Source organism: Saccostrea cucullata, unplaced genomic scaffold (genome assembly GCF_032062105.1).
Source record: "Saccostrea cucullata isolate Sc308-1 unplaced genomic scaffold, CSIRO_AGI_Scuc_v1 ctg183, whole genome shotgun sequence".
NCBI classification, from domain to species: domain Eukaryota; kingdom Metazoa; phylum Mollusca; class Bivalvia; order Ostreida; family Ostreidae; genus Saccostrea; species Saccostrea cuccullata.
This window is the reverse complement of record NW_026929981.1, coordinates 817,218-1,073,782: the sequence shown is the minus strand read 5'-3', so window position 1 is coordinate 1,073,782 and position 256,565 is coordinate 817,218. Positions and strand designations below refer to the sequence as shown.

Below are 256,565 nucleotides of genomic sequence, written 5' to 3'. Positions count from 1 at the left end.
AAGATATACAATATAAGGTGAGCATTGGTCTCCCTAATGATGAAAAATATAAGGTGGCATATAATCCCCCTACTGATGTACAATGTAAGGTGATCTTTGGTCCCCCTCTTGGTGTACAATATGAGGTTACCTCTGGTCACCCTTTATTACTTTCATGTTTCTGCTAATATATATAGAAAATTGATCTTTATAAAGTTATGAATATGATTATTTTGGAGTAAGACAAAGAAAATTGTCTATCATATAAAATTCAGTTAATATATAAGGTGACCTGAGGTCTCCGTATTGTATAGATGAATTTTCTTTTGTGCCTTTAATGCCTGGAGAGTTCCTAGAATGTTTTATTACTACGCGAAATGACGAACTATTTGCGGGGGACCCAGGTCCTAGTTCAGCGTACGTTTTATCCTTTAAGGGAAGTCGACGATAGAAAAGTTAAAGTCTATGAAACGCAATTGATTTAAATTGTGTAATTTACAGGAAAGTAATATGATCTTTTTATAAAGAAACAAAACAAATAGAAAGATTTTTCTAATTTTAGTTAGTCTGAACTTATCAAAAATACGCATGTATGACTTTCATTATGTGGAAGAAGGGCTAAGCATAAAAAATCTAAATTTATTTATATCAGAATGTATAAAATGTTAAAAGATATCAGATAGATTGTAAAAATGTGAAACCTGGCATAAAACTGCAGAGAAACAAAGTGGAAACAACCTTTCTTCTTTGTTCAATATGAATAATTCAAGAATGAAAAAAGAATATCTAGATTGATTACGCAAATATTGCAGTTTGTACTGGTCCCGGCGGACAAATTAGATTGATTACGCGATCATGCAGTTTGTACTGGTCCCGGCGGACAAATTAGGTGACAACACTTTGCAAGGCTCATTAGTTAAATGGAATTTTAGAGGAACTTGAATTTATATTTCCTTTCTTAGGGGGAAATTCTTCAAAATCATCGTCATATTTTTAAAAAATAGTTTTACCATCAATCAAACTGAATTAGAAAAAAAACTGGATTCTTAAACTGAATTACAATCCTTAAAAAGATACATAAAGGATTCCAGCAGATGTTCTACCGAGTCTCTTTAGTAATTTGCTCTCAAATATTAGCATTTGAAAAGAAGTGATGTATATCAGATGTGGATACTCAAGGACGGCAATGGACTTTTAGAAAACTAGACAACATAGAAAATTTGAATTCTGAAAATATTTAAGTATTGATTTTTCGCACATCATAGACAGCTCCTTTTTCAATAAAATTTCATTGTCATTGGTCCTCTACCAAAAATTTGTTAAAATGATTTTGATTGTACACACAAGTACTTCAAAGTTGATAATAAAAAGATGCTGGAGTGTCTGTCTGAAAATATCGATCCATAACATGTGTGTTGTTTTTGGATTCAAGTCTCGAAAAATTTTTTTTTATTATTCTTATGTGCATCTATAGCGTCCAATAATTAGAAGACATTAATTTGTATCACGTGAAATATTTTCGTGAAAAGATGAAAATCTCTAAATCTTGATCGATCCCCCCAAAATACCAAGCCCCATTTTCTGTATCTTTCTTCCCCAAAGAAACCCCTTTCTCGGGAAATCTTCCCCTTGAAGTTCTATTTAGAATGATCTGTCTCGGTATATATATATATATATATATATATATATATATATATATATATATATATATATATATATATATATATATATATATATATATATATATATATATATATATATATACCCCTGTTATTTGATTCGCCTCTCTATACTATACTCCTGTTTTTTGCTTCGCTTCGTATTACTATATGGGGATTTTTAGGAAACATGAAATGAAACGAAATATGTCGAATTAAAATTAAAAAAAATATATCTATTGTCGTAAACATGTTCAAAGTGAATCTGACGTTAAAGCCAACAACGTCAAACTTATTTGATTCGCGAAGCAAATAACAGGATAATGCCGCCTTCAATTCGACATTTTGATATATTGACCACATCTTATCATTCCATTCTTGCTTGATTTGATGTCCCACTGAAATCCGGAGTATGAGACATTCTATTCACAGCTCCGTTATCTTAACATTTTATAGTTCACCTCAGCTAAATGCTTTTGTGAGCTTTTTTGGATCGTCCGTGCTTAAACTTTTCAGATTTTCCCATTACTCCCCAAGAACCACTGGTAAAATTTTAACAAAAGTTAGTACAAAGCATTCTTAGGTAAAGGGAAGTTTAGGTTGTTAAAATGAAGGGCCAATCCTTCCTTACAAGCTAAGGGGAGAATTCAGAACTGACAAAAATAGTGTGGGATCATTAATCTTCTTCCCAAGAACTACTGGGTCAGAAAAGCTGAAACTTATGTGACAGCATCCTGGAGTGTATAAATGATTCTAAATTGTTGAAATCATCCCCAAGGGTAGGGTGGGGCTACAGTAGGGAATCAAAAGTTTCCCTTTGAAATATACAATGATATATAAAGAAAAAAAATCTTTAAAAAATATTTTTGTCTCAAGACCCCTGGACTACAAAAGCTGAAACTTAGATGGAAGCATCTTGGGTTATATAGCGTATAATCTGAATTGTTCAAACCATTGACTCCAGGGGTAGACTGAGAGCACTAAATAGGTATTGCAAAGAGCAAATAAACATGAACGAATAAGGTGAATAACAGCACGGCCTAAAAAGCAACAATCCCCAAGTAAAGAGAAAATTATTAATGTGTAGTTTAACGTATAACTGTTTCTTATTTAGAGGTCAAACGCTTGCATACTTGTACTTATTATATTTCTGCTAAACTCAACACATTAATAGTAGCTGTAAAAGCTTGTCTCGGATATCCAATTGATCTTTTTCTTGATTTCCTGTGCCGTCTTCCTTTAATGTGCATGAGAGACACAAACATAAAAACCACGGACATCTATTTTACATCAGTACTTAGAGCAATGCTTATCTTCTGCAATGGTCATTAGCGGCAAACGAAAGAAATTACATATCTCTTGAAAAAAGACGGTCATTAAAGTAATGGAAAAAGCTATGCTTAGATCGAGCAAGGTGAAACTCGTACATAAAATTGTATTCTTCTCGATGAAATATACATGTATGGACATAACGAAGAGTATTCAAGCTATAAAATCCATTAAACTATATGAAATAAGAGCAGAGCAAACACAGACCCCCAAAACATCATAGGTGGGATGAGGTGTCATAGAGGAGTGAGCATCCCCCCGCCAAATTGTCACACCCGCCGTGTGCTCCTTGTCATGATTGGAAATAACAGAAAAATCTGTCGACAATTCAGTGTTTAAATAATAGCCTAAAATAAGTATTAAAAACGTCAGTCAGCATTTGACTTAATGATAAATTGTATTTGCTGACAAAGTCATTGTTATGCAGTGTCGACCATAAAAATTGTATGGCTATTGAGATTTTATGTCTGGGAGAGGACTATCTAAGTTTTTGGAACTTATGTCCAATCCTGAGGACATGTTGTCAATAAAATATGTTCAAAACAATAAAACTTTCGAAATGGTGAGTTTAAACGAGACTGCTTATATTTTGTTTCAGCACTTTGTTTTTCTATAACTATCCTCTTTTTAAAAAAAATGTTCAGACGAAGAGCATGTCTTTGCGTATCGAATCAGCTGAGAGATATAATCCTCCCGTATGCAGATGATGCAAGTATATTGCTGCAGAAGGGAAGTTGACTATTGAAAAGTTAAAGTCATCTCGTTTGTCATAAAGCTTGGTTGTTTGATTACCATTAATGTTCTTTTCAAGTAAAATATCTAAATATGAAACAGATGTTTCAGACTCAAGCTCACCAGGATATATCGTATCGACATAAGAACAATTCCTATACCAACATAAACATGAATTTTAATTATCATCCGTAGTTAATTTCTGTTTGTTTGTTTGTATGTTGTTTAACGCCCCTCTCGAGAATTTTTCACTTATATGGAGACGTCACCACTTGCTGGTGGATGGCTGCAAATGTTGTCCTATGGCATTATTCTGCACTTACAACCATTGTGCAGTTGAAGGGATCTTTCCGTGCCAGCACCTACTGCGACACGGGACCTCGGTTTATACGCTTTCATCCGAAGGACGGTCTCCACGCCCAACAGCGAAATTGGGTTGATTAAAATCAAATACTGACAAAAATAAATGTGTATCTTTCTGACATAGTATTACTTATTATCTATAGTTTCAACTTCCTTCACCACAAGCAAAATGTTGTAAAGAATAATTTGTTTTGAAATATGACAAGCTATATTTGAATGCGTACAATTAAAATAAAGGAGATAATTAAACATATACAGTTTAATTATTATTGTGAGAGAATTCCACATTTTTTTCTACGCGTATTATTAGTAACATTGTTTATCAAAATCGAAAACAAACGTAAATGGTTGTGTTTACTAATTTGATACAATATTTTTAAAAAATTATTTATATGCTACTTGAATAATTTGACTAGATTTGTAAAAGACAAAACATTTTGAAAGAAAATAACTTTCAGTATATATGCTGAATATATTTTTTAGTTACAGAGTTTTATTATACCTCTACTAATTTTTTCCTATAAAAAAGTTCGGCAGTAAAATGTGAATATTTCCCCAGAAATTCCTGTGAATGGACAAATTTTCGTGCGTTAGTCAAAAGAGCTAATCCCTGCTTCGGAAGCTAATCGGTTATCCGTAATCCTCTATACTTTACTTCTGTATCGGTCTAATACTAGTATGTTACATGTAATGGACTAATCCCCGTGCGTAAGGAAATTTTTGGGAAATAGTCTTGGCCTTTGGGAACTGGAATCTTGCTAACTCCTTCAATTACTGTTTTATTACACCGATACAAACGTTTTTTTTTTTTTGGTTTCTCCGAGTTTGATACAACAGAGGACTACGACAAGAGCAGCTTTTATAAGATATAAAAGATGTGCTTGTCTTAATTATAATCGTTATTGCATAACTTGCCAACATGCTTGACAATCCGAAATATAGCGTGTTCAGTGTAATCATGAATAATTATATCGGATCTAATGGGATGCTCAACATCCCAAAATTGAATTTTCCCCATCGAATATGCTTGATGAATGGGATATTTCATTTTACTGAAAGATTGAACACGTTGTTCCAATTACCATTGGAATTATCGAACTAAGGTTTCAGACATTGAATCATGAACGACTCCTACACATGATAAATGTGATAAGTTAATGCAAAAATCCGGTCGGACAAGACTTTTGACATGATTTTGAACATTGTTTGTTTTTTTACATGTATGCGAAGATAACTTGCACGAAATTAAAATAGTTGGACGCATGGAGGTCATCTGCACTGATATACTAGAACTCGGCTTTATTTCATTCAAAGGGCCTTGTATAAATGTCCGAATGATTTTGTCAATTGCTACGTGAATTTAAGTCATGGTTAACTTTAATATCATAAATACACATTTATAGTAAAGAGGACGGATAAACAAGTAAGGAAGCAAACAAAATAAATACTGTAAATCACTTAATTTACGAACATAATTTTCGCGAGATAAGCATTAACTCTTCATTAGCGAGACAAAATTTAATTCCCGAACTGTGGTTACTGCTCTATATATTCCTAAGGAATACTAATATACGCAAGAAAGATATTTTCGCGGACACACTGTCTCGCGTATTACGAATAAAAAGTGATTTACAGTAAATACACACAAGAGGCCAATGGGCCACATCGCTCATCTTAGCACATCATCTAAGAAAAAGAACACAAATCAGTTCAATATTTAAAAGTTTACTGGGAGGGGGAGCTTAATTTTTATGCTATTTGAGGATACCTCCAAATTAATATAGCATACAACTTTGCTGTTCTTGAGATGATTTTAAAAGGGTTTTTCCCCTATATTTTACTTTGTAAAATTTTGATTCCCCATTGTGGCCCTTCCCTACCCAGAGGGGTCATGGTTTGAACAAATCTAAATCTTTACTACAAGAGGATTCTAACATGTCAATATGACTAAATATGGCCTTTCTGTTCTTGAGAAGATTTTTTTCCTTTTTGGGGGCAAACTTTGATCCCTCATTATGGCCCCACCCTATTCCCGGGGGTCGTAATTAAAAAAATTAATCTACACTACCTGAGAATGAATAAAGAGTCAATATTCATGGCTCCCCTTTTCTTCTTCAGATTATATTAATTTTAAAAAGATATTTTCCTAAATTGTACTCGTAAATTCCTATGGACAACTTTTATCCCCTATCGTAGTCCACCCTATAGCCCCGGGAGTTATGATTTGAACAATCTTGATTCTACATTTACTGAGGATGCATCCATATAAATATGACCAATCATGACTTTGTTGTTCCTGAAAAGAAGATTTTAAAGATATTTACATACATTTTCCTATGTTAATTTTTTTATCCCCTATCGTGGCTCCACCCTGCCCCTGGGAATTATGATTTATATAAACAATCTTGAATCTACACTTCCTGAGGGTGCATCTTTATATATAACACAAATCATGGATTTCATGCTCTTGAAATTAATAGATTGGTATTTGTTTCCCAGACTTTCACATAAGTTTAATCTTTACTAGTCCACTGGTTCTTGAGAATACAGTAGGTTAAACGACAAAATTGGAACTATTCCATAAGTCCATGTTGAATTGTAGGAAAAAATATTAAGTCGTGTTTATATCAGAAATTTCAGGAAATACATGTATTTGAAAATTTTTTTACCTAGGGAATACGTTAACTGGTATTAAAAAAAACACAACATGTTCCTTTTTTTTTTAAAAACAGATATTAAAAGTATGAATCATAAAATTTAAACAGATGCAGAGTAAACACGATGAGTGAAGTTCATTTAACTGAACAAGAAGAGGGTATTCACCGAGAAGCTCTTAACTTTGTATCAGAACAATACAAATTTTTATTTAAATTTCAAAAACCAGTTCTAATAATTTTAAATTAATTTTGTAGGGTTTTTTTTGGAGGGGGGGGAGAGAAAATGAAATACTTTAAATCTGGGTAAAAAAAACCATAATTTAGCTATCTAATCAAATAGGTCAAAAAGACTAAGGAAAAAAATTCTTGAAAATATATTTTAGCTAGCCTCAGTCGAAGGCTCAAGTGAGCTTTTGTGATCAAAATTTGCCCGCTGTACGTCGTCGTTGTCTTCGTAAACTTTTCACATTTTCGTCTTCTTCTCAAGAACAACAGGACCAATTCTCCATAAAACTTGGCACAGGTTATTTTTTGGGTAAAGACGATTCAAGTCTGGTCAAATGAAGGACTAACCCTCTGCCAAGGGGAGATAGTTAGAAAATGTGAAAATCGGATGGGTGTATATTAAAATCTTTTTTAATTTTCCCCCGAGTCTTTTAAGAATATTTAATTAGATAGCTTAATAATGGATTTACATGTATAAACAGTTTAAAACTCTAAATTATTTAATCAAACCTAAAAAAAATTATCTTCCCCCCTCCCCAATCAATTTGAAGAGGCATAATTCAGAAATAATATCGGTCAACCAAAGCTGAAACTGTGTTTAAAATGTCTTTAAAATCATTAATTAAAAAATTGTTGTATCAATCTAATACCAAGTTAAGAGCTTCTCGGTGAAAACCCTCTTATTTTACAAGCTAGTGAACTTCATTCACCATGTTTAAAGCAATATGAGCACTTTTGAGAATTTTATTTTGCTGTTTAAATGTGCTGTTACGATATATTTGAATGTAATTTAAATCTTTATGATGAAATATACTAAAAGAAAGTATTAAATTGCTTCAGAAAAAATTCTATGCAATAGAATGGAATCGATATTGTACAGGACGACAATAGTGTAATTTTGCTTCAATCTAAGCTCATAAATAGTTCTTCCATCACAAATATGAACGACAAAAGTTTATAAATATTCTTATTTTTTATTATTTAAAAAGTAAATTACAATTTTTCAACAAAAATTTCCGACATCACAGTTGCAGCTCATATTGCTTTAAGTAGGTAAGGATTTTACTCTGCATCTGGTTATGTTTTATGATACGCACTTTGAATTAATGTTTAAAAAAAAACAAACAAGAGGCCGGTGGGCCACATTGTTCACCTGGGCACATTGGCTAGGAAAAAAGCAAACATCATTTCAGTGTTGAAAAGTTTATAAAGGGGGGGGGGGGTTGAATATGAAACTATCTGATGATGCTTCCAAATCGATATACATGTTACAAATGACTTTGCTGTTCTTGAGCAGAATTTTTTGTTTTCAATTTTAAAAATTTGATCTCCATCGTAGCCCAGTCCTACCTCAGGGGGCACTCATTTGAATTAATATGATTCTACACTTCCTGAGGATACCTTCATATCAATATGACTATAATCAGGGCTTTTCTGTTTTTGAGAAAAAGATTTTTTCCTATATATTCCTATGTAAAATTTTGATCCCCCATTATCTGTGCAAATCTTTGATCCCCCATTGTGACCCCATCCAACCCCTAGGGGTCACGATTTGAACAAATTTGAATCTACACTACCTGAGGAATGCTTCCATATAAAGATTTTTAACGATATTTTCCTATATATTTCTAAGAGAAAGTTTGATCCCTCATTGTGGCCCCACCATACCCCTGGGGGTCATGATTTGAATAAACTTGAATCTACACTACCTGATGATGCTTTCACATAAGTCTCATCTTTCCTTGCCCAGTGGTTCTTGAGGAAGATTTTTAAAAGATGCCATTTTTTTTTCACTATTTCCTAATTATCTCTCCTTGAAAGAGGGCGTGGCCCTTCATTTGAACAAACTTGAATCCCTTTACCCAATGATACATTGTGCCAAGTTTGGTTGAAATTGGCCGAGTAGTTCTGGAGAAGAAGATGAAAATGTGAATAGTTTACTACATCAACAACGACGACGACAGACAACGGACAAATTTTCGTAGTTGAAAAAAAAAATTTAGGCATATTAATGCGCAATATTTATTACATGTACTATTAATTAAAAAAGAAATCAAATTATGTTTTTTTTATGTTAATTAATTATTAAATATAAATAAGTATGTATCATAATGAAATTAATAATTAAATGAATGTTTCTGTAATACATGCCAAAAATTGTATTAATAATTGAATGAATGTTTCTGTATTACATGCCAAAAGTCCTTAAAAACAATGTAATTTGAGATTATATATGTTTTGAAAAAAGAAATTTATAACACAAGTATAGAAGTTTACAAGATGTACAGTGGTTTACGAGTCTACAGGTCGATAGGTATCAGGATGATAGGTCTACGGGTCGACAGGTCTACAAGAAGACAGGTCTATGGGTCTATATGTCGACAGATCTACGGGTCTACTTGTCTACAGAACGACAGGTCCACGGGTCGACAGGTCTATGGGTCTGCAGGTTGACAGGTCTACGGGTCTACAGGTCTATGGGTCTACAGGTTGATACGTCTACAGTTCAACAGGTGTACGGGTCGACAGGTCTACCGGTCTACATGCCATTTGAACAATATTTTTTAGTATAGGATTATAAAAGTCGACAGGTCTACGTGTCTACAGGTCGACATCATCCCATTTCATACCTGTCGACATGTATAGACCCGTAGACCTGACGACCTGTGTACCTGTAGACTTGATATACTGCTGTTAGATATTACAGGACTAAATACTATATATTTATGTCAGTTTGTATTTTTTGTGTATTCATATATGAATATTTATGAATGAAATAAAATTTATTTATATGAAAATGATAAATATTATGATAATTAATAGTTTTTTTTAAAATTTCAAATTAGTATTACAATTAAGAGGACTATTCACCCCAATTTCAATATGAGTGAATCCGCAGGAACTACAGATCCGTATACTATACTTGACCCGAGAAGGCAAACATAGATTTATGGAAAGGGAGTAGTTTCTGTTATGGATTTGGTGAAAAAACACACAACTTATTTATCAGTAACTTGCATCGACTTAGAAGTTGATGACACTGAAAACGTGCTCATTATCGCGTACTGTAGTAGACTAGATAACACCATAATTATGCTAGTGAAAATAGTTTATTGAAATATGAAGATAAGGAATGTGATCATTCTCAAGAGTCCATTTAAACATAACAGATCATGATCAGAGACAATATAAACCTTTTAAAAACAGTGGTAAAACCACGTAGGCGCCATTGAATAGAAAACATTCCCTGTTAAACCGCAAATCCGCCCTATGCTCTTTCCCATTCTCGGATACAGTGCAGTAATCGGGAAAATCCACAGACATATTAGATTACAATTTGTATGAAAAAATCTCAGCCAACATTCGAAAGATTGTTTTTGCAAACATGGCCATTGTGTCGACATATGCTTTGTTAAGGAAGTCTAAACACTGCACACTAAAGAGTTCTAATTGTAGGGTAATTTTATGCTGTTAGTGTGATCCTAGAAGTGATATAGAAAAATGGTTCTTTAGAGTCATTTACATAATTTGTAATAGACTAGAATAAGCTAAGCAATATATTAGACAAATAATAAGAAATTGAATTCAAAATTTCCATTAATTTTCCCAATGTAAGTAAACAACCGTGTTTCTGTTCACGCAAGGTTCGTTATCTTTGAACATTTTTTCTTCAGAATCAAGGCGGTGCCCTATGTTGAAAATGAATTATATAAATAGTCGCAATATGCACATTTATATGATATATTTTTCTTTAAGTCCAAAAAAGCATATTTTGTTAGTATTTAGAGCTTCGTTATCTTCACGCTTGAAAACGAGAATGTTGGTATCTTTAATTCGGTACAAACACATTCTTAGCATTAATGAAATGACAAATCTTTTGAACTGGTGTAAATAATTTCGATTATGTTAAATGACAGTATGAGATATGCAAATCACATCCTTTTCTGTTAGTGGTACGATAAAAAAAAATGGTCAGAATTTTTTTTTTTTTTTCTTTGACGAAGTCAGAGGTTAAAAAATTGATTGACATTACTGAATCACGAAAAATGATGCATATACATTTAAGAAATAAACAACAATGTTAAAAAGTTATCTGGGAAATGAACTTTTTGTAGGTCGTGTGATCAAATCCTATATATACAGAGTAATCGACCACATGCAATTTCTTGTATTGATAATCCAGTGTCTATTCTTGTAATACTAGAATAATATATTAATTCCGCAGACATTCACGCAATGTTTCATAAAGAATTTTTGGTATTTTTGACGAGATTTGGTTTCCTTTCCCAATACGTCCAGAAGGATGAAATTAAGTCGGAATTTTCATCAAAAGAGCTTACATTTAATTATTATGCCCCCGTAAACGAAATTTTTATGTTATATAGCTTTTGTGTCCGTCCGTCTGTCTGTCTGTCTGTCTGTCTAGCTGTCCGCAACAACTTTAACCTTGCCCATAACTTTTGATTTAGTGGAGCCATTCATATTCCACATGTGTATTCCTTGTGAAAAGACCTTTCTTTGGGTATCATCAAATTTGACCTATTTACCTTGACCTTGGAGTTTGACCCAATTTTACACAAAAATTCCAAACTTTTACTTTGGCCATATCTTTTGAACAGTAGATACCAGGACTTTTATACTTCATATATATATTCTTTGTGGAAAGACCTTTCAATGGATACAAGCAACTTTGATCTTGACCTTGGAGATTTTTTTTACTTATGAAAAAACTTTAACCTTGACAATAACATTTGAACGGTAAGGGCTAAGGCTTCCATACTTTATATATGTAATCCTTGTGGGAAAAACCCTTCATTAGATACCATGAACTTTGACTGACCCTTTGACCTTGGAGTTTGACCTACTTTGAAAACGCAAATCTTGACTATAACTTTTAAAGGGTTAGAACTAGTGCTTTCATACTTTACAAATATGATCCTTGTGACAAGACCTTTCATTTGATATCAAGAACTTTGACCCGTTGACCTTGACATTGGAGTCTGACATACTTTTTAAAATTTCTAACCTTGGTCATTTCTTTTGAACGATTGGGGCTAGGGCTTCCACACTTCACATATGTATTCTTTGTGACAAGACCTTTCATTGGATACCAATTACCTTGAACTTTTGACCTTGAAGATTTTCGTACTTTTGAATAAACTTTAACCGGCCATAACTTTTGAACAGTAAGGGCTAGGGCTTTCATACTTTACATATGTAATCCTTGTGGAAAAAACCCTTCATTGGATACCATGAACTTTGACTGATCCTTTGACCTTGGAGTTTGACCTACTTTGAAACCCCAAACCTTGACTATAACTTTTAAAGGGATAGAGCTAGACTAAGTGCTTTCATACTTTAGAAATTTAATCCTTGTGACAAAACCTTTCATTTGCTATCAAGAACTTTGACCATTTGACCTTGACCTTGGAGTTTGACATATGTATTCTTTATGACAAGACCTTTCATCGGATACCAGTTACCTTGACCATTTGACCTTGGAGATTTTCGTACTTTTGAAAAAAACTTTAACCTTTAGTCCTATGTGATCCTTGTGAGAAGACCTTACATTGGATACCAAACACTATCCGTTGGCCTTGGAGTTTGACCTACTTTTTAAAATTTTTTAACCTTGGCCATAATTCTTCAAGGGTTAGAGCCAGAGCTTCCATACTTCACATATGTATTCTTTGTGGCAAGACCTTTCATTGGATACCAATTACCTTCACTTTTTGACCTTGGAGATTTCCGTACTCATCAAAAAAGTTTAACCTTGGTCTACTTTCATATTTCAAAATTGTATTTCCAGTGAGAATACCCTACTTTGGGTACCAGTATATTAAATTTTCATTTAAGAAAAGTTTCATCTTCGCTATGTTGCCATACGGGAGCATAAGTGTTTCACAAACACATCTTGTTTTTTTTTTAAATTTCTATTTTGATGCCAAGGCGTAAAACTACCAGGTAAAATATTTTTTAAAAATGAGTTGCAGTAAAATTGCCATTTGATTGCTATTACAATTAAAGTGAAAGAATTCAACAAATATTTATTTTAAAATCAGATATTTGTTCTATCTCTTTTTTGGTTTCCAGGAAGGGTGTTCTCAAAGTTACTAACAATAGAACAATACAACCTTTTGAAGTTCATATACTTCAGAAGCCGCGCGAAATGCTAGCTAGTAAAACGAATATAAAATTCCCAGTTCATAAAAATATTCTTTCCCGAAAGACAACTGCGCCGTAATAAAACAGATATAAAAAAAAGTTGTTTTTTATATCCAGCGTAAAAACGAGCAATTTTTTTTCATTTCACATTATATTTTATAACTAGTTCTAATTGTAACGGGAACCGTTACAGATGTTCCCCAAACGCTCCCCAACTCCCTTTTGGTGCCATATTCCCTGTAAGCATTATTAAATAAGACAACATCTGTGCATTTTTTACTTTAACAACATTTTCCCAAAAGGATACCAGTTATATTCAAATTTTAACATTGAACGCGTTCCCATGTGAATGCACGTGCATAATGATCATTTAATCTTGTCTACACTTTCTATATATTTAAATATACTTTATATTAAAGCATTTAGTCCAAAAGTATTAAAAATCATTCATTCAAGTGTACTTTTAATTTCACTCGTTCAAAATGCACGCACGTGCGTGCACGTGCATGATGACCATACCTTCTTGTTAGAGGCCCTTATATCTATCTATGTTTTAAATCCCATCCTGTTTGGTTGAAAGCCAAGGGAATTATAGCCATTTCAAGTTTCAGCCAATCAGATTGCAGCACACGTGAATCCACGTGATTTCAAGAATTTTTTCTAAAACATATTGTAGAATATCCTAATGCATGACTATGTTTTAAATTTCAAAGCATTTCATCAGAAATCAAAGGAGATATAGCCATTTAAAGTTTCAGCCAATCAGATTGCAGCACACGTGCATGCGCGTGATTTCTTGAAATTTTTTATAAATCATATTGCAGGATGTACTAATGCATGACTATGTTTTAAATTTCAAAGCATTTCGTCAAAAAACAAAGGAGATATAGCCATTTAAAGTTTCAGCCAATCAGATTGCAGCGCACGTGCATGCGCGTGATTTCATGAAATTTTTTCCATATCATGTTGTAGGATATCCTAATTCATGACAATGTTAAAAATTTCAAAGCATTTCATCGGAAAACAAAAGAGATATTGAGATTTTTGTTTCAGCCAATCAGAGCAAGGCGCACGTGCATGCGCGTGAGTTCGTGCTAATTTGACAGTGTCATATTATTAACACTATTAATATATCCTCATGTAATGAGTTTCAAAGCATTTCATCAAAAAATGTAAAAGTTATAGCTATATTAAGTATATCAGTCAATTCACTCATTTCACGCGCACGCACGTGCAGGCGTATGCGCGCAAAATGACCTTCGTTCCGCACACCTACACTACACACCTATTAACCCTAAAAAGGTTTTAGGTCAGTTGGGTGAACAGTTTCTGAGAACACTCGCGGACAAAAAAGTACCGGAGAACAAATAAGAAAAAAAATAATAATAACTAGTGCTAATTGTAACGGGGACCGTTACAGATGTTCCCCAAACGCTCCCCATGTCCCTGATCGTGCCTTATTCCTCTAAGACCTTTTATAAATATGCTAAGTATCCCAAGATTTCATTTAAGAATATAAAAGTTACAATGATATCAACTATCAACAATATATTGTTTAACGTTTTGCATGCGCGCACACGTACATGTACATGCATATGCAAGATGATTATGGCATGTTGATTAAGCGATTAACATATCTTTCTATCCCACGAATCAAAGAAAAATATATATATATAAATATACCATTTTTCAAGCATATGTCATACTTTTAATATATCGATTCACTTTTTATTTCTCTACTTATTTTAACCTCGGGCTCAAAGTTGGTTTTATTCCGACGACAAGGCAGGGTTAAAGTCGACTAAGGGTATAACGCCAATACCTAACCAATCAAAATGAACTTATTCAATAGTAGTTCCATACATGGAAAAGGGATTTTCCTTTCTGTTCAGAATTTTTTTTAATATTTCCTCTCAGGCCATTTTGACAACTCTGATACCTGTGCCTGGTAAATTTTATATACTTTGTAAATAAATATATAAAGGTTTTTTGACCGGAACTATTCATTTTTTCCAATGCATAGGGGGCTACTCTCTGGGTTTTACAAGAGATGTTTAAAAAGACATTCGTGTCAGCTAATGTGACCTATATTGTTTAACACCTTCTTATTAATATTTTTTTCATGAATGCAAATATCTGATTATTTTACGAAGGAGCGTACATGTATATTGATTTTTAATATACCGAAAATCGCTATTTCTGGGGATTGCGTAATTCTAAAAAAAAATTCAAATAAATTTCAAAGGTAAATAAAACAAAGGATGCTTGGTATTAAAATATTATTTCAAATCAGTAGAATCGAATGCTATTAACGACATCTGAATAAATAGGCTATAAAAGGCTTATATGCCAACTTTGGTCATCTGCACTTTAATTTTAAACACGACAGGATTTGTAATTTTTTCTGTATAAATTAATAATTTCTATATACTTTGGAAACTCAAATGAAATATTTTAATACACTTTCCTCGTGCTCTTTTCTGCAGTTTTCCTGAAATTTTTTGTGGGTCCGAGGTGTTATTTGAGTTTAACAGTGATTCTCTACGTTGCCATTAATTTGATTTGTGTGTGTGGGGGGGGGGGGGGGGGGGGTGGGGAGGGGGGTTATTTTTATTCTTAACCTATTTAACGTTGGAGTTGAATCTTGTATCTTATTCCAAGAACTTAAGATTGATTGTGACATTTGGATGAAAGGTCAAGGTCATTAAAAACCACCATCTCTTTAACTTCTAACCTGTCAACCGAAATAAACTCTGAAAGGTGTTTCTAGATACATGTACATGTACTTCATGTTTCTTTTTACCCTTGGGTCAAGGACAAAGGTTAAGGTCGATTTCAAGTTCATAGGTCAAGGTGATTTTGGTAAATAGTTAATATCAACATTTTATTCAGGTTACCAGTGACCTTGACCTAAGTTTCAAGGTCAAGGGTAAAAAGATCTGCATGCTTCAGTATGTTACATGTCTTGACATTTAAAAGTTCTTAATTCTGCATGAACATCAAACACTCAAGTATACTGTCTTTTAATACATTGTGTGCGGTCGCATGTGCATGCACGTCCATGTATTTACTTTTGATAGTAGTATAATGTAGGCAATCATTATATCTATTCATATTTGAAATTTCACCCTGTATTATTGAGAACCAAGAAAGTTGTAGGCATTTAAAGTTTTAGCCAATCAGATTGCAGCACACGTGCATGTGCGTGCGTTCATGATTATTCTTATATATCATGCTGTAGATCTTCATAATGTAAGACTATGTTCAAAATTTCAAAGGATTTTGTCAGAAAACAAAATAGATATTTAGACTTTAAGTTTCAGCCAATCGCAGCGAAGGGCACCTGCATGCGCGTGAGATCTTGCTATTTTGACCATGTCATCATGCCTATACTACTATTATATCCTTATATTATGAGTTTCAAAGCATTTCATCCAATATTTAAAAAGTTACGGCTAAATCTATTATATTGGTCATTTCAAGTGTTACACGTGCGCGCACCTGCACGCACGTGCGCGCAAAATGACCTTCGTTCCGCACATCTACATAACATACCTAGTGACCCTAAAAAGGTTTCACCTAGATCGGATGAGTAGTTTACGAGAACACTCGCGGACAAAAAAGTACCGGAGAACAAAGAAAAAATTCAGAAAAAGTAAAAACAATATGTTCCCAAACTTCGTTTGGGGAACATAATAAGGAGACTAATTGTTCAGATTACAATTTTGATTTTAATTCAGATAACAATATGAAGTCTTTTCACCTTCTTGAGTGTTTTCATATTATTTGGCTTCAAGAAAAGAAGTTAAAAGCAAAAAAATTAATAAAACAGCAAAATTCTAATTTTCTACTACCGTGTTTTTAAGATCGGGCTCGGGGTTGGTTATATTCAATAGTAGTTCCATACATGGAAAAGGGATTTTCCTTTCTGTTCAGAATTTTTTTAAGTATTTCCTCTCAGGCCATTTTTGACAACTCTGATACCTGTGCCTGGTAAATTTTATATACTTTGTAAATAAATATATAAAGGTTTTTTGACCGGAACTATTCATTTTTTCCAATGCATAGGGGGCTACTCTCTGGGTTTTACAAGAGATGTTTAAAAAGACATTCGTGTCAGCTAATGTGACCTATATTGTTTAACACCTTCTTATTAATATTTTTTTCATGAATGCAAATATCTGATTATTTTACGAAGGAGCGTACATGTATATTGATTTTTAATATACCGAAAATCGCTATTTCTGGGGATTGCGTAATTCTAAAAAAAAATTCAAATAAATTTCAAAGGTAAATAAAACAAAGGATGCTTGGTATTAAAATATTATTTCAAATCAGTAGAATCGAATGCTATTAACGACATCTGAATAAATAGGCTATAAAAGGCTTATATGCCAACTTTGGTCATCTGCACTTTAATTTTAAACACGACAGGATTTGTAATTTTTTCTGTATAAATTAATAATTTCTATATACTTTGGAAACTCAAATGAAATATTTTAATACACTTTCCTCGTGCTCTTTTCTGCAGTTTTCCTGAAATTTTTTGTGGGTCCGAGGTGTTATTTGAGTTTAACAGTGATTCTCTACGTTGCCATTAATTTGATTTGTGTGTGTGTGGGGGGGGGGGGGGTGGGGAGGGGGGTTATTTTTATTCTTAACCTATTTAACGTTGGAGTTGAATCTTGTATCTTATTCCAAGAACTTAAGATTGATTGTGACATTTGGATGAAAGGTCAAGGTCATTAAAAACCACCATCTCTTTAACTTCTAACCTGTCAACCGAAATAAACTCTGAAAGGTGTTTCTAGATACATGTACATGTACTTCATGTTTCTTTTTTACCCTTGGGTCAAGGACAAAGGTTAAGGTCGATTTCAAGTTCATAGGTCAAGGTGATTTTGGTAAATAGTTAATATCAACATTTTATTCAGGTTACCAGTGACCTTGACCTAAGTTTCAAGGTCAAGGGTAAAAAGATCTGCATGCTTCAGTATGTTACATGTCTTGACATTTAAAAGTTCTTAATTCTGCATGAACATCAAACACTCAAGTATACTGTCTTTTAATACATTGTGTGCGGTCGCATGTGCATGCACGTCCATGTATTTACTTTTGATAGTAGTATAATGTAGGCAATCATTATATCTATTCATATTTGAAATTTCACCCTGTATTATTGAGAACCAAGAAAGTTGTAGGCATTTAAAGTTTTAGCCAATCAGATTGCAGCACACGTGCATGTGCGTGCGTTCATGATTATTCTTATATATCATGCTGTAGATCTTCATAATGTAAGACTATGTTCAAAATTTCAAAGGATTTTGTCAGAAAACAAAATAGATATTTAGACTTTAAGTTTCAGCCAATCGCAGCGAAGGGCACCTGCATGCGCGTGAGATCTTGCTATTTTGACCATGTCATCATGCCTATACTACTATTATATCCTTATATTATGAGTTTCAAAGCATTTCATCCAATATTTAAAAAGTTACGGCTAAATCTATTATATTGGTCATTTCAAGTGTTACACGTGCGCGCACCTGCACGCACGTGCGCGCAAAATGACCTTCGTTCCGCACATCTACATAACATACCTAGTGACCCTAAAAAGGTTTCACCTAGATCGGATGAGTAGTTTACGAGAACACTCGCGGACAAAAAAGTACCGGAGAACAAAGAAAAAATTCAGAAAAAGTAAAAACAATATGTTCCCAAACTTCGTTTGGGGAACATAATAAGAAACCGAGTAAAAACAATATGTTCCCAAACTCCGTTTGGGGAACATAATAACTAGTGCTAATTGTAACGGGGACCGTTACAGATGTTCCCCAAACGCTCCCCCAACTCTCTTTTTGTGCCATATTACCTGTAAGCTTCATTAAATAAGACAAACTCTATGTATTTGAGACTTTAACAACATATACCCGGAAGTGTACGAAGTTCATTCAAATTTTAGCATTGCTTGCGTGCGTATGCGAATGCCTGTGCGTAATGACCATATCATTTTGTCTACACAATCCATATACTTTAATATACTAAAAATTAAAGTATTTAATCCAAAAGTAATAAAAAATACGCTCATTCAAGTGTATTTTTGATTTTGTTCATTTCACGTGCACGCACGTGCATACATGAGCACGGTGACCATATCTTCTTGTAGAAGTCCATTACATCTATCTATGTTCTAAATCCCACCCCATATGGTTGAAAACCAAGGGAGTTATAGCTGTTTAAAGTTTCAGCCAATCAGATTGCAGCGCACGTACACTGACGTGTATCCATGTGCATGTTGACCATACCTTCTTGTAGTAGTTCATTATATCTATCTATGTTTCAAATCCTATCCTCTTTGGTTGAAAACCAAATGAGTTATAGCTATTTCAAGTTTAAGCCAATCAGATTGCAGCGCACGTGCATGCACGTGTTTTCATGACAATTGCTATATATCATATTGTAGGATATTCTAATGCATGGCTATGTTCAAAATTTCAAAGCATTTCGTCAAAAAACAAAAAAGATATTGAGATTTTTGTTTCAGCCAATCAAAGTGCATCGCACGTGCATGCGCGTGAGATCTTGCTATTTTGACCATGTTATATTGTCTATGCTACTAATGTATCCTTATATCATGAGTTCTAAAGCATTTCATCAAAAATTTAAAAAGTTACATCTATATCAACTAAATCGGTCATTTATCATGTTGCACGTGCACGCTCTTGCAAGCACGTGCGCGCAAAATGACCTTCGTTCCGCAAATCTACATTACATGTCTACTGACCCTAAAAACATTTCACCTTAGTCTGATGTGTAGTTTACAAGATCACTCGCGGACAAAATTTTCCCAGGAAGAAAAATAATAAGAATAATAATAACTAGTGCTAATTGTAACGGGGACCGTTACAGATGTTCCCCAAACGCTCCCCAACTCCCTTTTGGTGCCATATTCCCTGTAAGCTTCATTAAATAAGACAAACTCTATGCATTTGAGACTTTAACAACGTTTACCCAGAAGTGTACCAAGTTCATTCAAATTTTAGCATTGCACGCGTGCGCATGTGAATGCATGTGCGTAATGACCATATCATCTTGTCTACACAATCTATATATTTTAATATACTAAATATACCAAATATTTAAGCATTAAATCCAAAAGTATTAAAAAATACGCTTATTCAAGTGTATTTATGATTTTGCTCATTTCACGTGCATGCACCTGCATACATGAGCATGGTGACCATATCTTCTTGTAGAAGTCCATTACATCTATCTATGTTTTAAATCCCACCCCGTTTGGTTGAAAACCAAGGGAGTTATAGCTGTTTAAAGTTTCAGCCAATCAGATTGCAGCGTACATACACGCACGTGTATGCATGTGCATGTTTACCATACCTTCTTGTAGAAGTCCATTATATCTATCTATGTTCCAAATCCCTTCCTGTTTGGTTGAAAACCAAGGGAGTTATAGCTATTTAAAGTTTAAGCCAATCAGATTGCAGCGCACGTGCATGCACGTGTTTTCATGATAATTGCTATATTTCAGGTTGTATGATATCCTAATGCAGGGTTATGTTCAAAATTTCAAAGGATTTCGTCAAAAAACAAGAAAGATATTGAGACTTTAGTTTCAGCCAATCAGAGCGAAGCGCACGTGTATGCGCGTGAAATCTTGCTATTTTTACCATGTTACATTGTCTATGCTACTAATATATTCTTATAATTATAAGTTTTAAAGCATTTCATCAAAAATTTTAAAAGTTACGCTTATATCAATTAAATCGGTCATTTCACGTGTTGCACGTGCACGCTCTTGCAAGCACGTGCGCGCAAAATGACCTTCGTTCCGCAATTCTACATAACATACCTACTAACCCTAAAAAGGTTTTACCTAAGTCGGATGTGTAGTTTACAAGATCACTCCCGGACAAAAAAGTACCCGGGAAGAAGAAGAAGAAGAAAAATAATAATAACTAGTGCTAATTGTAACGGGGACCGTTACAGATGTTCCCCAAACGCTCCCCAACTCCCTTTTGGTGCCATATCCCCTGTAAGAATTATTAAATAAGACAAACTCTACGCATTTGAGACTTTAACAACGTTTACCCAGAAGTGTACCAAGTTCATTCAAATTTTAGCATTGCACGCGCGCGCGTGTGAATGCATGTGCGTAATGACCATATCATATTGTCTACACAATCTATATATTTTAATATACTAAATATTAAAGTATTTAATCCAAAAGTATTAAAAAATACGCCCATTCAAGTGTATTTTTTATTTTACTCATTTCACGTGCACGCACGTGCATACATGAGCATGGTGACCATACCTTCTTGTAGAAGTCTATTACATCTATCTATATTCTAAATCCCACCCCGTTTGGTTGAAAACCAAGGGAGTTATAGCTGTTTAAAGTTTAAGCCAATCAGATTGCAGCGCACGTGCATGCACGTGTTTTCATGATAATTGCTATATATCATGTTGTAGGATATCCTACTGTATGGCTATGTTCAAAATTTCAAGGGATTTCGTCCAAAAACAAGAAAGATATAGAGACTTTAGTTTCAGCCAATCAGAGCGAAGTGCACGTGCATGCGCGTGAGATCTTGCAATTTTGACCATGTCATATTGTCTATGCTACTAATATATCCTTATATTATGAGTTTCAAAGCATTTTATCAAAAATGTAAAAAGTTACGCCTATATCAATAAAATCGGTCATTTCACATGTTGCACGTGCACGCTCTTGCAAGCACGTGCGCGCAAAATGACCTTCGTTCCGCAAATCTACATAACATGCCTACTAACCCTAAAAAGGTTTTACCTAAGTCGGATGTGTAGTTTACAAGATCACTCCCGGACAAATAAGTACCCAGGAAGAAGAAAAATAATAATAATAATAAGAAACAGAGTAAAAACAATATGTTCCCCAACTTCGTTTGGGGAACATAATAAGAAACAGAGTAAAAACAATATGTTCCCCAACTTCGTTTGGGGAACATAATAAGAAACAGAGTAAAAACAATATGTTCCCCAACTTCGTTTGGGGAACATAATAAGAAACAGAGTAAAAACAATATGTTCCCAAACTCCGTTTGGGGAACATAATTATAAACTTTGTGTACCAATACGCATTGCCGATAATAAAGAAAAGTTGTTCTACAGGTCATATTCTTTTCTACATGACAATGTTAAATTACACTATATTAATTAAGTCATGAAAACTCGTTCTACCAACTCAATCTTTAGTTTACTATTGCTTATATAAGTTACACGTACGTTTGATAATAAAACTTGGATAATACATACGCATGGCATCATGGAATTCCAGGGCTGACTCAACATCTTCGTCTGTTGTGACAAAATTAATTACATGATATTTTACTGAAACACGTTCATGGTAACCAAATTAAGAACAAAACTTTATGATGAACGCGATTACTTAAAACTCTACAAATTTACGTCAGATATTCGCCAACAAATTACTGAAATAAAGATTTCAAGTCTCATGACAAGGAATATATAACTGCCCTGTCGGAAGGAATGCTTACTACCCCATGGCACCTGATCCCGCCCCTCTCATGTTTTGCTCTGCCCCCGGTTTGTGTTGTTTAAATGAACTTTGAGCTTGAATACTGTTTGTTGTTTCCGTACTTTATTGCAAATAGATTAACAAACAAAAATGTTTTCCATGATAACCAGAGCACTAAGTACTCATCTGAAGATTGTTTCACAATAAAATTGGGACAACCGGAAGTTGGGTTAACTCGATATGAGCGTGAATGCAGTGGGTGAAATGAAAGATTGCCGCACATATGTATTTTTTGATTTTTTGACTGGACACTGCATCTGTTGAAACCTCGTCGACCATTAATGCTAATCAATCACGTATTTTATATATACAATGTAATTGTCTTTCTAACAAAAATTGTGCGTAGTACACATCAGGAAATTGGTTTCCAAGGAAAAGGGTCATTAAAGGGCCTTGACATGACACCACGACATCTGTAACGTCACTCTATTGGGAAGGTTTCTATTGTCGATGAGGAAAAACTTTCAACTGACAAATGAAAATAACACGTGGTGCATTAGCAAAGAACTATATGCGGTATACTGCATATCTTTGCCCCCACACAAGTTAAATTTTGAAAAATTCTTGAAATGTACTGAATTCTATAAATTTTATAAGAAATATAAATTAACAGAACATATTATAGTTTCAAATTAGTTTATTGACAATTTTGTTTTTATTACGTCACAAACAAGTCCGATTTTATATCATTTTTTTTTTAGAAAGAGGACAAAATGGACAAAATTTCAACAATTTTAGCTTTAAAATTTATAGAGCGCAAGTTTGCTCAGGAACAATATTTACATATTTCATTGATATTATCACTCTACACATTATATCAAAATATTGAGCTGATCAGACATGCGCTCGGTGATTTTTACTCAAAATATCGAGGGCTGATGTGACATATGATATGGATTTTAGTATGTAGTATTCTATTTATCATATATTTAAAATACTTCATATTCGAGTTCACATATGGTGGTTGAAGAATGTTTGTGCTTATTAGTGACAGTTTTCTTTAAAATTTAATAGAGCCAATTTTAGGTTTCTCCATCAAAGTTTTATTTGGGGGGCAAATATTGGTTATAACCGAATCAAGTTCTTTGTCCAGTTGGGATCTGAGCCCAAAGCTTTGAGAAAGGAATTAACATTTTGCCACTAATTTAGAAATTATAAAAAATGGCAATGTTCAATAAACACTGGTGATCAATTTATTTAGCCTTTTATTTAATTATTCAGGATTTTCCAGCTGGAGAAATATGTCAGTCATCAACAGAAGAGGGCTTCCATTGAATTTCAACTCCGACCATAGCTCATTTCAATTTGGGTAGAGGTGATGGGTTGCAATTGGATATGACCTAAAGCTAGCCCTAAAAAGGGCAGTGGAACTACCATGTTACAAGAAAAAATAAATATCTGGTTTTCTTAGAAATTAGCTTACTTTTAGCAACATCAATTTGTGGTATTGTAAAAGAAAAAGTAGAATGTAGAATCAGTCACAAGTAATGTATAAAAAAAGTTGACTTGTTATCATGTATTTTGATAGTTTTAAATTTTATTTAATTAAATAATTTGCATATGTAAATGAATGTGATTTTTAAATCAATAATCTCTGGTTTTCAAGCGTTTTTTTAAATAAGTATCAGAGAAGTTTCCTGGTACATCAATATATCAAATGGAACAAGAGGCCCATGGGCCACATCGCTCACCTGAGAAACTTTGACCATTCTGTTCTTTACCAGATTTCCCCCTTGTTATACATAATGCATCCCCACCCTACCCCACTGATCATAATTTAGACATTTTGAAATCTACACTACCCCATGATCCTTCCATGGGCACATATGTTTCAGCTTTTTTGGCCCAGTGGTTCCTGAGAAGAAGATTTTCAAAGATTTTTCCTATATATTTCTATGTAAAACTTTGTTTCCTTATAATGGCCCCGCCCTTCCCCCGGGGGTCACGATTCCTACAATTTAGAATTTACACTACCCCAGAATGCTTCCACATAAGCTTCACTTTTTCTGGCCCAGTGGTTCTTGAGAAGAAGATTTTCAAAGATTTTTCCTATATATTTCTATATAAAACTTTGATTCCCCATTGTGGCCCCGCCCTTCCGCCGGGGGTCATGATGTGAACAATTTAGAATCTACACTATACCAGGATGCTTCCACATAAGTTTCAGCTTTTCTGGCCCAGTGGTTCTTGAGAAGAAGATTTTCAAAGATTTTTCCGATATATTTCTATGTAAAACTTTGATTCCCCATTGTGGCCCCGCCCTTCCCCCGGGGGTCATGATTTGAACAATTTAGAATCTACACTATACCAGGATGCTTCCACATAAGTTTCAGCTTTTCTGGCCCAGTGGTTCTTGAGAAGAAGATTTTCAAAGATTTTTCCTATATATTTCTATATAAAACTTTGATTCCCCATTGTGGCCCCGCCCTTTCCCCGGGGGTCATGAGTTGAACAATATAGAATCTACACTACCCCAGGATGCTTCCACATAAGTTTCAGCTTTATTGGCCCAGTGGTTCTTGAGAAGAAGATTTTTTAATGACCCAACCCTATTTTTGTCTTTTCTTGATTATCTCCCCTTGCGAGGGGATATGTCCCTTCATTTTAACAATTTAAATTCCCCTTCACCCAAGGATGCTTTGTACCAAGTTTGGTCAAAATTGGCCCAGTGGTTCTTGAGAAGAAGTCGAAAATGTGAAAAGTTTACAGACGGACAGACAGACGGACGACGGACAAAATGTGATCAGAAAAGCTCACTTGAGCCTTCGGCTCAGGTGAGCTAAAAAGATTGTTTTCTACAAATGTACAGCATACCTTTTAATACTCTGCCAGTATTAAGCTTCTAAGCAGCTCAGGAGAAGGCAGAATTAATTAATAACCTTTCCGTCCTTTTGCTCTCTGTCAAAGCTTGATTTCTGAGGACGTTCCCTCCTGAGCTAGCTGTCAACCTCAGATTCATCAGGCAAATGGGAAACTGATATTGATCATTATAGTCAAACATGCTTGTCAAAGTTACATCACACGTGCAGATGTAGATTTAGTCCTTGGACATTATCTTCTCTCAGGGCAATTATTATGCAAAAATAAAAGTTATAATTGTATGTAAATGGTCAAAATTACCAGTCTTATATGCATAGATGTCATAAACTGTCTCTTTTTTAAAAAGGCTATTGAATTGTTTTAATTGATTTTTTCAAAGGACAGAAAGTTTTTTAATGATTTTTCCAAGGTCAACTTAAGGGTGAAAGATAAGAATTAGGCTAAAATCTATACAAAAACATATTTAACTCAAAATTTTTAATTTTTTTTTTTTGCAACTTAAGTAGCAACAAAAAAACTTTCTACTTTATATATAACTGAAAAAATAAATTATAATGACATGAATAAACTACAAAAATACATATATAAGCTGATGAAGACTTTCCATTAAATATTCTCTCCTTCATCAAATTAAATGTATTGCCTTAGTTAAACAGCCGAATGCAAGTTTATCTGATATGTGATTTTATAAATCAATTAATCTACAGGAATAATTATATAAGCATCTAAAAAGTTCTGGTTTACAACTTATTGCATGTCCACTGGCCTGAAATTTTAAGCAACAAAGGAAAATGAAAAAAAAAATGTCTTAGAACAACTTTTGAATTCTAGACTAATGACATATTAAAAACTGGTTCTTCATACCTCACTTGAATAAGTTGCAATCAGTTTAACAGGCTCATCAAGGTCAATTTTCTTAGTTTTCATTAAATGAAACACTATAAACACATAGTGAAATTATTTTAGCAACAATGACCACAACAAAATATAAAATATAGAGGAATGTACAGAATCATGCATGTATGTAGATCTTATTGCCAGCATTTGTAATACAGTTCTATTCAGTCACCAACCTGTACAACAAAATGAATGAAGTATTTTACGAGCATAATTTTCTATCAGAAAAAGTAATATCCATAAAAAAAATATATTACTTCATCTGCATACAGTATAAATTAGAAAATACAGTAAAACTCATTTAGTACGAACACGGATATAGCGAATTCACGGATATAGCGAAGTTTTTCGAGGTCCCCGGCAAAATTCTTAACAAATCTTCGTAAAATTTTACGGTTATAACGAACTCTGATATAACGAATTTACGGATATAGCGAACCGATTTTGAGTCCCGTTGAGTTTGAATATAATGAAATTTACATCTTTTATAACAAACTTTCAAAGATTATAAAAAAAAGATAAACTGAACTTTATTTCCTTTTAGCATTTGTATACAAAACTCAATTCATAAGAAAACCTTAGTTATCAAAGATATGTTTTCTTATATTTGCTTCACTAACATAGTTGGTAGTAATACTTGAAAGAAAACATGCATAGTGCGAATTCGCTATAATGGTTATACGAATTCGTTGTATGGATATAACGAATTACGGATTTAGCGAATTAAATTCATAGGTCCCCAGGACTTCGCTCTAGCCGAGTTTTACTGTATACACAGTCAAGTGAGTGGAGAAAAAGAAGCAAATTTTAATAAAGCACATGTAAATGGATCATCATCATTATTCCACACACACATACACATCAGCATACTACCCCAGCTGAATCAAAACTGTACAATACAGATAGTTAAGTACACACCTAGCTGTCATTTGAACTGGTTTTAGTCAGGTACTTCACTGGTCCATGGGTATTTTAATCAATTAATTAGTAATGAATAGAAAATTAAATATATAATTCAATATAACCATGTTTTACTTTCATTGGAAAATGACTCTATCCATATGATAAAGGAAAACAAAATCCATGTTTTTGGTTTAGGCCATGCAAAGTTAATTCCTTGGTTTTCAGGCCTTTTTTCAAGAAATATGATGAAGGAGGGAGGCATTTTTATTTTTACTTTTTTATTGCCCCCAAAACATGATGAGGCAGCTTCTTTTTACATTGTACAAAACCTCAAAAAATGATGAAGGAGGTGATTTTTTGTTTTAATTTTATTGATTTTGCAATAAAATGGGTCAATGAGGCACCCTTGGAAGAGATGAGGGAGGGCCTGAGAACCAAGAATTTAATTTTTTATGGCCTTATATGTACATTGTTTCAAAAAGATGGAATACTATTAATATGTCTATACTAATTTATTATAACCAATGTACATGTATATGTTAATATTTAACCTCCTCATACCAAATCAATCTACTATATATGCCAATTCTGTCCCTGTAATTATTACAACATAATTTTATAACTGTTATAAAATTATAATACACTAGTAAATTACATTGAAAATATCACATATATAACATCATATGATATACTAACTAAAGATAAAAACCAGAAGTCTCTGTCGAGACTGAAGCTCTACTGGTTTGAACTTATAGCAAAGGAAGAGAAAAGTACTTAAGCAGCTGGGATTTGAAACTAAATAGAATAATGATCGTTGATAAAGTCTCTTTATGTTCTTAGTGTAGTCTACTTGTGTGCCAAGTTATACTGAAATCAGACCAAAACTGTAGGAGGAGTAGCATTTTGAAACAATTTTACAGACATTTCTATTTTTAGTAACCACGGCAACACCGTTCCTCGAAATCAAAAACCGATACAAAGAATTATGTATCTTAGTGTATTCTACTTGTGTGCCAAGTTATAATGAAATCAAACCAAAACTGTAGGAGGAGTAGCATTTTGAAAGAATTTCACAGAAATTTCTATTTTTAGTAACCACGGCAACACCGTTCATCAAAATCAAAAACCGATACACAGAATTATGTATCTTAGTGTATTCTACTAGTTTGCCAAGTAATACTGAAATCAGACCAAAACTGTAGGAGGAGTAGCATTTTGAAAGAATTTCACAGAAATTTCTATTTTTAGTAACCACGGCAACACCGTTCATCGAAATCAAAAACCGATAAACAGAATTATGTATCTTAGTGTATTCTACTTGTGTGCCAAGTTATAATGAAATCAGACCAAAACTGTAGGAGGAGTAGCATTTTGAAAGAATTTCACAGAAATTTCTATTTTTAGTAACCACGGCAACACCGTTCATCGAAATCAAAAACCGATAAACAGAATTATGTATCTTAGTGTATTCTACTTGTGTGCCAAGTTATAATGAAATCAAACCAAAACTGTAGGAGGAGTAGCATTTTGAAAGAATTTCACAGAAATTTCTATTTTTAGTAACCACGGCAACACCGTTCATCAAAATCAAAAACCGATATACAGAATTATGTATCTTAGTGTATTCTACTAGTTTGCCAAGTAATACTGAAATCAGACCAAAACTGTAGGAGGAGTAGCATTTTGAAAGAATTTCACAGAAATTTCTATTTTTAGTAACCACGGCAACACCGTTCATCGAAATCAAAAACCGATACACAGAATTATGTATCTTAGTGTAGTCTACTTGTGTGCCAAGTTATAATGAAATCAGACCAAAACTGTAGGAGGAGTAGCATTTTGAAAGAATTTCACAGAAATTTCTATTTTTAGTAACCACGGCAACACCGTTCATCAAAATCAAAAACCGATACACAGAATTATGTATCTTAGTGTAGTCTACTAGTTTGCCAAGTAATACTGAAATCAGACCAAAACTGTAGGAGGAGTAGCATTTTGAAAGAATTTCACAGAAATTTCTATTTTTAGTAACCACGGCAACACCGTTCATTGAAATCAAAAACCGATACACAGAATTATGTATCTTAGTGTAGTCTACTTGTGTGCCAAGTTATAATGAAATCAAACCAAAACTGTAGGAGGAGTAGCATTTTGAAAGAATTTCACAGAAATTTCTATTTTTAGTAACCACGGCAACACCGTTCATCAAAATCAAAAACCGATACACAGAATTATGTATCTTAGTGTAGTCTACTAGTTTGCCAAGTAATACTGAAATCAGACCAAAACTGTAGGAGGAGTAGCATTTTGAAAGAATTTCACAGAAATTTCTATTTTTAGTAACCACGGCAACACCGTTCATCGAAATCAAAAACCGATACAAAGAATTATGTATCTTAGTGTAGTCTACTTGTGTGCCAAGTTATAATGAAATCAAACCAAAACTGTAGGAGGAGTAGCATTTTGAAAGAATTTCACAGAAATTTCTATTTTTAGTAACCACGGCAACACCGTTCATCAAAATCAAAAACCGATACACAGAATTATGTATCTTAGTGTAGTCTACTTGTGTGCCAAGTTATACTAAAATCAGACCAAAACTGTAAGAGGAGTAGCGTTTTGAAAGAATTTCACAGAAATTTCTATTTTTAGTAACCACGGCAACACCGTTCACCGAAATCAAAAACCGATACACAGAATTATGTATCTTAGTGTAGTCTACTTGTGTGCCAAGTTATATTGAAATTAGACCAAAACTGTAGGAGGAGTAGCATTTTGAAAAATTGTTTACAGACAGACGGACAGACAGACAGACAGACGGACAGACGGCCGGACGCCGGACGCATTACTATCGCATAAGCTCTTCTGGTCTCTGACCAGTAGAGCTAAAAATAAATAAACAATATAAATATACATGAATGTATTTCTGACTCATTTACTTAAGTTTAATAAGTTCTTGCACGGCTAGTTTGACAAGGAAGTTGAAGTCTAAGTTCATGTTACTTCTCCAGAATCGCCGGGCACGTCCCCAAACCTGAGCAGGAAAGCAGGGGCTGCTGATGCCATGGAAGATGCGTGCTACGGCTCGTCCGTTAAATCTGTGTTCATGGCCATGGACACAGACCAGCTGCCGAATGTCTGCAATGGCTTGACCGACCTCTTGTGGTGAGGGCTACAAGAAAGGAGAGGATCAGGTATACTCTATAAGCTTCGAATGGAAATAAAGGGAAGATAACATAGGTCAAGTGGGTTCGAATTTATCTCCTTATACAATGAAAAAAAAATAAATAGGGAATTATCAGTTTTAAACTCTAGCATTTGGTAAAGTCAGAAAATCATGAGAAAACAAGGGTCAAATGGGTTCAAAAATCATATCCTTATACAATGAAATTTTTTTAAAAAGATTTATCGACCGTGTTAACCACAAGCATCTGGTAAGTTAGAAAATCAAAATAAAACAAGGGTCAACTGGGTTCCAGTTCATTCCAGTTTATTTCCTTATTCAATGACAAAAAAATGGGAAAATTAATAATGTTAACCTGAAGCATCTGGCAAATCAGAAAAAAAATCATGAGATTATTCCTCATAGATTAATAAAACTTCATTAGCAGAATACAAATTACCAATATTCTAGAAAGCTTTTGATAGTTAAATCTATCTCTTCAGGCAGACCTGTAATCAGATAGATACTGTATTGAAAAATGTTTCTTTGACCACTAGCCATCTTATTCTTTCAATTCTGACAAAGAAATATGAAGCAAAACTCCTTATTAAACCTGATCTAAATGTCTTTCCAGTTTCAAGCAACAGCATGTTTTTAGCTCACCTGAGCCGAAGGCTCAAGTGAGCTTTTCTGATCACATTTTGTCCGTCGTCCGTCCGTCTGTAAACTTTTCACATTTTCGACTTCTTCTCAAGAACCACTGGGCCAATTTTGACCAAACTTGGTACAAAGCATCCTTGGATGAAGGGTAATTTAAATTGTTAAAATGAAGGGACATATCCCCTCGCAAGGGGAGATAATCAAGAAAAGACAAAAATAGGGTTGGGTCATTAAAAAATCTTCTTCTCAAGAACCACTGGGCCAGTAAAGCTGAAACTTAGGTGGAAGCATCCTGGGGTAGTGTAGATTCTAAATTGTTCAAATCATGACCCCCGGGGGAAGGGCGGGGCCACAATGGGGTATCAAAGTTTTACATAGAAATATATAGGAAAAATCTTTGAAAATCTTCTTCTCAAGAACCACTGGGCCAGAAAAGCTGAAACTTATGTGGAAGCATCCTGGTATAGTGTAGATTCTAAATTGTTCAAATCATGACCCCCGGGGGAAGGGCGGGGCCACAATGGGGAATCAAAGTTTTACATAGAAATATATAGGAAAAATCTTTGAAAATCTTCTTCTTAAGAACCACTGGGCCAGAAAAGCTAAAACATATGTGGAAGCATCCTGGTATAATGTAGATTCTAAATTGTTCAAATCATGACCCCGGGGGAAGGGCGGGGCCACAATGGGGAATCAAAGTTTTACATAGAAATATATAGGAAAAATCTTTGAAAATCTTCTTCTTAAGAACCACTGGGCCAGAAAAGCTGAAACTTATGTGGAAGCATCCTGGTATAGTGTAGATTCTAAATTGTTCAAATCATGACCCCCGGGGGAAGGGCGGGGCCACAATGGGGAATCAAAGCTTTACATAGAAATATATAGGAAAAATCTTTGAAAATCTTCTTCTCAAGAACCACTGGGCCATAAAAGCTGAAAGTTATGTGGAAGCATCCTGGTATAGTGTAGATTCTAAATTGTTCAAATAATGATCCCCGGGGGAAGGGCGGGGCCACAATGGGGAATCAAAGTTTTATATAGAAATATATCGGAAAAATCTTTGAAAATCTTCTTCTCAAGAACCACTGGGCCAGAAAAGCTGAAACTTATGTGGAAGCATCCTGGTATAGTGTAGATTCTAAATTGTTCAAATCATGACCCCCGGGGGAAGGGCGGGGCCACAATGGGGTATCAAAGCTTTACATAGAAATATATAGGAAAAATCTTTGAAAATCTTCTTCTCAAGAACCACTGGGCCAAAAAAGCTGAAAGTTATGTGGAAGCATCCTGGTATAATGTAGATTCTAAATTGTTCAAATAATGATCCCCGGGGGAAGGGCGGGGCCACAATGGGGAATCAAAGTTTTATATAGAAATATATAGGAAAAATCTTTGAAAATCTTCTTCTCAAGAACCACTGGGCCAGAAAAGCTGAAACTTAGGTGGAAGCATCCTGGTATAGTGTAGATTCTAAATTGTTCAAATCATGACCCCCGGGGGAAGGGCGGGGCCTCAATGGGGAATCAAAGTTTTATATAGAAATATATAGGAAAAATCTTTGAAAATCTTCTCAGGAACCACTGGGCCAAAAAAGCTGAAACATGTGTGCCCATGGAAGGATCATGGGGTAGTGTAGATTTCAAAATGTCTAAATTATGATCAGTGGGGTAGGGTGGGGATGCATTATGTATAACAATGGGGAAATCTGGTATAGAACAGAATGGTCAAAGCTTCTCAGGTGAGCGATGTGGCCCATGGGCCTCTTGTTTTAAAAATATACAGAGATAAACAATGACGAAGTTCAAAAGTCTGTTGAGAAACAATATAACTCAAGAGCAGAGCAAACAGGGACTTCCTAAAACATTAAAAATGGGATCAGGTGCCATGAAGAGTTAGCATCCCCTCTCCACTGGTCATATAATTCTTTGAGATCAGTTTACAACTAAAATGGATGTGTTTCCTTTTTTCAGGAGGTAGTCGACAATAATACATGAATCAACATTGCTACATTCTTGTGGTGAATTTGAATCTGCTTCAAATCTTAACTTAAAAGTAAAATCTACAAAACATAAGGATCAATATTTCAAGAACAATGCAGCTAATGTGAAAACACATTGTTTTCCTCCACAATAGACTGATTATGGTAATGTCTTAGTTCCTAGGCCTATACTTGTCTAGTTACCTTGGAATTTGAATTTACTGTATGCAACTTTTTAAGAATTTCCCTATCTTTGATTTCCGGTTCTTAAATATAATATTTAAAATTTATAACTTTTCATTAAATAAAAAACCTTGAAACCAATTAATCAAAGATCAAAGGGATAATATCTTGGAAAAACTTTTTAAAAATTAAATGAGCCTCTGGTTTTAAATAAAGTCATGTTTTTTACATCAAAAAGGAGTAATTCTAAATCTTTGATATATACTAGTGCTTTGATTTCATTTATTTTCCTGAAAAGGAAAACATACCTGCATGTAACCAATAAATATATTTTGAGGGAAAAAAACTAAGCTGTGTGATTTGAAATTTTAGGTCAATTTTCTCTAAAGAAGATAATGGCCTGGAAACCTAATTTCACTCTTGGTATTTTATCTTTAAAATCTTTCAAAGGGAGATGGCTTTTCTAATATATGAATGGGAACCTTGACTGTGTGCAGAAACTAGCTGACAATGGTCTAATGGCTTTGGAGACGTGTTTCTGTTAAAAGTTTTACAACGATGGACACAAATGATCAGTAAAAAGCCTTTGATTCTCCCAAGGTAAAAGTACAAAGAGTATATTTCTTAAAAGGTTAATTTATTTGTTAAACAAAAGAAATACATCAAATATAATTCAATTTATGTGTCCAAGAAATAGTTCAGCATTCATTCAAGAATCTACTTCATGGCGACAAATTACTCTATCTCTGGAGATCATGGCATCATTTCCTTTCCTGATTGAGATTGATACCATGATCCTCTATTTATTCTATGTTTTCTCCAAAGAGTAAACAGAAGCCCTGACCTTATAAACCCCCAATTCATTAAATTCAGTCTTTTTTGCTTAATTTTGCAATCCTTTTTATGATCTTTCTTTTTCACTCTATGTGTTCCCTTGAGATTTTATTTTTACCCGATGTTATACACCTCATTGCTTCACTAAAAGTTGAGATCAAATTAGAGATCTCTACTGATTATATGCTTAGTTCTCTTTTAACTGGAAATGATCCCCCTGTGCATGGAATGCCTGAAAATATTGGGCAGTGAATCACTGCTTTACCCGAAAGTGCTTTTTTCCATTTGTTGTTTGCAGTATTTTTTCCCAAAACAAGCATTCATGTATAAAAGCTTCAATACTCACATTCTTCCTTGACAGGTATATATGTATTTAAAGGACTTCATGATTTTACGAGTATATTTTTAAAACCACAAAGGCCTTGATTGTTGTCATTTTAAAAGTTCAAGACTGTGAGAATTCAAAGCATACGGAGGCTCCAAGAATGTTACTAGTGAATTAGCTTTGATATTAATTTTTTTGAGACTCTGAAGGAAAGTAACATCTAAACAGTTTAACAACAAATTCTAAAATTAAAAAGATGAGTCTTCCATCTCAGGATAAAAAAGATGATCAGACTATATTCAGGAAAAGCAGGTTCTTTTAAGCTACCTCTCACTTCAATGTGTGGCTTAATTTACCTGTTGTTCTTTTTCTTCTGTTTCTTTTTCCTTGTACTGATTCAACAGACTCTGACCTTCAAAGTAGTCATTTATTATTTCCTTCAGTTTTCTATTTTTTCCTTCATCTAAGGCATCTGCAGACATCCAGAAGTTCTTATGAGAAACACTAAAAATAACATATAATAATTATTATATATCACTTTAAAAAACATAGAAGTTAAAATATCATATATTAGAGTTCTTGAATTTCTTGAGAAAACTAGAACTGTCCAAACGGGACAAAATACCCCCCCCCCCCCCGGGTTTTTCAGAAGTAAGCTTTTCCATAATAAAGATATGTATCACACATGAATTATGAAATTTTTCTTCCAGTGACCTTGAAGTTCACCAAATGACCTTGGGTCAAGGTCATGACAAACCCTTGGGTCATGGGCAATCTTTGTGTGAAATGAGAACCTACTAAGTTTATCCATAAGAAAGATATGGACCGGACATGAATAATGACATTTTTCTTCCAGTAACCTTGAACTTCCCAAAATGACCTTGGGTCAAGGTCACGACAAGCCCTTGGGTCATGGGCAATCTTTGTGTGGAATGAGAACCTACCAAGTTTATCCATAAGAAAGATATGGACCGGACACAAATTATGAAATTTTTCTTCCAATGACCTTGAACTTCCCCAAATGACCTTGGGTCAAGGCCATGACACACCCTAAGGTCATGGGCAATCTTTGTGTGAAATGAGAACCTACCAAATTTATCCGTAAGAAAGATATGGACCGGACACGAATTATGAAATTTTTCTTCCAGTGACCGACTTCACCAAATGACCTTGGACAAGGTCATGACCACCCTTCGAGGTCATGGGCAATCTTTGTGTGGAGTTTTTGCCCCTCTTTAAATTACTTTATTTTTAATACATATGTACTACCTATACTGATAGTGTAAAATATGGACCAGACACGTTTGGTTCAAAATTGAAAGTTAAGCCTCTACAGTGAACTCTGATCTCAATAGAGTTTGTAAACTGGATGGTGGGAGCAGAGAAAAAGATTTTCAAAGAGATATTGCATTTTTACTATAAAATTAACAGAGTGTCACCTAACACTTTTTGCCCCTCTTTAAATTACTTTATTTTTAATACATATGTACTACCTATACTGATAGTGTAAACTAATTCATCAGATCCAATACACTGAGGTTCAAAATTGAAAGTTAAGCCTCTACAGTGAACTCTGATCTCAATAGAGTTTGTAAACTGGATGGTGGGAGCAGAGAAAAAGATTTTCAAAGAGATATTGCATTTTTACTATAAAATCGTTTAATATATTTATAACAAATGTGTCATTTGATTAAATTACAATGCAAGAAAGATGTTATACAATGTATATATTAGAAGGAAAGTTAAATAATCATTGGATTTTTTGTCAGCAGAAAAAAGATTTATATTATGACTTTTTCAATATTATAAAAATATATCATATATATATATTTTTGCATTATCTACTTTATATAAAGGGTTGTTGACATAATAATAAATTGTGTTAGTGACTTAGAGGTAACAAAATCCCCACCCCTGTGTGTTTTTTAAACTGAAAATGTTACTTTAAAAACTTGAAAGGCAATGTAGCCTTGATAAATAAAAACTGAGTATATTTTAATCTTTGACCATAACGCTACTGCAGTATGGTCATGCAGAGACTTAAATATAAAACGATAACGTTATAGTTCTGCAGCTTATTTAGACTAATCTACTGTTTGTTATCAGATAAAATGAATGCTGCATTTATTATTCATATTTGCAATCTGTATTGTATATATATAACTGTTAATTAATTCAAGAAATCAAAGCCTTTGATGAAGATAAGTAATTGAAAACTTTATTTTTATGTAAATCCTTGGAAAATTAATGTTTAATGATCAAGGCTATATTGCCTTTCAAGTTTTTAAAGTAACATTTTCAGTGTAGAAAAATTGGCAAACAGGATTTTGTTAATCTTTAGTCACTATTTATAAATTTATTATTATATCAACAACCCTTTATATAAAGTAGACAATGCAAAAAAAATATATATATCCCTGATATATGTATTCTGTTTTCTTTAAGAAGTCATAATATAAATTGAAGTATATCTTGTTGATAAAAAATCCAATGATATTTAACTTTCCTGTCTAATATATATAACACTCTTTCTTGCATTGTAATTTAATCAATGTCATTTGTTATAAATATATTAAACGATTTATTGAAATAAATTTGGTTTTAGAAAAAAATTATGCTTAAAAATAATATAGGACCATTTTATCAACATTTTACATAGGAAATGCATTGAATATTGTAAAAACATTGGTACACTTTACCTGTCTGCAAAGCGTACGGAAGGAACGACAAAGGTTTTTAATAAATATACAAGATGCTTTACACTATATGATTAATAAAACCCCTATCATAAAAGTGATTGACCCTTAGCCCTGGCATTTCACAATTTTTGGAGCTGAACCCTTTCTTCATCATAACCATAAAGTGAGAGAAGATTTTTTGAAAAGAGTCAATGGTTTTCACTATACATATTTAATAGAGCCCTGCACTGGAACCACCGATCAAGGTGTCAAAAACTACAAAATATTGATGGTTGTCCCAGTGCTCATCATTATCTTGCTTGATTGCTGGATGACCAGGGGTAAAGAAGAAGAGTCTTTGTGTATGGCATTAAATTAAGCAGATACATCATTTTAATAAAATTTTTCAACATACCATAATCACCAGATGTCATACAATGATATTAATATATATATATATAAAAATGGACAAAAGGATGGTATAGAGAGGAAAATCACTTAATGCTGCAACCATTTTAATGTTCTGGTAAAATTACTACTACCGGTAACTTCATATCAGTATGTTTAAAATTAATGGAAGGGGAAGCCCTACCCACTTTATGATATCATTAAGCCAATTTGCTACTTAATAATGCTATATGCCAATGCATACTCCAGAGGAGGTTTCAATCTTGAAAAGTGCTTTATTCTTTTGCCAAGTTTAAGTCTTTGGCAAGATCTAACCCCCGTTTATATGCTTTATTTAAAGCAATATGAGCTGCATGTTTGACATCGGAAAATTTTATTGCAAATATGTAATTAACTAATTTAATGACAGAAAAATAAATAATTTATAAACTTATGTTGTTCATATTTGCGATGGAATTTTTTTCATTAGCTTTCATTGAAGCAAAATTGAATTATTGTCGTCCTGTACAATAATGATTTCTTATATAAAACTGTATATTCAGTTGTATTGAAATATTTCTTCTGAAACATTTTAAAACTTTATTTTGGGCTTATTGGTCACAAGGGTTTAAATTACATACAAATGAACCATAATAGCACATTTTACAAGCAAAATAAAATTCTCAAAGATACAGCTCATATTGCTTTAAATTAGTTAATATCTAAAGTTGGAAAAGTTTTCCTCAGAAATGAACCCAAGTACAGTAAAACTCATTTAGTACGAACACGGATATTGAGAATTCACGGATATAGCGAAGTCATTTTGAATCCCCATCTACATAAATTTAATGAATTTCTTATATGGTTATAACAAATTACAGATATAGTGAAGTAATTTCAAAGATCCCAGTGAATTCGTTATAACTGTTTTGCTGTATGGCTCTTTCTTAAATTTGCATTTTGAAATGACAATTTGTTGGAAAGAAGTAAAGTTAAAGGATTAGGAATTCTGCATTTGATTGTCATCCAACATGGCCAGATAACTTAATGTAGGAATTACAATTTATAATTATTAAAAATTACATTTACATTAACTCAGGTATTTCTTTAGGTGAATAAAGAGTTTGATCACTTGTGTATTTTTTATTATTGGATCCATATACTAAAGAAGTACTAAATTTTTCCATATGATATGAATTTACGCTATGTAAGCGGTCACAAATTTTACGCAGAAATTTGTCCAAGTGTACTTAATACAAGAGTCCCATGGGCCACATCGCTCACCTGAGCACTATGGCTAGGAAAGAGTAGAAAATGGTTTATTATTGAAAAGTTTAAATCCAAAAGTAGTCCCATGACCAATCATGGCTTTGCTGTTCTTGAGAAGATGATTTTTAAAGAATTTTCCTCTATATGACTATGTAAAACTTTGATCAGCCATTGTGGCCCGCCCTACCCCCGGGGTCATGACTTGAACAAACTTGAATCTACACTACCTGAGGATGCTTCCATATAAATATGATCAATTATGGCTTTGCTATTCTTGAGAAGAAGATTTTTAAAAAATTTTCCTATATATTTCTATGTAAAATTTTGGTCGGCCATTGTGGCCCCGCCCTACCCCCGGGGGTCATGATTTGTACAAACTTGAATCTACACTACCTGAGGATGTTTCCCCATAAGTTTCATCTTTCCTGGTACAGTGGTTCTTGAGGAGAAGATTTTTAACCCATACCACCAAATTTTCATTAATTCCAAATTATCTCCCCTTGAATAAATGCGTCGCCCTTCATTTGAACAAACTTGAATCCCCTTCGTCCAAGGATGCTTTATGGCAAGTTTGGTTGAAATTGGCTCAGCGGTTCTTGAGAAGAAGTCGAAAATGTGAAAAGTTGACAGACAGATGGAAGCCGGACAAAATGTGATCAGAAAAGCTCACTTGAGCCTTTGGTTCAGGTGAGCTAATAAAAGTAAGGCATATAGTGACAATCTAGAAAATCTGCGTAATTTTCTACCCGCATATTATACAGAAATTGAGTTTCCGCTGAATTACAAGCCCTGGAAAAAAGTACATCTACAGTAGTTTCTCCCCGTGGCCTACCTGACCTGTTTACCCAGCAGATATTATTTATATAATACATAAAAGATTAATGCTATGAAATTGTTTTTTTTTTCTTTCTGATAAAATGCACAGGTTATGTAAACTTTCTTATGAAAGATTTTACTATCTAAAACAAATGAATCTAACTAATAGCTTTTTACTGCATAGCGCATATGTACCAAAACATAAAACACAAGTCCAATGGGGCTTAAAGATTACCTGAGTATCTTGTAATAACTTTCCAACTTTTGAATTAGGTTTATATTTAATTTTTTTTTTTGAAAAAGGCACCATTGCTGATCATAATTATATACTTGGCATGCTTATATATACCCCATTATATAGTTTGATTTCTTAATACCCCAAAGGCAGAACAGAGAAACAAAGCAAAAATGCATTTTCACTATACATGTATCATCAATGGTGTCCCCACCCTTAAACAGACAATATAAAGAAATGCTTGTATATACTATAAATATACATTTAATCTTTAACTGTTTAGTGTGCAGGTGACAGAAAGTATCAACATCAATAATTTGGTACTCCTACAAGTAAGAGCCTCGGTTAATGTCCCTATACACTCCTTCTAAATGCTGCACCAAGTCAAAAGTATCTCGCTGTGAACCTCTTGCATGCTGGAGTACTAATTTGCTAGAGTGCTCAATCTAAAGTCACAAGATTATGGGTCTGTGGCTTGAATGCAAAAACAACTCAGCATTTTTTAGTGAAAGTTGTGGGTGATGAGACCTTAAAATTGAGGTTTCGCATCAAGGTAGGCTTAAGAACACTCACTGCTCAATGTTGCAGTGAAAGCCATAAAAATTAGACCTTTGACACATACCACAAAAAAACTCAGATGTGTGAAATAATCTAACAAGGGATGTAAAACTGCAAAATAATAATCAACATGATCAATCAATCTAATTATCTAATCTAATATTTTAAAATAAAAATTTTGTGATTCCAAATAGCAAATTTTATCTTAATGATTATGCAAATTACATCTGCAAGATTAAAAAAAAAAATTGCATTACTGATCTTTCTGAAAAAATGAACACTATATTTCTTTTAAATTTTAAATGCAATTTATAAAACCTGAAAACTTTCTACTGGCAACATTCACTTCTAATGAGTCTCAGTTTGTGTAGAAAATCTTCCAATCTATATGGAGGTTGAAGATGCACTTTAATTTGAACAGGTGAATAAACTAAAGGGAATTCTTCCCGTCAAGGACTTAATCATCATTCATATACAATCATCACATTAGAAAGATTTGAAATGATGCAGACTGATAATCCCTTTATTGCTCCCTATTCTGAATTTTCACCCATTTGAATATAGAAGCAATTGTGCTGATTATAATTAGACTGTACAAAGAAGACACTGAATTGCCATTGGTATGATGAATCAGATAGGAATTGACAGGTTGAGAGTCTTTAGGCCCCCTTTGACATTATGACATATACATATTATAGGTATCTGCTTCTAATAAAGAAAATGGGAAGCCTCAATATAACAATTGTTCAATAAACTGCAGCTATAATCAAACTGAAACAGAATAAAATAAGCCTCCAACTTGTATGTAAAGGTACATAAAAAACAAACATTAAAATAAACAAAATATAAATCTTTGAAATACAATTTATTCTTTTGGATCAACGTCTCTCTTTTTTCAAAAGGTTTACCAAAATTTTTTTTTGTTTCAATCAAGTAGTAGTTTAACGAGAGAGAGAGATAGAGAGAGAGACAGAGAGAGAGAGCGAGCGAGCAAGAGAGAGAGAGAGAGAGAGAGAGCAATGTATTTTTTTTAAAAATAAATATATATGAGCTGCATTACTAGTCAAATATTTACAGTCTTGAAAAAGTTCTGTCATGATCAGTACAATGTAGTACAGTAAATTATTTGATATGTTGACAACCTGAGATCTGTGTTCCCATAGGTAATCTACTATTTTTTCAATGGTAAAACTGCATGGATATATATCATAATCTTGGTAATTTATTTTGATGCATTTCACAGTCCCAAGAGCATATGCTGACATCAGGACATTTTTCTGCTCTACTAAATCTGCTTCCACTTTACCAAGATAAAAATGTATTCTAAATGGTAGAAAACAAAAGGTCCATGGACCACAATGCTCACATGAGTAAATATGGCCTTTTTTGTACAATACAATACACAATAATACAAAACTAAACAATACAAAACAGAAAATGAGCAAACAGACCTCCAAACCATAAGAGGTAGGATCAGGTGCCATGGAGGAGTGATCATCCCCTGCCAACCAGTCGCACCCATTGTGTTTTCCTTGTCATGCTCAGGAAATAATGGAAAAATCTGTCGACAATACAGTGTTTAAATAATGGCCTAACAATTAATGTGAAAAATGTCAGTCAGCGTTTGACTCAATGATAAATTGTATTTGCTGAAAAGGTAATTGTAGTGACCTAATAGAACTTACGAAATGATGCCACTTTAAATGAGACTGCTGATATTTTTTGTTTCATAAACTTGTTTATCAATAATTTACCTCCTTTTAGAAATTGCGCATACCATAAATCTGGAAATTTTAATCTTTGAATCCTTAAACTTGAATCCCCTTTACTTTACTTTGTGGCAAGTTTGGTTAACCCAGTGGTTCTTTAGATGAAAATGTGAAAAGTTTACAATGACAACAATGCCAACAAAACAACAACAATGACAGACAACCGACAAATTTTGATCAGAAAAGCTCACTTGAGCCTTTGGCTCAGGTGAGCTAAAAACTTAAATCATAGCGTGATACACTGTTAATATGTGACCTTGGTCATTATCATGACTACACTTATGAACATCTATATCACATTGTATGCTTTGATTTTTTTTTTTTAAATTATGCCTTCTAAATAAAATTTAATGAACAATAAATACAAGTTCTATTCCCCCAAGCTCCAAGTCCAATATTGCTAGTAACATGACATATACACTTCTCTTAAAATTCGTGCCAAGTTCTTAGTGAGGACACCTGAATGTGTAATATGGCAACTGTATATTCCAACACAAATCCTTATCTGTAGACCTTTAAGAAAGTTTCACATAATTAAAGAAAAAAATTAAGTAAATTAAAATATTGGAATGCATGACAAAGCATGTTTTCACAGAATTCACAATTTATTTTTGTAATAATGAGTGTTATTCAGTTGTCACCTGTGGCTTTACTATCAATTTGGACACCGTAGACAGAAAGTCCCATGGAGCAATGTATTTAACAGACAAGTAAAAAATCACAACTCCAAGTATTGTTCACTCAGCAAGATTATTGAACAGACAGCTCATGATTTCACCAGGAAGCAATTTCCAACTTAGAGCATTCATCTGATATATAGGCAGCAAATAACTAAGGAGTTGCATTGTAAGTATGAAAAGTCCTATTCTACTGTTTCAACTTCATATTTGCAGTTTATTTCATTGGCTATAACTATAATTATACATGTATACAATTGTATATTTGTATATCTGCCATGATACCAGAGGTGTATTTTGAAGTAAAGAGGTATACACATAGAGAATCTACTTTTTTCGATATGAACTTAAATATATTTTTTCTTCGAATGGTTCAAAAGGCTCTAAAAACTACATTATCATTCAATTTTGAATGCTGGAAAGTGCTATTTGAAACGTATATTATACAATTATTTAATGCCTGAGCAGTCAATAGACCAGAATATTTTTCCCGAGGTGCAGGGAACAGCTCAGTGTGTTCTATTGCCCGAGGCAATTGTATATTCAGTACAGAAGGTTCCCGTACCGTGTTGTAAATTTATACCTAGATATGGTGCATCTGATATATTAATTAAGATTGATTGTATAGACTAATTGTTTCCATTCCTCTCGAAAATTTTTCACTCATATGGAGACGCCACTACTTGCCGGTGGAGAGATGATTGTTTACCATGTCTGTGCAGTGTTAAAAAAACTAAATTTGAAACCCGGATCGTTTTTTTTCCGAAATACGTTGCCGGTCAATAGAAAGTGCAGTCTATTGACCAGTCAATAGATCGCCAGTCAATAGATCGGTTTGAAAAGATAAGAAAAAGTGAAAACACATACAGAATAGATGAAAATATTAAATTTATAATAAAACAACAAAATTCATTTGATTAGGTAATAAAACCAATTCATACATTTGAAACTTTTATCAATGAATTAAGTAGTTTTTTCATTTTACCAGATTGTTCCTTTAATACCTGCAGTGAAATAAGTGCAACTTAGATTTTAATCTATTTTGTTTGTCTTTTTCTAAAATCCTTTTTTTAAAAATTTTTTTTGATAATTTTTTTACATGTAGTTATTGAACTGAAATGTTTTACATTTTAATAGGAAATGTACTGTAAATGTATTTTATTTGGCAATTAAGTATGATATTTGGGGAAATTGATTTTTTAACAAGTTAGAATAGATTTGAATTAGTGCTTTCTAAATTTGCTATATAAGAATATATGTAAACAAGATATATATAGCAATGTACTTGATTTAATGGAGGATGCTTTCTATGAAAGGCATAAAATGAAATAGTCTTTTTAAAAAGTTCATAAAAGGTATGGTCCCCCATATATTTTGATCAGGCATATCACAAGATGTCTTCTAAAAATCATCAATGATTTTGTATCAATTCATTGGTTACTTCTAAAAGGTACTTGACATAAGTTAACCCTTTGCCAGTCACACTAGGGTTGCATCCTTAAATTCATCTTACAAAAATCCATGAAAAAAAAGCAACAAGAGTCCCACGGGCCTTATAGGTCACCTGAGTATCACATTACAACTTTCGAACAATTGAATTTGGTTCGTATTTTAAACCAGAGGCCATGAAATTCACAATTTTTGAAAGAGGCAACATTGCTTATCATAACTATATACTTAGCATGTTTACTCTAATTACTGAATACCCAGAGGTAGATCAGAGTAACAATGAGAAAATGCACTTCCACTTTATAACTCGTTATGCACCCTACCCCAAACGAACCCACTGTCCCTGGGGCCACTTATTTAAAAAAATTGGAAATTTTAGCATAAATTTTATTTCATCATAAATGGTTGATTAATACCAAAGAGAAGATTTCAAGGCATTAATAATTTATTTTCAGATTATGCCCCCCCCCCCCCCCCCCGATACCCCTGACTCAGGGGGCATGAAATTAACCATTTTGCTAGTAGATGCCTCTTTTTCATCATAAATATATATACTTGAATCACTGGCATAATACCCAGGAGCAAAAGATTTTCAGAGAATTTAGAAATTTAGCACCCAGGGGTGCGGAGACCATAAAATTCTCAATTTTTGTTTCCCTTCACCCATAGATGCTATATGCTAAAATTGGTTGAAAGTGGTTCAGTGGTCTCAGAAAAGAAGTTGAAAATGTTCAAATGTTAACACATGACGACGGACGAAAACGGATAGCAATAGGTCACCTGAGTGACTCCGGTGACCTAAAAATGCCATTAAGGTGGCACAGGAGAGCCTCCTACAACTGCTAAAAAAATTGGTAGGATATATCCAAGTGATGTGTTGGTGTCTTGCATGCACAAAGTATGTGCCTTGGCTCTGCATTCCGATATACTACAGCAGAAATGCAGTAGGTTCATTGTAACAGTGCAGTATGATTTCCCAACACCATAACAACCACTCCATTGAAAAGCTCAAGTGGAACGCATAATTGCAATATGAACCCAGTGGTATAGTCTGTAGCACTTGCACAGATCTAGAGACCTCAGTTATTCAAATGTCACTGAAAGGAAAGGCCTTGTGCATACAGGCAGTGCATTATGTGAGCTGAGACAGTGACAACTCCTTGCACATTCATCACATTTTCCAATACTTAATTTAAATTTCTCAATGTCTCTGCGTGTCCAGATTAGCAAAAATGTCTGAGCATTCAACTAAATAACTGAAATGTGAACCTTTATCTCAAGTTCAGTTTCCGTAGCAAGTTATACAATCTTTTTCTTCTCAGTGCCCTTGTATCACTTTAACAGTTATTGATGCTATTTAAATTGAGTACTTATCTGTTGGTGACCATTAAAAATAAAACTTGAGCATAAAAATAAAAAAGCATAAAATCTTTTAATTTTCTCTCTCCTACCTTCCAATATCCTGTTTTGACACATAAAAAATTGTTTACTTCTATTTGCCCGAAACTCTGTTTAACCTTTATTAAAAAAAAAACATTTACAAGACAATCTACACATGATTATGCTATCTGCCTCATCCAAAGTTCCAACCCACTGATACAATACAATCTAAACACCCACCTCCTCAAGCTATCACTGAGGTAGTTCAGCTGCTGTATCTCTGACTTCTCTTGTTTTTGAATGCGTTCATGGAGAAACTCTAACACATCATCAAGTTCTTCATCTGACAGATCACCAGGGGCAGTGAAGTGAAATGCTAAGTCTGAAAATTCCACCATGACACCTGTTCGTTGAGGACCTAGTAAAAATACATAAAATTTTGAAATGAACTCACCAGTAGAGCCTTATGATTAATGAAAATGTAAGCAAGAGAAAATATTGCATGCTTTGCAGTTGAATATGAGATTTATTTCAATCTTGTGGCAAAAATTGTGTTTTGTATTGTAACGACACCGAATAAGCGCACTGGTGTATGACAATTAGGTTAAACTTAATTCTTTTTCTTTCTCTACTTCCAAATTAAAGACGAAAATGAAATAAAGACAAGTCTTGTACAGTCAACAAATAAACGGTTTATTCTGAACACATATTTTATTTCTATAAAACAATAATTCCAAAGAAATAATAATTTCAAATAAATGCTTAAAACCTACGTATTTTGTACTTGTTCTTATATTGGGACTGGTAAATTTAACCAGTGCAGTAATTGAAAATACAATGGATAAAATATCCGTAAATTGACTCTAGTAATTTCAGACCGTTAGATCACGATAAAGAGCCTCAGCAGATAGCTGTAAATAAACCTACCTATTTATAACAAACCATGACCAACTCCATCCCAATATTATAAAGTCTTAATCCCGAAATAAATGTAATAAAACTAACAAACTAAAATAACACACCTTTCTACAACTCAAAAACAGTCAAAAATCTGTGTTGTCTGCTACAACTTGTCATTATATACGTAGTTAAATGACATCATGAAAAGCGACCAATGAAAAGCATCGCGTAAATTACATCTACCAATGAAAAATGTAACGGGATGCTCTAGTTCCCACATCAAATTCTCACACTTACGAGAAAATAATAAAAATAGAAATAACATTTATTTCTTAAGTCTACTTACTTCTAGTATCATTAAATGTCTATTCAAGAATTTACAATAAATTAACAATAAATTATAATCGAAAAATAGCGCTCGTTAAACTTTGTAAACAAATACCGCATTGCATTCTGGGAGTTGGCCATTACTAAAACAATCAACAACATGTGGTCCTAACAATAATGCAAAAATACGTCTTAACAGTGAATTACAGGTAATTATACATAAATGATGGTGATCTTTACTCAGTTGGCAAATTATTTAACACATCTTTTATACTTGTCACAACAAAACACGCATCATAAACAAACAGAGCAAATCAAACTTTCGGGGGCGATGTCAAAAGCGTAAATTACGTACAAGTACATACTTGTATAAGTATCAACAATAAATACAAACATAGCCCTATTCTTACAGTATTTTCACTTGTGCTTTGCACTTTTGAACTATAAAATCCTAAGTAAAGAAGGCTACACCTATGTTATCCAGAAGTGAAAGCAAGGTCTCCCACTTAAATACAGGTATACTGTGAGTGAGCTCACAAAATAATAAGTTAATCAAATGTTCTCAGGTCAAGGATATGACACACCTGAAATAACCTTGTGTCAAGGTCATGACAAAGTAACTTCCAGCTCATAAACAATCTTGGTACATGTACTAAAGTATGAGCTTCCAACCTTGCAATGATTCTCCATTAAAACATTTTATATCCACTTCTTTTGATGTGATTTTTTTTAGAGCTGCATTACTTTTCGTTCTCCAGTTTTATGTTTATCTGATCTGATAATCTTTTAAAGATATTAGAGATATTTACATATAATAACAAATGATATTTTAATTATTATAATAATAATAATTATGTATTTTAACATTGACCAAGTCAATTCTTTTATCTCAGGGATACAAACTGATTAAATTGAAAATTTTGTTTCAAATAGAGATAAGTTTATAAATGAATAATGAGATTTTTTTCTGAAATGTAAATTATGACATGTCCTAAAACCAGTACAAGGATTGATCAAAGTCATCATCTAATGCCAACCCTTGATGACGATTCTTTTGCCTCTTCCAAGAGTAATCCTATTTTATAGTAATCCAATGAAATCTTTGATCAAAGCTTTCTTCTTCCGTTTCACAAGACTTGACAATGATTTCATGTCATATCTCTTGTATATTATCACTTTTCTCTATGATTATAGTTAGGATTTATCCACTTTCATTTCCTAGTCTTTGTCCTTGTATTCTGGTAGAAATTCTTTGCTGTAATACTGTTTTATTAATGATACTTGCATGGACACTTCATAATATGTTTCTCAGCAGTGTAAATATAAACAAAGAGATACATGAAGCTGACATATTGCACTACAGGTCTCACATGATCTAATCGTCAAGGTTTGAAAACCACTCACTTTACATTTCCAGCTTTATCACTGTGTTTTGTAATGTTCTCCTCATGCAGTTGGTTTTGATGTATGCATATAGACTTTTCATACAACTAAAACATACATGTACTTTTTTCTAAAAAACATCAAAACTTTATAGTAGGTCACAATTTATTTAAAACTTTTTTTACATTATACAAGTATTGATTGTGGTTGAGGATAACACGATTATTTTAGCCCACAAGGGATGAAATAATGCCTTTATCTGCATTTTGATTAAAGACTAGTGCTAGTGTATCTTGCCACAATTTTCTATTGTGATGTTGTTGTTTTTTTAAGTCATGATAGTATCATTACGACATTATTAATCAAATTGATATTCAGAATCAAAATCAGTGAAAATATGGGGAAACTTTCTTTGTCTGACAATATGCACTATGGAAAAACAATCAAATTTTTCAAAGAAGCTAATATCAATTATGTTGACTATTCCTCTATATAGAGGGTTTTTTCATGCCCCCAAAATCAATGATTTGGCCAGTACATATATAGTTTTTGCCCGTTCCGTCCAACTGTCTGTCTGCAAAAACTTCTACCTTGTCCATAACTTTTGAGTGGGTGAGGCTATAAGGCTTTCATATTTCACATGTGTATTCCTTGTGATAAGACCTTTCTTTTGTTACCACCAAATTTGACCTTGTGACCTTGACCTTGGAGTTTGACCATTTTTACCAAAAATTTTCAAACTTGAATCAAAGCCATAACTTTTGAATGATTGGAGCTAGGTCTTTCATACTCACCATGTGTATTCATTGTGACAAGAAATTTCTTTGGGTATTAAAACATTTGACCTTTTGACCTTGCCCTTAGAGTTTGACCCACTTTTAAAATACTTTAACCTTTACCTTAACTTTTGAACCATTAGTACTAGTCTAGGGCTTTCATATTTCACAGATGAATCCCTTGTGACACCCTATGGATACCAACAATTTGACCTTCTCACTTTGACCTTAGAGTTTGAAGCACTTAAAAAGACTTCAATCTCCACCATTATTTTTGAACTATTAGAACAAGGGCTTTAATATTTCACAGGTGTATTTTTTGTGAGAAGACCAACAATTTTGACCTTTTGACCTTACCTTTGAGTCTGACCTGTGTTTGAGAAATTTTAATCAACAATCACCATAAGCTGGCAGATGGGGGCATCAGTGTTTCACAAACACATCTTGTTTTTTATGTCCTGTCAATCCTTAAAGTCGAGGCATCTAATGATGACAAAGTAAACAAGAGGCCAATGGGCCACATCGCTCACTTGAGTAACTTAGGTGATGCAGTTCTTTACCAGATTCCCCCTCTTGCTATACCTATCATGCCCCACTACCCCCTTCCCTTTTATGATTTTAAAATTTTAGAATCTACACTACCTCAGGATGTTTCCATATAAGTTTCAGCTTTCCTGGCCCAGTGGTTCTTGAGAAGAAGATTTTTAAAGATTTGTTCTATATATTTCTATGTAAAACTTGGATTCCCTATTGTGGCCCCGCCCTACCCCCGGGGGTCATGATTTTAACAATTTAATATCTACACTACCCAAGGATGCTTCCACATAAGTTTCAGCTTTCCTGGCCCAGTGGTTCTTGAGAAGAAGATTTTTAAAGATTTGTTCTATATATTTCTATGTAAAATTTGGGTTCCCTATTGTGGCCCTGCCATACCCCCGGGGGTCATGATTTTTATAATTTAATATCTACACTGCCCAAGGATGCTTCCACATAAGTTTCAGCTTTCCTGGCCCAGAGGTTCTTGAGAAGAAGATTTTTTTAGTGACCCCACCCTATTTTTGTCTTTTCTTGATTATCTCCCCTTGTAAGAGGACTTGGCCCTTCATTTTTATAATTTAAATTCCCCTTAACCCAAGGATGTTTTGTACCAAGTTTGGTTAAAATTGGCCCATTAGTTCTTGAGAAGAAGTCGAAAATGTGAAAAGTTTACAAACGGACGGACGGACGACGGACAAAATGTGATCAGAAAAGCTCACTTGAGCCTTCGGCTCAGGTGAGCTAATAACTGATGGAGATAGAACTTTAATAGTTATGTTTTTCACATATCTAAATATGATTCATGTTTGAACAATAGGTTAAGTATTCAAACACATGTAAAATCATTAGACAGTCAATGTACTTGATAATTATAATATTTATCATACATTTTACTAAAATAAAAAATTGGATTTGGGTTTACATATAGGACAACTCCCTTATGGTTATGCTAATTTGTATGTCAAAATCCTTTTTCTATGACATTTAAATGGAAAGGAAACGAGATTTGTTTGTGAAACATTGATGCCCCCGTATGGCAACATAGCGAAGGTTAACCTTTCTCAAATGCAGATATAGGTTGGTACCTAAAGTAAGGCCTTTTCACAAGACCTAAATCAAAAGTTAAGGGCAAGGTTAAAGTTTTTGTGGACAGACAGACAGACAGAGAGACACACAGACGGACGAAAAAAAAAACAAACCAAAAACTATATACCCTCGAAACTTCATTTAAGGGGGCATAAAAAGCAATGATTTTGGTTTTTTGTTTTGGGGGGAAAATATATAATGGACATAAATGATAACATAGGAAATTGTCATACTATATGGTTTAAAACATGCTAGAAGCAACTCCACAATTGTTCTTTTAAGAGCATGTAGTGGCAACTAAATAATCTATGTAATTTTCTACCCATGGATTGTACAGAAATTGTGGATTATAACCTAGCTCATGGAAAACAGTATTTTGCAGTAAATAGATCTGCATCATTTGTACAATAACAATGCTCTGCAAAACGCGTATGTCTTGAAAACTTGCTTAAGGGGATGAAGGACCTTTCGCTGAAAAAATACCTGTCATTCAATTTTTTTCAAATTTTGTATATCTCTTATTTAGTATGTCCCACATACCTTAAAGCAGATATATCAATAGGTTTCTAGATTTATTTCTGAGATATTGAGTGACAAATACTATGCCCCACAGTGTCTGAGTGAAGTTTTGATTCTCCGTATTTCTGGGCCCATTACTCGGTCCATTATGGATTTTTTTCAGCATAGATAAAAAATATGTCAGCGAACATGCGTCTTTTAAAATATTTCAGAGTATGAATAGGGTTAAAAATTCGAAAAAACAATATTCTTTTGTCACACCGCATCTGGAGACGGAAAATTACGTTCTTTTTAAGACAACTTAAACGACAACAAAAATTAATTTACAAAAAATCCTATCATTCAATATTTGAAAAATTACAACGAAATGCAAGTTCATCATGTTATTGATTAACTGCAAAAATATCGATTGGTGAAGCTGAGCTCAATATTGCACAGGGCATAGTTAAACAAGACATGAGCGTGAGAAAAACGTGTCATGTTAACATTTCTTGAGTACGGAAAAACCCTACTATGATGTCACACATTTGCGAAATAAGCTAAGTAAGTCATAACTACAATATATTTCCGTCAACAACCATGTAAAAATATTTTTTGTGTTCTTTAATTCATAAAATATCCCACCATGTACTGATCATGACCTGTTTTATGATATTATACTACCCGTGATTTACTTTGTATATAATCTTACTGTACTAAGATCCACTATGACGTCAGCGACTCGTTGGACGCGCAGTGTTGGGAAACAGAAGAGTGGATCAATATATTCCGTAATTTGAAAATATTTGCTAGAAAGTTTGAATTTTTAGATATTTTTATACAAGATGGTGAACTCAAACAAACAGTCATTTTCTTTTCCAAATACTGTGGTTTCAATCTGGTTTTGTACATATTTTATAAGAGATTATGACGTAATTTAACTGAGTCACGTGACCATACATCCTTCGTCCCCTTAATACAACCAATAGGAGCAGTCCCTAACTATATACTGTAGATTGGCAAATAATCACGATGGTTTTAATTTTTCCATGAAATTAAACCCATCATGAATGCTATTACCCTTGGTATTAGTTTTTAAAAACGTTTAAATGCTTATAGAAAATTTGAATTAATTTCTTGCAGCGTGAAATTAAAACCATTTCAATTGGTACTTTTTGGGATATTGTGAAATTTAAACACCATGGAATTAAAACGACTTGCAGTATCTAACACATCTATGATCGTCTGAATGACCACACTGTAGCATTTCAGTGTCTACAATTCTAAGATAATTGCAAGTAACTGGGAGCTGGTAAGACAGTATAACAAACTTATATTTACTCTAAGTTATAAGCTTAACTATGGAAACCTATATACCTTGGCTAGTTATGTTCCAGGACAGACTTTTCAATTCTCTTTTGACAAGACCAGAGTCCCAACCCATGCAGTCACTAACGTCAACAACAGGAAACTCTATTTGATTGGTGGATGAAAAGGATTTCCCACCTTTCTTGGCCTTTGCTATGGCAACAGCTACAGGAGGACACTGTGTACAACAAATATGAATATCAATATATTAAAAATTTGCAATGTTTATTTTCAAGAAAAAATCATAAATTCCAAATTGCAAAAGGGTCAAACCTTGAAACCTCACTCTTGAACTTATATATATATTAAAAAAAAGTTTTGAATACTTTAGAGAAACCCCATCGTCGCAAACCACGGCCAAAATGTACGCTCCTCTCCCATCTGGCCGTGGTTGAACGAGGAGAGAATTCTTTGTAGCTCATTAAAATATTGACCAATGCGAGTAAAGCATGCAGTAGTCGGAAGATGAACTTTATCGCGACCTTTCAACATCCAATCGCAGTATAGGAAATATTTCTTGTATACTGTTGACGTCAGTTGTTGATTTTGATTGCGATGGAAACAAAACTTGCCACTGACTGAATATGAAGTCACAATAGAGAGGCGTAAATATTCAAGATTACGACACTTTTTGTGATCAAGCAGCCACGGGTAGGAGAGAGCTATATATATGCGGACTCCAGACTGTGGCTTGAGACGATGGAGAAACCCTGACCTTTTTAGACACAGCTTGAAGTTGAGCTGGTCCACCATAACACTGGACTTTACAAGTGGCATACACATTAACCAAATTCTCCACCCATCTTAGAGGATGGAGCTCTAGGTAACAGAGCAAGGTTAATATACCTAAAAATAAATTTTAAAACAATGGACATTGAACAATTCCTATTCTCAATATAAACAGTCTCCATACCACTACAAAAAAACTTTCAATTTCACAAATTGAGATTTTTTTTATTGTTAGTCATATTGGTCAATAGACAAAAAAGCTTTAAATGATTACGTTTGCTTTTACATAATATTATATTATAATTAAAGGACTGTTGGTCAGAGACGAGAAGAGCTCATTTGAAAGTAAAATGTTTATGTCTATATTGCCCTTTTTTCTAAGAATGGGTAGTATCAACATTTCAGAAACATAGGTACATGTAATCAGAGATTATAGAGCTCACCTCAACGAATGTTGTCTTTAAGTAAGGCAAATTAAGTCACACAATTATTAACCAACAAAAAGTGTACATCCAAAAATGCAAAATTTATGCAATTTTGATACTTTGGAATAGACCTATATAAAAACTTAAAACTAGTTCTTCATCATGAAAATGTAATTAAAATCCAGCATCTGAAGCAAGATTGAGAGTTTTCATCCCTTGATGCATCATTTGTGCAATTTTGGTTTATATAAGCCTTATAGTTTCTTGGTGATAGACCTGCACCCATAACTTTTACGAGGTCTATTATCTGGAAAATGTATGTCGAATTCAGCATCTGAAGCAAGTCCATTAGTGTGCATCCTAAGATGTATCATCCATGCAAGTTTGTTCAACATAGAGCTCAAAGTTACTTGGAAATGAAACCTGCATAAAAAACTAACCTTTTCACTAATCCGGAAAATGTAGGTCAGATTCAGCTTCTGAATCCAGCCTAGTAGAATGCACCCTTAGATGTACCATCCATGCAAGTTTGGTCATTATAGGGCTCAAAGTTACTTGGAAATGAATCCTGCACCATAAATTTTAACCTGTTTACTCGTCCAGAAAATGTAGGTCAGATTCAGCATCCGAAGCAAGTCTGGTAGTATGCATCCTAAGATGTACCATCCATGCAAGTTTAGTCATTTTAGGGTTCATAGTACCTTGGAAATGAAACCTGCACCAAAATTTTTAACCTGTTCACTCAACCGGAAAATGTAGGTCAGATTCAGCATCTGAAGCAAGACTTGTAATATGCATCCTAAGATGTACCATCCATGCAAGTTTGGTCATTATATGTCTCATAGAAACTTGGAAATGAAACTTGCACCAAAAACTTTAACCTGTTCACTCAACCGGAAAATATAGGTCAGATTCAGCATCCGAAGCAAGTGTAGAATGCATCCAAGATGTAATCCATGTAAGTTTGGTCAACATAGGGCTTATAGTTACAAATGAGACCTACACCAAAAACTGCACCAAAAATGTTAACCTGCTCCAAAAACATAAACCTGGTCACTCCTTTGCTGAAATGGCAGCATCTGAAACTTTGACTGGTACAATGAAACACACTAGAAACATCTTCCATGCATGTCTAATCAATATAGGACATAGAAAAATTTAAAAAGAAAACTGCTCCAAAAAACTTAACCTTAACCCGGGATGCCGACGCCGAGGGTATCACATAAGCTCCCCCCAACTTCGTTGAGGTGAGCTAAAAAGGAATCATACCTTCTTCTTTAACATCCATATTCATTACCAACGAATCTATGACAACAGCTCTTTCATGTCCGCGGCAAACTCTGTCTTTGCCTTGTCTTTCTTTTATCTTAATGGCATTCTGCATTAATACAAAATATAAAAGACAAGCAAGATGTATTCTTTATCCTTAAACATAGGTCAAGACAAGTGAGCATGGTGGTATGGGTCAAATTTTTTAAAAGAACCCAGTAATAAGATTTTCATGTACAATTTTATGTACATTACATGTATATATGTATATTAATGTTGTTTTTCCATTAAACAAATCTTCCTGTTGTGCTTATATGTTCATTTACTTTTAACGAAAACTAAAATTTTGATCCCCAATGTGGTTCTTCTATGATAACATCTATAACTCCAGGGAAAATAGCTGATGAACGATATGATATCATTTCATGGATGTCCTAAATTGGAATGATTGATGCTACATCCTCCGGAGTGGCTGAATAACATTCTGATACACTCATAATGATTCCGCAATTTCATCAAGATGGAACAATTGCAATAACATATTGTGCTTTAATTATCATAAGATTGTGTCTTTAGCTATCTGATAATTATCCCAAGGCATTGAAGTTAAGAGGGGATACAATTTGCTCATGTGTCTGGGGGTTAAAATTTCCTTAATAATTTGCATGGGGATCAATCAACATTGCCTTGTTTCTTTTGCAATGACATACTCTGCTTTGCGATGTCCTTTTTAAGTACATTTTTGTCTCTTTATAGGTAGTTTAAAGTCCCTTGGAGGATTTTTGGCTTAATATTTAGATCTTCCACTTTATGGTAGAAGGCTGCAAATTTTAATCAGTATTAGACATTAAGTGGCAGTACACCTTTGAGGAGTAAGGGATCTTTTCCATGCAAGCACTGACTGTGAGAAAATGGGACCTAGGCCTTGACATCACATATACTTGCCACATCAGGATCAACTCCTCATTTATTAACTCTAGATCAGTTAAACGCTCTATCCATTGCTCACCATTTGGGTGATGTTTAAGTGCAGATTACTTCTTTTGAAATACTGTAAACATTCTTTTTTTCATGAGGACATAATTCCACGGAATCTCTATTTCTATTCAATCCACTGGTAGAAAATTATGCAGATATCTTAAGACTCTCATTATATGCCTTATATTTGTATTAAGTTCCATGGGACAAATTTCCATGCAAAAGTTGATACAGCCTACATAGTGTAAATTTCAACATATTAACTGTATCATCTAAGTTTAAGACTTGCAGGAGTAAAGTACAAGTTCATTCAACTTTGCGCAACCTAGATACTTTGTTTGGACTATAACAAGTTCACTGACCACAGTAATTTCTATTTCTTCAATCACAGAATTCAGCTAAGCTTGTACGTATAAGTCAAGCTAAGATTATTGGTCCTTCCAATTAGTTTCAAACAGAAGTTAATGATTTACCTCATGGCAGTCCTGCTGCATCTCATGAACTTTCTTGCAGTGGCAAGGTATGAAGACATGATTGACAAACTTTTTCAGTGTCCTATAGTCCACTGTATTGGCGTAACTATGTCTCTTCAACTCTGCCAAGTCTTGACCCTGTGTTTAAAATACAATTGAAATAACTTAAATAATGAAGGATATTCAATAATTATATTATGTTATTAGATGATATGCAGGTGACGTATTACATTATTATACTTTCATGTTAAATAAAAATCTGATTGGCGTAGATGTGTTTAAAAATCTGTAATGTTACCCTTAGCTTTAGTAACACATTTGACGATGGGTAAAATTGCCAAAATGTGAGCAAATCATTCACCACGGTTCATCATAGAATTCTCAAAATGTCTGTTGTGTATTTGAAAGAAACTGAATAAAACTTCACATCATTTTAAAAATCTTGCATCTGATGTAGCTTACTTGAAAACAAACCCCATACATACATGCCAACTTTTGAAAATTCCCATGGGGGATTTAGCGCGTGACGACAATTTTCAAAGGTCTAAATTCGCGACATTTTGTCGTGAAATTACCGGTAAATGATAATGAAATGATTTTTTTTTTTTTAAATTTATAATATTTGATATCACTTATTAATACAACTAAAGGATTAATTTAACACAAAAAATTGATTTAAAAAAATTTTTTTAAATGTTTTTTTTTTCCAAAATTGAAATATTTATGCTAAAATAAGTGCCTCTCTCATTAAAAACATGATTTTTTTCTACCAGGACACATAATTTAGTGAAAATTTGAAAATTGTACTTTTAAATCATTTTTTTCAAAGGTTAAAAAATATATGAGGCTTTGATACTGTAAAGTCCTGTTTCTGGAAACATTTTTGAGATTTTTTATTTATATTTCAATTAATTAGAATTTCTAATAAGGTATTAAATTTATTGAAATTTATACCACCTATCCAGAGGAGAATTATTTTTTTTACAGTCATGAAATTTGTCAGGCTTGATGATGCCATGTGGGTCATGCACATACCTAAACATGCTAAAAAATATTACTTTTGGGAGAAGGAAGGGAAAAGAAATTCTAATTGACATACACTTGATTGTTTCATCTTAATTTCATAATATTTTAACTGGCAAACTTTAAAATATTTTTATTATAGGTAGATAAAATCAGCAGCTATGCTTTGTAGTTTTCTACTTTCGTTTTCAAAAAACGATCTCTTTGGATTCCGATTTTATAGTTTGATTAGTATTTCATTGTCTTTAATTTATGTTTTTAATAAAATGACTAACAATTAACACGTTAATCTATGTGTTTCACCTTGCATACCCCTTAAAACTGACAAGATAATCCCCTAATTGCCCCAAGCTATAAGCTACCATAATTTTCGGGTTATAGGTCGATACTTTTTTTCTCAGAACCGCTGGGGTCGCCCAATATATGAATTCGACCTTTCTAAGGCTCAAGTTTACGAAAAATGCCCCAAAATCAATAAAATTACGGTATTTGTACCTGGACAACTGCGTGCGTTCAAGCGTGAAGTGATTTCCTGTGGCTAATTAACATTGCTAAATAAACAATGAAACTTATCTGAGTGCATTGAATAAACAAGTTTGACACTGTTATCCCCATTGTCAAAATTCAGTGGTAGGGAATCTTTTATAATCGGAAATTTTGGTGATTTTTTCAAATCGTGAAATTAGGGCAATTTTTCTTTCCCGATCGGGAAGGCGGGATGAAAGGGTAAAATCAGGAGGATCCCGCCTAAATCGGGTAAGTTGGCATGTATGCCCATACAAAACATGAAATAACGAAACTTTAGATGATAATGGACATTCTGAGTATCAAACAAATAATCAAGGGGTTGGTAAATATTTTTTGAAGCTTTCTTATTGAGAAAAAGAGAAATAGAGAGTTTGAAAGCTTTTTAAACATAAAGAACTTCACTCAGATGACAAGCCCTTCACCAGCATAAGGTGACGTCTCTATATGAGTGAAATATTCTCTAATGGGACGTAAAACAATATACAATCAATCAACCAATCCATTTATGACTAGGTCAGAGTATCATAAGTACAAACATTTGCTGATTCAATTATTTTTTAAAATCAAATAGTGGAAGATCAAGTGTGTTTGTGTGCTGCTGGTGTGTTGTAGGGGAAACAGGTTATATAAAAGGTGAACTTTTATTAAGAAAAATCTTAATGAAATAAAAATTTTGAAACCAAATTTACAACAAATTTATTCATTAATACTCAAAATTATTAAACCGTTGGAAAAACACATGTACTGGCTTTTCCCCCAAAGATCACGCAAATTCATATTTAAGTGCAAAAAACACTAGTGATGTCATAGACCCATTTATATTTACAAGGATGTATCAATGACTTAACATCAGTTACTGTATCTTCTAATGAGTGATTATACATGTATTGACCTTAAATTGACTGGTTATTGAACTCTAGAGGTTACATTTGTCAATCCTAGGGAACAAACAAGAAAACCCTGAATGAAGCTCATAACAATCTTACATTGAGACATTATCAATAAATTGTCTGAAAAAATAGAAGCTTACAAATCCAGTGTGCGACAAAAGGACTAGCCCGATGCCCGAACACTAGTAAAAATTCAATCGGGCTAGTAGAATGTAGGTCAGCACTAGCCCAATCGGTCTAGTGAAAAGTTGCATGCATTTTACATTTATTTGTTGATAAATCTTTAAAAGTAATAAAATAAGTATAAGAATTCTGATTGTTTCCTTTCGTTTTACATGTGCGTGGGTTTCTTTTGTTTAAGCATGTCGAGAACTTTCCGCAATCGGTTTTTCTCTGTACACTTTGGGTTTTTAAAATACACATCAGCATTTACTTCCGGTTATGGCTGGGTTATGTCTATAAATATGAATTTCGACTGATTTAAGCGAGACAACAAATTCATATTGTAAAGTATGTGGGCTAGCAAAATCTGATTCGGGCTAGTAATTGTTCTTCATTACTGGCCATATTGGGCTAGTGCTGAAAAAAGTTTTTCGCGCACACTGCAAATCACTTTCCAAGACATTTCCTTTTTTAAAATTATTATTCTTCATTTAAAAGACAACAGATTGGGCAGCATGACAAAATGGTTTTTGGAGTACATGTAGCAATTTTCAAATTAGTAAATATTAAGCTTACTATTCCAATCTAAGAAGTAAAAGGAAAAGTTTATTTTTTTTAAATAAATACATGGAATTGGAAGTGTCTATTTGTGTACCAAATTTTTTTTTATCAGAAAAAAAATCAAAAGTAAATGTCAGTCAGAGGAAAGCATCTCAACTGCCGCCCTGCAGAACTGTAGTCCAGTGCATGGTCGGGAAAATTCGGACAGACAAATCAAAGAGCTACAACTAATTCCAAGTATTATAAAATCATATTTATGGTGCCATTTTTTTTCTAGCATGCTCTGGGTATTACCAAATTTTTGAAGTATTATATATCAATGGGGCATTTAGATCGAAAAGCTCATTTTTACTCTTAATTTCAAGAAATCCATAGATAGGTCAAGTTGGGAACATGGAACAAGGCATTATTTATCGATTATCTAGAGACTTTTACATAGATGATACGGAAAAAAACTTCTTAGCTAACCGCATGATATTTTGGCACTGAGAAAATAAATTGGTATTTTTTATGAGTAAAACATCTTGAAAGGGTTTTATATGAACAAATGTTTCTTTTGTTGAAACTTACTTGAATTGTGATACAGTTCTACCAATCAATACCCCAGAACAAAGAATAAATATTTCAGAACATCACTGACACATTCTTTAGTTAATATATTTTATTTAGACATGATGAACAATATGATAACATTTGCAATTATTAAACAGCTGTCATGATAATCTTCACAGTTTTGTATGTTCAATGATGAGTTGCACTAATAGCCCCTATAGATAGTTTTCAGTAGACCCACATAAACAAGAGTTATTTCCTTTGGCCACCATCTTGTTGGTCAATATGGTAATTTTTCCTCTTTGTCCTAACCAAATATTAAAGGGTGTAGCAGAAATATTGGGGGCCCGGAGGGGATCTTTGTGGAAAAATTATGAAATAAAAGAGGCTCTAACAAATGTATACTTTTAAGAAAAACAATTAATGCTTACCACCCCACAATTGCCAGCATAAAAAGTTAAAGTTGGTTGAATAATGAAGGAATATAATCATGTTTACCCCCAATATGGCGGCCAATGGGAAATAACTCTTGTTAACTTGGGTCTACTGAAAACTATCTATAGCAGCACGTGGATCTTGTAATCATGCCCAGCGGATGGTTAAACTCTTACAGGGGTCAAAACCTTTTTGTATATGATGGGTGATCTAAAATTTCGGTGATCAAAAAGTTTGCAAACTAATTGAATAACATCAATCTAAGAAACTAGAACTGTCCAAACGGGAAAAAAAATACCCCCCGCTGGGATTTTCAGAAGTAAGTTTTTCCATAAGAAAGATGTGGACCGGACACAAATTATGAAATTTTTCTTCCAGTGACCTTAAACTTCCCCAAATGACCTTGGGTCAAGGTCATGACACAACCTTGGGCTATGGGCAATCTTTGTGTGAAATGAAAGAACAAGAGGCCCAAGGGCCTTGAATCGCTCTTCTGATAAATTATACAATCTATCCTAAGATCCAATATGCATCAACTGACAAAGTTTGATGATTCTTAGCTAGTAAGGGCTGAGGATATTTGAGTTTAACTATAAAATACTAAAAGTAGGTCATGGTGACCTACTTTTTGATTGAAATTTTCTGAGGACACAAGATGCATTAATTGACAAAGATTGATGATTCTAAGCCAATAAGTACTTGAGATATTCAAAAGTGGGTCACAGTGACCTACTTATTGGTCAAAATTCTCCGAAAACCCAAGGTGCATAAACTGACAAAGTTTGAAAATTCTAAGCCAATAAGTACCCTAGAATACTTAAATATAGCCATAAATGTCACAAGTAGGTCACAGTGACCTATATTTTGATCATCATTCTCCGAGAACCCAAGATGCATCATTAACAAAGTTTGATGATTTTAAACCAATAAGTACCCGAAATACCTCAATATAGCCATAAAATGACAAAAGTAGGTCACTGTGACCTACTTTTTGACCTACTTTTTGGTCGACATTCTCCGAAAACCCAAGATGCATCAACTGACAAATTTTAATGATTCTAAGCCAATTGGTACCCGAGATACTTAAATCTAGCTATAAAATGTCGAAAGTAGGTCACAGTGACCTACTTTTTGGTCAACATGCTCCGAAAACTTAAGACTCATCAAATGTCAAAATTTGATGATTCTAAACCAATTAGTACCTGAGATACATAAAACTAGCCATAAAATGTCAAAAATAGGTCACTGTGACCTACTTTTTGGTCGACATGCCCCGAAAACCCAAGATGCATCGAATGACAAAGTTTGATGTTTCTAAGCCAAATAAGTACCTGAGATACAAAAATATAGCCATAAAATGTCAAAAGTAGGTCACTGTGACCTACTTTTTGATCGACATTCTCCGAAAACCCAAGATGCATCAACTGACAAATTTTAATGATGCTAAGCCAATTAGTACCCGAGATACTTAAATCTAGCCATAAAATGTCTAAAGTAGGTCACAGTGACCTACTTTTTGGTCGACATTTTTTAAAGACCAAAGATGCATCAACTGACAAAATTTGATGATCATAGGTCTAATAGTATTCAAAATATGCCTTTAAAACAATTTGAAAAAAAATGCCTGCAAAGTTCAAAAAGTAGGTCACAGTGACCTACTTTTTGATAAATATGTTTTAAGGCCTCTAGATGCATCAACTTACAAGATTTGGTGATTCTAAACCTCTCGGTGTCTGAAATAAAGGGATTAAATGTTTTAGAAAAGATTAGCCATAAAATTCAAAAAGTAGGTCACGATGACCTACTTTTAAGTTGATGTTGTTTGTGGACCCAAGATGCACCAACTGACAAAGTTTTATGATCATAGGCTTTAAAGTGTCCAAAATATGCCTCCAAATCAATTTGAAAACAAAAGCCCGTAAAATTTAAAAAGTAGGTCACCGTGACCTACTTTTGTATTAACATGATATCAAGTCCTGAGATGCATCAACTTACAAGATTTGATGATCCTAGTCTTTATCGTAAGCAAAATATCAACGTTTTTAATAAGTGTAAATTTTGGTCAACTTTGAAGTGACCTTGAGACCACGCCCTTTGCCCCAGGGTCATGCCTTGAACAATTTTTAATCTTCAACATATTCCGACCCTTGTATGTAAGTTTGGTGAAAATCTGCCCGGTGGTTCTGGAGAAGAAGATTTTTTAGCAACCAGTACTTTTGATTTTATTGTCCTGATTATCTCCCCTTGTTTTAGGGTACCAGCCCTAATTTTAGTATAAATGGTAGCCCTTGGGCCAAGGATACTCTGTGACAAATTTGACAATAATTGGCCAAGGGGTTCTTGAGTTATGGCCCATTTTCTAAAAAGTTAACGCACACCGCACACCGCACGACGCACACCGCACAAATGGCCATAGCATTAGCTCTTTGAGCCTTTGGCTCAGAAGAGCTAAAAAGTGAGCAAGCTCACATACCCCACGCTCCCCCAAAACTCAAAGTGCTGAAAATCCCGTAAAAATGAAAGAATCGGAATTTCCCGGTAATATGCATATCTACAAATTGTGTCCTAAATATCTGCAAAGTTTGATGAAATTCTGTGCAGCGGTTTATGAGGAGTTGCGCTGACAAACTGTTCACCACTATAATCAAGATATGCCCAAAAATCTAAGTTGTAAAGTGCCAAACTTCCCAGAAAAATAAAGGAATCAGAATTTCCTGGTAATATGCACATCTATACATTGTGTCCTAAATATCTGCAAAGTCTGACGAAATTCTGTGCAGTGCAGCGGTTTATGAGGAATTGCGCTGACAAAATGTTCATCTCTATATGCAAGGTATGGCCAAAAATCTAATTTGAAAAGTGCCGAAATTCCCAGAAAAATAAAGCAATCAGAATTTCCTGGTAATATGCACATCTACACACTGTGTCCTAAATATCTCCAAAGTCTGACGAAAATCTGTGCAGTGGTTTTATAGCCGGTTTATGAAGAGTTGTGCTGACAAAATGTTCATCTCTATATTCAAGGTATGGCCAAAAATCTAATTTGAAAAGTGCCAAACTTCCCAGAAAAATAAAGAAATTGGAATTTCCTGGTAAAATGCACATCTACACACTGTGTCCTAAATATCTCCAAAGTTTGACGAAAATCTGTGCAGCGGTTTATGAGGAGTTGCGCTGACAAAATGTTCATCTCTATATTTAAGGTATGGCCAAAAATCTAATTTGAAAAGTGTGGAAATTCTAAGAAAAAATAAAGGAATCAGAACATCCTGGTAATATGCACATCTACATATTGTGTCCTAAATACCTGCAAAGTTTGACGAAATTCTGTGCAGCGGTTTACGAGGAGTTGCGCTGACAAAATGTTCATCTCTATATAAAAGGTATGGCCAAAACCTAAGTTAAAAAGTGCGGAAATTCCCAGAAAAAATAAAGTAATAGGAATTTCCTGGTAATATGCACATCTACATATTGTGTCCTAAATACCTGCAAAGTTTGACGAAATTCTGTGCAGCGGTTTATGAGGAGTTGCGCTGACAAACTGTTCATCTCTATATTCAAGGTATGGCCAAATGTTTAAGTTAAAAAGTGCGGAAATTCCCAGAAAAAATAAAGTAATAGGAATTTCCTGGTAATATGCACATCTACATATTGTGTCCTAAATACCTGCAAAGTTTGACGAAATTCTGTGCAGCGGTTTATGAGGAGTTGCGCTGACAAACTGTTCATCTCTATATTCAAGGTATGGCCAAATGTTTAAGTTAAAAAGTGCGGAAATTCCCGTAAAAAATAACAGAATCGGAATTTCCTGGTAATATGCACATCTACACATTGTGTCCTAAATACCTGCAAAGTTTGACCAAATTCTGTGCAGCGGTTTATGAGGAGTTGTGCTGACAAACTATTCATCTCTATATTCAAGGTATGGCCAAATGCCTAAGTTAAAAAGTGCGGAAATTCCCAGAAAAAATAATGGAATCGGAATTTCCTGGTAATATGCACATCTACACATTGTGTCCTAAATACCTGCAAAGTTTGACGAAATTCTATGCAGCGGTTTATGAGGAGTTGCGCTGACAAACTGTTCATCTCTATATTCAAGGTATGGCCAAATGCCTAAGTTAAAAAGTGTGGAAATTCCCGGAAAAAATAATGGAATCGGAATTTCCTGGTAATATGCACATCTACACATTGTGTCCTAAATACCTGCAAAGTTTGACGAAATTCTGTGCAGCCATTTATGAGGAGTTGCACTGACAAAAAAAAAAGGAATGATTGACTGACTGACTGACAGACGGGTCAAAAACATTATACCTCCCGCAACTAGTTGCGTGGGGTATAATGAGAACCTACCAAGTTTATCCATAAGAAAGATATGGACCGGACACGAATTATGAAATTTTTCTTCCAGTGACCTTGAACTTCCCCAAATGACCTTGGGTCAAGATCATGACACACCCTTGGGCTATGGGCAATCTTTGTGTGAAATGAGAACCTACCCAGTTTATCCATAAGAAAGATATGGACCGGACACAAATTATGAAATTTTTCTTCCAGTGATCTTGAACTTACCCAAATGACCTTGGGTCAAGGTTATGACACACCCTTAGGTCATGGGCAATCTTTGTGTGGAGTAGTAGATTCTAATGTCCTTCTGTAAGAAAGATATGGACCGAACATGTTTGCACAGACAGACGGACAGACGGACGGACAGACAGACGGACAAGGTGATTCCTATATACCCCCCCTCCCCACACTTCGTTTGCGGGGGATGACAGACAATGGGTGATCAGAATAGCTCTCTTGAGCTTTTAGCTCAGGTGAGCTAAAATGAGCTAAGCTAAAAATGTGAAATGAACCAGAAATTTGAAACTTTAAATTTTTGTGATCAATACTAAATTTCTCAACATACATTTTTGATATATAGAAACATATACTTTATACAGATTGAATTGTATTCTTGGTACATGAATAGACAAACTGTAATAGTGAAGAGGAAATCGTACGTCTCTCATCTTTCTTTTTAATAAACATTTCATTTTAAATTGTGTTTTTTTTTTTAAATTATAATGAACAGAAAGAAATGTTATTTGTTAGATAATGATGTATTGATTGCTAGCGAGATAGTATCCTTGGAAAAAGACTGAGAAATCTTTAGCTTTATTGCCCCGTCCGTTTCCAATTAAGTGAGAATGAAGTGTCACCACCATCTTCCCCAGTGTATATTATATATATATGTACTTAAATCCTTTTCTTGACAGGATTCTAAGACGTGATTGGACAAATGAAAATCATTACTATAGTAACAAAAAGAACTAAGGTCAAAATGAAAATATGAAGTAGATTAGAAATATTTAGGAAGCTGCTGGCTGACAAATTAATTCAGTGAAATCATATTAAAATTTGGATCTTTTTTCACTTTAAGGTAATTATAGTCTTTATCACTTGAAGTATGTTATTTGATCTGCAATTTTTGATTAGTTCTAGTTGAAGAACTTTTTTTCTGACAAATTTAGGGAAAAAAATGTTTTTAACCTTTTTCTAAATATTAAACCTGAAATTATTTTCAAAAAAATGATTTCTGTAAATGATTCATGTTCATCCATCTTAAATCTGGATCATATACTCATGATTTGAAGTTACTTGCAGCTACAGTTCAAATGAAAGTTTTTAAATAAGTGAAATGATTCCTTTTCTTTTGCAATTTTTGGAAGCTTTGGAATAAGTTCAAATTATTTCATACTTCTTGTTCTAGAGGAAGAAAATAAATCAATCAAAAGATTTTCTTCCAACAGCTCTACCACAAGTTCTATATTAAATTATAGATCATGAATGAAGTTAAAACAAATCCATTGCTCCAAAATATTGCTGCTTTCCTGTCTCTAAATATCAAGTTTGATGAAATGTATTTTACAGTAATTTTTTTTATCGAAACAGTTGTGAACCATGCAAAGCACTAATATGATGCTCTCCGAAATCTCTATTCAATAGACACATTCCTATAAATATAGTCAAATCTGTAAAACAAACCATATATTCTCCATTTCAGAAATTTCTATCATAAATGCTCATTTTTTTTAATAGATTTAGGAAGAAAAATGTTATAAACGTTTTCCACATATTGATAGATATATTATGTTCCCAATTTATTTTGTTTTCCTTTTAAATGAGGAACAAAATAGATAAGGCCAAAAATAAAATTAGCTTTGTTTGGCGTTGCCGTCTGACTCAAGTAAATCGGTGCGGTCCGAAGAATTTTTTTCAGCTGATACGGATCGTAATTTTTTTTTTCTTTATATGTATCCAGATTTAAGTGTCTGTACGTTTGAGTAATATACAAAATAGGGGAGAATCCGGTAAACGCTTGATTGATTGAACAGTTTACATTAAAAAGCGTCTATGTGATGTTGAATATGCGTATCAGAAATCCAAGCATGGCTGTCGAAAGCGGTAATGTAAACTCGGTATAACAGAAGTTGATGGCATGACTCTCCGTGGTAATGTGTTTTAAAATGGCAAAAATATACTGACGAATCAGTTACAGTGGAGTCGCCAATTCCGGGTCGTCTCCTATTCCAAGTCACTCGCATGTATTTTATGCCTAGTGTTAAAATTTATTAAGTGCAAAAAACTTAATGAATACGCTGGTCATGACGAACTGGTCTTTCTGTACGTAATTAATTACAAAATTTTGAATATCAACTTTAAGAGAGCATCCGACAATCGAAATTCTGAAACGCACGCATTAAAGACTTGGATGTTTCTGCTGCGGTGACGGGCTCCTTTCGTTTTTGTTCATTGCAGAAAGGCTGATATAAAAGCTCTAGATAAATAATAAGAGCTCGAAAGAATGGTAAATGCATTGAGTTTTAACTCAGAAATCAATCATAATGATCGCTGCTCAAATAAAATTATAATGCTTATCAAATCAAACTGTAGTAGTTTCTCCAATTGCGGATCACGCAATCTCGTGGCATGAACATGTCAAAATTCTATATGCAAAACCAATCGACAACCATGTTTTTACCTTGATTATCAAAAGTATTCTAACTGAAAAATATTTTTTCTAAAAATTAAAATTGAGTTAACTCTTCAAATGCATTTTTTGATAAATGAATTTAATTGTATTATTTTTAATCCTAATACATTTTTTTAATTCTGCATACTGCGATTTGTTTTGTTGTAATTGTTTTAAAAATAATTTGAACATATTTCATTATTTCTGTGGTTGTTTTACTTTTTTCCAAGCTGCATGAATTGTTTTATGTTTCAACATCATAAAAATCGTGTTCCGAAACGTTCCATGAATATTACGCGACCGTGAAGTCACATGACCCGGAAATGGAGAAAATGATTCGTAACTGGGGAAGCTAGGCCTTGCTGAAATACCCCTGCATGTAAATATTGTTCCCATGTAGCTACTTTGAAAACGAAAAGGTGTTTGGATGACTCACTATTTGTTCTTTCAATACATATATTGCATAAAATATAATTTGAACAGATTTGCAAAATATCAACGAAACACCCTGACGTGACCCGGAATTCGCGACTCCACTGTATACCAGTTTGAAAAAAAAATCTCAAGGTACAATGTACGTCCTGTCCGATTTGCTAGATGAATCTAGCGGCAATGCTTAGATTCATGCAAATGAAAACAACTTGTTTATGCCAATTCAATGTCGGCAATTTTTTATACATGTACCATGTATATAATAAACCTTTAAGGTTTAAAACTTATGTCTAATAGGGTCTGAAAATAAATAACAACTGGGAATCAATTTGGACTGCAGTTGTTAAACAACCAGAAACCCATGACGCACAGATACTAAGAACATTCTAAAAAAAAAAATATTTTCCCTACCTACCGACCCAAACGTATTAAGATTGAGTCGGCAACGCCAAACCAACAATATTTTAATTGTGGCCTAATTTGGAAAGCATGTATATACTGTAGACGTACTTTTTTCCACTGGGTCATAATTCCGCGGAATCTCAATTTCTGTTTAATCCCGGGGTAGAAAATTAGGCGGATTTTCTAGATTGTCACCATATGCCTTACATTTATATTAAGTATGCTTGGACAAATTTATGTGGAAAATCTGTAACCTCGTACATAGCTTATATACCACACTGAAAAAAGTTCTTCTACAGTAATTCATGAAATGTAAAATTTTATTCAATTCCTGAAAGTATTAAGTTTTGGAAAATTACAGGTTTAAGAGCCTTAAAATATACGTAAAAATAATTTCAGTATGCCCCAGCACAAAATAATTTGCTTTACTTCTTCTTCTGCATGCACAGAAAAGTTGAATAAGTTACCATGGTTACCATGGTCTCAAGTACATAAGAATGAAAGCAAGTACATCAAAATTTTGGATAAAATCTTTAAAGTTGTTAGAACATATTTCTCCCCTTTGCATGCTCCAGTTGAATACTGTTTACAAGTTTGAGCAAAAAATAAAAGTGGCATGACCTTGACATACACTGAGACAGTGAAACGGTAGATACATGCAACCTTTATTTTTCCAGCACTTTTATGAAAATGAAAAGAAACTGCAAATAAATGGAAGTTTTCCAAGTCCAATTAATGTACATAAATCAGTCAAAAATTGCACTATCATACCCAAAAATGAAAATGGCATTAGACATTCTTATGATAATTCTGTATACAAAATTTAACTTCAGTATTTGCACTCTCTGTGAAGAAAATAAAGGGATACTGTTGGTGGACCTACAGACTGACCTACCGAAAACAGCAGCAAAGCAGCTGATGCCTTCCATCTTCAAACAGAGGCATAAAAATTAATTGGAGAAAGGAATTAAGAAAAATAAAACACATGGAGTCTATAGTTCCTCTTAAATTTTATTACAATGGTTCAAAGAATGTTCAGCAAGATCAGGACTTCTCCCTTAAAAATCCACAATGAAGTGTTGTACTAACAACACATCTTCTCCAATCAAAAGACATCTCCTACCTCCAATAGCAAAAGAATTTGGTTAAAGTAATCACGATATCAAGTATTGGTTGAAGCAAGAAAATTTAATTTCAAACCCCTATCATTAGATTTATTTCCAATTCTCGGCAGTTTTATCAATCGAATGAGCATGTGCAATGACAGCAACACAGGAAATGCGTGATAAAATTCAAAATAAGCAAACTCAACATTAAATTTGCCTCCCAAAGCCTAGCTAGTGCATCAGAAGAAAATTTAAATATGATATCACCAAATACAGGGGCAAAATTAATGTAAGCTAGTATACATTTATACTTAATTAAAATGCATTGCTTTGGAAAGTTGTAGCTGAAGTCTTGAATACACACACTCTTAAAACTCAAGATAGAAATGTTTCAGCCTGGTTGACTGTATTGCTCTGTACAATCCAGTCTGTATTTGAAAGGATAAGCCTACAGTAGATCTAAACTCTTCTGTTGTCATTCCCATACCAAATCAAATTGAATTTATTGGAAATGTAAGCTAAATGCATCAAACTCACTTATGAATGGGCAAAAAACTGTATGCATAAAAAGTATGCTAGTCTACATAAAGAGATGGTGCAAAAGATTACAAAGCGACTTCATGGTAATTTTAATGATTTCAATCAATTTTTTAATACTGAATATAGTTTCATATGACATACTGTGGAATCATTTAATTTGTGGGGGGTCAATATTCGTGGGTATAAGCAAAATTTTGGTGGTGAAATAATTTCGTGGGTAACTCTTATACAGAAGATGGAATAAATAAATATGTTTACAAAATATATGTTCATGGGAATGTAAATTCGATGATAAGGGTGACCAACAAAATCCACAAACATTGATGATTCCACAGTAATACAGGAAAATTTCATAGCTTCAACAATTATTAACTTTGAAATCAATTTGGTGTGAATTTTGTACCATATGAGAAAAGTCACTTATGGCCAAAACAGCTAAACTTTGATAAAATGTATGCAATACATAATTCAAAATCAGGCCCAAGGGCCTTGAATTGCTCTTCTGATAAATTGTACAATCTATCACTTCTACTTGAAGCCTGTAACTCTAAGTATCCCAAGATGCATGAACTGACAAAGTTTGATGATTCTTAACCAGTTAAAGACTGAAGATATTTCGGCATAGCTACAAAATACCATAAGTAGGTCATGGTGACCTACGTTTTGATTGACATTTTCCAAAGACCCAAGTTGCATCAATTGACAAAGTTTGATGATTCTAAGCTAATAAGAACCTGAGATTTTGTCACTGTGACCTACTTCATGGTCAACATTCACCGAAAACCAAAGATGCACCAACTGACAAAGTTTGACGATTCTCTAAGCCATTAGGTACTCAGGATACTTAAATATAGCCATAATATTCAAAAATAGGTCACAGTGACCTACTATTTGGCTGACATTTTCCAAAGACCAAGATACATCAACTGACAAAGTTTGATGACTCTATGCCAATAAGTACCTGAGATAATTAAAAGTAGGTCATTGACCTACTTTTTGGTAGACATTTTCTAAAAACCCAAGATGCATTAGTTGACAAAGTTTAACAATTCTATGCCAGTAAGTACCATGGATACTTAAATATAGCCATAAAATTCAAAACTAGGTCAAAGTGACCTACTTTTTGATCGACATTCTCTGAAAACCCAAGTTGCATCAACTGACAAAGTTTGATGATTCTAAGCCAATAAGTACCTAAGATAATTAAATTAAGCCATAAAATGTCAAAAGTAGCTCACAATGACCTCTTTTTGGTCAACATATTTGAAGACCCAAAATGCATCAACTGACAAAGTTTGATGATCACAGGTCGGAAATTATTCAAAATATGCCTTTTAAACAATTTGAAACAAATGCCGGAAAAATTCAAAAAGTAGATCACGGTGACCTACTTTTAAGTTGATGTTGTTCGAGGATCCAAGATGCATCAACTGACAAAGTTTGATGATCATTGGCCTGAAAGTGTCCAAAAAATGCCTCCAAATCAATTTGAAAACGAAAGTCCGTAAAATTTAAAAAGTAGGTCTCTGTGACCTACTTTTGTGTTAACATGATGTGAAGTCCTAAGATGCATCAACTTACAACATTTGATGATCCTAGTCTTATGTAAGTTAGCAAAATAACAACATTTCTATTAAGTGTAAATTTTGGACAATATTGAAGTGACCTTGAGACCACGCCCTTTGCCCCAGGGTCATGCCTTGAATCTTCTACATATCCTGACCCTTGTATGTAAGTTTGGTGAAAATCTGACTGGTGGTTATGGAGAAAAAGATTTTTTAGCAACCAGTACTTTTGGTTTTATTTTCCTGATTATCTCCCCTCGTTTTAGGGTGCCACCCCTAGATTTAGTATAAATGGAAGCCCTTGGGCCAAGGACAACCCCTGACAAATTTGACAATGATTGGCCTAGGGGTTCTTGAGTTATGGCCCATATTCCAAAAAGTTAAAGCACACTGCAGGGCACACACTGTACAAATGGCCATAGCATTAGCTCTTTGAACCTTTGGCTCAGAAGAGCTAAAAATCTCTATAGTAAAAATCATTCTTACAATGCAAAGGATTTATTTAAAAAATGCAAGAGTATACAGCTCTTCCATTGTGCCATCTCTAAAAATTGTTGTAGAAAAAAAAGTTTTTCTACAATAAGTTATCAAGAAAATTAATGACATGTTAGACAGTTTTCATTTCTTGATGTATAATGTGTGTAGGGGTAGCGGAATTCATTGGTCAAACATGTGACTAGTCTAATTTTGTATCATATCAAGGTAAAGTGATTATCCTAAAAACATCAGAAAAGCTGTGTACTTTTATCAGTTTGCTAATATATTTATCTCAGTGAAGAATATGTGAATTACCTCTTTGAAAACAAAACAATTCAATACTTAAGTAAAAAGTTTCCTGTAGCATGTACAAAATACAGGAAAAAACAGGCAGAAGGATTGTCACAGCTATTGAGGAAAATTTGTTATTGATCAAAACAATATTTATATGATCATTCAATCATTTACCTCTCTTTGAAGGCCAGCTGGAGAGATAAACACTGTATTTTGCTCAGCCCTCTACCATTCAATGAGGCACGCAAAAAATGAAATGGAACCCCTCACAATAGCACTGAGTTTAACAAGGAAATGACTATGTAATGGCAATGCCCAATAGGTCAACTTCAAAGTATGTAAACAGAAGTGGCTTTATTATTCATTTTGTCATTAATCCCACAGTTTATATGTCTGTCATAATTTCTTGAATTCAAGTTGACCATCCACTTATATTAAGTTTGGTGTAAAATTAACACTTCAAAAGTTATTTTCCCCCTTTAACACAGTACTTCTTGAGACTGGTATTCTCAAGAAGCCAGAAAATAGATAAAGAATCACTAATGTGGTTAAAGATTTCTCTTTACATGACTTATAACACCTCAGGCCTTTATTAATTTTAATTTTTGTAAAATGAAACTCATGATAGCTATCCATTAATCATCATTAATGTCTGCAACATCAAATGTCATAGAAAAGGTCTCCATCAAAGTTCAGCCTCCGTTTGTCACATAATAACAATATTATTAATAATCACATGGTAAGATTAAACAGCTGCTGATGACCATGAGAAACTCTCTGTAAAAGGCATCTATATACACATTAAATAAGACACATTGATTAAATACTGCATCTTAATCAATTTATCATGTAAACAGGTAATATTGGCAGTGCAATTTTACTTTGGCCATTTGATCCATCAAGAGTAGCATTATTAACAAAAGGCCCATGTGCCACATCCCTCATCTTTGACTTTGGCTAGAGGAAAAATTTATTCATTAAATAATTATGATTTTTTTTCTCAGTTTTGGTGCAGATCATTATTACAGACCTGTTTACCCTTATCGTCGTCTCTCAGTATTTTTGATCAGATTTGTCCGTAAGATTTAACATTTGCCAGTAAGATTTCGCTTTCCATTGATTTGACGTACATAATTAGCGAACAACTGCTTTTTTGATTACTAAAACATGGTTACATAACATGTTCTTTGTAATTTTATACCACAGCAACTCGAAATCGCCGATGTGCTTGAAATCTTTTTCTTTTACAGTGATTAAGGGCATGAAGCTGGGAAAGATCATAAGGATTATTGATTGATTGTTTAATGTCTTTCTCAAGAATTTTTTACTCATTAAGACGCCACCACCTGCCCATGGAGAGCTGTTAATTTTGTCCTCTCTTGGCATTCAAGACCATCGAGCAGGGAGGGGTCTGTTTCGTGCCAGCACCTACTGCAACATTTTTTTAAGGACCTCGGTTTATATGGTCTGATTTGAAGGACCGGTCTCCAAGTTGCACAATTGGGATTCGAACCCTCGACGTAAGGAGCAAGTCCTTACTGTGCAACTCTTACAGCAGACGCTCTAACCAATGCACCACTCGGGTGACCTCATCATAACGATTGATTGTTAATGATTGTTGTTGTTTTAAGCTGAGTCGGCATTCTTTCAGCCATATTTCAGCAGATCATTATGAAAACTAACTGCTAAATTCCAAACGAAAGTATTTCCGTATTTTTATAATAGCAAAACGTGAGACGAATTTTTGATTAAAAATCCGTAAAAAATATGGCGAAATTGTAAGAGTAAACAGCTCTGTTATTAAGACAATTGTATAATTTCATGATATGTACTGCATAACTTGAAATTAAGAGAAATGGTTTTAAAAATTTACAGTAATTTTGACTACCGGTATATATATATATATTTTACCCTCTCATTTGACAATCTCTTTTAAGATATCTGATGTTTGTTGGAGAATCTGTCTGCAGTGAGTTCACATTTGATTCAACATGAATCATAAAGGAATATGTTTTTGTCTTGAAGGTAGCTAACCTCTAATGAAATCTGATAATGATGAACAGGACTCAAGTGAATACTGTGGTCCAATGTATTGACCTCCCAATGATGTACCATATATAAAAGTACTTTTTTCAAGAATAATAAACTACAGTAGAAAATATCATATACCCTCATTGGGGTTATTAAATAGTATTGATGAAATAGATGTTCCTACCAATCAAAGATTTTCCTTCTGATTTGTCAACTTTAGTTTGATGAATGGAATGACGTTAAAACACATGTAAAAACATCCATCTCTCATGGGAAGAATACGCCAAAAGAGTGGAGTGGCCCTGCAACAATATTTCATTTGGAGAATAACATGATTGTCCTTCACCTTGGAATTTTGGGAATCAATTAAGAAATAAACAACAATGTTAAAAAGAACTTTTAGTTGGTCACGTAATCAAACCCTGTGAAGCCCCAAGGGCTTCTCAGTAGATTTGATCACGTACCAACTAAAAGTTCATTTCCAAGTGAACTTTTTAACGTTGTTGTTTATTACTTATATTTACATTTGAGAAGAGTAAATTTTGAGTAAAAATCCATTTTTATTACACGAACCGGCCGCCGTAGCTAGGTTGTGACGCGCAATGACTTTAAAGTTGTTTGGTCAAGAAACTTCACTTCGCTCCAACATTTGAATGTTTACATTCATGTTTAGATGTCCAGTTCAGGAAATATATATGGTGAAAGAACAATGACCGCTGCTGTGAATAATCTAACTATTTCATAAGTTCTTAAAATAAGTCAAAAGCAGTGGAATCGCCTGTTTTACTTTACATAACTCCAAAGGAATTTCGGGTTAAAAAGGTAAGTGCGGTTTTAGGCCAATTAGAGTGATTCAAATTAAACCTTATTCACATCGAAAGAAGATTTATTGTACATCTCCCGATTGAAAAATATCCATATTGTTTTTCATTTTATTTTTTTCATCGTTATTAACTTGGATATATTCCAAAACAAGTTGCACTGTGACAGAAATATGTACAAAAATTTCACTTTGCTCTGTGATTCGGTCGCTCTATGATCTCTGACCCCCAAATAACATTCATACAGAATTGAACATATTTTCTCTTCAATAGGTTCATCTAAGAAAGATATAGATCTGCAAATGTAAATATTGGGGTTTGAAGGAATTAAGCCAAAAGATACTTCTTCAGGAAGTTTGATTCTGAGCTTTTGAGCAGATTTTATTCTGCACAGAGCATTATTTCTAAAATTCTGCATCATATTTTAGGTCTACATTGGATTCTAAATTAGATTCTACAAACTGCAAACTAAGGCCAAACTTAAAAAAATTCTTTGTTCGCAGTTGCCGGCCTATAACTTTTAGAGTGGGGGGGTAGGTATGATTTTTTAAAAAAATAGATTTTGGTTATCAATTTTTTTTTGGATTGCAAATCAGATATTTTCATAATGTTATTTTATGTAACTAAATTAAAGCAATATGAGCTGCATGTTTGACATTGGAAAAAAATGTTGCAAATTTGTAATGAACTATTTCAATGGCAGAAAAATAGAACATTTATAAACTTTTGTTGTTCATATTTGCTATGAAAGAACTTTTTATACGCATTGATTGAAGCAAAATTGAATTATTGTCGTCCTGTACAATAATGATTTCTTATAAAAATACTGTATATTCAGTTGTACAGAAATATTTCTTCTGAAACATTTTCAAACTTAATTTTGGTTTTATTCATCATAAGGGTTTAGATTACATACAGATTAATCATAATAACACATTTTACCAGCAAAATAAAATTCTCAAGAATACAGCTCATATTGCTTTAAGCTCTACTTATTTTATGCCACTTATGGGAAGTAAAAAAAATTAAAGACAAGAGGCCCACAGGCCTTATAATTCACCTGAGTATCATATAACAACTTTCCAACAATTGAACTTGATTTGTGTTTTTATCCAGAGGCCATGAAATTCGTAATTTTGGAAGAGGCACTATTGCTTATCATAACTATACACCTAGCATGCTTACTTTGGTTAATTAATACCCAGAGGTAGATCAGAGTAACAATGAGAAAATACATTTCCACTTTATAACCATTTGGGCACCCCATCCCACAGGAACCACTGACCCTGGGGCCACATATTTCAAAATTCTGGAAATTTTATCATAAATTTTATTTCATCATAAACTGTTTATTAATACCAAAGTGCAGATTTCAAAGCATTAAATTATTTTCAGACTATGTACACCCGCCCTCCAAGTACCCTAGACCAAGGGGCCTGAAAATAAACCATTTTGGAAGAGGCAGCTTTCTTCATCATAAATATATACTTAGATCACTGGCATAATACCAAGGAACAAAGGAAAAGATTTTCAAAGAATTCATGCATTTTCATTATATAAACATTAAAGCTCTACCCTAACACAACATGCCCTGACCCTGGGGCACTGAAATTCACAAATCTCAAAGAGGCATCCCTTCTTCATCATAACTATGTACATAGTTCATTGGTATAATACCAGGAGCAGAAAAGAAGAATTTCAAAGAATTTATGCATTTTCACTATATAATCAATAGAGCCCCACCCTAACACTAGAACCCCTGACCCTGGGACCCTGAAATTCACAATTTTGGATGAGGTAGGCTTATTCAACTAAATTATGTACTTGGTTACTTTATTTAATACCCAGGAGCATATAGGAAGATTTTCAAAGAAATAATTCATTTTCACTATATAATCTATATAGCCCCACCCTAGCACTGGAACCCCTGATCCTGGGGCCAAATAATTCACAATTTTGGAAGAGACAGTCATATTCAACTTAACTATGCACTTGGTTAGTTTATTTAATGCCCAGGAGCAGAGAAGAAGCATATCAAAGAAATAATGCATTTTCACTATATAATCTATACCTCCCTCCCCCCAGCACTAGAACCCTGGCCCTGGGGCCATGAATTTCACAATTTTGGTAGAAGACTCAATGCTGATTACAATCATGCCAACACTGTTTGACTGCTTGATGTCCAGGAGTAAAGAGGGAGATTTTTAACGATTGCACTAATTTTAGTGGTTTTGGCCCCACCCCCAGGCCCCAGGGTGGCAGGGACCATGAAATTCAAAATTTTTGTTCCCCTTCACCGTTAAATGCTATTTGCCATAATTGGTTGAAACTGGTTCAGCAGTTTCAGAGAAGAAGCTGAAAATGTTCAAATGTTAAAGTGCGACGCAGGACGAAAACGGATAGCAATAGGTCACCTGAGTTTACTCAGGTGACCTAAAAAAGAAAATTAAACAAGTTTCTACATCCTAAAATTTTGAAAATTCAAAAAAAACTTTTTTCAATGGCTGCAAGAAAGTTTGAGCCGGAAGCAGTTTTAGAGGGTCAATCAGTATGGGCAACTGCAAACAGACCATTTTTTATTTTATTCCTAAAGTATATGAAAAACAAGAGGCCCACAGGCCTTATAGGTCACCTGAGTATTGTGTAACAACTTTCAAACAATTAAATTTGGTTCGTGTTTTAAACCATAGGCCATGAAATTCACAATTCACAATTCTGAAAGAGGCACTATTGCTCATCATAATTATTAACTTAGCATGCTTACTCTATTTACTTAATACCCAGAGGTAGATCAGAGTAACAAAGAGAAAATACACTTCCACTTTATACCCAGTTGTGCACCTCACCCCAAAGGAACCTCCCACCCAGGGGCCACATATTTCAAAATTTTGCAAATTTTATCATAAAATGGTTGATTAATACCAAAGAGCAGATTTCAAAGCATTAATTTATTTTCAGACTATGTACCCCCCCCCCCTTCTGACCCGAAGGGCATAAAAAACACTTTGCTAGATGCACCTTTCTTCATCATAAATATATATACTTGGATCACTGGCATAAAACCCAGAAGCAAAAATATTTTCAAAGAAAATATTTTCAAAGAATTAATGTATTTTTACAATTTTGGAAATAATCAACTTAGTTAGTTTATTTAATACCAGGAGCAGAGAAGAAGATTTTCAAAGATTTAATGCATTTTCACTATATAATCAATAGAGCCCTGCCCTGCCCTAACACCAGAACCCCTGACCCTGGGGCCATAAAATTCTCAATTTTAGAAGAGGCAGTCTTGCTCATCATAACGATGTGCTTAGTTAGTTTATTTACTAGCCAGAAGCAGAGAAGATTTTCAAAGAATTAATGCATTTTCAATATGAATTAATGCATTTTTTTATAAGAGGCAGTCTATCATGTACTTATTTAGTTTATTTAATACCCAGAAGCAGAGAAGATTTTCAAGAATTAATGCATTTTCACTATATGATCAATAGAGCCCCACCCTAACACCAGAACCCTGACCCTGGGGTCATAAAATTCACAATTTTATAAGAGGCAGTCTTGCTCATCATTACTATGTACTTATTTAGTTTATTTAATACCCAGAAGCAGAGAAGAAGATTTTCAAGAATTAATGCATTTTCACTATATAATCAATAGAGCCCCACCCTAACACCAGAACCCCTGACCCTGGGACCATAAAATTCACAATTTTGGAAAAGGCACTCTTGCTTATCATAACTACTGTAAATCACTTTTTATTCGCGATCAAAATTTAATTCTATAATGATATTCCTTAAGATTTTATAGTAACCACAATTCGCTTTTGTCTCGCTAATCAGTCAATACTATCTCGTTTATTTGATCTATATGTGCTTAGTTAGTTTATTTAATACTCAGAAGAAGAGAAGATTTTCAAATAATAAATGCATTTTCACTATGTAATCAATAGAGCCCCACCCAAACACAAGAACCCCTGACCCTGGGGCAATAAAATTAACAAATCTGGAAGAGGCACTCTTGCTCATCATAACTATGTAATTAGTTAGTTTATTTAATACCCAGATGCAGAGAAGAAGATTTTTAAAGAAGTAATGCATTTTCACAATATAATCAATAGAACCCCACCCTAGCACTAGAACCCTTGACCCTGGGGCCATGAATTTCATAATTTTGGTAGAGGACTCAATGCTCATTACATTCATGCCAACAGTTTGCCTGCTTAATGTCCAGGAGTAAAGAAGAGGATTTTTAAAGATTGCAATCATTTTAGTGGTTTTGGCCCCATCCCTCAGGCCCTAGGGGGCGGGGACAATGAAATTCACAATTTTTGTTCCCCTTTACCTATAGATGCTGTATACCAAATTTGGTTGAAATTGGTTCAGTGGTTTAAGAGAAGAAGCTGAAAATGTTCAAATGCAAACACACGACACTTGACGCACGTCAGACGAAAACGGATAGCAATAGGTCACCTAAAAAACTGCAATTTAATTTTATTCAAATAGGATTAATACAGGATGTATATTTTGGTGGAATTTTTTTTTTTTTCAGAAGAAAAATTATCAATTTTTTCAAGAAATTCAAGAGAGGGCATCCTAAAGAGGGCATATAAAAGTGTGAAAAAAGAACTTTTTTTTTGTTTTTATATAATACAATAAAATAGGAAAGAATCTGGAATTATTCTTCCTCTGTACGGGATCTACCCTTGTAACATAATGGACTAAGAGGTCTGAGAATACTCTCTGAATTTGTGCCTAAGGCTAAGTTTTTAAGGTGGCTCATTACATCCACAGTTTATTTTAGATTTCAATACAGCACCACTTATAATGTAGATGTCAAATATCCAGATGGGGGTATTGATATCATAAATATTTTTTATAGAATTTTTTAGTTTTTGTCTAATTTTAGTGAAATGTTTAATTTCAAGTTTATTATTCACAGAATTTCAGAACTTTCAGTGTCAAATGATGGGCATCTTCTTAAGACAAGTACACACAGTGAAAATACCTCATAATACCTAATAATAATTTTATTAGAAAAAATAATTTTCTCCTAGAAAACAATTAATGTCATTATCTTTTTAATCTATGCATAAAACATTACGAAAATGTGTTCTGTAGAGACAACAAATGTATTTCAATGAATTACATGTGTCAAATTGAATGAAGAAAGTTTAAACGAAATGAAAAATCTAATTAAAAAAATATTTCAATTGGTATAAAAAGTCCACTTTCAAGAGTTATCTTTCCTAATTAGCCAAGACTCAAAACACTATGGAACGTTTGACATTACATCTAAAATTCAGAACAAAGCTTTAAATTTCCAGAGTATACATTTAAATCAATAAAGCAAATATATAAATTAACACCAACACAGTAAATAGCGCAAGTAAATAACTTTTTAATTTCAACAAGGTTGTAGATTTTAACTTGAATTTCCTCCATATATACATGTCATTAGAGCTCACTGCATGCAAGGCTATGAAATTGACATTACTTGTTTGGCGAAGATTTGGCTGTTGCTTTCTTTTGCTTCTGCTTAAAAGCAATTCTTCTTGGTTTATGCATAAGCAATCCGTTATTTTATTTTCACTGTTAACAACACTGCATGTTTCATCTATTTTTAAAGCGTCTTAAAGGTCAGGGTCATATTATAGAGGTACCTGTATAATTCGTCCCTAGAGGAAACCGGTCAACACAATGGAGGTTTATTTTTTTGTGTAGTACGTCATCAAAAAGTGGTGTAATGAGCCTCCTTAAAAAATATCATAGTTTCTGACTAAGACCTTTTATAATCCTCAAAGGTATATATTTGCTTGTTTCCCTTTATCATCCACCAAAAAGATACAAGTTTGAATTTCAGAGAAATTAATAGGCATTCTGTTTATCTTTTAAAAAAAAACTCTCAATAACCTTGACTGACTGATGACCTTATGACCCTCAAATGAATAGACCTGAGGCTTGTTCAACAGAGCCAGTGCTCAACAAACATTATATTAAAGGTACATTGTATAAGGAATTTTGGCGAGCGCTCGCGAACGTTCGCACTGTTGAACAGGCCTCTGTTTCTTGATCAATTTCAATTCTTTAGCAAGATTGAAGGGTCAAATGATACTCAACACATTCTATCTGTTGGTATGGACTTCAATTCTGCAGCAATTTTCAAACAGAAATGACAAACTTAAACTCATTTTAGTTACCATCTTAAGCTTGAGTGTGAAAGACTTTACAAATTTGACCTTGACTTTAAGTTCTGATTCTCAAACTGTGAAAATACAGCTAAATTTGCTGAATCAGACCACAAGTTGTTAAACAGAATTTGCTCGGTTTAAAGAACATCTGAATTGGCAAACAGTGAACTAACAAAGCTAGTCGAATATAAAGCACTTCATGTTCAGCATTGCAGAAAACTCATTTATATGCCATGAGGCAATCAGCCTTATAATCTTCTCTGGCCATTTCTTCCATAACTTCACAAGCAGACAGCCTTTTTTCTCAAATTTTCTGCTCTATTCCCTTTTTAGGTCATTTTATATGAAAAAATAATTAATAAATAGCACATTAATTTTATTTCCTCAGCCATTTATCTCTTTTTTTCTGCCTACTCATGAGATCAGTTGTATGTTCTGAACCTAAAGCTATCAATTCTTGTCAGTCAGGTACAAAAATAATAATTATGATTTCCTAAACGAGAAATAATATGATTTTATAGGTATACAAATCATTATTAGATACCAAACGTTTTGGGTTTTATTTAGCTGAATTTTAATTTGAACCTCTTTGATATAAAGAAATTTTTAGCAGATCTTTAGAGTACTATCAGATAAAAAAATAATCAAATTAAAGAAAAACAAGAGGCCCATGGGCCTTATAGGTCACCTGAGTATCATGCGACAACTTTCCAACAATTGAATTTGATTCATGTTTTAAACCACAGGCCATGAACTTCACAATTTGCATGCTTATTTTGGTTACTTAATACCCAGAGGTAGATCAGAGTAACAAAAAGAAAATGCATTTCCACTTTTAGTGAATTTCAGAGCCTCTGGGTCAGGGCTTCTTGTGTTAGTGCGGGTCCACAGTTGAGCTCCTCATCCCACAGGAACCACTGACCCTGGGGCCACATCTTTCAAATTTTCAAATCTTTGGAATTTTTAAAAAATTTATTTCATCATGCTGTTCATTAATACCAAACTGCAGATTTCAAAGCATTAAATTATTTTAGACTATGTTACCCCCCCCCCCCCCCCAAAAAAAAACCTCTGTCCCAGGAGCCAGGAAATTAACCATTTTTGGAAGAAGTAGGTTTTTCTGTCAAAGATATATACTAAGATCATTGGCATTATACCCAACAACAAAGGAAAAGAATTTCAAATAATTCACATTTTCACTATATAAACATTAGAGCCCCACCCTAACACAAGAAGCCCTAACCCAGGGACCCTGAAATTCAAAATTCTCAAAGAGGCATCCTTCCTCCTCATAACTATGTACATAGTTCATTGGTTAAATATCCAGGTGCAGAAAAGAAGAGTTTTAAAGAAGTTATGGATTTTCACTATATAATCAATAAAGCCCTGCCCTAACACCGGAACCCCCAAGCCAGGGGCCATGAAATTCCAAATTTTGGAAGAGGTAGCCTTTTTCAACATAACAATGTACTTGGTTAGTTTATTTAATACTTAGGAGCAAAGAAGAAGATTTTCAAAGAAATAATTCATTTTTACTATATAATCTCTACGGCCCGCCCTAGCACACTAGAACCCCTGACCCTGGGGCCACGAAATTTACAATTTTGGAAGAGGCAGCCTTGTTCAACATAGCTATACACTTGGTTAGTTTGTTTAATGCCCATGAACAGAGAAGAATAATTTCAAAGAATTTTTGCATTTTCACTATATAATCTTATAGCCCCACCCTACCACTAGAACCCCTGACCCTGGGGCCATTAGATTCACAATTTGGCAGTCTTATTCAACATAACTATGCATTTGTTGGTTTATTTAATGCCCACAAACAGAAAAGAAGAATTTCAAAGAATTTATGCATTTTCACTATATTATCTATATAGCCCCGCCCTAGCACTAGAACCCCTGACCCTGGGGCCATGAAATTCACAATTTTGGAAAAGGCGGTCATTTTCAACTTACCTATGCACTTGGTTAGTTTATTTATGCCCAGAAGCAGAAAAGAAGATTTTCAAAGAAATAATGCATTTTCACTATATAACCTGTTTAGCCCCGCCCTAGCACTAGAACCCCTGACCCTGGGGCCATGAATTTCACAATTTTGGTAGAGGACTCAATGCCAATTACAATCATACCAACAGTTTGACTGCTTGATGTCCAGGAGTAAAGAAGAAGATTTTTAAAGATTGCACTAATTTTAGTGGTTTTTGCCCCACCCCCCAGGCCCCAGGGGGGCAGGGACCATGAAATTCACAATTTTTGTTTCCCTTCACCCATAGATGCTATATGCCAAATTTGGTTGAAATTGGTTCAGTGGTTTCAGAGAAGAAGCTTAAAATGTTCAAATGTTAACGCACGACGACAGACGAAAACAGATAGCAATAGGTCACCTGAGTTTACTCAGGTGACCTAAAAAGGAATACAAATTTCTTTACCCATTTTGATTACAAATCAGCAAAAATAAATGAAGACAAAAATGGACTAATTAACAAATGTCAAATAAGCACAAGGGAAATAATCAACCCAGGGGCCAAGATGATGGGAGATAATTTGCACTACATAATTATATGCATTGTTGATTCTTTACTAGCTGCAATAATGTAGCCCTCTCCGATTTTTTTTTAATCTGATGTTTTCTGGAGAGGGCTACAATGCTGAAGCGTCTCCGTAATGGTGCTAATATATTTTTTAAATACCGGTGACTGCTGGCAAAATAAATTGTTTTTACAATAAACTTACTTCTTTATTCTTCATTCACTCTCAACAAAATAGCCTGTTAAACGCTAAAACCATGTGAAATAAATCTGCCTGTTTTCCACTCAGCAGCCATGACAGTTCATGCATGATGTACTGAGACTTGTGCTTGAAATTTAGAATAACTCAATGAAGCAATGTTGCTGTTGATAAATAATTGTAATGAATAGTATCACTAAATTGATAAATAAAAGCATTCCATGTGTTATTTTTTCGCAAACAACGATATTCATGCTTATATACAATTCCCAAAAGAATCACTCCTACAGATTCTAAATTCTCAATGGCTGTCCCAAAATAAAATCTATCAAGGTCAGTAAACATGGCGAATAAATTCAAGTTGTGATGCTGACATACAAGAAAAATAACCAATATATGGATCATTCTGTATATTTTGGGATCATTTATGTCTTGCATAACTACATTTTGGTATTCCAGGAAAGAAATGTTAATAAAATAGCCATTTGAGCTGAAATCTCTGTGGGAGTGAATCACTCCTGCAGCTGGACCATTATGGAGTCCTAAGGAGTGGTAGCCCTCCCCCCCCCAAAAAAAAGGATAGGGCTACATTATTGAAGCTAATACATCATAAGCCAAATTATCTATAGAAAAGATTGGGAATGCACCACTTTATTAACTAGAATAATGTCCTTAGGACATGAATGCCCCATTGAGGGTAAATAGTAAATTCATGTATGCCTTCTCATGTTGAGGAGTTATTGATGAAATATTTAGGAGTTTTCTTTTGTTAAGTTTTTGTAGAGCCAATATCATCCACTGTCCACAATGTGCACACTATACTTGGTTACTCTAACCTTGACATTTCTCTTTTATAATGTCAGTAAATAGACATTTTCATCCTGTTACCATAATACTGCAAAAATTTGGAAAATGAAAGCTATCTGAACTTTAACATTGGTCATTCAAATGAATTAGCATTCTTTTGGTGACCTACTACCTACACAGCAAGATGAACTAATTTAAAGCATGATGTCCACGACATTTATAAAGACTGACTCAAGTAGCTTTGACCTTGACCTCTTTAACATAGTTTTGACACTAAATGGTCACTAGGATGTTTATACAACATAAAGACAATAATGGTAAGTTTAAAACTGAAAGATCATATAGTACTTTAAAATACGAGGGTTGTCCCATAAAATCGTGGACAAAGCGTTTTTTCTCGAAAAGTAATGGGCGCACCAAGCTGAAACTTTCAGTAAATGCTTATTCATCATATTTAAGTGCATCATTATGTTTTTGATAATATATAGACAAAAATAAAGATTTTATAATGCTTGAATGTGCACAGGGTACGGTCCTACGGCGCACGGTAAAAATAACAAGGTTATATTAGAGAATACACAAGAATTAATTCGTAATAAAAGTTTGCAATAAATAAAAATGGAATGAAAAGTATCATAATTCGATTCCTTAATCAATTTTGTCGTCTCTATGAAAATTTCAAGGCATTTGGTTAATTTTTGGTAGTTTCCCGATTTTTCGAAATTGGAAAGTGATAAACACAATACTAACAAAATCGCGATTTTTGATGACGTTACGGCGCACCGGAGAGCAGTTCAGTTAGATTTGGATGTTGTAATGATACCTTAAGAGACTTTAAATGATTACAGAAGAAAGAAAATATGACAAAAATCACCAGATCTTTAGAATATAAATGAAATGGAAGTTTTCTTAGTGAATTCTTTTTGATTGAGTCCTCAGGTAGTACAAAATATACGGACAAACTGCTATTGTAATAGCAAAAGAGGCTGTCATTGTCGACCGTTGATATGAGATTCTCTGTTATTTAAATGCTGGTGAAAATACTGTCCAAAACGTGCTAATGAATTTTCAAAAGATTGCATGTGTGTGCCAGATGGGTTCCTTATCTGGTTATAGACACTCAGGTTTGTGATTTGGAAGATTTTTTGTTCGTATATGAATCGACGGAATTTTTAAATTTAAGTGGGACTTATCCAACTTTATTTTAGCAAAGATGATACGTGACGCTGTTTTAGACACTTTGACGTTATCATCCGTGCGCCGTAGGGCGATACAATACATGACATAACATCTAATAATTTGTTTATTTATGCAGATATCTATTTGAAATTTGCTCTGTATATTCATAATATATGTACTAAAAAGTAGTGAAAATTTCAAAACGTAGAGATGATTACTTTTCAAACTAGACAACTTGTCCACGATTTTATGGGACAACCCTCGTATCCTGTTCACAACATTTGTTAGCAATGCTTGCACAGATGGATGTGTTACTACATATATATATCCTTTATTTGCAATTTTTTTGGGAAGGGATGGCTTAATTGGCTTTTTGGCCAAAATCCTCAATTGAGACCCCTTGCTCTCATTATTAAACTTTATAATCTCTGTGGACATATAAGGCAGATGGAATTCCTAAGAAACATCTTTGTTTTTTTAAATACATTATGATGAAATTCATTTTGAAAAATATTGGCAGGCTTTATGAGTTTTTTCAAACACAGCTATAGCTTCTTTTTTTTTTTTACGAGATTATAATAGCCAATCCCTTAAGGTTTAAAGTGCCATTTCAAAATCGAATAACAATGGTAGCAAATAGAAAGATTCAATATAACTGAACTTTTCAAAAATTTACCAAGATGTCTTTACCTGGGAAAAATAAAAATTTCATTTTGTAGGAAAAGCGATATATTTGTGAGTAAAAGTGGTAGGTGGGAGATGTAATGAAAATGCTATAGACGGAAAAATCAATAGAGTTAACATGTACCGTTATGTCTTTTGCTAGACTTGATAACTAATTTGATAAAAACTCAAAAGGGAAAAAGACACTGACTTGATCTTTCATCAATTTCAAAAAAATTTCCACCAACATCCTTGTTGCATCATATTGTTTACAATAACAAGGAGTAAAACTGTTTTTAATTAAGATATAAATGACGTTTTCAACAAGGTGTGTTATACACATGTAATGATTTAACAGTTTGAAATCATACCCAATAAGGAAAATTATCGTCATATATTAAAAGGGTAATTGCAGTATTTGAATTAAAACATAATTTTCTCTGTTACAGTGAACATCTCGAGAAAATATACATAAAACACATCTTTTGGTATACCAGTAAAGTTCTGCATGGCTGGGGAACCAATAGACCAGTACTTAGTAATTAAGGTAAGATTATGGGCCACTTATCCACCATGTGAGCACTGAGGCCCACTGGCATCTTGTTTTAAAATTGTGATTGCTTGATCTTGTATGTTTTTTAATATTTATTAATATTTATATTATCAAATTATAAATATTTGCTATTACGGTCTCTGTTGTGGTGGTGGCATTTTGCTGAATAAAATTCAGAGTTTTACGGATCAAGATTTAGTTCACAAGAACATTTACCCAGTTAAATACTGAAAATCTAGAAAATACAAATTTGTTTTAATTTAATGCATCAACTGAAACAAGAGCATAGAATTCTTAGTATCGCAACTTTGATTACAGTATTCCAACTAAGTTGCCTAATGAAAATTTTTAAACTACATCATAAACTGAAGGTTTCACGTTTTATTTTTTATGGCCCTATGGTTCTTGAGAAAAAACAATTAAAAGACACCACCTCACTTAATTATAATTATTCCCCTCTGAAAGAGGACATAGTCCTTTTCATTTATTTAAGGAAACTTTACAAACCCTCACCAAAATATGCTTTTTGGCAAAATTATTTGATATTGGCCAAGTGGTTCTGCAGAAAAAAGGAATTTTACTGACTGATAAACAGACAGGATGGACAAAATGTGATCAAAAAGCTCATTTGAGCTTTCAGATTGGTAAGCTGAAAAAAAATGAAAACCCCCAGAATTTGATGATGGTTGAAACAGTACACTATTTCACTGTACAATGTACTTATGCTCAGCACAAATTTGAGTATTTGCTTTACAAGGCCTTATATTACCAGAGCAGGAGGGGGAAGAGGGGGGATTTCTTCAATATGTCTGTACTCTGGGACTTTAAAAAATATGAAAAGGCTTCTGCTTAACAAAGCCCAAATTCAATCCACTTGTATACTAAATATCATAGTGATGTTTTAATCTAGATCTAGTGTTTTAATCTTCTTTTATTGTTTAAAGTCTCAAAATTAAGGCATCATTACTTACTGTGCATCTGATGTCTTGTGTATATCATTTACCATCTCAAATCTTCAACAAAAAAAATGCCAACAAAAAGAAGCAGGTGTACTGAATTTTTATCTGTTGAAAATTTAAGAATAGTGTGAGCATCTACATATATATCCAACAGAATTATTGTCCACAATTTCACTGGACAACTCTCACACATATACATTAGTTTGCATATTTTTCAACATTCAAATTATACATAAGTTTAAATTTTTCTAGTCTAATTTTTTCAAGAATTAGCTTCACACTTCTATGCATGAGTATAAGAATTACTCACATATGCATGGTTATCATTTTTTTAATGTGTAAGGTTTATATTATTATCATGAAAGATAGATTGCTGTAGATCATTTGAACCTAATGGGCCCTCTCCCCTGAGTTACCTATCATAGTGCTTCAGTATCTACTTAATAATTTACACGAAAAATAATAAACCAACAGCTTGAAAGCTAGATAGAGGTCCGTCATATTTCATTTGTTTTACAAAAAAATTCTTTCAGCAAAACTTTATTAATGGTTAAAGCAGTCTTTTGAAGTCATGCAAATGTTCTAGATCTTTAGCTATTTAATGTACATAGAACTAATGAAGTCATAATAAAATACAGAAATTATTTCAGATGATTTGAGAGAATGTAGTTTTAAGGTTCTTTCCAAACTGTCTTACACCTAACATTTGTACGTAAATATTCACTGGATCTTTAATGTGATAAGAAGAACCAAACATTTCAGAATGATTGTCGAAATAAGTGATTCTTGGAGGTATCAACATTCAAATGTAAATTAAGTCAAAATTCATATTGGCCAAGAGCAAGAATTAATTGGCAAGGAGATCTGTATTGGTGGTACCGGCATTTATGAACATGGTAAATATAAACATTTTTTATCCTATGGACTCATCCAGATTAAAAATTAAAAATTAAAAAATTGTCTTCTTTTTTTTTAAAATGCTTCAAGTGGGCAAATAATTAAGTCAAATATTCATTTCACCTGAGAGTGTATTACAGTTTGATATTTTCCCTCTCTGATCTGACTATTTTTTTTATGATGTTCATGATTTAGAGGAGATTATTAAGTCTGCAGCATTTCTTTGACCTCTGCAATAACTGTATAAGAATTTGTGATAACAAAGTTTTAGGTTTTAAGTTGAAATCTAGATTATAATATAGATAAAGCTAGAAATTTCTTCAAAGAACCTTGAACCATGATGATCAGGTTAAATAAAGTTTATATTTACATCCAATTAAACAGAAATGATGCATGTGTATAATGTTTTGAATTGAAAATTAACCGAAATTCAAAAGCTTCTTAAAAACTTCCATATATGAAGCATATTAATATATTTTGGGCTTTTGAATTATTTTACTGAAACAATGGGCCATGATAATATTTTTAATAAGGAAGAAAATGTGTATCTTAATTAGTGCCCAAATAGGAATTCAGGGTGTTTTGGTGCTTGCACTAGCAATGATACATGGGCTATAATGTTGGGAATAAAAACTTTGTTGAATCATTGAATCAATTTAATTTCAGGCCTATATCCAAGTCAAAGCTAGGGTTTACTGTCAAAAGGACAAGTAAAACTCAAAGTTTATAATCATGTCTTTCCTTGTTTCCTAATTATATAATAGTAAAGAACAGAGTATCATTTGTCCTTCTCCAAGATTAACACCCTCTTGCTCTGTCGCTATAAATTTTCCCCCATTCATTGGTGAAATAGCGAAATCAATACTTCATTATGCTGAAAAATCAGTCCAAATAACAAACAGACACTAATTAATTATGAGAATGGTTTCATTATGTCCTTCTGTCTGACAAATCTGGAGATTTTTTCTGAGATTATTTAAAATCCACTAATAGTTACAGACTTATGTTTCTTTTAATTTTTCATATTGGAAGTGAATATTTTTTTTCAAATCCTTGGCTTGTAGACCATAGTATCTGAGAGATCTATCTAGCCTACAGATTTAGAAGCCACTACTGTTGAAATTGCAGCAGCAATTTAATGCTAGAATATTATGTTTCAAACTTGTGGTGTGATGTTTTCCACGAGATTGAAATTAGGGAATTATCTTATATCACTGACATTTGAGGATAATTAAAAATATGTAATTACAGGGTAAGTTTTCAATAATAAATCCAAATTTTATTCAGCATATTTAAAGGATGTAATTTTGCTTTCAAATTGAGGTTATAATAAAATTAAAGAAAACTCTTTTTTCTTTTTTAAATAAGTAGAATTTAATGGAACAATGTTTGTAAAATGAAAAAAGTGTCAATTCCATTAAATGTTAATTTGATTTACAGTTTGTTACAGATTGTTTTTTTTTTCTAATTGAATTTTTTAACTTTAATAAATTTAGTTTTTTACATGAAATCATAAACAGGATTATTTTTATCTTCTTTAACATTTTTATGATTATACAGTATGATAAAAATGACTCATGAAAGATTTATGTCAAAAGACACAAATAAAAATGGTAAAGTACTTAAAGTTCTTGCAAGCCATATTGTGACAATATCTCTTGTCTGAAGCCTCATATTTTCTACTCATGGATTAAGCAGAAATTATGATTCTGCAAAATTATGAATTATGGAAAAGTACAGTAATTCAGAGAATGCAGGTCTTACTTAAGCAGAGGGTTGAATATGGTGGTGGAGGGAGGGGGATGGGTGGGAATACACAAAAAAAGGTCTACCTTGATCATTCAGCTTTTGGTTTTTAGGTCAAAATGGTCTTTTTTTTAGGTTAAAGAAATTGTCCCAATTATTAGCAAATTAAAGCTTACAGACAACTAAAGTTATCATCTGAAAACTATGTATGAAACACATTAATTCCTGACCTTTACCTTTAAACTTTAAAACCCAAAGGGGTTGTTTCAAGTCGTAAGGCATATTCATTGCAAAAGTTCAAAAGTTTTTTAGAATAATCATCTAGAAATAGAAGTGTTACACAAAGACAGAAGGTATAAACTTTGACCATGACATTTGACCATTTGGCCCCATTAATATCAATGGGTTTTTTTAGGGGGAGATGTGATTTTAAATGTTAATGAAAAAATTTCAAAGAAAACTAAAGTTGTTACCAGTAACTGAGTTCTTAAGTCATTTACATTGTATATCAGGTAAAGTCCGTTTTTTTTTTTTGTCTTTCTTGATTGGGCTCTAAACAGTCCTGATTGGGCTCTAAACATTCCTGATTGGGCTCTTAACATTCTTGATTGGGCTCTAAACATTCTTGATTGGGCTCTAAACATCCTTGATTGGGCTCTTAACATTCTTGATTGGGCTCTAAACATTCTTGATTGGGCCCTTAACATTCTTGATTGGGCTCTAAACATTCTTGACTGGGCTCTTAACATTCTTGATTGGGCTCTTAACATCCCTGATTGGGCTCTTAACATTCTTGACTGGGCTCTAAACATTCTTGACTGGGCTCTAAACATTCCTGATTGGGCTCTAAACATTCTTGATTGGGCTCTTAACATTCTTGATTGGGCTCTAAACATCCTTGATTGGGCTCTTAACATTCTTGATTGTGCTCTAAACATTCTTGATTGGGCTCTAAACATTCTTGATTGTGCTCTAAACATCCTTGATTGGGCTCTTAACATTCTTGATTGGGCTCTAAACATTCTTGATTGGGCTCTTAACATTCTTGATTGGGCTCTAAACATCCTTGATTGGGCTCTTAACATTCTTGATTGTGCTCTAAACATTCTTGATTGGGCTCTAAACATTCTTGATTGGGCTCTAAACATCCTTGATTGGGCTCTAAACATCCTTGATTGGGCTCTTAACATTCTTGATTGGGCTCTAAACATTCTTGATTGGGCTCTAAACATTCTTGATTGGGCTCTTAACATTCTTGATTGGGCTCTAAACATTCTTGATTGGGCTCTTAACATTCTTGATTGGGCTCTAAACATCCTTGATTGGGCTCTTAACATTCTTGATTGTGCTCTAAACATTCTTGATTGGGCTCTAAATATTCTTTATTGGGCTCTAAACATCCTTGATTGGCTCTTAACATTCTTGATTGGGCTCTAAACATTCTTGATTGGGCTCTAAACATTCTTGATTGGGCTCTAAACATCCTTGATTGGGCTCTAAACATCCTTGATTGGGCTCTTAACATTCTTGATTGGGCTCTAAACATTCTTGATTGGGCTCTTAACATTCTTGATTGGGCTCTTAACATTCCTGATTGGGCTCTAAACATTCTTGATTGGGCTCTTAACATTCTTGATTGGGCTCTAAACATTCTTGATTGGGCTCTTAACATTCTTGATTGGGCTCTAAACATCCTTGATTGGGCTCTTAACATTCTTGATTGGGCTCTAAACATTCTTGATTGGGCTCTAAACATTCTTGATTGGGCTCTTAACATTCTTGATTGGGCTCTTAACATTCTTGATTGGGCTCTAAACATCCTTGATTGGGCTCTTAACATTCTTGATTGGGCTCTAAACATTCCTGATTGGGCTCTATACATTCTTGATTGGGCTCTTAACATTCCTGATTGGGCTCTATACATTCTTGATTGGGCTCTTAACATTCTTGATTGGGCTCTAAACATTCCTGATTGGGCTCAAATCAGGAGACTGGGGAGACCAACTAATCTGAGAGTTCATAGGCTTATCTTCCTTCCCCATAGTATTGTATGTGATTCATTCCCATACTGTTATTTTAATAGTGGAAGACAACATTCATGTGCCAAATGGTCCAAGCAAACAGGTCTCTATTTCCAGAAGAATCCTTTCATCATAAAAAATCACCATCTTTCACAGGTTATTGACATTCCAATCTAACTTCCTTCTGCACACCATCAAGCTTATCGTTTCTTTTTGTTTACGTTCCATATTCCTATAGACTTCTGACAAGATCACCTTGTATAACCCATGGAGTGAATTTGGATCCATTGTATTTTGTGCGTCAAGAAGCTTAATTCAATGTTCTGTCACAGTGTTGAATTCTACTGTTTATATATCCTTCAAAGTTGTCCTAATCCAGAATTTTTATAAGTGGGCAAGAAAGTGTCATTCTCCTCTTACAGTTATATTTCAGGGTCTTCTGTATGTGGCTTATTTTCTGCAGTTCTAATTCAATTTCCAATGTTCCCTTCAACACTTTAAAAAATATCCAAATTGTAGACTTAAGGTTTATCTTTAAATATTTTGAAATTTCTAATGCTCTGTCTCCACTTTTTTTTAATTGTATGATAACATTTACAGTCTCATCTGACAATTAATTGCTGTCTTCATTTTGTAAAAAAAAAAGTTGAGCTATTAACACATTGTTTCCAAATGAAATTCACAAACAAAAAATCAGGAAATTAAAACTCAGTAACCAATACTTCTCTTCTAAAAAAAAATCTATATGACATTGTTAAATCTTTCTCCAGCGTAATTTTGAAGTTTTGAAATGGTATATATGCTGTATTAAAGTTTCCCCCTGTCTTTCTTTATTCATCTGTCTGTCCCCTTTCTGTCTGTCAAGTCAGCCTAGCTTATTTGTCCCCCCCCCCCATTTACCCTTAACACTGGCAGATATTATAAACTGATTTTTGATATACATTTGAGCCTTAATGAGTTGCAAACAAGTTTGCATTTTGTTCTTTGATTTTTTTTCATGGAATTATGCCTTTTTTAAAATTGCTATATGCCAGGAACTACCTTTCCAATTTGGCTTTGGTTGAAAATTTTCTGCCTTTTGTTCCACTTTGGTGATTTTGAATGAATCAAGACCTTTTCTATTTTTCAGAACCAAATTACACTTTCTGTAAAGGGACTGTATTATCATTAATGCAATGCTCTGAGAATGCTCATTACCTTTGTTGTACAAAGCAGGGCTGAAAATCACTAAATAAATTCACTTTTATTCAGAGTCATGAACTGCTTTAGGATGGAAAATGATTATATTTTGCATTAAACAGAGAGTCTCTGTACTAAGATTTTTTAAAAAATCTATTTTAAAAAAATCTTTGGAAGTAATTTAAAAGTGCATATATACAGAAAGGTGTTAAGTAAATACAAGTTGTCACTATTTTGAGTTTGACTGTTCTGTAATATATACCAGAGACTGTAGCCCTACTGTTTTTAAATTAGATTCAATTTTTTCAGAACAAGTGAAAAGTAGCACCAATAAATACTTATTTTTTAGAAGATACATTTGTTCAATCATGTATCTTCAATTTTAGTACAGTGTATTTTTCTAATTTTGAAAGTTTCTTGCCTGAAGAATATCGATATAAATGCAATGATTTTTTTTTTTTTTTTTAATTTAATCAAAGTATTGTAATCCTTAAAGATCAAGGCAAAATAATACATGCATAGGGAAAAGGCACCTACCAAAATCAATGCATAATTAACGAACACTTCTATTTAGTGTCTATTTATCCCCGATTTAATCATTTAATCAAGCAATCAATAACTAGGCTTGATCTGTACATGCAAGCATCATATAAATGATGAGCTTAACATCAGATCTTATCTTGATAAAATAAAACCAGTAGCCAATCTGACAAGGAATCATTGCTAAATAAGCCAGGGAATAAATTCTATATATCAAGAGCACCACAAATCTGTGTAATTCATGTCCACAAGTCTTAAATACTGTATAGGGGGAAAATAACTCACGGTCTTAATATTCGCTATATTCACTGTGTCAATAAATCCGTGAATTCAAGAAACAGTGAATAAATTTCCAATAATCTTCATGTTTTATTTGGAAATTTGAGAATAGACTACGACAGAATTAGATACATTTACGTGCAGTACATGGTCATTTCAGCCTAATTACTAGTAGTACTTGTCATTCTATCATTTTAATTATCACACTCTACTTTAATTCAAAGCAGCAGATACATGTAATGATTTGTATTTGTTAAAATGCCGTTTTAATAGCCGATGCTACATGTTTCATCAATCAAAACACATGGGCCATGAATTTTGATTACCAGTGGGTAACTAAAGTTACCACGTGTATTTGTTACCTGCATTATTATGCATATTATTTTTTATCGACATTTTGATTTTAAAAATCATTCAAATAACTATTGAGCTTTCTGCAGACATGGAAAGATATCATTTTGTTGACCTATATTAACTAATTTATTACTGTCCAGTGGTTTTTCGCCGCTATTGAAGATCTTAGGATGTACATGCACTCATCGTAAAAGTCATTTGACGTTTATAGTCAGACTTTGATAACAGCACTTGTTTTAATTAAAAGTCAATTATTTATTATATCTAACAATTTAATGTCAACCTACCATGTTGTTTGTGAAAAAGAACAAAACACTGATTAATGTCGTTTATATGTTGCTACGATATGGAATAAACAGAATATAGTCAAGGGAGGTAACTTTCATTACATTATACATACCAATTTCGCGAATTCAAGAAACCGTGATCGTGTCAGATGAGAGAAAAACGTGAAAATTACAACCCGTTAAATTAATCCCCTATACAGCAGTGCGAAATTAACAATGCATATATGGAAATAGTACAAAAGTAAAATCTTATATTTCTACTTTTATTTTCTGAAATCAGTTTTGTATGGCCATCACAACATACTTAAAACTATTATAGTACTTAACAAAATCACTTAAAAGAAAAGCAATAGAATTGGCTAAAAAACTGAATCATTAAAATTTTTCACAGTCTTTAAAAGCCGTTATTTCTTTCCAAACTGGTCAATCAATTTTTTCCCTATATGTAAAACTGTGATTGATAATTGAGATGTCCCACAACTGATACTAGTACTGAAAAAAAACTTGAATCTTTAAACAATGCAAGAAAAGATGCATGTATTCCTCAAGCATCTTGGAATCGTCCAAATTAAAGCAATAAGAACAAGTAGTTGTATTTTATTAACAATAAGAAACTTTTATCCACAAATTATCACATACAAGGGTCATTAAAAAAGTTTGTAGACTTGGCATATTAACTTTTCTTTATTTAAAGTCATATTACAGGTACAACTAAATTTGGTACACATATATTAAAAACAGATTAAAATAATTTAAATTCTGAACTAAAAAATTGGAGTATATCTTGATTTTTTTTTTAAACTTATAAACAAAAACCTGGTCATGGAGCAGGGTCAGAATTGAGTTATTTACTAATTAAACACTTTATATTTATGTTTATAGCTTTTATAAATAGCATGTAAAATGAAATAAAATTTGAATCTTTTCATTAAGTACTGTTCTATTACTTCAAATTGACTAGAAAACTGACCAGTCAGCAAGGGCCCCACCATGGGGTAGAATTATAAGAGTGCAGCTTATGGAATGATTAAAAATATATGATGAATAAGAAACAGCAACTGTATTCTTAAAATTTCAAGATAATTCCTGAATTCCCAAAAACGTGTAAATAATATCCTTGTATTTACATAAGGCAGTAGAGAACAACTCAACACTGAATGTATATCTAAGCAATAATGAAGCTTGTGTTATATAAAATGCCAGGCTTCAATAAATGCAAATACATATCATGAAGACTTGACCTTAACTTCAAAACAAACAGCAGTTGCAGAGAAAGGTTTTCATTAATCTTAAAGTGACAGATAAAGATAAGCCTTCTAAATTTTCTGCAGCAGACTAGATAATTAATCCCAAGGGTTTAATTGTACTTCTCTCTCATCAATTTCTTCTTAATTTATAATAAAAACATTTTCAATAATGATAGAATGAGGTTTTTATCCTACTACCTTAAAAATTTATAATATTCTTTAATTTTCATAAGCAGAAAAAAAAAGGAATAAATAAATTAAAAAATATATAACTTCTTTAACCTATTTCTTGTTTTTAGAATTCAATGAAATCAGAACTCATTGTGTAGGGTATTTCAACAAAAATAAAGTAAAAACATTTATATACTTCAATCCACATAGCATTCCAAATGGACTTAACTTCAAAACAATTTTTTATTTGCAGACAGAGGTGGTAATTAATCTCAATGTGACAGATAAAGATAATGCTTTGGATTTTCCTCAAGGAGGAAAGCTAATTAATCCCAGGGGACTCATTCATTGCAGTATTCAGTTTACAATGGGAACATTTTCAGAAGTTATCTCTCTTCGCCAATTCATTCTTATATAAAGTGAAGAAATCTACCCCACCACCCCAGCTCCAAACCAGAGAACATAGAGAAACAAACTTATCATCAAAATATGTCTTTTTGCCTACTGAACTACCATACCAAATTTGAATTTAATTGGGCTACCATAAAAAAAGTTATTAGGAAAAAACAGAAAATTTGTGGACGGAAGAATGACAGACGGACAGACAGACGGACGGACAGACAGACAGAGTGATTACTATAGGGCACCCACAAATCCTTGCTGGGCCGCCCTAATAAAAGGTAATGCAATACATTGCTTTGTTTAAAAGATACCAAATTCTAAAGACAGAAAGACTTGATTAACAAGATGTGTTTGTGAAACACTGAGGCAGCTTATGGCTAGGGTTGAATTCTCTAAATGCATGTCAAACTCCAAAGGTCAAGGTCAAAAGGTCAAAGGTGTTTGTACCCAAAGGCAGGTCTTGTTACAAAGAATACCAGGCCTGTGAAATATGAAGCCCTAGTTCTAAGTGTTCAAAGGTTATGACCAAGGTTAATGTTTTTAAAAAGTAGGTCAAACTCTTAGGTCAAGGTCAAAAATATTTATACCAGCTTAAAGGTCTTGTCACAATAAATACACATGTGAAGTATGAAAGCCCTAGCTCAAACTGTTCAAAAGTTATGGCCAAGGTTATTAATTTCTGCTATATACTCTTACCAAAAATGCGCAAGTTTGAGTAGATGTAACTAATTCAAAACAAACTTCTGAGAAGTTTCCTTTTCAGATCTTGTAAAACCATTCTTTATAAAGATTTTAGTACCAAAAAATACATAGCCATCCAGCAAGGCACGCAAGTTTGTTTCGGTGGAAGTCGAGCAGGTGCTTGAAAATCTAGTCCAGGGCCTAATCACTCCCCACTCTTGACAGTATATAGAAAAATCAGCACGCCCTAAATTTTAATAAATCTGGTCAATACAGGAAGTTTACATGTTGTTTTTCATCTCATAAAAAAAATCAGCTCCAGTCTCGTATCAAAATGCCCAAATCGGAAGGGAAGATTCCGGGATTATTTTGCGTCAGCCATGATTTGACATGAACCAAGGTGTAATACTGTTATGACACCTAAAGTGTGGTGTTTTTTTTTTAGTTGTAAACCAAAGTCAAGGGGTCAAATTTGGTGGTACCCAAAGAAAAGTTGTCACAAGGAGTAAACCTGTGAAGTATGAAAGCCATAGCCCCACCCACTTAATATTATAGGCTAGGTTAAAGTTGACTACAGACAGACAGAAAAATAGACAGGACACAAACAATATACCGCCGAGATCTGTCGATCCGAGGGCATAAAAATAGCAAAAGATAATATCAAAGGACTTCATCGAGTAGCAATAAAATTGTGTTTTGCATTCGAAGAACTTCAATAACAAATACTGAAAATCCTTAAGGACCAGGAAATATATTACAAGAGACAGGGGCCACATCGCTCACCTGAGCAACTAGCTAGATAAAAGCAAAAATCAGTTCCATATTGAAAAGTTAAAATATAAAAGTGAGTTCGAGGGGGGGTATTTGAAAAAAATTAAATCCATACTTATTTTGATGCTTTTATCTTGCTGATCAATCATGGCTTTGTAATTCTTGTTAAGAATTTTCTACTTTATCCTTCTAAAAACATTGATAACCCATTATGGCCCCACCCCTGCTCAAGGGGTCATGGTTTGAACAAACTTGAATCTACACTACCTGAGGATGCTTTCATATACCTATGACTTTACTGTTCTTAAGAGAAGATTTTTAAAGATTTTTCCTATGTATTCCTATGTTAAACTTTGATCCCCATTGTGGCTCATCCTACTCCCGGGGGTCTTGATTTGAACAAACTTGAATTTACACTACCAGAGGATGCTTCCACTTGTGTTTCAACTTTCCTGGCCCAGTTGTTCTTGAGAAGAAGATTTTTAAAGATTTTTTATGTATTCCCATGTTAAACTTTAATCCCCCATAATAAGGCCCCACCCTAACCATGGGGATCATAATTTGAACAAACTTGAATCTACACTACCAGAGGATGCTTCCACATGAGTTTCATCTTTCCTGACCATGTGGTTCTTGAGAAGAACATTGGCAATTGTTTCATATGTATGTATTATCAACCATCTTTGAAAATAAAAGAAAATGGATAAATTGACTTGGCCTCAATGTCAGCAGAGGTCAAGGGCAAATCTGAAAGTGATATAGAAAGGTATCCAAACTAAACTCACATGAAATCAGAAGTTGATCATCAGTAGCAGCAGAACTTTGATGTAGATATAAGTACAATCTGTATGCGTACAGAAGCTATTTGTTCCCAACTTGTTTTTCAAGGATGGCCTTAAACTTTTCTAATTCCCTAATCCGTTTCACCATTTGGAAAAACATGAAAACTTATAAGGTTCTGTGTAAAAACACGGGGTTCAGTGCTCCCAGAAAATTACCAACTCCTCTAAATCAATAACACGTCAAATGCAGAGCTAAAACAGAAATATTTACTTCTGCGTGACATTAAAGAAATGGATTGATTTTGCAGTTGAAATTGACATTTAATAAATTTAAGCCTTTAAAATGTTTTGTCTGACATTCATAGACTTTAGATTTATCTTTTCAGATGATGGCTGCATGCAAAAATTTGAGTGAAGACAATTTCTCCATTCCCGTTGAGCATAACAGCATGGAGTCGATTCTGGAAAAGAAAATGCACTTTATATTCATGGAGGTCGGGGTGCCAGCTGTCAGTGCTTTTGGATTAGTGGGAAACATCCTTAATCTGCTCGTATTGACCAAAGAAAAGGTCAACCATTGTTTGACAAAGATGGAGAAATCAGCTCACATAGGATTAATTGCTTTAGCTGTTTCTGACTTCATGTTTTGTCTCCTGGCCTTATTGTTCACCATACTGCCACCACAGGAAACATATCGAGAGCGAAACGGAGTCCTCTACTATCGTTGGCTTGGAAATGGTTTCATCACTTTCTTCATCATCAACAGTACATGGTTAATTGTGGTAATGGCAGGGGAAAGATACCTTGCCGTCTGCCATCCTTTTAAAGCCAGGAAACTGATATCGCTCAAAAAGACCAAGATTGCTATCTGTCTGGTGTACATGATCTGCATTCTTTCAATAATACCACTGTTTTTTGAGTCAGAAATAGTAGAAACAACATGCATTGATGGTTCCCGACTGTACAGAATTGAGAGACGTAAAAATTACAGTGACCAAACACGAAGAATGCTGTGGTCCATTATTTTCGATTTCATTCCATGTATTGCCCTCTTGTTCTTTAACGTCTGTCTGGTCTGGAATATTCGCGTAGCCAAGCGCATACGTAGAGAGCTGACCCCCGGACAGAGCAATGACATTGTTATGTACTGCTCCTCAATGAAAAGCACAGAGGAACAAGGCACTCATTCCTCCTCCAGATCCAACAACAGCTGTAATGGTTGTCCTAAAAAAGACCTGGCACAGAGCTCATTGATAAAAACCAGAAAACCGGGAATGGTTTCCCATCGCAGACGGAGCTCTGACAGTGCCCTTAACAGTGTGACCGCCACATTACTGGCAGTGGTTGTGCTCTTTCTAATACTTGTTTCCCCATCTGAAATCATTAAGTTCATTTACGCCAAGATTCACATAGTTGACTCCGTTGGTAAAAACAAGCACTATTACTACCACAAGATTATACTGCATGTGACAAATTTTATGCAAGCTCTGAACTTTTCAATTAATTTCATCTTATACTGTGCTGTTAACAAATCTTTCAGAAAAACACTCCGTAACCTTTTTCCTTTCTGTCACCAAAGTCGGCCCAGAGCTCAATTCATCAAACGTATGCCACAAACACACTGTCATAACCTGACATAAAAACAAATTGTTTAATCTGTATAAATTGTATAGACATGACCTCATTACATGTATTTGGCTACAATTTCTATGTTTACAAAAAGGAACCAAAAAATGGGAATGAAATTGTTAATAAAAAAAGAATTCTGCATTTCTAGAATGCTACGTCCCATGAACTATGCATACTTATAGCTTCTCTTTAAAATGCTGCCTCTTCACAACTGGAGAGGGGAAGGATTGTGGATACTACACAAACAATGTAATATTCAGATTCTACGGATTTTTTTTCACAAAGCAATTCCATTAAAGTGTTAATTTAAACTATTTCACAGTATATTGTATAAATTATATAATAGCAGTAACTGTATGCATTGATGGTTTCTTAAAATAAAAATAATAAAATAGCTTCATGTATTGTTTCTATTTCATCACCAATCTAAAATGAATGCTTGCAATTGTAAATTTATGTCCCTTGCAGCACAATGACAAGTCTTTAATGGCCAGCTCATGACTGGTCTGTTCCTCTCAAATTATTATTGTTCCTTTAAAAAATATATTTTATATCATGGTTTTGATTTAAAACAAAATTATTCTAGCAATAAAATATTTTTGACAACCTTTTAAAAGATTTTCAAAAAGTGTTTTAAAAAATATTGAGAAAATATATAAATACAACAAGAGATGTTTGTAAAACACTTATGCCCCCCTCCCCCCAAACTGGAATTTTTCCAAGTCCAAAAGGGCATTACTCTGTCAAAAATGGCACGATTGTACCCAAAACAGAACTTGACCTAGATAGTCATCTGATAAATATGTATACTAAATTTCATCTCAGTATGTGCAACAGTTGCAAAGAAAATGAATGGAAACTGCAAATAATTGGAATTTTTCTAGGTTCAAGGGGCATAACTCTATCAACAACGGTGCGTTCGTACCCAAAACAGAACTTGACCTAGATATTTATGTGATATATCTGTATACTAAATTTCATCTCAGTATGTGCAACAGTTGCAAAGAAAATGAACGGAAACTGCAAATAATTGAAATTTTTCTAAGTCCAAGGGGCATAACTCTGTCAAAAATGGTGCCATCATACCCAAAACAGAACTTGACCTAGATATTCATGTGAAATATCTGTATACCAAATTTCATTTCAGTATGTACAATGGTTGCGAAGAAAATGAACAGAAACTAAGTGGACTGACAGACAGCAGCAAAGCAATATGCCCTCCCTTCTTCGAAGTGGGGCATAAAAAAGTTAACATTTTTTAAATCCAGATAAGGTAATTCATTCATGTTCAGATCTATTTCAAACATAATATAGAAAAAGATTATGCTCTGGTACTAAGGAATGGAACCTTATGATGTATATAATTCCCCCCATAAATGTGCAAATTCATTTCATTGCAAAACTTGTAATACTTCCAATTACTCTAAATAACAAAGGGAGAAAACTGACTGAATTTTATTGACTGTAGCATGTGTAAGGAACGACACTTCAAAACAAGGGGCCCATGGGCCTTATAGGTCACCTGAGCATTATGCAACAACATTCCAGTGATTGAATTTGATTCATGTTTTAAGCCAGATGCTATGGCATTCACAACTTTGAAAGAGGCACCATTGATCATCATAATTATACACTTAGCAGTTGCTTAGTTTGGTTACTTAATACACATAGGCAGGGTAGGGGAACAAAAAATACATTTCAACTAATCAGTAATATTCAGCTATAATCAGTAGTGCCCCTACCACACATGCACCCCTGACCCTTAGGCCTAGATCCACACATTGCACAATTTTTGAAAATGCATCCTTGCTTTTCAAAAATATTTGATTAATACCAAGGAGCAGATTTCAAACCATTCTTTTTTAGTATATAAGTACAGCCCCCCCCCCCCCCTATGGTTCCCCTGACCCTGGGGCCTTGAAATTCACAATTCTTAAGGCCCTTGCTCATCATAACTATATAGGTAGTTCATCTGCTTAATACCCAGGAGCAGAGAAGAAAATTTTCAAAGATTTAATATATTTTCACTATATATAATCAATTAGCCTCGCCTTAATTAACACCAGAACCCCTGACCCTGGGGCCATAAAATTCACAATTTTGGTAAAGGCACTCTTGCTCATCATAACTTTGCACTTAGTTAGTTTATTTAATACCTAGGAGCAGAGAAAAAGATTTTCAAAGAATTCATGTATTTTCACTATATAATCAATAGAGCCCCGCCTTAACACCAGAACCCCTGACCCTGGGGCCATAAAATTCACAATTTTGGTAAAGGCACTCTTGCTCATCATAACTATGTACTTAGTTAGTTTATTTAATACCTAGGAGCAGAGAAGAAGATTTTCAAAGAATTCATGTATTTTCACTATATAATCAATAGAGCCCTGCCCTAACTCCAGAACCCCTGACCCTGGGTCCATAAAATTTAAAATTTTGGTAAAGGCACTCTTGCTCATCATAACTTTGCACTAAGTTAGTTTATTTAATGCCCAGGAGCAAAGAAGAAGATTTTCAAAGAAATAATGCTTTTTCACTATATACTTTTTTAGCCCCGCCCTAGCACTAGAACCCCTGACCCCAGGTCCATGAATTTCTCAATTCTAGTAGAGGACACACACTGATTACAATCATGCAAACAGTTTGACTGCTTGATGTCCAGGAGTAAAGAAGAAGATTTTTAAAGATTGCATTAATTTGAGTGGTTTTGGCCCCACCCCTAAGGCCCCAGGGGGGCGGGGACCATAAAATTCAAAATTTTTGTTCCCCTTCACCCATAGATGCTATATACCAAATTTGTTTGAAATTGGTTCAGTGGTTTTAGAGAAGAAGCTGAAAATGTTCAAATGTTAACACAGGACGGATGATGACGGACGAAAACGGATAGCAATAGGTCACCTGAGTTTACTCAGGTGACCTAAAAATTGACAAATTCTACAGTAAAAGTACATGCATTAAAAATCAAATCTATAAAGAGAATAAAGTCTCCAGAATTACAGGTTTGGCAAATTAACATACCAAAAAAAATGCATTTTCTAAATAAATTAATCTAAAACAGCTCTAGATGCACATCTGTACAAATACTCAGCAAAGGGTAAACTGTTGGAGAGACCATTAATTCATGTAAACAAATATTAAAAGGTTTGGATGGGTTTTTTTTTTCAATCATAACCAGCTGGCACCTAGCTGACTATAGAATAAGACAGGCACTTCAGTTTAAAATGTTATCTGGTATGCACATTTACCTAGTATACAAGATTCGCTTACACAACAACTTATTATACCCCCGCTTGAAAAGTGGGAGGGTATATAGTAATCGGTATTTCCGTCCGTCCGTCCATCTGTTACGCTTTGGGGTACCCATCTCTTATCCGCAACTCCTCTCATACCACTGAAGGAAATTTAATGAAACTTTCATAGATTCTTAATTACATATTGCCATTGTGCACCTCCTATTTTTCTTTTTGATCTGACATATATTTTTGATTTTCCATAGCAAAACTTGGACACTGCCATTATATTCATATGGGAGGCGGGGGGTATTATTTAGTGAGCTCATTGCTTACAGTACCTCTAGTTTAATTATTACAGTACAGCTGTACTGAATAAATTTTTTTTTCTAAATTTCCTTAATAAAATTCACTTGAATTCACTGTTATGCTCCCTAGCTCTAACAAAGATCTCATTTTCATGGCAATATTCAGTATGTTAGACACATAATTTTGACACTTTTGAGATTAAAGCCAGTCCGAGACCTTGGTCAAGATTCTGGGTCCTCTTTATCAATTTTATTGGACCTATTTTAGGAATTTTATTGGGAATAATTATCTTGAAAACTTGCTATTTTTGTTCTACATAAGGAACTTGTTTTCATCGACAACTACAGAGTATTAATATTAAAAGCTGATATCCCACTCCATCAACTTTGAAAATAACTGTTTCAATTTAACACACATCATCAAAGCACTCCATTGTTTTGCTTCAATCTATCTGAATGTTTTGGTCATGCATAACATCAATACAGTTTTAGTTCCATGTAGATTTTCAGGACATTGATAAAAATTTGACTATCAACCTGGGACATGAATTACAGACCATGGTAGACTGTTGCATTGGTGTTATACAACAAATATTTAATCAATATAAATTGCAGAAATGGTTGACTTCTTTTCTAGAGTGTACAATGCAGAAATCTAAAATTATAGTGTATCATTCTCTGAAAAATAAACTTAAGCCGGAGGGAATAATTTAGTAATTGGGATGTCCATCCATCTGTCCGTCTGTCTGTTACACTTTGGGGTGCCCATCTCTTATCCGCAAGTCTTAGCTCTCATAACACTGGATGAAACTTTCACACTGAGATTCTTTATTTATTTACATATTGCCATTGTGCACCTCCTATTTTACTTTTTAGCTCTCATACCTCTGAATGAAAGTTGATGAGACTTTCACAGAATCTTTTTTACACATTGCCATTGTGCAGCTCCTATTGTGCTTTTTGATCCAACACATGTTTTGGGTTTCCCATAGCAAAACATGGAAATCGCCATTATATTCACATGGAAGGGGGTTTTATCTAGTGAGCTCATTGCTCACAGTAACTCTAGTACATGTATATAAATTGCATTAACTTATTTCTTTCATTCTACACTAAACAAGTCTTTTCTCAAAAAACAACCAAAAGTAACTTGTATTATTTAGAGATCGAGTTCTTTTAAATTATTAATTACTTTTTGTAATAAATGCATGTATTGGTATTCTAAATCAGAAAAATATTGAGTAAAAATTGCATTTTATATAGAATTTTGCCTAAAAATTTCATCTAGAAGGTGAATGTACTGCAGGCCTGCAGAATAATGGTGTCTGCATTATCATAGCATCGCTGTATCTCATTCTGAAAGAAGTGGATGCATGCAGCCATGTCATTTTTCTACAGCATGGTGTGCTTTTTCTCATATTTCAGGTTAATAGCTGCTGTGCTTAATGAGAGTTTTATTTTTAGAGAGTTCCGAGATTCAAAATTTGCTTTCACTACCTCACTTCCTGAATATGTGCAAGCCAAATTGAAAATTAATTTTAATCAATTAATTCAACCTCAACAACAACAACAACAGGAAATTTGACAGTCAATCAGAGATATATAATACACTTGTCATAAATTCTTGTATGTAAATCAATTACCTAGATTGCATATTTTTTTTTTTTTTAATTGATACATAATTATTTTCCAGATTTTATATTACATTGAATTTCTTATTTTAAATTCACATCGTCTTATTTAATACTTCTTCCTGAAGTCACACAAATTTAGAAGACATACACAATATTAAACATATTGTAGACATACTTTTTTCTGCCTGAGATTAATTAATGCTATGAATGTGGTCACAAAATTTCTTTGGAAATCAGTCACAGCATACTTTAAGTGCACATAGGTATGAAAACGCATTAAACTAATAATGACGGCATTAAGGTACTTCATAATTAAACACATATGTATACTCGTATATCTTATACAAGTCATGTATCCTTAAAGGTGCAAAGAACATCAAACATGCTTTGCCAAGGGTATTTTAAGAATTCATAGAATAATTATATTGAAATATTTCATATTCTGTTTAAATATTATGACACATGTACTAAAATGAATCAGTTCACCAAAATTGGTTACTTCTGAAAAATCACATTTACATGTGACAACACAAGATCTGTCAATCAAAAAAAGAGTAATTTATTTCACTTAATTGTGAAAAAATCTCCAATTTCCCCAAGTTGATTTCTGTTTGAACAGACTGGTGTACTGCATTGATTAGCCATTCCAAAAGAAGAAGAAATGGCTTCAGTGTTGATAACTGTAGCATATTTTCTCTCCCCCCCCCCCTTTTTACGCTCTTTGATTTTGAACTGTTGAACACACAAAAAAGTTCTTCATACATTTTTTTTAAAGCATTTTTCTAGGGAGATCTCATGTGTAGCAGGTGGGAAAGTGCCACATACATATGTTGTTTTGATTCATTTGATCATTCTTGAACTTTGCGAATGCCAAATATGCACAGGATAAGTACATTTGAACAAAAGAATGGCAATTTTTCTCTCATATACTTCAATGTAGAGCACTATAATTTTTTTGACATGTCAATAGTCCTCATACTTTTTTAACCACAGATAAATCTAACATTGTAATCCTATAGAATTATGACCTGGCCCATCAAAAAAAGTATGTCTACAGTATTCAAATACTGTTACAGTAGGTCTTACCATCTTTCAAATAAAAGAAAAGATGATGTTGAAATTGCTTCATAAAATCTTATTCAATTAGATTCATCTTCCAGATGGGCCAGGGGTACAGTTGAATAAAATTTATACAGGTGTTCAAAGAGTATAGTGTTTAATGCAATAGCAGACTGATCGAAGTTATATTTCTTGTCTTCATTAAGCAAGGGTGCAAATTCAGAAATCAAAATTTTATTGGGATTCTATCAAACACCAAAATAACCCAAAATGTCATTATGAGCATTCCATAAAAAAATCATGCCAATTTATATGGAATTCACAAGCAGCCATATATATGTAACACTTTCACAAAAACTTTGGTTCGGAATATGAAACCCACAATTCACAATTTCTTGATAAGTTTATAAAGTTAATGAACTGGAAGATAATTAATAACTAAGACTCATTACTAAAATACTCTTTAAGATCTGCATCAACTGCACAGATACCCATGCTGGGATGAATTTATATATACAGTTTTCCTCACGTCAAGCCATACAAGTTTACAAAACCATCATAGTGTTCAAATGACTAACACCAAATATGGAACATAACGCCCTAAACTGTGATTATCGGACATCTACATCAGAAACAGTGTTATCTAACCAGGCGAACATCCTCTGCTGATTCTTTTGTCTGACAGGACATATCACAGAGGAACGTCCATCCAATGCATGCTGGGTCTCCACAAACATCCCGTCATCAGCAGTCAATGATGAAATGACGGATAAAGAGCTTATCTTTTTCATTTTCTCTGTATTTCTACTTTTCCATTGATTTACTGATGATATCTTCTTATATTCAGTGTTGATTATTCAACTTTTCGATATAGATTTTATTTCAAGGTCTCAGCTAAGAACAAACTGGAACCCTGATGAGAGTGACAGTTTATACAGAAAGTAAAACATGCTGTTTCACTGCTTTCATCTCACTGAATTTTTATTTCCTATAAATTTTCATCTGAAATCTAATAGAAAGTATTAAAGAGGATCAAGCTGAAGAAATTCTACACTTGACTTGAATTCTTACGTTGATACAAGGATTTTTAATTTTACAGAGACGTCACCATCTGCAGGTGAATAAATATATTTCACTATTTTTCTCAGTCTTCAAAAATAAATAAAAAAATAAATAAACAAGGGCAGCTCTAATTAACTTATAAGTGGAGCATCCCCTCGAAGGATTCAAATTAGCAGAATTCCACTAAATATCAGAAAATTATCACTGTAAACCACTAAATATCAGAAAAGAATTATCACTTTAAACACTACAATTTGATAATTTCCTATTCCTTGCAGCAGGATTTTGGGATTCAAATTAGTAGAATTCCACTTAATATTGAAAAAGAATTATCCCTGTGAACCACTAAAGTTTGACAATTTCCCATCAAGGTTTGTTTTTTATGTCTGTCGGATAAGTAAAGTTTTGTTCTTATCATGTATTTGATTAAGAAACTAATTGAGGGGAAAAAAATGTTTAATTACAATCATCAATCAATGTGTCTATCTTTAACAATATTCCAATCAAAATTGCAGATAATTTTTAACAGTCATTCTTCTGATCTTGGTTTACTTCCATAGTTCTCTCATAATAAGACAAATTAACCAACATTTAAAATGCTATCCATTAACTTAAGGATGTAATTTAATAATTGATCTGACAAGATCTGATGTCAAAATATTGATATAGATCTTGAAACCTTGACTTTTTTAACAACTATATAAATTTTTGTTCTTCAATAGATGCTGTATACCAAATTTGGTTGAAATTGGTCTCATATCCCTGCTTATACACCTAAAATGTAAAATGTTAACACACGACACACGAATTCACAGCTGACTTGACATTAAAAAATAAATATAGAGAACAGCATGAATAACAAAAAATATTTCATTACATAGCCATATATATGCACTCACAAATGGTCTGTTTCACACCCAATACCATTTGCAAAACAAGTTTATGAAGTTAATGCAATGGAGCATAATTAGTCCCACCACTGGTGAAATTCATGACAAGATCAAAACACTCTCTGTTGCAACAGTATATATACAGTTTTCTCTGTCAAGCCATTCAATTTACAAAACCATCATAGTGTTCAAATGACTAACACCAAATTGTGGCCATGACGCAAACTGTGATTATCTCACATCAGAAACAGTTTATCAGCACCATCCCTTTCCCATAATTAATAACAGATTGTAAAAAACTTTTAATTTGTTTTTGAAAAATATTGTTTTTATTTTTAAAAAATCTATAAAATGCTTGTCTTTCAATATTTTCTCTGTATTTCTACTTTTCCATTGATTTCTGATGATATCTTCTTATTTTCAGTGTTGATTATTCAACTTTTCGAATAATATATATCAAGGTCTCAGCTAAGAACAAACTGGAAGCCTGATGAGAGTGACAGTTTCTACAGAAAGGAAAAATGCTGTTTGCACTGCTTTCACTTTAATTTTTATTTCTAAAGTGATTAAATCTAATAGAAAGTATTAGGCCAAACAAAAAAATAACTTTGTTGAATTCTTACATGCTACAAGGATTTTTAATTTTATAGGGACGTCAGTATCTGCAGGTGAATTTTATATTTTATTTTTTGAATTTTTTTATAAAAAAATTAATTCACATGAATTGGTTGAATTACATAAACAGTTTTCCCATTTTATGGTTCCTTAAATATTTTGTTATCACTGTAAACCACTAAATATCAGAAAAGAATTATCACTTTAAACACTGCAATTTGATAATTTCCTAGCAGCAGGATGTGCAATTACAAAAAAATTACGTAATATTCAAAAAGAATTGTAACAGCAGTAAAGTTACTATTTCCCGAAGGTTTGAAAAGTGACCAGTCCAAATATAGTTTTGTTCATCATGTAAATTTGATAAAAACTAATATTGTAAAAATTTTTGTTACAAATCAATCAATGTGTCATCTTTTAAAGTTGAAGTTTAAAAATTTTAAGAAATTTTTAACATGTATATATCTTCTCTTGGTTTACTTCTGAACATATTGCACAAATTAACCAACATTTAAAATGAAGCAAAAATCATTTTATTTAATAATTGATCAAACCATTAAATACAATTGATATATATTAAAGGTTAACCACATAACACTATATAAGCTGTCAGTTGATCTGGGTGGATTATTGATCTGAAAGAGATATCCCTGCTTATTTACCATTCACAGTAAAATGAAGTCATCAGAATTCACAGCTGACTTGACATTAAAAAATAAATATAGAGAACAGCATGAATAACAAAAAATATTTCATTACATAGATAAGATTAAAGTGATTTAAGAACAGTACCATTTGCAAAACAAAATTTTCATCTATATGCAAATTAACCACTGGTGAAATTCAAAAGATCAAAACACTCTCTGTTGCAACAGTATTACATGCATAATTTTAATTTTTACTGCACCAAAAAACGGTAGCACCATTGTGGCCATGAGGCAACTGCCTCACTAGAATTTTCAGCACCATCCCTTTCCCATAATTAATAACAGATTGTAAAAAAAAAAAACTTTTAATTTGTTTTTAAAAATAATTGTTTTTATTTTTAAAAAATCTATAAAATGCTCTTATTTCAATATGTTTGGGATCAAAATTTATGATATCAGGCTCTAGTTCTAAAAGTAATTTATGTGAAAGAAAATATATATGGACCAAAAGAAAAAGGGGTATACAGAAAGTTGACATCCTTTCTGAGAAAAAGGAAAAATCAGTGTGCATCATGTACTTTACAAAACCTGTCTAAAGTGATTAATATTATTATTACCTTTGCAATTTTGCCGAGTTCAATTAAAGTTTTAAGCATTAAAAAAGTTAAGAAAATATATATTCATCTTCAAAAAAAAATGTGTTGGAAGTTTTATTTACTTTATTAAATTTTATTTACTCTAATAAATACTTTGAAATATCATCAATAATGAAACCAGAAAAAATTCAAAAATTCTTTCCAGGCTAAGTACTATTTTTTACATTCTAAAACACTCAAATTCATATTCAGTTGGGGGAGAGGTTCATTCTCCCCCTAAACACCCCCTCCCCTGGCTCTACCCTGGACATGCTGGGAACCTAAGGTGGACCCCCACCTGTGGCCTCAATGTTTTGCTTCACAATTTTAAGTCAAAAATTGCCCCTATGAGTTTACAGCATATTTGGTCATAAATACACCAAACTCTGACCCTCACATTGAAAATTCCAAAGTTGACATTGCTGATTAAACTCAAATATTAAACTGAAATCAACATGAAATGTTCCTGATTAAAACCATGACAAACAGGAAATGCATCATCTTGAAGAACATTCGTTTATTAATAACTAGAAAAAGAAAGATAACTCTAACAACTAAAAGTGTTTTTTTTCTCCATTATCTTTTTTTAAACAATTTTAAGTCTGAAGATAAAAAAAAATAGAGAAAGGGAAAAGCTGACAATAAAGAAGAAAAGTGGTTGAGAGGGATTATATAGGCTATGCCGGCTGCCTAATCCATTTAAGTATTTATTACATAATATTAAAATACATGTACCGTATAAGTGGAAATTTTAGCAAGACGCAAATTTAGTGACTTGTCCTTAAAAATTGGTATTTCATTTTTTGCGAGAAGTAATTTTAGCAATTTTTATAAGCTCACTATATAAACTTTTACAAATAAAGCGCAATTAATTTTTAGCGATATTCAATGTTAGTGATCTTGGCACCCTCCCTAATAATGTCAAAATTAACTCCTCGCTAAGGCTATCTAAATTTAATTCTCTGGTTTCTCCAAAACAGATGGGGAGGGCGGCATTTTATTTATCATTTTATTGGCAACAAAGTAGATGAGGGAGGAATTTTTTAATTTTAATTTTCAAATTTTCTTTCACATAAAGATAATTTTTTTTAAATCACAGATATACTTTCCATGTCTGATTAAAATTCTGCTTAATCCATTGCTTATCAGCGTGTGAACATTGAAGGCAATGTCTTCGAATGTATTTTCAAACGAAGTAGACAAAATCTCTTTGAAAATGGCAACCAGAAGTGATATTTGAATACTAAGCTACGAAAAAATGAGGATGGAAATTCTTTTTCCGGATTGGTCTCCGCAATACCAACTTTTTATTTTATCAAAAATACAATAAAATTAGCAATGCGGCTACCTCAAAATGGATGCACGCGGGCCTGAGAACCAGAATTTCAATTTTATGTAGCCTAAAACTTCTGCTTATACGGTACTGTATATAAGGTTATTTTTGCCCCGTGTAATTTTCGCCCTTTCACACTTGCAGACAATTTTGCCCTGTTTAAAATTTGCCAAGTCCTAGTTTTATTTAAGAAATTGTACTGTATTTTTTACATTTGCCCCATTTTAAATTTGCCCAAATGAGAAGTATGGCGAATATACAGTACGTTAAAATAAAAAAAAAATTCTCTAGAAAAGAATTTAACAGAGATAACAACTTTTAGAAATTAGCCTTTTGATCAGAGATTCAACTTCACTACACTTTCAAGATTTTAAAGGTTAAGTAGAGCCAAAGGTAAGGCAAAGATTTTACTCAGAGCCAGGTAAGGCCAGGGGAAAGAAAATATGCTCAATCTTGACCTTAGCTCTAGAAAAGTTGTTCATGGTTACTGTGAAATCACTAGTTTTTGTGGTGGTTTAATTTTCCTTGTTTTCAAGGCATGGATAGATCCATAAATTTATGACCACCATGAAAATTAAAATTTCATATGCAGTAGTATTAAACATTCTCCAATCAAGTCCCCACAAACCAAAATTTTTTCCTCAAATCTCGAAAAAATTTGACCCAAGGAAAATATGTGATTTTACAGTATTGCACACTCTCTACATCTGGGCACTCCATGAATTGTTAGCTAGACTGAAAGGAGAGAATAAATGCTTTATACAAAAAAAATCAAATAGAACTTACCTCAGAATCCAGAAAAAGATGACAATGTGATGTTTTTCCATCTCTACCAGCCCTGCCGATCTCTTGGACATAACCCTCCATACTCTTAGGCATGTTATAATGAATGACGCCACGGACATCTGACTTGTCAAGGCCCATCCCGAACGCCACGGTGGCTACCACCACTCTCAGTCTCCCAGACATGAAGGCGTTCTGCACTCGCTTTCGCTGCGCTGCAGTTAATCCCGCATGGTAACTTTCAGCATCCCAAAAGGCATAGGTCTTTGCTCTCCCTATAAAGGTATCTAAATGCTTAAATACCTTATACAATTGAACCTTTTTCTGGTTAAATATTTTTAGAGGGGTTGAAATGTCATCAATTTTATAACTCCACATACAGAATAAAATCAGAAAGAACCTTACATTCTTGTGAAAGACACATGTACCTATGAAACTGCAATGAAGTGTTCTTCAATTACTGAAATAAAATCCAAACACCAAACACCTATGGCATGTTTTTAATGCATTTTAATGCAATTTTATCTGCTTTACAAATATAATCTTATATTGTTATAATATATTTATACAACGTTGTGGCAATTTATGCATGAGAATATTCTTTGTCATAGTACAAATGCAATGCATTCAGCTAAAGTTTTCTCTGGTGCATTACATTTCAATTTTTAGTTATAAATAAAATAACTTTCTTTGCACTAACCCTTCTTTGGTTTCTGTTCCCAGTCCTCGGCTTTGTAATCTTTCAGACACGTTCTGATGAGTGTTGCGAGGCGATCCGTCTCCTGTCGTCTGGTACAGTAAACAATGATTGATTCACATGAGGAGAACCTATCTCCCTGTAGAAGTCCTATCAATGCCTGGAGAATAATGCACCACCAATCAAAAATAATGTCGGAATATTTCTGCAGAAAAGGTATTTATTCCAGGGTTCTCCATCATTTAAAATTTCACTGTGGTGCAAGAATTGCGCAACGTAATAATATTCGCAAGTACAATGTAAGAGAAAAGTTAACTGTAGAACTATTTATTATTTAAGCATGAACTAATTGATATTTAAAATTTCCTTTGTAATTATGAAGTGTTAAAAAAAAGTCAAGTGTCCAGCGGTGTCTTCTACCTATTACCACTTTTTAAAAATTTCAATTTTGAGTTTATTTGATTAATAAATGTATATATTTATCGTACTGACAGCGACGATCACACTGTGGCTCTAATATTTTAACTGTGGCAGAACTATGGAGATGATTTTGTAACTGTGGTTTGAGGAGTTTACCTATTTTTTTCAAGCAAATATCAATCTCAAGCGTTGTTTTCAAGTAAGACATCTTGTACATGTATTCTGTGTGATTTTTTTTTTGAAGATAAGTGAATAAGATATATTCCTAATGAATTAAAAAAGTGACCATGATAATGTTGATGAATTAATTAAACAAGTCTAGGAGAGAAGTATGAATATAATCAGAAAGAATATGCCATACCTCATCCCTGTTTTCATCTCTGGATACAGATAGTAGCAGATTTTTAGGCACAGGTGACCCTCGAATGATTGCATCCTCAATGTCAGAAATCCCAAGATGCTTTGCAACATCCTGTGACGTAGACTGGGTAGCAGTAGCTGTCAGTCCAAGGAAGCACTGCACTCCGAATTTCTCCCTTAGTACCTGAAAATTAAAATCGACAAACACCTTAATCTTAAAACAGAAGTAACAAACAAGCCTGAAACAAGGATGAGAACGGCATCCAATATAATTGAAAACTTTGTAATTTCTTTCTCACTCCATCAAGTCTATCTTGAAAATTGCATTTCAATAAAATTCTTGTTAGTAAAATTAGATTTACAGTAATCTAGGATTAAAGCAAAAATAGCAATACCTTGGTAAGCCTTAAATATGATGGTCTGAAATTGTGTGACCATTCTGATAAGCAATGGGCCTCATCTATGCACACAAATGCAATAGGAGGCAGAGAAGACCGATTGTTGAGCAAAACCATTCCACCCCCTGCAATAGCCTCAGGGGACACTAACAGGAAGTGAACTTTGCCCTCTTTGACATTATGCAGGACACTGTCTCTCTGTGCTGTTGTCATGTTGGTATGGAGACAGGCTCCTTTAACACCTGGAGGCAGACCAGTCACCTAGATATTAATATTGAATGGCCTTCTTAAGAGCAAAGCAATAAAATTCCAAGGTTTTTTTTTTTATTTATCTAGATTTATGCTAAAAAAAAGTCACAGGTCCATTTCCTCAAACCTTTCAATTTGTAATGGTCTTCAATCTTTGCTTTAAATCAATTTTAATAACAAACATCATCTTAGCTTTATCATTCTGAAATCTTTTAATGAACATGTACAAGAAATCTACACCTGATCCTCCATGAGTGAGACAAGAGGAGAAATCACCAAGGTGATGGCCTTTGACCTCTGAGCATACAAGTAGGCTGGTAACTGGTAACACAGGGATTTACCACCTCCTGTTGACAACACAACCAGAGTGGACAATCCTAAAGGTAGAAAATACAAGCATAAAATTAACATTGTAAATCAGTCCATTTTAAGAGCCTTTAGTGGAAGAATGACATTCTTGCCACTTAAAACAAGGAACCATTTTTCATTTCAAGGAGTAAAAGTAAGAGAATATCAATTTTCAATTGTTCCACAATCTTGACATGTATTAAGTATAGTTACTGTATTAAGTTATAGATAACTAGATTTCAGCTTAGATGAGGTAACAATTAAATCTAATCACTTTGAAAGTTGTTCTCTTTTTAACCATGTCCAGATAATTTTACCTGCTAGGATTCTCTTTACTGCATGCTCTTGCCCTGATCTGAATGACTCATAACCAAACTTCTTCAATCCTTTCATGATGAAATTAGGAGTGCCTACATGTATGGACAATATTTTAGTCAAGAAAATTCTGGTACAAGTTAGTTTATCCAACAGTAATATTACTGTTTTTCGTTTTTAATAAACGCATACACAAAATAAAAGAAAAATGATCAGGTATCTGGAGAAATTTACTTCTATAGATGCATCCCTGAACCACCAAGATTAATTTAAATCATTCAGATAAGATAATACAAGTACTCAACTTGCACACTTGAGGTGGAAATTATACTTCAAAGACTTCAAGACCATTCTTATTCAAAACCAAAATTGACTTTAGTTGATTTCATTTTTAACATATCAGCTGGACAGAATATAAAGAGACCATGAATTAGATTTCAGTGACACCTTCAGATCTTAAATACATATACCAATTTTCTCACCTTTACAAGTGTATTCCTCCATATCCAGTACTGGAGTGTGGGGAGGGGGGACTTCAACATCTTCTTTAGCTGATCTCACAATACTGGACTGTATTTCCAAGTCTTCGTCTAACTCATTCTCTGGATCTACTCAAATATATTTTTCAATAACTTGATGCTAAATTATCTGCAAATCATACTTGAAATATTTCTGCAAAAAAAAAAAAACATCCTCTAACAAATTCAAGACTATAAAATTACCGATATCTTCATTCCAGTTAATGTCTTCTAGATCAGCTTCATTTTCTGTTATCTTGCCTACCCTGGCTGGTCCTTTCTGGCTGTTCTTATCTTTGACTTTAGTTGGTTTGTCCAGCTTCACTCCTCTGGCCATCATGGCAGCTTCCTTCAGACTGGGAAAGTCCTCTTCAGAAACAGGAGGCAGGTCAGCCTCTCCTCCATAACTCTCTTTGTTTTCTCCTGGCAATTCATACATAAAATACCTCAGAAATTTTTAATTGTAACTTTTCATTTCTTTAAACAAGAGGCCCACGGGCCTTATAGGTCACCTGAGTATCATGTAACAACTTTCTAGCAATTGTATTTGGTTCGTGTTTTAATCCAAAAGCCATGAAATTCACAAATTTTGAAAGAGGCACCATTGCTTATGAAAGGGCAGATTTCAAAGCATTAATTTATATTTAGTCAAAGTATGGTATAGTTAGCTGCCCTGAAATTATCTATTTTGAAAGAGGCCCCTTTCTTCATTATAAGGCCAGCATTTTTTTATGTTTAGGTTTAGTTATGAAAACAATAAAAAAGTCCCGAAGGAGAAGGAAATAAAAAAAAAAATTTGATAAATCAATTATTAACATTTGTACATTCTTTTTTATGCTATCCTAATAGGCTCCTTACCACTGGACACATAATGCTTACAAATAGGAAAGTAGAACATTTAATCGCTTATTTCATCATCTGCTAGTTTGGGTCAGTTATATAAATTTTGTGATGTTGATCAAAATATGTTTTAAAAAATCAATTCTTTAAAAGTCTTTCAATATAATTATTTTCATTTTTTTAATATGTGTAGACATTGTTCTAAAATTTACTTGATGCCTCAAATTATAATTCCTATCATAAAACAGACAGGGAGTATTGGGGAGTAGGGTGAACATTTTTGCAATTAAGTGTGAAATAATTTTTCTGGCTGATACAAATGATACTATATGCCTGTATATATTTGTATATTCTTGCCTTTTAATAGTTACTTTTTTTTTATTTCTTCAGGTTATTGTTTATTTCTTCCTCAAATGGACTTAACTTCTCCCATAGTTTTATTCATTACATCTGATGCATAAGCAACCCTTTTCTGAAGAATGATACTGTAAGCTACAACAGAGACCTAAACAATGTCGCTGGCAATATGCAATAGCTACCACAGGCAGTTTAAAACCTGGGGAGGAAAATAATTTACAGACAGATACTTTTGAAACGAATATATAATTATCTCACCAGCATGTCATTGTGCAACAAAGTTGTCAGCATTTTATTTGTCCTTTGAACGGGAACGTTTTGAGTGGCACTCTTATCGATGAATTTTACACTAAACCAAGCTTACCCGCCGTTTCATCGTAAAACCGGAAGTGCGAGTTCGTAAATTTGAAATCTGAAGCAAGTCAAATTTGACATCGGAAAGAAATTTTTTATATTTTTTTCTGAAAATTCAAAACCTTGAGCGGAGGGTTTGTAAAACTGAAAATAAAATAAATCCTGGCCTTAAATATGTAATTAGATCATTAGCACATTAACCAGGAGCAAAGGATAAGATGTTCACAGAATCAGGGATTTATCTAGCTATTTTGTTTAACTACCGTTTTATATGTAAAGGGGAAAAATGAGAGCCGCAGGCTTGATCTGAGCGCCGGAGGCGCACCATAAATTTTAACCTGTTTACATGCCCCCCCGGAAAATTTTTAAATAAATGGAGCAAAATCCTGCATTCTTAGAGCTTCTGAGGGTCATTTGTAGACCTTTACAAAGGCCACAAAAACTTCACTTTTTAGACAAAATATTAAAATATAAATAACAAAAAAAAAATTTAAACCAGGTCAGTACTTGATTTAACTTTTTCTCTGAATATCTATCACAAATCAATTCTGTTTCTCGTGTTTCACTACTAACATTGTTTTTGTTGTTACTCCATTCTTTCGTTTCATAGTGATATAAGCTCCATCTTACTCATCTACACTTTTCTTTTTAATTCTGCAAAAGCATACGTATCTTTCGACATCATGGACTTGGCACATGTTTACCGATCAATATCAAATAAAAGCTTGAATAATCTATTCTTTATTTGAAAGCGTTTGAATGACTAGGATGGTAATTTAGGATATGCTGTTAAACAACGGAAAATTTCAGAACGATGTTTTAAATATTGAAATTCTCCTTTTAATCGGAGAATTTTCTATCTGAAAAAGGGGAATTTTCGCACCTTTTTCAAGAGGGGAAAGGTACCGTTTACCGGTAGTAAAAACAGCCTTGATAAATCCCTGAGAATTCATGCAATTCACTATATAATCATTGGAGCCCCACCCCAAAACAAGAACCCCTGACTCTGGGGCCATAAAATTCACAATTTTGGTAGAGGCACTCTTGCTCATCATAACTATGTACTTAGTTAGTTTATTTAATACCCAGGAGCAGAGAAGAAGATTTTCAAAGAATTCATGTATTTTCACTATATTATCAATTCACCAGAATCTTTATATTACTGGGGCCATAAAATTCACAATTTTGGTAGAGGCACTCTTGCTCATCATAACTATGTACTTAGTTGGTTTATTTAATACCCAGGAGCAGAGAAGAAGATTTTCAAAGAAATAATGCATTTTCACTATATACTTATTTAGCCCTGCCCTAGCACTAGAACCCCTGACCCCAGGGCCAGGAATTTCACAATTTTGGTAGAGGACTCATTGCTGATTACAAACATGCAAACAGTTTGACTGCTTGATGTCCAGGAGTAAAGAAGAAGATTTTAAAGATTGCATTAATTTTAGTGGTTTTGGCCCCACCCCTCAGGCCCCAGGGGGGCAGGGATAAATTCACAATTTTTGTTCCCCTTCACCCACAGATGCTGTATACAAAATTTGGTTGAAATTGGTTTAGTGGTTTCAGAGAAGAAGCTGAAAATGTTCAAATGTTAACACACGATGGACGACGAACGACGGACGACGACGGACAAACACGGATGGCAATAGGTCACCTGAGTGACTCAGGTGACCTAAAAAGTGAATTTTTATTAGGGAAACTGTCTTGTTTATTAGTTTTATCAGTCCAATTCAAATTTTAAGTGCATTATATAGTCTATATATACTGTGGAATCATTTTTATTCGTGGGGGTCAATGTTCATGGGTAGCCAAAAATTTCCTGGTTCGTGGGGACATAATTTTGTTGGTAACAAGTTCCATTTCGTTTTTTCCCCCAAAGTTAAAAAAAGAAGGAACTCCGTCAATGTTACTTATTTAAGTTATCTCTCTTGTGAACACAAAAATGTACCAGTGGCTTGCACCAGAGAAATATCGCCGTGATGTTGCAGCAAATTACGATTATTAAAAACAACTTAAATCTCTAGATGAGAACGACGAGGACAATTAATGCCAAAATTGACTTAAAAACGTCTACACCTGAAACCAATTCAAGCTAATTAGCTAATTAGCACCTACTACAAAATCGCACTGAAAATTGACCTCATTAAAGGGGCATTTGAGCGTGTTGGACTATAATGTAAACACTGCTTAAATTTAACAGTTGTATTTAATTTATTACTTACTGTACATATTTATCGATTCTATGATACTTAATTTTTTTTTTATTTTGGTTTTGTGTCAATAAACACATACAGAATGTATTTTTTCTGCGTGATCACACGGAAATAAAGGTAAAGGTTATTTTACGATATAAAATAGTCTGTGTAATCGTAACTTTTAACAAATAATAAATAAAAATGTTTGTAAATACGTTTGTGGGGATGTAAATTCGTGGGTTAGGGTATATATATATATATATATATATATATATATATATATATATATATATATATATATATATATATATGAACTCAAATTATCAAGTCACATAAAATTGTTAAAAGATATCAGTTGTACAAACAAGACAAACAAGATGCAAGGTATATTAAATATAGGGAGCCCACATCTTATTGGGCCCTGAAGACGCAAAACAGCATAAAGTCAAGGGAAGCAAAATTACAAGAAGAATCAGAAAGTTTATAACTTACCTGGACATTTGTTAGCCCAGTGGCCAGGTTTACCACACTTGAAGCAGTTGTTTCCATAGCTTTCACTGCGTGACTTCATCTTCTGTTTCCACTGGAATCTCTTGTACTGGGGCCCTGACATCCCTTTGCCTTTTCTTTTATACGTTTTGACTTTCATGTTCAGCTTCACAAAATTTCCAACAGAGGAAGGAGGGGGTTTACTTCTAAAAATGCCAAAAACATTATCAATGTTGTGAAAAACACTCCCAAAGTTACACATAGTCTTTCAATTTTTACAGTTCCTAAAATATGCAGGATATCATATTATGAAAATATTAAAAATATTATGAAATGATTATAAATGCATTTCAAAACAAAGAGACATTTAGTCACTGATCTGAGCTATGATTTACATGTAGTGAGTTAAGAACAGTGAGGATATACTCTACTCACTTAGACATGGACACTTTGGGTTTTAATGGTGCACCATCATTATCATCAGCATCCACTGACTAAAGGGGAAAATACACAAGAACAATTAATCAGGATTTCATGAAATTATACAGTTAATTTTTTGTTTTGGTTATACATGTAATAGCTTAATTGTGAATAAATTTTTATGACACTATTGTTGAAATTCTGAAATATCTCACTTCTGAAGCCTCTTCACTTTCAAGTTTTCTTTTCTTGGATTTAGGATTAGTTTCTGCCTTCTTCCTCTTCCTGTTCTGCTTTGGAATTATGGGAACATCTTCAGCATCAGAAGCATTGAATTCATACGCCTTAGATCCACTCTTATGTTCACTCTCTTGTTCACTATTTTCTTTATTGTCCCTGCTTTCCAAAGTCCTCTTCTTTGAGTAACCAAAATCATTGCATGAACTTTTACTTTCACTTCCCACAATGTGGGTTGTTTCATTGTCCCATCTCACATCTCTGAACTCAGCACTCTCATTCAAGGACATATTGCCTGTCTGCTCTTCATTCTTTCCCACTACTTGCTTCGGGACGTTAGGTCTCTGATATGATTTGGATTTGCTTTGTCCTCCTTTTTCTTCATTCTTGATTTCTGGGGTCCATGTGTTCTCTGAATCAAACACAGAGGAACTGAGTCCATCCACTTCATCAAAATTCTCCCAAGCTTGTTCTCCATCTTTGCTTGCCTTTTCAGTTGTTGATGATATTGGACCATTACTTTCAGGTTCATCACTCAAACTAAGCTTTGCACTGATGGAAACAGAAAATTTCTGTCTTGCCTCCAAATTGTATTTCTTTGTAATACATGTATCTACATCTTCTTGCTTATCCAAAGATGATTCGTTTACTAAATTCTTATTCTTAATTTTTAAATTGTTGAAAATCTTTCCTTTTACCATCAGTGAATGCTCTACTAGTTCTCCATCTGGTACACTTTCATTCTGTTTAAATTTAGACTTATTTTTTGTAGCAGTCATTTTATCTTTTTTGGCCATTTCAAACAATTTGAGACTTAATTTGGACATCATGTTTGAAGCCTCTGTTTTTGTTCCATCTTCAGCTGGTCCTGGTGATGTGTGGGTTTCTGACGTTTCTTGGTTTCCTTTATTGAAAACTGTACCCCAGACTCCATCTTTTGCAAACTGATGTGATTCACTGGCTGTTTCTTCAGCTTCCTCACTGTTTTCAGAAACTATAGGCTTCTGAAATACAAGTATCAAACATTTACTTATGAAAGATCAAACTGCATGAACAGGGGCATTGCAAAGCAAAGCATCCCCTCACAAAAGAGAGCATACTGGTATTTCTTAAATCAAGTCAGCGTTTGACATATATCGTAAAGCAAATTACAAAATCTCTTGGACTTCTATTACACACACACATTGACAAACTAATCCACCCACCCACACACAAAATCAAATTACTAAATCCTCTCAAACTCTGTTGCAAAGGGATAATTATACAGTACTATACACTTATTAAAAGTTAGCATCCAAAAATAGTCATTTGAGTGACAAAAACAGCTTTCATATAAAAGATTTAACATTAGGAAATCATCTTGTTCGCACTCAAAACAGGCCCCAGGATTATGAAACAGACTTAAGACTTAACTCAAATTTTCAATCGCCTATAAAATGTTTGTTTATTAATTATTGAATTAATATCAAAATTTGAAAATGACAACATTTTTATGAATCAATATTTAAACATATTGAAATTTTGACCTGTTTGCCTTCCATAAAATTTAAGTAGAACATAAAGATTTTGACTTAAGCTTTAAACAATGTTTCATGATCCCGGAGTCAGATTCTTAAGTAAAACTTAAAACTCAGTTTGCTAATACTGTAGTTACCTCTTTAAGGCTAAACTTTTAAATTGAGATCTTTTTATTATCATGCTTAAAGCGAATCAACAATCAACCACTAGCTGCAATAATGTAGATCTCTCCTTTGGGGGAGGGGGGAGGGGGGCATCAGATACAAGCTATTGGAGAGGGCTACATCATTGCAGCTACATGTATAATCAACCACATACCTGGGGCCCAGTGCAGCTTTTCTTCAGTTTACCATACTGAATGTATGCATCTGAAAATTTATATATTTAAAGAAAAATAAACAAAATTTAACTCTATTTTTACAAGAATATTTATTTGAACATGAAAATAAGTGCAATATATATTAGCATAAAAATTTGCAAATTAACTACCTTGAATCTCTTGTGGCGCTGTCTTGATCTCATCCTTAAAAATAATTATATATTATACATAGATACATTACTTCAAAACTGCTCTAATATATTTTGCAAATACACATGTATTTATGCACAGTAACATATAGTGTATATGTACCTTATATTTAAATCCACATTTTGGAGAGATGAAAAAAAAAACCTGCTCCATCAAAATACTGCTTTAACTATATACTATATACAGGGAAATTTTCTAGAGAGGTTTTATTTTTACATTATTCCTCTCCTGGTGATTGGGCGAATTTAAAATACTGGTGACAATTACACCTCATGATTTCTTAAAAGAACTATATTTCATGCAATATAAATTCGGGGCAAAATTACACAAGTTCAAAAAAAATAACACGTTTTTGAAAATAACCCTGTATACAGTACTGTATAAACGATTTCTAGAGAGGATAAATTTTATTCCTTATGGTGTTGAGATCACTGTATTTGAAAATACTGCTGACAATTCATTCCATATTGTTGGTAAAAGCTATATTTCATGCAATATAAATTCCACTAAAATTACACCTCTCCTAAAAAACAGATACCAAATTTTTGAAAATAAATCAGTAAATTTGCTTCTTGCCAAAACTTTCATTTAGACAGTAATTACTTAATTTTGATCTCTTACCCTATGGGGTTTCCTGCCATTTTCTTTATAAAACTTTATCTCCCATCTCTTTAGTGAAGTTTTCAAAATTTTCATTTCCTCATTTTCTTCCATCACGACAGAACAAAATCTCTACTACCTGTAAAATACAATTGGAAAGGAAACTTAATTCATATATAATTTGTGTACACTTACTACTGCATTTCCAGTGAACTGTATGTTTAATACACTTATTATTTTTTTTTGTCAGGAGGGAGGGGGAATTATTGACTTTAATTAGTCCTGCAACTACTGCATCACACAAGTTGGCAATTTTTTCAAAAAAGTGAAAACATTGTAAACCAACTTTTATTTGTGTGTGAGAAATTTTCGCGAGGTACACGACAGTCTCGTCATCAGAATAATTCTAGCCACAAACCGGTTCTTAAAGTCACTGTGTCTAGTAATAACATATATTTCAGAGCCAAAAAAGCTTGATTGCAAAATTAATCTTCACGAACTAGTTTACCCCCAGTAAATCGCAAAATAAATTCGTCGCGAATAAAAGTTGGTTTACAGTAAATGAAAAAAGGCAAATATCCTACCAGTGAGCATATATAGCGATCACAGGTCACTTCGCTCACAAAGCTCACTGGAAGGAAGTTATTCTGATAGGTTTGTCATTTATTTTCATGGATTTTATGCATGCTGTTAGGGAGAATTTCTCCACTTTCCAGCATTCGTCAATCATCCATCTATCACTCCCTAGTTTAAGACCCATTTTATATTTAACCTGTATAATTTATCCACCTCCCAACCCTTTATAGTTGTCTCTAAAAACTCGCTTGTTTTGAATTTTGTGAATCTGACTAAAAAATAAAAAATCGATCATGAATCGAGTCTGTAGAGATGACTAAAAGGGTTGGAAAGTAATTAAAATATATATGTTGGTTAAAGTATGTGTCTAGACTTAGGAAGTGAAAGTAAATGATTGACCAATGCTAGAAAGTGGAGAAATATTCTCCCCAACAGTGCGCATTTTTTCCATCACGTGATCTGTAGCGTTATGGTCAAAGACTAAAATATAACACCACAATGCTACAGTTCTGCAGCTACATAGTGAACAGTTCGCTATTCTCACGCATAGTAGAAGATTAGTAGTCTGATCAGCTCATGGCCTAGTAAACATTGTCAATCGAGTGATTACTGACTTTGTTGTTAAAATTGCCAACACCTGTGCTTATTAATCAGATTAAACAAATAAAGCTAGTCTATTCAAAGTTTCTTTTAAATATGCGAAAAAGATTCCTCATTTAAAATACGCTGATGACTTTTTTCATTTGAATATCATACCCAAATATGTGCCGTAGAATTTTCTTCTTCCCGCAACTTTGCGTCACTTGATTTCATGAACAACGAGCCCGATCCTAAAAGTAAATTCCTGCCAGGTGGACTCGATGCTTCACATCAGTCAACACCCTACAACCTGCAGGTGGCGAGATAAATTGTTATGCCTTTTCTCTTTACTTAATCTCTAATAACAATGCATCTTGGGAAGATGATAATAAGGAGACTGGAGACAAAAAATCTCTTGTCTGTTTGATTTGTTCAAAGATTGGCTTTCATTTTAATATTATCTATTGAAAAATTGATTGCTCGTTTTAACGGCACTCCCCATGCCGGGGGGGGGGGGGGGGGGGGGGGGCGTTTAATGAAAAACAAAACATAAATTTCTTTATAGAGAATATCTTTCCAGAAGTGTGAATCCCATTTCCCTCTAAACCAAAATATTTGTTAGAAGTCAACGTTTTCTTTCAGAAATATACAAGCACAGGGACTTGGCACAGTCCTAGCAAAATCGGGTAGGCCTATATAATATAATAGGGGAGAATGGACCTAACGAGCCGCCATTAAGGTCAGACGACAGGTTCCTCAAATATATGTTTTGTATTTCTTGGTATTATATGAAAAATATGCATATTTGACATTCTCTTGTGACTTCTAAATGGTTTTCAAAACGTTTTTAAATATAAGTACACCAAAAATTATGATTTCGGCAATTCAGAAGATTACTCATAATTAAGGGTTTTTATAAGAAATATGACCCTGTGATATCTTGTCCAAATGCCTAGTAAGGTACCCTAATTTTTTGTGAGGAAACTTGTTTAAGTACCTATACTTCAATGACAATTTCTTATGAAAAGTTATATATTTTTGAGGAACGTGTCGTCTGACCTTAATTCCTCGGTGAATCGCTTCAAACTCTCAAAACATTCAAAACCTCGATTTTTATTAAAATAAAACACGAAAAAGTTTTGCCAGTCGAAAGGCAGAATGTTGTCCTTTATTATCATAAATTAATCATTTACCTAACTTCATTAAAACTTAGAAAAAAATATTCAAACTTCCCTTCTCCCCTATTATATACTATATAAATACCCGATTTTGCTTGGACTGTCTCAAGTCCCTGTGTATACAAGTGGGTTTTCAGTTCACCGTGCGGTTGTTTGGGGGGTGGAGGTCTGGGAATTGCTGGCACTGTGATATATTTCTGCAAGCATCCTTTGTCCTTATATAAAATTCAATAAACATTGAATTGCTTGAGCAGATCTACATTTATTCGTAATAAATTAGTGATATCAACAGGACATGTACAGAAGAAATAAATTATTATCTACAATTATATACATTCTGTATTTTTACAAATTAGTTAATAGTGTTCAACGCCTGCATATCACCATGGCCTCCAGAGACTGTTCTCCTTGTTAGATCCGCCACTTGAGGAGGACTCTGAGGACAATTCTGCACTGGTAGACTCACAGACAGATTTTCTTCCTAAACTTCCGTCAGATGATTCCTCATTACTGGTAAACAGACGGACACGTAGATCCGGGGAAGTGTTTAGATCAATGTCGTACCTTCCTGACAAGAGCAACTCATCTGGAGAAAAGAATGTTTTCTTCTGAGACGGGAGGTCGAGAGGGGTTGAGGTCCTGATTGGTTTAATAGCACTAACGTCCACTGGGGTAGAGGTCAAAAGAGGGTCGTGAATGTGGGGAAAACGGTTCCATTCCTTTGACAAATTTTCTTGATCTTCTTTGAATTGCGTGCGTGTTGTAGCTTTATTTTCTACAAAGACGAAAACACGGGATGCAGACCCGCACATAACGCTGCTTGATTCCATTACGTCATCAGTTTCAAAATTGACGTCCATGATTTCTTTATCGCCACTGTATCCACATTTATAAGCAGGGGTGTAGAATTGCTCACTTGGATGAAAACCCTGATTTGTGTACCCTCTTACGTTGTTTCTCATTCCTATGAACGGATCCATTGGAATTTTAGGCTGTGGCGTGGCAATACCCCAATGATCCACAAAGCGTTTTCCTGATAAACAAAAAACAAGTTGTATGAATTAAATTGAAAAAATATGTTATTTTAAATATAGATTTGGCAAGCACTTTATTTTGCAAATGAATTTGATGGTTTTTTTTAGTACTCACAAAGTGGGAATTCGTTTGTGTTTCCAACCAAACACCAACAAGCAGCCATCTCAACAAATCGTAAATTAATCAAACAACATGTTAAAATAAAATATATGCGCACACAAAACTTAAAAATAAATAAGCATGGAAAGGATGCCTTTCGGAAAAGGTTTTACCATACACATTAACATACATATTTAAAAATTATCATTACCGATATTTTGCTGATGCATTTCAACCAAGTGGCCAATCGTCATTTCCAGTATGTCTGCTTTCTCCATTTTTGCAAAACGTTTTTCCTACATGAAAAAAAAGAATGTATAAAGATTTGGGTATAAAAATCTGGGGAAACGTTAAGGAAACTATTAACAAACAGTGAGGAAATTCAGAGGAAGTAGGGAACGGTCTTTTTTCCAAAAGCTTACGAGATATGAATGGGGTGGGGAAAAACAGTAGGGGCAGTAGGAATTTTAACTTACATCTTTGCCCTTTGCCCTCATTACGATATTCTTCAGTTGCACGAGACATTTGTTGATCCTGTCTCTTCTTCTCTTCTCCGTGATTGGCTTGCTGGCCTGAGTAAAATGAAATTAATAAAATAACATTATTCAAAAGGAAAGTGAATATTGTCCATTTTCTTTTCTTTTTTTCATTTATTTATTTGGTACAATTTTGTGGCAATATATTAAAAAGAAGTAATGAAGAGATTAACTAATAATAATTTTTATTCTAGCTACATTTATTTTTCTCTTTGTGTGTATTAATCAAAGGAGTTTATTCTTTTTTCTTATTTTTACCTTGTTCCCAATGATTGGAATCGCGCCAACATTCGCTGTAAAATGCTTCATTAATTTCCCACCAGCTGATTTCTTGGACCTTTGAACCTCCATTCCTAATTAAACAATGCGTTCTATCTGTAAGCTTTTGGGTTTTTTTTCTTGTGTTAAGAAAAATTTGTTGTGATGAAAAACAAATAACAACTCACTTATATACATGTAGTATATTTCGCTGGAGTAGTATTTACTACCTGTAATACTTCTACAGTACAGTTAGTATAACGGTATAGTGATACTGACCAGATGACTCTAATTAGGAGTTCGACACGCTAATTACTAATTTGTGTAACGGATTCAGGATGTATCGTTTTTCTGATAGTTTTCCCCAATCTATTAATATATATTGTGTTTTCTTTGTTTGAAATTAATTATAATTAAACCGTTAATTAGTCAAGATTACTTTGTTCAGATTTATGAAACAAATGGAAATAAATGAATCACATGTACATGTATTTGATTACCGCGACAGAATATTATAGGAGACGATACCCTTATTTTATTACTATCTACAAGATTACGATATGTTTTACGAGAAATGTTAGAAGTAATTTTAGGGAAAAGATAATAATAAATCCATAGTCATCATTCGAATTCGAATTATATATCAGATTCTTTGATCCATTGTGCAATCGCAATATTTTTAGTCGTCAGTTTTAAAAATCCATGAAACTGGAGTACAACTTTTTATAACCTTTTCTAGATGATCGGAAGTCAATAATCTCTTCAGGTACAAGTATAATGCGTGTGATTATTGGATATAGTAAATAAATTAAAATAATAAATACATTTTTACAGAGTTTTGACGAATGTTCATTTCATATGTATAAAGTCAAATTAAAAACATTTTTCCGATCCCTGGAAAAGTACATATCTTTAAATAATTAACCAATTCTAAAAAAAAACACGAAGAAAAAAAATAACACAGTTATACTCGTACACGTAGATATTCTCATTTTCAAAAAAAAAATGGCATTCACGAAGGAGGCAAAACTAAAGGACCGATGGCACAAACCAAAAACGGATACCTCGATTGGTATTTATGTATTTTTTGACCTACATGTATATTGATCGTAAATGATCCGAATAAAGACATTATTAACTTTCTATGATGTTCAAATTGCCACCATTCTAGCAACCATTCTTATTAATCAAAACAATTAAATCCCAGAATTGTGAAATTTTGAATAACAAATGAAAATATATGCGGCAATAATTTTATTCCCTTGCAAATAACAAGTTATTATTTTCAAGATTTTTGACAAAAGTTATATTGTATTTTCTGTCCTTGATTCTAGATAACAAAGAAATTTAATCAAATATGAAAACATGCAGATACAGTATCTGGACGATCTATTACAGAGAAAACATTGATTAGATACTGGAGTAATCACGTAAAAAAACAACAACAACAATGCTTTATTAATTGCTATTTTACCATAATTACTGAACACTTAATATGACATGCCACAATGCTAACCGTTTTGCAGAGAGTGTCTATTACTACTCAAATGAAATATACTTATGTCTGTTTTGATTAAGTAAACTTTGTGAAAAAAAGTTTAAATAAGATCTGCGAACAACCAATTCTAATTCCAATCCTTGCGTTCCACATGCAAGCAACCCAAGCATTGTATACGTCAAATAAACGTACTTTGTAAGGAATGGAGGTTCAAAATGCAAAGAATTCAGTGGCTGAAATACTGATGAAGCATTATGCGTCTTTGTTCAATGAAGATATTCCTAAAACTGACAGTAAGGTAAAATGCCTAATTTTTTTAATTACAGAAAAAAAATGATGTACATATATATAAAGGATTTGAACGATTCTTAAAATTCATAACGCACGCGCACATTTGTACAAATCGTTTGTATCATTAAAAACAAGATTTCATATAGTTTATATAATTTTTTTTTTTGTATGCCAATTCACTTTACTCAGGTCAGCAAGCCAATCACAGAGAAGCGACGAAAAAACAGGATCAACAAATGTCTCGTGCAGCTGAAGAATATTGTAATGAGGGCAAAGGGCAAAGATGTATGAATTCAGTGATCTATAATTTATATCATAAATAATATGTATTTGAGAAACTTACGCTTGCATTCAATGAATTTCCACTATTTTTTTTTTCATTTACCTTCTCTCGTCATTTAAAATAAGAAATATGCATAAAAAATTGATTACTATTTTTTTTTTAAATATATGATTTTTTTTCATTTGTAGGAAAAACGTTTTGCAAAAATGGAGAAAGTAGACAAACTGAAAATGACAATTGGTTCACTTGGTTGAAATGCATCAGCAAAATATCGGTAATCAATATATAAAAAATCAAAAATATTATATTTGTTACATTTACAGCTGTTTATTATCTTTTATCATATACTTAGTAGTAAATACACCGATTCTGCACGGTGCGATACGGATGACGTCACAATACCCCATATCAAGGACCGGTCCGAAAATCCACGTATCGGACCCATGGGACCGGCGGGCAGAAAATCCCTATCAAACCGAAAGTAACGCTTGTAAAAAGTTTTAAAGTTAATTTACTTGATTTCATTTAATTATATTTGTGAAATAATTCAGTAATAACATTTGTGGGCTTATTTATTTCAATTACCTAATACTGTCTGTATTTAAATTTAAAGAAAAAGATCGTTTAAATATGCACAAAGCATTCTTCTATGACTTAACGTGAACTCGTATATTAGGTATTTTAAATATATTATAAATAGAATACTACATACTAAAATCCATATCATGTCATATCAGCCGGCCCTCGGGCTGATATGGGGCCACTCGGGCTGATATGACATATGATGTGGAATTTAGTATTTAATATTCTCTGTGTAATGCTTTTAAAAAAAATACAGATTAAATATAGTCTTACAATGATGCTTGTTGATATTTTTGCATGTGTTACATGTAGGTATACCACTTTCTATAGCTGGATATATATTGTAAGCACAGAGGCCGGTAACATTCTGTTTTTGATTTTACGTAATCACTATATATATATATATACAAATCTCTTTTTGTATACATATAGTGATTACGTAAAATCAAATACAGTATGTTACAGGCCCCTGTCACTGTAAGTATAAAATGAAGCCAAAAGGCTTAGAGTGTTTTTTTTTTTCAAATCTTACAGTATCAGAAATATAAAGAATTCATTAGCAGTTATCATAACCATTTTACTTATTTGATTTTGTATAGGTAAACGTTTGGAGGATCATGGGGGATTTGGCACACCAGAACCAGAAAATCAAGTGGATCCCTTCAAATGTATGCGAAGAAATAATGCCGTTGACAATCTGCAAGGACAGATAAATCTAAGATTTTATCCAGGACACATCTTTCACACCCCCGATTTTAAATGTGAATACAATGGCGGCAGAGAAATCATTGACTTTGATATTGACACTGATGTCATGGGATCAAACAGCAATACATGCGACTCTCCTTCACGTCCGCGTGTTTTCGTCTTAGAAGAAAACGACAACATTACAAAACGAACAAACGAAAAGGAAAATCAGTTAATTGGCCGAAACAATTCAAAAGAAAGAAACGGTTTTCTGCAGAGTTATAAACCCCTTTTGACCTCCACCCCCATTAATCATAGTGCTAAAAAATCAACAAGAACTTCTACTCCTCTTCCATTTCTGAACAAAAAATACCCTTCTCCAGATGAGCTACTTTTCTCTGGAAGATATGACATTGATCTAAACACTTCCCCGGATCTACGTGTCTGTCTGTTCACCAGTAATGAGGAATCGTCAGACGGAAGTTTATCTGGCCCTAGTCTTTTAATTTAGAGTCTTCAGTAGAAGCCAGTGCTGGATCTACCACAGAGAAGGGATTCTGGCGACCGTGATGACAATATGAATATAATGCTAGTATAAGTATTTGTATCATACAATCTATAATATATTGTATATTTTTCTAGATATTTATTTATTAAACAATACATAACAATGAATGTTTTCTGAACAGTTGACTGGTTTTGTTTGTTAGCTTACCTGAACTGAAAGCTCAATTCAATTGGTAGAAAATGGCCGTGCAATAGGGAATCCTAAAACTTAGGTTTACATAGAAATATAAGGGGGAAATCTTGCAAACTCTTTCTTAAAAACGACAATGCCAGAAAAGATTTAATTAATTTACAGTGTATGTCGAAGCTTTTTAAGGTAGTGTAGATTCTAAATTGTTTAAACCATGCCCCCAGGGTAGGGAGGACCACAATAAGTATTACACGGGGACAATCAGGTGCATGAAGAACAGCAGGCCCAAAGTTACTCAGGTGAGCGTTGTGGCTCATGGGCCTCTTATTTTTATTAACTGTTGCTTTTATAAAATTTATTCATTTTGAGCTTGAAAATCATGGAGAAAAATTGAAACAGAAAATTCAAAAGCTCTTTAATTCTTTGTGGGTCAGGAACGAAATATACTAGGCTAGTAACGTATAATCAGTTATGATCTTTCATGTAATATTTAAAAAGTATAGCTCTGCGGCTTTGTTATTGCTGACCCCTGGGTTAGATCCGCCCATATTCTGATATATCAAAAGGGCGGGACCATACTGCTTAAATTATACAGTGAAGTCGCCAATTCCGGGTCACGTCAGGGTGTTTCTTTGATATTTTGCAAATCTGTTCAATAAATATTTTATGCAATTATGTATTGAGAACAAATTGAATTTTTCAGAATAGCTGCACGGGAACAAAATTTACAGGGGTGGGCCTAGTTAAAACTTTCTCCATTGGGTCAACTTCACGGTCGTGTAATATTCATGGAACGTTTCGCTCTTGTTGAAAAATAAAACAATTCATGCAGCTCGGAAAAAAGTGAAACAACCACAGAAATATGTTTAAATTATTTTTAAAACAATTACAACAAAACTGATGCCGAATTAAAAAATGTATTAGGATTAAAAATAATACAATTAAATTCATTTATTAAAAAATGCATTTGAAGGGATAACTCGATTTTAATTTTTAGAAAAAAATATTTTGTTGTTAGAATACTTTTGAAAATCAAGGTAAATACATGGTTGTCGATTGGTTTTGTACATAGAATTTTGACATGTTCTTGCCACGAGATTGCGTGACCCGCAATTGGAGAAACTACTACAGTTTGATTTAATAATAATTATACTTTTATTTGAGCAGCGATCATTATGATTGATTTCTAAGTTAAAACTAAATGCATTTGCCATAATTTCGAGCTATCATTATTTATCTAGAACTTTTATATCAGCCTTTCTGCAGCGAACAAAAACGAAAATAGCCCGTCACCGCAGCAGAAACATCCAAGTCTTTAATGCGTGCATTTCAGAATTTCGATTGTCGGATGTTCTCTTAAAGTTTATATTCAAAATTTTGTAATTAATTATATACAGAAAGCCCAGTTCTTCGTGATCAGCGTATTCATTAAGTTTTTTGCGCTTAAATTTTAACACTAGTAATAAAATACACGCGAGTGACCCGGAATTGGAGACGACCCGGAATTGGCGACTCCACTGTATTGACCCAATTTGCAGTACAAGTTTACTGAAATTGTCTGATACATCCTTCTCTCTATCCCCCTCTCTCTTCCCACCAACATGCAATACTCTTCTGCTACAGGTAACCCCTATAAGTGTTGTTTCAGTGTTTGCACACATGTAATCTTTATGTAAATCATTCAGATCAAGCCACAAATATCTAAGTTTGAATATACTCACTTCATGATTTGAATTTATGTGTATATCCTGAATCTTTGTACATGTACATGTACCAGTAATTACTGTATAAAGTCGTCCCTTTGTCTACTGATACGTTAACAAGTGCGTGCACGAAATTATCGTTCACATTTTCCCGCTAAATATACATGTGACATTCACTTCCGGGTAAATACACAAGAAAATATACGTCACAATTTATGTGCACAATAATATTCATGGCATGACAAACATAGCAGTCGAGATGGAGGAGCCCTTTACGAATGACAGAGCGTCGTTTCAGCGCTTCTTAGCAGCATTTTGTAAACGCATCGAAGACAATGAGGATGACAGTGAAATGTTACCATTTAGGCCTCCAACTCGCCATTTAACAATAGAAGAGTTACAGGGAGAGTGTTTTGATTGGAGTTTGCGTTACTTGGGATTAGAGTGAGTTTGATCCGTGTGTTTTGTGTGAGTGCACTGATGTAACCCGAAGAGCTTGTCATTTCACAGGTGTTTTTTGTAACATGCAACTTGTTGTCTCGCCTGCGACGAATGTCGCGAAGCGAGACATAGCGACCATAGATTCCGTCGTCGTCGTCGTCGTCGTCGGCGTCCAACTTTTGGTTAACCCAAATGTCAAAGTTTTATAAACTGCAATAACTTTCTCAAATTTTATTCAGTCTTCTTGAAATTTGGACACAATATTCAGTATGGATAAAAATTTATATCCCAAGTATGATTTTGAAAAAAAAAATTCAAATTTTTCCGTATTTTTTCCTTAAGTTGGACTTAGTTTTTTCATGATAATTTATGGTGAAGACCTATATTCCAGCAACTATAAGTTATAGGGATATGATAATTAGTCAGTGGATACATCATGGGTAACCACAAACGTCAGTACCAGAATTAGGTCATCTTGACCTACATTTTTCTGCATGAGTGACTTTGGTTAAATTTTTGGTGGAGGTCCATATCTCAGCATCTATAACTTATAATGGCATGATGATTTGTCATTGTACAGGTTATAAGTAACCAACAACATCAGTACCAGAATTAGGTCATTTTGACCTACATTTTTCTGCATGAATGACTTTGGTTAAATTGATAATGGAGGTTCATATTTCAGCAACTATAACTTATAGTGGCATGATAGTTAGTCAGTGGATACATCATGGGTAACCACAAACGCCTGTACCAGAATTAGGTCATCTTGACCTACATTTTTCCGCATGAGTGACTTTGCATAAATTTATGGTGGAGGTCCATATCTCAGCAACTATAACTTATAGTGGCATGATAATTTGTCAGTGGATACATCATGGGTAACCACAAACGCCTGTACCAGAATTAGGTCATCTTGACCTACATTTTTCCGCATGAGTGACTTTGCATAAATTTATGGTGGAGGTCCATATCTCAGCAACTATAACTTATAGTGGCATGATAATTTGTCAGTCTACACATCATGGGTAACCAACAATATCAGTACCATAATTAGGTAATCTTCACCTACATTTTCTGCATGAATGACTTGATACATATACAGTGGATTTGATTTCAAAATGCAAGTTCAAATTATTGCGACTCATAACACGTTGCAATATTCGCAATAATAAAAACATCACAATAATTTGTGAATTTACAGTGCATTACACATGACTCCAGATATTAATCAAGTAAATATAACTTCAACATTTTAAAACTTTCTTGACATGTTACAATGTATGTAATTCATTAAAATCATTTCAGCATCTTTTCATTGACTAAGAGGAAAATGTTGTGTTCATCAGTATGCAAAAGTTATATATTAAATCCATATAAAATATACCTATAGTCAGTCCAGATAGAAACGTTTTACAGTTCTTATTAAGTCCATGACAATATCTCTTTAAAAACCAGCAAAATGACTCGATCCACTTTTTGAGTTATTCCTTCTGAAATGTCAATAAATGCTTCAGTTTATCAGACAATCATTTCTTACTAACCACAGCGACAGCAGGCGAGACACAGGGTTGCGGGCAACCCTTACGTACTTTTTTTTTTTATCCCGTCATTTTGTTGGATATTATCTCGTGTGTACAACAGAGAGGTTTTTTTTTTCACCTTTTTCACAAATTCAATTTTACCCTCCTCCATGAGTCCATCTTCTTGTCTGCATCTCGATCCCACATAAGTCATGAAAATTAATAATGGGAAAATATACAACAAAGAGCTTGCCAAATTTGGCATTATTATCCTAAAATTGGGACAATATCTTTATTTCAAATACATAATGCTGATTGAATTGCTGATATATACCTGTTTTGTGAAACACCTGTGATCATTTTAATTTCATTTTGGCATATAATTTATTTGCTATTTTATTCTTGGACATTTCCATAAAAAAATGTCCAAAAATTTTCCAGTTTCTTGATAAAACTAGGAAGTATAGCCTACATATTACTTTTGTGCTGTGTTTATCCCATAAGATGTAATTGCCCTTTCACTCACCAAAAGAGAGCATCTCTCAGCAATCAAGGAAGAATGGGTGTGAGGTAAAAAGGGGGGTATTCACTCATTGTTAACTATTATCATATTACCTATCATCAAAGTTAGATGTAAAAGAAAAGCTTTATATGTAGAGCTTTCAAACTCAAGATTTTTTTTTACCTCTGGAACTGTTAAAAAACGTGTGGTTTCAATTTATTGAAAGCTAACAAGTCTGCTTCATTGCAGATGATGTGAATCAATTTATAATAAGAAGCATCAAAAAGAAGGCAAAAATGTTTTTATTAAAGAAAGAAGTTAAGAGAATCCCTTTCATTGTTCTTTCATTGATCTTTGAGTTAACTTTTGGGAAGTTGAAGATCATAATTATATAATTTGTTAATATGCAGAATTCACCTTTAATACTTCTTTGAGGTTACAAGCTCTTCAGTCATATGTGCACTTTTTTGAAAGAATATACCAATAAAGCTTCATTTTTCTGACCATTCAGTTTAAAATGCATTTTTCACAAGAGAATTTAGTACCACAGGTAGTTAACCATCTGCTAATAAAGTAAATATCTGGAGGATTTATACTTGCCAATGGATGCATTACAGATGAACTTTGATACATGTATCTGGCATGTTGATATCTAGATACCATGAAAATACATGTATTGTCAAATGGGCTAGTAGTCCTTTTCTCTTGTAATGACTTAATGTATTTTAACCTCAGTATTTCAAACTCTCGGATACCGTAAATTTTTTTCTTGTTAACAGGGCTCGACATTAACACTTGTCCGCTTGTCCGGTACCAGTGAAAAGAAAATACGACAAGTGAATATTGCTGGGCACTTGTCCGACTGGACAAGTGCAATTTAATGTAAAGGAGTCTATAAATAATAAAAAGAAAGACTGTTGAAAGCTAATCGGTAGTTTCAAGATGGAAGCTGTACATAAAAACCAGACTTCTATCCCGATTTGTGTCGCTGTATTAATATTGAGTGCATATATTCGATCGGGATCAAAGTTCACTATATTACATACTACTGATACTAAAGTCATGGAAGATATGAACTGAAGTGTGGATTCTGTTTGATGTCTACAGGGTCACTTGTGGACATTTATGTTATTGTCAGGACAGAAAGCCTAGATTAAATTTCGTTTCATAAATGTATTTGTTGTATTTATCAATAACATTACGAATCAATTAAGCACATGTTATGTGTAATGGACTTTATTTTAATTTACAAATTGAAACTATTATATTTTTATTGAAAATTTTTCGGACAAGTGAAGTTGAAGTTTGGACAAGTAAATGTCTTGGACACTTGTCCGATTGGACAAGTAGGAAAAAAAGTTAATGTCGAGCCCTGGTTAATGTAAACAAGTTTTAAAACAGAATTTTAATGCTGAAAAGTGTTTAAACTGAAAGAAAAAAACAAACAAAATTATTTCCTTCCTTTGAAACAAGAGTGGTAAATTATATGTTACATAACCTGACACCCTTTTTACCTGGTGTTGATCACCTGCAGTCTGAACGAAAAAAAAATCTGGGTTTTAAGCATAAAAAAAAATTGGTGTCATTGAAGAAGGATAAAGATTGACTTGTGCATATATATTACTCTGTTGGCTAAAGGAAGATGAATGTTAAGGGGAGATTTCCTGAGTGTTACAGCTTCACTGTGTTTCCTCATCACAAGGAAGAGGTTTGACAGCCCATTCAGCATTTACTATTTATAGATCCCATGCTGACTCTTGACAAATCATAGTTCTGTATTAATAATTGAGTATGTAGATAACAACTTTATTTCCAGAGTTACATACTGATTGTAACAGTTCCGATGTCGTAGTTAATAGAAGCAAATATTAGTGCTAGCTGCATTAATTTTCCTTGACAAGGGATTATATATTATCTTATGTAGATAAAGTTCAGTATGCTCCAGGCAGGTGCTTGTCCCAATTTACATATACTCCAGATTGTGGATGTTGTAAACGCCAATAACGGTCAATCACCTTAGGTTTCATTATGGGACTAAGAGAGACATAATGCATCCTGCATACCGTATATACTCGCCTATAAGTCGGTCCGCCTATAAGTCGGTTGTATTTTTTGACGTTATTTTGGTGGAATTTTCTATTGACCCGCTTTTAAGTCGGTACAATTTTTGGCTAAAATTGGGCGAAAATTTCAAGTAAATCCTTGATGTTTTAACCTGGTTTCAATTAATTTTTTTATGAATAACACCGATATTTAATCTTAGCTCATTTAACAGACAGGTAATGCTCACTTAAGATACAATTAAATTATTGAAATACATGTAAGTAAATACTTGTTTTTTATGTATAATCTAAGAAAACATAGATTATCTTACATATCCAGACATTTACTTTGATAATCGTCGGAAATGCATATGAAATACTACATTTCAGCGTCCAGAAAAATACATATCTCTCTATGACTCGCCTATAAGTCGGACATAGACTTTAAGACCAAAATTGAACTCCCAAAAAACCGACTTATAGGCGAGTATATACGGTACATGTTATATACTGGTGTATTTTGTTCATGCATATTGCCTCAAACTCCTATTATTATACATACATATAATTAATTCAGAAATATGATACCCAGACTCTATGATTTATAAAACCAAGATCAACATCCCAAATTTAGGGAAAAAACTTAAATGAAATATACCGGTTGTAACGAAATATCCCCCATATACACTGTACATTGTATATACAGAACATATATTTCCAAGTACCAGTATTCAAAAAAGTATAAACTTTTGTTACTTTGGTGTTACTCTTGCAATATACTTTCCATGCATCGACTTCTACCTTTCAATTATAACATATGCAAAATTTTAAAAGAAAAATTTGAGTGCACTTTTATTACTGTATACATTATTTTAAAATATTATGCAGATGACTTTGCTTGCATTCTGGACTTTGGAAGTAAATTACCATGTAAAAACCATCACACGTTCAACTTAGTGGCATGTTTAGCACACACAGGTACTATATTTAGCTAATATTCAAGATAAAATTTAATTAAAAGAAGAAATTGCCATTTCAAAATATGCAAAGCAGAAATATATTAAGTATTGAATGTACTAACTTTTCCTTGTATTTGCGGATAACACTTGGCCATTATAGAAGAAAAAGAAATTTTAAAATTTTGACATCATGAACATGCAAATGCCATATATATTTCAGTGAAGACAAAGGTACTATTCAAGGTTTCTTTCCCAGAAGAGGTCCTTGACAAAATATTTAATGTTATAAAGAGGGGAGGGGTGGGTTAGGAAGGGATCTATCTTTGCTATGGTCTTAGGAAGGGTATTGTTTTCCTCAAATCTCCTGTGAGCAATGCAGAGCAATTTTTGTATAGCTCCAGCAGTACATGTAATCGCAAGCAAGAATATGAATGAGGTTCTGACCATTTCATCCACCATTGATAATTAGAATGTTCATGTACATATCTATATGATTAAACAGAATTTTATTCAAGAAGTTTAAATTGTCAAGGATTTATTTTGTTTAGACTATGACAGTTATATACAAAAAATATTTTTTCCATTTTTGTTTTTGAATGTACAGTATAAAAAGTATACCATATGCCTTTTTATTCCTCTGTTTTAAAGACTTTGAAGGCATCTCCAATGCTTATAGTATAAATGCGGGTTTGGTATTCGCATAACAAAAGCAAATTCCCTTCATGTATTAAGTCTACATGATCAGATTATGCATTTTACTTATAGAATGTAAAGATGGGAAGTGTACCCAGGAGATCAGATTTTTTTTTTATAAGAACTTATCTTTTAGCCTAGTTTAAAGATTTTCTATAAAGTTAAGATAAAAAGACTTCTTTGACCCCATCCACACAGTTTATTCCAATCCAGCCACTCTTCAAACAAGATTAGAGAGCAAACTATTGGAGTCATGCCTAATGTTTATCGCACATGTTAATCTTGAAGCAATAGGTTTCAAGGGCATATGTTTTTTACGAGATCATCACAGATTTTCCTTTATGGAGTACTATCTCCCATTTGAATTGCTTTAGGTGACCACTGACTTGGTTTTATTAAAACTCAGTTTGATACTGACTACATGAGTATATAGGTCATTTTCAATGTTTATTTTAAATTTTAAATGTGAGGTGAGGCACTAACCATAATTAATCTTTATTCATGCGAGGTTTTGATATATCCACCCCCTGTAGAGCATATTTGTATCTCCTACACTTGAAAGGTGTACGCATATGTAGGGCCTCAAATTTATTAACCATTGCTACATCCTTAATGGCAAGTTCATTGTACATAGACAAGGTTTGGCATGTACATCGACCTCATGTTCATACAATTTCAAATGGATGAGTCTTTTTTTCATTTACATAATTGATCAAACTTCATTAGGGCTTGGTGATCTGTGTTGAAATAGAAAGGCACTCTAGAAATTGATTGTATATATCGATCAGCAAAAATGTCTGGTGTGGAAGTCAAATCAGAGATTATATATTTTTAATCCATTTATGGAGAGTTAATATCAAATGGCTATGCAAATTTGGTGACACTTAAATGAACTTGATGTGTGTTAAAAAACTATTACAAACCCCTGTATATGATTCAATATGTACCAGCATGTATATGTAATTTTCATCTTGCTTGATTTAATGATATACATGAATATAAGCTTAAGGGTTTTGTACATGATCGAATTATATATACCAGTACATGTACTATGATAAAACCAATACATGTACATGAATACATCATCATGGAGGTCTATGTGCATGTACATACTACAGGAAAGTGTAATATACATGTACTTATATATGTTTGTTCACCTTCTTTCCAAGCCGTAGTGCTTTATGTATTTTATCATGTTTATGGTACTAAGAACAATAGCGTAATTAACTTGCCTGTTAAATTTTCTGCATTATGTGTTTCTGTACATACTGTAGGAAAATGATTTTTGCAATCTAAATGGATACCCTTGTTGGATTTTTAATTTATAAGACTACTCAATGTCACTCTGTTGATGGAATATTCCATCTTCTTGATCAATACAGGGGTTTCCTTGTGACTGAGCAACAGGGGATACTTACTCCTTCTAGGCACCTGATCCCAGCTCTAGAAACTCCAGGGGTTCATGTTTTGGACTATTTTCACAGAATTGTAATGTCTGTAGATTTTGTAAGGGTGATCACTTTTCATTACCTTCATCTTTTTCATTGTAGAAATTGTCCACCTACTCTAGCTGCTGCCATCACAAAGGAAGTGTATGAACAAGCCACTAAGTTAGACTTCAAAGAGTTTGAGGATCAGACTCCGGACCCAGAAGAAGAGGCCAACAAGGAGAAGAATGCCAACAATGAAATCCAGCGTCCAGAGTCAGGTAGTGGTTACTGAAGACTTAGACCAGTTAAAGTCTAACAATAAAATCAAAACTTACAATTGCTGATTTAGTAGACATTCAGATAAAATACATTTACAACTCTCTTCTAGTTTATTATCATATAAACTGTGTATTTGGAGAAAAGATTTTAATTTTTCTTTTCATAGCTGGACCACTAAAATACTCTAGGTACTTGTACATCTGAAATCTTTTATGTGCATTTGTACATTTAAGAATCTAATTTGAAATAAGGAAATATATTTCATAGAATGATTTTTGGGGGGTATATTTATTGTAAGTTGATGTCTTTTATAGTTCTGGATGCTTCATCACTCATGGAGCACATCATTGACATGGTGGATGAAGTGTGCCAAAAATGGAACAAAGACTTGCCAGATATTCCCATTCCAGCTCAGGTTCACGAATGCTACCATTATGAAATTAAAAATACTCGACGTAAAATGGAGGACAGATATGTGATGCTTCCAGACATGAATACACTGTTTGATCTCAAGGTGTGCTTTCCAATCCATCTCTCGAATAATGACTCACAATTTATTAAAATTTAATCTATAGCATTGTGTTAAATAGAGGTATAGCTCTGTAGTGAACCATCCTATTGTAACTTTATTTACCAGTGAAGCTTGAATCATCCCTTAATTAAGATAATCAGTCACTCATGAATTCACAGTCAATACAAAGGAAAAAATAAAATTCATTGTAATTAATCTAATAAGATTTGAATGGATCGATATTGATTAATTGTGGTCTTTAAAAGTACCAGGATATTTATTCTATATAAGTTGACTCTATTATTTCAGGATTTTCCTCATCAGTCGTATTACAGTGTGTTTGACGGGCATGCTGGGATTGAGGCAGCGGTGTACGCCTCCAATCATCTACATGTACATCTGCCCTCCTGTGAGAAGTTCTCCAGTGATCCAGCATCTGCCCTGAAGTGTTCCTATTCAGCAACAGATGAACATTTCATTAAAAAAGCTCAAAGAGAGGTTCAACTTTCTTTTAAATGATATTTTTGTGTGCCATTTTTAAATGACATAAAGTGATATTTTCTGAGTTACCTCCCTTTGAAGAATATATGATTGTGTTACAAGAGATTTAAGGTGCAAAGAATCGTACTTATTAGTGTCATAATTGATGATGCTTGTATTTAACAAATGAATCAGTGTTAATTACTTTAATGTACAATTTAGTTAAAACAAAAATCACTGTCCTGAGAATTTTAAAATTTTGATATTTTTAGGGATTGAAAAGTGGCTGCACTGGACTAACGGTGTTGATCAGAGATAAGACCATGTACCTGGCATGGCTTGGGGACTCCCAGGCGTGTCTGGTCAGGGACGGTCAGGCTCTGTCCATCATGAACCCCCACAAACCAGAGAGGCAGGTAAAGGAAGGATTTATGTTTAGAACTGCATGTTTTGTTCATCACATAATTATAACCTTCAGAGATGGTAAAATTTCCTCAGTATTATGTTTCTTTATGAAAATGGGGTTAAATTTAAAAAGTCAAGTCTTTCAAAATATTTTTTGTTTATATACACCTAGACATCAGAGAAAATGTGCTGTATGTATGAGTATGACATACTGTAAGGATAAATGACTGTTTTTTAAACAGTAACATATGAGAAGCTTGCATTTGATGTACAGGAGACATATTTGTAAGAACATATACATGTACTCTGCAACTGACGGATCATTTACAAATGATACTCAAAGATTTTGATATGAGCAGTTGCATACTTTGCTATAAATGGGGATAAAATTTATGAAATTCCAGAAAGAATAAAAAAGACCTGATTAGATAGGAAAAGAAAGAACTCATACGTTAATTCTTTTTCCAAGAGTAAAATTTTTCTAGCCAAAAGTCAATATAAAAAGAAAATTTTTCAGGATGAGAAAAGCCGTATAGAAGCTTTAGGTGGAGTGGTCCTGTACATGGGGACGTGGCGAGTTAATGGTAATCTGGCTGTGTCCAGGGCTATAGGTAACCACAGAAAGAATGGGAAACACGGTCTGATAGAAGGATTGGTCCCATGTCATTACTGTACTACATTCTCTGTTAGATTTCATAAAATCTCTTTTGGTTATACAGATCTCGCAAATCACTTTACAAGGATGCTGATTATTTTGAACTGCAAGTGCTTAAGAGATTATTGAAATCATTGATTGATGCAATGAGAACTGAAAATCCCCATCAAATTGAAACAAGGTCTAGGCATTGGACATGTAATGTCCATTTGTCTATGAAAAGTCAGAAATGATTGAGATTCCAATCCTAACTTTAGGCTTTGTTTCCCATTTGAATGATATTGCAGTAATTGAGGTATGGTCGTTTTTTTGACAGGATGAGCAGGCTAGGATTGAGGCTTTAGGAGGGTTCGTTCTAAATGTCAGGGGCATTTGGAGGGTCAATGCCATTCTCTCTGTTGCGCGATCGATAGGTAACTTGTGTGCCAAGTTTTAGGGTGAAGACTTCCATTGCTGTGGTATTGACTTTTGATGTTATAATTAAGCTATACATGTACCTGTTTGTACATGTGTAATGAGCTGCTAAGAATTAGCTTCAATAATGCTATCTAGAGTGCTAACATATAAATTAGACATTTCTGAATATGAGATAATTATGAGTTTGCAGTTGAATTAACAAAAGTATTAATGGAACATAAGAGTTTGCTTTATTTTAAAATAATTTAATTTTACTTGTAACACGTCATTTGATTGCATAAAAGATTTTATCCATTTTGTATAACTTAACTTGCCTACGTCACAATCAGTTACGTCAAAAAACGTATTACTCCGCTTGACATTACTTTTAAAATATAAAATATAATCAATGTGAAGCCTTATTCTGGGGGAAAAATGTCATTGTCTGCACTGAAATTAAATTATAAGGAATGAAGCTTATTTCAACTTATATTATACGATATAACAAAACTTGGGGCAGTTTACGCTTTTTTATAAACCGCTTTGCGGTTTATAAAGCGTAAACTGCCCCAAGTTATGTTATATCGTATAATTCCCCGGTATAAGTTGAAATAAACTTCATTCCTTAAAAAGTATTGGCTCAGAGACAAAAAAAAGATTTGCTAGCAGTTTGAAATTCAATTTGAATACATGTATACCTGTAGAAAGGAAAGTTTAGAAAATAAGGAAATTTCACACTCATTGATGAAGAAATAATTGATGTACAACACAATATGCACCAATTGTTGACACAGCTGTTCAATGTGGAAGGTGACCGCACATTCACAGCTAGATATCAATTGTGATAAAAAAAGAAAAAAAAAATATTATTAGTTGTTTCATGAGAAGTTAAGTGTTATATAAATTACACAGGGAAGTTCTTGACTGTCAGTGTTTGAAGAATCAGGAAATAGATAAATGTAAAAAAAGAAAAAAACATGCTTTGTTGTATTATGCAATTGGAATAAGGAAGAAACTTGAGATATATTAAGTTTTGTTATGTCATAATAATGTGAGTAAACAATGTACAATTGTACACCAGTTTGAGTAAAATGATAGATATATATTTACTTTTAATATGTACATTTTATACTGTACAATATATTTTTTTTTTCGTGATTTTACCCTCACTTTCCAAGAAAATTTAAGTTAATTGTTATTAGGGCCCCGCAAGGATTTGTGGGTGCCCTATAGTAATCACTCTGTCTGTCCGTCCGTCTGTCTGTCTGTCTGTCTGTCTGTCCGTCTGTCACTCTTCCGTCCACAAATTTTCTGTTTTTTTCTAATAACTTTTTTTATGGTTGCCCAATCAAGTTTAAATTTGGTATGGTAGTTTAATAGGCAGAAATACATATTCTGATGCTAAGTTTGATTCTCTATGTCTTCTAGTTTGGAGCTGGGGTGGTGGGGTAGATTCCTTAACTATGCATAAGAATAACGGGCAACTTTTTTTATGGTTGCCCAATTAAGATCAAATTTGGTACGGTAGTTCAGTAGGCAAAAATACATATTTTGATGCTAAGTTTGGTTCTCTATGTCCCTTGGTTTGGAGCTGGGGTGGTGGGGTAGATTCCTTAACTTTATATAAGAATGCATTGGCAAAGAGAGATAACTGCTGAAGATGTTCCCATTCAGTAAACTGAATGCTACTAGGAGTCCCATGAGATTAATTAGCTTTCCTCCTGAAGAAAATCCAGAGCATTATCTTTATCTGTCAAATTCAGATTAATTACCACCTCTGTCTGCAAATGAAGTTTATTTTGAAGTTAAATCAATTTGGAATGCTATGAACACTCTGAAATGTGGATTTAAATATAAATTTTTATTATTTATTTTTGATTGATATTTATGATTTCATTGAATCCTAAAAAAAGAAATAGATTAAAGAAGATTTTTTGATTTACCAGGGTACTTTTTTTTCACTTTTTTCCTTCTTTTTTTTTTTTTTTAAATATATTAATTCAAGAATGTTTTTAATTTTTAATGTAGTTGTATAATAACCCCATTCTATCATTAATACTGAAAAAGTTCTTATCGTAACTTTAGAAGAAAATGATGAGAGAGGTACAATTAATCCTTTGGGATTAAGTATCTAGCCTGCTGCAGAAAATTTAGTAGGCTTCTCTTTATCTGTCACTTTAAGATTAATGAAAACCTTTGTCTGCAACTGCTGTTTGTTTGAAGTTATTGTCAAGCCTTCATGATATTTGCATTCATTGAAGGCTGGCATTTTATATAACACAAGATTCATAATTGTTTAAATATAAATTCAATGTTAAGTTGTTCTTTACTGCCTAATGTAAATACAAGAATATTATTTTCAGGTTTTTGAATATTCAGGAATTATGTTGAAATTTTAAGAATACAGTTGCTGTTGCTTTTTCTTTGTACATTTATTAATCATTCTGTAAGCTGCACCCTTTTAATTCTACCCCATGGCGGGGCCCTTGCTGACTGGTCAGTTTTCTAGTTTCCATTTGTCTGGCCATTTTAAGTAGCCATAAATTCATTATTTGAGTTATATTGCAGATTTTGCATTATCTTAAGTTTAATCTCCAATGCAATTGGCATCTTTCATTATCAAGTTGGTCAATAAAATGTATTTTTATATATACATGTACATCTATAAATGACCTTACTATAAAATCAAATAACAGAATTTGTTTATTATAGAAATATCACAGGGAAGTCACAGGAAGTAAAAAGTAAAATTAATAATATTAGTTAATTTTGCTCTGTACTTCCCTGTGATTATATTTATATAATACTAGACAATATCAAGTATTTTTTAACCCCTGTAATATGATTGATACTGAAGGAAATCAGTCAACTCTCTGTTAAGGAGACTGTGAACTGAACAGATTAATATTTATTGATTATGCATACCAATTACACTAATAAAGAAACAAATCATATAATCAGATCTTCACAGCATTAGTAAATGTTTTATATTTTTTATAGGAGATATCAGCCAGAAGAAGTTTATCTGCAGTGACGCGGACACGACTGTCCTAGAATTAGAGGGTACGGAGGATTATATCATCCTGGCATGTGACGGCATGTGGGATGGTATATCACAGAATGACGTACCCAAAATAGTATATGACCATCTGCAGAAAACCAATGGTGACAAGGCCAGTGTAGCTAAAATGTTGGTAGAATTAGCAAAACAAAACGGGTCCACAGACAATATAACTGTAGTGATAGTATTTCTCAGGGACGAAATAGCAGAACCAGCCGTTATGCCAGTATTTTCATTTGACAAGATTTCTAGTTCTCAGGGAGACAAGAAGATGGATGACGTGGATGGCAAAAAAGACAGTGACTCTTCCTCCGAAAAGGGAGATGACTCTAAAAATTCCTCCGACGATGGCAATACTGAATACGACGGCAATAAGCCGAAGGAAGAAGTGGAAAGCACAGAGCAACAGGAAACTCAGGAACAAAACAACTCAGATAAACCCGAAAATACTCCTCTTCCCACTGACCGCGTACTTAAGAAAGAACCTGTGTTCATTATTGCAGACTCTGCACCTCAGATTTCAGAAGATAAACCTAGGACCCCTTCACCTAAGCCTGTAGAACCTATTCCAGATGAAAGTAAACCAGAGGAAGTCAGTTCTGCTTCAAAAGATCTCCCCCTTTCAGAGACTGTTCCACCTTCTCAAGAGTCTGCAAGTGCTCCAAAAATTTCAGGTAATAGTTTACCAGTGGAAATTGGATTGTCTACCTTTATGTCCTATCTGCCCAATCAGGGAAGTACAATCTCTGAATTCAGGCATGGGTTGCAGGGCAGCAGAAAACCTAGTGCTATGTCCAATTCTTTGGCACCCATGCATGAAGATTTTCCAATTGTTTCCAATTATGTAATTCAGGATGAAATATATAGGAAAAAAGATACTGGAAAGAAAAAACCAAAACGAAACAAGAATCCCAAACTTAGGGAGCAGAATCGCGATGGTCAGTATGTTGTCCCAAGAAGGGGGAGGAAAAAAGCTGATGGGACTACACCAGTAGTTTGGGCTTTTACTGGAAAAAATACAGCTGCTGTTAGGAACCATAAGCTCAGCTCTTTAAGGAATTCTCAGAATTCCTCCCGAGTCATACTAGCTAACATCTTAAATAGTGGTGCAGTTGATCCAAGCATTCCATCCCAGACAAGTGCAGATGTTAAGTTTCTAGAAAAATTGTCTAAGTCTAAGCATTTCATTGACCCTGAGCAGCCAAACGCTGAGGAGATTCCAATGCCCCACACCGTCTTTGATTATCCATTGTCCACTTTCACAGCATCCTCCAATTTCAAAACTAAAACTACCTCAACCCCCAAGTCTAAATCATCTCAAGCCAGTCAACCGAAAAACAATCCGAAAACTGTCCCTGCTTTCCACCAATCCTGGCGCCCACGAAAATTGTCGAAATTAAATACAGGAGGTTCGTTGGCTGAACCTCCCCCCACTCCCTTCTCCAATGTCAAGATATACCCATCCTCGGAGTGTTCAGATTGAAGCAGAGCTTCATACACCAACTTTTAATTATTTATGCATGCTTACAATCAGTTTGCATAGACCATCAGTGTAATTAATTTTTTTAAGGCAATAATTTGATAATCATATTGATTTTTGCTCATGTAATATCTTGTTAGAATTGTCCCCCTTTGAGTGCATTTATTCTTAAACTTTTAAAAGCAGTGCTTCCTTAAAGTAAATTAACATTGTGATACTTTGCATTGACTGCTGAAATTTGATTTTTTAAAACCATTTTGTCAATTTTTTTTAGTCTATGAGAAGAAAATCAGCAGGTGATGTAATGTTTCAGTGTACTTCATGGTTTGATGTGTTCTAACACATTTTATTTTCCTTTCTGTACGATTATTATTTTGTTATTATGGTGTGAGTGGTGTCCTATTGGTGTATAACCAGGCAGCATAGTATAATCCAGGAGTGATGTAAACAATTGGTGCTTTTCAATATGTAGGCCTATCATTGTTCTTAAATTAACAATTTTCATTTTTCTTTTTTTTCCTCAAAAAAGAGTAGAAATGGTCATTTCTCTATTTTACTACCATGAATGTAGGTTTACATTTTGGTTGCTTGAAAAATTGAATTATTTATTTATTATAGAAATCTTTAGTAGTAGATCATATTTGTATTATTTGATTCATAATAACATTTAATGATTTTTTTTTTTCCATTTAAAGTAGTCATGTATTTTCTACATTAAGCACATTCTAGTCACAATTAAAACTTAAATTTGCATTTCATTAATTTTTTTTTTTTGGCTACTTCACAAAGAGTTAGCAGGGAACTAGATAAGATGTACATGTGTAAATTAAATGTTCATAATCAATATTAAAAAGATAGGACACAATCATAATTAAATCAACAAAGTACTCATGGATGTTAGCTAAATAAGATAAAGATCAGTAAGATTGATTTGTAAAAAAAAAAAAAAGTTGTGTTTAAATGTTTAGGAGGTCATGTTAATTAGCATGTGGGTCACTAGATACCTGGGTAGATCTGTTATTCCTATGTTATATGCACACCCATTCACATGAACATTATGTCATTTTTGGAAGTAATGTCTTGAACTTGACTGTAACAATAATCCACCATACTATTCTGTGTATATGTTATGTATGAATAACAGAAGGTAATGGGTTCTATAGCTGCAGAACTGTAGCTCTTCGAAAAGTATATATTGACAGACTGGAGAGCTACAGTGTCTCCCATTGAAAAACCTATATTTATTGTGCACAAAAACGTGAGCTTGGTTCTGGATTAATTCTATCGAAGTCTTATCTCAATTACGAAAAAGCTAGATTTCAAACAGTTCCCTACTCTTCTATCAAGTACTCTGGTAGTTGATATCTGCACGAAGTGCGTTGGACCGGATTATCTTGCAAACCAAAATGGCTGTATAAATAGACAAAATTTTTGATGATCTCAATTTCAATGCCAGGAGGGCTATTGACCAACAATCATAAGGAAAATTTTGTTTAGGAAACAGTGAAAGAATAAGTTAGGAACACAGGGTTAGTAATATTTTGATATGACAGTTTAACAATCATGGAGAAATGAGTTGAGAGACTGTGCACTTTTTTGTGCTTAATAAATATACAGTTATTTATTTCAGTGGGTGGCACTGTAGCTCTCCGGTGTGTCAATATATTTTTTTTGGAGAGCTACAGTTCTGCAGCTATGGGTTCTGGTGATATAATTGCTTATATTATTCTTATTTAAAATTAATATTAAACTTTAATATTCAATCTAACGGGTATATTTTTGATGAAAATAGAATTGCTGGGAAAATTAAAGAAATTTCAAATGATTAATTATCAAAGAGATAAATTAAATTTCAGAATGGAAGCATGATTATTACCAGGTAGTATTTTTTTTTAATTTGAAACATGTATGATACATTTGCAATGTTATTTTATAACGCATGTTTGAAAATTGATACATAAAACATTTGCAAGTTTTTGTGTGTTTTTAGAAGAAATTTGCTGGTATTAATTTTTGGCTCTACTGGTCCGATACCAGAAGAAATCATGCAATTGTAAGGTGTCTGTTGTCCTTTATCAAACCATTTATGTTTAAACATTTTTTAAAAGAAATGGTACTCCTACAGCTCTGTAAAACGTGGTGTACAAGAGGACCGTTGATACAGTGGTACATATTTCTATATCAGAGAGGCAATCAGAGAATTGTCCCAAACTCAAAAATCCTATTTCATTGGGGGGAGGGACTTCTTTCACAACCAATTTTATTCATACACTACTACAAAACTCTTATTTGACTATACTGCATAAAAATGTTGGGAGCAACTGGCTTTTCAGTAAACATTTCCAATAGCAAAAAGTATGTTTGGAAAGGGGATGGGAGGGGGGGGGGTTCCTTTGCAATTGCAATAAAATTCACTTCAAAAAGGATCATAATTATGTTTGCATTGCTGTTGCCATAATTTGCCATAATTTCAAGTATAATTGCAACTTTTCTCTTCCTTTGTTGTAGCTACAACCCAGTAGAGCTACAGTCTCATCAGAGACTTCTTTTTTGTCATTTTTTAATTTTATCCTCACCTATAGTGTAATATAATATGTCTTACAAAATATGTTTTTCTTGAAAATAGTTATTCAAAAAACTTTCATATAATTCAAATCATGATCACATTTATTGTAAAAGATAGGCCCATTTTTAACACAGATAAGGACATTTTCATTTTCAAATAAAAATATGTATAATATTTATATGATTAAAAAATGTATTATAAGCACTGGTGCATGATACTGGTGGTAACTTTATATTTAAATTGTCAAAGATAAGTTTTATTTTCAAATGAAATACATGACTGTATTTATCTAATATAAATTTGTATATGTATATGCTTATCATAATTCAGAGTATTGTTTAAGTCTAGAGGTGAAAAAAAAACATTAAGTGTAATGCTGAAAAATGTGAAATGTTCATAATTTGATTCAGGTAGGTTGATGGTTTGAAACATGATTTAGTGTTACTGGTAGTTTAAAGAAATATATTTTTATGCTAAATGATAAGGATTTTATAAATAATGGAAGACAATTTTGTGAATTTTATGTGGATTTAATGTGTGAAAAGATGCTGAAATCACTGGACTTGGATTATTATCATGTTTGAAAAATGAAATTGCAAAATAAGACTAAGTAAATGCATGCTTATTATAATGGATAGCTGTTCACTTCGGTTTGAAACTTCAAGGTTTTATAGAAAGTTACTTTCTTGACCTTTCTTTTACCTGTAGGTTTTTATTTAATATTTCTTTGTATTTTTTTGTTTGTTTGTGAAGTCATGATAAAATTCACAAAGACATTTATAGTACTTAAGATACTTGAAATACAGTAAAACTTGTCTATTCTGGATGGTTTGTATTCCAAAATCTTGCCTAATACAGTAACTCGAAGCTCTTTTCAGCAAATTTCATTTGTTCAAAATGTTTTCTAATCACAATGTATTCTAATCCTTTGGACCAAGTGGTGCCCAGATTAAACGATTTATTGTATCATGATTATGCGGGATAATTAAAAATTCCTTTTGATTTTATTGATATTGAAATAGACAATTACTATATGCCAGTCATGCAATTTTAATTCCTAATGATATTGTATTTTTTTTCTGTATTGGTTTGATGTTTTGTTGTTTGATGTGTTATTTGTTTCTGGATGAGTTATAGAGAAGATTATGTAAATGTAGCATATGAATCTTGTAGCCATATTGTTATTGTTATAATCTGTATACACCTGCTAATATTATACACAATAAATACTCTTATACAATCATAAAAATGAGTTCGTATTTTTTTTTTTTTTTTGCGGGGGGGGGGGGGGGGGGGGCAACATTATTAATGTCCAAGTCTAGCTCCCATTACGAGGGTTAGAGCGTCTGCTCTAGAGTCATGAAGTAAGGAGTTGATCCTTACGTCGCAGGTTCGAATCCCTCTGTGGGATGTGGAGACTGGTCCTTCGGATGAGACTGTATAAACTGAGGTCCTGTGTTGCAGTAGGTGCTGGCATGAAAAAGATCCCTCACTGCTCAAAGACCGTAAGTGCAGAGTGTAGGACAAAATTTTACAGCTCTCCACCGCAAGTAGTGGCGTCTCCATATGAGGGAAAAATTGTCGAGAGGGACGTTAAACAACATGCAACCAATCAATCGATTACGAGGGCTGAACAATTATTTTGAGAGTAATTAACAATATTAGTCCCCTACCGGCAAGTGTAATCCCAACAAATGGAATGGAACGCCAACTTGATCTACTAGTATCTCTCAAGGTCAAGTCAACAAAAATCAGCTCAATATCAGCAAACATTTAGAAAAAAGTGCGGAAAAACCAGTGGTATAGAATAATGGACATGCGCGGAGGACACCTTCAGTAAAGTGACAGTCCCCTCCACATCGTCGGAAACCCACAGTTCCACTTATCACGTGATAAGTAAAGACAGTAAACAGAAGGGTAATAATTAAGGTCTTAGCACCAAAGTTAAAGTTTGATAAAAATTTTGCAAAAGCAGTGCAATGGGTAATTTGCACCGGCTTCGATGCCGAATGCTGCCATGTTTGATAGATATGCTATTTGCGAGGGGATGCTCTTCTTTGCTGTCTTTTTTTTAGTTCACCTCTTGTGTCCACATTGCACAAAGAAAGCAGTTTCTTGGACATACTTAAGGGGAATGTACGACCGCCTTTAGTGCTGTGAGAACAAAATGTAAACATTTCTTCAAATGGCTAAAATACATTATATTTTGATCAAATTTTAAGTCTGTATGATAAAGATACAATAAATATGCATAACTGATTGCATGTTGTGCATATATAATCTATACTTTTGCAGAAAAATGCTTTTGATATGCTCCTTAGAACTGCGCAGCTGCAGAATTCAGCAAAGCCTTAAAAAATCCAAAAAAATACGCAAACTGTGCATTAATGTTCTCTCTACAACCATTTGTTGAGAAAATGTCTAAATTTTGCACTTTTAAATGATAATTTCAAGTTCAAAACAATGTATCGTTGTCTTCAAAAAGAGTGTAAAGAACCATGAAAGTAGTCTATGGATAGCTGCACGTGGTCTATTTTTAGCACAGAATTTTGTTTTCCAGACCTCTTCTAAATATGGAGGGACATAACAATCTTTAAATGTTTAAGAGAATTACATTTTCAAAATATTTCAAATAATGTGAACACTTTTAAAAGAGGAAATGTGTTATAGTGTTTCTTGAAGTAATTTATTCTAAATAGTGTACGTATTGATATAAAAAAAATCTTAAACTCTTTGATTCAAGTAAAGGGAAAAATGAGCACCAACAAAGTTAAGAGTTTGTAAGTTTGCCACAGATAACTTATAATATCTATCAAAATTTAAATTATCACCATTGAAACACAAAGAAATCAAACACATAAAATCGATATGAATGACCTTGTTGTAGTACCTACTAGTACGAGGGGTGATCAAAAAGTTCGCGAACTATCTCTATACATGTGTAACAATTCAGATTAGAAACAAATTTGGTGCACACATAGCCAAACACAAGTTCTATAAATATCATATGCTGAATAAAGTTTTGCTCGCAATGTGAAAATGACGTCATTATGCAGGTACTTGTGACGAAAAATGGTTGTCTCAGTGGAACTCGTTTAACAAACGACTAAAATATTTATGGTATATCTTAAAAATGCCTTTGAAGTAGCGTATAAGAATTTGTTCACAGTTTATTAAGACAAATGACTTCCTATAAATTCAATCAATGATTGGATAGATCGTTTTAGTGAAGAAAGGCAGATGGTTAAATATGATACTTGTTGTGTTGCCCCGTGAAAGCAAGTTTGAAAAGGGATGTGTTTATAATTAAGCAATATGCTATCAACGACCTCCAATTTACACTTTGAAAAATACTCGAATATTTCAACAATTATATAACTATCAAATACCTAAGATATCGTTTACTTTTTGATCTCCCCTCGTATACTCTGTCAAATAAACATTTACAATTTTCATTACAGCGGAGCAACATTTGAAAAGGAATGAAATCATTCAGAGTGGGTTAGAAGATTTAATGAATAAAAAAACTTGTTTTTCTATTTGCCCATTTTGTCAAAATTACAATTTTACAGAGTAAAGAAAAAAAATCAAAATAATTAAATATTTTATACCATCTTTAAATGACGTTTGGTGGTCCTCCCAACTCAGGGAAAAACTATTGGGTCGGTATTTATAGGTGAGAAAAAAATTCCTTAAAATTTAAACATATATGTGACGGAAGAAAAAAAAATATCGTGTAATGGCATGTAAAAAAAAACTGAGTCGGGCCATTTCTAGACAGTAGATCGGGAGAGAGGGCAACCAAATATTTTTATAACAAATGGTCTTATAAGGCTAGTACATGTTCCATCACATACTTAGTAATGCAAACTTTTTGAATCTTTGGCACTATTTAGAAAAACAAACGAACATAGGATTTTCGGGTGGCCTCTCACTTTTTTGCGATGATAGACATAGCATATGCAATGGACCTTTCTTTGCAGACATTGTGCTTGCTTCTAAATTTCAAAGAAACAAATCAATGTATTTTATCAAGCTTCGTATGTTCAATGAGCGAGAGCTTACAACGTTGTCAACATAATGAGACATGATGCGTTTTTATGTCCAAACATTACTCCATACAATGTGTGGGTCATTGCAAACAATCTAGCTATTTATGTGAGGTGCCTGAAGGAAATCTTATAACTGCCTATTGTTTCTATCTAACTGCTAAACAAAATAGACATATGTACCAACTTTTCGAATGTAAGACATGTAATTAATATTTGTTTTTCTTGCACCGCATATTGTTTAACATTTTCAAATTAAATGCTAAGCATCCTCCTTGCAGTGCCCCATTTGAAAATAACTTCTATCGCCACAGAAAAAAGACCCGACGTAAACACATATGTTTAGGACATTTTTTATCTTTTTTTCTTGAGTTTTAAAGAAACCAACAAATTATCAAGACTTGTTCCATGAAAAATTAATTATAATCATGATTTTAAACGCATCTATCCACAGCAGATATATGCACATGCCAACATACTAAGTGGAATGATATTAATAAGGAAATTCGAGCTGTAAACAGAACAGTTTTTCCCGATTTGCTAGAGTGGGGTTAAAATTGCGTTTTTTCATTAATCAGACGATGCGATGCAACAAATAAAAGTAGCAAGTAATATAACCTAATGATTATTACTTAGTAATTTCCTGTCTTAGTGTTAATCTGATCGCATTTATTCTAAAATCAATGTTATTCGAACTCTGTGTGACAGAGGAATGGCGGACGAAATAAACACATGGCCTCAGGAAGACACCCATATGAAAAATCAAATTTTCAAGAATTATGGATAATGACAAGAAAAAAGCGAAACAAATGGTTGTAGCCATATTATCAATGAAACAAACTAACACCATTTTCATTGCATTTTTCATCTCGTGAATGCTGTAGCTGCGCAGTTCTAACATGATTAATTTCTTCCTAATTAAAACAAAATAAACTTAATTATTTATTAATTTTGGTCTCTGACAGTAGGTAATAAGTGCATTAGCACTTTGAGTAACTTTGGGCTAGTTTAGTAGAGTATAAAGCGCATTCTTGACATTTCTTATTTTACACCAGACTAGATCCAATATGGCTTGTACATCCCCCTTAAGAGATTTTAAATGTTTATGCAAAGTAAATCTTGTAAAGAAGCCTTTCAGATTTCCTGACATATATCCGATAATACATTTATATTGTACTAATCTTTGTAAAGAAGTGCTAGAATATTTACCCCTAGGGATTGAATCAAAACTTAAACTATTGGTATTAAATATTGAAAGTGGGTCATTAAAGGTCGGTCATTAACCTCTTTAATTCTCTATAGATACTTAGGAAAGTTCGAAAACAAGAAAACATTGTCCTAGTATTTTAATCCTTCTTTCAAATATATATGCACAACTCGCCTTATCCCATGATGAATGTAAGTTATCACTTTGGTATCAAATCTTAAAATCATATTCGATAGAAGGGCTGTTCATTTTTTTGCAGATTCAGTGATGGATCAAAGAAACCTTAGAAGCGTAATTCAGTATTACATGTGTCATTAATCACAGTCGATTCTAGTGTTATTGTTACAGTGCAAGGCGTTTTTACAGTGAGGTACTGTGCTCTGGTCTGATTGGCAAACTTCTATGAATCAGTTTTAACTTTACTATCATAATCCAAATTATACATGATCAAATAATAAGATAATTATGGGACCTTAAAACTTGTTATATTCAAGACAAATGCTTTTGCAGATTGCAGTCTATACGATTCCGAAGACGTTTGGCAGCAGAGAAGCTAAAAGAAGGCATAGGTTCGATCTTGGTTGAGTTTTACACTTGTATGACTTATATTCCTTGATATCACGCGAAAACCAAGCACGCCTGAAAAAGAAGAGTTTCTGACGGAACGACGATACCTTTTCTACTCAGCCATCGGAAGATATACACATGTACACTAGCAATAAATCCAAGATTTAAAAATATAATGCACCTAAACATCCAGATATATTCTTTCTATCTAATTTATATACTTAAAGAAATATACTAACAGGAATATTCCAGAAAAGAAATGGAACTGTTTAAACTCTATCGGACTCTAGACAATTTGACGTAATCGTTTAAATCAGAGATACGCAACTCGACAAGTGTGGATTCAAAGATAAGATTTTAAACATATCAATGATAAAGTATAGAATTTGGGCCAATATTCATAGCACACGTATAACGTCTTGTATTTATTGTAGTCTCCTTAGATTGGCTCAACTGAGAACATTTCTTGTTCTAATTTGGGATCACTTCCAAATTTTTAGTACAGATCGTTCAATGTACTCTACAAGTCTGGACAAATACCCTACTTTTTAGCTTTTGCTGCAGAACACATTAAGTAACTTTTTGCAAAAGGTATACGAGTTATTGTAAACATGATTCAAAATACTTCAAAAATGGCATTTCCCTATCAATACATTCAACTGTTAAAGCACAAACCTAAAAGACATATGAATGTTCCACAGCTAGTTTAATTAAATATCTATTTAAAGGTATTTAAAAATTTCACTTAAACTTTCATTCGTAACAGAAACCCGCCAAAGCCAAAAGGATGGTGCTGCAAGTAGAATCTTGCGAGTTTCATACATATTAATACCTCATTTTTAACAACCAATGTAATTCCAAAGTACGTCACAAAGGTCAAGTTTTGCACACGGAACTAAATTTTACACACGAAAGCCCTGCTTATAAAGTTAATTCACTCTTTTTTGTATCGCAGCTATAAAATACACACCTTAATGCGATATCACAATCTTTTATTATAAGTAAAAATGTGCTTTTAAATGGCTCAATAAATAGACATGATATCTACACTCTCTTGAACAATGAAAAAAATACTGGGAGTGAAATTCAAAACTTAAAACAAAAAAGCAATCGAAACATGCTCATAAATAAATACGATTCACGGACGTTCTATAACTTGCATATGTAAATTCCAGCAATAACGTTCAAAATCTAACAAATGTAAATGACTAACAAATTCTGTAGCAAAAACTTTCAACTATCACAGATGCTTTACAGTTTCCCGCGCAAATGTCATAATTATCTGCTTTATCTTTTTTTCGCACAAACAAGGCGTGCTTTCACATAATTTCTGCATTAATCAGTAAAGATACTTTAAACGAAGGGATCGATCTATGCTGCATTCTCTGCAGTGAGGGGCACAGATGGAGCATAATGGGGTTAGGCATTCGTAGCAGCGTCGCATCAGGCGTTTGCATTTCAAACTCCCACAGTCGGAACAGCTCTGCTTGAAGTGGTAGCAAAGGGGATCAAGACACTCATCTATAGACCTACGGATCCTCAGGGTGGGGTTGCAGATGTAGCAATAGGAGGAGCAACAACTGTAACTATGGTACCGGTGGTGGTGATGATGGTAGTAGCGGCGGCAACATCCGGTCAAGCAACAAGCACGAGTTCTGGAACAAGTCGAACAGACAGTCTCATCGCATGTTCCACACCCAACATCGCACTCGACGCAGAGAACGCTCCTACAATCGATACAGCGACCTTGGCAGGATCCACACACAGGCTTGAAGCAATCGCTACACTTCTGCACGCAATTAGAGCAGAGAATAGTACCACATGATGTACAGACCCTGTTACATCCAAAGCACACTCGCTTGAAACAATCTTCACATTTTCGGATACAACGTCCACATGCTGGTTCATGGCATATATCACAACTCTCTTTGCAACTGTAGCATAAGGAGTTTCGACAGGATTTGCAGTTCCATACGGGATTTCGACGAACAAAACAGTTATCACACCGAGAGAATCTCGATAGCGACATTTTTCTTCACCTGGAACTTTCGGGATTTCCTACCGTTGTGGTGGTTAAATGCCAACTAAGTCAAATGCAACGTCTCCTTGGATTTACATTACTTGCATCTACGGCGTACTATATATGCAACAAAATTTGAACTATGTCGTAACAATATCAAAATGTCTAAATAGTGTACATTGTATTATGACGTTGTTCTTTTTCAGTGATTGTGACGTCATAGTTCACAAACCTCTAACATAGATAAGTTTACTCTATTTATTAATAACGAGATGACTTAGAAATTCAAATATACGATGATGTTTAAGCCTTATCTTTCTGCAAGGATAATGAGAGATAGATTAACATAACTATACGGAACAACCTTTATCTGAAAACATTCACTTTATTACGTAGTAACAATACAAAATGCATTATGATGTCATCACTATTGTGACGTCATCACAATAAAAACGGCAAAGCCAGGAATCAATCTAATTGAGCCAGGAATGTTCATTGCACAGTATTTATAACACCAACTGAGTCGTAGCGTGCACTTTGGCAGATTTTAAATCATTTTGGCATAGAAAATGCGTTTTACTGGTATTTTATTTAATTTTTGTTTATTTATGACGACACATATTTTAATTATTAATTTCTACATTGTATACGTATACCCATGGTCGCATGTAAAGGGGTTGTGGCTGCCATTCATTAGTGTTTCGCCTCCAAGAGGAGCATAGGTCATCGGTGAGCACTAATTCCACTTTCTATGTTGTTTGTTTGATTCTACCAAGCTGATTTCTTGGTTCCTGAGATCGTTACCCTGCTTCATGCAACTGCTTACTGGCCTACCCTTCTTCCTCTAGCCAATTAGGTCCCATATTATTGCCTGCCGAAATGATGTCGGGGTTATGCTTTTAAAGATGCTCTCCGCGATCCAACCCTATTACTAAGCATACAATTTGTTTAACCATAGTTTCTTGAACTGCTCTTTCCTACAGTTCTTCAATTCTTAGAATCTTTCTTTTCTTTTCATCTGATATATAAGATGTATCCCAGAAGGATGTTTTAAGGTCTGAACCTACTGCTGCATTGCTTTGTCTACTCTACATCTAGAGCTCAGAAACGTAGATGAAGACAGATTTGGCATTTGGAAGTTACGAATTTGTTGCGACGCAAATTTCTCTTTAGGACCAGATTTTATTTAGCATGCTAAATGTTGTCATTGATTTGTATAAATCCTGACCTCGAATGACCCCACAGCTATTAACTATACTATCAATTTAAACAAAAGACCCCCCTCTTTTTGGCATTCCTATGCATGTATGTGTTGGCATCATGGATAAATGCATCAATGTGACCAGTATACTATGTATTTTTATGCGATTTAAAATAAACGCTTTTTATCAGACAAGTAACATACATTTATCCCTACATGTGTGATCCAGCAAATTCATGAACATGTCTCTATTTTCTGCATCTTGTTGACGACTCTATCCTCACGTGACTTTGAAGAAATTGCAATACTGGGCTTCCTTCCAATGACTTATTTAGACTATCGATCTGTTGTAATTTAAAGGCCACTCATAGGCTTTCTGTAAATGTCTACCTTAAATGGTGTCAAATCTTAAAAAGAAAGAAAAAGAATAGGTATTTTCATTACAATAAAATAAAAAAAAATCAATTGATAGACACGCGTTAATTTAAAAATTTGTACTAATATTTTTTTTTCCAGGAACAAAACATGTGTCTGCAAGTAAAAAAAAAAGAACTATAATAAATCTTCAGGTAAAAAAAAAAAAGAATTATAATAAATCTTCAGGATTCAAAATATCGCATTTTTGATGGACTGGGGTAGGGTGAGTATTCATTTTCGAGAAAATTCTAGAACATAATTTTAGTGAAGGTCCTTAAATATTATTCAAATAACCTTTTTCTACTACGCAGGTACATACAGGAGCGACTATAGTAGTAGAACAAAGAAAACTGGAACAATTCCATATTCCTTTAAATCACCCTAAATAACCCGTAGAAAAGTAAAAATGATTCAATAGCGTTTATCGCCATTTTATCATTCAGGTGATATAACAAATTGAATGCAAGCTGGAATTTACCTATTTAACCGCACTTTCGATAACGTATTTTCAAAATCCATTCTTTCAAGCTGTTGTAAAGGTTAGAGAATTCCATGCGAAATTAATCCATTTGATGTGAATTAATTTTGGATTTTACCCAACTAACAAAAAAAGGAAAGCAGAGTAAGCATTTCCCGCGCTGAACTTAATTTTTCTTAAACCTATCAAAACGTTTCGGAAATAGGATTTGTACGGCTTATGAACAAACATAAATACTCCAAGGATCAACGTCTGATTTAATTAACTACTGGTATATGTACACAATATGCTAATTAATAAACAATAAATGTACATTTTAATATTTTTAAAACATGTCGGAAAGCTATGCAGTCAAAAGGGGCCAAATGAATTACTGGAGATGCAGAATATTACATGAAGATAAATTCGTCGAATGATTTCATACAGACAGCTTATTGCAGGAAACGTGAAATACTAGTATTCTCATGATGGAGATCTCCAGTCGTGACCATTAACAACTAGGAAACGTACCAAACTATATCTTAAGAAGTAACTGTAACTGTTTCAATTTTTAGAGAATTCATTCAATGAAACATCATCAAAGTCAATGCTTCCTACAATTACACACTGGTACATGTAAACCTAAATACGCTTTCCACAGTCGCGATACCCGAAAGCCTTTCCACTTCTCTAAAGAGAATACACCCCCCCCCCAATACCTTTACCAATTAATAGCATAAAAAACATATTTACGTACATTTCCCCGTCAATAATAACTTCTCATCAAAATGTAAAAAAAAAAAAAGATTGCTTAATAATTAATTCATACCCCCCCAAAAAACAAAACACTAAAACCATCTGATGTGATCCCCCTCCAAACTGGAATTGCTTCATAATGGCTTGCTTTCTCTATTATACATGTATTAATTATAAATGAATTCCATGGATTTTTGTAGGCCCCCTTCGGGCCCCTTGTACACTACAGCATGACATGTCATGGGACTTTTGTTGGAGGAACTTGTTAGGCCAGGGTAAATGATAAGCCATTCAATAAATCTGTCATAAAATTTCTCATACAGTAGAAAAATATACCCTAGTTTTACACTGTACATACATGTATTTCCACTTCACTTTTTCAATACCATTATCAATACACATCCTCCTAATAAAATAGAAGAACATCAAAGGAAAGTCCAATTATAATTACTTGTACTGAAAACATTCGTTTATTTCAATTATCAAATAAATGCAAATTTAACACAAACATTTTTACATTTGAATCAATCATGTCTGTAAAACACACAAGCAACATGTTCATACAAATTCTAGTTGTTAGCATAAAGAAAGAAAGAAAACACATCCTTGCACTGAAGTATTTCATCACAGTCATAGGTCAAAATAGCACTGTCTAAATAACTATATGTACTAATGCTTTAAAAACCATTACCTAAATTACTTAGAAAAAATAAAATATACAGAATAGAAAATATAAATTCATAACAATAATCCTATGCAAAAAAGCAAAACAGTAAAATTAAACAAAAGAAATGAAGAGATCTGAATTGGAATTTAGAAAAAAAAAAAGATTTTGAACTGTTTGAAAAAAAATGGCCACAATTTCCCAGACCATTTTGGATTCTACATACCCCTGACAAAAATGCAATGAAATGATAGTCAGACAATAGTTTCAATACTGTGTGTGTAACTTTAGCATTATAGTTAGAATTATTCACATTGATAATATGACTCATATTAAAATTAACAAATGCAATCACTTTGCTTTCCTTGAAATGCCACACTCTATTTCCCTTATTTTTGAACAGTACCGATAATTACAGCATCAACTTTCTCTTCAACTGACCTTGAGCAAATATTCCTTGAAATAATAAGAAAATTTATAAAAGTACATGCAAAACATGACCTCTGCTAGAAATCCTTTGTTACTGACTTCATTTGAACTTCAAGAGGATAGAAATATAGTTCAAGATTTAACAAATCTATTAAAACATACAACCATGGCAGCACATAAAGTTCTCATTAGAATGATTGAAAAAATTCCACTTCATTCAAGTACAACACATATGATGAAAAAAAAAAAGCATGGCGATTTTCCTGATATGATCATCGTGACTAGATATATATATCACTTTAGTGAAGGTCAAATATCACTTTAATGAAACCCAGATATCACTTCAACGAAAACTAAATATGAAATATTTCCTTTGTTTCTCCTGCTTTCTTTGTGGCAATAATTGTCAGTTTTAAATCTTGTCTTCCTGTCTCTGAGGTAATATGAACCTTGTTAGATGAGTGACATGGAACGGATGCTGAATAGTTATACCACAGATGCATCATCACCACTCTCTGACCTGAAATATAAATTGTACTGTTAAATGAGTGATTTAAATTTCCAACAGCATGATGCTGTCAAGATCATTAAAAGACCAAGTAAAAGATGCAAGAGCAGCTATTTCTTTCATTGAACAGGATGAAAAACTTCATTCTATCAGTTCTCAATAGTTTTTTTTTCTTAAAAAAAAAACCAGTCTATTTTTAAAATTAATTAAGAATATTTCTTATCCATAAATTTATGCTAAATAATCTCATCATACCCCATTCTAGTAGGAAAGATAACTGCTATACAATTTAACATTTTCGGTTCTTAAATTTTAAAATGAATTTCTCATACATGTACATGTAATTAATGCCTTTTCTCCAAGAATTTAATAAGCTATCATTAATTTGATGCCAGTAATCAGACTTAAATTTTGTAAAATTCAGCTTTTGTTACATAATTTTGTTATCAAAATACTAACCAAAAACCATACTATCCTTTTAAATGAAGAACTCAAAGTTTTTTTAAAAAAATCAAGCAGTACATGATACACAGAAAGTGAACAGCATTCTCATTGGACACAAACCTGGCTTCCTTGGCAGCAGCCTGAGAACTGAATTCCACAAGAGGACCAGAACTGGATGATGATGAATCAGACGATGTGTTGTGATCACTGTTGGCTCCTGAAGCACTACTGCTAGGCAACTGAGAGCCCTCTTTACCGTTACTATGGTTATCAACAACAACAGAGGACAACCCCACAGTGACTGTGCATCCTCCTTTATCTTTTGACTCCATGGCTGGCTCAGATTTGTTCACCTTTTTTACAAAATTCAGAGCCCAGGGAATTCCTATTAAAAAATCGAAAATCTCTATTTATAAAGAGGATATTGTAAGACCTACTACTACAATATATTTGTGACAATTTTATCTTTTTGAAAGTATGATAGAAATTTAGAAAATTTTACACGCCTATATCTTGTATGGTTTAAACTTTTTGGTCAAAGTTATACTGTTCTTATGGATTAAAAGGAGGCTTTTAACCACCAGATATAAATTAAATTTCTAAAATATCTGCCGTCAACTATCATTTGGCAATGAAAAATTTCATACATATTAATTTTAAAATTTCATCAATTTTGTATATCTTTATATGGAACACTTCTTTTAATGGAGATCAAAATAGTCTGAAAATGGCCACAACCCCAGTCTCTGGGACATGAAGTAATAGAATCCTTCACTGACCTTGGTCTTTATGAGATCCAGAAGCTGCTGTAGAAACCTTGTTCTTGGTTATAACCAGTCTTTTCTTTCTGCTTCCTCCTTGATCAGGTGGACTAAAATTTAATTTTAAACATTCTACAATCTCAAATAAATGCATGACAAATTTCAATTCAGTGCATAAATTTCTATTATAAAAAATGTAACCTGAAATATAGGTACTCAAAATTAATCTGACCCAGTTCAGGTACAAAATGTTCATGAAATAAACATTTTTTTTGTTACTGTATATGAATCATTCCAAATGTAAGAGAGATACATGCATATACAAATGTAAATTGTGAGATCAATATATTTACATGTAAATGATAAGTAGACAGTATACCTGTGTGGAATGGCGGTTGCTAGCTGCTGGGACTGGTACCGCTGGGGAGATGGAATGTCATCCAATGATATGTCAGACAAAGTCTCCTGTTCTAAGGAGGCACTGGTCAAGTCAAGGCCAAGAACTCCATCTACAACAGCAAAACCCACATTAATATTGAAAGAAAAATTACCAAAATTATTAAAATTTGGCTACTCATCTTAATTCAGTTCAATGTTTAAGAAAATGATAGATTAGTAAATTTTTACCTAAATCTGAGGAGGATATACATGTATTTGTTATTTTCTTTTCCTTCTCTCCTTTAAGTTTGCTTCCTTTATCATTTGTTGAGAGATCCATGGATGGAATCTGCACTCTTTCTTTTTTGTCTAAATAATGAATAACATTTATTTCAAGATAACAGACATCACTTTTTCACAGTCAAGAAAGGAACATTCACATCTCACAATGGGAACAACATATAACCAGCAATGTCTAGCATAACAACAATGTAACTTCAGCATAGACAAAAAAAATTGTGGAAAGAAAACTGAACATCTCCTTTACTACTGATACCTTTGTTGTCTGATTTGACCATGGCCCTAGCCTCTGTCTCACTAGTCACAGCACCACTGGCAGCCGCCAGAGTGGAGGCCGCCAGCTCTGTGAACCTCTGGTGTATGTGTTCCAGCATGTAGTCCGTGGTGGGCGGTGGTGGCTTGGAGGCGGTGGCAGAGGCGTTGGCAGGCTTGGCTGGGATGGCAGGCTTGTTGGCAGGAGGTTTAGGTTTGATGGCAGGATCCTTCTTGGAGTCCTTGTCCTTTGTATCTTTGCTGTTACTGCAGGATTTAGTGAATTTCAGGACATTGTCCAACCAGTCAGAACTGAGTCCATCACCTGCAGCATCTAGGATAATAAAGTAAAGGCAAAATATTTCAAAAAAATTGTTCATAACATTCAAAATACACATGTTAATAAGACTTTCATGTATAAAAAAAACATTTTGGGAAGAAATTTCAACATGACGAAAAATAGTTACCATTTCCAACACACCAAGTGTTGTCATATTTAGAATGTTCTTGTAAAAACTGCATTAGGACTGCTTCATCATCTACAGCACTATAAAGAAATTCAATTTTCTAAATAAATTTTTTTACGTCTACAGTAAATCTTTTTTTTTTTTTACCTTCTCTCACAAAGCACTGTGATTATACCTTAAAATTGAAACAAACAATATGTATTAAATGCACACAGGATATTCTTTTCTCCCCATACCTGTTATCTGTAATGTTAGGGATGGTGGGGGTGTAACTATGAGCCCCCAATCTGTCCAAGTTGTTCTCCCAATTATTCTCCACATCATTGTCTACAGACCTGATAACAACAAAAACAGAAAACTGACTGACTTTTTAATATACCGTGTACTTCATCATATTCACAGTACCAAACACAGCCAACAATTCAAAGGTTTAATGTACAATTGTACTCTAGCTAAAAACATTTCTTTTCAGAACAAACTTTACTACAATATCAAAACACCAAATTAATTTTTTTTTTACATTTACACTGTTTAATGGTGACAACAGACAATCAGCTGATTTTTTAAAACTTACATAGTCTCCTCGTCGATGTCATTTTCGTCGTTGTGTTCTGTTGCCCCTTGGTCATTGTCATGCTCACAGTCCTCTATATCATACTGGCTTATCTCCTGTATCAGTAATATATCAAAATTTAAAAAAAAAATCTGAAGAACTTATACCAAATCTGAAGAACTTATACCAAATCCTTGTAAACAATGTTTTGAATAGTTAGACTTGAAAAAGATAACAAGTAAAGACAAAAGAAACATATGCACAAAATGTTTAATTTATCTTTGCTGAACACAGTTATGGGACTTATTACAGATCATTTATATGTAAAGATATTTATTAAACTCCATGTAAAAAGAGGTCAAATATTATACTGTGATAAATTTCTGCTTTACCCCCCCCCCCCCCCCCCCCCCCACAATATATACAGAGATTGCCATACATCAATTGATCCAGAGGTTGAGCTGTCATCCTTTGCTGTATGGTCTTCTTCGCACAGCTCGATCTCGATCTCAGAGCCTGAGTTTGGATGGATTGGTTTGGGATACAGAATGGAATGCTGAGTAAGATTTCCATCACCACTGCCCTGGGGATCTATCAATGGCAGGGGGGATTCTGAAGAGAGAATTATGTCATTCAAACTTTTATAAAAAATAGTGCATATACATGTACTAATACTGATACAATGTGTAAAATATTTCAATATTCTATTCATCATGTTCATAAAGTATATTGTTGAAATATTTAAACAAGAGGCCCATGGGCCACATCGCTCACCTGAGAAACTTGGCCATGCTGTTCTTTAACAGATTTCCCACCTTCGTAATACTAATTGTGACCAAGCCCTATCCCCAGGGGATATGATTTGGACAATTTAGAATCTACACTAGTGCAAGATTCACATAAGTTTCAGCTTTTCTGGCCCAACGGTTCTTAAGAAGATTTTCAAAGATTTTTCCATATATATTTCAATGTAAAACTTGGATTCCCTACTGTGGCCTCGCCCTACCCCCAGGGGTCATAATTTGGAAAATTTAGAATCTACACTTACCCCAGAATGCTTCCACATAAGTTTCAGCTTTTCTGGCCCAGTGGTTCTCAAGGTGAAGATTTTAAAGATTTTTCCTATATATTTCTATGAAAAACTTGGATTCCCTATTGTGGCCCCGCCCTACCCCGGCCCCGGTGTCATGATTTTTACAATATAGAATTTACACTAACCCAGAATGCTTCCACATAAGTTTCAGCTTTTCTGGCCCAATGGTTCTTAAGAAGATTTACAAAGTTTTTTCCTATATATTTCTATGTAAAACTTGTATTCCCTATTGTGGCCCAACCATATCCCCTGGGGTCAGGATTTTTATAATTTAGAATCTACACTACCCCAGGATGCTTCCACATAAGTTTCAGCTTTTCTGGCCCAGTGGTTCTTTAGAAGATTTTTAAAGTTTTGTCCTATATATTTCTATGTAAAATTTGGTTTTCCTATTGTGGCCCCATCCTACCCAAAGGGGTCATGATTTTTACAATTTAGAATCTAAACTACCCAAGGATGCTTCCACACATAAGTTTCAGCTTTTCTGGCCCAGTGGTTCTTGAGAAGAAGATTTTTAAAGTTTTTTCCTGTATATTTCTAAGTAAGACTTGTATTCCCTATTGTGGCCCCGCCCTACCCCCGGGGGTCATGATTTTTACAATTTAGAATCCACACCAAACCAGAATGCTTCCACATAAGTTTCAGCTTTTCTAGCCGAATGGTTCTTGAGAAGGAGATTTTTAAAGTTTTTTCCTATATATTTCTATGTAAAACTTGGATTTACTATTGTGGCCCCGCCCTACCCCCAGGGGTCATGATTTTAACAATTTAGAATCTACACTACCCCAGGATGCTTCCACATAAGTTTCAGCTTTTCTAGCCGAATGGTTCTTGAGAAGAAGATTTTTAAAGTTTTGTTCCTATATATTTTTCTATGTAAAACTTGGATTTCCTCTTGTGGATCCGCCCTACCCCCGGGGGTCAAGATTTTAACAATTTAGAATCTACACTACCCCAGTATGCTTCCACACACGTTTCAGCTTTTCTGGCCCAGTGGTTCTTGAGAAGAAGATTTTTTAATGACCCCACCCTATTTTTGTATTTTCTTGATTATCTCCCCTTGGAAAGGGACTTGGCCCTTGATTTTAACAATTTAAATTCCCCTTTACCCAAGGATGCTTTGTACCAAGTTTGGTTAAAATTTGCCCAGTGGTTCTTGAGAAGAAGTTGAAAATGTGAAAAGTTTACAGACGGATGGACGGACAGCTAGACAGCTAGACAGACGGACGGACGGACGACGGACAACGGGTGATCAGAAAAGCTCACTTGAGCTTCCAGCTCAGGTGAGCTAAAAATCAATGAGAGATGTGACTTTGTATATTGAGTCAATGAACTGAACCCAGTGTACATACAAGCTACACATAAGTGTACAATGTAAATAATAACATTGAGTATATGTAGAAGCTATAATATTTACCAGCTGATGCTCCACCCTTTTTGCCGGACCCTGAGTTTCTAGACATCTCAAGCAGGAGTAACCTCTACAATATTAGGTACAGAAATATAGCATTTTGAGAAAAGATACATAATAAATAAATAAATCATTTCCTGACAAAATAGATATTAGATTTCAAAATTTCTAGTTCTGACCAAAAGATATTTTTGGTCATAAATCAAGAATACAGCTTTTCTTTTCTTAGAATCACAAAATGGTTAGACGCTGATGGAACCAAAGATGTGAATAAGATGTACGACTACCTACCTCTTTGAGATCAGTGATCTGGTTGATCAGTTGAGTATGAGTGGACTCCAGCTGATTAATGTACCACTGCTGGTCTCGACACTTCTGGTAGAACGTGGGGGGTCGGACCTGGAACCTCAGGATCAGGGTGTCGGTGTCTGTGTCCAGGTAACCCTCACTGGCCAGCAGGTCCAGGCGGAAGAACCTGTTGTACCCCCAACACTCCCCCACCTCAAAGTCCGAGGCGAATTCCCGAACGATGTTCTTTGTGTAGTCTCTGGAGGCTTGGTGGACCATCTCCACTCTGTATTCATATCTGGCAAACAAAAAAAATAAGTAAGAAAATATCTTAAAAAATCTTAAATTCTTCCAAACTTTTGGGTATAAATTTTAAATTAAGCATACCTTTATTTTTTGATTTGAAATCAAAAACTGAATAAATGTTGCAATAAATTTTTCTTACTTGGAATTTTCAGAGAGTCCAACAGACAGTTCTAGGAATACTGACAGGTAATTTCCTCTTACCACTCCATTGCCATCCTAATAGAAAATATAAAATTGCAATGAAAACAAGTACAATTATTGATGAAAAAAAAAATATATTCAGGTGTCACTAAATTACCAAAATTCTATATTTCAAACAAGCTGCATTCATCTGTAGGACAAATTACATGAACATACAAGCATAAAACAAACAAGAGATGTTTGTAAAACACTTATGCCCCCCTCCCACCAAACTAAAATTTTTTCAAATCCAAAAGGGCATAGCTCTATCAAAAATGGCGCAATCATACCCAAAACAGAACTTGTTCTAGATATTCATCTGATAAATTTGTACACTAAATTTCATTTCAGTATGTGCAACGGTTGTAAAGAAAATGAACAGAAACTGCAAATAATTGGAATTTTTCTAAGTCTAAGGGGCATAACTGTCAAAAATGGCGCAATCATACCAAATACAAAACTTGATCTAGATATTCTTCTGATAAATCTGTACACTAAATTTCAATTCAGTATGTGCAACATTTGCGAAGAAAATGAATGGAAACTGCAAATAATTGAAATTTTTCTAAGTCCAAGGGGCATAACTCTGTCAAAAATGGTGCAATCGTACCCAAAGCAGAACTTGACCTAGATATTTATGTGACATATCTGAATACCAAATTTCATTTCAGTATGTGCAACAGTTGCGAAGAAAATGAACGGAAACTGCAAATTGGAATTTTTCTAAGTCCAAGGGGCATAACTCTGTCAAAAATGGTGCGATCGTACCCAAAACAAAACTTGACCTAGATATTCATGTGATATATCGGTATACCAAATTTCATTTCAGTATGTGTAACGGTTGCGAAAAAAATGAACAGAAACTAAGTAGACCGACAGACCAACATACTGACAGACAGCAGCAAAGCAATATGCCCTCCCTTCTTCGAAGAGGGGCATAATAAATGCATACAAAAACCGCTATGTGTTTATCATTCAGACCAAAATATATTTACAGAAAGAGTTCAAATTCAATTCAAATTATTATTTATATATCTCAAACTTACAGGATAGACTTTGAGTCTCCAGCTGAGGCCCGACACGTGTAATGGCTGACTGTAGACTGGGTCAGCTCTCTGTTGTAACACACTGAAGTTCTTCATCACAAAAGTACTAGTGTCATACTGGGGGACTATCTCACTAAAGACAAAATGATTAAATATTAATTAAATAATAATTACTACACTAAATTATTTTTTTTAAACATAGAGTAATGCATATTTCTAATACATACCTGGTAAAATCTGCAGGTACTGGAGCAGTAACAAAGGAGGCCATGGGTTTACAGTGGAACTGTTTGAACATCTGTAGAAGTTCAGTGCTCTGGCCGATCAGTTCATTCTTGCCACTGTTCAGCAGCTTCTGGTTCATCTTCTGGATCAGAGTCTCTAACTTTTCTGTGTCCTGGGTCACTTGCCCTCTCTGGCCTATACAACATTAAGGCATACATTTCCTAATCTTCATGCATTTGCAAAGTTTTAAATATTGGTTAAATACAAACATTTTAATTCAGTTTTCATAGTTTTCCTAAATTACACATCTTTCCACTTTTTACAATCAGATTTACTTACTTTACCTTCATTTAAGAATATTTAAAACTTTATTTTTAGAGATTGTTAAATACCGGTATAAGACTGCCCTACATTAACTGGCAAAATTGGAAATATACAGCTTACGTCATTTCTATCTGTTACAATCAAAATTCAGTGATAGACAATGAAATGGGCTGATACAATCCGACGCGGACGTGGGGAAAACATCGGATTGAAATTGCAGATCGAAATTCATTTTCAATCCACCTCAGCTACGGCCAGAAGGTACATTATTACTGATTGACCCAGAATACAAATAATTTCAAATTTGTTACAGTTTTAATTTTTTTGTCTGGTGTTTTAAATAGATTAATATTTAAGGGACAAATATTTAATTTCTGTTCGGTAAATATATGTATATCTTTGTGTAGGGGGGGGGGGCTGAATGATTTTTAAATAAAGTTGTCCAACAGTTTTCAGTGAGAATAAAACTCATGCACTCTTATAATCCTTGAAATAAAATATATTTTCATGTTAAGCCATGACCTGACTCAACAATTTTTTACCCCCCCCCCCACCTTCTAGAATCAAATATCTCCAAAAAAAAAATAATCTTTGTCTTCTTTGATCTTTTGCGTTCTTAAAATTATAAGCTAAAACTCATATTAATGTGAACTTCAAACAATATGTATTTGGGAGTTGAATTTAGTTAATTTTTAGATCATACATTCACTCTTTGCTTTGAAAACAGCTCAGGTGGATTGAAAATGAATTTTGATCTGCAATTTCAATCCAATGTTTTCCTCACGTCCACGTCGAATTGTACTCGCCCATTTCATTGTCTATCACTGAATGTTTTGATTGTAACAGATAGAAATGACGTAAGCTGTATATTTCCAATTTTGCCAGTTAATGTTCCGTGGTCTTAATAATGAAGTGTATGCTGTATTGACCTGTAAACTTTACAAAAAGAAGTGTCCCATGACCTACCCATTAAGGTAAGAAGTTTGGACTTGAGCTGAGTCTCCAATCTTGCAATCATCAGCTCCACAGCATTCCTGATTTCTCTTACTCTCTCATCTTTGGCAGTCTTTACCCCCTCTATGTTGCGTTCCTATTAACAAATCAGATTCAAAGTAAATCAATAAATCGACAAGGTTTTAAGTATATTGAAACACATAATTTATTCCTCTAGATAAAATTTTCCAGTTCAAAGATAAACACAAGAGATGTTTGTAAAACACTTAGGCCTAGAAAAAAAGTATGTTTGTTTCCGCTTTCAGGCTGAAAAAATATAGGGTAGGTCGGCAGGCAAATTTTTTTTTTTTGAAAATTATTTTTACTTCTTTAATCAAAACGTGTATAGAAGTAACATTAATGACAAAAGAAATGGTGTTTTCAAGCATTTCTGTGACTTAAACTTATAATAGAAAGGTGACTCAAACTTCTTTCTGTCTTGAAAAGCTTGCGAAGTTGGAGACTATAATTCCCTGGGTGAAATCTTGCACTACATGGGACAAAAGCATTAAAAAATTTTTTAGGGTCGGCACTATAAATTAGGGTCGGTCGGGAAAGCAGAAACAAACATATTTTTTTTCTAGGCCTTATGCCCCCCCTCCCCCCAAATTGGAATTTTTCTAAGTCTAAGGGGCATAACTCTGTCAAAAATGGCATGTACCCCAAACACAACTTGATCTAGATGTTCATGTGATATATCCGTATACCAAATTTCATTTCAGTATGTGCAACGGTCGTGAAGAAAATGAATGGAAACTGCTAGTAATTGGAATTTTTCCAAGTCTAAGGGGCTTAACTCTATTAAAAATGGCGGAATCATACCCAAAACAGATTTTGATCTAGATATTCATCTGATAAATCTGTATGCAATATTTCATTTCAGTGTGTGCAACGGTTGAGAAGAAAATGAACGGAAACTGCAAATAATTGGAATTTTTCTAAGTCCAAGGGGCGTAACTCTGTCAAAAATGGTGCGATTGTACCAAAAACATAATTTGACCTAGATATTTATGTGAAATATCGGTATACATGTACTAAATTTCATTTCAGTACGTGCAATAGTTGCGAAGAAAATGAACGAAAACAGCAAATAATTGGAATTTTTCTAAGTCCAAGGGGCGTAACTCTGTCAAAAATGGTGCGATTGTACCAAAAACATAATTTGACCTAGATATTTATGTGATATATTGGTATACATGTACTAAATTTCATTTCAGTACGTGCAATAGTTGCGAAGAAAATGAACGGAAACAGCAAATAATTGGAATTTTTCTAAGTCCAAGGGGCATAACTCTGTCAAAAATGGTGCGATCGTACCCAAAACAGAACTTGACCTAGATATTCATGTGATATATCCGTATACTAAATTTCATTTCAGTATGTGCAACGATTGTGAAGAAAATGAACAGAAACTAAGTGGACTGACCGACAGGTAGCAGCAAAGCAATATGCCCTCCCTTCTTCGAAGGGCGGCATAATAACTTACCACATCCTGCACCAGACTAATGAGCTCTACATGACGACGTTTCAGCTGGTTCAGTTCTTCTGTAATTTTCTTCACATGCTCATTATAGACATCATCCAGAGGTTTGAATGTATGACCAGAGTGCTGAAATGTCAAATAAAATGTTTTTCTTCTATTTTTACTACACACAAATGGCATTTTGGGTAAAAAAAAACCCTGTTTTTTTTTAATATAATAATACTCGTTATAGACCTTCTTTTTTTTTTTAGAATTAAAGAGCTTTGCAACAGGATTGGAAAGATGAGTACTAGTAACCACATGAATAAAAATATTTCCACAAATAAAAAATATCAATAAGTCAAAAATCTTTACCGTTCCTCCCCACAATGCACACTGATGACAAATGCATTGTTTACAGGTCCAGCAATATACACTCAGTTTCTCCTGGTGGTCGTCACATCTAAAAATAGAAGGAAAACAAATCAAATCCTAAGGTTTGAAATTTCTTCAAGGTCCATATAATTTGTACGATCATCTTTTATATTTCTCACTACTCATAGGAAATTTTTTTTTTAAAAACAAAAACATTTTTTTTATTATCCTCTCTGACACTTAATTAAACATTTAGAAAAATTACTGAATATAAACATGAGGATATTTTTCATGTGACAATAAAGAAAGAATGTAAAAATATTCAACGGACTTGTCCTTGTCGGAGTCCTCTTTCTTTGGGGAGGGAGCACAGTCTTTAAGGGTGTCTAGCTGGTTAGTCACTTCCTCCGCCCAGCGACAATTGACCAGCTCATGAATGTGGAGAGAGGCTCTACAATGAAACACTAAATCATTTAAATATCAGAACAAATATAAAGGAGTTGCACAAATGTCTACTTAAAATTTCAAATTGAATTCTAAAACTTTTATAAATATTGCAAAGAAGCAAAAGTTGTAAAAAGAAATGAGTTACACATGTAATGACAGCACTAACTTTTAGCCCATTTCAGAATATTGCAATACCGGTATAAATTCTCTATGGGTATGTATCTACTGACTGTGTTGTTAGGTTGACAGAGTTGTTCATAATTCAATTTTTGTGTGTATTAGAAGAAAATCTTCATCTTTAACAAGTCTGTAAAGTATTGATTACCTGCAGTGTGGACATTGTGATCTTTGCTCCGTTAACCATCTCTGTAATCATGGTAATAAACATACAAAATATTACAATAGGTTTCATTAAGAGTTTAAAAAAAGATATATATATCATCTCTGAATTTAACTGTAGGATAAATTTAGAAACTTTATCAATGAGTGAATAAATGGGAAGGAATGCAGAATTCTTTGTATCGAGCTCAGACTGCTGTAAACCCAATATGAATTTAAAAATGGAAAGTACAGTTGCGTTATAAGTAAATTGTAACTTACCCGTATACATAAGAAGCAGCAGAGTTTGGAACAATGCGGACATAACCGTGCATCTCTCAACTTCTCCATACAAATGAAGCATCGAAATACTTCAGCAAGGCTCTGTTTCAAAATGAAATAAAGTTAATATACACAAATTACGTATACATTGAAGTTAGTTTCCAGATGGTTGTTTTGTAGAAATAAATATGAAGATCTAAGTATAACTTAGGACTAAGTATTCAGATTTGTTTTGATGCATGTTCTTTTTTCACTCATTTTCAGAGAAAATCGAGTCAACTTTGATCCTTCTAGTGAATTCTTCAGTACAACTCTGACGTATTAAATTGATCTAATACCTCCATTGTTGAGTCTTCTAGTCGTCTACTTTCTTGTCTGCCACCAGATGCCATTCTCACGTGTATTCCATTGTTGTCAACAAAACACCATTGTGTTTTGGTGAGCAATCGTTGACTGTGCAAGAACTTGTTAAAACAGTACTGGGGTCAAGGCCGTTTCAACCGCCAGCTTTGATATTTTTGTTTTCAGTAAACGTATTTGTTCAATTGCCTTCTTGGATGTTCTTTCTTATCCCTCAAAAGGCATCTAAGATTGTACTCGAGGAAGTTTAGAGGAGTTTTCAAAACATCCGTAATTTTTCTTTCCTTTTTTTTAAAATATCAATATTTGAAATTTACAATCAAACAAAACGAAAAATCATCGGAAGTTCGATCCCGATTTATTATCATTGAAAGGGAGATCACTCTAAAATAAACAACCTAAACAAAAACTAAAATTTATGGAATGTGACAGATGATGACCTGAAAGGCTGAATGCAGTCAGCAGTTTAGAGAACTAAAATGACAAACTGTTTTAAAGTTGCACTTTCAGACATAAAAAAGGCGCATGAAAAAATATCCCCATATATTCACTTCACGCCATTTTTCACAAGTTCGACACTTGACAATGTGGTTGGAAGGAAAGTGTTTTTCAAAGCAGAAAACTTGCAGAAGACGGGATCTTTCAAAGCAAGAGGAGCATTAAATGCTGTAAATATTTTTTTTTCAAACCTTTTGATGTTCACGCGCTATTTATTTTTTGATTTGGATTTGGTATTTCTCCAGTCAGCTACTTAGTAAACTAACTTTTTGGTACATTGTTAGATTGTATAAAACTGTATATTGAATGTGTACTTTGCAGGTGTTATCCTTAAAAGCTGGAAATCCAGATGTGAATGGAGTCGTATGTAAACATAAAACATATATAATTTATATATAATAATTCATATGTAAACGAAAATTGAAATAAAAAGTTCTTTAGATTTTTTATTCATATTCAGGCAAAGATTAAATTAGGCGTTTTTTTAAATCATAATTTGTCACTAGTATGAAGTAAACATGAACATTTTGCATCTTTTATCATAAGTAATATAAGATGCAATCATCATTAAGGTAGTAGACATACAGTTGTGCATGTGTGTACAAATCATGGCCCAGGGTTTAGGTTAATTTGGGTCACATTTGTAGGGATCTTTTTTGACATGGGAATATATGGAAATACCATATCTTAATTATGCTGTGATTGATAATATTAAGATACATGCATTCATTCTCAGGTAGTAAAGTAGTATGTGTTTAATTCTTCTGCAAGAACAGCAAAACCATGTTATACATGTAAATCCCCAGAATGTGTTGATTCATATGAAGTTATATTTTTTCCTTTTGGTCTAAAGTTGGAACCACAATATGGGGTAGGAATTTTTCATGTGGATTCAATGAAAATGGAATTTTCTAATCTTTTGATGATGAACATCAGTACTATTGTGATTCAGGTGAGCATTATGGCCCATGGGCCTCCTGTCTTTGAATAAACACACACACAAATTTTCACAGGTCACACATAGCAGTGGAAATCATGGGCAGGCATTGGCATGGGCTGCAAAGGTGGCCGGAGTGAAATGCAGTGTGGTTGTGCCAAATAATTCACCAAAGATCAAGTCTGAAGCAATCAAAGGTTATGGTGCCGAATTAGTGTTCTGTGAACCCACACCAGCTGACAGGTATGTTGTTGAGGCCAACAATGTTTTTCTCTGATATATATTTAATATAATGACATATAAATATTCTAAAGTAAGTTTATTGAGATTCCTTGTTATTTAACTGAAAGAGTGCACCAGTTTCCCTGAATATTCAAAATAAATATTATTGAATTTGAGAAAATAAAAAAAAATTAAAGATATGTTATCAAAATTATATACTATCATGTTGTTTTAATTACAGACAGTCCACATGTGACAGAGTTTCCAAGGAGAACAATTTTATCATAGTTCCTCCATATGACCACTATGATGTCATAGCTGGACAGGTATGAATGAAGGTGTAATGGAACATTGACGGACAATAACAAATTAACAGCATTACCTTACTGATAAATATCCTTCAGGTGCAATACATTTAGCTGAATTATTTCAGTTTCATTCAATGGTTATAGGGCACAATAGCTGTAGAGTTTTTGAAACAAGTTCCAGAATTGGACGCCATATTGGTTCCAGTCAGTGGTGGTGGAATGACCTCAGGGATTGCCATAGCAGCTAAAGCTATTAAACCAGATATTAAAGGTTAGCATAGAAGTCAAAGCTATTAAACCAGACATTAAAGGTTAGCTGATATATAAAGCTATTAAACCAGATATTAAAGGTTAGCTAACAGATAAAGCTATTAAACCAGATATTAAAGGTTAGCATAGCAGTCAAAGCTATTAAACCAGACATTAAAGGTTAGCTGACATATAAAGCTATTAAACCAGATATTAAAGGTTAGCTAACAGATAAAGCTATTAAACCAGATATTAAAGGTTAGCATAGCAGCAAAAGCTATTAAACCAGATAATAAAGGTTAGCATAGCAGCAAAAGCTATTAAACCAGGTTACTTTGTTTTTGTTTTTTTTTGTAATGTCTGAATACAATTAATATCAGCAATAATATAAAGTTAAATTATAATGGAATAAACTGGTAAATGTAATAAAAATCTGAAGATATAATTTTATGCATGATATCAAAGGTTTTATCATTTCTTTTTTAGTGTTCATGGTTGAACCAGAAGGGAAGATGTGTGAAGAATGCCTAAGAGCAGGTAGCAATCATATATTGTTTGTCAATAAATCTACAATCATCTACATAAAATTTTATTTAAAAAAGCAATTTCAAATTTCACTTTGCAAACAAAGAAAAAAGTGAAAAACTGAACTATTGTCATATACAATGTACTTAACAAAAAAAAGTTTCACTCCAGTTTTTGTTGTCTACATCACGTTAAAATGTCACTATTGTATCCTTGGTATTGTACGAGGGTTGTCCCGTAAAATCATGGACAAGTTGTCTAGTTTGAAAAATAATCATCACTGCGTTCTGAAATTTTCACCACTTTTTAGCAGATAAATTATGAATATACATAGCAAATTTCAAATAGATATATGCATAGGTAAACAAATCGTGATATTTTATGTTATGTACTGTATCGCCCTATATAACGTCAAAGTGTCTAAAACAGGGTCACATTTCATCTTTGCTAAACTTAAAGTTGGATAAGCCCAACTTAAATTTAGAAATTTTATTGATTTACATATGTGAGTATCTATAACCAGTTAAGAAACCAATGTGGCACACTCATGCGATCTTCTGAATATTTATTAGCAAGTTACAGACAGTATTCTCACCATCATTCAACTAAAAGAGAATCTCACATCGACGGTCGACAGTGACAGCGTCCTTTGCTATTACAAATGGCAGTCTGTCCATATGTTTTGTACTATCTGGGGACTCGACCACGAAGACTTCACTAAGAAAACTTTCATTTCATTTATATACTAAAGATCTGGTGATATTTTTCATATTTTCTTTCTTCCGTATTCCTTTAAAGTCTCTTAAGGCGTCATTACAACATCCTAATCTATCTGAACTGCTCTCCGGTGCGCCGTAACGTCATAAAAAGTCGCCATTTTTCGTGAATTGTGTTTATTACTTTCCCATTTCAATTGCTCGGGAAACTGCCAAAAATTACCCAAATGCCTTGAAATTTTTAAAAATACGACAGAATTGATTAAGGAATGGAATTAGGATAATTTTCATCCTAATCTTATGTATTGAAAACTTTTATTACGAATTAATTCTTATGTCTTCTCTAATATAAACATGCTATTTTTACCGTGCGCCGTAGGACCATACCTTGTGCACATTCAAGCAGAATAAAATCTTTGTTTTTGAATATATATTATCAAAAACATTATGATTCACTTAAATATGATGAATAAACATTTACTGAAAATTTCAGCTTAGTGCGCCCATTACTTTTCGAGAAAAACGCTTTGTCCACGATTTTATGGGACAACCCTCGTATATATATACTTTATGTACATGCAGGTCAGAGACTTTGGCCGAATCCTCCCCGATTTCTCCACACTATAGCAGATGGAATAAGACTTCAGCAGTTAGGAGACCTGACCTGGCCAATTATTCTAGAACTGGTAGAAAAAGAGGTCTTCTCAGTGGTGTGTATAAAACACCTTTAGTTAATGTAACACTGATCATCTTTAACCATAGTATTTTATTTTAAAAAAAAAACCCATTGTTTAGCTTCTTATTAGATATATAGTAAAAACTGAATGTTTTGTTCTATTCAGTTGTTTTCAAAATCTTGAGAATGATTTTGTCACACAGAAAATAACTTTTTTACATTTTTGGAATATATGTATCATTGATTAAACCTTTGAATTTTTCCCTAATCTGCAGTGTGCTCAAAGTGTGTAAACTGTGCTTTCAGAATTGTTGCAATACTGAATATTTAAAGAAAGGGTTGAAAGGTTTTATTTTTTCTGTATTGTAGAAAGATGAAGACATTGTGAAAGCAATGAGATTTGTCTTTGAGAGAATGAAGGTCAGCTGTGTATTATCTATTAGTATATAACATTTATAAATTTTACTCTGTAATGTACCGGTATATGAGAATGAAGGTGTAGTGTAACAGTGCAGAACATTTTCAATAAAAGAGCTGCAGACAAAGTACATTCCTCTTTAAGGTTTGAACATGTAATTACTTATATTTGGACAGAAACAAATTCTTTTGTTATACACCCAGCTTGAAAAGCGGAAGGGTTTATAGTGATCATGTTGCCTGTCCATATCTCGGTACGTCCATCTGATATGCTTTGGGGTACCCATCTCTTATCTGCAAATCCTCCTAAACCATTGAATAAAATTTGATGACACTTTCTCAGATTCTTTATCACCGTATATACTCGCTTATAAGTTGGTTGTATATTTTGACGTTATTTTGGTGGAATTTGGTATTGACCCGCTTTTAAGTCGGTGCAATTTTTTGCCACAATCGGGCGACAATTTCAAGTAATTCCATTGTTGTTTGAACGGTTCCATTAATATTTTTTTGAAATGACACAGACATTTAATCTTAATTCATAAAACAAAAAGTCAATGCTCACTTAAAATACAAATAAAATTATTAATATATAGAAATACATGTATTTGTACTTTAAGTACTCTAAGAATACATAAATAATCATATATATTCAGAATCAGACATTTTCTTCGATAATCGTCGGAAATGCAAATACTACATTTCAGCCTCCAGAAAAATACCAATCTCTTTATGACTCGCCTACAAGTCGGACATAGAGTTTTAGACCAATATTTAATTCCCAAAATACTGACTTCTAGGCAAGTATATATGGTATAATGCAATTGTCTACCACCTATTACACTTTTTGATCTGACACATTTTAGGTCTCTTAGTGCAAATATAGTCTTTCCGATTATAACCATATGGAAGGCAGGGGGTATCATTTACGGAGCTCATACCTCTAGTTTTTAATACAGGATCTTATGTTTTAACAGTTGGTGATAGAACCAGCCTCAGGGGCGGGAGTAGCCGCAGTGATGTCAGACAGATTGGCAGCTATGGACCCCAACATGAAGAATATAGGCGTTATATTGTGTGGTGGAAATGTGGATATCGACCATCTGCCATGGTGCTGAAAAGTGTTTTAGAAAAAGGACAGGTTCACTTGGGTACTTTTGATATACATGTATTTCCAATAATGGTGCTAATACTACCATATGATGATTAAAACATATGATATTCAAATATCAGGTATATATTATGAAAATTAATTTGTGATTCCTGGTTGTTACAATCATTTTATGCAATAATTATACATTATTATTTTTGTTACTAATTTTTTTATTATAATGTTTATATAACATGTATAAATAATTACATGTAGCAATTATTATTGATTTATTTTGAAATTATAATTTTTTTAATCAAGATTTATTTTTTAATAAAAGATGAAAATCAGAGAAAATTTCTTTTTATCGTCTTTTAGATCTATCAGAAATAATACTTACAAGCAAGGACCCCATATTTAACAGATCATGAAATCAGAGCTGTATGATGATATGACAATTATCCAGAGTTATTTATAAAAAAAAAAAGATGGTGAAAATAGTACACATATGAATACTAGTTGTCTCTGGAAAATGCAAAAATTGAATATGTATTTAGTATGTTTCCTTGAAAAACAAGATGTGTTTGAGAAACTGTACCAAATCTCGCAACAAAGTGTAAAGTTTCTCGAATGAAAGTCAAACTCTGAAGTCAAGAGATAACAAAAAACATATGGTACTGTATGAAAGCTGATAGCATTTAGGTTAAAGTTTTTTCAAATGAAAGTCAAACTTTAATATCAAGAGGTAAAAATAATGGTACCCAAAGAATGGTCTTTTAGCACCAACCATTCAAAAATGGCAAAGGTTAAAGTTTTTCAAAATATTTCAATCTGTATGGTGAATTTTAATCAACCCGAGTTATTGTGGCCAGTGAATTAATTTATCACAAGAAATACACAAGTGATATATGAAGAAAGCCTTAGCACTTCAAAAGTGATTTCCAAGGTTAATGTTTTTCAAAAGTAAGTCAAACTCCAAGACCAAGATGAAAAGGTCAGAATTATTTAAACCTTAAAAAATCATTTGTAGTAAGGAATACATCTGTGATACTAATAGAGCACGAACTGTTTTAAAGTTTTAAAGCCAGGGTTTAAGTTTCTCAATTGATGGTCAAAACCCAAGGTAAAAGTGAAAAATATTTCCACCAAAAAAATCTAATACATGTAATACTGAATACATGTGTGTAGTATGAAAGCCCTATTACTAACTTTTTAGAAGTTATTGGCAAGGTTAAAGTTTGATAACATTTTTGGAAAAAAAAATTGGTCAAACTGCAAAGTCAAGGTCAAGAAGTCAAATATGTTGGGACCAAAAGAAAGGTCTTGTCACAAGGAATATACCTGTGAAATTCGAACGCTACATCTCGAATAAAATCAAAGGTATTTGACAAAGTCAATTTTTGTAAATAGACACAACCAGGGCCAAAGCTGTATCCCTTGAATCCTCGATTACGGGGTCATAAAAAATGGAATCAAACCTTGAACTTGTCCACATTCCTCTTAATTCGAATTGCAGATGATAAATTTGAAATCAAAGAATAAAAAACCCATAAATTTAATGTTCAAAAAGGGATTTGATTTTTTTGTTCAATAACCTTTCCCTACCACTTGGATAAAAGTCCTTTATTCAGCATATGTACAGGGCATATAAGAACGCGTGGTAATAAGTGAATTTCTATAAGAGGTAAGAAGACTTCTGGAAAGAAGGCCCCAAGACCATAAATCAATATTAAACTTTAGTCAAAATTTCAAATCCATATATAACTTCTTTATCTTACATAATTTTGATAACGAAACAAAATTTTATTCATATATTCAAATTGGAATATTATACAAACCTGCAATTTTTTGAGAAGCTGTGTATCACACGCTATTCAAATCAAAATTTAAAAAAATTGTACATCTGCTGGACACTCTGTTAGTAGTTTTATAGTAAATCAATTATCAATTAAAAAAACTTTTCTATTATTATGAAAACGTTATTTGGGAAAAAAATATGGGAAAAAAGAGATAAAAACGTTTTTAATATTAGGCCCTAATTTGATGTACTTCATGAAAATGAAATTCCAAAACCTTTTTTGCACATTTACGGAACTTCATAAATAATCTTGGATACTACAGAATATATATTGAAGGAATATTTTTTTTTCTAAAAAGAAAAAAATTAATTTTTTTATCTGCAATATTGCTCCCTGGGATGAAAAATGAGGATACATGCTGCACATCTACGGTAACCACAATCTAGGTAAAAATTTTATGGCAAACTGTGAAGTGGAGTTTTGTGAACTGTGTCTCTGTAGGAAAATTCCGAGTTTAGACCTCTCCAAATAGTCATCTTCATTTTTCATTACGGGGCTATAAAGATTGAAATCAAACCTTGAACTTGTCTACATTCCTCTAAATTAGAATTTCAGATGATAAATTTTAAATCATAGAATTAAAAAAAAATGATGTGAATGTTTAGTCATAAAAGTGTATCGTATTTTTAGAGATAAAAAGGTGTTTATTAGCAAGATTTATTTCAGATCGTTTTTTTTTTCTTTACTACAAGTACATAAGTAATGACTGGACACCCATAATGACATAGAATTTGTAGAAAAGTTATTATAATTAGCCACATAACCCGTATTTCTTGTGATATACTGCTTCAAATATCTTTTTGATTATTGGAAAATAGCTTAAAATATGTTTAATGCAAGTGAATTTGCATTAAAAATGCTTTACAGTGGGGAGGTAATTTGGTTACGGACTCTACAAAATATTGCAAAATAGAAAACAACTCAAATTACATGCATTACATACTTAACTTGAAATTCATGTAATTTGAGTTGTTTTCTATTTTGCAATATTTTGTAGTGTCCGTAACCAATTGTATATCTAACTGCTTGAAGAAAAACAAAATGCTTCCAAACATAAAAAATAAAGAACTGAAAAATGGAATGTTTGTTGCTATCAAGTTTACCTCAAAGAAAGGAAAATCGGTGACAGTTGGTATTGGACAAGTACCCTCTGAAGCTGACCAATATAACAAAGAATTTCAAATAAAATTGATGAAGAAAAGTGGAAAAAAAAATGTGTATAGTCAGACAAACATGACATATCTTGGGAGATGGAAGACAAAGTTATAGCATCAGCAGAGGAACCTTCAACGACTGATAAGAGGGGCCACTACTATTTTAACGATCAGCTGTTTGAAAATTTGAAGAAGAAGATGGCAAAAGACTACGACATAGTTCGTTTTTGCTAGACAATCTCGTGTGTAGTGTCCGTAACCCTTCAGTTTGGTTGATAGACTTTGTTGACATGTGTATATATGTTCTAAAAAAGTTATCATAGAACATTTGTGAGTTACATGTAGAGAACCTTGTTCTGCACTTTAGTTACATAGTTATGTGAAAACAGGAAGTTTAAGACATTTTATAAATTGGACTTTTCTTTCCTATTAACACTAGTTTTGTAAGTAAATTGTTTACACTTGGAATAATATCTAATTTTCATGTACTTTGTATTTTATAATCATTTAAATATGATTTCTAATAGTTCAAAACTTTATAAAGTATTTATTTTCCACAACTGAAAGCCAGTCGTAAATATTTGGATTTTGTAGTGTCCGTAACTAAATAAAGCTATCAATATTTTAAAGAAAATTTATACAAATGAAATAACTTATTTTAATGAAAGTATTTTTATTTCAACAAAGACAAAATAAAACATGCTATTTAAAAATTATTTTTCTGTATTTAAATTGGTATTATTATGCTTCCTGTCAGTTTGTCTCTATATAACCCATACCCTACTATTCTCGCATAGTGGTCTAAGGATTTATATAGCGTAAGCATACTATGCCGAAATAGTGCACGGCTTTATTTACTGAATAAAATTCTTCCATGCACATGCCGGGGATCGAACTGACGACCATGAGATTGCCAGTCCGATGCCTTATCGATTACGCCATAGAGACGATCACTGATTGATGTAATTTTATGAAATATATAAACTTAATTTATACAATTGACACAAGAAGGAGAAAATAGACAAATATTATTTGAAAACAGTTATATTATTCTAAGGAACTTTAGATTAATGTGTACAACAAACTTTCAAACTAATTACATACAGATCGTTAGATGAACTGATTTTATAGGGTCATTAAAACGCTTTTTTATATGACGCTTGATTGAAGGATGTAAAAGAAAATTATCAATGAGAATCGACGTCTGCAAACAAATAAGGCTTACGAACAAAACAGAAAATAAAGATGTGTTGCTTTGGGACAGAAAATCCCGACTTATTTAGAGAAAATACTAGTAACCAAAATAACTAAGCATGCAAACAATTTTAGCATGAATATTTTGAATTAGTTCTTGCAGGTGCGCTGTTTAAGCACCGATATTTTCAGGAAAAAGTCAAATAGATTTCCGCATAAATAATTAACAGTCAGCATAATAATAACAATAGTGTTGCATTATGCAAGTACTATGCCTAAATAGTTTTGACACATAGTGCACTCGCCTCCGGCTCGTGCACCATGTGTCAAACCCTGCCTACTATTTAGGCATAGTACATGCATAATGCAACACTATTATATAATTAAAGAGTTAACATAAATTGAAATACTACCATTTTTTAAACAAAAATGTACGTAGTAGGAAACGTATTCATTTAAAAGTATTACCACTATTTCTAGTCCAACTTTTGTCCATATATTTTATTTTTTGTTGTTGTTTGTTTGTGAGCAGTTGAAAAAATAAAGATTATAAACAGTTTTTAATATTTATTTCAAAGAAAGCAACACCTGTAGTGTCCGTAACCTGTAAAATTGTGGTTATTATCAGCTTGTAAAAAATAAGGTTCTAATGTGAATTTCATAAAACGGTTTATGTTTTAGATCCCTGAGATACTCTATTTTCTAGAAAAAATATTTTGGGGGCAAAATAAAGGCATCAATTTTTTGCCCCCAAGTGCAACTTTACTGTTCCCTTTATTGTGTTTCATCCGTGTGTGTATGATTTTAAATAAGCAAATAATTTCAATCTTTGAAAGATTTTTGCGAATTTTGTAGGTTTTTACACAAAACATACTTATATGTTAAATGAAATGTCAAAGAAAATTTGATTATAATTGATTCTAACTTTCGTATCTTTATCTCACTTTAAGCTTTCTTTAAGCCTGTCTAACTATCTCATTTTTGTGTACAATTATTCCACGCGATGGCGATTCAAATTTAATGCCAACAAGTCTCTTCAGCCGCCCTGGTAACCGCATAGGGGTTTATTCTACCTATTCCTATTTTTGAAAATCAGACAGGAAAAGGTAAGATTTTATATGTTGGAATAGGTGGAATTTTTTTGTGAACAAAAAATTAATTGTATAAACATATTGTATACATGTAATTACTGTATAAGCAGTGATTAAGAAACGCATTTTGGGAATAGCGGACAGATAAATTAATTGGCTTTTTAAATTATAAACTAGACTTTTTACTAAGATTTGAAAGAAAAATTCGGATTTTTGAATAAATGATATTTTACTCTTTCAATCTACATTGTATTTTCTGAAATACAGCAATTCAAACAATTTAAAAATGTCCTCATTAATCTATGTATTTTATGTTCTAAATAAAGCTGAAATATATGGAGATAACAAACAGTATTCAAGCTTAAAAGTCCATTAAACAATATAAAATAGGAGAAAGTAAACACGGACCTACGAAACATCAGAGGTAGGATCAGGTGCCATGAAGGAGTGAGCATCCCCTGTCGACCGTCACACCCGCCGAGTGCTCCTTGTCATGATCGGGAAATGACGGAAAACCCATCGTCAATTCAGTGCATAAATAATGGACTAACTATCAGTATCAAAAACGTCAGTCAGCCTTTGACTCAATGATAAATTGTATCAGCTGACAAGTTCATTGTATCGACCATAGAACTTATGAAATGATGACTTTAAAAGAGACTGCTGATATTCTTGTTTCATCAACTTGTTTGTCAATAATTTACCTCGTTTTAGAAATTGTACATACGTAGAGCATGCTCTTTCGTATCGAATCAACTGAGAGATAAAAACTCCGTATGCAGGTGAAGAAGGTATATTGCTGCATAAATAAGGGAAGTTGACGAAAGAAAAGTTAACGTCATCACGTTTATCATAGAGTTTGGTTGTTAGATTACCATTAACGTCTTTTTCAAGTAAAATATATCCAAAAATGAAACAGACGTGTCACACTCTATGGTACATGTATATCTTTTCTCTAAAGCTCACCGGGATATATCGTTTCACATATTAAAGAATGGAAATATCCATTGTTAGTTGACAATATTTCGTCGATATATCACGGGTATTTACTAGTCCACATAAAAATTAGACAAAACTGTAAAAAAGTGACACATGAAGGTTTTCAGAATTTGATGATTTTCCACTCATAGATTTATTTTGAAGTATGAACAATGTATGTAAAATGAAAAATGGTTTGAGTCATGGTAACCATGGAAACCCAGCCAAAGAAATTTCCTTAGCAACCGGCGGATTTTTCAGTGTTGAAGGACAAAAAATCACCTATCTTTGAGGCTTAAAATAAGTCGCAAATACCATGAGAATTATTCTTACTTATGGGTGTAATAAAGATACACATTTATTGTGTTCTAATAATGTAATAAAAAATATATAGGTCCTAAGTCAGTTCTGTGGTAGACATTGGAAGGTACACATGTTTTACAAGTTTTGCTGATTCAGCATTTTTCGTGATTTTGGCAATATTCAAGGCCAAATTTTAAAAATGGCCAGATTAATACAATTGTTGCATGTATCTCACATAAAAGCAGAGGTATTTCTCTTTTAGAATTTGAAGTCAAATACATGGGCTCTTTTGAAAATCGAATCTGTTGTCTAGCAACAAAAATGGGCTTTTTGATGCATAAAATGAGAAAAAATGTAAAAAGTTTACGGAAAAATCAAATGAACGGTTATTTATGATAAATAAGATACAAATTTTAAAATACTATAATTAAATTTGGTCTCCCTAGCACATCATTGAATATTGCATAATTCTTTATCTCCATAGCAACGGCAGGTTCTCCATAGCAACAAGGCAAAGAAAGGTAGTTTTGGCGTGTATTCGTTTAATCTTATTTAGGCTTAGACAAATTAAGTCAGAAAAATGTGATTGAGCAAAACTGACAATGAACTGTTGGTCAATCTTAATTTTTTTCGTCTTTAATCAACCCATGACAACGATTCCCAGTGCATGGCAACCAATGTACCCTATGCCTCCTGTAGAGTTTGACTTATGGATCAGTGTTCGCCATAGAAATGAAAATTAAATTCATGTGTTGATAATTGTATTTGTGGAGAGTGCTAAAAAAATATATGAAATGTTCAATCAATTGTTGCCATGGCAACAACTACATGTGAGTGAATTTAAAATGGGGCGAGTTCAAAAAACACAGTACATTTTTAAATTCTTAAACAGAACTGTGACTGGGCGAATTTAACACGGGGCAAAATTTCCTCTATGTGTGAACAGGCAAAAATCATATGATACCATATTAAGGATGTTTTCCATAGATAATGTTTTAATGTAACTTGTACGATATTGTGGATTAGATTCAAGACACTCACGGTGCATGGTTTCAATGGCTGCATTTTATTTCCGGAACTGTTTTCATTTCCGATATTTTAAAGTTTTCATCTCTGACTTTTTTCAAGCAGTACTTTTATCCAATGAAAGTTGCTAGGATTACTTAACTCATGAAAAATATTACAGAATAAATCATAAATAAATTATTGAAATCCAAAATAATGAGTTTTGCAATTGACTTTGGGTTATGTTTTAAACCAAAGCCGTTGACTTGGGGGGGGGAGGTAGGTTCGATATTCAGTACCTTTCTTTTTCAAACAGCACCACTTTGAATTCCTAATTTTAAACCTATTCAGCAATGTGTGTGGAAAGTAGGGGGCTTAAACCTACGCAGCAATGTTCAATGTCTATACTAGGAAGAGACTAAGCCCTAGCCCCCCCCCGGTTCCGACGCCTATGTAGTTTGGTAACTTTATAACCATAGACAGAGTAGGGGAATAAAAAAAAATGTTAACTATATAATCATTTAAGCCCCGTCCTAACACCAGAACCCCTGTCCAAAGGCCATGAAATTCACTACTGTAGAACAGGAATTCTTTCTCATCGTAACTATGTACCCAGGAGAAGAGGAGAAGATTTTCAAAGAAATAATGTATTTTCACTATATAATCTAGTTAGCCCAGCCCTAGCATACAGAACCCCTGACCCTGGGGCAAAGAATTTTACTATTTTGGTACAGTGTAGAAGATTCAATGCTTATTACAATCATTCCAACAGTTTCACTGCTTGATGTCTAGATCGAAGTAAAGAAGATTTTTAAAGACTGCATTAATTTTAGAGATTTTGGTCCCACCCCTCAGGGAACCTGAAATTCACAATGTTGTGTTCCTCTTTTACTCAAAGATGGGTTATTACAAATTTGGTTGAAATTGGTTCAGTGGCTCCAAAGAAGAAGCTAAAAATGTTCAAATGTTTACGACCGCCGAATGACATACGACGACGAACGAACAGAGATAGCAATATGTCACCTGAAAGACTCCGGTGACCTGAAATTCTCAGAGGCACATCTCCCTTTAAAAGTGCAGTTTTAAGTTTGAACTCAGATATGCAAGGATGGAAATTAAAAGGCATACAGAAACCACTTCTGGTAAATACAGACCCTTAGTAAGCAATTTCGGGGGTGGGGTGGGGTGGGGGTTACAACCATATATTTTCAGTTTGGGCACTATCAACAACCGAAAATTCCTTGGCAAACAAACCAAAAAATAGAAGATCGTCAGATATTATTATTATTGAGGGGGCACATGTATATTGTAGTGAAATTTTCAATAATAGCTAAGTATCGGCATAATAACCCAACCCCCCCCCGCTTCTTACACAGCCATAGGAAAAAACAATCATCTCAAAAGACAGTAGAATGTTTTTAATACGAAGACATCACAATTACGCCTGTACATGTAGCACAGGGAAAGATATTAATATACTTAGTAAGTATTATTGCTACTTGTATAAGTATGTATTGAATTATAAATATGTTTTTATTTTTTGAACATGAAATAAATTTATTTAAAATTTTATTTCCAGCTGTTTGGTAAGCAAAAAAATTGTCAGAAAGGGATCCTGCAGATATCCAAGAAATACAAAAAATGTTGGAAATGAAATAAAATTGTCGGAATTGAAATTTTAAGCATGTCGGAAATCCAATGCAAAATACTGGAAATTAAATGCAGTGAAAGAAAACAAGAATATGAAATGAGCAAGCATACAAAATTGTGTACACTTAATAAAACCCTTAACCCTGGTAATGTTTATCTAGCATATATTGTGTTCATTTGAGATAATTTCCATTTTTCAAAAAATAAGATATTTATAAGCTTGTATCTTTAACTTGTTGTTGGGAAGCTGACACTTATTCAGTTTACAAGAATCTGTAGCTCTGGAGCTTCAAACGCAATTACCCAGAGAACAGGCCCAAGCAACACGTCTCCAAGTAGTGGGAGCAATCTCCAACATCGCTCACCTGAGCACATGGGCTAGGTAAAAACAAATCAGCTCAGCAATCAAAAGTTTACTTGGGGAAGGGAAGGGGATAGACTTGAATTTTATACTTCTTACCACCATATCGATATAAATTACTGGTATCAATGTAAAAACTTTGGGCCACGAAAGATGAAACTTATGTAGAAGCATCCTCAGGTAGTGTACATTCATGACCCCCGGTGGTAGGGTGGGGCCACAATGGACGACCAACGTCTTACATAGGAATATATAGGAAAAATTTAATAACAGCAAAGCCATGATTGGTCATGTTTATATGGAAGCATCCTCAAATAGTGTAGATTCAAGTTTGTTCATATCACGACCCCCGGGGGTACAGCCAAAATGGATGATCAAAGGATATATAGGAAAAATATATATATATTTTTTAAATATATAAAAATCTTGATTGGTCTTGTTCAAATGTTAGCATCCTCAAGTAATTTAGATAAAGATTTGTTAAAATCATGACCCCCAGGATTGGGTGGGACCACAAAAGTGCATAACTTATTTGGAATAAAGCCACAGTTAGTCAAAAAATATGTAAGCACCCTAAGTTAGTGTAGATTCAAGTATGCATAAATTCAAGTTTGTTCAAATCACCCCCCCTCTTTTAGGATCGGGACCACTTAGGCATTTACTAAATTGATTTTTCCTAGCCACAGTGCTCAGGTGAGCGATGTGACCCATGAGCCCTGTGCTACATGGATGAGTTCGATGTCAATTGTTTTGTTTTTGCTGCATAATATTTCCATTTTAAGATATGAACTAACCGGATACATGAAGATGACCCTCTGACCATCGTTTGCATACTTTTTTAAATATGTTTGCACTACATTAATGCAAATCTCACCAAACAACATACAAAAATAAAGTTTCTACTTGCGTGACTAGCCATGTTTTATTAAATTCATTTGTATTTGTTTGATCTAGCTTCGGACATCTTGCAATATTTCTTTCAAATGGTGTAAACTTCAATTTTACGTAAATAACTGTAACTGACTGCGGTGCGACTTTTCTCATTGTCCCCCGCTTTCGCGAAAGCAAGGGGACATTAAATATCATTCGTCTGTCCGTCAGTCTGTCCGTCACAAAAACTTTAACCTTGCCCATAACTTTTGATTTAGTGGAGCTATGACTTTCATATTTCACATGTGTATTCCTTGTGACAAGACCTTTCTTTGGGTACCACCAAATTTAACCTTTTGACCTTGACGTTTGACCCTCTTTTACACAAAAATTCCAAAGTTTTACTTTGGCCTTAACTTTTGAATGGAAGGTACAACGACTTTCATATTTCACATATGTATTGTTTGTGGCAAGACCTTTCATTGGATACCAACAACCTTGACCTTTTGACCTTGACCTTGGAGATTTACGTTTTTATGAAAAAAACATTAACCTTGACCAAAACGTTTGAACGGTGAGGGCTAGGGCTTTCGTACTTCACATATGTAATCCTTTTGAGAAGATCTTTCATTGGATACCAACAATTTTTACCCTTTGACCTTGACATTGGAGTTTTAACTACTTTTTAAAAAAAAATTAACTTTGGTCAAAACTTATGATAGGATGTTCATATTAGACACAATATGTCATAAAAAATAACATCTCATCAACAAAGACACCGAAAGCGGGGGACCACAATTCTTTGAATTAATGCTTGTTTTGGTTTATTTTAATGTGCCGCGTCGCCCTCATGGAGCAGTGGTTAGAGCGTCTTCTCTAGAGTCACGAAGGAAGGAGCTGATCCTTCCTTCGCGGGTTCGAATCCCACTGTGGGACGCAGTAGGTGCTACCTTTGAGCTACCGCGAACGGTTCTTTCGTTTGGAAAAAACACTCTCCAATCTATGACAAGTATCAATAGAATAATTAAAACCTGATCTTCATATTCAATTGGAAATATCATTTGAAATGTTTCCATATTGACGTTATTCATTTTATTTATCTATTTATTTTCATGAGGATTTAATTCATACATTGTAATACTTTCTGAGAAATCTGTGACGAGTGCCTAATCTTTCAATATTATGAATAACGACTACAGAGTATCCGATACTGAAAACGTAACATTGTTTGCTATGTGCTAGAAGTAGTTGTTATGGATTAAATGAGTTTAAACGAACTTTTGAAAAACAAACATTTCAACATCATTTTTTCTTCATGACGTGATTTAGATAAAGATTTACAGGTGACATGAATATACGTCAAACTTTCTTTGTGTCGTTGCCAGGGGAGTGGTGTTGTTGCTATGGAAATAAGTCATTGAACAATATTTAATAACTTGATACAACATTTTAAAGTCTTACCGAACTATAACCAAGCAATTATCAGCATATTACTTGAATATCCAATTCCATGACAAACAATACAATCCCAAAGTCAAATCTGTTTTACAGGAGACTTAGGAACTTTGGTGGTCATGAACACGGAATCCTTGCCATATGGGTTGATAAAGTACCAAAAAAAAAAAAAGAAATAACAATAATAAAACCAACAGTTCATTGTCAATTTTGCTCAATCACATTTTTCTGACTTAATTTGAATAAGCCTAAATAAGTTTAAACTAATACACGCCAAAACTACATTTCTTTGCCTTGTTGCTTTGGAGAACCTGCCGTTGCTATGGAGATAAAGAATTATGCAATATTCAATGATGTGCTAGGGAGACCAAATTTAATTATAGTATTTTAAAATTTGTATCTTATTTATCATAAATAACCGTTCATTTGATTTTTCCGTAAACTTTTTACATTTTTTCTCATTTTATGCATCAAAAAGCCCATTTTTGTTGCTAGGCAACAGATTCGATTTTCAAAAGAGCCCATGTATTTGACTTCAAATTCTAAAAGAGAAATACCTCTGCTTTTATGTGAGATACATGCAACAATTGTATTAATCTGGCCATTTTTAAAATTTGGCCTTGAATATTGCCAAAATCACGAAAAATGCTGAATCAGCAAAACTTGTAAAACATGTGTACCTTCCAATGTCTACCACAGAACTGACTTAGGACCTAAATATTTTTTATTACATTATTAGAACACAATAAATGTGTATCTTTATTACACCCATAAGTAAGAATAATTCTCATGGTATTTGCGACTTATTTTAAGCCTCAAAGATAGGTGATTTTTTGTCCTTCAACAATGAAAAATCCGCCGGTTGCTAAGGAAATTTCTTTGGCCGGGTTTCCATGGTTACCATGACTCAAACCATTTTTCATTTTACATACATTGTTCATACTTCAAAGTAAATCTATGAGTGAAAAATCATCAAATTCTGAGAACCCTCATATATCACCCTTTGTCTGATTTTTATGTGGAATGGTACTTAAATGTCGAGTTGAAGAACACAACAAGTGTTTTTCTTCTTTTCACTTATAAGATCTTTGACAAATTCTGCTTCACATGAATACAAAAATAAGTCTGCTAATAAAGGGACGCAATTGGTACCATTTAGATTTCCAACAGGTTTTTGGGAAAATCTGGTCTCGAAAAAAAACACATAGATATTGTCTATCAGAAACTCAAGCATCTTTTCGATGTCAACTTCAGAGTACTTGTATGTACAATCAGAATGTTTTTTTCAAAATAATTTTGCAAATGACCAATGACAAGGTAAGAAAATTTTCGAGTTCCATTTTTAGTGAAAATCAGCTGTCGATAATATCAAAAAGATTGGACTTTAATTTATCGTGGGGAATGGCAGTGTATAAAGTTCAAAAGTCATATGTTTTTAAGCTGTTGATTTTGGTAAAATCTTGTAATCAGTCTTCTGATTACTTGCAGTTTAATATTGTGTGCTTGGGAAAATCGAATAAAACCCTCTGGTCCATCCCTTCAAACACTTACGAAATCCAGATACATGTGTGAAAGTGCTTTTTCTTATTTGATTGATATTTAAGCGGTTCTTCTTTGAAGGAAATAAATCATTTTCTTCATAAACGTATTATTTTCTGTTCCTAAAAATTAAAAAAAATTAAGATTAATCTAAGTTTGGGATGTATTACTGTAACAAAGATGAACTTTCAAAACAATATCATTAATTGCTAGTGGAAATAGGTGGCAATAATCTCCAAGTCATGATCGAATTAACAAATTTAAGCCCGATGTAATCCTTGGGACTGAGACTTGGCTGAGTGATATGATATGTACATCCAAAATATTCCCTCCTGAACTTTGGTATGAGGTGATACGTAGAGACCGCGAAGAGGATGCACTTGGTGGGGTTCTTATAGCTGCTACAACTGAACTCGGCCTGAATCACCTTCACACCAGTAGGGACTCAGAACTCATTTCAGGTAGCATCAACATAGCCCTCGAAAGAAAGTGATATTATCATACCTTTACTGTCCACCAAATATGCAGGTTCAGCAGTCAACAGATAAAGTCATACATGATATAAGTGACATTCGTTCTCATTATTATAAGAATAATTTTTCGGTGATTTCAACTTACCAGACATCTACTGGGATAAATAAATCAATGGTTTATCTGGGGGAGATAAACAATGCCTTCATGCAGATGACTGCCTACCTAAACCTGCCGCAATTAGTTGATATCTCAACCATAGTAGAGAACATCCTGGATCTACTTTTAAATCCCATCTTGGACAACTTAGTCGATGTAAGACTATTCCGCCACTGGGATAGAAATCATGATATGGTACTCCTCGATTTTAAAACACACATAACTCGATAAAGATCAAAGAGGAGAAACATTTATCTATTGAAGAAAGCCAATACCAACGGAATTAGAGACGAGCTCCTGAGTTACTTAGATACCTTCACACATACCAACTTTGAAGATGTCGACAGCATCTTGGGGGTACATTAAGAATCTCCTATTAGGAGATGTAAAACATCACGTACCAACTCGTCGCACACTGGCTAAAAATACCCACCCTTGGATGACCTCAGAGCTAAGACGCCTTAGCAACAGGAAACAGAAAGCCTATAAAAGTGCTAAGCGTTGCAAGGACCCAAGAGATATGAAGCGATACAAGGCACGCAAAGGGCAACTACAGAGGGAATCCAGGAGGGTACACGGAGTTTACTTGAAGGATTTCGTCAGCGATGACCTGGGTACCAACCCAAACAGTTTTGAACATTCATTAAACACAGGAAGCAGGATTCATCCCAGGTAGTGACACTAAAGTCCAAAGATGGATTCCTCCGTAGCGACACTGCCAGTAAAGCTTCCATTCTTAATGAACAGTTCCAGTCTGTCTATACCCGGGAAGATTTAAGTACTCTACCCGTTCTAGGACCATTCCCTTTCCCCTACTATGGACAACATAACCTTTCACGAGATGGGAATATTGAAATTATTAAAGGAAAAACGCCCATTCAAAGCTACTGGACCTGAAGAGATTCCAGCGTTTATCTTTAAGAAATCTGTTGCCACAAATCTGACATCGTTGTTCCAGTTTTCCTTAGATCACGACCAGATACAAGATGAATGGCGCAGAGCAAACATCGTCAATTTAACCAAGAGGGGAGAGAAACATCAACCATCAAACTTACAGCGGCCAGGTCCGTCTTCAACCAGAATGCAGATACCTACCCTGGGTATGTAACATCACTACTGGCACAAATAGAGTATGGATCACATAGGAAAACATTACATCGACTTGTCCATGCCATAAAATAAGGACCCACCTGGAGGACATCAATCCAGGCAAGTATTACACACCTGGGGACAGAAGAACTAGAGGTAGCCACAGATATAGACGATTTCGTGGAAACAAGGATGCCTACAAGAATTCTATTTTTCCAACGGTCGGTGAGAAACTGGAATCGTCTACCAGAGACAGTTACCAGTCTGTACTATAGAGGAATTCAGGACTGGACTAGACAGTGTCCCCTGGACCCAGCTGCAACGCTGATATACGAGACAAGCCACATTGTTAATAGCTTTACTGTAGATCACTAAATTTACGCGATACCTTATTTTCGCGTGATAGTCATTGACTCTTGATAAGAGAGTCAATATTTTCACGAATTGTGATTATTCCTCTATATAATCTTAAGGAATACTATTATACTCGAGAATGAAATTTTCGCGATCACACTGTCTTGTGTAATTACGCTAAAATAAAGTTCTCGCGAATAAAAAATGATTTACCTAAATAAAATTAAAATCATATTCATTGCAACAGAATCATAGTGCCACAAAGACCTCTCTACAAATTGAATATCCTGTACAGGGAATACACATTGATCAGTTGATAACAGAATTGATAATTTATTGTAAATAAGATTTTGTTTTCTCCGAATGCAGTGTGCGAACATTACGTAATTATTCATTTTTAATAGGTGCGTAGGGAGCAATTTTATTCTGGGGGAGGGGGAGGGCAGCCAAAAATTTTCAGTCGGGGTACTATCAACTACGAAAAATTCATTGACTAGCAAAAACATGACTGTAGCTCAGTTTTCTATTGTATTCTAAACATCGTGAACACTGGGGTTGGTCCCGCTCCCCTACCCGCTTCCTACGACCATGCTTTTGAAGGAATTTTGAACTCTTTTTTATTGAATGGTTCTATTGCTTAATTGAATTATTTGAATATTCCCAGAGGCATGCATGGCCAAGACCCGTAATTATCGGTGAGCCTTTACTCATGAATACGCCGATGGCCTAACGGTTACTATAAATCATTTAACACTGTCCATTCAAAAATATGAAGTTAAAACCTATAGTAAGTAAAATAGAACCATGCAACAAATGAAGATTATTTTTAGTTTTATAAACAGTACATATTTGAATAAGATACCAAAGGAACTTAAATATAAAATACTGGTTTCAGCGTTAAACAAATAGGGAGTCAAGATGCCAGTGTATTTTGGCTAGTATCAACGCAACATAACAATATGAAAAATATATAAAATGTAGAATTCAAATAAACTGGTTGAAAACAAGGCATAAAGATAGTGGATGTCAATACCGAATTACTTCTTTGGTGAAATAAAGAATTTTTGGTAGCCTGCCTATATATATATTTTTGCGTGAAGTTATCGCCCTTATATTATTAAATGCCATCATTTTTTTGGCATAAATAGTCAATTTTGATAAATTTACTAAGGATAATAAGATCAAGAATAAACGTTTTATAAATTTCTTTTCAGATAACGATAACAATGTTATCTTTATTATGGAAGAGAATCATTTCCATTATTTTTAAATGTAAATAATTATGAAATATTGATGTATAATGCATATGAATAGTTTATTTCATAGGAGTAAGAAGTAACTCAATCAAACAAATAAAATAAAAAAAACAAAAAAGAAAGAGAGTGTGAGAATGTGGGGAGATGGAAAGACAGAATGGGAGGGAAGGAGGAGTGAAAGGGAGAGATAGAGTGAGGGAGAGAAAAGAGGGTGAGAGTGGGGGATTACCATCTCCCGTTCTATCTACACTCTCTATTATATCCTCGCATTCTATTTCCTTATCACAATTAGCCTCCTAATAGCTCTCCGGCTGTCATAGAACAGAGAGAGGGTGAGAGAGAAAGAGGAGCATAGAGGGAGCTTGAGATTGGGGAGAGAAAGAGGAAGATGATAAGAGTGAGTTGATAGAGGGGGAGGATGAGAGGGGCACAGAGAGAGAGAGGATGAGAGTGGGGGTAGAGAGAGGATGAGAGTGGGGGTAGAGAGAGAGGATGAGTGGGGAGGGTCAGATTGGGGAGAGACGTAATTTTCTGGCTAGTCAATGTATTATTACGTCACGAAATGTGTCAATTTCCTGAAAAAAGTCTACAAAAACGGCTGATTTTTAGCTCTACTGGTCGAAAACGATGATTTCGATGAACGGTGTTGCCGTGGTTACTAAAAATAGATATTTCTGGGAAATGTATTCAAAACGCTACTCCTTCTACAGTTTTTGTTTGATTTCAATATAAATTGGCACACAAGTAGACTGCACTTAGATACATAATTCTATATATCAGTTTTTGATTTCGATGAACGGTGTTGCCGTGGTTACTAAAAATAGATATTTAATGGAAATGCATTCAGAACGCTACTCCTCCTACATTTTTGGTTTGGTTTCAATATAACTTGGCACACAAGTAAACTGCACTTTGATACATGATTCTTTGTATCGGTTTATGATTCCGATGAACGGTGTTGCTGTGGTTACTAAAAATAGAAATTTCTAAGGAAAACTTTCCAAACCCTACTTCTTCTAAAGTTTTGGTCTGATTTCAGTATAACTTGACACACAAGTTAACTACATTAAGCTACATAATTCTATTTATCTGATTTTGATTTCGATGAAGGGTGTTGCCGTGGTTACTAAAAATAGAAATTTCTGTGAAATACTTTCAAAATGCTAATCCAAATACAGTTTTAGTCTGATTAGAATATAATTTGGCATGCATGTACACTACACTGAGATACATACTTATCAGTTTTGTGTTTTTGATTTTGGTGATTGATGTTGCCATAGTAAATAAAATTGAAAATTCTGTTGTCAAGTTTTATTAAAAGCTATTCCTACAGTTTGTAGTCTTGCAATCTTCCACAAAAAGAGACTTAATCAAGGATCATTATTCTATTTGTTGCGTTTTTAAAGTTTTAAGTCCCAACTGCATGCTACTTTTCCTTTCCATTGTACAAACCAGTAGAGCTACAGTCTCGACAGAGACTTCTGATTATAAAGTGGGAATAGCCTTGGTACCTCTCTATCCTGGAGGTCAGATGAAGAACTTGTATATCTGTCTGAGACCTATAGCCATCTTGGGATTTTCCTACATTGCAAAATGAATCTGAGCAAGAGAACTCACAATGCTTGTAGAAAGGGACGTCAAGCCTAATTTGCTCTGAAGGCGTGTGAACATTTAAATCCAGTGACCGTTGCAAACTTGTATAAGAAGGTGGAGCGCCCTGTTGTCTTCCATATAGGAAGCGAACTATTTGTGATCTCTGGCAAAAGGATATAAAAGTTTTCAGCACTTTTCAGCACTTAATTTGTAAACATACCATGCCTATATGACAAAGTTTGTAGCTTTCCACCGGCAAGTGGCATCTCCATATGAGAGAAAATTCTCGAGAGGGACGTTAAACAACATACAATCAATCAATCAAAACAGATATCCACGCATCGCCTCTTTGACTGTCTGCAAAACAGAAATATCATAACTTATGGGTTCATTCCGGGTATTATTTCGGTACTGTCCAAATACAACCGCTGTCACTTCCTTAAATAGTATACATATAATTATGTGTAAAGGCTCATTCTCCTTAAAATCTGAATGAAAAAAAAACCTGTTAGAACATCTGTTTTTGCTCACGTCTCATCATCTCGACAAGAGCGGATGAATAATGACTCAGATATCTTGCAGTTTAATATTGTGTGCTTGGAAAAAATCGTCTAAAACCCTCTGGTCCATCCCTTCAAACACTTACAAAATCCTGCTATGCAAATTTATTGATAAACTCTGGACTCATTTGGATATACCAGAAGAATCTTGCTCGATTTGTAGAACGTTCACAAATGTTTTTGACCATGTTTACTTCAAGCTCTAGAATATCTTCATACAGAGATGCTTGGTGGAAGACATTAATCAAAGATTTCAGTATTATTAAATACTTAAAAAAGAGAAGCATTAGGGCAGTTCAGGAGGAACCATTGTTTATACAAAGTGACAATAGTGCTTTATCTCGTAATGTTTTTATCCAGAAAATGAAAATTATATTAGATAAACTTGGATTAGAAAGTAAAAATTACAATGGTCACTCTTTTAGAATAGGGGCTGCAACCACAGGGTCAAAAGTAAGATTGGAAGATCATTTGTTAAAGACCCTTGGTCGATGGTCATCCGACTGTTACACAACATATATTCAAACCCCTTTAGAGATTATTAAAGATGCTCAGATAGCTATGTCAAAGGATAAAAGATCGTAAATGTTTTTGTGTGTACTCAAATGTATATATCATGTATATATGTAGATTTTTTTTTCTCCCCTTCCTTCTTTCCTTTCGTTTTGTTAAAGAAGGAAATGGAGCTACAATGTATTTTAGTTTGTACATGTATAAAATATTGACAGTGCACAATGCAATTAACTTTAGCTATGGATTGAAGTATGTTTTCCAAGTATTGATTTCATGCTACAGAATTACATGTTTACAACACACACAGAAAGTATGGCATACTGTCTAAAAATAATACAAGTGTTTTTGATTACATCAAGTAATTACGTACTTCATTACATACAGATATGCTGACGCACATTTACACAAGTATTTACATACTGCACATATTCCTTTGTGTGATTACGCACAATTACATCAAGTACTTACGTACTTTCACGATTCCTTAATGTGCTTACGCACATTTACACAAGTACTTACGTACTTTACATATTCCTGTATGTGCTTACGCACAATTACATCAAGTACTTACGTACTTTCACAGATTCATTAATGTGCTTACGCACATTTACACAAGTACTTACTTACTTTACATATTCCTTAATGTGCTTACGCACAATTACATCAAGTACTTACGTACTTTCACAGATTCATTAATGTGCTTACGCACATTTACACAAGTACTTACGTACTTTACATATTCCTTAATGTGCTTACGCACAATTACATCAAGTACTTACATACTTTCACAGGTTCTATGTGCTTACACAAGAGTATGTCTCTTCATTCTTATGTATTTATGTACATTACATAAAGTAAGCATATTACCAAAAAATACATGGAAACTTACCAAATACATAACAGGCATAGTTCGAAATATTTCATTTGTCTTTACTTTTGACATGGAACGTTCTTTATTATATGAAACTATATGACGTATTGCATGGAATTTAAATATATTGGTATAGTTAGTCATGCATACTTAAGCAACAGTTTTAGGAGAGTCAATTACTATATCATCTTGGGGACAACAGCTGACACTGTTTTTGGACTATTCATAAAAAATTATAGTAAAATTTTTTATTTCTTATCCCCAAGATTTAAGGGGATGTTAGTTTGCTTATGTTTTATGTAGTTGCATATGTATTAATTAGCAAATTTATGTTTTAGCAGTTCTCTTTAATGGTTGTCAGTTGTTGATCCCAAGTGCCAACATTTAGATTGTTTTTTGTAATAAAATATAAACTGATTTACATATTTGTTTTCTTTGGTATAAATTAAAGTTTATGAAGGTATAAACTGAGTTTATACCAGGTAAACAAATAAACACTTTCATTTTCCTTAATGAGGCCCCGTAGTGGAAAATTTCCCCGTCGGGCGCCCCATAGATGACCAAAGTTTCGGAGGGAAAATACCCAGCCTCTTTCTGATAATGACGCCATGGCTGGCAGCATCGTGAATCTGTAGTTTTACAAAGCTATCCACCACCTTCCCCGCCACTCTCCAAAAAACTGTTTGCCATGGGGTTAACAATTAGATTATGTTTAGACTATTCATAAAAAATTATAGTAAAATTTTTTATTTCTTATCCCCAAGATTTAAGGGGATGTTAGTTTGCTTATGTTTTATGTAGTTGCATATGTATTAATTAGCAAATTTATGTTTTAGCAGTTCTCTTTAATGGTTGTCAGTTGTTGATCCCAAGTGCCAACATTTAGATTGTTTTTTGTAATAAAATATAAACTGATTTACATATTTGTTTTCTTTGGTATAAAATTCTTGGTACCAAACTCTCTGGACATTCGCAGCAAGATCTTTAGTTGTTTCTCCTCGGATCCCGAACTTTCTCAACTTTAAGAATTTTTTTGACAACCCTGATCTTCACCTACTTAACTTTAGATATGTAATGGACCGTAGCAGTCCACTTCTACAAAGTAATTCAATCCAAGTAATCTATATCCGATTGTTTACTTCCTTGTAACCTGTAAAGGGACAGGGACACAATTTCGACTGATTTTTTAAAAAACAATTTTAATGCTTACATTCCCTAACTTAGGGATCATCTAAATATAAATGATCAGCAACAATTTTAACATCATTTGTTGATTACCAAACGAGGTAATTTTTAGCTGAATATGTGTCCATGTCCTTTTAATGTTCACATAATTTATTTATTTATTTTTAAATTATTTATTTATTACTGTTATCATTTGTTTTTCAGCTAAATGATTTTTTCCAATAATGTTGTAAATATGTTTGACTATTCATATATGTTGTAATGTTGGAATTGAATCTCCGGTTCGGAGGAAATAAAGAATGAAGGAAGCAATCTCACTTTAAGCTTTCTGTAAGCCTGTGTCACCATCTCATTTTGTTACATTAATTTAGTCTTTTTAGAATTTACAAAATGCAGACTTGCTCAGGCCTGATAATTACATATTTCATTGATATTATCCTTCTCTACTGTATTAAAAGATGTGAGGAGATCCACGCTCCAAAATATCGACACATAAACTCCATTTTCTCTAAAAATTAAAATTACATCATTACTAATGACGTCAAGATTAATGAAATTTGTACTGCTCAGAAACCCTTTGGTAAAGATCAGAGTTACATTGTTTATGTTCAGTTTCCCTTGAAATTGATTTTTCACTGTTGAGCTATATTCATGGGAAGAAAAACCAGTCTAATATTTGTAAGAACTGTTATATTTATATTTTTGTCAATACATGTAAAAGTTTTTAAGACATGTGAATTTAATTCCTAGGTAAACGTTTCTGGCACGATCCTCTACAGGAGCCATGGCACACGAAATTTGCAATGTGTATCGCATAATAGAATATTTTGTCTATTGAAAAGGATATGTTTAATAAACTGCAGTTATATATTTTGAACATTCTGAAAAGGAAATTTTGGAAAGAAAACACAAGATTTTACCAAAATCAACAGCTCAAAAACTTACGACTTTTCAACTTTATACACAGCCATTTTCCGCGATAAATTAAAGTCCAGACTTTTTAATATCATTGACAGCTGCTTTTTCAATAAAAATGAAACTCGTAAATTTACTTACCTTGTCATTGGCCATTTGCAAAATTCTTTGTTTAAAAAAAACTTTCTGATTGCACACACCAGTACTCTGAAGTTGACATCAAAAAGATGCTTGAGTTTCTGATTGACAATATCTATGTGGTTTTTGGAGACCAGGTCTTCCAACAATCTATTGGAATTCCATGTGTACCAATTGCGCCCCTTTATTAGCAGACCTATATTTGTATTTATATGAAGCATATTTGAAGCAGGTATAAATAGTATCATTGGTCCAACAGGTTTCGATTAGTGGGACAACAAAAAATACAACGTTATGTCCAATGTTAGTGCAATATTGGGCCAATGCAATGTCAATTCTGAATTTTTGGCATACAAATAGAGCTTTGTTGGCCTAACATTGGGCCAGCACATTGATGCTGTCTGTTAAAAATAACTTTGTTTCATGATTTCTCTTGTGTTGCATGTATATTTATTAATTTAATTATTTTTAGACAGACGAATAAATGATACAGGCAATGAAATTTGTATTTGAAGGAATAAAGGTAATTTTATCCCACTTAATAAAAATTATTTACATGCCAGCTTAATTATTAGTTGCCCACATTCTGCAAATTAAAGTTTAAACGAAGGTCTTTTCTTGTCTTAGAGACTGGTAGTTTACATTATGCCTGGCGTAAAGTCCTCCATCTGCGATTTATGTTTTAAGTATTTCAATTTTACAATTTTTGATAATAGTTTGTTTGTTTGCCACTCCATATTTGCATAAATTGCAGATGGAGGACTTTACGAACACTCTTATAACAAATGACCTCCGTTCCTTTGGACGTATCCTGATTCAGTTTCTACGTCTACGTAATATAAGCGATGATTAACTGAATGATTTATTTGCAGGTGATATCTGTTCCTTTATATTTTGTACAATTGTTCGTGTTAACAATGGCTGACATCCGATGCAAAAATTGAAAATATACAATTAGATTTTTTTTTCTTTTATATACGAAGGCTGTTCAATAAATAATGTCCTGAACTGTATGACATACAATACAGATATCATATGACATTAAGCTTGACTTTCTCTCATTATTGAATCTTTAATGAATTTATTACAGTTTATGTGACCACTTTTCGTCAAATAGTTTCATTGTGAGAAGCTGGAAAACAAGGGCTATTTGAGACACTGCATTATAAATGAATGGTAAAAAATCAGTAAACTAGAGTGAAAATAAAAGCTTCATAAAAACTGCTGTAAAACTTGTTATAAATCCTCCAAAAAATATTCACTGAAGTATGTGACATTTAGGCCACCAATGCCTGTTTTACAGACAAATGAGCAGGTGGATTTTAATGATAAAAAATTATATAATGGGCATCAAAAATGGGTACCGTCCTTGCCAACAAAAAATTATAACAACTTATGTACTGTTTGCCAAATTTCAACAAAAAATATTTGATGATGTATGACTGACTTTAAGACATATTGCAAATTTGATAGACATCATTTTGGTAGTACTTTACACTGTTTTTAAGAAATGTTTGACGGTAAAAAAAGCTTAGTACTCGAAGGTCGCCCTATATTTTGAAAAATGAGTGAAAACGAAAGCGTGTACGAATGTCTTACAATTATTTTGAAATATCAGTTATTGTCAATGGAACTTGAATCTTTTGCTTCAAATCCTCAAAACAAAATTTACCATAAGATGTACTTGATAGAGCAAAGAATTGCAAGAGCATAAAGACAGATTTATATGCAATTTTCTTAAATATTAGTGGTATTGTTGTTCAAATTCGTATTCGGGGAGACAGTTTAATTTCTGGAGGAGTCTAGAAAGCAAATTTTTTGCCAAAAAAATCGAAAGGTCTATTAGAGGAAGGACCCAAAATCAGGAATCCACTACATTAAATTTCTTCATGACAGTGTCCAAACCCGCACGCCCTGAAGAGTAAAGGGGTTTCGGAATAAACAGAAAGTTAATGTTTTTCATACTAACAATATTCGCCAGATCTTTGACCTTTTGACTTGTTTCTATTTCCAAACTTGAAAAAACACCTTTCAGAAGGAAGAAAACAAGTCCAGGAAATCATTGGATCTGCCATTTTCCAGTATACTGTGGGTCATACCCAAAAATGAGTTCTAAAACAATCAGAAATTGTATAAAAAATCTTACGGACATATGTTTTAATTAAAAGAGATGCATAAGTTAAATCATGAACACTAAATCATTGAAAAGCGTCTTTTGCTTATTTCCGAGCACCGAGGACATTATTTAGTGAACAGCCCACGTACATGTACTGGTAAATAAATATAATTTTTCTATACCTCATAGATTTTTTACGTGTCATTCATCATTTGACTACTTTCCTTACTTGTGTTGCTTGTCAATAAATATTTATGGATATTTCTTTATAAATAACTAAATCGCAGATATAGTTTTTTGAACACAAATTTTGAATTTGTGCAACTTATTTTTAGTTCACCTGAGCTGAAAGCTCAAGTGAGCTTTTCTGATCACCCATTGTCCGTCCGCCTGTCTGTCTGTCTGTAAACTTTTCAATTTCTTCTAAAGAACCACCTGGTCAATTTTCACCAAACTTGGTACAAAGCATGCTTGGGTTAAGAAGAGTTTAAATTGTTTAAATAAAGGACCAAGTCCCCTTACAATGGGAGATAATCAATAAAAATCAAAAATAGGGTGGGGTCAATTAAAATCCTTTTCTAAAGAACCACTGGTCCAGAAAAGCTGAAACTTATGTGGAAACATCCTGGGATAGTGTACATTCTAAACTGTGTAAATCATGACCCCGGGGGGTTGGGTGGGACCACAATAGGGAATCCAAGTTTTACATTGAAATAGATAGGAAACATCTTTAAAAATCTTATTCTCAAGAACCACTAGGCCAGAAAAGAGCTGATGTGGAAGCATCCTGGGATAGTGTAGATTCTAAATTGTAAAAGTCATGACCCCCGGGGGTAGGTTGAGGTCAAGTAGCTATTAAATTATGGAAATCTGGTAAAGAATAGCTTGGCCAAAGTTACTCAGGTGAGCGATGTGGCCCATGGGGGTCTTGTTTCATAGTATGTTTACTTAGACAGACATTTCTATATTCATGCAATGTTTCAAAACGAAAATACACAATACCGGTCGAAATAGACAAAGCATACACTAAAATTTCTGAAAACATTTCATTTAACAAACTAATGATTTTTCTCAAGATCGTGTTTATTCTCTGCATTATCGTTGTGTACATGTACATAATATATGTACATAATATATGGTTTACAGATGTTTCATGGTTTTAAAACAATGTGCTTTATGCACATAGGACATAAGTTTAACTTTTAACTTCTCAAATAATTTTCAATCACACAGAAATGAAATGAAAACAAGCATTCAGTTTTAAGACACAATGAGAAAAGATTTATTTTTTGTTCAATTTTCAGTTTTCAATTTGTCTACAATTTGATGTTCGGTCTTTGTGCTAAACTAAATTTACACCTACATACAACGACATCACTTTAAAGTACGGTACAATCTGGCATTTTTATGCTAGGGACATTTTCTCCTTGAGATGACCCCCCCCCCCCCAAAAAAAAATTATAGACTTGTCCACCGATATACCCGAAGAGTTTCTCGCTGTGATTAAATCTTGCAAAGGGAAAATGGGTATCGTACTGAGTCTAAGTAATAATTAAAATATAAGTTGCATACAAAATCCTGTCATCTATCGAAATGCAGTTCATATAAAACAGACAAAAATCGCTGTAAAACGTCAACTTTAGTGTCTCTACTTTGTAGAGGATCTGGAATGTCTCGGTTTAAATGTTATATTATTAATAGAAGTAATCGTTTACGACTCATTCAATCCTGAGCAAGCGACAAAATGCTGAAATGGACTGATCTCTATATGACGTCCCAAACTGGTTCCTGAAATGAAGAATTCTAGTTAAAATACATTCAACAAAGATCTCTTTTTATGAAAAAAATTAGTAATCTAAAGTGTACTCGTAATAAAATATATACTCAAGTGATGTTAATGGAGTATAATGATTATTAGACATGTAAATTATATGTGGCGGAATTTTTTATTTATAAAGAAAAAGGTTAAAAACGTCAAGCGCTTTTAAGCGGAATTTATAAATCGAAACTTATATGTTTGATCTATATTGCTTGCATTTGTTAAAATAATTGTGCAAAAAATATGTATAAGAAAAATATCATTGAAACTGAACCACATTTCCAACGATACGAAAGCACTAAAAATCATCAAATACATCTATTTTGATTTATCTTCTTTACCATTGAAAAGGCTATCTGCATTAAAAATTACAGTGTACATGTATCATGTGTTTGTGTATAGCTTCGCAAGTTTTCCACATTTTGAATTCAGATGCATTTAATCTTAGTGAATTCAAACAGGAAAACAGATGATGCAGTTATTAGAATTTAAAATCATTGAAAAAAAATAAATATTTCGCTTAAGTTTTAAAATTGGTACTAGCCAATGATTGAGATAGAAGAATAGTTCATATAGGTCTGCTCTTTGTCTGAAGCCTGGGGCCTGTGGAATTAGCTGGTGATAGTTGTCAAAAAATGATGCGCCGAAGCCACCAAATGTCCTTGTAAGTGCTAAATCAAACTCGGAATGACCATAGAAACTGGCAGGGTCAAATATCACTGAAATGAACCCAAATCCTCAATAACATAATTATACTGAAAATTCAATAAATTAAATTGATATATGTATTTCTCAGTAAAATTTTATTCAAATTTTACTATAATAAAACGTTTCTTGTAGATATTCTAAAATTTCAATAAATTGAAGAACAAATTAATCTGTACCTGGTCCATATTCATTTTCACCAACATTCTTTTTCCACAGATCCCCATGCATTAGGGCGGGTTGAATGTTATTTAAATTGTCAAAAAACGCAGGAAGTTTCATTTGTAATTCTGACCATAACTCTCTTGCTTCTTTGTCGCTATGCTTTAAAGTAAAATATCTGACATTTCATGAACATTTTGAAGACGTTACATATTGTATATTGTCAGGTAGAAATGATAATGATACCTAATACATGTTTATACATAAAGGTGTACATATATGCATGTGGATTTATAAATTTTATTTACCAGCATGCATACCACCGGTCCAGTACGTTCAGGCGAGTTCGTACGTTTTAAGATTCCAGTAATAATGATGTTATCAATTAGCACTAAGTCTTCATAATAGTTGAATCATTAACGGCATTTTTATTTAAAAAATCAGATTTCTTAATTTATAAATTTATGATTGTTGCTATTTATATACCATTATCCATCAATAATAAAGTCTTATAAAAAGAATAGATCAATTACTTGTATCTTTAAGACACAAATACATGCTTTTCCTAAGACTAGCAGGGAAGTAAAAATAGAATAATGATATAAAATATTTTATTAATAATAATTTAATTTTAAAAAGATTAGATCTTTATTTTTCATTGTCTACTTAAACTTGCAAAACAATTCAAATATGAGTATGTCATTGATATTCAATACGGAATATACACACAGACAGTTTCTTGAAATTTTCTTTAACAGAAATTTACCTACTGCAGTGCAAAAACTGATTATTTGGGAGAGGGGAATCAGCTAGAAATAACCGAATAAATTTTAAATTATGAAATGAGATTTCCTCTTCATAACATCAGAGCCTCTAATGATTCTTCAAATGCTTTCACAAATACATGTACGTGTTTTTCCTAAAAAAAAATATTTTCGTAAAGTGGTAGAGCACTTACAACAGTTTCTAAAATATCCATCTGTTGTTTTAGTTTCCTGGAATAAAAATTCTGTAATAAATAAAACAAATTGCTTTATAAGTTTATAGCAAATTATAAAGTAATATTACAATAGTAAGCAAATGAGCAAACTACCTTATTAATCAATATTAAGCAAATTAGCAAATTACCTTATACCAGCATATTTCCAAAGTGCGCATTGCCTCTTCCATTAAAGAAACTTGTCATTTTAGAATTTTTAAATGAATGATACAGACATTGATCAATATAGGTATACGATAAATGTCTTATGTTAAATTGAACACTAATGTTACAGATTTTGTGAAAATACCGGTAATTTATAGAACTCGTTTTATCGGGTCATATATTTTTTTCTGGAACAGCTGCAACATTAATTCCCTTACTATATAACCATAGAAACCGTTTCATTGTTTAATTATACTTCCTACCCCCCAGTTATCTTGCCAAGTGTTGTCCATAGGTATATATCCATAACACGTGGTTGTGTCAAATCCAAACTGAGTGACAGGAGTTAATTTATCCGCCTTCCCAACATACTTCTCAAGTTTCTTCGACTTCTCCAACATCTCGGAGTTAAGCAAATGCAGTCTTCAAAAATCAAAATTATAAAGAACAACTTACAATATCAAACATAGCAACATATCATTATGGTGGGTGAATAAACTTAGTAAATTTATAGAATAAAATTTACATTTCATTAAGAAAAGTTTTTATTGCTTTGGCTCCAATTCCCAGAACAATAAAAGCAATGAATGGCTAACGATGGCACATTTCAATAAGTGCGACAATAACAAGAGGCTCACGGGCCTTATAGGTCACCTGAGTATCCCCTTATTGAATTTGATTCGTGTTTTAAACCCGAGGACATGAAATTCAAAATTTTGAAAGAGGCTCCATTGCTTATCATAATTATACACTTAGTATGCTAACTTTGGTTACTTAATACCCAGAGGTAGATCAAAGTAACAAAAAGAAAATGCATTTCCACTTTGTAACCATTTGTGCACCCCTCCCCAAAGGAACCACTGACCATGGGGCAACATATTTCAAAATTTTGGAAATTTTATCATGAATTTTATTTCATCATAAATTGTTGATTAATGTCAATGTGCAGATTTCAAAGCATTAATATATATTCAGACCGTACCCTTCCCTGCCTCCAAATACCTCTGAGCCAGGGGCCCAAAAATTAACCATTTTGGAAGAGGCAGGTTTCTATATCATAAATATTTATTTAGATCATTGGCATAATATCCAGGAGCAAAGGAAAAGATTTTCAGAGAATCCATGCAATTTCATTATATAAACATTAGAGCCCCTCCCTAACACAATGAGCCCTGACCTGCAAAGAAGCATCCTTCCTCCTCAAAACTATGTACATACTAGTAGTTCATTGGTTTAATACCCAAGCACAGAAGAAAAGATTTTCAAAGAATTAATTCATTTTCCCTATATAATCTTTATAGCCCCGCCCTAGCACTCACACCCCTGACCCTGGGGCTATTAAATTCACAATTTTGAAAGAGGCAGCCTAATTCAACAAACCTATGCACTTGGTTAGTTTATTTAATGCCCATAAAAAGAGAAGAATTTCGAAGAAATAATCCATTTTCACTATATAATCTATATAGCCCCGCCCTAGCATTAGAACCCCTGACCCTGGGGCCAGGAATTTCACAATTTTGGTAGAGGGCTCAATGCCGATTACAATCATACCAACAGTTGTACTGCTTGATGTCCAGGAGTAAAGAAGATTTTTAAAGATTGCACTAATTTGAGAGGTTTCGGCCCAACCCTCCAGGCTCCAGGGGGGGCAGGGACCATAAAATTCACAATTTTTGTTCCCCTTTATCCATAGATGCTATATGCCAAAATTGGTTAAAATTGGTTCAGCGGTTTCAAAGAAGCTGAAAATGATCAAATGTTATCGCACGACGAACGACGACGGACGAAAACGGATAGCAATATGTCACCTGAGTTTGTTTACTCAGGTGACATAAAAATTGAACAGTATACTTAAAGTAATGGATAATTGAAAAACTTGAAGACAATAAAAATCCCTCAAACTTCTATGAGATTAAGTGTGGAGTAAAGGTATGTTTGAACCTTCACCGGTATATGGCGAAGTATCTATCCGATTGAAGAATTCTTGAATGGGACATAAAACAAAATACAATCAATCAATCCCTTTTCTTGCCTTTCGTTTACTTTACTTTATCTTGCCTTTCATTCTCTATACTTTACCTTGCCATCAATTCTCCCAGTTTTCCACATTGTGAAGACAAGCTATTTATCTCAATATGTTCCATGATCAATGCCGAGCCTCCTTCTGGAAGGTTTATAACCTAAGTAACAAATACAATTATTCAGCCTTTAATACTTAGTATTTTCTTCGGTTTATTTTATGTGTAGTTTACCTTTTCATGATTTTTAGAATTGTAAGTCTGGTGCGTTTCCTTCTACAGATATACTCAGTAGATAATGTTTAACAAAGAGTTCCGTTACTTCTTGCTTGCTACTTTTTATGTTAGTTATTAAAATTCAACAAGGCCAAAAATCTTAAATAACTGCTACGTCTTTCTATGCAGTTTTATCTGTTAACGAATTTAAACATTGGAGTCTTAGTTTAGGATTTTTTTAACTTTCAGATTGCATTTTGAAAGATTGTTTTTTTAAAATCATATTGGAAGAATTGAAAGACATTGTTATAGCTCGAGCAAAGTGGGAGGAAAATCATCTAGATGAAAATTTACGTCATTCAGTATTTTGAAACTACGAATCTCGTGTATACCTGTGGGGTATTACGTTTGTTTTAAGAAATTTTTAATACTTTTATTGGTTTTGGAACTTGGACAATGTTTGCAGCACGTAGGATTTCTAAACTCCTATATTCCCCATTAAACATCTGTTGAGCCTGTAATTTCAGAAACACAAAAAAATACAAATAAGAAATTAGACAATGCCATATGTTAACGTATTAATAACTTTGGAAAAAAACGACAAAATATAAACCTTTATTAATACTAAGAGTTTTAATTTCAAGAAGTTTATAATATCATATAACTCTTACCCTTGACGCGCAAAAGATACTGAGTAGTCGTGTTTTTTTCTTCAAAGAACAGGAATTAAAACTTAAGATATTCTACTGAATTTTTTGACTCTTTTCTTGTGAGCATGTCATTAATGAGAATTCACCTCCGCTTTTCTGTTGATTTTCACAAAGATCAGTTCCCCTTTTCCTGTTCTGTATTTAAATCCTTCACTAATATAGCCTGACCCAGCATTACCCAAACACTTCAAGTTTTCGTCTTCTAGTTCCTCTTGCAAAAATGCTTCCATTCTGCAAATGGAATTATCCAAGATCAGAGGGAATAAATTTAAGTGGTGCCAATGGGAGCGATGAAGACGACTCTCAAGTTTTTGAAAATATCCTTGAACTGAACAGAAATATCTTTTTATGAACTTGAAATTCACAACCTAGACTAGGACTATTTAGAAGTAAAATATAAATTTTTAATACTTAAGATGCAATGTAGAAAAAAATCGGAACAGCAAACATTTGAGCAATGGACAAAAAAAGCTAATCTTATAGCATCTTTTCAAATTACACTGTATGTACTGTAAAAGTTCTATCTTTGTATGAAAAAGGGTATACATGTATGCATATTACGCATTCATGAAAAACAAACTCAGATATACGTGTTACATGTACATACCGAGAATAGGCGTCGAACGCTTGTCTGTATATTCATCTGAAATACTGCTATAAGTAAAGGGGCGCTTGTACATACCGAGAAATAGCGTCGAAGACTATCCTGTATACTCATCCAAAAATAATCTAGGGGTATACATATATAGAATGTCATCCAGGTTTTATTGACATTTGCATCATAAAAGTTATAAAGATAACATGAACAGGTTTTGAATAAATTAAAATGCTATCTTTGGTTGTTAGTATGGGAATTAATGTTGCAGTTGTTGCAGGCAAAATGCACAACTCCCTACTTCTGCTTGATAAACATCAGTGGATTTTTTTAAAAACCATGGGCCTTATTGGTCACTTGAGTATTATGTTACTTTCCAACAATTGAATTTGGTTCTTGTTTTAAACCAGAGGCCATGAAATTCACAATTTTGAAAGAGGCACCATTGCTTATCATAATTAACACTTAGCATGTTTTCTTTGGTTACTTAATACCCAGAGGTAGATCAGAGTAACAAAGAGGAAATGCATTTTCACTTTATAACCAGTTGTGCCCCCACCCCCACAGGAACCACTGACCCTAGAGCCACATATCTCAAAATTTTGGAAATTTTATAAATTTTATTTCATAATAAATGGTTGTTTAATACCAAAGATCAGATTTCTAAGCATTAAAGAGGCTGGGGGGTGGCAGCCACTTTCAGACTTTTTCGATCTCCTTTAAAAGAAGAGCTCCATACAAAGATATACAAAAATGATCAAAATTTAAAACTAAAATGTATGAATTTTTTCTTTGCCAGATGATAGTTGACAGCTTAAGATACCGTACCTAAAAAAATAAGTTAAATCTGGTGGTTAACTTGTGGTTAATTTGTTGACCCCCCAGCCTCCTTAATTTATTTTCAGACTATGTTAACCCCCCCTCCCCCAGTACCCGTGACCTAAGGGCCCTGAAATTAACCATTTTGCTAGATGCTGCTTTCTTCATAATAACCATATATACTTAGGTCATTATCATAATACCCAGGAGCAAAGGAAGACATTTTCAATGAATTGTTGCATTTTCACTATATAATCATTAGAGCCCCGCCCTCGCACCAGAACCCCTGACCCAGGGGCTAAGAAATTCACAATTTTGGAGGAGGCATCCTTCCTCATCATAACTATGTATATGTACATAGTTCATTGGTTTAATATTCAGGTGCAGAGAAGAAAATTCTTAAAGAATGTATGCATTTTCGCTCAATACTTTAATCAATAGAGCCCCGCCCGAGCACCAGACCCCCTGTCCCTGGGGTCATGAAATTTACAATTTTGGAAGAGGCCGCCTTATTCAATATGACTATATTTTGGTTGGTATATTTAAAATACCCAGAAGCAGAAATTTTTTTTTATTATTAAGAATCAAAGTAATCAATTGAGCCCTGCTCTAATACCCCAACCCAGGGGCCATAAAATTCACAGTTTTGGAAGAGGCACTATTGCTCATCATAACTATATACTTAGTTTACTTTTACTTTTCTTCATAAAAAAATGTTAGGTTCTGAAACCTGTAATTTTTTGAATACTTTTAGAAATTGAACAAAATTAATGCGGGTCATGCAAAAATTCTACATTTATCAATTTTCCCCATTGTGGGTCACGGTGTCTCTTAAAATACCTTGGAACAGAAGAGAAGATTTTTAAAGATTGCATTGATTTTGGTAGATTTAGCCCCACCTCTCAGGCCCCAGGGGGGAAAGGACAATGAAATTCAAAAATGTTCCCCTTCACTCATAGATGCTGTATACGAAATTTGATTGAAAATGGTTCAGTGGTTCCAAAGAAGAAGCTAAAAATATTCAAAAGTTTACGAACGACAAGAGATAGCAATAGCAATAGTTCACCTAAGTAAACTAAATAAAGGGGAAACAAGAAGGTCCATGGGCCACATCGCTCACCTGAGCACATGGGCACAAATCAGCTCAGTATTGAAATGTTTACTTGTTGGGGGAGGGGGGATTTTCTATTACTTCTCTATTACCATATCAATAAAGTTTATATATGTATAATTTTGCCATATTTGAAAAGAAGATTTTTGATCTGCAACTGTGAACCCCCCCCCCCCCCCCTTATACATGTCAATTCGACTAAACAAAACTTTTCTGTTCTGTAGAAGAATTTTCCGTCTATATTCCTTGGCAAAACTTTGATCCCTCATTGTGGCAACATCCTAACCCAGGTCCATAATTTGAACAAATCTGAATGTAAACCACCTGAGGATACTTCCATAAAATAAAATCACTAATTTTTAAAGATATTTTAGTATAAATTCTTATGTAAAAATGGATCCCACATTGTGTCCCCACCCTACCCCCAAGAATTCTCATTTGATCAAGATTGATATTCTTCTTAAGATCCATAGGGACAAGAAAGATGAAGCTCATGTTGAATCATCCTCAAGTAGAGTACTTTCAAGTTTGTTCAAATTATGACCCCCGGGGGTAGGGTTGGGCCACAATTGACGATCAAAGTTTTACATAGTAACAATAGCGGAATCTTAAAAAAAATTCTTCTCAAGCACTGCAAAGCCATGATTAGTGATGTTTATATGGAAGCATCCTCAGGTACTGTAGATTCTTAGTTTGTTCAATTCATAACCCCAAGCGATAGTGTGGGGCCACAATGGGGAATCCAAATTTTACATTGAAATATATTTAAAAAAATATTTTTCTGAAGAACAGCAAAGCCATGATTAGTAATATTTATATGCAAGCATCCTAAGTTAGTGTAGAATTAAATTTGTTCAAATCATAACATCCAAGGGTGGGGAAGGGTCTCAACGGTGGATCAAAGTTTTACGTAGGAAAATAAAAGGGAAAATCTCAATAACAGAAAAGCTATGTTAAACGGAACGTTTGGTCAGAATCTTAATTTCTATATATAAAAGTGTAACTCACATATAAAAAAGAAAAGCTGCATCTTATAACACTGCACTGCTGATAACAGCAGTTAAATTTGGTTTTGATAGCTTAATTGGGGCAGCATGGGAAAAAAACCTTATCATGGCCGCTGTTGACGTAGTGGAGACAGATTAAATGCCAGATGTACAAAGTCAATGTGTTTATGACTGCAGAAAAATACAAGAGGCCCACGGGCCTTATAGGTCACCTGAGTATCGTGTAACAACTTTCAAACAATTAAAATTGGTTCATGTTTTAAACCAAAGGTCATGAAATTCACAATTCACAATTTTGAAATAGGCACCATTGCTTATAATTATAAACTTAGCATGCTTACTCTATTTACGTAATACTCAGAAGTAGATCAGAGTAACAAAGAGAAAATGCACTTCCACTTTATAACCAGTTGTGCACCTCACCCCAAAGGAACTACTGACCCAGGGGCCACATATTTCAAAATTTTGCAAATTTTATTATAAAATGGTTGATTAAAAAACTAAAGAGCAGATTTCAAAGCATTAATTTATTTTAAGACTATGTACCACCCCCCCTCCCGACCCAGGGGGCATAAAAATAACCATTTTGCTAGATGCACCTTTCTTCATCATAAATATATATATACTTGGATCATTGGCATAAAACCCAGGATAAAAGGAAAAGATTTTGAAAGAGTTAATGCATTTTCACTATATAATCAATAGAGCGCCGCCCTAACACCACAGCCCTTGACCCTGGGGTCATAAAATTCACAATTTTGGAAGTGGCACTCTTGCTCAGGATAACTATGTACTTTGTTAGTTTATTTAATACCCAGAAGCAGAGATTAAGTAGATTTTCAAAGAATAAATGCATTTTCACTATATAATCAATAGAGCCCCACCCTAACACCAGAACCCCTGACCCTGGGGCCATGAAATTCACAATTTTGGAAGTGGCACTCTTTCTCAACATAACTATATACTTAATTAGTTTATTTAATGCCCAGAAGCAGAGAAGAAGATTTTCAGAGAATAAATGCATTTTCACTATATGATCAATAAAACCCCGCCCTAACACCAGAACCCCTGACCCTGGGGCCATAAAATTCACAATTTTGGAAGAGGCACTCTTGCTCATTATTACTATATGCTTAGTTAGTTTATTTAATACCCAGAAGCAGAGAAGAAGATTTCCAAAGAATAAATGCATTTTCACTATATGATCAATAGAACCCCGCCCTAACACCAGAACCCCTGACCCTGGGGCCATGAATTTCGCAATTTTGGTAGAGGATTCAATGCTCATTACATTAATACCAACAGTTTGCCTGCTTGATGTCCAGGAGTAAAGAAGAAGATTTTTAAAGATTGCAATAATTTTGTTGGTTTTGGCCCCACCCCTCAGGTCCCAGGGGGGTGGGGACCATAAATTTCACAATTTTTGTTCCTCTTCTCCCATAGATGCTGTATATCAAATTTGGTTGAAATTGGTTTAGTGGTTTCAGAGGAGAAGATGAAAATGTTCAAATGTTAACACACGACGGACGACGCACGACGACAGACGAAAACGGATAGCAATAGGTCACCTGAGTTACTCAGGTGACCTAAAAATTCCTTACAACACAAACAAGAGGCCCACGGGCCTTATAGGTCACCTGAGTATTGTGTAACAACTTTCAAACAATTACCTTTGGTTTGTGTTTTAAACCAGAGGCCATGAAATTCACAATTTTGAAAGAGGCACCATTGCTTATCATAATTACATGTATAAACTTTGCATGCTTACTCTATTTACTTAATACCCAGAGGTATATCAGAGTAACAAAGAGAAAAATGCACTTCCACTTTATAACCAGTTTTGCACCTCACTACAAAGGAACCACTGGCCCTGGGGCCACATACCTGGTATTTCCAAATTTTACCATAAAATTGTTGATTAATACCAATGAGCAGATATCAAAGCATTAAATTATTTTCAGACTTTGCAACACCCCCCCCCCCCCCCGGACCCAGGGGGCATAAAAAATAACCATTTTGCTAGATGCACCTTTCTTCATCATTAAAAGTTTTGGCATAATACCCAGGAAGAAAGGAAAAGATTTTCATAGAATTAATGCATTTTTACTATATGATCAATACAGTCCCGCCCTAACACCAGAACCCCTGACTCTGGGGCCACAAAATTCAAAAATTTGGAAGAGGCACTCTTGCTCATCATAATTATGTACTTAGTTTGTTTATTTAATACCCAGAAGCAGAGAAGACTTTCAGAGAATAAATTATGCATTTTCACTATTTAATCAATAGAACCCATCCCTAGCCCTAGAAAACCTGACCCAGGGGCCATAAAATTCATAATTTTGGAAGAGGCACTCTTGCTCATCATAACTATGAACTTAGTTAGTCTATTTAATACCCAGAAGCAGAGAAGAAGATTTTCAAAGAATAAATGCATTTTCATTATATAATCAATAGAGCCCTACCCTAACACCAGAACCCCTGACCCTGGGACCATAAAATTCACAATTTTGGAAGAGGCACTCTTGTTCATAATAACTATGAACTTAGTTCAATTATTTAATATCAAGAAGCAGAGAAGATGATTTTTGAAGAATTAATGCATTTTCACTGTATAATCAATAGAGCCCCGCCCTAACACCACAACCCCTGACCCTGGGGCCATAAAATTCATAATTTTGGAAGAGGCACTCTTGCTCATCATAACTATGTACTTAGTTTGTTCATTTAATACCCAGAAGCAGAGAAGAAGATTTTCAAAAGAATGAATGCATTTTCACTATATAATCAATAGAGCCACGCCCTAATACCACAACCCCTGACCCTGGGGCCATAAAATTCACAATTTTGGAAGAGGCACTCTTGCTCATCATAACTATGAACTTAGTTAGTCTATTTAATACCCAGAAGCAGAGAAGAAGATTTTCAAAGAATAAATGCATCCGCATTTTCATTATATAATCAATAGAGCCCTACCCTAACACCAGAACCCCTGACCCTGGGGACATAAAATTTATAATTTTGGAAGAGGCACTCTTGCTCATAATAACTATGAACTTAGTTCAATTATTTAATATCAAGAAGCAGAGAAGATGATTTTTGAAGAATTAATGCATTTTCACTGTATAATCAATAGAGCCCCGCCCTAACACCACAACCCCTGACCCTGGGGCCATAAAATTCATAATTTTGGAAGAGGCACTCTTGCTCACCATAACTATGTACTTAGTTTGTTCATTTAATACCCAGAAGCAGAGAAGAAGATTTTCAAAAGAATGAATGCATTTTCACTATATAATCAATAGAGCCACGCCCTAATACCACAACCCCTGACCCTGGGGCCATAAAATTCACAATTTTGGAAGAGGTACTCTTTGTTATCATAATTATGTACTTAGTTGGTTTTTTTAATACCCAGGAGCAGAGAAGGAGATTTTCAAAGAAATAATGCATTTTCACTATATAATCTATATAGCCCCACCCTGGTACTAGAACCCCTGACCCTGGGGCCATGAATTTCACAATTTTGGTAGAGGACTCAATGCTCATTACAATCATGCCAACAGTTAGACTGCTTGATGTCCAGGAGTAAAGAAGAAGATTTTTAAAGATTGCACTAATTTTAGTGGTTTTGGCCCCACCCCTCAGGCCCCAGGGGGGCAGGGACCATGAAATTCACAATTTCTGTTCCCCTTCACCCATAGATGCTTTATGCCAAAATTAGTTGAAATTGATTGAGCGGTTGCAGAGAAGAAGCTGAAAATGTTCAAATGTTAACACACGACGCACACCGCACGACGCACGACGACAGACGAAAACGGATAGCAATAGGTCACCTGAGTTTACTCTAATTAGTTAATTAGTTAATTCTAGTTAATTCTAGCAATTGTTTATTTATAGGAGATGGATGACATCCTCCTTGGAAACATTTGAACTTTAAAAAGTTTTAATTAAAATAAAGTGAAATATACAAACTTTGTAGCTAAGATTTTAATCAAAGTTAAGTCCCGGTCAGTTTGTGGCTTTTTATTATTAATTCCTTCATTTATTTCCCTGAATTATGAAACACTACAAGCATTAGAATGTGAAAGTATATTTCCTTTATTACATTCAGATTCAAAATAAACAATGTGATTCCCACATGATAAAGTTTACACTTAGAGCCAATGTGTTCCGAAGACGTCATAAAAGTGAGGATTGTGGGAAATCTTTAGCAAGCGCGATACCTTTATCTCTCAAAATGGCAGCCTTCAGCAATTAGTTCACTCATAAATTTGGAGTTAAATTACTTTATATTTAAGTAAAACAAATGGCATTATCAGGTAAAATTCATTAATGACCATTCTGAGAATGAAATATCAAAAAAATTATTCTAGACCCGACATTTCCTTTAAGTCATGTTGACATGTAAGCATCCTCATGTATTGAAGATTTAAATTTGTTAAAATCATGACTACCCTTTTGGGGTAGGGAGGGAAACAACGGGGAAACAAATGCAAATTATTTCTAAGTAATATATACAAACAAAATGTATAAAAATCTTTTTCTCAAGAATTACGTTATATGGAAAATTGATATGGAGGCATTCTCAAGTAGTATTCGAATTCAAGCCCCCTCCCTCCCCACCTCCTCAGTAAACTTTTCAATTCTGATCTGATTTGTGTTTTTTCCTAGCCGATGTGCTAAGGTGAGCGATATGGCCATTAGGCAGCTTGTTTAAGTTTGGGAATTGAGAAAACAGAAAGAAAATGCAGTATCTTAAACTACAAAGTAAAAATTTAACTCAAAAATTACAATGTAAACAACAAGAGGCCCAGGGGCCACATCGCTCACCTGAGCAACACTGGCTCGGTAAAAGCAAAATCAGTTCAGTATCAAAAAGTTTAAAGACAAAAAATATATAAATGGGTTCAGGGGAGGGGGTTGGGTATTTGATCAAACTTAAATCTACACTTCTAAAGGATGCTTTTGAAGTAATATGACATATAATGGCTTTGTTGTCTATAAGATGAAAATTATCATTGATAAAGCCTTTATATTCCTTTGTTATTATCCATTCTAACGGCTACTCTATTCTCCCAATTGTCACAATGTGAACAAGTTTAAATTTACATTACCTTTTTGATGCTTTTATGTTGATGATAAATCATGGCTTTATTGTTTTTGTGAAGAATTTAATCTTTTTATGTATCTCTACGTAAAACCTTGTTCATCCATTGTGGCCCCACTCTTCTGAAAAAAAAAACTTAGATGCTCCATATAAGTATGACCAAGCATGGCCTTACTGTTCTTGAGAAGAAGAATTTTAGATTTTTTCTACGCAATTCTACTTTGATCATCCAAAAGGGTCCCACCCTGGTCCCAGGGTCATGATTTGTACAAACTTGAATCTAAACTACCAGAGGATGCTTCCATATAACTATGATTCAGCATGGCTTTGCTGTCCCTGAGAAGATTTTAAAAGATTTTCCTATGTATAATTTTGATCCCCCAATCCTATCCCCGGGGGTCCTGATTTGAACAAACATAAATCTACATTAACAGGTGATGCTTCCATATAATTATTACCAATCATGTGTTTGCTGTTCTTGAGAAAAGGATTTTTCTCCAATGCTAAATTTTGATACCCCTTTACGACCCAATCCTACTCTAGGAGTCGTGCCTTGAGCGAACTTAAATCTACACTACATGAGAATGCTTCCACATGAATTTTAGCTTTTATGGTCCATTGGTTCTTGAGAAGATTTTTCCTATGTATTCCTGTTAAACTTTGATACCCCATTGTGGCCCCGCCTTCCCTGGGAGTCATACCTTGAACAAGCTTAAATCTACCTACAGGAGGATGTTTCCACTTGAATTTTAGCTTTCCTGGCCAAGTGGTTCTTGAGAAGAAGATTTTTTCTATGTATTTCTATGTTAAATTTGATACCCCATTGTGGCCCCAGCCTATCCCCGGGGTCATGATTTGAAGAAACTTAAATCTACACTACATGAGTACAAAAGCCCACAAGGCTCATTCGAGATCCAAGATACGAGATTCGAAATTCAAGATTCGAGGTACGAGATTCAAGATTCGACATTCAATATCTAAACTGACCAATCAAAATGCTCAGTTGACAATGGTTAAATTATTAACCAATCAGGTTTTGTCTTTTAATTCGTTGATACAAATCACAATGGACGCAAAACGGATCACAGTCAGCCGAAAAGAAAAAGAATATACATTCATCATCTTGAATGATACATTTACCATAGCGGAATTGGGTAAGTAAACTTTTTATGATCATTATGTCAATAAAATTCGCTTCTTAGAATTTGCTCAAACCGATAATAGGTTATATTTGATAATTTCCGAGTGGGGGTGTCCTATTTTCCCGCGCATAACACATAACATGTGCTAAGGTGATTTTCAGAATGTCTTGTGTGTTTTCACTTTTACTAATTCGGATCTTAGCTGCAATAATGCAGCCCTCTTCGATTTATTAGCTGATGTTTTCTGGAGAGGGCAATAATATTCTTCAGCATATCCGTAATATATTTTTTAAATGCGGGCGACTGCAGGCAAAATAAATTGTTTATACATTCAATTTACTTCTAATAAAACGAAATTTTTATTCACTGTCAATAACATGGCCCATTAAACGCGAAAATCGTGTGAAATAAATTTTCGTGCTTACCATGCAGTGGCTCTACTCAGCATCAGTCATGGCAGTTCACTAAGACTTTCGCTTGAATTTTAGAATAACTTAATAAAGCAAGTTTCAGTGTTTATAAATGATTGTGCTGAATGGTATCACAAATGACATTTGATATCGATAAATGAAACCAAGTGTTATTTTTCCGCAAACGGCAATATTTATGCTTAAAATAAGGGAATTTCTTAAAGATCTGCTCCCATAAATCCTAAATTCTCATTGCCTGTCCCAAAATAAAATTTTTGAAAGTGTAGTACGACTGCTACCCCAAGAGGGGAATAATAAAATATTCTGCTCCTGGGACAGACGGGTTCGCGATGACTAAACAAGACGACACATATTTTGGGTTTCCCGGCCACAGCAAAACATGGACTTTGCCATTATAATCATATGGGAGGCGGAGGGTATCATTTTGTGAGTACCTCTAGTTTATGACATATTGTTTCAAATATGAACGCCCTATCATATGTCATTTAGAAATTTAAAAATCAATCCTGAAGGTCAAGGTTAAAAGGTCACAAATCAAAGCATGCTTGGAAATATTTTGTCACAGATAATGTACATGTTAAATATGAAAGCCATATCTCTTCTCAATATAATTAAGGAACAAGATGTGTTTCTGAAACACCGAGGACAACTAATGGCAACCTAGCGAAGATAAAACTTTTCTGAGATGCAAATTAAATATATTACACAAAGATTTTTTTTATTAAAAGGAGGTCAAACGTCAAGATCATTCTTGAAATCCAATGAAAAGATTCTGTTACAAGGATTAAATATGTGAAACATGAAAGCCTTAGCCCTTTAAAAGTTATGGTCAAGGTTTGTTTTTTAAAAGTTAGTTAAACTCCAACCAAGGTTAAAGGGTGGAAGTTCTTTGTATCCAATATGAAGGGTCTTCTCATAAGAGTTATATACATATACAATGAAGCGCATTGAAGTGGTAAAATTTTCCATTTGGACGAAAAGTTCTGAGTCATGTTTTGAACGTCAATAATAACATAATGACACGCCCATTTCTTTAGAAACGAGAAACATGGAGAAAGGAATATTCGTCGTAATGTTTGGGGACACTACACTTTCCGCGACAAGCAACATGAGTTACACTGAAATGAAAGATTTTTAGTAAGAAAAAGCTATACATAATAGAGTTCCCGCATATGTAAAACATGCAATGCGACGGATTTGTCCACATAATTATAATTTTATCATGTTTACTGGAGTTAGCATAGCACATGTATCAGTCGAACACGTGCTTACTCGGTGTTTATGTAGACCGTCAATTTCATTGGCTATTATATTTATGACATACCTGTTCTACAGGTATTCGATTGAATCGTCTGACCGATTTTTCCTTTCTAAAGAAATGGGCGTGTCTAAAGATAGCTCAAAACGTTCCATCCAAACAGAAAATTTTACCACTTCAATGCGCTTCATTGTATGAAGTATGAAAGCCCTATCCCCTACCGTTCGGGAGTTATCGCCAAGGTTAATGTTTTTTCACAAGTACAGAAATTTCCAAGGTCAATAGGTCAATGTTATGGGTATCAAATGAAAGGCCTTGCCACAAGAAATACATATGCGAAATATGAAAGTCCTAGTATTTACCATTCAAAAGTCATAGCCAAAGTAAAAGTTCAGAATTTTTGTGTAAAATTGGGTCAAACTCCAAGGTCAAATTTGGTGGTACCCAAGGAAAGATTTTGTCACAAGGAATACACATGTGAAATATGAAAGTCATAGTTTCACTAAATCAAAAGTTATGGGCAATGTTCAAGTTTTTGTGACGGACGGAGAGTCTGACGGAGAGACAGACATACGAATGAGATTGAATGTCCCCTCGCTTTCGAAAAACCATCTTCGCTAGGCAAGGGTTTTCGGTCCACTCCGCTCCCCATAAGGGGACAAAAATATGAGGGCTTGTGCAAGCCCCACCCCTTTTCTGGCGCTTTCTACGGACCAGGCTTCACGCAGATAATGCATATAACAAAGAACCCTTTTGTTATCTGGAATTCATAATAATACCCAGCAACAGCTGTAGCTATTTTTAATTTACCAGAACACGTGTTTGAATCTTTAATTTATAATCTTACGTGAGACGTACTGAGTGTATCCTTAATGTCTACTGTAAATACACAGTTCGAATTAAAGGCTCACATAAAAGAAGAAAAGCAATGTCTTTGCCCTAGTTTCTATCACATATTTGCAACATCTTATCTACATGTACGTGTATACTCTTTCCTTAATATTAATATGGCCACTCTTTACATTCTGAATTCTGATTCAGATATTAAATTGTCTCCCACTGGCTTTTAAAACGGGTATTGTTACCAGTATTTCGATTGGTTAGTTTCGCTGAATCTTGAATTCTGAATCTCGTATTTCGAATCTCGAATGAGCCTTCTGGGCTTTCGTACATGAATATGCTTCCACATTAGTTTCATCTTTTCTGGCCCTGTGATTCTTGAGGAGATTTTCAAAAGATGCCATGAACTTTTCACTAACTCACAATTATCTCCGCTTGGAGGAGGGCGAGGTCCTTTATTTGAACAAACTTAAATTCCCTTCACCCAAGGATACTTTGTGGCAAGTTTGGTTGAAATTGGCCCAGTGGTTCTCGAGGAGAAGATGAAAATGTGAAAATTTTACAACGACGACGACAACAACGCCAACGACGACAGACAAGGGACAAATTTTGACCAGAAAAGATCACTTGAGCCTTAGGCTCAGGTGAGCTAAAATTATGCCTTGGTATATATTGAAAGAAATAATGAGGATGAGGGGATAATAGGCTGTATATGCTTGTTGTGTAGTTCCTTGTGAGCTAGTCCACCCTTGAAGGTCTTTGTTAATCGGTCTGTGAATTAGATGTATGTCCCCCTAATATCCTCACCAAGAAAAAAACTGGTCACATTAGAGATAATGATGTTCATCATGGCCCCTTAAATATGAAGAACTTGCAACTGAAAAAAACAATGTTCTGTATGGTTTCTGCATTTTTCATCCTGAAAATTCCTTTCTCCCTGATTATAGCCTCATCTTCTGAAAGAATTGGATCTGTATGTTTTCTTATTTCCCCCAACTCCTCTACTAAATGCGTCCTTCATTTTCCTCCAATATTTTACGGAACCCTGCAAATCTTGGATCCGCCGCATCAAGAAAGTTCTTGTCAAAAATTCATGGACCCTTAACTACCTTAAAATTCCACAATGTTTTTGCAGGGTATTCATTGCCATTTTTACTACGTTCTCTATTATAAACCTTCCTTAATAAAAAAAAAAATCAGCTGCACTGCATCTATAGTTTCGATTTCTGGTATTTATAATAATTCTTGTCCTTGACACTGTGCATTTCGTTCACACCATTAGCTTTTAAAAACAATAAATGACCAACGTGTATTTTTTCTCGTGTTGTGATTATGACTCTCTATCAACGCTTGAATTTCCTCTTCTTCATCTTCAAAGTTTGTTTCCACATTCCCCGACATTCTGTCATGTTGTAAATTTTGAATTTACCAGGTGGCAGTAAATACAAAATTTTGTCATGTCGTATATTTTGTATTTACTGCCACCCCGGTACATTCAAAATTTACAACATGACAATTCTCCGTCTCAAGTTTAATTTCTCCAAAATGATAGTTCATTTTAATTTCTTCGCGGATCTGAGATGAAATTAAGTCCTCGTCACTCTATAAAAAAACAAGACCTTAATCTCGTAAATCGTCCGTGTTCACAGTTGAAAAACTGGAACCCGAGATCCCTTCCGTTGAAACACACGCAAAAAGTGCGCATTAGAAAAATACTGTCGGGAAGGGGATAATATATGAACGTAGTCACCGGACAAAAACTAGATTTTATTTGTCTTATTAAAATCACGCACCGAAAACCGGTCACAATTAAATTAATAATTGATTTTTTGTTTGCCATGATACAAGAAAAGTTATTGATCCTGATTTATTTAGACAAAGGGGCGTTGACTCGAGCTTCGCACTCGTCACCATCCTTCGTCCAAATAAATTAGGATACACCGTATTACAAATCATAATGTATGCCGATTTTTAAAATTGCTCACCAAACGTAAAATCTTGATAGAAAAATCATACCATTTTATGGTAGTAGATATGATTGCTTTGTCCCCTTGACCTTAAAGGCTATTGTCCCCAGCTAAAACGGGGAGGGGGGGGGGTGTAATCGATATCAAATCTCGAGAATTAAGGTATTCAATGTATAACGACCATATTTTGTACCAAATAAAGGAATGATCCGATATATTTAATAACGGAAGCATTTTGAAGATATTATCATATAAAAATGCTCCACCAGAGGAATTTACAAAATTTTGATTATTGTCTAATTAATTACACCTTGAATTTTACATTGAAGTCTATGGGCAGCGCATGTTTTTATCAAATATTGTGAAAAGTAATTTGAATTTCAAACAAATCTCTTGGTGAAAATATGCATAGACTTCCTCTTTATTTAACTATGAAATAAAATAAATTCATTAAATGAAATTTTGAGAAATCAAAAATTGTCTTCTTTTCATCAAGGGCAGATAACTCTTCAAAAACTTTAAATGTGACTGTCTCCTTACATGTTATCAGTCTTGTGAATTTGGTTTATTTCACATTTATCGTTATTTAGCAATGCATTTTTAACTAGTTTAAAATTATTAAAATCGCTCAAAATCCCTTCATTATACATTGAATACCTTAAGCCTTTGAACTTTTGGAATAACATTTTATATAAACTCTCTATGTTGTAAGAAAGACCCTAAAGTCAAAGGTGAAGGTCGTATTTTCATGCATTGTTTGTGAGTATAAATCTATCATAGGGCGGTGTCTCTTTTGTGTTTTGCTAATAAAATTTTTACCAAACTACCGCGGGGCCCGCCAGCCTTTCTTAAAGTGCCCCCTTCGACCTTCCTCCCACCCCAAATCTAAGTACGGCATGCTACTTGCTGACAGGTTGATGTTACAGGGATATCATCAACAAAGTCCACAGTTTGCATTTCGTAAATTTAATGGTCGTTACAATGTCTTGTTTGCAAATGTGCCTATCATTGAATCGTATTATGAATGACTTGTTTTTCACTGAATTGTCTAAGGAAAGTTCCGTCTTCCTGATCAATACAAAGGATCACGGTGGATGTGAGCGGTAAACACAGGATGCCTACTCCTATAGGCACCTGATCCTATACCTGAATTTTCCTGAGGTCCGTGTTTTATGCCCTTTTCAAGGATATGTATGTTATTGATAGATCATTTGAGATCGAGCACTGTTCGTTATCTTCACTCTTTACATGGAGACGCCACCATTGGTCGGTGTTACCTGGCACATGGGACTTTTTGTAGTAAGGGATCTTTCTCGAGCCAACACCTAGTGCAACACGGTACCTCGGTTTATACGGTCTCACCCGAAGGACCGGTTTCCACGTCCCACATTGGACTCGAATCCACGACGTAAGGGTCAACATTATCTCCTCACTTCGCCACTCGAGCAGGCTTTCTATTCACTGCGCCCTGCGGCATTTAGGCTACTTCAATGAGAAGATGAGAAAGTCCCTCTCGAGAATTTTTGCCTCATATGGAGACGCCAGCACTTGCCGATCGAGAGCTGCAAATTTTGTCATCTTCTTGGCACTCAAAGCCATTGAGCAGGTAGGGATCTTTTTCGTGCCAGCACCTACTGCGACACGGGACCTCGGTTTATAAGGTCTCATCCGAAGTTCGGGGCTCCACGTCCCACAGTGGGATTCGGACCCGCGACGTAAGGATCAACTCCTTACTTCGTGACACTATTGAAATTGAAAATCAACACAAGATTCATTTGTGTACAATGCGCAATAGGTGGTTTTTCGTTCTTATCAGTGGAATTTTTGGTCATAAGAGTAAAGGTATACCTTAAGTCCTAGATATTATTTGTGACCTAAGGATATTTCTAGCAGTGTACACACCTACTGATATAGTTAGGACATGGGTGAATACACCTTGAAGGTTTATAAGTTATATAATTATCTTATTGAATATGTACATTTAAGTGAAATAGACGTATAATATAGCACTAACTGTAAATGTGCTTAAAATATACAAAGAAAAATTAAGAAAATATGCATAAAATATATAGAAATAACGAACAGTTTTCACGCAAAAAAACATTTGACATTACAAATTTTGGAGCAGAGCAGACATGGGCCTCCAAACATTTAGAGGTTGGATGAGGTGACACGGAGGGGTGAACGTCCCCTGAGGACCGGTCACATCCGCCGTGTGCTCATTTTCATGATCGTGAATAAACGGAAAATTCTGTCGAGATAATTCAGTAAGTAAACTAGAGTACTGTGAGCAATGAGCTCACTAAATGATAACCCCGCCTCCCATATGAATATAATGGGAGTGTCCATGTTTTGTTGTGGGAAACCCAAAATATGTGTCAGATCAAAATGAAAAATAGGAGGTGCACAATGGCAATATGTAATAAAGATTCTGCGAAAGTTTCATTAAATCTCATTCAGTGGAATAAGAGGAGTTGCGGATAAGAGATGGGTGCCACAAAGCGTAACAGACAGACAGACATACCGATTACTATATACCGTCCTGCTTTTCAAGCGGGGGTATAATAATGACCCATCAATTAGTATGAAAATCGTCTATCAGCATTCGACTTATTGTATTTGTTTACAAGGTATATTCCAGTTGTAACAGAATGATACTTACATTATCTCTGTAGCACTTGGACACATATATATCCTTGTCGATCACCTAGTTTTTGCCGGGGACAATCTCAGAGTAGGAAATCACACCGATGTTAGCATGATTTGATGAAATACTCCTCGACCGCGTGGCGCAATTGTTAGAGCATTTCCTCTAGAGTGGAGGGGTAACGAGTTTAATGCATAAACATGACATCGAGGATAGCATACACATTATTTAGGCCTTTGTCTCTGGTACAGGTGGTTCACGTAGAGCTATCACAGTAACCTGTATACGTCAAGCTCACAACAAATTTGATCTTGGCAGAAACTTAGTTCTATTTTCTCTTTTCATGTAAGATCTACTAGTATATGCCATTTCCAGTCTCTTTCCTTTAATCCTTGCTTATATAACGTACTTAATTTGACAACTGAAAATACGTAGGCCTATTATCTGCAAGCTGGAGAAAGGCTAAATAATTGATAATAGATATGGAAATGGGGGTGTTACTCATAAACCACGTCCAGGTATTATTGGGGCATCTTTAAAATTAGCATGACCCTTGGATCACTCTCATCTTGAACTCAAGATGCGCGTGACCGCATTTTGAAAGAAAATCTAAAGCGATTCAAAGCGCAAATTGAAAAGAAATAAAACATACTTCCTTATGTTGCAGTTATGAATCTTACTGCGCGAAGTGGACACCGGTTTTTCAGGTGAGATCGTATAAACCGGAGTCCTGGCTCGCAGCTTGTGCTGGCACGAAAAAGTTCCCTCACTACTCAGTGGCCCAGAATGTCTTCAATTATGTACTTGTTACCGTTTAAACTTGCAGCCATACACCTGCAACTGGTTCCGTCTCAAAATGAGAGAAAGAGTTTTGTATTTATTACTGAGAATGCATGATGTCACTAACGTTACCAACTTCATGTCAAGTGAAATTATTGTGTCCATACTTAAATTAAATTAAATTAAAGGACTAGCAACGACACGCAGCAGCTTTAATATATTAATAATATACATATTATTAAGATACACAATATAAATATAAGTTGGATTCATTCATTCAAATTTAAACCGTGTTCTCAGCTCTACGTGTCGTCCTAAACTGGCTTTAACTCACTATATCTTGAAAAACCGGTTCTATAGAACCGCATGACTGAACATACCTGAACAGGTATTCGAATTGAAAACTTTAAATATCCGGAATAATCCACTCATTATTATTACCAAGTAGAAATTGATTTCTGTCTAATTCGTTCCTCAAACGAAAGAAATCACATTTCTCCTTTAAAACCCATTCATTCCTGATACCAAATCAGTAATAAGATAAATAACATAACACATTAAATGGACTAGCAACGACACGCAGCAGCTATAAAAACAAAGAACGGGAAAATAAACTGAAAAATGAATATTAAATGAATCCAACTATGAAAATTTTATTTATACATACAAAAATATAATAATAATTATTTATAATATTAATAACAAACACAAAATCATTATAGTCCAAGATTTTTAGAAACACTTAGGCGCTCTGTGAGTGGATCCTTCACATACCCGTCTTTCGCCGATTCCGACCGCCATCGTCCATGTCTCTTAAAAAGCCTATCCGGAATCCCACGAATGACGGAAGCCGTAGCTCCACCAGATCGCAAACTGTGTAATCCATACGCTTTAATGTCATCAACAATGCCAGTGAACGCTTCAAGAAAAATCTCCCGAACTCTTGTATACGAAAGAGGTTTACCACGATCTCTAATCTTATAACCACTGTCACATTTAGAAACAGCAACAAATACATAATCCTGTGAATCATCTGGAATGCCTGCTAATTTGAGATATAATTCAAAATTACTGACTGGACACAAATCCGAACACACTTTCGCTATAACAACTCTAGTTCCGTCTCTGTATACATCCGTTTTGCTGGACTCAATGAAAATTTCCACATGATCACTAAAAAATGACACATCCGATCTTTTAATATTGATGAGCTCTTTACTACGTAAAAATCCTGAGAATGAAAGTAAACACATACAAATGGTTCGCTGATTATACAAATTACTGCAATCGAACAATTTTACATACATTTTCCTCAGCATATCGACTGTTATGGGTTCTTTCTTTGATACCGGCTTGGATAAAGAACGTTTAGATCCCTCTAAGATGTTAATCACAAATCGATTATCAGTTGGGGACGGACACCCGGCAATTTCATGTGCCCATTTGATTGCGTAAAAAGCCTCAATAACAGGAGCAGGAGAATTGGATTGTTGTGTTAAACACGCTAAATAAATTGAAATTTGCAAAACTGATGAAGGAAAAAATTCACTTTCTTGAATTCCTTGTGAAATGGCCCATTTCTTGTACCTGAGGAAACTATATATATATATATATATATATATATATATATATATATATTCTATATTTTGTATATATATATATATTTTCCAAATATCTGAAAAAACAAGTTTATTGAACAACCCCAATAAATATTTTTGCTTCAGTTCTTTAAATACTATCTACTTTTTACGTCCTCTTTTTTCTACAAATTTTTGACATTTTCAATCTAAACTTTATATCAGTATTTATCATTATACTAATATGAACCCAAAATGGGAATTCAATTACCAAAAAGGTATTATTCATAATATAATCAAACAAAATCATATTTAGATAAACTGAAATCATGTCAAAACGACATCAGTATCAATTTCCAAAAATTGATAACAAAATCAAAGCCAAATGGCTTGCGCACACAAAGTGCAAAAGATCAAATGATCGATCAACTTCAAATTTAATTCAAAATATTAAATCCAAAAACTTTGCGCATAAAATACGCAATTAAGTAAAAGCAATTTAAATGAAATAAATGCGTACAAACTCACAAAAATTTTAAATTTAAAATTGATTCCAACTTTATGCTAAATAGCCAAGTGGACCATGCAAATATTTGCAATCTAAATACACATAAACTGCGTGAAAAATTTCATTAATTGAAAATCAATCTCTAAAATCCAACAAAATTGCAAGCATTCTAAATTTCAAATCTTCTTGGCCAAACATGCCAGACTTCAACTTCCCAGAAGTGTAAAACTCTTTCTCAACAGGAAGGTCTCTCCAATCTACAATATATGCTTTGAAAACATCTGAAATTAAAATAGGCCAAAATGCCGACGATTCCCAAAAAGGAGCTATCAACGTACCACATCCCCTGCATTTTAATAAGTAATCTAACACTCTAGGTATTAAATATATAGGAGGAACTATCCAAGCATTCCAACCTGCCCAGTTTAGCGTAAAGGCATCCACTGCAAAAGAAAATGGATTCCAATATCTGGAACAAAATTTTTCAACTTTTGCATTATAATCAGAGGCAAACAAATCTATGTCGTAAGGACCCCACTCTCGAGAAATGTCTTCAAATAAAACTTGACTTATTCCCCAATCATCAAAATCTACAATACGACTTAAATAATCTGCTTGATCATTCAACTCTCGGGGAATCCATTCTATTTCTAACTGAATCTTATGTATTAAACATAATTCAAAAATCTTAATTGCAATTTTCTGTAGCTCTTTTTTCATACTCCCCTTTCTTATAATAGTTACAACATTAGTATTGTCTGTAAACCATTTAACATTCTCTCCCTCTAAAAAGGATATCAATGAAAACAAAACTCTCTCTACAGCTACTAATTCTCTCCATGTGGAACTATTATTCCTCTCACTTTCTTCCCATAAACCATGGGAAACAGCGTTTCCTGTCTGCACACAATATCCACCATAGCCCGTCTCACTGGCGTCAGTATATACTATGCGGCTAGAACCTGAAATATACTTCATTTCTCTGTCATTGATTTTTTCTAATGTATTCTTCCAAAATAAAATTTGATTTAAACTCTCTTCAGACAAATATATCATACTGTTCCAAAATGTAGCAGATAAAATGTCAATACTAAGAGACCTTGTCATAAGCTGGGAAATATTACCAATAACGACAGACATTGAAATTATCTGACCAACAAGACTAGCTATACGTCTTACCTTTACTGGTAAATTTCTACTCAAAAAGTATTCAATTTTTAGAATAGTATCTGAAACTTTTTCTAATCTACGTGTAGGGACGTGAATAGTGCCCTGTTCACAATTCAGACATATTCCTAAAAATTCTATAATTTGACAAGGTACCCACATAGATTTTTCCGCCTTAGGTACAAACCCTGATGAAACGATATCTGCATGAACTTGTCTGGACATTTCACAAGCTTTTTCATACTCACAATGACAGCCAAACCCATCATCCAAATACATCAAAATGGTCTTTCCTTCACTGCGCCATTTCCTGATCAATGACCTAGTAAGCTTAGTAAAGATATATGGTGCAGAGGTAAGACCAAAAGGTAAAACATTGAACTGAAAATAACGAGTAATGCCATCAAAATTCCAAGAAAATCCTAAAAATTTTCTATGATCTGGAAAAATATCTATATGATGATATGCACTAGTGATATCAAACTTAAAGCACCAGCTATTTTTATTTACATATAACAAAGCTGTTCTTAAATCATCATATTTGACTGATTGTTTCCAAACATGTTTATTAACTTCTCTCAAATCTAAAATAAGTCTTCTTTTACCACCTGAATTCACTGAAACTGAAAGAGGATTAGTAACGAAAGGTACTTCATGCTCCTCTGAAATCAAACCATTATCTAGAAGGTCTTCAATTGCACCTCGTACAAATTCGTCCTCCTGTAAAGCAGACTTATTGTTCTTAGAAAATCTAGCCTGTGGTAAAGAATAAAATGGTATTTTGTAACCAAATTCAATGGTATCAAGAATAAATTTGCATGTATCAATATTTTTCCAAAATAGGATATGATCCTTTAATCGACCTCTAACACAAACTTTGCCATTCTCTTTGTATTCATAACATTCACTAAAATGTGAACTATCAAAATAGATATTTTCAGTTAAATACTTATCTTCCACAAGATCAAATTCTCTTTCCGTATTACTTGCTCTGTTTAAGCTCAGGGCAATCTTTCCTTTGGTGGTTTGCTTTTCCACAATGGAAACATCCAAAGGGGAACCTTGGTCCCGGAGCTCCGGGGAATGGGAATCCGAACTGGAAGGGCGCTGATCCACGAAATGGCTGCCTGGGGAAAGGAAAACTGAAGGGAGCATAGCTCCTAGCATTAGAAGAGTTATTAGCTTTGGTTTTTTGCTTTTCTTTCTGTTTTTCTTTTTCCTTTCGCTCACGCAAGGCTTTGTTTTCAGCTTTGTTAATACGCTTTTCATTGTCAGAATCATCAGCCAGAGGATTAGAAATGTAATTTTTTACTGTGCTCCAGACACCAGGAGATGTATCGGCCATTTTAACCAGCTTATTACGTTTTAGAGAAATCTCATTGGCTTCAATTACAAGTTCTTTGCAATACTCATACTTTGCATTATTCAATGCCCATAAAGCTTGTGTTAAAATGTCAGAAACTTTCTCATTGTGTTCATACTGATCTTTATTACCTGAATTTTTCCAGGTAACACCCTGATCACTTTTCAACTTCTTAACTTCAGTCGACACAGAAGACGTGGCTCCATGTAATTCTTGTTTAAACTGCTCTAATTGACCTGCCATGGTTCGTTCCATATCAGCTTTCTGTTCGTTCATCTTATTTAAGATAACCTGAAGCATTTGGTCTGATTGAGCCCCGCCCGTAAAGTCTTGGTCACTCTGCATGATTTAAACCGTGTTCTCAGCTCTACGTGTCGTCCTAAACTGGCTTTAACTCACTATATCTTGAAAAACCGGTTCTATAGAACCGCATGACTGAACATACCTGAACAGGTATTCGAATTGAAAACTTTAAATATCCGGAATAATCCACTCATTATTATTACCAAGTAGAAATTGATTTCTGTCTAATTCGTTCCTCAAACGAAAGAAATCACATTTACTACGTTCTCTCATTATAAACCTTCCTTAATAAAAAAAAAAATCAGCTGCACTGCATCTATAGTTTCGATTTCTGGTATTTATAATAATTCTTGTCCTTGACACTGTGCATTTCGTTCACACCATTAGCTTTTAAAAACAATAAATGACCAACGTGTATTTTTTCTCATGTTGTGATTTTGACTCTCTATCAACGCTTGAATTTCCTCTTCTTCATCTTCAAAGTTTGTTTCCACATTCCCCGACATTCTGTCATGTTGTAAATTTTGAATTTACCAGGTGGCAGTAAATACAAAATTTTGTCATGTCGTATATTTTGTATTTATTGCCACCCCGGTACATTCAAAATTTACAACATGACAATTCTCCGTCTCAAGTTTAATTTCTCCAAAATGATAGTTCATTTTAATTTCTTCGCGGATCTGAGATGAAATTAAGTCCTCGTCACTCTATAAAAAAACAAGACCTTAATCTCGTAAATCGTCCGTGTTCACAGTTGAAAAGCTGGAACCCGAGATCCCTTCCGTTGAAACACACGCAAAAAGTGCGCATTAGAAAAATACTGTCGGGAAGGGGATAATATATGAACGTAGTCACCGGACAAAAACTAGATTTTATTTGTCTTATTAAAATCACGCACCGAACACCGGTCACAATTAAATTAATAATTGATTTTTTGTTTGCCATGATACAAGAAAAGTTATTGATCCTGATTTATTTAGACAAAGGGGCGTTGACTCGAGCTTCGCACTCGTCACCATCCTTCGTCCAAATAAATTAGGATACACCGTATTACAAATCATAATGTATGCCGATTTTTAAAATTGCTCACCAAACGTAAAATCTTGATAGAAAAATCATACCATTTTATGGTAGTAGATGTGATTGCTTTGTCCCCTTGACCTTAAAGGCTATTGTCCCCAGCTAAAACGGGGAGGGGGGGTGTAATCACTCTCGAGAATTAAGGTATTCAATGTATAACGACCATATTTTGTACCAAATAAAGGAATGATCCGATATATTTAATAACGGAAGCATTTTGAAGATATTATCATATAAAAATGCTCCACCAGAGGAATTTACAAAATTTTGATTATTGTCCAATTAATTACACCTTGAATTTTACATTGAAGTCTATGGGCAGCGCATGTTTTTATCAAATATTGTGAAAAGTAATTTGAATTTCAAACAAATCTCTTGGTGAAAATATGCATAGACTTCCTCTTTATTTAACTATGAAATAAAATAAATTAAATTCATTAAATGAAATATTGAGAAATCAAAAATTGTCTTCTTTTCATCAAGGGCAGATAACTCTTCAAAAACTTTAAATGTGACTGTCTCCTTACATGTTATCAGTCTTGTGAATTTGGTTTATTTCACATCTATCGTTATTTAGCAATGCATTTTTAACTAGTTTAAAATTATTAAAATCGCTCAAAATCCCTTCATTATACATTGAATACCTTAAGCCTTTGAACTTTTGGAATAACATTTTATATAAACTCTCTATGTTGTAAGAAAGACCCTAAAGTCAAAGGTGAAGGTCGTATTTTCATGCATTGTTTGTGAGTATAAATCTATCATAGGGCGGTATCTCTTTTGTGTTTTGCTAATAAAATTTTTACCAAACTACCGCGGGGCCCGCCAGCCTTTCTTAAAGTGCCCCTTTCGACCTTCCTCCCATCCCAAATCTAAGTACGGCATGCTACTTGCTGACAAGTGGATGTTACAGGGATATCATCCACAAAGTTCACAGTTTGCATTTCGTAAATTTAATGGTCGTTACAATGTCTTGTTTGCAAATGTGCCTATCATTGAATCGCATTTTGGATGACTTGTTTTTTACTGAATTTTCTAAGGAAAGTTCCGTCTTCCTGATCAATACAAAGGATCACGGCGGATGTGAGCGGTCAACAGAGGATGCTTACTCCTCCTAGGCACCTGATCCTACATCTGAATTTTCCTGGGGTCCGTGTTTTATGCCCTTTTTAAGGATATGTGTGTTATTTATAGATCATTTGAGATCGAGCACTGTTCGTTATCTACACTCTTTACATGGAGACGCCACCATGTGTCGGTGTTACCTGACACATGGGACTTTTTGTAGTAAGGGATCTTTCTCGAGCCAACACCAAGTGCAACACGGTACCTCGGTTTATACGGTCTCACCCGAAGGACCGGTTTCCACGTCCCACATTGGACTCGAATCCGCGACGTAAGGGTCAACATTATCTCCTCACTTCGCCACTCGAGCAGGCTTTCTATTCACTGCGCCCTGCGGCATTTAGGCTACTTCAATGAGAAGATGAGAAAGTCCCTCTCGAGAATTTTTGACTCATATGGAGACGCCAGCACTTGCCGATCGAGAGCTGCAAATTTTGTCATCTTCTTGGCACTCAAAGCCATTGAGCAGGTAGGGATCTTTTTCGTGCCAGCACCTACTGCGACACGGGACCTCGGTTTATAAGGTCTCATCCGAAGTTCGGGGCTCCACGTCCCACAGTGGGATTCGGACCCGCGACGTAAGGATCAACTCCTTACTTCGTGACACTATTGAAATTGAAAATCAACACAAGATTCATTTGTGTACAATGCGCAATAGGTGGTTTTTCGTTCTTATCAGTGGAATTTTTCGTCATAAGAGTAAAGGTATACCTTAAGTCCTAGATATTATTTGTGACCTAAGGATATTTCTAGCAGTGTACACACCTACTGATATAGTTAGGACATGGGTGAATACACCTTAAAGGTTTATAAGTTATATAATTATCTTATTGAATATGTACATTTAAGTGAAATAGACGTATAATATAGCACTAACTGTAAATGTGCTTAAAATATACAAAGAAAAATTAAGAAAATATGCATAAAATATATAGAAATAACGAACAGTTTTCAGGCAAAAAAAACATTTGACATTACAAATTTTGGAGCAGAGCAGACACGGGCCTCCAAACATTTACAGGTTGGATGAGGTGACATGGAGGGGTGAACGTCCCCTGAGGACCGGTCACATCCGCCGTGTGCTCATTTTCATGATCGTGAATAAACGGAAAATTCTGTGGAGATAATTCAGTAAGTAAACTAGAGTACTGTGAGCAATGAGCTCACTAAATGATAACCCCGCCTCCCATATGAATATAATGGGAGTGTCCATGTTTTGTTGTGGGAAACCCAAAATATGTGTCAGATCAAAATGAAAAATAGGAGGTGAACAATGGCAATATGTAATAAAGATTCTGCGAAAGTTTCATTAAATCTCATTCAGTGGAATAAGAGGAGTTGCGGATAAGAGATGGGTGCCACAAAGAGTAACAGACAGACAGACATACCGATTACTATATACCGTCCTGCTTTTCAAGCGGGGGTATAATAATGACCCATCAATTAGTATGAAAATCGTCTATCAGCATTCGACTTATTGTATTTGTTTACAAGGTATATTCCAGTTGTAACCAGTGGCGAATTTAAGGGGGGGCGCACCCGGCGCGCGCCCCCCCTAAAATTGTCAAAGTTAGGGTAAATCAAATATGTCTACTTGTTAGACCTCATTTTTACCCTACAAAATCCCTAGAATCCAGGAGCTTACGGGGGCTTCGCCCCCTGGGCCCCCACCAGGGCTTTGCCCTGGACCCACTGGGGACCTTAAGGCGGCCCCAGTCCCCTTGCCTAATTTTGGCGCCCCCTCTAACTCCAAATCCTGGATCTTTACAGAATGATACTTACATTATCTCTGTAGCACTTGGACACATATATATCCTTGTCGATCACCTAGTTTTTGCCGGGGACAATCTCAGAGTAGGAAATCACACCGATGTTAGCATGATTTGATGAAATACTCCTCGACCGCGTGGCGCAATTGTTAGAGCATTTCCTCTAGAGTGGAGGGGTAACGAGTTTAATGCATAAACATGACATCGAGGATAGCATACACATTATTTAGGCCTTTGTCTCTGGTACAGGTGGTTCACGTAGAGCTAGCACAGTAACCTGTATACGTCAAGCTCACAACAAATTTGATCTTGGCAGAAACTTAGTTCTATTTTCTCTTTTCAAGTAAGATCTACTAGTATATGCCATTTCCAGTCTCTTTCCTTTAATCCTTGCTTATATAACGTACTTAACTTGACAACTGAAAGTACGTAGGCCTATTATCTGCAAGCTGGAGAAAGGCTAAATAATTGATAATAGATATGGAAATGGGAGTGTTACTCATAAAACACGTCCAGGTATTATTGGGGCATCTTTAAAATTAGCATGACCCTTGGATCACTCTCATCTTGAACTCAAGATGCGCGTGACCGCATTTTGAAAGAAAATCTAAAGCGATTCAAAGCGCAAATTGAAAAGAAATAAAATATACTTCCTTATGTTGCAGTTATGAATCTTACTGCGCGAAGTGGACACCGGTTTTTCAGGTGAGATCGTATTAACCGGAGTCCTGGCTCGCAGCTTGTGCTGGCACGAAAAAGTTCCCTCACTACTCAGTGGCCCAGAATGTCTTCAATTATGTAGTTGTTACCGTTTAAACTTGCAGCCATACACCTGCAACTGGTTCCGTCTCAAAATGAGAGAAAGAGTTTTGTATTTATTACTGAGAATGCATGATGTCACTAACGTTACCAACTTCACGTCAAGTGAAATTATTGTGTCCATACTTAAATTCTTTACCGTACCTATTTTTTAATGAAAAAATACATATAGGGCAAACATGAGTAGAGCAGATAGAAATTACTGATATGGACATAAAGTATACATCTGGGCGTTTATTCTCACAGTGGAAATTTGATTTATGTTATGCTTCATTCTAGTATTTAAACAGAGCCGACAAGCTAGTGCTTAAAATGTTCCCTCTTTCTCCTGTTGCTGTTGGTTCTTTTTTAGAGTGAATTCTTTATTTCGTGTGTCAATGCCATCAAAACGTGAAACCAAATCTTAAAAGTATAGCGTAAATTGATAAATGGATTCCATTAAGAGGCAGTCCACCGAAAAACCAGGCAGTATTGTGTTAATAGGCGGCACATCGAATGTGATGAATATTTGGTATTTTATTAAAAACAATATCAATGTAGTCCAAAAGGAATAATGTAACTGAAGATTTGTTTGAAAATTGCTTATTTAGTAAAATATCCTTGTGTTTTGTGTTTTTGAATTCCCCTATATAAACCATTGAAAGTAGGTAAGAAACAAAGAGCTGTTTTAAACAGGTGGCTCCCATCAGCCACGTGCCTCCGATCACTTGACTCTACACTAATTTAGTGTTTCGGCGGTGTGAAACGAGGTATATTTTTATTAATTTATAAATTGATTAATGATGAAGAAATAATTTTCTTCATACTGCTGCAAATCCGCCTCATCAGGAGTTTATTTGCATTATGCATTTATGCATCTATACATAAATTACAAAACAAATCATTTAATTGTTGAGGAGGTGAGAATATCACCCAAGTTTTTATTGCGTTTGTAGGACACAATAGCCAGTTAATTCTGAGAAGACTTTTTGACAGTCTTCATCCTTTGTAAGAATGTGCCAATATTTTATTAGTTTTCTTGTTAATTGTCGTATACAGGGGTTGTACTTTGTGAAAAAACAAGAGGAATTCCTCTTTTCTTGATGTCACTTTTACTTTTTAGGGTTTTCTCTCTGCTATAATTAGCGAGTACATTTTGCATATTAGATTTGATTTCAATTTCATCGTATCCTCTTTTTAAGAGATAAACCTCAAACTCACGCAGAATTTCAAGCAAGGTGATTTCATTGCTTGTATTTCGCATATGGCGTATTGTTTCACCTTTGATGAATCCTTTGAAAACAGAGGAGTTGTGTGCACTGTTACGTTCCAGATATTGGAATGTGTTTGTTGGTTTAATGTAGGTTTTAAAATCCAGAATTTGACTGGTTTTAAATCTATTTCCTTTGAACATTGTAGTGTCTAAGAAGTTAATTTCTTGTGTAGAGATTTCATATGTGAATTTGAGTAGAGGATGGTGTGAATTAGCTATTTCAAATAGTTCATGAATGACAGCTTCCGATCCGTGAAAAATTATAAACCCGTCGTCGCGATAGCGACCATGATATATAAGATTATTTTTTGATGATATGCTTGTTAAATCATTATATGATGTGGTTATATCATTATATGATGTTGTTAAAACATTATATGATAAATTTATATGATGTTGTTAAATCGATATGATTTCATCTGTGATTTGGTGAAGGCGTTAATGTCGCACACAGAAGTGGTAAAATTATTATCTGATGTGGTTAAATCATTATATGATGTGGTGAAATCATTATATGATGTTGTAAGAACATTCCCTGTAAATTTATCGATGATTTCATCTGTGATTTGGTGAAGGCGAATGTCGCACACAGATCGCACATCCTATTGTTTGTTTATACAAAGCAGAGTTAAATTCAAATATATTGTTTTCTAGTACAAGTCGTAAAAGAAAGCAAAGATCAGCTGTAGGTGGAGCTGGTATAATGTATTCTGCTTTGTTGAAGTTGGTATAGGCTAGCTATTTGAATAGCCGTAATTAGCTCCTCGAATTGCATATTTGTATAGAGCGAAGTTACATCATAACTGACCAGTAGGCATTTTGGGTGTGATCTGAGTTGTTCAACTTTTAGAATGAAGGCTGAACTGTCCCTAATATACGTGCTTGGTGTTTGCACGATGGGAGTCAAAAAGTAATCTACATACTGGCTAATGCGTTCTGTAAGTGAACCTATTTGTGAGATTATAGGTCGACCTGGTGGAATAATTGGTGAATTGCAGCTACCATTGTTTTTAATTTCATTAAAAGTCTCAATGTTGAGCTTGTGTATTTTAGGGAGCAAATATAATCTCCCTACCCTCGTATCTTTAGCTTTCCGTAGAAAGTCATAGGTAATGTTGTCAAGTACACCCTTAGTGTTCATCTCACACAGTTTTTAGCTCATCTGAGCCGAAGGCTCAAGTGAGCTTTTCTGATCACATTTTGTCCGTCGTCCGTCCGTCTGTCTGTCTGTCTGTCCGTTTGTAAACTTTTCACATTTTCCACTTCTTCTCAAGAACCACTGGGCCAATTTTGACCAAACTTGGTACAAAGCATCCTTGGATAAAGGGGAATTTAAATTGTGAAAAATGAAGGGCCAAGTCCCCTCACAAGGGGAGTTAATCAAGAAAAGACAAAAATAGGGTGGGGTCATTAAAAAATCTTCTACTCAAGTACCACTGGGCCAGAAAAGCTGAAACTTATGTGGAAGCATCTTTAGGTAGTGCAGATTCTAAATTGTTAAAATCATGACCCCCAGGGATAGGGCGGGGCCACAATGGGGAATCAAAGTTTTACATAGAAATATATAGGAAAAATCTTTAAAAATGTTCTTCTCAAAAACCACTGGCCCAGAAAGGCTGAAACTTATAAGGAAGCATCCTTGGGTATTGTAGATGCTAAATTGTAAAAATCATGACCCCCGGGGGTTGGGCGGGGCCACAATGGGGAATCAAAGTTTTACAAAGAAGTATATAGACAAAATCTTTAAAAATCATCTCCTCAAGAACTACTGGGCCAGAAAAGCTGAAACTTATGTGGAAGCATCCTTGGGTAGTGCAGATTCTAAATTATTCAAATCATGACCCCCGGGGATAGGGTGGGGCCAGAATGGGGAATCAAAGTTTTACATAAAGATATACGGGGAAAATCTTTGAAAATCTTCTACTAAGAACTACTGGGCCAGAAAAGCTGAAACTTATGTGGAAGCATCCCGGGGTAGTGTAGATTCTAAAAATTGTTAAAGTCATGACCCCCGGGGGTTGGACGGGGCCATAATGGGGGATCAAAGTTTTACATTGCAATACATGTATATAGGAAAAATCTTTGAAAATCTACTCAAGAACTACTGAGCCAGAAAAGCTGAAACTTATGTGGAAGCATCCCGGGGTAGTGTAGATTCTAAATTGTTCAAATCATGATCCCCGGGGGTAGGGCGGGGCCACAATGGGGAATCAAAGTTTTACATTGAAATATATAGGAAAAATCTTTATCTCAAGAACCACTGGGCCAGAAAAGCTGAAACTTATATGGAAGCATCCTGGGATAGTGTAGATTCTAAATTGTTCTAATCATGACCCCCGGGGGTAGGACGGGGCCACAATGGGGAATCAATTTTTACAATGTTGAATCAAAGCATCCTATGGTAGTGTAGATTTCAAAATAGTTTAAATTATGATCAGTTGGGTAGGGTGGGGTCACAATATATATTACAAGGGGGAAATCTGGTAAAGAACAGAATGTACAAAGCTTCTCAGGTGAGCGATGTGGCCCATGGGCCTCTTGTTGTGTGATACTATCTTTGAGATGAATTAGTTTGGGATTAGTAATTTTACAGTAGTATTTGCTATTTAACTGAGGTTCACCTTCAAGGATATAATCAGTTTTTCTAGTAATAACGCACATGTTGTTTTTGTCAGCTTTTTTGATAATGATGTCTTTACGATCTTTTAGCCTTTTTAATGCTCGGCGTTCAGAAGTGCTTAAATTGTCAGATGATTTGCGAACCTCCATAGATGACAATTCAAGTCTTGTTTTGTCAATATATGTTTGAACTGAATTGTTCATAATTTGCGATTCAAAACCGCTTTTCATGCGGAAAGGATGTATATCGTTGTCACTATCTGGATCATGAAACATGAATCTACATTTTAAATTTTCTTGCAAATTCATTAAAATCTTTCATCACTTGTTGTTTGACTTTGTGTGAGATAGGTGACGGTACAAATTTTAGATCTTTCGCCAAAAGTAAATACTCATCATCTGACAATTTGTCAGGTGTGAGATTAAACACATGATCTCGTGCTATTAGCACTTTATTCTTGTGTTCTCTAAGGTTTCGAGCTTTAAAATTCATAGCTCTGTTTCGATTGAAACGACGAGCCATTCTGCAAGCGAATGTGTACAAAATAATAAATGACAACAGATATACATGTACATTTATCCGTCAGAATGTAGGAGGAGTTATGGGCGATATCGCACCAATCAGATTAAAGCAGCCAAGAGGCCATTCTGACATGTCGAGAGAAAATGAAATAGATACCTTTCATAGTAAACTGGTTTACTAATCCCAATAAACAAAAGAATATAATTCGTAGATTTGCCCAAATGAAGTATAAGGAATCATAATTGAGATTCAATATAGAACAATGTCTATTTCAGAGTACACCATGTTTTTAATAGGGACGGAATTTTTGTCCTTTGTTGTACATGTATGTTTCCCGCGTTTTTTTCTGTCCATGGGCTGTCTTTTAGGTAACCGTTCAGCTGGATTTCGTGTCGATCTAATGTTCATTTTGAATTCGATGAGATAACGATCAAATTTCTCTTTAAGTTCCCTAGTTCTGTCATTAAATTGTGTCTTGGCCAGACCAGCAGCAGAGGTAGATTTACCAATTGAATTTATGGTGTCCACTCGGATGTCTTTAAGCTGGTGGTTGGACTGATTAATTTTGTCGTCCAGGAATTCGATTGTCGATTTTAACGCCCTGTCTTTCAGGCACCGTGTTTCATTTTTAAAGAGTTCCTGGAACTCTTTATTAAGGATTTGATCTCCCAGGTTAAACCTGTTAATTTAAAGTCAATTTTAACATTTAGAATTCTTTAAGAAGTTTTGTAACCTTAATTTATATGAGAACATATCAATTGTCAATTTTTACATTTTATACACTTACAACGTCCTAATTAGATTAACATCGAGGACAATATTAAAATATAACAATTCTAAAAAAAAAATCCTCGTCTGTGTAAAATTTATTTGATGTAAAATTCTCTTTAAATTCTTGGTAAAAATAGAATTCTTGAACATCTGAGGTAAGAAGAATGTAGGAATAATTTTAAAAAATGTTAAAATGGTTTCATTGTCTCTCTCTTTCATTCACATTTTGACTACAATTGCACAAACTAAACTTTTAAAGTAGCGGATGCACTTAAAATTCCATGACGAATTGAATGAATTCATAAAACGGAGGAGTGATAAACGATGATCACATTGGGTGACAAACCGGTATTGAAATCTTTTCTTTAAAAGCAGTATTGAATTTTAGAAATTTATTAATTTTGTTCCTTTGGAAGGTTAAAAATTGTCTTTCATATTACTTTTTGGCTAAGCAGCAGATTTTGATTTTTCTTGTCATTTTTGCTGAAGCAGTTCTTCACCAGGCCTGCACAAATATTTGGAAATGTAGATCGTTGAAACATAAGTATTAAGAAATCAGTTATCATTTATGGTGTCAAAATGTTTATAAAAACTAAGCAATCAATTTTTCAGATTGCTAGTATATAGTTTCGTTAAGGTGTTATGTTGAATCCATGAATGTTTAGAACTTTCCTTTGAAATACAAATTTACTTCTCTGCTCATCTTATTTATGAGAATATAGAAGCTGATGAGTAAAGGAAAATACCTCTAAATGTTTAATGATTTCTACTAAAAGAGGTGAATGTCCCCTAGATCGATGCCATTGAATCTTATATATTGCTATACCTTGAATGCAACACCCGTAAAATACAGGATGTATGTTAAAGGGACATTTTATGTTTTTCTCTGGGAGTTCATACAAAAACATCTTAGAGTATAACTATTGAATTACGCACGATTATGGTAATAGAACGAAACTTGAATAATGCTATCAACTCGAGAAATAAATACGATGACTTGTTTACGCAGAATCTTCTCGGACAAATTTGATGATTTTCACCAATTTTTCTGTGTTTCATTGTCCATGCAGTGGTTATAAAGTTTCCTGTAAATTATAGATAACAAAAATATCGGTAACATGATACATTATACGTATAAACATGTACTAGTAAATGGAATAACTTTTAGTTATATGTATGTTCTCTTGAGTGTCACGATGAACATTATTATATAATGTAAAAAAAAAAACAAGAGGCCCACAGGCCTTATAGTATGTTCTTTCCAGTTACTTGTATTGAATTTGATCATGTTTTAAGCAAGATGCTATATGGCAACAATTTTGAAAGGGCATTATTATATAATGTAAAAAAAAAAAATGCTATCAAATACAATTTTAAACTTTATCATATTTATATAAAATTTAAAGGTTTTATAAATATAAAAAACAAATTAAGCATAGATACTTTGAAAATATATAATCAATAGTAGAATACCATAACTATGCACTTAGTTAGTTTATTTAATACCTAAGCAGAGAAGAAGATTTTCAAAGAATTCATGTATTTTCACACTATAATCAATAGAGACCCTGGGGACATAAAATTCACAATTTTGGTTGAGGCACTCTTGCTCATCATAACTATGTTTTTAGTTGGTTTATTTAATACCTAGGAGCAGAGAAGAAGATTTTCAAAGAATTCATGTATTTTCACTTTATAATCAATAAAGCCCCCCCCCCCCAGAACCATTGACGCTGGGGCCATAAAATTCACAATTTTTGAAGAGGCACTCTTGCTCATCATAACTATGCACTTAGTTAGTTTATTTAATACCTAGGAGCAGAGAAGAAGATTTTCAAAGAATTCATGTATTTTCACCATATGATCAATAACACCAGAACCCTTGATGATAGGGCCATTAAATTCACAATTTTGGTTGAGGCACTTAGTTAGTTTATATAATACCTAGGAGCAGAGAAGAAGATTTTCAAGGAATTCACATATTTTCACTATATAATCAATAGAGCCCCCCCCCCCACACACACACCAGAACTCTTGACCCTGGGGCCCTAAAATTCACAATCTTGGTTGAGGAACACTTGCTTATCATAACTATGTACTTAGTTAGTTTATTTAATACCTAGGAGCAGAGAAGAAGATTTTCAAAGAATTCATGTATTTTCACTCTATAATCAATAAAGCCCCCCCCCCCCACCAGAACCATTGATGCTGGGGCCATAAAATTCACAATTTTTTGTAGAGGCACTCTTGCTCATCATAACTATGCACTTAGTTAGTTTATATAATACCTAGGAGCAGAGAAGAAGATTTTCAAAGAATTCATGTAATTTCACTGTATAATCAATAGAGCCCCCCCCCCAACACCAGAACCCTTGACCCTGGGGCCATAAAATTCACAATTTTGGTAGAGGCACTCTTGCTCATCATAACTATGTACTTAGTTGGTTTATTTAATACCCAGGAGCAGAGAAGAAGATTTTCAAAGAAATAATGCATTTTCATATATACTTATTTAGCCCCGCCCTAGCACTAGAACCCCTTGAATTTCACAATTTTGGTAGAGGACTCAATGCTGATTACAATCATGCAAATAGTTTGACTGCTTGATGTCCAAAGAAGATTTTTAAAGATTGCATTAATTTTAGTGGTTTTGGCCCCACCCCTCAGGCCCCAGGGGGGCAGGGATCATGAAATTCACAATTTTCCCCTTCACCCATAGATGCTTTGTGCCAAATTTGGTTGAATTTGGTTCAGTGGTTGCAGAGAAGAAGCTGAAAATGTTCAAATGTTAACACACGACACACGACGGACGATGGACGACGACGGACGAAAACGGATAGCAATAGGTCACTTGAGTTTACTCAGGTGACCTAAAAATGCTATCAAATACAATTTGAAACTTTATCATATTTATATAAAATTTAAAGGAATAAAAAAAAAATTAAGCAAGATACTTTGAAAATGTAGAATACCAATAGATAACATACAAGAGGCCAGGGGCCACATCGCTCACCTGAGCAATTGTCAGATCAGAACTGAAAGTAAACTGGAGGGGGGGGCGCGCTTGAATTTTATACCTCCCCCCAGGGGGTCATGATTTGAACAAACTTGAATCTACACTACCTGAGGATGATTCCCTATAAATATAACGAAGCCTGGCTTTGAAGTACTTGAAAAGAAGATTTTAAAAGGTTTCCCTTATGTTCCTATGTAAAACTTTGATCGGCCATTTTGGCCCCACCCTACCCCGGGGGTCATGATTTGAACAAACTTGAATCTACACTACCTGAGGATGATTCCACATGAGTTTCATCTTTCCTGGCCCAGTGGTACTTGAGAACAGATTTTTAAAGATTTTTCCTATATATTCCTATGTAAAACTTTGATCGGCCATTCTGGCCCCATTCTACCCCCGGGGGTCATGATTTGAACAAATTTGAATCTACACTACCTGAGGATGATTCCACATGAGTTTCATCTTTCCTGGCCCAGTGGTTCTTGAGAAGAAGATTTTTAAAGATTTTTCCTATATATTCCTATGTAAAACTTTGATCGGCCATTTTGGCCCCACCCTTCCCCCGGGGTCATGATTGGAACAAACTTGAATCTACACTACCTGAGGATGATTCCACATGAGTTTCATCTTTCCTGACCCAAAGGTTCTTGAGAAGAAGATTTCTAAAGATTTTTCCTATATATTCCTATGTACAACTTTGATCGGCCATTTTGGCCCCACCCTACCTCCGGGGGTCATGATTTGAAAAACAAACTTGAATCTACACTACCTGAGGATGATCCCACATGAGTTTCATCTTTCCTGGCCCAGTGGTACTTGAGAAGAAGATTTTTAAAGATTTTTCTTATATATTCCTATGTAAAACCTTGATTGGCCATTTTGGCCCCACCCTTCCCCCGGGGGTCATGATTTGAACAAACTTGAATCTACACTACCTGAGGATGATTCCACATGAGTTTCATCTTTCCTGGCCCAGTGGTTCTTGAGAAGAAGATTTTTAAAGATTTTTTCTATATATTCCTATGTAAAACTTTGATTGGCCATTTTGGCCCCACCCTACCCCTGGGGGTCATGATTTGAACAAACTTGAATCTACACTACCTGAGGATGATTCCACATGAGTTTCATCTTTCCTGGCTCAGAGGTTCTTGAGAAGAAGACTTTTTAAAAATGCCATTAATTTTTCTCTAATTCATAATTATCTCCCCTTGGAAAAGGGCCTGGCCCTTCATTTGAACAAACTTGAACCCCTTTCACCCAAGAATACTTTGTACCAAGTTTGGTTGAAATTGGCCCAGTGGTTCTTGAGAAGAAGATGAAAATGTGAAAAGTTTACGACAACAACAACAACGACAACGACGACAGACAAATTTTGATCAGAAAAGCTCACTTGAGCCTTCGGCTCAGGTGAGCTAATAATAGAGTTTATACAATTTGAAACATTATTATAGAATATAGAAATATAAGAAATTTAAAATATGACTAAATAAAATACAATATTTGGAGATAACAAACATTCAAGCTCAAATGCCCATGCAAAGAAAATACATCAGGAGTAGAGCAAAGCAAACACAGACCTCTAAAACTTTTAAAGAGGTAGGATCAGATGCCATGGAGGAGTGAGCATCTCCTGCCTACCGGTCACATCTGCCGTGTACTCCTTGTCATGATCGTGAAATAACCGGGAAATCTGTAGACAATTCAGTGTGTAAATATATAATAGAGTTAATATTACTTAGTAAAAGTATGTAATACAAATAGGAAATTTTACGTAAAACTGCAAATATTAATATTGTGTTTCAAAATGCTCAGTGTAAGATTGAACAAAAATGGTCAGCTTTTTCCCAAAGACGATTAATTTTCTACAAGCCGTAATAATATACAAGTTAATAGATATAATATTTTTTTTCAACCTTACGTTATTTAACCAATAACACTCTTACTTTAAACTACATCTTTATTATAGTGTATTTATATAAAAGTAAATGTTGTACATTATGTTTATAATACCCGACGCCAGAAGTTGCGGGAAGTATAATGTTTTTGGCCAGTCCGTCAGTCACTCAGTGTGTCAGTCAGTCAGTCCTTCAGTCCTGTTTTTTTTTGTCAGTGTAACTCCACATAAACCGCTGCACCGAAGTTCGGTAAACTTCGCAGATATTTAGGACACAATGTGTAAATGTGCATATTACCAGGAAATTCCGATTCCTTAATTTTTTCCGGGAATTTCCGCACTTTTACACTTAGATTTTTGGCCATACCTTGAATATGAGATGAACATTATAGTTTGTCAGCGCACCTCTTCATAAATCGCTGCACAGAATTTGGTCAAATTTTGCAAATATTTAGGACACACTGTGTAGATGTGCATATTACCAGGAAGTTATTACCATTATTTTATCCGAGATTTCGGCACTTTTCTACTTAGATTTTTGGCCATACGTTGAATATTGAGATGAACAGTTTGTCAAACCGCTGCACAGAATTTCGTCAAACTTTGCAGTTATTTAGGACACAAATGTAGATGTGCATAGCTAATACCAGGAAATTCCGATTCCTTTATTTTCCTGGGAATTTCCGCACTTTCAACTTAGATTTTTTGACCATACCTTGAATACCGAAATAAACAGATTGTCAGCACAACTTCTCTTATATATTAGATATTTAGGACACAATGTGTGGATGTGCATATTACCAGGAAATTGGGATTCCTTTATTTTCCTCGGCAATTTCAGCACTTCGAGTTTTAGGGGAGCGTGGGGTACATTGTATGTGAGCTTGCTCACTTTTTTAACAATGCATATATCAGAGCTTAACCATATTTTTGTTTGCACATGTGTAACTAACCTAAGATCTAGGAAAGCAGATACATGTACATTGTAGATAGAAAAGTTCTACTGGTCAAAACTAGTGCAAATAATTTAACCCAATTTTCCCCCTGTTTTTTCTCTCTTCCTTTCAATAAATAAATTTAATCTGATACTTCAATGCCTGAAGCCGGACAAGTTTTATCATAGATATTTTATTTCACTTGAAAAGCGGGAAGGTATATGGTAAACATATTTTGGGTTTCCCATAGCAAAACAAAAAGTACATTCTTTTTTTCTAAGTCGATGAACTGATGGGTACATATAAAATCCGGTAGCGATCTAAGTACCGGGGGTATATACATTTATCTACATTTTATCTAACTTTAGTATTTAAATCCGTATTTGATTTACATTGCATCCTGTCGATGTAGAAACAAAACAAAATCACAAAAAAACTTTATTAAAAGAATCTACTTACACTAGCTGAAATCCCGCGCAAGCGCGGGGACATTTATCTTTCAGATTCTATTGACAGTTTATTACACAGGAATATAGCATGACGAAATACTTCAAAGGTTTGCAATTAGTTTAGGAACAGAAACAGATAATTATAAGAAATACATTTCCTAATAATTTGGGTTATTTTTTTTTTTACTTCTACAAATATCAATTTCATTAAAGGTCTCTTCTTCTTACATGCTATAAAGCAACTTTATTCTTTGTACTATGTTATACATCATGTACTACAGGTGCCCATACATTTTCTCTTTACATGTTAGAAACTTTATTTTAATTTTTTTTGGCTATATTATTGCTTATTATACTTCAGATGATCTTTTTCCATTTACATCACGGACAAGAGAATGGATGTGCACATTTAACTATAAATTTGTCAGCATTTTAAAATATTGACAAAAAGCTTAGTTTTCATCACAAATGTACATTCAGGCCTAAAAGGTATAAATGTTTTAAAAATAAAGGATCGTATATACAATATCAACTGAAAGTATTCATTAAAGAACACATTTTTATAAGCATTTAAGTAAATTATTTAAAAATCGAATTGTACCATTTTGTGTCTAAACAAATAAACATGATTATTAATCGACATTTATTTATAAAATGAAAGTAGACTTTTAATTAAATTTACGATAATTAATATGCGAGTGAACTCTGAATATATTTTACGGACATCACCTAATACCCAGTGTATTCTTACAGAACTCTTGTGCAGCCGTTCCAGAGTTTATTTGCAAAATTTGTTAATTTATAAGTATAGATATGTAGGTTGTACTTTAGTATTCGTCTTTAAAGTATTCATTGACCCATTTCTATATCTGATATTCATGCATGCCTGATCCTATTCAAGCAGACAATTTAATTTTAACCAAACGCTGTAATATTCAACATGGTTATGTCGTAACCCCAAGCCTTAATATAGGTCTCATGACGAGAAGAGGTAAGAAAAATTTCACGCCACTTTACTTTATTTTCATCTACATTCAAACAGTTTTTTGGAATTTTTGGTAGCATGTTTGGGATGAATAATTTGAATAGGTCTAGTGAAATAAGAAAGAAACAAAGAATTTAATTAAAGAGAAAGCAGAAAAGGCAGAAGGCAGGAAAAACACTTGACTACTTAAAAAAAAAGAATTAGTTAAGGGCTTAGCTGTTTTTATTATCACACCTGATTGGACATTGCGAGGGTGTTTCCCATATTATATAGGTTTTTCTATATATGCGTACTAGTATTTGTACCCTCGTTGAATATTTCAAATCATATAAAAAATCACCCCCTTTGGTCTAGTTAAACAGTGTAAATTTGGAAGTTTCAATGAATAGACGAATTTCCTAGTATATTCAGAAATTCCCTTATTTCCCAAAACGGCCAGTGAATACATGTACTCGTATTTACTGAAAGGTCTAGTAAAAATCTGAAATTCCTGATTTCCTTATAGCATGTCATGAAACTTGCTATAACAAGGTATATGTATTATTGTGCAACATGAAGAATAGCAAGTTTGAAGATCTCGGTTCTAAGTCATACATGGCGAATTTTTGGAAGTTTAGACTGACTAAAATTAGAAATAACCAAGATTTAAAACAATAACCAATTTATTTACCGACTTGTTTTTGAACATAGTTATTGATATCGATCAAAAGGATTGGAAACAAGTTCTAAATAACTTAGTAAATTCCTCTCCTTATACGAAGGTTGATCCAAAAGTTCGTGGAATTTCTTCATATTTATTTATTTTTCAGTGGAATTGGTTGAAAATTACAAATGAAAATATAGACACTTGATGAATATTTTAAAGCAAAAAACATTTTATATATAGAAACGGTTGTTTGGAAATGCGGGGGAGACATATTATCATTTAAATTCTTAATTCGTGAAATAAGAATTAAACCGCCCTATGTGGTATATAAAACGAAAATTATGTCATTATTACGATTGCTTGATCTTTTATAAACCTTTGTGTGAGAGTTTTACTGATTTTACTGGATATTTAGTTTATAAGTTGATGATTTATTGCTCATCTTTTAGTTGTTAGATAACGTCAAATTTCGGTCAAGTCATAGGTTTTGTGAAAATCCCGGTATCACTCTATCTTAAACGCGTATATTATTGACATAGGCTTGGGAAAACTGCATTTAGTTACTGGTTCTCCAGTGGCATAAGAAATTTAAGAAAAATAGATCTTCCATGGACGTTGATAAAAGGTGTGGTCGCTTGCGTTTGGACGTTGTCGGCTGCCGTACTTTCTTTACATTGCTACTAAAATTGGAACATCATATGTAGGTATATTTTGAAATATGTAAAAAATAAATTATATTCTAGAGAAAAAAAAAATGGAGAAAAAGGCAGCATTTTGTAGAATTCCGTATTATAATTGGACATTAGGGTGAGATGCCTCTATAAAGTAACGTGACATATGTAACTATCTAACTTGACGTTACGTCGAAGTCTCCCCCGGGTTTCCCAACTATCCATTTTCAGAAAGCTCGTGTGACCTTATTGGTTATTGGAAAGTAGTGAAATTTTCCAGTATTGTTGCATTATGACTCTATTTTATGAATATGCCTGTTGATTGATTTCATCAAATCACGACAAAATTTTAGAAAGAAATTCCACGAACTTTTGGATCAACCCTCGTATATATATATTAAAATAATAACATATATGTCAAGCAAAAAATTTACCGACTGATCCGCAATAAAATATCAGACACAGTTTAATATGGCGTGTAAAACGTTGCTTTATTGGATAATTTTGTGATGTATAAATTATATTCATAATCTTTTGATGTATATTCAAGATCTTTGCGCATAGTATTGGGGTTCCAAATTGCTGAACTTGTAACACTGTAAACGACGGCCGATAGAACATGTATTTTGGGTCATTTTATCGTCTTGGCTACATGGATGTTTCTGACAATTTGTACCAATCTTTCATAACGTCCTGTGATGATGTCACACAAAATTCATTAATAAGTTTCTAATATACTGACCGATTCCGACTGCTCGTAAAATTGGAATCATTCCGTAATATGCCGTGATCCTGACGAGTAACAAGAAAAGATGAAATGTTTGGTAAAGATTTTTTGCTAAATTACAGGGTCTTTTTCGTAAAACTAAAATGATAAATGAAATGTGTAAATCGAGAAGTAGTCAAATGTTTCTTTAAAAAATTATAAGCTAGTAATAGGAGAGAGAGATTGATAGAGCGATTTTTAATGTCTAGTCGGTTTTGTTACTACAACACAAATAATTATGCGTATGATGGTATATAAGGGAAATAGAGGACATTCAATGTTTTGTAGTTGAATATGAAATTTATTTCAGGAGTGGGACAAGATTTTTTTATATTTTCACGAGTGCGAAGTACGAGTGAATATATATATATATATATATATATATATATATATATATATGGATACCCACTTCCGCCCCAGCCCGGGGTTGAACTCTCGACCTTCGGAATCTGTCTCCTAGCAGTGCAGGAACAGCGCGCTAGACCGCTCGGCTATCTAGGCAAGTCAATAAAACTTGCTTTCGATGCCGATGGAAATCTCGCGGCACCGCCCTTTGAGAATGGAAGTGAGATACAGTTATTGACTTGCCTAGATAGCCGAGCGGTCTACGCGCTGTTCCTGCACTGCTAGGAGACAGATTCCGAAGGTCGAGAGTTCAACCCCGGGCTGGGGCGGAAGTGGGTATCCATGTAAAAGTGAATTTCTTTGTGCTTTCTATATTAATATTTCTTCACTTAGGGCAGTTATGTTAGTTTAAGAGTTGTTGTAAATTGTGCTTTATATATATATATATATATATATATATATATATATAAAATATATATATAAAAAGACTTAAATAAATTCCATATTCTACAACAAAACATTGAATTTTCTGTTTATTACTTTTTCTTTGATTTTCCCTTCGCCTACGTCTTTTTAGCTCTACTGGTCAGAGACCAGAAGAGCTTATGCGATAAATGCGTTGGTCCGTCCGTCCGTAAACAATTTTTCAAAATGCTACTCCTCCTACAATTTCAATATAACTTGGCACACAAGTAGACTACACTAAGATACATAATTTTGAGCATCGGTTTTTGATTTCGATGAACAGTGTTGCCGTGGTTACTAAAAATAGAAATTTCTGTGAAATTCTTTCAAAATGCTACTCCTCCTACAGTTTTTGTCTGATTTCAATATAACTTGGCACA

At 33.9% G+C, this 256,565-nt stretch overlaps 9 protein-coding genes and 1 pseudogene across 12 annotated transcripts; 4 read left to right on the top strand and 6 right to left on the bottom strand.

The window, feature by feature from the left end:
* Positions 1–26,968: 26,968 nt before the first annotated feature.
* On the bottom strand, positions 26,969–125,764 carry LOC134282694 (ATP-dependent DNA helicase Q4-like). Of its 3 annotated transcripts, none has more exons than XM_062765100.1 (22): positions 125,707–125,764; positions 124,396–124,513; positions 123,735–123,768; positions 123,564–123,613; positions 121,706–122,731; positions 121,506–121,564; positions 121,074–121,276; positions 117,037–117,255; positions 116,797–116,922; positions 116,317–116,409; positions 115,892–116,028; positions 115,400–115,663; positions 115,006–115,188; positions 114,228–114,384; positions 113,531–113,802; positions 56,431–56,568; positions 54,980–55,088; positions 53,272–53,402; positions 52,566–52,734; positions 45,922–46,099; positions 34,820–34,967; positions 26,969–30,492 (listed from the first exon to the last, which is right to left on the bottom strand). In XM_062765100.1, exons 2-22 carry the CDS (start codon positions 124,486–124,488, stop codon positions 30,256–30,258), a joined length of 4,026 nt encoding a protein of 1,341 aa, XP_062621084.1. In that variant the 5' UTR covers positions 124,489–124,513; positions 125,707–125,764; the 3' UTR covers positions 26,969–30,255. The 3 variants fall into 3 exon arrangements, with proteins under 3 accessions (XP_062621084.1, XP_062621086.1, XP_062621085.1); XM_062765102.1 differs by having other exon boundaries at positions 121,074–121,273; XM_062765101.1 differs by having other exon boundaries at positions 125,676–125,737.
* LOC134282648 (neurotensin receptor type 1-like) lies at positions 87,276–101,720 on the top strand. Of its 2 annotated transcripts, none has more exons than XM_062765045.1 (2): positions 87,276–87,380; positions 100,089–101,720. In XM_062765045.1, the coding sequence occupies exons 1-2, from the start codon at positions 87,342–87,344 to the stop codon at positions 101,340–101,342; spliced, it is 1,293 nt and encodes a 430-aa protein (XP_062621029.1). In that variant the 5' UTR covers positions 87,276–87,341; the 3' UTR covers positions 101,343–101,720. The 2 variants fall into 2 exon arrangements, with proteins under 2 accessions (XP_062621029.1, XP_062621030.1); XM_062765046.1 differs by lacking the exon at positions 87,276–87,380 and adding an exon at positions 90,258–90,494.
* Positions 125,765–126,933: 1,169 nt separating the features above from the next.
* On the bottom strand, positions 126,934–128,730 carry LOC134282647 (uncharacterized). The gene is made up of 4 exons (XM_062765044.1): positions 128,636–128,730; positions 128,318–128,413; positions 128,053–128,137; positions 126,934–127,740 (listed from the first exon to the last, which is right to left on the bottom strand). The coding sequence occupies exons 1-4, from the start codon at positions 128,726–128,728 to the stop codon at positions 127,088–127,090; spliced, it is 927 nt and encodes a 308-aa protein (XP_062621028.1). The 5' UTR covers positions 128,729–128,730; the 3' UTR covers positions 126,934–127,087.
* A 1,606-nt stretch (positions 128,731–130,336) lies between these two features.
* Positions 130,337–132,557, top strand: LOC134282646 (uncharacterized; annotated as a pseudogene).
* A 2,032-nt stretch (positions 132,558–134,589) lies between these two features.
* Positions 134,590–153,048, top strand: LOC134282693 (protein phosphatase 1E-like). The gene is made up of 7 exons (XM_062765099.1): positions 134,590–134,820; positions 142,087–142,244; positions 142,560–142,759; positions 143,066–143,254; positions 143,509–143,652; positions 144,159–144,252; positions 147,693–153,048. Exons 1-7 carry the CDS (start codon positions 134,615–134,617, stop codon positions 149,234–149,236), a joined length of 2,535 nt encoding a protein of 844 aa, XP_062621083.1. The 5' UTR covers positions 134,590–134,614; the 3' UTR covers positions 149,237–153,048.
* Positions 153,049–162,924: 9,876 nt separating this feature from the next.
* LOC134282696 (E3 ubiquitin-protein ligase TRIM37-like) lies at positions 162,925–176,623 on the bottom strand. Its single transcript, XM_062765103.1, has 22 exons — positions 176,318–176,623; positions 175,980–176,081; positions 175,705–175,745; positions 175,264–175,383; positions 174,933–175,020; positions 174,582–174,704; positions 173,069–173,192; positions 171,781–171,973; positions 171,554–171,686; positions 170,467–170,543; positions 170,025–170,319; positions 169,740–169,803; positions 167,669–167,841; positions 167,251–167,345; positions 166,913–167,011; positions 166,677–166,756; positions 166,214–166,543; positions 165,907–166,026; positions 165,659–165,788; positions 165,298–165,389; positions 164,639–164,903; positions 162,925–164,086 (listed from the first exon to the last, which is right to left on the bottom strand). The coding sequence occupies exons 1-22, from the start codon at positions 176,369–176,371 to the stop codon at positions 164,053–164,055; spliced, it is 2,832 nt and encodes a 943-aa protein (XP_062621087.1). The 5' UTR covers positions 176,372–176,623; the 3' UTR covers positions 162,925–164,052.
* Positions 176,624–176,702: 79 nt separating this feature from the next.
* LOC134282691 (serine racemase-like) lies at positions 176,703–182,179 on the top strand. The gene is made up of 9 exons (XM_062765098.1): positions 176,703–177,007; positions 177,159–177,200; positions 177,851–178,017; positions 178,238–178,322; positions 178,449–178,575; positions 179,040–179,090; positions 180,377–180,504; positions 180,840–180,890; positions 181,865–182,179. Exons 1-9 carry the CDS (start codon positions 176,819–176,821, stop codon positions 182,003–182,005), a joined length of 981 nt encoding a protein of 326 aa, XP_062621082.1. The 5' UTR covers positions 176,703–176,818; the 3' UTR covers positions 182,006–182,179.
* A 25,735-nt stretch (positions 182,180–207,914) lies between these two features.
* On the bottom strand, positions 207,915–230,581 carry LOC134282645 (fructosamine-3-kinase-like). Its single transcript, XM_062765043.1, has 9 exons — positions 230,373–230,581; positions 213,517–213,661; positions 213,152–213,235; positions 212,566–212,666; positions 210,750–210,909; positions 210,301–210,351; positions 209,360–209,504; positions 209,020–209,194; positions 207,915–208,444 (listed from the first exon to the last, which is right to left on the bottom strand). The coding sequence occupies exons 1-9, from the start codon at positions 230,396–230,398 to the stop codon at positions 208,375–208,377; spliced, it is 957 nt and encodes a 318-aa protein (XP_062621027.1). The 5' UTR covers positions 230,399–230,581; the 3' UTR covers positions 207,915–208,374.
* A 743-nt stretch (positions 230,582–231,324) lies between these two features.
* LOC134282644 (uncharacterized) lies at positions 231,325–232,720 on the bottom strand. The gene is made up of 2 exons (XM_062765041.1): positions 232,443–232,720; positions 231,325–232,310 (listed from the first exon to the last, which is right to left on the bottom strand). The coding sequence occupies exons 1-2, from the start codon at positions 232,454–232,456 to the stop codon at positions 231,854–231,856; spliced, it is 471 nt and encodes a 156-aa protein (XP_062621025.1). The 5' UTR covers positions 232,457–232,720; the 3' UTR covers positions 231,325–231,853.
* A 261-nt stretch (positions 232,721–232,981) lies between these two features.
* Positions 232,982–236,316, bottom strand: LOC134282689 (uncharacterized). Its single transcript, XM_062765096.1, has 2 exons — positions 235,884–236,316; positions 232,982–235,516 (listed from the first exon to the last, which is right to left on the bottom strand). The coding sequence occupies exons 1-2, from the start codon at positions 236,095–236,097 to the stop codon at positions 233,358–233,360; spliced, it is 2,373 nt and encodes a 790-aa protein (XP_062621080.1). The 5' UTR covers positions 236,098–236,316; the 3' UTR covers positions 232,982–233,357.
* Between the last annotated feature and the right edge of the window lie 20,249 nt (positions 236,317–256,565).

What these genes read in the sequence shown, in the direction of transcription:
- LOC134282694 (XM_062765100.1), bottom strand. Translation starts at nt 124,488, where the DNA reads ATGGAAGAAAATGAGGAAATGAAAATTTTGAAAACTTCACTAAAGAGA. An exon ending in TGCAGCAGGACTGCCATGAG is followed by an intron (nt 55,089 to 56,430) that starts GTAAATCATTAA and finishes GTATTAATGCAG; the next exon opens with AATGCCATTAAGATAAAAGA. An exon ending in TTCAAGCTGTGTCTAAAAAG is followed by an intron (nt 52,735 to 53,271) that starts GTCAGGGTTTCT and finishes TGTTGTACACAG; the next exon opens with TGTCCTCCTGTAGCTGTTGC.
- LOC134282648 (XM_062765045.1), top strand. Translation starts at nt 87,342, where the DNA reads ATGGCTGGGGAACCAATAGACCAGTACTTAGTAATTAAG. An exon ending in ACCAGTACTTAGTAATTAAG is followed by an intron (nt 87,381 to 100,088) that starts GTAAGATTATGG and finishes TTATCTTTTCAG; the next exon opens with ATGATGGCTGCATGCAAAAA.
- LOC134282693 (XM_062765099.1), top strand. Translation starts at nt 134,615, where the DNA reads ATGACAAACATAGCAGTCGAGATGGAGGAGCCCTTTACGAATGACAGA. An exon ending in ATACACTGTTTGATCTCAAG is followed by an intron (nt 142,760 to 143,065) that starts GTGTGCTTTCCA and finishes CTATTATTTCAG; the next exon opens with GATTTTCCTCATCAGTCGTA. An exon ending in CCCACAAACCAGAGAGGCAG is followed by an intron (nt 143,653 to 144,158) that starts GTAAAGGAAGGA and finishes AAAATTTTTCAG; the next exon opens with GATGAGAAAAGCCGTATAGA.
- LOC134282696 (XM_062765103.1), bottom strand. Translation starts at nt 176,371, where the DNA reads ATGGCATCTGGTGGCAGACAAGAAAGTAGACGACTAGAAGACTCAACA. An exon ending in GGAGACTCAAAGTCTATCCT is followed by an intron (nt 170,544 to 171,553) that starts GTAAGTTTGAGA and finishes ATTTTCTATTAG; the next exon opens with GATGGCAATGGAGTGGTAAG. An exon ending in GACATCGACGAGGAGACTAT is followed by an intron (nt 167,012 to 167,250) that starts GTAAGTTTTAAA and finishes TGTTGTTATCAG; the next exon opens with GTCTGTAGACAATGATGTGG.
- LOC134282645 (XM_062765043.1), bottom strand. Translation starts at nt 230,398, where the DNA reads ATGTGTCCAAGTGCTACAGAGATAAT. An exon ending in TGAAAATGAATATGGACCAG is followed by an intron (nt 209,195 to 209,359) that starts GTACAGATTAAT and finishes GGTTCATTTCAG; the next exon opens with TGATATTTGACCCTGCCAGT. An exon ending in TTCTTCTATCTCAATCATTG is followed by an intron (nt 208,445 to 209,019) that starts GCTAGTACCAAT and finishes TCTTCATTTCAG; the next exon opens with GAACCAGTTTGGGACGTCAT.
- LOC134282647 (XM_062765044.1), bottom strand. Translation starts at nt 128,728, where the DNA reads ATGGAGGTTCAAAGGTCCAAGAAATCAGCTGGTGGGAAATTAATGAAG. An exon ending in TGAGGGCAAAGGGCAAAGAT is followed by an intron (nt 128,138 to 128,317) that starts GTAAGTTAAAAT and finishes TTTTTCATGTAG; the next exon opens with GAAAAACGTTTTGCAAAAAT. An exon ending in AATGCATCAGCAAAATATCG is followed by an intron (nt 127,741 to 128,052) that starts GTAATGATAATT and finishes TTTGTTTATCAG; the next exon opens with GAAAACGCTTTGTGGATCAT.
- LOC134282689 (XM_062765096.1), bottom strand. Translation starts at nt 236,097, where the DNA reads ATGCAGAGTGACCAAGACTTTACGGGCGGGGCTCAATCAGACCAAATG. An exon ending in TGTTACCTGGAAAAATTCAG is followed by an intron (nt 235,517 to 235,883) that starts GTAATAAAGATC and finishes TCCTTTCCCCAG; the next exon opens with GCAGCCATTTCGTGGATCAG.
- LOC134282691 (XM_062765098.1), top strand. Translation starts at nt 176,819, where the DNA reads ATGACAAACTGTTTTAAAGTTGCACTTTCAGACATAAAAAAGGCGCAT. An exon ending in ATCCAGATGTGAATGGAGTC is followed by an intron (nt 177,201 to 177,850) that starts GTATGTAAACAT and finishes AAATTTTCACAG; the next exon opens with GTCACACATAGCAGTGGAAA. An exon ending in TATTAAACCAGATATTAAAG is followed by an intron (nt 178,576 to 179,039) that starts GTTAGCATAGAA and finishes TTTCTTTTTTAG; the next exon opens with TGTTCATGGTTGAACCAGAA.